Raw genomic sequence first — 288,358 nt, 5'->3', positions numbered from 1 at the left:
CACCTACTAACCTATGAGCAATAAATAACCACTATAATTCTGGAACTGTGATTTATGTTCTGCAACAAAAAAGATTGACGACAACTTCAGCACAAAGGTTATCTAATAGTTAGCACTCAAAGGAATCCATCCATAAGAGAAGCAAAGGTGTAATCAGCCATAGAGCTGTGCCCTAGGTACTGAGTTCATCAAGAAATGTCAGTCTTTTTGACAGCTTAAACCACTGGGAAATCTGAGTCATTGGTGGTTTGGTGAATTCAGTTCATTCAAGTCTGTTTTTCTATTTTGATGGGCATGAAGAGGGTGCAGATTGATATGACTTGTATGGCTCATACACTGGGAAGTTTATTAACTGTATATTTGTTGGTGAATGTAATCACAATTGTCTGAATTCCACAGTCGATCACTTTAAAGATCTTAAAGAGAATTCCAACTTAAACATCAAACTAAAGGTGCATTTTACTTTTAATATTGACACAAATGGAAGAAACCCTTCCAAAAAACACCAGTAAAAACTATTGTGTTTACAACAAGGTCAGACTAGTAACTCAATTGACAATCACGTCAAAGTTCTCGGAAGCCACAGTGAATAAGACGTAAAGTCTCAACCATGATCTACTGTCTGATGACTGGATTTACTTCAGTAGAAATTGGCTGCCTTATACTGCTTTCATAGAACCATAGAAATTTACAACACATTCAACCTATCATGTCTGTACTGGTTCTTTTAAGAGCAAACCTTTCAGTCCCATTTAGCTTCCCTTTCTCCATATCCATATATATACCCCTTTCAAACTCATTGTCCAGAGGGGATATAATTTTCTCCATACCCAGAATGGTTAGAGCAGAAATCATTGACAATTCTAAAGCCATTGATAGAAATGGCAATCCAGATCCATTGAAAAACTATCCTTTTGAGGTCTACATGGTGAGTCGCTGAACTAAATACATGACTTCCTTAGGGGACACAAAGATCAGCTTATGATAAATGAGTGTTAGTTTTCTTAATATAACAATCACAATGGCCTCCCTCAGGGGAAATGTGTTTGACCCAATTCTGTTGCTTGAATTTTTTAAAAGAAAATCTTTCATCAAAAGCCCCATTGCTCTAATTCTTGATAATACAATAAACTCTGCAGAGTGGCTCATTTCTTTTCTGAAATGCAAACAGGAACCACATTACTTCAGGAAGATATAGACAGGAATAGGCAGTGGTGTGCTATCCTATCTATTTCTAGATGGTAATGTTGCCAACTCACATCTAGTTCATAGAGATTACAGGCTATCCCAATTTACATAAAGATCCTGCATTATAAGCATATGTGGTAGCCATTTTGCCCACAATAAGGTCCCATAAACTGCTAGAATGATCAATTCTGGAAGAGTGTTGCAAGTCTACTAGAAGATGTTTCTTTTTCTGTTAGAATGGTGCCGTGGGATATTTACCTTAAACTTGAACAGAGATGGGATCTCGGTTTTAGTGACTTATTTGGAGAAGGGCACCTTAACAAGTCACTGCTCTCCAAATATTGCATTACAGTGGAGTGCCAGCCTAGTTTATGAGCTTGTCCTGATGTTTCATTGCTTGGTATTCATGACTAGATTTGTCAAGTATTTTGACATTTTCTTTCATGTGAATGGTGTGATATAAATGTATAAGGATATCAGATCTCTGCGACACCACCCCACATGAAGGGCATGATATAAATGCAGGTTTTTGTTTTAAAGCTGCCGAAAGCAGCTCTTAATTTATTAAGTGCTCTTAATTATGTAATTTGCAATCAATTGTTTTCACTGGTTATTAATTACGTATTGAAGTATACCTGTAATTACCTCTGTACTCATATTTACACATGGTTTATGCATGGTTTACCCAACTCAATTAGTGACTACTATTCTTGGCGGGGATGGGGGTAAGGTGGAGTCTCCTTAGAGCTGAACTAACTGCAATATAACATGTTTGCCAAAATTAAGTAAATCCTCTGTCATCGTCTCAGTAGTCAGTTTCCTGAGCCTGTGTTGTTTTAGCTGGTTAAACTCTAGCAGTACCCAATGTATACTCAGGTCCCCAAGCCTTGGCTCTCACCAACATGCACCTGATAATCGTTGAAATTCGGTAGACAGGGTGCATCTTCCCAGGAAGAGAGTGCACATCCCAATTCAGACAAAAAGACATTTTCATGTGTAGGTGCTCCAAGTATATGGATCTCTCAATCTGCTTGGATATTCTTAAGTATAGCAATGAGTTTTCACATGGGTCAGACTCCCGGCTGACGAAAGAAAAGCATTAAGACCCCACTTCTTCCGAATACCCTTCTTGAAGGAACTACATTTCAAGGGCAACTTTGTTTTTAAAAAAACCCTTCCTGATTAATCACAGTGACTTATACAGAAATAATCATTTTCTGTTATGCACAATTAAAGATAGAGGCTTGGATTACAATGATAGGGAGCTTTTGCTCCATCTTCTGGTGTAAATATTGAAATACATACACACACACTTTTCACCACAGTGAAACAGATAAGGAATCATTCATTCTGACAAATCACAGATTGCATTCATTTTATTAATGTGCTGGGCACAAGTTACACCTTTGACATTAAATAAATTATGTCTTTCACAGCAAGTATGTTGCTAATGGCAAAACAGTTCTGTGATGTTGTTTCAGAGGGCAAGAAATAGGAATGTTATTTAGAAAATGAAACAATCCTTTAAAGTTTCTTCCATCACCATGTTTAAGAGAATCAAGCCAAACTCAAAATCTCAATAGGTGATTTCAATTTTATGTTCTCACATCAGAAATACAAATCTAGGCAAGCATAAAAATAGTAAGGGTGATATAACTATTCAAATAACAGAGGTGGATATCCTGGAGGGAGATCTAACTGAACTAGTCCTGTCTGGTACCACTGCCTTTTGTTAGTCTGAAATAAGAGAAGGGATGAGATAAGCAGAGCAGTTCAGAAATTCACTTTGATCTACACTAGAATCCATTTATATTGTTTCTGCAATCCACCCTTTCCCAAAAAGGTCAACTTCATCCTCACTAATCTTAAAATTTGACCTTACGGAGGAACAGCATCAGAATTTATATTAGCACACAATATATTGGGAGCAATAAGTCAACCAGTATGATAAATTTACCTAGCTTGATGAATTGGTTCTCTGTTGTTTGGTAAAATTAAGTCTTTGGCAGAGTGAGCTTTTAATGGAATCCCAACAATTGGAGAGATATGTAACATTCTACATTTGTAAAATCAGGTCTTAGAAACATAGGAACAGGAGGAGGCCGTTCAGTCCTTCGAGCCTGTTCCACCATTTAATTAGATCATGGCTGATCTGTACCTCAACTCAACCTTTCAATTCAGATTTCTCGCTTTCTCCCCATATCCCTTAATACCCTGACCTACCAAAAATCTATCAACCTCACTCTTAAAGGTGTGGATGAATCCAGCATCCACAGGTTTTTGGGGAGAGAATTGCAGATTTCTACCACCCTTTGAATGAAAAAATGGTTCCTGATTTCACTCTTAAATGGCCTGGTTCTAATTTTAAGTCTATGCCCCCTTGTTTTGGATTCCCCCACCAGAGGAAATAGCTTCTCTGTATCTATAATAATAATCCTTGCATTGATATAGCGCTTTTCACGTCGGGAGGACGTCCTTAAGTGCTTCATATAACACACTGTAAAGTGAATTGACTGTGGGCGAACCCGGCAGCCAATTGCGTACAGCAATGTCACAAAAACAGTCGTAGATTGAAAATGACCAATTTATTATTGTTTTGGTTTTTTGGAGGGATTATTATTAGGCGTGTGGAGTAAGGAAACTTGCCCAAGGTTTCGCCCTGCCTGGAATTGAACTCAGGTCTCTCGATTGCAAAGAGATTGCTCTAACAACTGAGCTACAGGACTCCACTGAGCTACAGGACTCCGCTGAGCTACAGGACTCCTACCCTGTCAAATCCCTTTAAGGTCTTAAATACCTCAATCAAATCACCCCTCAACCTCCTAAACTCAACGGAATTTATTCATGTATTGAAAAAATTACAATGAGAGCATCTGGAAGGCCTTTTAATAAAGAAACTGAATTACAGTAATTGGAACTCCCTCATACAATTAGAGTTTTCCAAAGGAGAAACTAAAATAGAAAATACTGTTTGTGAGAAAGTTTTATTTATTGGGGTTAAGGGACAGTAATGTTTTCTTCAATACTGCTATGGGCATCAATGTCCTCTGTAATAATTCTCTGTTGAAAGGAGCTCCATCATAGCTGACAGGTCAGAGCTGACTGTAATGTGGAGAGTTGGAGTTGGGTGAGTGATTCCTGAGAGCTTTCCTCCCAGATAAGTATTTACAAGGGGGGAATATATAAAAACTCCACTGTGAATCTTAGCTATCTGACCATTTTTTTTTCTCATTTGTCTGTCAACCTGGCACAGTGGTAGCCTATGAGTCAGAAGGTTGTGGGTATAAGTCCCACATCAGGACTTGGAATCACATAGGCCAAGCGGACACACCACTACAGCACTGGGGGTGGTGTTGCACTGTTGTAAGTATCGTCCTTTGGATGAGATGCTAAACCAAGGTCCCATCTGCTGGTTCAGGTGGACGTTAAATATCTCATGGCACTGTTCGAAAAGAGAAAAGAGTTCTTCCGAGTGTCCTGGCCAACAAATCCCCCAAATAAAAATCTTTCACTCACTTCTGTGGAATATTGCTATACGCGAACTGGCTGCCGTGTCTCACTTACAAAATGCTCAGCCAATCCACTTTATAGTATATCCTGTGATGTTCTTGAGACGTTTCAAAAACATGATGTAGCACTACAACAAATGCAAGGATTATTATTATTATTATTTATTTGCACTTATTTGTTCTAAACACTTGCTTGTCAGCTTACTTTCTTTGGAACACACAAAAAGCATCCCGAATCACACGAAGCTACGTTTTTTTTACTGTGATCCGTGATTTGAAAAGTGGAATGTAGATATCACTTTGCCTGCAAATCAACCAGGTCATCAGAAGTGAAACAAAATCAATGAATGTCTGTGTCAATCAGCAGACTGAGCTGTAAAGTGTGCCACTGTCTCCTTCTGTTAATGTTAATGTTATAACTGCAGCTTTTATCAGCTACAGTAGATCTATTTGCAACAGGCAAAACCACATACATGTTAAGTGCAACATGTAGGAGGTACAATGGGAGGACTAATTCACACCTAATGGATCATTTGCAGCAATGATCATGAAGTTATGCAATAAAGGCTCAAAATATCATCAGTGATCTAAATTTCTAATCAAATGTTGTTGGGAGCTTATCCTTTGAAATGGAGAAACTCATTTGACACATCAAACCTAAAATTATGCTGACATCTTCACTTGATTTGATATTCATATAAAATAATATTTCATATTATTTCATATATTTCACAATGTGTTTAGTGCATTCTAAGCATTCAGTTATAAGAGGCTCCATTGCTTTAACCTGCACATCGTTTGCGTTGCTGGTGACTCAGTCTCCTTTTGGATAGACAAAGGAACAAAACAAATAATCAATTTGGGGGAAGAAAAGATGTAAAGTTCTTCCCTGTCTAAAGACAATCAAATGAGCTCCCAGACTGAAGCTAATATTACATAACTTTATTTAAAGGGGAATTTGAAAATAATTTGAAAAACATATATAGGTTACAGCATCCAAGGCTGCACTCTCCACCTCTCAAAGCCAGTCAGGAACCTCGGCGTTTTGTTCGACCCTGAGCTGTCCTTTCTCCCTCACATCCGCACCACAACTGGCACCGCCTTCCATCACCTCCGGAACATCGCCAGACTACGGCATTACCTCACCCCTCTCGCTGCTGAAACCCTGGTCCACGCCTTTATCACCTCAAGGCTGGACTATGGGAACTCTCTCCTCGCCGGCCTTCCCGCCACCTCCCTCCACACTGCAGGTCATTCAGAACTCTGCAGCTCGTGTACTGTCCCGCACCAGGCTTCGGGACCACATCACTCCCACCCTCGCTCGCCTCCACTGGCTCCCCATCCCCCAGAGGATTGATTTCAAGATCCTCATCCTCACCTACAAGACCATTCACGGCCTTGCTCCCTCCTACCTCTCCAACCTACTATCCCCCCACCTACCTGCCCGTACCCTCCGTTCCTCCGGCTCCGGTCTGCTCCACGTCCCCCGCCCCAATCGCCCTACCATCGCTGGTTGGGCCTTCAGGCTCTCAGCCCCCAGGCTCTGGAACTCTATCCCCCAGTGCCTTCGCCTTGCTTCCTCCCTCTCCTCCTTCAAGGCCGGTCTCAAAACCTTTCTCTTTGAGCCTTCAGCTCCCCTCTCGACTCTCTTCCCCCTTCTCGCTCCCTCCCATCCCTCCCCTCACCCTGACCATTTCCCCCCTCCTCGCTCCCTCCCCTCCCCTCACCCTGACCATTTCCCCCCTGCTCGGGTCATGACCCAACTGTGCAGCGCCTTGGGACGTCCTCCTGACGTGAAAGGCGCTTTATAAATGGAATCTTGTTGTTGAATCTTGTTGTAGATGAAAGATAAGATGGGAAATGGGATAGTTTCAGTTAAGTAACTAACTCCAGTTAGGCTGTAGGCTGAATGTGGTACTCTGTGATATAATTTCTATGATTCTATATCCATCTGCTCTTTCTACACAAACCTGAAAAGAGTTAGGATGAGAATTAATATGTTGATTATGTTAATGCTGCTACTATTTCCAGTTGATTTCATTAATCCAGGTGCAAAAGGTATACAACAACAACTTACATTTATATAGCACCCTTCATACAGCATAGCATCTCAGCGTCTATTCAGGGAAACATGTTGGTGATATTATTTTATTGAGGTGATTTAGTTACACAATCACAAGACAGAGTTCGGACTGAGTTGTAACAAAAGATGTAGAAACATCTCTGATAATATTAATCAAGATTGCCATACTTGAATTTTCATCTTTAAGCCTGAACAATCATATTTATTTTGAGAAGATTTTCCTACAAGTTTTTGAATAAATAAATAGGTAAATAGCTGTAGACTGCTTGTCTGCAGCACATTGGTGATCAGGAGAAGACAAAATACCCAGTGTTTCTGCTCCAGAAACATCATCCCATGGCTTCAACCTGAACGTTTGTGCGTGTATTTGGATGTTGAATAAGGAGCAAACTTTGTTGTGTGCCTCAAATAATACTTTCTGTCTGGGCTCATTCCTAGACTCCCCTTGTGCCATTCACCCATAAACACAGTCACTCCATTTTACAGTAAATCATGTGGGGCTTTGAGACATCCTCACACTGTGAAAGCCACTACACAAAATGTAAGGAATATGATTATTTTATTATTGTGGTGTGCAGCATCGTACTTCAGCATGAATCACTACCTTTAAGTGAGGAGAAAATTTGAAAAGAGGAAAAACAGAAAAATTATAGAGGTCACTCTTTAAACAGGCCATTTTTTGGTCTTAATTTTTGCATTTACATTTGATAAAGTGTCTTATCACGTCGTCAAGATTTCTCAAAGTGCTTCACAGAATATACTATAAAGTATATTTTGTCGCAGAATCGCAGCAGCCAATTCCGCATAGCAGTGTTCCACAAACAGTCGTGGATTGAGTGACCAAATTATTATCTAAAAAAAACTACCCCCGGTAAAGTTATCTGCCAATTAACTAAAACCAGATTCCTATTTACTGTTAGGTAAACATCATGTGGAGTAAAGAAGCGTGCCTAAAGTTTCCCCTGCCCAGGAATCAAATCCAACTAATGTGATACAGGACTCCACTTCCTTACAAATCCTACAATCTCACAACTTCCATTGCATTTCTTGTAAGTCCATTTGTTTATCTGCTGTCTCCTCACAGAAAAGGAGGAGACAGCAGATAAATTCAATTCAGATTTGCAAATATGCTGCTACTCAATGCTTGATAGGATCAGAAAATTTTGCCTGTGGAGCAAATGGCTTTATCTCACACCATCAGCATCAGAAGTTCTGGCATGAATTAAATCAGGGAAGCAGCTAATTAATTAAATGGAAAAGATGAGAGTTCTGTTTTGTTAATAATCCACCTAACCTAATTTTCACTTAAAGTTAATTGCATTTTTGCTAGTTTCAAGTCTTTTGAAATGGAAGCATTTCTATATGTATTTTTGTCTCTTCAAATCAATGGGTGTCAATTCTATTCCCCTTTAATCTCGTTAAAGACATTTTTATAAACTTATCGATGGCACCAACACGCATAACATATCAGATAATGGAAAACATAAAATGTATGATAATAAAGAACAAGTTTTTAAGCAATATATCTTCACCAAAACTGGCAAAGCTTGCCTCTCTTGTTGCCTCAGGAAGATTGAAATTCCTTTTTTTAATGTATTTTAAATTGTGCAATTGGCTCCTTTGGGATTAGACTGTAAAAACTACCCTCATTAAAGGAAAGTTCTGTGCTAAAAAATCATACCTCATTGGAGAATGAGGTACAAACATCAGATCTTAATTCATTTGTGAAAATCTGTCAATGACAAGATGCCTTCTTTTTTTCTTGTCCTGGACTGAATTTCAACCAAGGTCTCCTAAAGAGAGAAAGAACCATGCTTCAGTTATTTGAACCATTTAGCCCCAAGAATGTCTTCTGACATGATTGTTCAGTGAGTGGCAAATGTTTCAGTTAGGTTTCCTGTCTAACCTCTTCAATTCATGCTGGCCATGATCGTGACAAACTTTCTAGCGAGAAGGAGAAAATCATTTCATTTTTCTCTTCTTCCATGCAGAAATAGAAGTGCTGACAGAAGATAAGTAGACTGAATTATCTCATGGTCGGTTTGATACAGTGAGAGATTAAGGACATAAATCAACTGTCATCATCTGCTGCTCCAATAGTTTTGAAATGCTTCTGAATGCCTATTTCCATCATGGAGCAAAGAAAGTCTGGAGTCTTGTATTTAGTCCCGTAGTGCAGCCAACTGGAAATGTTACTTTTCAAGGGTGGCCATTGACAGCCACTCTGTGGCAATGATAGCAGCTCTTCATTGTATTCGGGAATTGGAAAATATTGACTTTGCAGGAACACTCAATCTTAGTAAATGGGCATAATAAATCAATATTAATAATCTGATTAATAAAGAATGGCTAAAAATAACCACAGCACTCAACATTACTCATGACAAATCAAGATTAAATTGGATCCAATTCATCCTGTAAAAAAAAAGCACTTTGGAGAACAGAAGGAAAGCATTTTAAATTTGCCGATAATTTGTGTCTTTCAATGATATGACCTGAAGATTTTGCTTGTTACTTGGTTTGCAGATTTGTGTTTTATAGGCTTGGATTAGGGACATAGAACTTTTGTTTTCATTAAAACAAAATTTAAATCTGCAGCTTCAAGCTATACAGACTGGAAGGGTTCAAATTCCATTTTTTCTTGAGTTAGCTCATTTCAGTTGGAATGCTACAAATTCTCCCAAAATTCACCCAGCAATTTTTGTCTTAACATTTAAGATCAAGTTGAGTTGTGGAAAATTCTTAACTTTGTTCTGAGAACTGTGGAAAACTTGCTCCCAAATTACAGATAAAAGGAGCTAAATCAAGTTGAAATGAGTCAGGGAGAAGGTAGAGGGGAATAAACTTGTAAAGGGAAAATTGAAAGGCATTTGATTAGCACAATTTTTAAAAACAAACCATTTGCCAGATTACACAATTTATTTGAATTAGTCAGCAACAGTATGAATTGAATATCATTGAATATTATTATTGATTACTATTATTAAAGCATGTTAAAACGTTTGAATTGAACTGTGTTGAATAATTCAATTCAAAAACAGTGGATGCTGCCATTTAACTTGGTGCATACAGATGGTTTAACCAATGAGTTTATTTAAAGTCAACCAGGCATCTGAAATATAAAGAAATCCATCAACAACAACAACAAGATTTCATTTATAGAGCGCCTTTCACGTTGGGAGGACATCCCAAGGCGCTGGAAATTGGGTCGGGACCCGAGCAGGGGGTAAATGGTCAGGGTGAGGGGAGGGAAGGGAGGGAGCGAGGAGGGGGTAGAGAGTCGAGAGGGGAGCTGAAGGCACTGTCGAAGAGAAAGGTCTTGAGACCGGCCTTGAAGGAGGAAAGGGAGGAAGCAAGGCGAAGACATTGGTGGATGGAGTTCCAGAGCCTCGGGGCTGAGAGGCTGAAGGCCCGGCCACAGATGGTAGGGCGGTTGGGGCGGGGGATGTGGAGCAGACCGGAGCCAGAGAAACGGAGGGTATGGGCAGGTAAGTTGGGGGACAGTAGGTCGGAGAGGTAGGAGGGAGCAAGGCCGTGAATGGCTTTGTAGTTGAGGATGAGGATCTTGAATTCGATCCTCTGGGGGATGGGGAGCCAGTGGAGGCGAGCGAGGGTGGGAGTGATGTGGTGCCGAAGCCTGGTGCGGGACAGTACATGAGCTGCAGAGTTCTGAATGACCTGCAGCTTGTGGAGGGAGGTGCCGGGAAGGCCGACGAGGAGAGAGTTCCCATAGTCCAGCCTTGAGGTGATAAAAGCGTGGACCAGGGTTTCAGCAGCGTGAGGGGTGAGGTAGTGCCGTAGTCTGGTGATGTTTCGGAGGTGATGGAAAGCGGTGCCAGTTGTGGTGCGGATATGAGGAAGAAAGGACAGCTCAGGGTCGAACAGAACCCCGAGGTTCCTGACTGGCTTTGAGAGGGCAGTGCAGCCTTGGATGCTGATGCTGTCAGTGCCTGAGGTGCGGAGGCGCTGACGCGAGCCAATCAGGAGGGCCTCAGTTTTGCACACGTTAAGCTGAAGAAAGTTGTCTCTCGTCCATGACTCAATGTCGGACAGGCAGGCTGTCAGGACATCAGTGGTCATGGAGTTGAGGGTAGAAGAAGAAAGGTAGAGTTGGGTGTCATCCGCATACATGTGGAAGTTAACCCCCATGTCTGCGGATGATGTCACCAAGGGGGAGCATGTAGAGGGTGAAGGAGGGGACAGAGGAAAGAACCCTGAGGGACACCGCACGAGACAGTGCGGGGGCCGGAGGAAAAGCCGTTTGTGGGAACAAAATGAAGACGGTGGGAGAGGTACAACCTAAACCACTCAAGGACAGGGCCTTGAAGGTTGAGGTGGGAGGAGAAGTGGTGGAGGAGGATAGCGTGGTTGACCGTATCGAATGCGGTCAATAGGTCGAGGAGGACGAGGAGGCAGAGGGAGCCCTGGTCGCAGATGATCAAGATGTCATTAGTGACCTTGACCAGGGCAGTTTCTGTGCTATGGGCAGCACGGAAACCCGACTGAAGGGGTTCGAATAATGCATGGGTGGAGAGGAAAGAGCGCAGCTGGGAGGCGACAACTCTTTCAAGGACCTTGGACAGGAAGGGGAGGTTGGAGATGGGCCGGTAGCTTAACATCACCATGCTTAACAGTATCCAAACCAAACTGAGAATTCCATACATCAAACCTACACATAGAAATTTCAGAGATAGATTATTGGAATAAAATGCACACTCTCACTGGAGCACTTACTTAATTTAAAGTGCATCACAAAACAGAAAAAGGAGTTGCTGGAAACACTCAGCAGGTCAGGCAGCATCGATGGAGAAAGGAAAGTGAGACAACTTTTCGGGTCCACGACCCTTCGTCAGAACTAGGGCATGTTGGGCGGGGCAGGCTTTTAAGGGCTAACAACAACAATATTGTTGAAATCAATATTGAGGCCAGAGGGTTGTAAGATCCCTAGCAGATAAATGTGGTGCTGTTGAGCTTGCACTGTGGCTCATTGGAACAGCGTAGGAAACAATGGTTGGAGATGTCAGAGTGCGAGTGAGAGGGAGAGTTGAAATGGCAAGAAACCAGAAGCTCAGGGTTGATTTCAAACATTTCAGACCATAATAGCTCACCTAACCCCTCCCCCTGATCTGCCTGTTTTGTTGCACCCCTTTTGTTCAGCAGTATTAACACCTCTATTCCCCTGCTTCGGTGCAATCTCCCCCTTTGTTCTGCATCATTCACACCGCTTTAACCCATCATCCCCTGTCCGCTACCCCATTTTCTCCTTTGTCTTCCTTGTCCTGCCTCCCCCCTCTCTGTTAGCCCTTAAAAGCCTCTCCCTCCCAACATGGTCCAGTTCTGACGAAGGGTCGTGGACCTGAAACATTGACTCACTATCCTTTCTCCATAAATGCTGCCTGACTTGCTGAGTGTCCCCAGGGCATCTGTTTTTGATTTCAGATTTCCAGCATCTGCAGTATTTTGTGTTCTGTTCAAAGTGCATCATGTAGGTTTTCAGAATTCTGCTGTCCCGCATATTTACCTGGACCAAAATCTGTATTCAAATATCACCAGTTCTGGTCAGGCTCCACTGGCTCCCCATCACCGAACGGATCGACTTCAAGATCCTCACACTCGTGTTCAAACGCATTCGCTCCCTGGCACCTCCCTACCTCTCCGACCTCCTCACTCCTCACTCCCCAATCCACCACCCAACGCCTCCACTCGACTGGCACCGGCCTCCTGCTTGTCCCTCACACCCTCCACCCTACCTTCTCAACTCTCTAACCCCTCCTCACTCCGTCCCTTCCCTCCCCTCACCCTGACCATTTCCCCCCTGCTCAGGTCCCGACCCAATTGTCCAGCACCTTGGGACGTCCTCCCAACGTGAAAGGCGCTCTATAAATGAAATCTTCTTGTTGTTGCTGTTGTTGCCATCCGAGGCCGCGCTTTCAGCCACTGCTCCTCGAAACTCTGGAACACTCTCCCTCAATCCCTCTGCCTTGTTCCCTCTCTCCCTTTTTCCCGCCTGAAAACATTCCCCTTCGACTGGACTTAGGCCACCTGGCCCCCTCGGCTCGGAGTCAGGCTACACCACTGTTAAGCACTCTGAGACTCTACCCTGCGTGGAGGGTGCTACATAAGTGAAAGTTGTTGTTAAAAGGTTCCTCCTTATGATATGGTTAAGCATATCCTTGTGACCTCAACTTAGCTGAAATGCAGTGTGCATCCAGTTATGTTTTATTCTGATGTGCAGAGTTTCCATCTTACTCAACAGGATATTTTTATTTGACACTATCCAAATGTGAAATATAGAAAGATATGTTTTCCACTATTAGTTTTTTTGAAATGTGTTCTGCTTAACAGCTACTATGCACTGATTACGTGACATTGAGGGGCATTTGTTGCTGAATTGCTTTAGCAGCTTTCAAAATATGAAATTGTCAAGCTCTCCGGAATAAAGTACTGGTCCACTTTCTTCTTAATCAGCATCTTTCACAAGCTTCCAGGATAAACTGTTTTCATTTTAAAAGGATCATATAAAGTAGCCTGTTCAAGATACTTTTGCCCAGAGTCACATGAGTATACACAGGCACATCACTCTCATTCCGGGATTATACATAAAATGGACTGTACTTTAAATGACTCTTTCTAATGCTATCCAAGGCTTATCCTCATGTTTTGTGCAGGATGTTCATGAAAAAGAAAGTGGACCTGCAGTTTTCTTCAGATAATATAACATGTGCAGCATAAAATTTCTGGATGAGCTCAGAATCTGTTAATCCTCTCACTGGATACTTTGACACTCATTTCTCCACCAAGGCTATAACTCCAATTCTAAGTTTCATTACCTCCGCCCACGTTAGGAGTTTAATTCCAATTTTTATTTACAACTACACGGATAATTTGAGCCAACGATTCCAGTTCCTTGCACCAAGAATTTCATTACTGCAGCAGGAACCATTATTTTGTTTGAAGAGAAATTAATGGAAAAATATGATCACACAGACAAAAGTTATTTAGCATTGGCCGTATATGCAGGCATAAACTCTACGCACACAGATAAATTAACTAGAATTATAAGAATACATGCAGTGGGTAGCTAGGGCTAGAGGGGGCTCAGCCCCCACTCCCCAAAATCTATCTACAGTTCACCTTTTTAAGGGCAGCAGGGAGGGGGAACTCCTAGAAGGATCACAGCCAGTCCTCCAAGCAGCCCCATTTCACCTCAAGTTAACAGCTCACCTGTCTTAAAGGGAACCAAACCTTTAACTCAGGTTTACTCAGCACCCCGAAAGAATAATTTCAACTGCCATCTATAACAAAGACAAATATGTAAGGAAGTTTCAGATAACCAGGGATGTAGTAACATAGATGTGGTACATGCTGACTCCGTATTGAAGAATTTAGAGACTCCTGTTGTCCGGCTTAGATCTGTAAAAGTCATTCAATTGTTACGCTACAAGTTTCTTAAATTTGCTTAGTGGACACCACAGTGGTATTCCACAAGGCATCATGTCCATCTTTATTCAGCAGATGAAGAATGCACTATTCTGGACAGCTGACAGGTTCGTTCATTCTTTTTTTCTGAGAGCGAAAGTAACAGTTGGCCACACAGGGAAGCTTTTATGCCATTGCAGCTGTTCCCAAAGCACTGGCTGCTGTGATTCACTGAAGCCACAAAGTGCTAAAATCTTCATCAGTCAATCTGATGGCATATGTCGCCTTCAAAGACTCCAAATCGCTCAATATGCAAGTGATCAGTATGAGAACGCTTTTCCAAGTGGCTGGAAAATATCCAGGATCACCACATGGCTCAGTCACCATTAGCCATTCATCTGAGAATGGCTTATTTGTCTAACTAGCTGTTTGGCACAACGATGGTTGTGACAACACCATGAATCATGGTATTATTACAGCACTACAAATATCAGTTATATATCAATACCACCACAAACCCAGACGTGCATGTTCCATCAGGGAGCAATTGCTTTCAATGTAGCACTGTAGCCCAAATATGCTGCCAAATTTGTTTACAAATACACAGTAACTACATTTTGAGGCATACCATATGAAGAATTTTAAGATGAACTCCTGACGTGAAAGGCACTATACCAAATTAATATAATCATAGAATCTTGTAACACAGAAGGAGGCCATTTGACCCATCATGCCGCCACTGGCTTTTTGAAAGGCCTATCCAACTGTTCCCAATCCCCTGCTCTTCCCTATAGCCCTATAATTTGTTTCATTTTCAAATTACCCATCTGATCAATAATGATTCAATGCTGTTTGTGGGACATTGCTGTGCTTTATTTAACTACAAAACAACTACAGTACTTGATAATTACTGTAAATTATTATTTACGTATAAGGTGCCATGAAATTGCACTGTTCTTCTAAGTTCTTTCCAATAAACCACTAAACCTTTGTAGAATCTTCATGGATATCTTTGCCATCCATCTAAAAACTAGAACAGACCAGAGATATACACAGACTATGGATCAGCAAGAATTCCAAAAATCAATAAAAAAGACAAACATTTTGACTTCTTCCATTTTTCAGTCAGCTGGATGTCAGATACACGTGGAAACCCATCACAATATTTAGGAGTATCGTAACTGCCTAGACTGACAGTTCCAAGTATGTACATAACCTACACATGGGAATTTTCCTGTTTCTGAATGGACTGCTTACTTTCTCCCAGAAAAGACTCATCCTAATTCCGGAGAGTATGAGGCACAGGTTAGAATATAAGAAATAGGAGCAGGAGTAGGCCATTCGGCCCCTCGAGCCTGCCCCGCCATTTACTAAGATCATGGCTGATCTTCTAACCTAATTCCATTTTCCATTTACCTGCCCTATCCCCACATCCCTTAATCCCTTTAGTTTTTAAAAATCTATCGATCTCAGTCTTGAATATGTTCAATGACTGAGCATTCACAGCCTTCTGGGATAGAGAATTTCATAAATTCATTACCCTCTGAGCAAAGAAATGTTTTCTCAACTCAGTTCTAAAGGGCTGACCTTTAATCCCGAGACTATGACCTCTAGTTTTAGATTCTCCAACCAGAGGAAACAGTCTCACACTATCTACCCTGTCAGGACCCTTAAGATTCTTATAGGTTTCTATAAGATAATTTCTAATTCTTCTACATTCTAGAGAATATAGGCATAGTCTACTCAATCTCTCCTTGTAGGTCAACCCCCTCACCCCAGGAACCAATTAGTTAGCCTATGTTGCATCCCCTCTAAGAGACAAGGCTTGGGAACTACAGAGTGTGCATTTCGGTACTGCTGGTATTAACTGGCTAATTCACTTAGCTTGCCATTGATGCCACCTATTGGGGATTTGTCTTGCAGGGTTAACAGGAGCTGAGTGGAAAGAATCCCTACCCGCAGAGAGAAGATTGTGCCAAGTAAATTGAAGGTGAGCGGAAGAGACAAACTGATAACTCGAGTGGACTACACAATACAAGTCAACCAAAATGTGAAATTCACCAGATATTACACCTCAATGGTCGAATTTTGCCAGAAATCATTTTGAATGGAATCATTTCAATTAGAGGATTCATGCTTCTTCATCGCATAGATTTATTCATGGGGAGAACAAACCCTTTATGTTTAAATAACTTTCATGTGTCTGCAAAATGGATGAGCTACTAATCTGTACATTATATGCTGTCTCCTGGTCTGAGCTATTATAGTTAGAAGTCATTTATGTGGCCTATCCATCCTTAATCATCTTTTAGATCTGAGAGATTTAAGCGTTATTACAGAGGTTGTCTTGTGACATGTATCATCTCTAAGCATAACAAGTAGACTCTGCACACAGGTAACCACAGTCACCAAAAGTTTATTTAATTGATTTCTTTCCTCTGCTAACAGAGTGGAAAATGCAATCTCAACTACACAAAGACAATTATACCTAAATGTCTTGTTGTTGCATGTGTCACACCGTTAATGTTAACAGAATGATCTTTTGAAATTGTAAAGGCTACTTAAAATAAATGCTGCAGTCCAGCACAAGTCGTTCTGACATATTGCATGGTCCATGACCTCTAGAACAGCGGTCATTGTTCATCGCTTTCTCAATAAGAAACAAATAGCAGTACCAACACAGCAGAACATGTTCTGCATTATAATGTATTCTTTAATGTGATTTCTGAAAGCAGCATCAGCAAGGTTTTGTGTGTTAAATAACGATTAATGAATACCAATGTGTAGCAATTTGATTTTTAAAAATGTTTGTTTGGGGACACAGAGGATCCAAAAGAGACTCTTATTATTTAAATCATTATCATGTCATTATAAATGACTTATCCTATGGCACTGACAATCAAGGGGTTTGCATCTGGGGATTGGATTTGGGAGGGTGGAGACCGGGGGAGTGGGGGTTAGGAAGTTGATCGAAGGCGTGGTCAAAGAGGAATGTCTTGAGATGCATCTTGCAGAAAGTGAGCGAAAGACAAGGCACAGCAACTCCAGGATAGAGCTTCAAGAGAGTGGAGGCAGAAAGGCTGAAGGCCCAATCACTCGATGGTGAGGTGGGGGATGAGAAGCAGGAGAATCCTGCTGAGCAGAGGGAACAGGCAGTTTGATAGGGTTTTAGAAAGCTAAAGAGTTAGGGTGGTGCAGCACCATTGAGGGATTTAAAAGTGAAGACGAGGTTCTTGAACACAATCCTTTGGGGCTTGGGGAGCCAGTAAAGTCAGGCAAGAATGGGAGTTGTAAGGGAGAGGACACAAGCTGCAGCACTCTGCAGCTTCTTGAGGGAAGAGTTGGCAAGTGGACCAAGGAGAGAGTTGGTGGAGTCAAGCCTGAATATGATAAAAGCATGGTGGCAGAGGCGGGCAATGTTGTGGAGGTGGGGGAAAGCTGAACAAGTCAAAGCACGATTTAAGGACAGTTGAGAGGCGAACAAGATACCGAGGCTCCGCACTGGCTCAATGAGGTGAAGTGTACATCCATATAGATTGACACTGTCAATGACTGAGGTGAGAAAGTGCTGACGGGAGCCAAGCAGTGTTGTCAGCATTCAAATGGATAAGGCCAGCTCTCATCCACGACATCCAGAACATCTGACAGGCAAGTGGTCAGGACAGCAGTGCTCTTGAAATCAAGGGGAAGGCAGAGAGATAGAGTTTGGTGACATCCACATACATGTATGTGCAAGTTAACCTCAAATCTGCGGATGACAGGTAGGTTGTTAACGTTCGTTTTCAATGTGAATATTGACCACTTGAGTGAGATACAAGAGATCATGGAACGATACCACGGCAGAACCAAAGAGCAAGTGGCCCTTCAGGAGAAGAAAGGAGAAAATTACAAGGAGAAAAACATCTTTCTCTTTTTTTCTCATACAGTTTTGAAGTGGATGCGCACAAGTTTGCTATCAGTAAATTACAGAGAATTGAGCAACATAATGAAATTGTGATTTCAGTAAAAATGTGAAATTTGTTGTGATCGTTTTATATTGGATCTGTTACAAATCATCACATATTTCACCCCATAATTTCAGTGGAAAAGTTACGAGTTTCCCACAGCATGATGTAACCTCCAGAAACCCTCCAGTTTGTTTTCAATCATTATACCTGGAGTCAATAGTTAGCATCTGAAAGACTCCTGCATTCAATGTTGCAGATGGACATTTCAAGGAAGCTACACACTGAAACATCAGATTAGAGAATCCTGACAGAGCACATCCCCAAGGCACCACTGACTGTTTGCATTGATGGTACATTTAGTGTCGTAGACAGTGCTTTTGAATGCCTGTTGGCTCTGTCCTTCCAGCTTAATTCAGTGAGGACTGGTTAATGAAAAGAAACCTCTCACTTTGTTGTAAATATACCAGCTCAAGCAAAGTAATATTTGCCAACAAACATATTGCAGAAGGTTCATAGAATCACAAGCCACTCAATGACTTAGAGAAACATTTTTCAAGATGATTATACAATATAATATATTTTACATGTATATTGTGCCTTTCACATCAGGAGGACATTACATAGCTCTTGACAGTCCTGGCTCAGGGAGGTCCATCTGAATTGGTGGTGGGAGCTGAGCGGAGTGGGGAGAGGACCAAAGATGACCAAAAGCCCAGTCAAAGAAGTTCATTTTGAGCGTATAGTTCTAAAGATATACAGTGAATCCATAGATAACAAATGTGCATTATAATGAGGTGGGACAGTGGATTTGGCTGTGCATGCACACAGGTGGCCAACACGCTTCCTACATGCCTGCTACAAGCCACAGTAAAATAAGAAATAGCTCAGTTGCGTCATCACCATTAGCATTTCCTGTTGGCTATGTGTGCACAAAGAAGGAAGTGACATTGCTGGTGATCGCATGACATAGAAATCAGCCCTGTAGTTTTAGTGTGGTAAGCTATTTTGTTGCTGCTGATGTCACTTCCTACTTTGCATGCATATGGCGAAGAAGAAAATGACACAGATATCTTGCTAATGACCTGGAAATTGGCCATTTTGGCATGAAAAGCACATGAAAAGTAAGAGGGCTGGCTGCACACATGGGAGACATAAGGGTCTACAATGCAACTATAAGCAATTTCAGACCATAGTGACTCAGGTAATAACAGGGCTTATTACTTGAGTTACTATGTGTTATTTCCTGATCGATGAAAGTTTTGGATAGTGTTTGCACTTTGCATTTTATTTGATGACTTTGTGGTTAGAGCACTCACCTTACAAGCGAGAGACAATAACAACAAAATAGCGCCTTTCACATCGGGAGGATGTCCTAAGGCGCTGGACAGACAGAGTTACAGACCTGAGCTGAGGGATGGGATGGGGAGGGGGCAGAGCAGGTGGGGAAGCAGGGAGATCGAAAACACGGTCAAAGAGGAGGGTCTTGAGGTGGGTCTTGAAGGTGGCAAGGGAGGGGGCAAGACGGAGGGACTGCGGGATGTGTTCCAGAGGGTGGGTGCAGAGTGCCAGAAGGCCCGCCTGCCAATAATGGGGCGAGCTGGGGAGACCTGGGTTCAATTCCCAGCAGGGCAAAATGTTGGGCACGTTTCCTTACTCTACACGGCTCTGTTTACCTAGCAATAAGTAGGAAACTGATTGCTAGTCAATTGGCCGATCGCTTTTCCAGGGGTAATAATTCCTTCAAGAAAAATAATAATAATAAATTGGTCATTTCAATCCACGAATGTTTGTAGGACACTGCTGTGCACAATTGGCTGCTGTATTACATCTACAAAATATAAAGTCAATTCACTTTACAGTATATTCTGTGAAGCGCTCTGAGATGTCTCGAATATGTGACAAGGCGCTATATCAAATGCAAGGATTATTATATTATTATTATGATTATGACCTGAAGTATGATTATGAGCCTCTCAGCCCCTAGGCTCTGGAACTCCATCCCCCAGTGCCTTCGCCTTGCTTCCTCCCTTTCCTCCTTCAAGGCCGGTCTCAAGACCTTTCTCTTTGACCGAGCCTTTGGCTCCCCTCTCGACTCTCTACCCCCTCCTTGCTCCCTCCCTTCCCTCCCCTCACCCTGACCATTTCCCCCCTGCTCGGGTCCTGACCCAACTGTCCAGTGCCTTGGGACGTCCTCCCGACGTGAAAGGCGCTCTATAAATGGAATCTTGTTGTTGTTGTATGCGTTATTTTCACATCCACAATAGGGCCAGTCCTAATGAATGCTGATATCATTCTCTCTGCTATACGTACTGAATGATGGAGGGGGTCATCAATCATAACACTGTTTAAAACCCAGGACTGTGGATGATTTAAGGGAGAATCCATTTTAAATTTAAAACACTTCCCATGTAATACACTGACATTTCTATTTCGCACATTCTGGCTCTAGAATAAATAAATAATGGTGCTAATGGATGTGAAATTTCGAATGAGGAAGGAGCTAATGAAAGAAGCAGAATTCATGTTTAAAATTGGATTAGCTCCAAAACATTAATCAGGTACCATTTGACTGTGAAGTGGATTCTGAACAATGTCTGAGTGTCCATTGAGGAAGTCAACCAAAACCCAAAGAGCGCTGTCCCAAAATATGACACGAAATCACTAAAAATGAAACCAATGCAGCCTTACCAATGAACTGGTAAATGAAGACTAGCATACACAAACAAGACAAGCTGTTCCATTTTTATTCAACTTACTCAATTTATCGGAGGAAACTTGTTGTATAAGACAAATTGCCGTTGCTCTTTCAATACTGGCCACTTTCATGTTCAAATTATAAAAGATTGAAAAATGTATTTTGCATTCTGAATGAGTTACTTCCAGAACTGTAGTACAGTGGATTAATCTCGATCAGTCTACTGCAATCACATGGTTCAGGTTGTAAGGATTTAACCCTTTAAGAAATCTTTTGATACCAAAATCTCAAAAATATTTATTCTAAAATATCTTATTTATTTATAGATTATTTCAACAGCAATTTACATAGCCCCCTTTGCGTAGGATAATATCTCAGAACACTTTACATTGACTGTCTTGGATATTGACCATGGGAGAGAGGGGCGGTGACCAAAGTTGCCATTGAATAGGCAAATCTTAAGGCAGGACTTGAAGACAGATAGAGAGGGACAATATAGAGGAGCAGCGGAGGGGAGTTTTGGGCCGTAGAATCTGAAAGCTTAGCCATCATAAAGGGTGGGTGGTGACAACAATCCTGATATAGTCAAGGGTTGATCAGGCAAGAGGAGGAGGAGATCACAGTGATAGAGAATTGCTAAGGTTTGAATGGATTTATAGGTAAAAGAGTGAACCTTTAAATCGATCTGCTGGGGTCTATGAGCCACGGGAGCTTGGTAAGGACTGGATTATGTGATGGACATGTACAGTTGGTGCCAATACAAATATGGGTGACATAGTTTGGGATAAGTTGCAATTTATGGATGATGGAGCTAGGGAGACCAGCAAAATTAATCAAAGAATTTTTGCACATCTCTAATCCCATATCTTTTTTGGAAAGTGGAATCTTTGAAATTCAGAATCACATTGTGGGTGATTTTCCCATCTTCTCCCCCGTTGCAGTCATTGGAACATTTTGGGAGATTAAGATGGAATTTTACACCTTATAAAACAAATTAATTTGCATGTGATTAATTTAGTTCTCATGCAGCAATATTGCACTTGCTGTCACTGAATGAGCAATTTGACTCTGAACAAGTCTATCACAATTGGGAGAAGCATTATTTGTGGCGCTGGAGAATTTAATTTATGACTGGAAGATTATTTGTTATTTGGTGCATGGGATAATTTCCAGAATTAGTAACATTGCAGGAGGTGTGGAAAGGGAAAGTGCCAGAGGGTTAGTAATCTTTTAGCCATTCTCTGTCAGACTTCATTAAGCTGGAGAATCCTATGCTTGCACAGGCTTCAAGATCATTTGTAAAATTCTAAATTCATGTGCTCTTTGATAAACTTTGATAAGCCTGTATACTTCATGGTGGAAAATGTTTCAAGACAAATGAAAAGTAAAACAAAAATACTGCTGATACTTATTTTTATGACCTGCACCTAACTCTCTGACCCTTTGCATACAAACATTTCAAAATATAGTGGTGATAAATATGATGGGTAATGGCATCAGATCTGTAATAGATGCGATAGGAAAAATCTCATCTCCAGTTTGGGTGCACATCCAGCACAGTGAAGTACATAGAGACATCCTCCCAATGTGAAAGGTATTTTTTTCTAAATGTAAATTGTATCTTAAATTGTTTTGTATTGTAAATATTTCTCCAGTCTAGTAACAAGGTTGGTCTGACACATTTCACAAGATCATAAGATTCACTTTCGCCCACAAAATATACAGTCAGTTAATTTTACAGGATATTCTGATCAGCGCTTTTAAATTTTTTTAAGATGTTGTGGGGGAGGTGGTAGGATGGTGTTCTGGAGGGATGAAATTGAATGGGCCGAGGAGCCTTCATCCAAACCAATCTTGTAATCTTGTAAGGAAGCAACTCAGAAATCCCAAATATGCCAAAATTGACTTGTTGTCCACAGATGTTTGAACAATTTAATATGTTTTAGTTGTTTGCATCTTACAAAACTACAGTGAAGAGAAACCTTTTTTAAAAGTGATCAGTGCAGCAATATTTAGCAGCCTCATGACCATACCATCTCTAAAATGTTAGGGGATGATCTTTGTTGATGCCTGGATTGAGTAAATACAATAAAAATTGGTCATGATACACTTCTGAATCTGGCTCTTGGTATTTGCACTTCAATTCAATGTTAAATTGACTAAGTTATGTCAACGTAGGGAAGAGAAGGATTGTTTCCTTCTAAAATCTGCATTCTGTAAAATAATAATAATAATCCTTGCATTTGATATAGCGCTTTTCACGTCAGGAGGACGTCCCAAAGCGCTTCACAGAATATACTGTAAAGTGAATTGACTGCATATTTGTGGGTGAACGCGGCAGCCAATTGCGCACAGCAATGTCCCACAAACAGTCGTAGATTGAAAATGACCAATTTATTATTGTTTTGGGTTTTGGAGGGATTATTATTAGGCGTGTGGAGTAAGGAAACTTGCCCAAGGTTTCGCCCGGCCTGGAATTGAACTCGGGTCTCTCACTTGCAAAGCGAGGGCTCTAACCACTGAGCTACAGGACTAAAAGGTTATGAAATAAATCACATGCTTTGTTTGGTATGTTTCCCAGATTATTAGTCATTACTATTTGAGGACTGTAATAACCAGTTTTGCACCAAATCTATAAATGTATAGATATATATATATTTATAGATAAATGTAGTTTTGAAATTGCTATGATAATTTAATGTATGGGGCCTATATTTTTTTCTGTAATTTCACCATGAGACACTTACAATTAAAAGAACCTAAAAGTGAAGATGCAGATACTTTGTCAGGGAATTCATTATTTTGAAAAGTGCAAGGAATATTAATTACTGAACTGTTCAATGTATATCCTATTCTCTGTTCATAACAGAGCACAAACCATTCATGACATGTAGGAATATGGCAAGAGTCTGTAAATATTAGACATTGTGAAGCACAGGCCACATGCAGTAAACTTGTCATTGTAAGTTCAATCATATAAAAATAAGATGAAGCTGTTCAAATTTGTTGGGGGCAAAGCTAAAAACATGATACTGATTTAATTCTGTTGATATCCTGTGAAGCAAGACTCAAACACTGCCTCTAGAATATGAATCAAACTTGGTTCCCAATTTAAACAATGATGTTGATTTTGTTCAAAATTGGAATAAGATTGCCCCAACGTGCTAAAGTTGGGGTGAGGGGACAATGGGAGTGTAGTTCCACAGCTATAAGAATTGTTTCAGAATAGATTCAATGTGACACATCAAATCTGTCATACTCAATCTATATAGTTTTGTCATACCCAAACCTGTGTTAGAGCAATAATGTATGAGCCACCATTAGATAAGCTGGGCTCTTCAAATTTGAAAAGGGACATCTTAGAGATGAACATATACTAAACGTACATATTGAATTTATGTTATACAGGTACAACAACAACGACGACAACAAAATTACACTTGTATAGTGCCTTTCACATCGGAAGACGTCCCAAGGTGCTGGACAGACAGAGTTTCGGACCTGAGCTGGGGGTTGGGGTCAGGCAGGATGGAGGGCAAGGGGAGGAAGCAGGGAGATTGAAAGCATGGTCAAAGAGGAGGGTCTTGAGATGGGTCTTGAAGGAGGCAAGGGAGTGGGTGAGGCGGAGGGACCTCAGGTTGGAGTTCCAGAGGGTATGGGCAGAGTTGCAAAAGACGGGTCAGGGAGCATATGTGGGGTAGAAAGGCTAGTCGAGGGTCAAACAAGATGCCAAGTTTCTGGACTGGCTTAGTAAGGTGGAGTGTGCAACCATGGATGAAGATGCTGGCAGTGCCTGAGGTGTAGAGGCGCTGATGGGAGCCAATCAGGAGAGCCTCGGTCTTGTTGACATTCAACTGAAGAAAGTTAGCTCTCATCCAGGACTTAATGTCTGACAGACATTCTGTCAGGACAGCAGTGGTCCTGGAGTCAAGGGTGGAGGCAGAGAGGTAGAGTTGGGTGTCATCTGCATACATGTGGAAGTTGACCCCATGTCTGCGGATGATATCATCAAGAGGCAGCATATAGATATTGAAGAGAAGGGGACCAAGGACAGAGCCCGGAGGAACACAGCACAAGATGGTGTGGGGGTTAGAGGAGAAACTGTTTGTGGAGATGAAATGGAGGCAGTGTGAGAGGTATGATCCGAACCAGTGAAGGACAGAGCCATAAAGTTTGAGGGGAGAGGAGAGGTGGTGGATGAGGTTAGAGTGATTGACATTGTCAAAGGTAGCAGAGAGGTCAAGGATGATGAAGAGGCAGAGGGACATGACATTTGAAATGGGATTAATACAGCAAACCCAGAACAATAGTTTCATATGTACCAAGACAGTAGAACAAGAAGATAGAGGATAACAAGATAGATAAAATGGACTATAGGGCTTCGTCATCTGAACTAATCTCATGATTTTACCTTGAATTTTATCTTATAATTCAAAGTAAATGACCTTCCAACTTACCTTTTCTCTGAATGTATTATTGTATTTGCATAGGACCACGTCAAGATTAATCTCTTTTCTTCTCTCATAATAAAATAGTGCCATTTATTTAACTAGCTTCACTATTATGACCAGCAACAATAACTTGTGCAAGAATGGTTAAAACACGAATAAGCTTGAATTCATAATGGAAATGACAGAAGAGATGGCCTTTTAAGAATTTCAATAACAATATTGAAAATTTAGCTCAAATAAAAAATAAGGTTTAAAATTGAAGGGGCAAAATGAAAGTTCAACTCCTGGTAAGTATACAGAAACAATAAAAAAAAGGAAAATCAAATCAAGTGGAAGAAGTGAAATAACTGTCACTTTCTGAAAAGAAATGCCTAAGGTGTTTTAGACATCTCCTGCATACAGTCATCTAGGAATTACAAAAGTACATCAACATTTCAATGCCACTTACCTCAATCTGGGGAAAGTATGATGTGGTAAAGTTTCCCAGAATGAGACATTGTCCATTAGCATCTTTCCTCCAGGCGAGTTTAGCATACACTCTATTGATCAAGCAGATATGAGTTAGTTCCCTCACGTCTACACCTATACAGTAACTAAGGCAGACAGAAACCGCTAAGGAAAAAGTGAACCATGAGAAACAGAATTCTCCATGTGCAACAGAATCCGTATATGAATGTCACAAGAATTTACATTGTGAAACACCTTGTGGCCTTGAATTCCTGTAAAGCATGGAGCGAGTTCTTTCAAACAGAAGCTAAACTTGGCAAGAAAGAAAGAAAGAAAGAAAGAAAGAAAGAAAGAAAGAAAGAAAGAAAGAAAGAAAGAAAGAAAGAAAGAAAGAAAGAAAGAAAGAAAGAAAGAAAGAAAGAAAGAGTCAGTAATTGTTTTCTGAACATATTCTATTATATTTAACACAGAAGAATTTCACTTTAAAATAAAAACAGGGAATAACAGTACATGTCCAACTCGGACCACTCTCCCTGTTGGAGCCTGGCTTGAAGAGTTGAGCACACATTCCAAATCTGCTTTGAATCACTATGAACCTGTTTAGCTTTGTTTCCTCAGGACTAGTTTATCCAAAAGGCCTAGTTTAACTCCCTTCCCTCAGGAGTATAATTTTAGGCAATGGACTTATTTCACTGATGTTGAAAGACTGGACAAATCCATTGCATTTCAAAGACAAAACTTCTGGTCCCAAGACTGTATCTCAACCAAATGAAAAATCTGGGATTGAGTTTTAATTTCAAAATATTTTTGGGGAAGATAAATGGAAAGTGGAGTTCTGAAAATAATTGTAATTTTTGTGAAACAGAATAATGAAACGGCATCTCTTGAAGTAATAATAATAATCATTGCATTTGATATAGCTCCTTATCTTATTGTTGAGATGGCTCAAAGCGCTTCACAGGATATTATGTAGTGTTTATTTTGTCGACGAAACACAGCAAGCAGTTACACACACCAATGTCCCCAAAACAGCCATGGACTGAGTGACCAATTTTATTTGGGGGATTTGTTGGCCAGGACACCGGGAGAAATGCCCTTCTCTTTTCGAATAGTGTCATGGGATCTTTAACTTCCACCTGAAAAGGCAGACAGAATCTTGGTTTAGCTTCTCAACAGAAGGATAATAATAATCCTTGCATTTGATATAGTGCCTTATCACGTCTTCGAGACATCTCAAAGTGCTTCACAGGATACACTGTAAAGTGCAGTGACTGAATTTAGTGGGCGAAACATGGGAGCCAATTGTGCATAGCAGTGTCCCACAAACAGTCGTGGATTGAGTGACCAAATTATTATTACTTTTATTTCGGAGGGATTATCACCCCTAGAAGAAGCAATCCGCCAATCGACTGTGTTCCTACTTACTGCTAGGGGTAAACAGAGACGTGTGGAGTAAGGAAACTTGCCAAAGGTTTAGCCCTGCCTGGATGTGCTTCTGCTTTTATAGATGAATAAGAGCTGCAGGAAAGAGGGACTTGTCAGAAATTTGCACATAGAGGAGATCAAGATCACAAGATCAAGATTAGAAAATCACAGGAGAGGTTTGGATGAAGATGGCCCTTTAACCCATTTAATCTCAGTCTCTCACGCCACAATGGAATATTCCCTATCGTTATGACACTGACAAATACGTAGATGGAAAGGAATGAAAATGGCCTCATAGCCCATCACATGAATTTTCAGGAGACCTCCCCATTTCATCTACTTCACAATATAGACCTATTGCACCACTTGAAAAGCTGACAACTCGGTCCCCTACTAAAGGACACAACCACCCACCCCCACCCCGAAAGATTCCAACAATATGCAATATAAATGAAGTTGTTGATGTCTTTCCCTTCATAAGATGCTGATTCCTACTGGAACACAGTTCTCCTTTGGCTGAACTAACTATATCTTCAATATCTCAAACAAGTATTGGCAACAAGTGCTCGCAAATTATTTCAGTGAGACAAATTGTGCCCTCACATGATGTCCACGTCTGTTTAGCAGGATTCAATGGAGAGTGATATAGAGCAGGAACCCTAGCTGATATTATTTTCTCCATTGATGGGCTACTGAGTCAAACCATTGCCATCCTTTCTGAAATCAACAAATTCATACTGGGAATCCAACTTGGGATCTTCTGGTCTATATGGTCAATAAGACAATGATGAATAATTATTGATCAATTTGATCAATTAAGCCATCAGCTAGCGATTTAGTGGTAAGTGGTGATAATGGTAAGGATATGTAAATTCCTTTAAAATACTAAGGTTATTGGATCTCCTGATGCCCTGAACCTGGTCTTTTACTCTTCCTATGTGGCCTAAATCCTAAATAAATGTTTTACTTTCTTCATACTCCTTAAAGACTTTTAAGGACATTGCTCACTTTGTATTAGCACATTGTACTTACCTTTTGAAATTCTCCTTGACTGATATTTTGCAGATGTTTTTGGTGAACATCTCAAAGTCTTTATTTGGTGAGGCCACTCTTTCTGTTTTATTTCTGTTTATTATTTTGTCAGTTTCTGCTATGATTGGATATGCTCACTGGCTATAGAATAATCATGTTCAAGTCTGGCTCCTCAGCAGGATTTGGAGAGGCAGGCCAGTGATTGGGATCAGGGATTCTTCCTACTCAACTCCTGTTAACCCTGTAAGTCAAAGCACTGACAGATGGGGTGATCCTAGCTGGGCAAACAGAGGGAAGCTTGTCAAACAGTGCTCAATGCCTACTCCTCTGGCTTTAGCTAGTTAAATTGCAGCAGTATCCCAATACACACTTTGGAGTCTCCAAGCCTTGGCTCTTTCCAACCTACACCTTATACTCTCCAGAATAAGGTAAGTGGGGGAGGGTATCCAGCAAAGCAGTTTCAGACATGGGAAAATGTTCATGTGTAAATAACATACGTACATGAAACTTTTAGGCCGATTTGATTTTGACATTTGTGTTATTTGTCTGACCCCAAAAAATCCAATTTACACTAAATCCTATGAAGCGCTTTGATAACATAATAAAACGTAATATAAAATGCAAAGTTTATTCTATTTGTAAGCCTCAAATATGAGAAATTTGAATGCTTCATCAGAAAATTGGCCTCTCCCATTCTGTTTTTAACTCCTCTTCTCCATCACCAACTGGCATCTCCGCCCAACCTCTCAAGCCTCATCCATCCTCACCTCCAATACCAACTTCAAGGCGATGTTGGACTTCCTCAAATCTAAAGTCGAGAGAATTCACTCAGCTGCCTCTGACTTCCTGTCTACTAGCACCTCCCCATTTCTCCCTCTCTCCCTGGCCCCTACCCATCCCTCCCGCCACAGCTTCAAACCTGTCTCCCCATTCCTCTCTCATCACCATCATAACCCACAATAACCGACCACCTGCTACCTCAACCCCATCTATATGTTCCCTCTTGGTGACAACATCCACAGATATGGGATCAACTTCCACATGTATGCGGATGACACCCAACTGTACCTTTTTGCCTCCACCTTGACTCTAGGACCACTGCTGTCCTGACAGAATTTCTGTCAGCACAGTGGCTCTGCCACTGTCTCACACCGCAGGTTGCCGAAACCCTCATACGCGCTTACATAACATCGAGGCTTGACTATGCAAACATTTTTCTTGTTGGCCTTCCCAAATCCTCCCTCCATTGGCTGCATATCATCCAGAACTCTGCAGCCGTGTCCTTGCCCGCACCAGGCTCCGTGACTCTATCACCCCCATCCTTGCCCAACTCCATTGGCTTCCCATCACTCAGAGGATACAGTTCAAGATCCTGGTCTTTATCTTCAAAGCCCTCCATGGCATTGCTTCCCCCTACCTCTGCAACTTCATAATGCCCCCTACCATCCTGCCTGCTTCTTCCGCTCAGTGAGCTCCGGCCTGCTTCATGTCCCCCACTTCGCCTGCCCCACCATTGACAGCCGAACCTTCTGCCACTCTACCCCCACCCCTTCTGGAACTCCATCCCACAGTTCCTCCACCTCGCCGCCTCCCTTGCCTCCTTCAAGACCCATCTCAAGACCCCCACTTTAACCATCCTGCTTCAATCACCCTGCTTCCCCCCTGCCCACCACCCTCCCCAGATCCGACCCCCTGCTCGGGTTCGAAACACTGACTGTCCAGCACCTTGGGACATCCTCCCAATGTGAAGGCACTATACAAATGTAATTTTGTTGTTGTTTTAAATGGAACATCCACTTCTGAAATGTCAGAATGAGAGGACCGACAGATGTAAACGCTTGGTCTAGATGTTATTTTCTCGTATTTTATTTGAAATAACTTTTTGGTGCAAATGACATTGCCTTCAGTTTACCCATATTGTTTCCTTCCACAAAAAAACAAAGTCACTACACTTTACAGTATATCCTGTGAAGCACTTTGAAATGTCTTCCTGACATGAGCTGCACTATACCAAATGTATGAAATATGATTATTTCAAAGCAAATTGTATAAAATGGGAAAAATGTCAAGAAAGCTACTGATTGAAGGTTTTATAGTAACAGGCATGGAGCACAAGGTTCATATGAACATATTGGGGACAATTTTGAATGAAAGCCTCAGACTCATGGGAATGTGCTTCAGAACTATCTATTTATGGAGTGAGGTTCCCTCAAGTCAGCATGAAGCAAAGTAGTCCCCATTCATTTTCTTAATTAAGAAATCCCATTTTAAAAATACATGCACAAACTGATTCCAATTTTTTTGTTCTCACTTTTAGGGTCAGCATTGTTTTCTGTGACTGTCTAGGAGAAAAAAAATGTCATATAACTTCTTTCATGTCTGGATACTGTCTCAAAATGCTTCACATGGCATACTGTGTAGTGACTGTAGGTTTAAGGGAATTAACTGAATGACCAATTTTGTTTGGAAACTCCCTTTTCTGATGGATACTGTATTAAAGTATCAGCGGAGACTATATGAGTTTAAAGTCTTGATATTAGGACTTGAACCCACAACCTTCTGACTCAGAGGCGAGACTAGTACCAATTAAGCCACATCATAAGTATTGAAGTCGAATGTGTGATGTTGAACTCTGGTCAGACAACAAACGTTTGCCAGGTGTCATCAGTCACTTTTGGATGTATTGTGGCTTCTCTGAAGTCAGAATTGATATCAGTGTTCCACAAGGTAAGTTTGACCTTGAAAGAAGGATTCAGGATTGATAAAAATCATTTAAAAATATTGCAAATTAAGCCCCATTGTTGAAGGCTGCAGAATAATTTGATGCTTTCTGTCCAGATCGATCTATACATCCTATAGTCAGATGGTTGGAGTTTGCTTACAAAGGGAAATTTAACTATTTTTGTGAAGTGAAGTACAGTATAGTTACCAATCACCAGATCACTGATGGAAACAAAAAACAATGTATTAAAAATAACTACCTTATCATTCCATCTGTATAATGAGATTTTATAATCTAAAGACACAATGAACAGCATATAAATTTTAAGTGAAGAGCAGATAGAGCCCCAAATGAATGGGTTAATCCCTAAATTACAAGTGTGAAGCTGTTGCAAAAGAGGTCAAAGGCTGGTTTATCATGGCTCAAGTTTTTCAATACTGTTATGGACAAGGCAACAGGAGGAAATCTCTTTTTGAAGCTGATATGCTGTAATATATTGAAGGCTTTTTTGTATTCAGCCCATCTCCCATTCAAGACACCAAATCCAAGATCAGTTGTTGACGTTTTGCTGATTATTTCTGAGATTGAAGCTCATTGAGTCATTCCAAATTTGCATTCCTAATCCCGCAGCTGTCCATTCACATTTGCTACATTTTTAAAGTCATTAATAAAAACAAGTGGAAGAGCTTACAGGGAAATATCATTGATTAAATCGCACGGTAAAGTGCATCGCTGTGTACAGCACGGTTTCAATTGAAAATCAAACAACTAATAAATGGTTTCATTAATTTGTTTCCATCACTTTTGGATATTGTGATACTGTAACATAGAAGAGAGGTTTTGCTATTCAAGGAAAGCTGGATTTTGTGAAATGACGATATTTCTCAACTTGGAATCCTTATAATCTTTGTAAAAGCAGGTTTAACTATAACTATGCGTCTTTTATTGCAAGACAGCTTTTAATTTTTTTCTTTATGGCTTTTGACTAAATTGATGCTGCAAGATGACTGCAGGTTTACAAGAGAGAGTGTACAAAAGCCTCTTGGAAACATTTACGAAAATGTTCCCTCATTATTTGCTGATTGTTTTTCAAAATGGTTTGAACTTTCTAAATCAGAAATATTTTTACAATGTTTATTGGAGGTCGCCTTCAGCTCATTCTTATTCATTATATTTGATGAAAGAATCCAACTGAATGAGGAAAATGACTGTGTTTGGAAAGAAGATGCGAGCATTCGTCGCAAGCTTTGATTACTTTTTTCACAGCACATCTGCAGCTGAAATGATTGTTATTAAGTGCTGGAAACAGTAATTAAATTGAAAAAAATCTGTTTTAGAATCCATTCAAACCCAATACCTCAGCAAAAATAAGATGAGAAACTGGATCCTGTTATAAATATTCCACTGTAAGATAAATAGGGATTGTTTTCCTATATTGGAAAAGAATTTCAGAATAACCAAGAGTGGGGTGAATGAAAAAAGAATTTGGTTTTGTGTCTTTCAAAATAATTGACCTTGAAACATTTCAAACTCGAAAAAGCAGACTTCACTAATAACACACCAACTAAGTCATGGAACAAGAAAATATGGCATGCAAGTACAGAGATGCAATTTAAACATGTAGGTGTAGAAATTCTGGTTGACAGAAAGTACTTGAGGTTTGAATAGTATTTGCTTGTATGTTTTGCACCCAAATACTTTTTATTGTCAGAATCTGCTAATCTTAAACTAATATGGCTGGACATATCAGAAGCCGTTTTCAGAGCAAGGCTGTTACTAGTTTTCCATGAATGACAAGGTGATAATTGCTGACTGGTGGGTCTATTGGGTCTATTATTTATAGTGGTTTAAACGGGAAAGGACCCACAACTATGGCTGGGGTTGAAGATAAGCAGAAGAGAGGGCCTTCCAGAAGGAAATGTCACTTCTCAGAGGATATTTCAGGACCTTTCTGGAGGTTTGACAAAAACATCATATCCCCAAATAACAGGTGCAAATTGGATATAAGATAGTCACAAGGAGAGTTTAGGAGATTTTTTTCACACAGAGAAATATTGGGATGTGGAATGCCCTGCCAAGGAAGGTCGTAGAGGCAGAGTCCATTGTCAGTTTCAAGAGAGAAGTAGACTGGTATATGAAAGTTTGAGGCTTAAAAGAGTAAAGGAATAAGGCAGGACAGTGGGATTTAATAAATAACTTACTCTGAAAGTCAGTGCAGAATTCATGCATCAAATGACCTGCTTCTATGCTGTCAATATCTGTGATTCTGAATCGTGCATAGGATGTTTTCACGTAACAACGCAGTTTTTCAGCTTTACCTCCCCAAATTATTAATTGCTGTTATATTTTACTGAATAGACTTTTGATCAATCACAAACTACTAAACAGCTGCTGATTTTTCACATTATGTAGACTCAATTCAGGAAATATTTTTCCTGTCCACTTTTCACTGATCATGATGCATCTCTCTGATCCCTTTTCTCAGTGCTGTGAAATATTTTCTGCACCTTCAGAGTTTAATTTCCCCTCTCTGCCTACCTTTTGTCTCTTTCTCAAATTCCCTTTGGGATGCCATTGCATCACTCTTCCCCTGGTTGCTCTGTGTCAGATTCAGATTCATTTCAGCAGCTCCATGTCAACTTCAACATTGTGCCTCCCAGTGTTAAATGCAAATGATGTCAGACAAAAGTCTAACACCACATGTGGTGCATGCAGAAAGAGAAAACGTTGGATTTCTTCCAGGCATTTCTGATACAACTGTGAAATACCACACTGTGGTCAGACGTAAAAAAACAGAAACTGTTTGAATTATTCACAATGGTAGGCTAGTGGCAGTGCTTTAGCCGTGCACACAATTTGCATGTTAAGACCTTGTCTCCGGTCCATTAACTAAAGCATCAAGTCTGAATTTGGATGAATTGACCCAAATTCATTTTTTTATACAATATACTCGAGGCAAAAATGATCTAATTCAGAGTGCTTTAGGTCAGAAATCACTTTAACAATCAGATTTCGTATGTCACTAAGACCTGAATAAAATGTCATATGAATCTAACTTCCTGATGGTGTTATGCATATTTTATAAAAGAGAAATATTAAGGATCAATCACCATCACAAGATCACTCACACATGCACATCCTGTTCACTTAAATTTATTTGCACTTTTAGACGTTATCCTGACGTGCAAGTCGTTATAGCAAATCTGAGTATTATTATTATTACTATTGGATTATTATTACTGGAAAAAATCCAGGATACAAAAGTGTATTTTTCTCCTCAAAAGATAATAGGACTAAATTCATGGCTCATTTTCCATATTTGTTACTAAGATTGCATTGGGTTCCTACTGGCTAGGGTGTGCTGGCAGAGCGTTGCTTCAGTGGTCAGTAAATTTACTCACCAGTGCCCAATAAGATAACCCACCAGTCAACAAATTTATCAACGATCAGAGAATTAACCCCAGGCACATAGGCTAAATTGTAGTGATTTATAGTTCAAGAGCAAAGCATACTCAACAAGAATCTGAATAACTGAGAATGCATCTCATGAATGAGGTAAGCCTGATAACTAAGGAGTTTGTCACTTGGTCACTTTGTCATTCATGACATACCAAGGGCTTTCTGCTCAAGTGGAATCAATTTGTATTCCACAGTCTCTAACTGAGCAATTTATTTTCTTACCCTGTGATTAATTCACCTTAAAAATAAATAGAACTTTATTTCAACTTAAAAGTATTATAGCAATTGACCCAAAATAAAAACTATCACAAACAACAAAGAAACGTCAATATTCCTTTTCAGGTCACAAAGGCTATAACAATAGACATCTATAAATTTGCTGTTTATCATCCCACAAAATGACATTGAAAAATAATTATGTCAACTCTGTCTGTGGTTTACATTAATGGTAAGAATAATAATCCTTACATTTATCCTTCCTGGTATCTTTACATATTAAATGTAAAGATTATGAATAATAGTGACACTTTCTGAGGTCCACAAATTGGGATAATATAGGATTCAATAATTTTGGTGTTTGGTTACCAGCCTGCTATTCTACTTCACCAAAATATCATCATTTCAAATTTCCAGCAACACAGAAAATCCATATGGAAATCCATCACCATGCCATCCAAACTAAAGTTCTACATATGCATATCACGCAAACACAGAAATGTCTCTGTGTTTAGAATGGAATGCATACTCTCTCTTTGGAAGGACACACCCTGCTTACATATTTTTTAAGCAAGATACATTTTTGTTGTGCCTTGCAATGCATTTTTAAAGAGCCTCACTGGGGTCTGATTCTGTCATTATAAACAATGTCTCTCAGCTGGTTTGGATGTCCATGAATTTTACAAGAGCAGATTTGTGTGACTGTTAAATACTTTTTTTGATTTGATTCTTTTAAGTTTTTTTTAAACTTAAACAACAACAACAACAAGATTCCATTTATAAAGCGCCTTTCACGTCAGGAGGACGTCCCAAGGCGCTGCACAGTTGGGTCATGACCCGAGCAGGGGGGAAATGGTCAGGGTGAGGGGAGGGAACGGAGGGAGCGGAGGGAGGGGGGGAGAGAGGAGGGGGGAAATGGTCAGGGTGAGGGGAGGGAATGGAGGGAGCGAGGAGGGGGAAGAGAGTCGAGAGGGGAGCTGAAGGCTCGGTCAAAGAGAAAGGTTTTGAGACCGGCCTTGAAGGAGGAGAGGGAGGAAGCGGCGAAGGCACTGGGGGATAGAGTTCCAGAGCCTAGGGGCTGAGAGGCTGAAGGCCCGACCACCGATGGTAGGGCGATTGGGGCGGGGGACGTGGATTAAAGGGTAATTAACGACTGGAACAGTTTGCCTGGAAGATTGGTTGATGCCAAGACTAACTAGATTAACATAAAAGTAGCTTCATGGGATAGTAGTCTGTGAAGCTTTGAGAAATCCTCCTGACATGATAGGTCCTATATCAAATGCAAGGATTTTTTAAAAATAAAATTCTGTGTTGTATGAAAATATGCTAATAGTTTTGAGTTGAGGTTTTGGGCTTCCAATCAGTCTTTGTAAATGATTTGAAACATTTTCTCTATGGGAAAGGCACAGTGTAAGTGCAAATTGTTATTACGGTTGGAAATGGTTGCAGTGAGGCTTTACTACATAAAGGTTATATAAAGGTTGGCATAATTATAGCATTGTAAGTTGCATCTTTAATTAGAGGACACAAATGACAACAGGTTAAATTAGATTTTTTTTCTTGTGGTGTTTATGTTAATGTTGTAAAACACAGCCATTTGCAAGCTGTTTAAACTAGAGGGATGCTTTGAGAACTCAAAACTTGATTGTCTGACCTGATCAAGTCAAGGGCAAATATCGTATGGTCTGATGTCAGAATCCATGCCCCATTAAATTTTCCATTGGACTTCAAGGAGAAAAATAGAGTACAATTCTATGTGTCTTTTGGTTATGTCCAACAAAAAGCATCTGTTAGTTTTGGGAGGAACAATTACGTTTAATTCAATTGCATTACACAATTATGCATTAAGAAGCAACTTGATTCTACTGTGGAATCTTCCTCCTAATAAATAAATCTGAAGGACAAATTAATTAGTCTGTTGAAAACAATCCATCTGTCTGTTATAGCTAATGCTTAATAATTTATGAAGTCTTTGAGAATTATTGCTTGGTTGACTGTATAAGAGATTTCAATCTGCTAAAAGGTTATTTCTTTAATGCTTAAATGATTCATGCATTATTGAACCTCATCGATGTTCGTAATATATGAAGACACAGGATGGAGGTCACTCTGACACCATGGCACACAAAAATGCAATCTATAGACAGCTAAAATCTATAACCTCAGAGGATGGTGTTCCAGTATACGGCAAATGTCAGCAAACACTCCAGATTGAACTGCAGCTTGTAACTCAATATCTGCTTATTTGTATAATTGTATATTTCCCAAATCAAAAGAAATTTGGATTCATTGATCTAATTCAAATTAATCGTAAAAGTGCATCAAGTTTGAATAAATTCAGATCATTTTATAAACATTAATGCTCTCTATCCTTAGAAAATAGTTTCCTTGTATTCATATTTGCCAAGCATTTTTTCTGTGACTCAGCAGTTGCCAATTATGTTATTTCTCTGGGGAGTATGAATCTGGACTGCTAATGTTTGTGGAATACATTTAGTTATTTGCCGGTCTTCCAAGGATTCCTCTGGTATTCTTGTAGCTCCATTGAAGGTGATATGTGTCTGAATTCTATTCAGGATCCATCATTTCCTTCAGACAGTTTCCCTTTCACTTCACATTGAAAAGATGAAAATTCACAGTAAAAATTGCTTTTGTGAAAATGCAACCTGTTTTTTTCTCTCTTTTAATTATCGCTCACTCTGTCCCATCTCTCCCTCATCAATCTTTCTCTGTCAGTCTTTATCTCTCTGTTTGTTGCAAAATTGATTCACATTCACTTACTCTTTTGCATCTGTCTCTTCCTTCATACCTTAACTTTTACCTCTTTCACACTGAGTCAGTCACAATCTATATCTCTGTATATTTCTGTATCTTGCTCGTGTATACCACTTACACTCTCTCTTGTATTTCAGGTCTGTCTTGACTCTTATTATCATATTGATTCATGATTATTTCCCTTATCTTTTTGCTTTTTGTCTGTCCTGTCTCTCCCTTCCCACTTATTTTCTTACACTTGTTCCTCCTCGCTTCCCCTGAACTCACCATTGTCTCCCTTCCTGTTCTTTTTCCTCTCTGTTCCTCTAACAATCTAATTGATACCCATTGTTAAAATGTGATATGGGAATGAAATTTGTTTTTCCATATGACACTATATTTTCTTACACAAAATATTTAAAGGATCCAGTGAATTGTTTATTGAAAAGTTCAGGAGTTTTTGAACATAATAGTGATATTTAACTGATTATAGTTTTCAGAACCGGAGCAGAGAAACATCAGGTAAATTGATTATAATTGTGAGTAGCCTTCATCTCCTTCACAATTACATTGATAAATAGTGTTAACACTACATTTCTAAATGATGAACCACCAGTGCTATAATATATTTGCAAGAATGATGCATGTTATCGAACACATCATTTATCTAAAGTAAAGTTATACTAGAATATCTCTTCAATTACAACCCACATTCTTCAAATACAATGTCAGCAACATTGCAAAAAGAGAACAACTGTAAAACAAAATAGCAAACTATTGTGAATACATCATCTTTAAAATTGTTAATTTCTGCACATGTAAAATAGTTTCATTTCACTGAAGTGCAGTAATCATGAGTTATTTCAATAAGTAATCCAACAGTCAATATATTTTAATAGATATTTTAATAGCATATAGATAATTGTGCCACCAAGATATAGCAGGGCAAAATCAAAGGAACACAAAAATGGTCTCAAGTGAATCATTCTCTGATTACCCTGTTCATTTGGATAAACTCTTTTTATTAAAAAATATACCGAGGTTGTTATACAGGATGGCTCAATATCAGAACCTCTTTTATTTAAAACAAAGAAATTTAAGCAATTATTAAGTAGTTAGTTTCTGGACCTCTAGAGCACCAGGTGACTACACATCACAAGATGTCCTGTAAAGGTCCTCCCACCACACTGAAGGCTGATGTCCATCAAATATCCGATGAGGAAACTATGAGGCTTGCAACGATAACAGCTGTAAGGCATTACCTGGAGTCTGGGTTCATGAATACACATATATATGTCCAGGGCTTAGATACCATATTAATTGATTTACAGAGAGGTAAGTAGCTGCTGCTCAAGCTCCACATCTCTAACTGGTGGAACCATCGCTCAATGATTAAGGATATGTGCCTGAGCTGTGGGCAGGAGAATGGTTGCAATATCCTAATGCATTTCATGCTGCACAGTGTTACCCATCAGGAACAGAAAGCCCTAGCAGGTAGTGAGGTAGTGACATTGTCAGACAGTGCTCTCAATGGACAGCTATGGGGTTTTAGCTGATTACACTCCAGCAATACAATCTGGGATCCCAAAGCTTTGACTCTCACCAATCTGTGGCTAATAACCACATGGGAGTATCAGTGAGTAAACAGTCAGTATCAACGACGTAATTGGGAATTGACTTGACTGAGTTCCTGGAGCTGTCAATGTGAGGGGTGTACTGTAGCTTCAATCATTAGCCCAGGCATTTTCTGATTTCTTGGTCATTTGAAGTTATATATATATATATGTGTGTGTGTGTAAAATCAGTTAAATCTTTCACAGTGTTGGGGTCAATAACATTCCCTCTTTATCAGACCTACTGGAAAGGTCATCAGTACAACTATTCAATCAAAAAAAATCCACGAAACAAATGTTTTTTGAAATTCTTCACATTATTTGTATCAGTTTAGTTTTGATAAGAGTTTTTGATGGTTAGATTTAGCAATTGTGCATTTTGCCCTGAATTTTACTGTCCACATTAAGTAGGATAGTTCAGCTTCATCACCATGGTATTCAGTGAATATTAGGATAGCTCAAATTGAACAGAATTTCCTTCAGGCTTTAGATGAAGGACTGCCTATAGTCAGTTTATGTCCCTAGAGAACATGCAATTATCTTTCCAGTATTAATCCACAGGAGATTTGAATCAGATGCTGATGCAAATCTCCTACATCAAAGCACCAGAACATGGCTGACAGAGCAGAGTGCCCTTGTGATAGATCAGATTAATTTTATTTCCACATTGAGTGGTGATGCATGGAACTCTAACCCACAGCAAATAAGCAACCATTGCATAAATGAGTACTACAGCTGTTCTGCGCTATTGAAACGCTACACAAGGGACTATTAATTCCATTCACATATTCTTTGCCCAGTGTGAAATTGTGGATTATACCAGCAGTCGCTCCATTGACTCCCTATTTCCCAGCCAATTGAGCCAATTGACTTCAAGCTCCTCACTCTCTCCTATAGATTCCTTTTTGCCTTCACCCCTCCCTGCCTCTATGACTTTCTCCACCTTTACTCTCCTGCCCTCTAATTTTCAATTATTAAATCCAGTATATTCAAAATGAGCTACCCTTTACATTTGAATGATGACTCCTGTGACAATGCAGTGCTCCAGAGTACGGAGTTGCGATGTTCTTCAGGACTGGGGGTTCAAGACCTAATGTAATAATAATAATCCTTCCATTTGATATAGTGTCTTATCAAGTCTTCGAGATGTCTGAAAGAACTTGGCAGAATATACTGTAAAGTGAATTGATTGTATATTTTGTTGGAGAAATACGGCAGTCAATTGCATACAGCAAGTCGTGGAGTGAGTGATTTTTTTTTTACTTTAATTTTTTGAAACAATTATTACTCCCGGAAATCTGATCTGTCAATCGACTAACAGTTGGGTTTCTACTTGCTTCTAGGTGAACATTGGCGAGGAAGCATGCCCAACATTTTGTCCTGCCCTGGAATTGAACCCAGCTCCTCTTGCTTACGAGGTGAGTACTCTAACCACCAGGACTCCAGATGATCTTGAATATAGGTCTTGAAAAAACAACTTTCTGTCCCAGAGACAAGAGTGCTACCAAACAACTCAGGCCGACATCATTTATTGGAAATGTGTACATCTTTTGAATCCTTAGATCATTTAAAATATGACACAGCTAAACTTTAAAACTCCTGAAAAAGCCTGGATTCAAGAGTGGCATTCATCAAGCAAAAATAGGAGAGAGTAAAGTAAACAGTCAGCACACAAAACTGGAATTTAATGGTTATGTTATACAGAGGGAATTCAGATTTGCTCTATGTATGAGAGTAGTTGATTCGCGGGGATCTGTTCTCATTTGAGCAAGTCAACTTATATAGTGAATGATCATTCTGGTAAAGCCACAGAACAGAAGGTAATGGAGTACTTTAACTGATTTCACACTGTGTATTTCTATAATCAAAACGGAGGAAAAGATGGTGTCACAACTGCTTAGCAAGAGCAAGTAGAAAAGGAAGATGTAAATGAAGAAGAAAATTCAGATGTTGATCAATTGTGACAATCCTACACTACAGGCAAGCAAAAGCCCAATAACATGTAGTGATGGAGATCATAGGGGTGATAGACCACTAATTGTCCATTTCCCTTTGACAAGAAGAGTAAATTTGAAAGTGTAAGAGAAGTCCTTACAGATTCATTAAAACTGACAATACCATGATCAGATACTTGAAGTTGATCTTAGAAAAGACAGAGCTTCGGGAGGACACAGGATAATTTTTTGTAACTAAGGTTACTTGAATTATCCTACACATTAGCACAACCTGGAATGATGCACATGATTTTCAGTAATAAAATTGCATGTATTCCTGTAAATGAAAATCGGAAACTAACTTGAACAATGCTGTAAAGTGTAATCATGCTTAATCATTGGACTTGAATGTTTTGTAGATATTCTCTGGATTTTTATCTTTCAGTTTCCACAAATATATAAAATATTATAATAAAATAAATATTAATCCTTGCATTTGATATAGTGCTTTTCAAGTCTTCTAGACGTCTCAAAGCGGTTCACAGAATATGTTGTAAAGCAAATTGACTATTTTTTGTAGGCAAAACGCAGCAGCCAATTCGCACAGCAGTGTCCCACAAACAGTCATGGATTGAAGTGATCAATGTATTATTTTTTTTTCTTGAGGGATTATTATCAGGCGTGTGGAGTAAGGAAATTTGCCCAAGATTTCGCCCTGCCGGGAATCGAACCAAGTCTTTCGCTCGTGACGTGAGTGCTCTAATCACTGTGCTACAGGACTCCAGGACTCCATTGACATGTAAGCTCTTATATGAGCTGCTTTGCTAAAGGTCTGTGTTAGTCCCCAGTTTTATGCATGTTTTCATTGAATTCTCCTTCACTCCGCTCTTTCTACATGGGTACGTTTAGCAACTGAACTTCAACTGATTTATATTGTACAATTTATCAATGTTCTCCTTAATGGGAATGTCATGAAACATGAATTAAATTTTCACAAAAAATTTACATATAAATGAAAACAGGTGAAAAATCTTCCACTTACATATGATTATTCAAAATGTTTCGGTCTTTTTTAAGAGTGCAGTGGGATATTTTTTTCACCAGTAATTAACATAATAAGATTACTTTTTAATTATTTCACATAATAATACTGTAAATTAAGAAATGTTCAGGCAGTACTGTGTATCTTATCAATTCCACATACTATAAAATAAATAGACACGAGAATCATGCAGAAAATTATTTGGGCAGCTGTTGCATGATAGAAAGAAGCCAATTTTGAAAACTACAAAATGTATTTGTTTGTCAACAGAATTATTACTGATATATAAAAACTAACTGATTAGCACTGGATGAGAGCAGCTGTTTTGTTGGGTCAGACAGTAGTTATTTTTCTATAGTTTGCATGTTGGTATTTAAATATTATTTTGAGAGGATAGATGCTATACTGTGTGAATTATGCTGTATAAATAGTCCGTGCATTATTCAAGGACTAAATGCAGGCATCAATCAGTTATAAAATGTGATATTCATAACAGGAGTTTCAAATAAGAAGTGTGTCACCCTAACCTGCATGAACACTACTCCGACACAATGTACCTCTGAAGCAGACTTTGCACAGGTAAATGCAATGTGCTGATTATTTGAGACTCCTGTTATAAATTGCAAACCATCGGTGGCCGCAATTTCATCCACTACGCCCGAAACCTCTGGATCAGTCTTCCTCTATCCCTCCGACTTGTCCCCTCCTTCCTCTTCTGCAGGTTGCTCCTGAAGACCTTCCTCTTCAACCGTGCTTACGGTCATCTCCCCCTACCCCAGCTCGATATCGTACTCTGCCACTATCAAGTGGTATGAGACACTAACCTGCATGAGGGGTGCTACATTAGTGCAAATTGTTGTTGTTAAAATTCCAGCTGGTCTTAATCTGTGAAGCCACTTTGTCTGAAAAATGTAAGATTGCACAGAATTCCAGAAAAATCTTAAATTTCAGACTTAATTTGGAAACAAATTCTTTACTTTTTTTTAGAAATGTAGTGCGTCCAACTTTGTTTTCTAATTTGGTTTTCTAATTTTCTCCCATTGGCGTATGTCTCTTTTTCTGACCTGGCCTGTACTTGCTGTGTTGTGGTTCCATATGTGCTAGTTGTCTTCTGGGCCCTGCCCAAGTGTCCATTGTTTATGGGTGAGGCTTGGCACTGAGTATCAGTCAACTATTCATCTTTATAAGGTATCATCTTTCAACCTCAATTCCTCTCCCTTGCCCCCTCTTTATCTATCTTAAAATCCACTTTAAAGCCTAGCTCTTCAACTATTCCCTCTTCCCCTCTTTCTAGCTCGATGTCCAACCCCAACACTATGCAGCATTCTGAGACACTCTCCTGTGTGAAGGTACTATACAAGTGCAGGTTGTTGTTGTTGTCACAGACAAGCGTGACCTCTTCTCATCCAGCTACGTCAGAGAAAGGAAAAACAGAAAGGGTTCTGCACATGAGCACAATTTAAAGGGTATTGAATAGTTACCAAGAACAGGAAGCCTGGCTGTTTTTCCCTTCTCTAACTTTATGAAAGTCAGGGCCACTTTAGTCCTTTGAAGCACCCTTAGGTGTGACCAGTAAAGCATGGATCAGGATTCAAACCAAGAAGTTCCTGGACCATAAGCCACAGCATTACGGACTACCCAAGATTCATTTTAAGAACCATGGAAAACTGTTTTTCAAATTTAAACTGAATTAAGAATTTTCCACAATTTGACCAATCTTAAATATTAAAGTAAATAATCTGATAGGCTAAGACTAGGTGGAAACGGCAGAGGTTAGGAGATGTTTTTTCAAACGCAGAAGAGATAGGATACAGAATGCCCTGCCAGGAGCTGTGATTGAGGAAGAATCCAAGTTAGTTTTCAAAAGGAAACTAAATAAATACTTAAAAAGGAGTCAACTACAGGATATGGGAAAGAAGAGGTAAATGGAACTGAAAACATTGCTCTTAAAGAGCCAGCACAGCTATGATGGGCTGAATGGCTTTCTTCTGTGCTGTAAATTTCTATGATTCTATGAAATGTTGGGCCTAATGTGTTTTAGATCCTAGCAATACAATTGTAAAACAACATTAGATTTTCAAGGGTAGCTGGTTTTACCAAGTTTAAAAGTCCTGTAAGATCAATCGGGTAGCATGCATTCAAAATATAATGTTGCAGAATATTAAACTTTCTTCTATAAATTTAAATTTCCTCTGCTAGACATGGAATGAATGACTTATTAGAAGAAATCAGACTATTTTAAAATGGTAAACATCCAGTTCCTTTCCATTCTGGATTGTTTATGCAGCAAATAGCTATATCTACTGGAATACTTAATACAGAGATAGTTAGCAGGGTTATGGACTGTGACGCTTTTAAAAGAAGAAACTCTGGGAAAAACTGCTGATTCAGAAATTGGCTGAATTTTGAGTTGGTAAGCAATACTTAGGCTGATAATATAATGATAATTCCATTGAATTCTCATCAACTTGAATTGATTTTGTTTTTTCTCTTGAAGTATTGCACAAAATGTATAGTAAAACAACAGGTCATTAGGTTAACCAGGTGGAAATGAGCTATTGATCCCTTAAGGCTATGTAACTGATGTGAAACAAAGCAGATGCTTGAGAAATGCTGCAGAAAAGAACACAATGAGATGTTTACAAGGCTCATATGATGGTCCAGAGTATTCTCCTCAGATCAGATAAAAGAAGCAATGATACAAGTACTTGCAATAATAATGGCAAAAAGCTAACTATTTATGTTATGTTTCTACCAATGACAATAAGAAGGAGAGGGACTGCAAGAAATCCAAATCCAGGGATAAAAAAATAAAATATTTTATTAGCATTTCAGAGTATGCCCACAAAACACAGTCACTCCACTTCACAACATATCATATGAAGCACTCCTAAAGTGAAAGGCACTTTAGCAATTGCAAAGATTATTATTAGGCAGAATTTGATGAATTCCTAAATACTGTCCTTTTTTAGCTGTTTTTAGAAGCTATTGTAAAAAGAACATGGGTCTTGAGCCCACAACCTTCCGATCCTGAATTCTTAAAATAAAGGATTTTTTACTAGTTCCTTATTGGAGTCATTGAAGTATAATCTCCTTTACTGGCTTGAAGCAATCTTTTATGCCCAATAACTATAACATTAAAAGTGAAGCAGGTATTGATTGAAGTGTGGCTGTGTTTTGTGCATGGTTGGCACAATTTTGTAGATGTTTTACAATAGATTTTTAGTGAATTGGAATATGTAAAGTTCCTGATATGGTAGAATTTCTGGTGCGTGAAAGGAAGTCTGAATTGTATTAATACTGATGCTGGTGTATAATCGTCTGACCTGCTGCTTGTTTATTTATGGATGGTATTGTTTTGTCAATTAGCTTCTGCACAGAATGGTTTCTCAGCAGGGTCTGAGGTTTCTCAGTGTTTGTTTGCGCCTCTGAACATGTTTTTTTTTCAGTCTTTCCTAAATTAGCCTGGCTCAGTTGGTAGCACTCTGAGTCATAAGGTGAGAGGCACAAAACCCATGTTGGGACTTTAACATTGTCTAGATTGACACCCCAATGCAACCCTGAGGGTGTACTGCATTGATGGAGGTACTGAACTTTGGATGAAACATAAAGCTAAGGTTCCAACCACAGGATGTTAAAGATCCCATGGCACTATTCAAAAAGAGAAATGAATTTCTCCTCATCAAGATCCCCCAAATAAAATTTGTCATTCACTTCATGGCTGTTTGTGGAGCATTGGGGTGCGCAAATTGACTGCCATGTTTACCTACAGATCACATAATCACTACACTTTACAATAAATTCCTGTTAAGCACTTTGAGATGTGTTCTTGGTGTGAAAGGTGCTGTATCAAGTGTAAAGTAATAATAATTAAACAAAATTGAGAAAAATTAGGGCGATAGGATATAAAACAATAAAGACTTCCCATAAACTAATGAAATGGTGGAGTGCGTTTCACTGGCAAGAGATCTGCTTCCAAAGTACAGAAAGTGGATGCAGGATAGGATTTGAACCAAGCTCACCATTGGTACAAAAAAGGTAGAGCTAGATTGAATACAGATGTCAGGATCATATAGATCATATGTTATAGAGTCTAAATCATTCATTGTTCAATATTAATTTCAGTTGCATGCGGGTCATTGTTGATGTACATTATGTTTGCCTACATAATGGCATTATACATGCCAATACAATTTTATTGCTTATTTGCAGATCATTGTTTCGTTTTTGATTGTGTTGTTCATTTAGGTTTCATCTGCCCTGTGATGCAAGTGGAAGTAAAGGGACCTTCCTCCATTGCTATACTTAAATGTGTGTCTTTCTCCCAAGCCACATTTATTCCCTAATTGTTGAATCAGCTATTCACTTATGTGACAAGATTCACTTCATTTCTTATCAATAATGTTTTATAAAGCAATTCAAGATGGGAGCTATATAAATACAGTTATGAATTATTATTGTGCATTATTATTACTGCTACAATTATTATGTTATCTGTGGGCCCTTATTTTTACAAAAATAAATCCTGTGGAGGATAAGCAAAAGATAGTGATCAAATAACATCTTCAAAAGCTATCCGTGCTTTTCAACGATATTGCTTTCAGAAAGGAAAAAAGACATACACTATTCGTTTACTATCCATGAGAAAACATTTCAAATTAGTTTTGGTCAATTCGCATCTAATGTTTTAACTCCTGAATATTTATCTTTATTCTACATTGTATCAAATGAATACGGCAGTGGATTGTTTTACCTTGGAGATTGTTGTGTGATGGCAAGTGAACCAAAGAGATGTCAATCACAACAAAAAGAAAAGATTATTTAACCAATGGCTATAGATGCTTTGCCTTGGGGAATATAATTTAAAGTGCCTGAACTAACCGTAAAGATTGAATGATAGCATCAGACCTCTAAAGCTTCTTGGCACATTTTCATTCAAATACTCCTTTCTTAACAACTGCAAGAAATGATATTTTTCTCTTTTAAGGTTTTACGTCCCTTATCATTGATTCATGCTGTCTCCCAGGTATCTTATGTAACTCACGAAAAACATCAAGCTTAAATTAACAATGTGTTTGTCATTTCTGGGCACTAGGCAATACATTTAAAAGAAGGAATATAATTGAAGGATTGCTTCTTCACATTGATACCCAGCAGCAAACGAATCATTGTGCAATTAGAAGGTGGGGTTATAGTTCAACACAAACCATTTTAATGTTATCCCAGCAATCTTTTCTCTTTTATTCATCCCTCCTATGCAAAGCCTCTTTAAGAGATTAAACTTGTAACTTGTAACGTCTGAATTAACAGTTATTAAAACGATACTCAATTCATGTTTTAATTAATTGATTAGTCCATTGGTATTACCAACCCTCTTCCCCACCTGAATCCATCACAGTCCATCTAAAGATGGTCACATCACCATTGGGTGGTGGAAGGAAGAGTGGGAAACATAGAAAGGAAAGAGTGAGGAACATAGAAAGGAAAGAGTGGATAAAGACTCTCGGACCTGTCAAGTCCACAGGGCTAACAACAACAACTTTCATTCTCTTTACACAGAGGATATTCAACAACTAAAACAGGTTGCTAGGAAAGATAGCAGACGTCAGGACACTGGATTCATTTAAAAACTACCCTAATTGAATGATGGGGGATGGTAGGTTGGGTTCAGAGGGTTGAGATCAGATTGCCGAAGGGCTTCCTTTATCCAGACCAATGTCACTTGGCATGATGTGTCCCAAACTATATAATGTATCCTGAGATTTTATTTTCTAGCAGAAATCTATCTAATTTGTTCTTGAAACAAATTATATTTTCTGCTTCCACTATCTCCCTAGGGAGCCTGTTCTGTATATTTACTACTCTCTCACTGAAGTAGTGTTTCCACAGATTTGTTCTGAATTTAATCCCCTTCAATCACAGGCCATATCCTCTGGTTGTACTGTTCAGCACAAAATAAAACAACTTCTCATGGTCTACATTCTTTATTTATTTCAGAATCTTAAAGACCGTAATCATATCATCCTTCAACCTTCTCTTCTCCAGTGTGAACATATCCAGTTTATCTAATTGCTCCTCGTAGTCCTGTCCCTCCATCCCCTCAATCATTTTGGTTGCCCTCCTCTGTATCCTCTCAATCACTGCAATATCCTTTTTATACCCCAATATTATAACACATTTGAGACATCTCAAAACGCTTCACAGAATGTACTGTAAAAGTACATTTTGAAGGGATGATTACTCCGAAAAAGCGATCCCCCATTCAACTAACAACTGTAATGCTAAGTAAATAGAGGGGTGTGGAGTGAGGAAACTTGCCCAACTTTTCACACTGCCTGGGAATCGAACCCAGGTCCTCTCACTTGCGAGGCGAGTGCTCTAACCACTAAGCTACAGGATTCCACAAATAAATATTTTTTCACTCAATCTTTTTCCTGATGGTTATTTTTTGTACTGGTACAGTTCCAGGTGCCCCAGATGTTTTTCAGTGCCAATTGTGAAGCCATTATTTGTGACTTATCTGTGATCATTTAATGCAGCATAAATTGTAATTCAACCTTATATGTAGGTATAGTTGGATAATAATAATATTGCATTTGATATAGCACCTTATCACATCATCAATATGTTTCAAAGCTCTTTAAATGATGTACTGTAAAGCGACGTAGCTGTTAGTATTATGTGACAAATACTGGATAATAATAAACAATAATAATCCTTGCATTTGATTAGCACTTTTCACGTCTTCTAGACATCTAAAAACGCTTCACAGAATATACTGTAAAGTGAAGTGGCTGTATACTTTGTGGACGAAAAGCAGCAGTCAATTGGACATAGCAGTATCCCACAAATGGTCATGGATTGAGTGACCAAATTATTATTGTTTTTTTCTTGAGGAGTTATTATCAGGTGTATGGAGTAAGGAAACTTGCCCAAGGTTTCGCCCTGCTGGGAATAGAACCCAGGTCTCTCGCTTGTAAGGCGAGTGCTCTAACCACTGAGCTACATGCCTTCAGGTTCAATGGATATATTCATTGAATGATAGAAAATGTCCAGAAGCTTTTCATCAATGCAAATATACACAAAAGTTAGGTAATTGGGGTTGCATTCCTTAAAACAGAGGAGTTTAAGGGTTATTTGATGGAGATATTTTAATCAATAAAAGGAATTGACAAATTGGATAATGGACAACTCTTCAGTCAGAGGGATTCAGTCCCAAATCTGCTGTTAAGGATAATTTAGGAGTATTTTACTCATATTTCTTTTCATGTGCTAATTATCACTTACATATCCCACTCCCCACCCCATCATGTCTTGTAAACTTACCCCTGAGCACCTTCTGGCCTGTTGTTATCTTGATGGTAGCTCCCACATGCAGTGTAAATTCATATTCCACGCACATCACACTGCTAAAAACAACCATCACTGCTCTGAAATCAGAGACAAGGTTTTTACACTGCCTTTTATTTCACAAGAGTAAATTATCTTTATCTTTATTGTTACAGCAATATACTACTTTTTGCTGAATTGTTAATGCAATCTTAAATAATCTCTCCTCCTCTATTATCTGGGGACCTGCATTTCAATAAAACCAGTAAAATCAACTTCCAGCAGCAGTTTTCCAAGTAATTGAAAAGTTTTGTGGAAATTATAAAACAACGTCTCATATTGTGAACTTTTTTTCATTGGAAGAAACTGTTCTATTCAATAAAATGAAACAAATAGCATGCTGAGAATTACAATCATTTCACTCATGAAGGTAATTGGTGACCTAGGAACCACGTACAGTTGAAAGTGTTTAAAATAATAAAGGGAATTGACAAAAAAGATAGTTAATGAGCTTTTATTAGAGTAAGGATGGTTAGAAGAGAGATTAAAACTATTTCTTCACCACAGAGAAATGTGAAACTGTCGATTGCAGTGCCTAAGGCTATAGATGTAAAAGCAGCCAAGATGTTTAAAAGTGAGATTGATAGACAGACATAGAGAAAAAAAGATAAATAGAGAGAGAGAGGGATAAATAGAGAGAGAGGGATGCATAGAGAGAGACAAGGTGAGAGACATAGATGGATACAATAGGTAGCTTGCTTGCTTCGAAAGTAAGGGTATTAAAGAGTCTGGGGATGTTACAATAGAGCATCACCATGATCCAATAAACTGGTGCATAGGGCTTTCAATTTGTTCTTAAGTTCCAAGAAGGAAGAAGAAATGAAGCTCTTTCAGAAATGATAGGGAGAAAATGCGATGCCAGGTACCAAATTTCCCAAAATAACTGGTAAGAGCACTCTGGGTGAGATTGCCAACCTTTGTTAAATCCCAGAACTCATTTCACATAAAGCTTCACAACCAGCAGATGAAAAAGACTGGCATCCAGTTAGCCTGGCTTGGATTCAAACCCTGATCCCAGAGTGGGGTATAGGTCTACCAGCTCCGTTTTCCGCTCAGATTCCCAGGGCTCTCAGCTAGTGCCATTATTCTTGTGTGAATCTCGGTAGGGAGTGTCAGCCGGTTACTCAATCATGTGGTGCAACGCTAATGAGTCTTTCAGCCTTTCTCTATGAAGTCAGGTCTTGTAAATGATCTGGCTCTCCTGACTGGCTCCCGTCAGCGCCTCCTCACCTCAGGCGCTGACAGCATCACCATCCATGGATGCACACTCCACCTTACTGAGCCAGTCGGGAACCTTGGAGTCTTGTTTAACCTTCAACTATCCTTTTTACCCCACATCTGCACCATGACCCACTCTGCCTTCCCCCACCTTCGCCACATTGCCCGGTTCCGCCACTGTCTTACACAATAGGCCACTGAAACCCTCATACACACTTTTATTACATCAATATTTTACATCAAACTCATTGCTTGTCAGCCTCCCAACTCCTCCCTCCAAAGGTTGCATATCATCCAGAATTCTGCAGCCATGTCCTTTCCCGTACCAGGCTCCATGACCCTATCACCCCCATCCTCGCCCAACTCCACTGGCTTCCCATCCCACAGAGGATACAGTTCAAGATCCTGGTCATCACCTTCAAAGCTCTCTGTGGTCTTGCTCTCCCCTCCCTCTGTGACTTTCTAACCCCCTACCATCCTGCCCGCTCCCTCCAATCAGTGGGCTCCAACCTGCTTCACATACCCCACCTCGCTTGCCCCACTGTTGATGGGCAGGCCTTCAGCCACTCTGTCCCCACTCTCTGGAACTTCATCCCGCAGTCCCTCAGCCTTGCCCCTTCCCTTGCCTCCTTCAAGACCTGTCTCAAGACCATAATAATATAATAATAATAATAATCCTTGCATTTGATATAGCACTTTTCACGTCGGGAGGACTTCCCAAAGCCCTTCACAGAACACACTGTAAAGTGAATTGACTATATATTTGTGGGCGAACGCGGCAGCCAATTGCGCACAGCAATGTCCCACAAACAGTCGTAGATTGAAAATGACCAATTTATTATTGTTTCCTTTGACCTTGCTTTTGATCTCCCTGCTTCCCCCACTGCCCTCCACCCTCCCCAATCCCGACCCCCAGCTCGGGTCCGAAACTCTGACCGTCCAGCACCTTGGGATATCCTCCTGACACGAAAGGCGCTATACAAGTGTAATTTTGTTGTTGTTGATGAAGATAAGCAAAGTGCTATGCTTAGCATTGATAATAGAAGAAGACTTTTAAGTGCACATGGAACTCCAGATTAGTAATAGACAGCAATTCCAGGTAGGGAAAAACATCTTCTCTGATTAAGTGGCACTCCATTCAGAGTCAATCAACTATAACAAAAAAAACAATCTCATGAGATACAGATATCCCTCTGGTGAGCTTTTCCAATGAGAGATTGAATTCCTGCAAAGCACCTGTTGTGATGAATGGACCTGTGAAATTAAATGTTATTTGTAAGCAACAAGAAACCTGAAACCTTTGGTTGCAGAGGTATTTCTTCAGGATAAACCTGAAGTAAATATCCATTGCTTAGTCAAGTATTTGATTTTCATACAGCAATTTACCCTTTTGCTGGAGATTTTATAATTTGCAAAATTTTATAACAAGATCCAAAGCGGTAATGAAATCTGTTAAGAATTATCACAAATTTATTCTCATAGAAAAAAACTCAGATACCTCATGCTGGGCAAAGTTTTCTAACCATTCTGCAGTCGCTCTGAATGCAAGACACGCTACAGTTGTCACAAATGAACAGAAGAATGGAGAGAAAGGAAAGTCTAGTTAATGCACAGTTTGAGCAGAGCCAGCCAAGCATGAACATAAGCAGTTGTCAGAAGAGCTCTTCAGAATTGTTTTCTTTTTTCTACTTAATGAGTCAGCAAATGGGTTATTTGGTGACCCAATCCATTCCACATTAGATGTTACCTTGACACAGTTTAACCTCAGACTGGCTGATGTCCGTGAATAAAAAACAATCTGTGAATAAAGCCACGCTAACATTAGGACAGCATTAATACTGTAATATTAACCAACTATCCAAAGCAATAACCTTCTACAGTTTTAAAGTAAAGTAGAATGCATGAAAATTGTATTCATCTTCATTCTTTCCTATTTTCTCTCAACTGTCTATTATTTTTATTTTAACCTTGGGTGCTCCAACATATTGACCTGTAAATAATCTGCCGAGTCTTAGGGAGATGACCCATTTCCTGATACGATGTGGTACTGTCAATCTCCCACTGTTTGGGTTTTGAGTGACAGAGAACTGAAGTAATGACAATATGATAATCATCCGTTTTGTAAGAAGATAATAATCAATGAGAAGGATATGGTGCAGCCAATGGAATCTTAAATAATTGCAGCAGCCTAGGAAATAGTCCACAAACACATGTAAAATTAAAACACCTGAAAGTGACAAAATTGCAATCTTATGTTTCAGATGATGGCTGTTCAGATTACTGTTCTATGATTATTGGCAATTATAGATTATTCCCTAATTAATTTTGAAATGGATAATAATGTAGAATGAACCAAGTCAGTAGAACAGGAGGAAAACGTACAAGAGACATGAGGAAATGTGTCTTTCCCAGAGGGTAATTAACAACTGAAACAAGTTGCAGGAAGGGTGGTTAGAGCCAGGACACTGGATATATTTTAAAAAACTACTGCAATGGAAAGATGATTTTGGAAGGATGAGACAAGATGGGGTTAAAGGCCTTCTTCATCCAAACAGACCAGATGATGAACTTTTGAGATAAGGGAATCACATGACGTGAAGAGCAAACAAAAAAGAAAATTAAGCAGGTTAGGATAATTTCCTTAGGACTAATATCCTTGTGTCAGTGAATATCATATTATATCAAGTTAGTGGAATGTGGAAATACATGATCCTGTTCAAAGATTGATAACTCATGCGTCACCAAAAATTTTTTAAGTCCCTGACTTGTGATGTGATCTAAAATAATATAATTTCAGGATGAAAACCGTAGTAATAAGGGACTGAAAGTCTTCTGCACCGCTCCACAAATGACTGTAATAATGCAGTAGTAAAACTCATGCTAAGTATACCTTGATATATGCATATTTATTGTACGTTTTTAATTACCATTGAAATAAAATAATGTTAAAAATAAATATTTGAAGAGCATTGGAAAAATTGTTGTGTTCGCTTCCTTAGAAAACTGCTTCTCTTATATGAAAAAGCGCTTCATGTTTCATTAGTGTGGATGATCGCACACTTATATACTTTAGACTCTGCCACTGTTAACTGCTCCAAGAAACTGGGGGAAAGGTATTATATAAATACAAGTTGTTGCTGCTGTTGTTGTTATGTGCTTACTGTGTGCTCCTGTAAAGTTATGGGAATGCTCTAGGAAAAGCATTTTAGCCTTATCATTTGTGCAGGAAATATCCCTTCCATGCGATTCTTTTACATAAAAAGCTATTTCATTATTATTGTTGAAACACACACACAAACCCAAACTAACACATACCCCTAAGACTGGTATCTTGAATGTGTGCATTTTCTTTTTCTTGTGAAATCATGGATTTTGCAAATAGCCTATATTGAGTGGAATAATTTGTTGAGTGATATCAATAGTCCGGCCTCCATCATAGATTCACCTTGTAAACTCTATATGTGGTTATTGACGACTATGTTCACTTCAGGAAATTGAATGAAAGTGGGAAGAAAAATGTTCTATGAAGGATAAGTAGAGGGGCAAGGATTAAAAAAATGAAAAATAACAGAAGAAAGAAGAGAAACAAAGGAATAGAGATCAATTGGAGACATAGTGACTGTTAACAACAATAACAATTTGCACTTATATAGCGCCCTCCACCCAGGGTAGCGTCTCAGAGCGCTTAACAGTGGCGGAGCCTGACTCCGACCCGGTGGGGGTTAGGTGGCCATAAGCACGGTCGGAGAGGATGGTTTTCGGGCAGGACTTGAAAAAAGGGGAGAGAGGAGGCAAGGCGGACGGTTTGAGGGAGAGTGTTCCAGACTTTTGAGGCATAGTGGCTGAAAGCACAACCTCCAAGAGTGGGGTTGAGGGTGCGAGGGACGAGAAGGAGGCCGATGCCAGTGGAGCGGAGGCACCGGGTGGTGGATTGGGGAGTAAGAGGTCGGAGAGGTAGGGAGGTGCCAGAGAGTGAAGCATACAAGTGTGAGGATCTTGAAGTCAATCCATTCGGTGATGGGGAGCCAGTGGAGCCTGGCCAGAACTGGTGAGGTGGGTACAGAGTTTGGTCTGAGTAAGTACTGTGGGCACCAGAGTTCTGACTGAGCTGGATCTTTTAAATAGTGGAGCTGGGGAGACCCACGAGGAATGCGTTTGAGTAATCCAGGCGCGAGGTGACAACCGCAAGCACGAGGGATCATTCTGTCAAACGCATCATGTCATCCATGATTATTGAAGGAGTTGTGTTAGAGAATGAACAGCACCTTGGCAAAATGTATCACTGCCACCTATATAACACTTGAACAATTTAGTGTAAGCAAAACACGTTTAGCGCAAACAAAACATATTTAGTAGAAATTATTTTGTGAAAACACTTCTTTGCCCGATAGTGTGCTACAGCATTCGAGATTTCAGTCTACCCATTAGTTTATACCGTGCGAGTGTTATATTACAAAGGAATGGAAGACCAGCTGGAAGTTGAGATAGTGCAAGCAACAGCAGATAGATACTGAAAATTGTTTCTTTTCACCATGCCATCTGCTGCTGTTATTTTTAATTTAAAACTCAGTATACGAGGAAAGGAATAGTAATCCTTTAAGTCAGGCAGAAAGATTCATCCGTGCCTGTAAATTAATTTGCCATACCTTACTGATTATTGTAATACAGTTATTCCGTTTACCAGAATATGCAGGGAGCTCATTGCAGATCCACTTTCTTTTAAACCAACAACAAATAAATAAATATCCGATCTGAAATGCCTTTCAATGTCAGTGTAATAGACAGATGATCTGTACAATATACTTCTTCATCAGTATTTATTCTGTCTAACTCTGCTTGTCAGCCATAAAATAGCATGGATACTGAGGGCAAAGAGAGAGAAAGGAGTACAGAGCAATGCACAGATGTATGCGCACAGACTGACTAAAAAGTATAACTTTCCAATAACAAATCAATCTAAACGTTACTATCATGCTTTCAGGTATTTAAATGCTCAGTTAATGCTCTGGAAATTTGAGGTTGTACTTTTTCTTCAGTCCACAAAAATCACGCACAAAATCATCTAATTGAGCACAAGTCCCTTTTAAGGCACAAATTGTTCCTTCAGCTTCAAGGAAATTACTAAAGGAATGACAATTCATCGACCTGAAGATAACCATTGCTTTGTGCAAAGATTAGTGTGCTAATTAGATAATCTGAGAAGGAGTATGATCAGAGCACATGTTTTTCAATCTTCTATAGTGAGGGAGTGGGATTGATTTGGATAGCTCTTTTCAAAGAGCTGGCACAGACATGATGGGGCAAATGGCCTCCTTCTGTGCTGTATAATTCTATGATTCTTTTCTCACAAGGAATTAATGTGAATAATAATACTTGTAATTTGATTTTGCAACTCATCACATTGTCATGAAACCTCAAAGCACTTCACAGGAATTATTGTAAACTGTAGTGACGTGAATTTCCATTCAAATGTGGCAGCCAATTTGTGCATAGCAATGAACTACAACATTGTTTTGGAGACTCTTAAGCATGGTGGTGAGTTTCTTGGGTGTCAGGCACACAGTTGATTTACAGCAAATCTAAAGGATTGCAATTGTCAGGCTTTATTCTGTTGATGTGAATTTATGCTCAGGCTTCATATTTCACCCAGCCTTACTCTATTAAACCAATTTGTCTTAAATTTTGAGATCACGATTGGGGAAAACTCTTAAATTCAGTCTTAATTTGGAAATTTTTTGTCCACTTCTAAATTGCTTTTAGGAGTTACTAAAGAGCTGGTATGTGCGATAAGCACTTTAAGAACATTTTTTTTAAAAAATATCAAATTGTAAAATGTAACTAATTGCGGCTGAGATTCATTCTGAATCAATATCAAAAGTGCAATAAAAATGTACTGTTACAAACTTTTTTGCTCAGTTATATACTGGTTGGGAATGAAGAGGTCTATAAAGCCAACTTAATCTCATTCCAGAATATCCACCGTATTGTCCTCCAATCACAGCATTAATTTTCCTAAATCAGTCCAGTGCCCTGGCCTCAGCCATCTTTCCTAGCAAGCTATACCAGTCATTAATTACTGGGTAAAGAAAAACATCCTGGTATCTCCTATGAAATTGCCCTTTGCAACTCTTAACCTATCACCTTGTTCTAGGATCTCAATAAACTTGCGAGTATTTGCCTGAAGGGCTTACTTTTTAAATCCCATTTAAAATGTTTTGTCCACAAATATGCAGTCAATTCACTTTACAGTATATTCTGTGAAGTGCTTTGAGACATCTAGAAGACGTGAAAAGCGCTATATCAAATGGAAGGATTATTATTATTGTACACCTCTGTGAGACCCCCCCTTTCAATTCCTTATAGCTTCCAAAGCTTCATCTTCTGCTTCTGGCACAAATACCACTGGAAGATGAAAGATTCATACAATCATACATACGTTCAAGAGCTACCCCGCATGAAGTAGTCACATTAAGTGCTTTTTGGTCAACAGACCAGAGAGAAAAAAAAATTTAAATTGATTTTATGATGAATATTTATTTGAATGTCAATTCAATGATGAAGAGAAGGTAGTTCATAAATCTCCTACAATAGTTAGTCTTTTATGGTGATCACTCCGCCTCGCCCCCTCCTTAGCCTCTTTCAAGTCCTGCCTCAAGACCCTCCTTTTTGACCATGCCATCCTTTTTGACCAATTATCCTTCGGCCACCCCCATTCCCCTCCCCTCCCTTCTCCCCCCCGACTCCATCTCAGGTCTAAAATGCTGTACACTGTCCAGCGCCTTGGGACGTCCTCCCGACGTGAAAGGCACTGTAAAAATGTAATCTTGTTGTTGTTGGCAGTTCCATCTATGAGAATTAGAAAACTATATCTTATCTTACTGAATCAAAAAATTTTTGGTGCTGCTCTTATTGAAAGAATCACATTCCGATTTCTGGACCACATTTTCACTCATCCCCAAATTAATAGTCTCATATTATTTTGGTGAAGACTCATACATTACCTTGAACTAGAACTGCAACTAAAACTACCAACAAATTAGCCTACAACTGTACTTCTCCTTTTGACCCAATGTTTTAACTTTAGCACAGAAGGATCTTATAACCAGTTGAAAACACAGTCAAAACACAGAGTTGGTTCCAAATCAGTTACTATAGTTGACAATGATTATCGTAAAGAGCTTTGGAACATCTCAACAAGATGAGGTGCTACGAAAATGCATGTTCTTATTTTTTCTTACACTGGTTCAAAATTAGCTTGATTGAGCAATTGGTTCCTTTAGCATAAATATCAGATAGAAAGTTGTCAATGAGGAGCAAGTAATACTTCCTTTTGTATCTGACATCTGCCTACAATTTACTTCTATAGAAGAAGTGAGTCAAAAATAATCCAAACCCCTCACCAATTTCCCAGTTTTGGCATTTGTCATTCCCATACAGATACTATTAAGCACATTTATCATTATTTTTGTAAAGCAGCTTGTATCATTGAATAAATAGTCAAATTACACATTTTCCTTGAGAACAACCAGGAGCTGCAAAAAACAAAGACTGAACCTTCAGTCTGCTCAGTTGTAAAATTGAGAGAGAGGAACAATAAATGTTTTTTAATATTTATTTAAAAAATCCTTCAATTTTATGTAGCATCTTATCACATCGTAGAGATGTCTCCAAGAGCTTCACAGGATTTACTATAAAGTTAATGATTATGTATTTATAGATGAATGTGGCAGACAATTTATCCGCAACCATACATTTTTTTTATTTTGGGGAAATGTTGGCCAGGACACAGGGAAAAACCTCCTTTCCCTTTTTGAGAAGTGCCATGGAAATTTTAACGTGCACCTTAACAGGCGGATAAGGTCTGGTTTAATTTCTCATCTGAAGGATGACTCCTCCAGGACTGCGGTTTACCTCAGCATTGTAATGGTGTGTCAGTCTAGACCAGCGTGGTCCAACTGGCAGTCCAAATTCAACTGGCTCCCGCCTTCCTCCATTTCATGTGGCCCACCCATTCCCTCCATAACCCATAAATGTTAAGTTTCTGGAAAGGAAACACCAATGTGTTGTTTTATGGCCCTCGGACATTTCTCAAATAAGGCATTCTGGCCCTCAGCAGCCAAAAGGTTTGACAACCCTGGTCTAGACTATGAGTTCATAGACCTGACACAGGCCTTCAACTCGCAAACATCTGACTCAGAGGCATTTGTAGCACAGGAAGAAGTGCATTTAATAATTCTTGGGATTATTGAAATGTGAAGTTCATAACTAATCTAGAGCAAATTATTATTTACAGAGTGTTATCTATGAACTATAAGTTACAACAAATAATTTACATTATTGCTGCTACATTATTTACATTATTAATTAAGATGCCAAATATCCAGGAATTTTAGTGCTAAATTTCCTTCAAAATAAAAGGATTATTTCCAAGCCATTTAGTAATCAAGTGAGGGTCTTTGGTTTTCTCCAGATACCTGAGATCAGATTCGTCTCAGAGTTTACTATATATCTGAACTCTTGCCCGGATACAGAAAGATGGAAGATCTCTAATAAAACGTAAACCAGAAAACTTCTAATAAGAATATCCATAGAGAACACAGTCATAATTGGTAGGATATTAAAATCCATATGAATTACAATCACCTTTCCCACTCTGTTAGCAATCAGATTATAACTAATTGAACTCAACTCAATTTAATGCCAAAGAAAAATAGAGGATAAATGCATGGGAGCCACCCTTGGAACATGATAAATGTTTACTCAAGCAAGGCAGATGAGATAGCTGATGAGCAATGAAATTAGAACCAAGCTTGAACTAATTCTATTGAGTGAATTACTTCCCATGATTGAATTAATAAGGTACGGTATTAATTTCAGCTACTTTTAAAGATTCAGGGAAGAAGTCAGAATGCAGTGAGATGTTTACAAGGTGATTTAATGTTGAAGCAAACTGTGGAGCAAATGAGCAGACTAAGGTTCATTGAAATCAACAGCTTGGGATTTTGAAATGTGCAATGTAACACTGTACAAGAGTCTCCATATGCAATATACAGTGAAACGTGTGTTCAGCAACCACTACCAGGGAATGGACTAAATTTGTCTTGTAAGTGGAGCCTCAGAGTAAGGGTTTGTTGACCAAGCCTGAAAAGATAGATGGATATATGATACTTGGATAATAGAGCTATTAAGGGATACGGGCAAAGGCACATAAGATTAAAACCTATGCCATTGATCTAAAAAGATAGGAGGAAAAGGCTTGATAAGACTCATGGGCCACATTTGTTTCTATAGCTCTGGAATTAGGTTGTGACTTTTCCATTTTTTAATTTCAAAACGCAGGAAGGGACAAATGTGGTGTGTGATAACACTGGCGCTGTTATGACCAGTGTTAATTATTATCAGTCATGTTTTATTATTAATTATCACCCAAAAATGCAGTCAGCAGTAAACAATTATCACTGGCTTCGGGGATAATAATAATCCTTGTATATGTTATAGCATCTTATCACATTGCCAAAATAGCTCGCAAAACTGTACAGGATTTTTGCTGTAAAGTCTAGTGACTGTGCATTTTGTAGGCAAACGTGGCACCCAATTTGCACACAGCAATGTCCCACAAACAGGCATGAAGTGAGTAAACTATTCTAATCTGGGGATTGTTGGCAGGACACCAGGATAAATTCCCTTATCTTTCGAATTTTGTCAGTCAACTTCAACACCCACCTGAACAGATAGAGTGGAACTCAAGTTAACATCACATCTCTTCAGAGATGTGATATTAATTTGAGTTCAGCATCACCGATAATGCAACGCTCAACTTTGTACTGCGAGCCTAGACTGGGAGTTAAGTCCTGAATTAAATAAAAACAATAAATAAAAAGCACTCTGGGACATTATCCTGCGTGAGGGGCACTATGTAAAAGCAAATTGTTGATGAATTGTGTCTGTGAACCCACAATGAACCCACAACCTTCAGACTTAGAGAGTAGAATGATACCAACTGACATTTCTTTGAATACCCTTTCAAGACCCTCTCGACTCTCTTCCCCCTCCTCGCTCCCTCCCTTCCCTCCCCTCACCCTGACCATTTCCCCCCTCCTTGCTCCCTCCCTTCCCTCACCCTGACCATTTCCCCCCTGCTCGGGTCATGACCCAACTGTGCAGCGCCTTGGGACGTCCTCCTGACGTGAAAGGCGCTTTATAAATGGAATCTTGTTGTGTAACCATTAACTGCTTTTAAATGCTTTTGTGATGAATGGAATCATTATTAACATTGGCAACACATTTCCCATTTTTACCCTATCAGATTATTTTTAAAATCAGATGCAATTTAATCACCTCCAACTACGGCAAAATTTAGTATTATCTGTATTTAATTTGAACTGTCATTGCAAACAGTTCCCATTAACATCGCATTGCTGAGGGCTCCCTTTCGTCTACTTAAGCTCGTTCATAGTTAAGACAAACATCCTCATAATGTCAAGATTATGCCATTCAACTAGTTTATAAATCACCTATGATAGTTAGTCTTTTTTGGTAATGTTGGCAGTTCCATCTATGAGAATCAGAGGATTGCTATTTTATCTTACGCTGAACCGAAAATTCTTTTTGTGCTGCCCTGAATGAATCATATTTCGATTTCTGGACCAGATTTGCACTCATTCCCAAATTAATACTCTCAGATTATTTTGGTGAAGACTCATACATTACCATGAACTAGAACTGCAAATAAAGCTACCAACAACTTGGCCTACAACTGTACTTCTCCTTTTGACCCATTGCTTTAACTTTGGATCTTATAACCAGTTGAAAACACAGTCAAAACACAGAGTTGGCTCCAAATCAATCTATAATAAGGTGCAATAAGCACACAAAACATATTTTTCTGTGTTGCTATTTTTTAAATTGATTTTATGATGAACATTTATTTGAATGTCAATTCAACCATGAAGAGGAGGTAACTCTTAACAGGATGTTGCATGACATTAAATAGCGTTGCTGTAGTTACAGAGATTTCAGCAGCTAGATTTTGCTTTCTCCTAACGTTTCTGTGTTCTGACGAATATATTGCTTGCTATTGTTTTATCTCTCTTTATTCTAGGCTCCTTCTAATATATATTTGCAGATTTCAGGTTGATTTCCTTCAAGTGGGGAAAAAACTAATTGAAGATCAAATCATATTTTACCCTTGTCAAGAGACTTGGGAACATTCTGCTTGGATGTATGTATCCTACCCTTAAACTTCTCACCGTGTTTGGATCTAAAGAATCAAAATGTTTGACTAGAAGCTCAAAGTCAGAATTTACATTGGGATTATCGGAGATGGCAACATGTTTTGCCTCACAGTGCACTTTTTGAATTTTAAATGGCCTCGATGAAACAATAAAATTCACAGAGCACATAATATATTATGGCATCTCACATATCTGTCTGACAAGGGATAGGTCTGAGTTCTTTGCTGCCTACTGAAATAGAATGTTTCCACAAAAAGATCAATTAAACATTGTAGCATCAATTATAAACACATAAAAAAATGATAACAGCTCACATGTTTCCCCACTCAATTAATCAGGAATGCCTTCATTCACGACATTGGTTTGCAGGCATATTCTGAGCCTTGAAGGCAAATAATAATAATTAAGTCCTACTTTCTGTCTGCAACATCAATTAGTCTTTTCTTTTATGTTGGCACCCTGGAGTCAGAAAGTCATCAGTATGACTTCCTGGCTGCACTATATCTTGCCAAGCATATCCCATTACTTAGGAAGCCACATGTGTGGTGCAATCCTGATTTTTGGAATTCCATTTTTACCATCTGCCCTATTCTTCAGAGTTACTCAGCCAATGTTGCTATATAGCCCATGACAAGCAATTCCAAACATTACAATCACCAACAACAAATGTACGCATTTCTTTGTTTTGCTGTGTTTACGTTTGCTGCTGGTCTTTAGATTTTTCTTTTAGTTCTTTTAGTTCTTTTAGTTAGCGGTTATACTAACTTTTGTAGAGCAGTTTAAAAAACAGCACAATAACATTACCTGGCCATTAATCAGAGATTGGATATTCATTTCAAAACTTAACAATACAATACAATTTACATTTATGTGGTGCCTTTCATCACAAGAGGATATCCCCAAAGTGCTTGACAATTCTGCCTCGGCACCAGAGATGAGAGGGGGAGCTGAGGGAGGCAAGGAGGGGAAAGATAATGAAAAGCACCATATCAAACAGTTAAGTTTTGAGATGGATCTTGAAACAGGGGAGGGAGGGAGCAAGTTTGAGAGATCTTGAGAATGGAGTTCCAGGGAGCAGGCGTCAAGTGGTTGAAAGCCCACCTGTCGACGGTGGGGCAGAGAGAGTAGGACATGGAGTTGGCCAGGGTTCGGTTCACAAAGCAAAAGGAACCACGAGGTTTACATTGATCACCTTGTTCTGAATGAAACCAACCTGATTGTTCAAACAATACTGTGTGTTTTTAATTTCAAGAATGTAGCGATCATTTCAGGACAGGCACTAAGAGGCTAGTTAATGATTGGAACAGGTTGCCAGGAAAGGTGGTGAAGGCTAGGACACTGGATTCATTTAAAAAAATAGCTTGATGCTGTTATAAAAGTATGGGAGGTGGATCTGATGGAAGGATGAGATCAGCTGAATCGAAAGCCTTCTACATCCAAACTGATTGTCAGATATTTTGTTCATTCATGCTGCTAGTCTATCCAGAACCCCAAATCAGAATATTGTCTATATTGCAATGTTCCAATAGCTCAAGTTAACCAACAGGGAAACACGTATGGTACAAAACAATTCATTTCAAAGCTCGATTAAATTGACCCATGGGGGGCTAATTAAACTCATTAAATACAATTTCAAAAGCTTTACGAGAAAAGTAGTGCCTTTTTAAAAATACAAAGGGCAAAATCCAACCACCTCCCCTCACCGGCCACCCAACACACACACACAAATTCGGTTGTTATTGTTAATATTTAATAATAATTATTATCTATAATGCGAGTTGAGAAAACTAAGCCAAAGTGAAATGTAATTCCCGGTTTCACAGAAGCCTCGGTTGTGTTAATAAATTGACCTTTTGACTCCTCAGTGAATGAAATTACACTTATTGAATCCTAATTTCAGTGATTTCATATCTTCGCAGTTTTTCTGAAAATTTCAGGGATTTGGCGAAAACCCTGGTTACACAACTTTACTGTAACATATACTCATCTCCTTCCCTTGGGAAACCAACAATGGACTCATTGTCTACCTCTTTACTTGGCAGGGCATTCCACTTGCAACATTTCTCTGTGTGAAAAAGAAATTCCTGCACTTTTTAAGGGACATGGTATTGTAGGTCAATTATGAGAACCTTGGGATCCAGGCTGATTTTCCAGAGAAGGCTAACTGTGATATTAAAGAACAGAAAAGCTGTTGCAAAGTTTCAGAGCAATTTTTACTTTATTTGAACCTCCTGTTTTTGGCTGCGTTAGCATATGTCAAAAATGGTTTGAGTCTATCAATGCTGCATTCATTAATGACTTGTTGCTGCAGTTCATTGATTTTTAATTTCCAATAGTGCTTTTTTTTCTTACATTTGATTTGTCTTCTTCACTCAGATGCTTCCATTAGATTACTTTTAGTTTATATTTGTACTATTTCTTTCCAGTTCACATACATGGACACAGGACAAATGGGATATTTTCTCATTTCTTTCTGCTGTTAAGTTTTGATAGAATGAGAGTAATGTTCTTCATTCATCACTGGAACAAAAGTGAATGAGCTAGGGAATAACTATCAAGCAGATCAATTGGACTTGCACTATAAGACATATTTTATGGTTGTTAATGTGATATGTGATGGATTGTAATGTTGTACTAGTTAGAAATACTTGTCAGTACAAATTATGGACTGCATGTAGATTTGCCTTATACATCTTTATGTGCAATAAATATGATATGAAACCCAAGCAAAGTAAATATAAATTACTCTTCTACGGTTTGCAATTTTTAGTGTAAGAAGAGTGATCCACTTTTAAAAGTGCAGTATCCACAAATCTACCATATTTTTCCCTAGCAGGTTTCTGTTACAATTATTTTAAAGGTATTACAATTCTCCATGAATTATACATTGAATGGTTAGGTAAAGAAGTACCATGTGTCATATCATCAATACAAATTGGTCAATGCCAGTATTGCTTCAGGATGTATGATAGACACAACTAAAAGAATGTCTATACAATGCTGACTTCATAGTTCCTAAGTATGTTGAGTAGTAATTTCCTGCATGGAATCAGCATTCCAGATACATTTTAATCTATCAAAAAGTACACTATCCACACAATATACATTTTTTGTATAATGTTAGCAGGCATTCATCACAACAGTAAGTTATTCAGTACAAGGTTCTTGAATTTGGTTAAAGTCATATTGGATTATGTATGATTATTATGGATACATATGGTTGAATCAAGTTTTAAGAAAAAGCCCAAAACAATGTTTGACAATGTTATTCATCCATGGTTTAAGATTTCTATGAACTCAAGTCTAAAGTATCAATGTTACTGTTCTTTTCATTACAACTTAACCATTAATTCTGCAATGTGACTTACAGAAAAGCACCAGAAAGTACCTAATGAAACATATATTTTGCATAATAGTGATGGCACATTAATGAGCTGCTGTCTCCAGATGAAAAATCACAGTGGATTGGCTACATTTAATACACATTTCATATCGCGTTTAAGAGTTATTATACTTGGTTTAAAATTCTATGCAGTAGAAGTGAAAATGAATATAAGTGAAATTGCAGTAAGTATGAAAAAATGTCTGACAAATTCTCATCTTACTATCAGATGAGAAGCATGATTGCAGTTATTTGAAGTCAGTCGTATTTAATGAGTCTGCAACTTAACAAAGAGTTAACTGTCAGCTCAGTAAAATTTTTGAGTTTCATTCTGAAAATGGTCAATTAAAAAAAAGTTCACAGTAAATGAAAGTTGTTTGCTGGATACGAAAAAAGATTTTCAGTTTAGTGTACAGTATTGCAGCATGGAAATTGCACTCCTTAAGCAGGCATGATGAGCAAGGATAGTGTCACATCAGTCAAGCTATTTCAATCATTTCAAGCATGAAAACACCTATTATTGAAGATATTTAATTATATTACAAAAATGTCAACACCCTGTCATATTTCAGACTGAAAAATATCGAATAACAGCATAGGGATTATGAATGCTAGCAAATCTCACATGTCTTCCAGTAATCCTTTATTCCCATATGGCTTCCCTGGTGGCACTTTGAGATGCAGACATTACTATTCTCAGAAACAGACTTTGTAATCCTGCGGCTCTTCATTTAACTGTATAAGAACATATTTGCTCTTTCAAATGATATGATTTTTATGTTTTATTCTGAAAGGGATCAATTAAAAAAATGTTCTCAAATGAGAATGTCTCTCTCTACATTTCTCCTTTTATTTTTCACTGAAACCTGCTTTCTCAACAAGTCAGATAATCTAATTTCAAAACAAATCAAACTTCTCTAAAATCTCATTCAAGGATATACAGCTTCATCTCTATTAAGGACACCTCTCTTTGGGACGGCTTTAGTTAAGTAGCTTCCAATCATTGCTTTTGCACAAGACCCCATTTTTGCTTGCCTCATTGATCATGGCTTATTGTTACTTTTTAAGTCAGGGATTCCATTTGCCATTCGATAATTGGCAATTAATTTTTACTTGGATTCCTATTTACTGATAAGATTCATTTTTAATTAGTAGACACAGATTTACAGAGCTTGGTCCTCATCCCTTTTATGAAGGGCTTGCTCTCTTCAGTTATCTGTTCATAGCAGCACATCAGGAATTCCAATTCATTTAAATAGCTTCCGGGAAATTTCTGCAGCTTTAGTACATTTGGTCAAAATGATCCCTTCTTTGTACATATACTGTACATGTTTACATTTCTATAGCATCTTTCATGTCAGCACAACATCATGTCGAGTTGAGCTGTCTATAACCATCGATGCTGTCCGGCGTGGAGGGCGCTATATAAATCCAAGTTGTTGTTGTTGATTTCAATGTAGCTAATGCATACAGTACTTAGGTTACTGGACTGATTAAAGCTGTAGATCTGATCACCTTAAGGTGAACACAAAGTGACTATTTTTTTAATTACCTCAGTTTTGACTTTGCATTAAGATATGGTGGAACATTTCTATTTTGTTCTCAAGGAATTGAAAGGATCTTAACACATTGATTCAGTTGTTTTATGTGGGGAATAGGCAAGAAACAGGGCTGCTACTAAGGGTCCAGACATAAAAATAACTATACATTTTCTTTCTAGCACAAAATAAAGTTTGCTGGGAATCATAGAGTCATAAAATTATACAGCACAGAAGGAGGCCATTCGGCCCATTGTGTCTGTGCCTGCACTTTGAACAGAGCTATCCAAATCAATCCCACTGCCCCGCTCTCTCCCCATAGACCTGCAAACTTGTCCGTCCCAAATAATTATCTAGTTCCCTCTTTACGGTGTAATCGAATCAGATTGAACCACCCTTTCAGGCAATGCATTCCAGAGTTAAGTTAAGAATCAGTTAAGATTTGTTCTCGTTCGGCAACAAATCTACAGTTACTGTAGCATTTTGTTACATCTTGACAATGAGATAAGTTGCTATATCAAATATAAGTATTGTTATTGTTGTTTTAATTGATTTAGCAAAAACCAATTGGGTAGCAATAATACTGAGGACCTGCTTCACACAGAGACTATCAAGACCACAAACGGTTGGCTCGTTTCTGACATTCTGTTGCCAAACATGTCATCTTTGTGACAATTAAACTCCAAAGGGATTCTGCTCTCCTTCCCAAAAAACAAGAGTTCCAAATTCAATTGCTGTCAAGATAAAAAATATCACTCCATCTATCCCTTTATGTCTCCACACTCCTCTTTATCTCTCCATCTCCCCTTTTATTTTGCCTTGTGATCTCTTCCCGACATGAACGGTGCTATACAAATGTCATTTTTNATCGTATTTCATTTATCAACAAGACGAAAACTGATTCATTTAAGAGGATAAATTGAATGGGGCAGTTTCGTTTTTTTCCACTGTTTTGTTGTGTTTTTTTCCATGCTGCTTTGTATTCAGCCAAAATAAGGCACTGCCTGGCAAGCTTTCCCACTGCTTGTTCAGTTAGGGCGCAGCAGCATACATTTAAGATGCAATTTTGATGAAATATTTATTGCCCCTCAGGTGCTGAATAAACAACATTATCAATGTGCTGCTATAATACACGTTTAATGAGTAGAGGAATCCGATGAAGCTAATGGTAAACTCTAAATAAACTCACTTACTGTGGTTTATTCAACATAATTGATGAAGCCACAGTGCAATCTGAAAACATGTTGTGGTGCTAATCATTACAGACTGTACAGTCTTAAGTTTAATCACCTTAACTGTGATTTGTTAACTAATCTTGGTCAGTAATGAGAGTATTACAATGGGACTCAACACCCCTGGCTAAAGAGAAGTAAACTTAGAGAGAGTTTCTGCTCCATTTCACTGTTGATTGATCTTTGCTAAAATCAATGTAAATCTGTGGAAAGGATTGGGCTCAGCTGTGATGCACCCTAGGATTGATACTTCAGAAGCATTCACTTCTTGGGTTTCTACAAGAAGAATCGTCACTTTGGGGAAGTACTGCTGGGAAGATTGTTTCAATGCAATTATACCTCAGCATCCGCCAGCACCATTGAGAGGGGTAGAAAACTGAAATAGAGAAAGAGAACACCTCCCTTAATGACAATCATGCATAAATCTCATAAATTTCCTATGGATTCATCACTGGCTGACAATAACTGATTTTGAAAACATTCTGCAGAGCAGAATTCACAAATAAAGAGCAAGTGAGGTGAATAATCTTCAGTAATGCGTTTTAAATTTTAAATTGATAACACGTTTCTTCTCTCCCTTGATCTGTCAACATAAAATTCTATGTGGGATTTTTTTGTTTCAAGATTCCAAGGTCTATTCAAAAGAGTTGAACTATTGTTAGTTTAAAGTCAAATAAGATCCTTCACCATACTTGAGCTTGAAATTCTGTGAAGCCCTTGCCAGGATTCACTCCAATCGTACGATAAAGAAAAATCAAATGTATGCAAAACACTATTAAGCAATGTAGTGAAAATCCACGTGATAAAATGTTGTGGCATTTGTGTGTGAGATCAGAAAGTGGTAATCCACACTGCTTATGCGTCACATGGTGCTAACTATGTCATCTTTGTCCTTGGTATACAGTCACATTCCATTTATATTATACCTGCAAATTTGTATTGCTAGTAAATTTGTGGCTGATCCCAAGTAAAAATGTGCAACATTATGACCATTTGTTGCAGTAATACCAACAACAACAACTGGCATTTATATAGCACCCTTCACGTCGGATGGCATCTCGGAGTGCTACCCCTTTAAACCTTGCAGGAATGATGCCTTATTTTTCAGAGATTTATCACTGGGTGATGATGAGAAAGCTAAGTAGAAAGCAAAAATTATGGCGTCATCAATTATCTTGTAATGTTTTTACAGATGATGAACAAATGTAGGGGAGACATTGCTGCTATATTAAGAAAGCAATAGAGAAACACTTTTCCTGTCATTCCCTGCAGAAAGAATGTTTAACCCGATAGTGGCAATAGAGTCCTGAGCTCAGCCCGCTTCTCTTGTGTGGATAAGAGGGTAGATGTATAATGAGGTATGAATATAAATGTATGATGCCAACAGCAAAGGGCTCCAATGCAATTTGAGCTTTTCTCAACTCTTTGATGGCAAAAACAACAAAATAACTTGCACTTATATAGTGCCCTCCACACAGGGAAGTGTCTCAAAGTGCACCGAGCCCACATAGAGGCTATATAAAGGATTGTTCCAAGACCAATGGAGCAAACTGCCAAACTGTTGTGTCATTCAAGAATATTAAAAAGATTGTGTAATGGCAATTTTAAGATTCTATTGAATTGGAAATGTACTTGTTTCATTCAAAATTGCAAGTCGGCACTTTATTTTATCCTTGAAAAAGAGTGGCAAAAGGAAATGAAAATCAAGGCACACTCTAGCTTGTCCAAAAGATGTACAGGATACAAAGTAAATTTGGGTATTTATTAATATGATGGAAGCAAGACTTTTCCCTTATCATATTCATTATTATTTGCAATAAGCAGATCAAAAAATTGTTTCCTCTATTCCTTCTAATAAAACTCTGTTGTCATAAATGCCTAAGGTCTGAAGATTTTCTTATCCTATTGTGAAAATGATAACATATTCACATTTAGTGCGAATGAAAAGTCAGAATTACTTCACCTGCATCAGACAATGCACAGGATAATTGGTAATTTGAAAGCCAATGTGAGGCACGGATTAACAAGTGAACATATGAACAGTTTTTCTCTTATCAATAAGATTTTCTTTAAATTCCAGTGCTTTCTTCAGGGTAAAAATAATTTGAGGGACAATTCTTTATTGGTGAATTAAAGTATAGCACAAAGATAAATATGTGGTCACAAATCTGTGACCTTGTGATATTTTGATTTTATTTTGCCGGTCAATTTTACTTGAACTAATTTCTCCTTGAAAAAATGGGTGTTGATTTTTATGTCCTGCTTTCCAGTACCTAAACTTGCATGGAGTTGCCAGAATCTCTGTGGAAGGTTTCAGTTGAGCCCATTGACATACCTGAGATCTATTGATCAAGACATATAATAATGATTTAGATGCACAAATACATAACTAATTTGACAAGAAATGAAACAGGTTTTTATACACCCGAGTTGAGGGGGAACAGTGTATTGGAATTGTAATGTTTGAGTCAGCAATGCCCTTCTTCAATCTCAACCGTGACACATGTGGTAACAATTAGGCCACATATGTGTTCAATGGCAATGTTAATATATTTTTCCATTACATGTATTGTAAAGCAGCTGCAGATCAGATGAACACAACAGTTCCTCTTGGGCTTTCAAGCCGTTTAAATAGCCCCTACTACTACTGTTGTTGTTGCTGTTGTTCCTACGACTCATTTCTGGGTGGAGTGCTTACAGTGACTGAAAAGAAGGAGCTGTCAATAAAATATTCATTTAGTAACATTCATAATGCAGTTAACAATTGTGTTGGCCACCCTAACAAAATCAGAAACAAACCTTTATCTGCAGCAATCCCATATCCTCTGTGCCCTGTCTTTGAAGAAAAAAATTGTTGCCTATGACAACCCACTTCTTCCCCTGCTCCGAGACATTGCACGGCATGAAAAGCGCTATATAAATGCATGTTGTTGTTGTTGAGTCCACCAATAGCTCCTGTGGATCAGGGGAAGAATATCTCCTCAGCTACGGTGAGCTTCCTCACCTCTATTATTCTAGAGTCCTGTAGCTCAGTGGTTAGAGCACTCGCTTTGCAAGTGAGAGACCTGAGTTCAATTCCAGGCAGAGGGCGAAACCTTGGGCAAGTTTCCTTACTCCACACAGAGCCTAATAATAATCCCTCCAAAACAAAAAACAATAATAAATTGGTCATTTTCAATCTACGACTGTTTGTGGGACATTGCTGTGTGCAATTGGCTTCCGCGTTCGCCCACAAATATACAGTCAATTCACTTTACAGTGTGTTCTGTGAAGCGCTTTGGGACGTCCTCCCAACGTGAAAAGTGCTATATCAAATGCAAGGATTATTATTATTATTGAAGCAGCTACAACCAGGCCCCATTCTCCACAACTCATTTTTAGTTATTTTCAACTGAGGAATGATGAAATATAAGTTCAGTGTACACTTTGGTGACATTAATGAGGCATGTTCCTATTCTTATTACTGGGATGTGTGTCAGCTTAACCTAAATATTGTTTCCATTTGTGAAAAACCATGTTGGAAGTCAAGCTAAGAAGGAACAAGCCCCATTTTTTCAGGAACCTACATGCAAAACTATCACATAAAATATTAAGACTACTGTACCCTGCACTTGTATTATCACTATATGTTTGTGTATCTAGATGTGACCTTTTGGTGGGGCTGACCACATTCTAGGACCTGGGTTCGATTCCAGGACGAAACATTAGGCACGGTTCCTTGCTCCACATGTCTCTGTTTACCTAGCAGTATGTAGGAACCCAGTTGTTAGTCAATTGGCGGATCACTTTTCCGGGGCTAATAATCCCTTAAAAAAATGTAAGAAACAATAATTTGGTCACTCAATCCACTTCTGTTTGTGGAACACAGCTGTGTACAATTAGCACCCACAAAATATACAATCAATTCACTTTACAGTATATTCTGTGAAGCACTTTGAGACGTATCAAATAGGTGAAGGGCGCTATATCAAATGCAAGGATTATTATTATTATTAAAATTGGTTACTCAAGTTATGGTTGCTTGTGGAACATTGCTGTGCACAAATTGGTTGCTATATTTACCCCAAAAATACACAATCACTACACTTTATAGAAACTTTGTTTGGTCAGCTAGGTGTGAGACATGTGAAAACCCATCACTGTGCCGAAGAGTATTCCAATCAAACTGAGAGTTCCATGCATCCCACCTATATATGGAAGTTCTGGTGTATTGGAATGCAATGTGCACTCTCTCCTTGGAGAGATGCATCCTGCTTACCTAATTCAGGAGAGTATAGGTGCAGGCTGGCAATACCCAAGGCTTGGGGATCCCAGAGTGTATGCTTGGGTACTTTTGGAGTTTAAGCAGCTAACCAGCTACTATACTCCTTGGGGAGAGTTAAATGCAGTCTCTTGGGAGCCGATCTGGCTCCAGTTTATTATTATATTATTCACTCATTTGGTTATTTATTTTCAGGCTTTTTTCCTTGTGTCTTTTGACAGAACAGCAGCTGTAGCAAAACAACATGCCTGAAGCTCCACTCCACTCTCAAAATAATTTGGTCGGAAACTGGACTTTGACTGGAAGACTTTGAAAATGGTCTGCAGTTCAGTGTGCTAAATGTACCAGTGACATCTGGTGGCAGAAAATGGTTTTATTATTATTAATATTATTACTGTAGTAACATCCAAGGGAAATCTTTTAATATCAAATTCAATTTCAGCTACCCTTCCTTAGGGAAAGAAGAATTGATTTTGAAAAGCATTAATTTGAGCAGATTCCAGTTATTAAAACCCAACTGTTGGTTGAAGAACAGCTTTATAAAATCACGTGGCTTGCGGACGGAAAGCACAGATTAATCATGTAGGAATAGGAAAACAAATTCCGAAAACTTGTAAAAAGTTACACACACTCCAGAAACATCAAAGAGACGTGGTCATTATCAAAGAAACCATCAATAACACATTTCACTCTTTTTATTAGTCAGTCAAGGGTCTGATACATACAGAAACCCATCACCATGCTGAAAAGTTTCCAAACCAGATTGAGAGTTCCATGGATCCCACCTATATATGGAACATTCCCTATGTTTGGAATGGAATGCACACTCTTTCCCTGGAGGGATGCATCTTGCTTACCTAATTCCAGAGAGTATTAGATGCAGGTTGTTAAGAGCCAAGGCTTCCTGATTCCAGAGTGTGTGTTGTAGTACTGGAGGAGGCTAATCAGATAAAAACATAAAGCATAGAAAGTCTGTGAAGCTTCCTGCTACTTATCCAGCTAGGACCACCCTACCTGTTAGGGCTTTAGCTTGCAAGGTTACCAGGAGCTGAGTGGGAAGAATCTCTGCCCTCAATCTGTCCCTCTAAACTGCCGATGAGCCAGGCTGATCTCTCATCAGCAGTGTCAGAGTGCTGTGGACCTGTCTGGTTCAGGAACTGGCCTGGCAAGACTGCCACAGAGGATTGACTTGATTCTGACATTCCGTTGATGAACATGTCACCTTGGACCCAGATCAGCTCCAAGGAGTCACCGCTCACCTTCAACCCCCTCCCCAAGGAGGATCTCAACCCTTAAGCAGCACATGTATGTTCCCTGCACATATATAATCATGCAATAATCCCAATTTACACCCAATGAGCTCATGCAACAACATTTGCAAAATAGGTGCACAATGTGTGAAACTTATTTTGATTAAAACAATTGGTTTAGTGGAAAAAACAAGACATTAGATTCAAGCTTTGAATTCTTACCACATAAACGGGGTAAATAAATGAGCCCCTGTGTGATCTGTTATGTTCAATGGTAATTACATTTTTGTATGTGTAGGCGGTTGAGAGCTGTTAGAAATATGGCACTTTTTTTAATTGCAATTATTTCATCAAAAGATTATTTTAATGTATTTTTGTAAAAGGTGGTTTTAACATAGCATATCATGCCTACCGTGGATGTTTATTAATGTTTGCACAAAAGTGCAAAGCCATCGTATAGTGAGTGCTCTCGTCACTTACTAGTGTAGGATATTTTGGATGTTCAGTTGAGTGAATGGTCGGTTGCCTGGGCAGCTTTAACAATGTGTATTTCTATATAATGAAAGACGATTTTCTCTCTGCGGCCAGTGCTTCATGAAGCAGATCAGACTTGGAAGTTATGGATGTCTGAAGTTATGGAAGCATGATTACTTGTTTTTCATCTAGAGGGTATACTTGCTGAGGTGACAGAATATGATGAGGGAGGAATGAACAGACAAGAACGGATGTTAACTAAAAGCCCTTTAGACTAAAGGAACGTTAAAAGGAGAAATACCACCTCAACCTTTGTGTTTGAAAATGTACATCAAAATAAATTTATTTTCTTTCCTGTCTTTTTCACGGTTTATTGTCTATATCAATGACTTAGATGAGGAAATAGAGCTTAATGTATCTAAAGTCGTGGATGATATAATGCTAGGTGGGAAAGTAAGCTTTGAGGAGGACACAAGGGATATGCAAAGGGATATAGACAGGTTAAGTGAGTGAGCAAGAAGGTGGCAGATGTAGTATAATGTGGGGAAGTGTGAAGTTATTCACCTAGGTAGAAAAAATCGAAAAGCAGATTATTTTCTAGAGTGGGAGAGACTAGATAGTGTTAGTATTCAGAGGGATTTAGGTGTCCTTGTCCACCAATACAGAAAGTTGCAGGTACAGCAAGCAATTAGAAAGGCTAATAGCATGTTAGCGTTTATCGCAAAGGGGTTAGAGTACAAGAGTAGGGAAGTTTTCCTGCAATTGTATAGGGCCTTGGTGAGACCGCACCTAGAATATTGTGTGTAGTTTTGGTCTCCTTAGCAAAGAAAGGACATACTCGCCTTAGAGGGGGTGCAATGTAGGTTCACTAGGTTGGTTCCTGGGATAAGGGTTTGACCTATGAGGAGAGGTTGAGTAGACTAGGCCTATATTCCCTAGAATATAAAAGAATTAGAGGAGATCTTATAGAAACCTATAAGATTCTTAAGGGTCTTGACAGGGTAGATATCGTGAGACTGTTCCCCCTGGTTGGAGAATCTAAAACTAGGGGTCATAGTCTCAGGATTAAAGATCAGCCCTTTAGAACTGAGTTGCGAAATTTATGGAATTCTCTACCACAGAAGGCAGTGGATGCTCAGTCATTGAACATATTCAAGACTGAGATCGATAGATTTTTTTAAACTAAAGTGCTTAAGGGATATGGGGATAGGGCAGGTAAATGAAGATCAGCCATGATCTTATTAAATGGAGGGGCAGGCTGGAGGAGCCGAATGGCCTACTCCTGCTCAGGAGTCCAAGGTTTGCACTTACACTTATAGTGAACTCATACGCAAAGTCAAAAAATGCCAGAGTTCCAGTATAGTTGCATCAACCAAATGGAACAGCACCCTGGTTATAATGAAATGACTGCCTACATAAAATGAACAATGCAGTTATCAATTGCCTGTTTAATTCATTAGAAATAATGAACTTCAATACACACATCAATGGATTGCAACTGACTTCACAACAAGTCATATCAACCAAAATAATTTATTTCTGCATGGACAGTGACTTCAACTTCTTAATTAATGATATCAAGTTGAATTTAAAAAAGTCTCAGAATTGAAATTTGTTTTTTGGACATATGAGATGGTTTCCTCAGTAGATTAATTAATTGAAAAAATAAATTGCTTTTCAGTAAAAAATTGGCACACAATCAGCAGTCTCACTCAATGACAAAGGATGATATTGGAAATAGAAAACATACATTGGTGCAGTAGGAAATTAGATTAGATTTCGGACAAGTAATTTTTGATACAGATATTGGGCACTTTACAGCCAACGTATGCTGAGAGTGTACCTGATGCTAAAGCTGGCTTTAACATTTTTTGTGATCAGCTGAGTGTCTGACACAGGCTTAGACCGATCACCATGCTTGAAAGTACCCAAACCAAACTGAGAGGTCCATGCATCCCAGGACACCAGACATGAATTGAAAATAGTGAAGAGCATGAATTACTTTAATCTAAAAGAGATACATTTATGTTTAATGTAAACTAGGTCTAAGCACTGCAATTTTACTGCAGCTTTTAGGAACTCAGCATGAACGCTGCCCACACCTGCTGCCTTGCCATTAGCAAGATACCACTGTACAGAGAGGGGAGTTTCAAACAGTGTCGCAGCCAAAATCCTCTAGGACATTGCTGTGTGCAAATTGTCTACTATGTTTGCTCACAGGTACACTTTACTGCACTTTACAATGAATCATGCAAAGCACCTTGAGACGTTTTGACAACATGATAAGTTGTTATATCAAATGCAAGGATTATGTTTTTTTCATTTTTATACCGAACTTGGTCGCTGGTCTCATTTTGAATGTTATCTCCTTGGGATTCAAGATTGGCTGTTCCCAAATCTGGCCACAAGCATCATAATCCAATACTTGCAAACCAGAAATAACAATTGATGCAGCAATTCTGGTTTTTGAATGTTGTATTTAAACCGCAGTCTATATGCTGCAAATGAAAACTAGAATTAAATCGGAACGACTGACAGATACTTTCTGTCCCCAGAAAACAGCTGAAATTAGTTCTCAGCTTTTTAAAATAGTTTTAGTTTTCTTTAATGTTTAATTTGTAATTATCTCATTAGTAATTCTATATGGAAGCTAATCTTTCTTCAAAAACAGACACAAAATATTTCAATGCATAAAATCCTCTCCTATCAATTTAACACTTTGACAGTTAGTTTGATAGTTAATTTGTTTCAAGTACCAAGTTACAAAGGGTAGCTGAATTAGATTACATTGAAACATGAACTAAGCCAATGCCAACACATTGTTCACTAAATTATTCATAGAATGTGTGTGATTCTGTATGAATGGAAAAGGGGTTTTAAGTTACAATCACATATTATAAAAGTGTTCAAGGAAAGATTTGTTTCTGTCAGGACAAGTAGCAATATAAAAATGAATTGTAAAGAAAGAATAGTAATAATAATAATTCTTTAATTTGATATAGCACCTTATCATGTCTTCGAGGCACTTCAAAAAGCTTCCACAATTTTACTATAAATGTAGGGACTGAATTTGTGGATGAACATGGCAGCCATTCAGAACACAGCAAAGTCCCCCAGCCATGAAGTGAATAACCAATTTTATGTGGGGGAATTGTAAACTAGGATGTCAGGAGAAACTCCCTTCTCTTTTATGAATAGTGCCATGGAATGTTGAACTTCAAGAAGTAAATCTTATTTGCAAACAAACAAATCCAATGGTATGAATCATACCAAGTAGATTTACTGGGCTATCAGTCATAATTCTAGTGCAGTCATTTGTTGAATAACAACCAAACTGCATTCAGCCAATGTGTGCTGGCCTGTAAATCTGAGTGCAGCTTTTGGCTTGTTTTTCTCATATGTTGTTAATTTGTAATTATCTCTAATTAGAATATAAACAAAATAAATACCCAATGACAAACTGACCGCTAAACTAACCAGTAGACTGTCCTACTAATGTATGATAGTGCACAACAAGCATTTTGTTTTATTTAATAGGTTGGCATCAACCTGCCAGTTGCTTATTAGCAGACTCCTGTGGAATGATAGAGGCTGCTGATTTTGTGCATCCATGCAGTTTCCATAAATGCCACTTGCAGAATTTGTTTGTACAAATACTTGTTTTGCCAACAGTAGAAATAATAACAAAGAATAATCTTTACATTTGATATAGCACCTCCGCATCAGGAGGATGTCTCAAAGCACTTCACAAGATGTACTTGAAAACTGAACTGACTATGTACCTTGTGGGCAATTGTGACAGTCAATTGCATAATAATATCCCACAAACAGCCATGAAGCAAATGAACAATTTTATTTGGGGGTTGTGGACCACGACACCGGGAGAAATTCCCTTTTCTTTTCAACTAGTGCCATGGGAGTTTTAACATCTTATCACATCTGAAGGACGCCACCTCCAACAATGCAGCATACCCCCAGCACTGCACTGGAGTGTCAGTATAAACTATATTTTCCAAGTCTCAACATAGGGCTTGAAACCACAACTTTGTGACTCAGGGGGTGGAGAGCTACCAATTAAGCCAGGATGACTCACAAATGATCACTTGCTATGGAGATTTTAGTCAGTAATAGAGCTCAGCATTCGGATATGAGTGGGCAAGTACTTTAGTGTCTTTGCGCTTATTAATTATGTTGAACTCTGCAATTTTGCAGAGAAAAATAAATCACAGAAGATTTAACCTGCTTCTTTTTGCATAGAATAAGTATTACACTGCATTATTATTGATGGTGTTTCATACTGTATTTCTTCTTTAATACCCAATGCCACCAATTTATATCATAGAAGTTTTATGATCCATTGCCTGGTTATACTAAGAAAGCAATGTGTCAGAGCAGGAAATCTTAATTATACTAACTGTTCCGAACTGTTCTCGCACACAGCTGAGTTCAGAAATCGCAGAGCTTTGTTTCGACATAAATAAAAGCATGCAGAGCTTGACTTCTGGTGTCAGCTAATTCTTAAGATCAGAAGAGACAGGAGTGCAGTTGTCTCTCCAATAAAATGAATGCATAGTTTATACACAGGCAAATGTAGCCACCATTTTTGTTAACAAAATCCCACTAACAGCCGATAAGGAATATTACATTGAGGAAAAAGGTAAAAACACAAAACCATATAAGAACTCATGACCTCATATCCTGAATTTTTGTACATCTTAGAAATCACACATTAGAGATCTTTCCTGTTGTCTGTATATCTGTTCATTTTATAATTTTCCAATCATCTTCCATGACAGCAAGAATATTGTCGAATATCTTAAATGTTGGCTAAAGAAGAGATATTCTTCAACAAGAAGAATTTGCAAGTATACAGCTAACCTGTAACAGCAACAGCCCATAAATAATAAGATAAGCAGTCAAATAATTTTAATTTGGAGTAAATTTGGAATGAGGGGAAGATCACAAGCTATTTCTTTGAAATAACACTTTGTCTTTATAATGATACGTGGAGCAACTACAGTAAGGTAGACTTCATTGTCTTGCACCCGGTAGCACAAAATGTAAAACACAATAGGAGGTTATAAATCCAACACCACGAACATCACAAGGCCCTAAATATAATTTGTTACATGCAATTTGTGTTACAAGGTTGCTTTTTGTTTGCCTGATTTATTGCCTGTAGCAAAGATTACTTGGGTACACTTTCTATCTTTTAATAATCCTTGCATTTGATATAGCGCTTTTCACGTCGGGAGGAATATACTGTAAAGTGAATTGACTGTATATTTGTGGGCGAACGCGGCAGCCAATTGCGCACAGCAATGTCCCACAAACAGTCATGGATTGAAAATGACCAATTTATTATTGTTTTTGGTTTTGGAGGGATTATTATTAGGCTCTGTGTGGAGTAAGGAAACTTGCCCAAGGTTTAGCCCTCTGCCTGGAATTGAACTCAGGTCTCTCGCTTGCAAAGCGAGTGCTCTAACCACTGAGCTACAGGACTCCACAGCAAAATGCAGCAGCCAATTGCGCACAGCAGTGTCTCACAAACAGTCGTGGATTGATTGACTAAATTGTAATTTTTGTTATTTATTTGTTTTATTGATCTGTTTAGGTATAGCATTTACCTAACGACAATTAGAGTCAACTTTCATATGTATGCAGATGACAACCAACTTTATCTCTCTGCCTCCACCCTCGACTCCAGGACCACTGCTGTCCTGACAGATTGTCTATCAGACGTCGTCCTAGATAAGAACTAAATTTCTCCAGTTGAACTTCAACAAGACCGAAGCCCGCCTGATTGGCTTCCATCAGGGCCTCCATACCTCAGACACTGGCTGCATCCGGTTTGATCCCCAATTATCCTTCCTCCCCCAAATCCAGTCCCTGACCAGGACTGCTTTCCTCCACCTCCACCACATTGCCCATCTCCGACAATACTTCACTCCACAAGCTGCCGAAACTCTTGTCCACGCCTTCATCACCTCTCGGCTGGATTACTCAAATGCCCTCCTCGCCGATCTCCCCTGCTCCACTATTCACAAAATTCAACTCATCCAAAACTCCTCTGCCCGCATTCTCACCCGTAGTAAACCCTGATTACCCCAGTCCTTGCCAAACTCCAAAAGCTCCCTGTCACACAGCGGATCAACTTCAAGATCTTCACTCTAGTGTTTAAATACCTCCATGCCTTGACACCTCCCTATCTCTCCAAACTCCGCTCTCCTCACAGCACTGCCAGCTGCCTCCACTCTGCTGGTTACGGTCTTCTCCTTGTCTTTTGAATCCTCTGCTCCACCATCGGTGGCCATGCCTTCAGTCATCACACCCCGAAGCTTTGGAACTCCCTCCCTCAATCCCTTCACCTTGCCCCCTCTTACCCATTTTCAGGTTGTGTCTGAAGACCTCCTTCTTCAACCATGCCTATGGTCACCTTACCCCTCCCCCGGCTCAGCATCGGGCTCCACCATTGTTTAGCACTCTGGGATGCTGCCCGGCATGGAGGCTGCTATATAAATGCAAGTTGTTGTTGCATCACAATCCATGGATGCACACTCCCACCTCACTGAGCCAGTCCAGAATCTTGGTGTTTTGTTTGACCCTCAACTGTACTTTCTACCCTATATCCATGCCATAACCGGCTCTGCCTTCCCCCACATCTGTAACGTCGCCCGACCCTGCCACTGCCTCTCCCCTCAGGCCCCTGCTATACTCATACATGCATTTATTACACCTAGGTTCGAATACACCAACACCCTGGATTATCAGCCTTCCCAACACTTCCCTCCAAAAGCTACAGATAATTCAGAACTCTGCAGCTCATGCCTTCTCCTGCAGGCTCTGGGAAGCTATCACGACAAGCCTCGCCCGGCTCCAATGGCTTCCCAGCCCCAAGAGGATAGAGTTCAAAATCCTCAGCCCTTCAAAGCCTTCCATGACTTTGCTCTTCCCTAACTCTGTGACCTGTCAACTCCATCTAGACCCGTCCACTCCCTCCACTCAACCAGCTCTGGCCTGCTTCATGTCCCCCACCCAGCCCGCACCGCCACTGGTAGTCAGGCCTACAGCCTTTCTTCACCCACCTTTTGAAATTCCATCCCACAATCCCTTCACCTCGCTCCCTCCCTTGCCTCCTTCAAAGCACATCTCAATATCCTCCTCTTTGACCGTGCCTTCAGTTACCCTCCTACCCCTACCGACACTACCGTCCACCTCACCTGATTCCAAGCCTCAACTCAGGTCCAAATTCCTGACTGTCAAGAACCTTGGAACGTCCTCCCAACATGAAAGGCAGTATACAAATGTAATTTGTTGTTGGTGTTGTGCAAAATGCTGCCATCTGTGATTTTAATCCCAATGATGACTGATTAGTGTTTTTATTGAGCTCGCAGTCCAGGGTGACTCCTTAGTGCAGTGCCAATGGAAGCATTACAACAGGGTCCCATCTGTTTGTTTCAAGTGGATGTTAAAGATGAAAGATTTCGACAGGCTAGGTAGGGAAAAGCTGTTTCCGCTGGTAGGTGTGTCTGTGACTCGTGGTCACAGTCTTAAGATATCTACCGAAAGAAGCAGAGGGGAGATTAGAAGAATTTTTTTCACTCAGCGAGTTGTTCGAATTTGGAATGATCTGCCAGAAAGGGTAGCGAAGTCCGATTCGATAACAGCTTTTAAGAGAGAACTGGATAGGTATCTGGGGAAGACGGGTTTGCAGGGTTATGGGGAGAAAGCTGGTGAGTGGGGTTAATAAAAGTCAGTTGCTCTGTCAAAGAGCCGGCACAGACTCGATGGGCCGAATGGCCTCCTTTTTTGCCGTAACATTCTATGATTCTATGATTCTTTGATAAAGATACCCTGACATGATTGAAAAAAACCGTACAGACATTTTCTTGATCAATGATGAAGCCGGAGAAATCAGTTAAATGACTTACCATTGATGCCCAGTGACATCAGATTGTAAAGAAATCTTTCTTGTATTTTTCAACACCTTTTGGTACACCACAATCAATTTGGCTGTAACTTTCTCAAAACTGTCTATGAGTATAGTCAGAGAAGATCAACCTCTTCTAAACCCATATTCACTGTCATTTATTAGGTTATTTTTCTATGGTTAGTATTCCATTTCCTATCTGATGTTTGAATCCACAATGTTTCCAATTATTGAGGTCAGGCTATTAGGTCTGCAGTTGCCAAGTATGGTAGTGTTACCTTTTTTGAAATTAGAAATCACATTTGGTTGCTTCTGACTGCTGGAATCTCACTAGTCATGATTGACTCCATCATAATGTCTGTCATTGCCTCACAAATCTCCTGCTTTGTCTTCAGGGGTGTAGTTTATTTGTTCCAGAGCTTTGTTGTTTATCACCCCCTTGAGCCTATCTAAAACCTCAGCCTCACTTGTGTCACAGTGCTGGAGCTCAAACAATGTTTGCTAGATATTGAATCATGTTTGTTGTCTCCTCCGTGGTAAAATTGCAGGAAGTAATTGTTTTGTATGTTCACTGTCTCCTGTTCATTCTCTTTTTCAACCATCTGTGAGACATTCTATCCCATCTGTGCATTTTAATGTATTCCCTAACTACCCTCTTACACTTACTGTTATAATATTGAAATACCTTTTTTGGCATTATGTTTTTTATTTGCTGCTTTGTCCCTTTCCAGTTCTCATTCAGTTCTCCCCTGATCTTTTTTGTAACCTTTTCTGTGAAGTACTCTATTGAAATCAATGGCCACCCTCTCTCCCTACAAGCTTTCAAATCTTCCTTTTTTATAGTAATAATACTGACATTTGAACGAGTACCTCACCACATTGTATCTATGCACTTCAAAGGATTTACTATAAAGTGTAGTAATTCCGTATTTGTAGATGACAGTCAATTTATGCACAACAATGTTCCATAATCAGCGAGAAGTAGAATTGCCTGTACAACAGGAGAAACTCCCTTCTCTGAATAGTGCCATGAAATCTTTAACTTTTGCCTGAACAGACAGACGTGACTCCATTTTAAGATCTTATCAGAAGTCACATCTGATAATGCAGTGCTCCTCCAGCATTACATTGTAGTGTGAGCCTAGATTAGTAGCGCATTGGTTAGAACATTCGCCTCGCAAGCGAGAGGACCTGGGTTTGATTCCCGGCAGGGCAAAATGGTAGGCAAGTTTCCTTACTCCACACACCTCTGTTTACCTAGCAGTAAGTAGGAACCCAGTAGTTAGTCGATTGGTGGATGACTTTCCCGGGGATAATAATGCCTTCAAAAAAAATGTGGTCGCGTAATGCACGACTGTTTGTGGAACACTGCTGCGTGAAACTGGATGCCGTGTTTCACCCACAAACATGTACAGTCAATTCACTTTACAGTATATTCTGTGAAGCTCTTCGAGACGTATCAAAGATGTGATAAGGTGCTATATCAAATGCAAGAACATTATTATTATTTACAGCATATTCTGTGAAGCGCAAATTAAACTTAATTCATATTTTCATTTTCTTGTTGAACCATTTTGGACTTTTATTGTTTAATTAGTTTCTGCTGCAGTTGAATATGTGCTTGCCTTGCATATTCTACATAGTGATTTTGAAGGATGTTCAGTTTATTTGACCTTGATTAATGTGTTCCATAGCTGTCACTTAGCTGAGCACTTATGCTCTTGAAATTTCTGTAACTAAAGTTGTATATTTTAAAGTTGTAAAGTTCTACAATTTGTATACTAGAATTTGGTTTGTGCCTGTTCCATTTTCCAAGATAAATTGAATGTCATTTAGCTGTGGTCATTGTCATTTAACGGATCAATGCTACTACTCTTTGAAGAATGCCTGGGTCACTGACAAGCACTAAGTCAAAGTGGGAAATGTCTCTAGTGGGCTCCCTGACATACTGAGTCTGAAACCAGTCATGCACTACATTCACAAACTCAAAGTCCTTCCCACTTGGGCTTTCCCAGTTCATACTTTCCTTTTCTCACACATAACAACAACAACAGCTTGCATTAATTAGCGCCCTTCACACGGGGTAGCATCCCATGGCACATATACTGCTAATATTATTATAAAGAAACAACAGGCATTGTATCAGTGTAAACCTGAAAATGTGGTAGTTCCAAAATCTGTAAGACTTGGGGGAATTTGTTCTTAATTTAGTAGCCAGATTTCTGCATTTCCTAAAAAAAGTTTCCAAATTAAAGCTGAATTTAATAAGATTCCATAAGTCTTCGTGATCTTACATTTTTAGACAAAAATGTTCTTCAATAATGCAGACCCGTCTGCCTCAGGAATTGGAGTACTGAGACCTCCATTGAGGGTTGCCTTGATTCTGGATTCTGTTGCCAAATATGAAATCGTTGGAGCCAATTCAACTCCAAGGACACCCCACTTACCTCCCTTCCCCCCCATCATTGACATCTAACACACAGGCTCACACTGAATAAATATCGGGTCTGGCGTGGGCTGCTACAGAGAAAATGAGTTTGGCGCATATACTGAGCCCACAATGCAAAATAATTATACTTAAATATATTACTTCAACAAATCAGTTTTTTATAATAGGGCAAATTGATTCTAAATAATGTTAAAATAAAATTGCATTTAAAAAGTACTCTCATGCAACAATACTGTAGTACTAAGTACTTGTAGCATGGATATAAATATATATGCCCTGATTCAGTTCATTACAACATTCTAAATATATAACTCCAATGGGGATTATTTCTTATTTATCAGCATGTAGCCAAAGTGATCAGCTATCCAAGATAATTTTTTTAAATCTTATATTTTTGGAACTAGCATCCAGACAACTAAGAACTAAGACAGCTAAGAAAGAAAAATGAATTACGGAAAGGAGAATCTGCTGAAGAATAAAAAATCAATGGAACAATCTGAATTCCACTTACGTTAGTACAAATTTCAATTTCTGATTGCTAGAAGATTGTATTTGTAACGTTAGTTTTAATGTCAGACGAGAAAGCTACCAGCTGACATGGATTCATTTGGCTCAATTTGCTCTTATCTCTCTGTCAGAAAGTTATAGATTCAATCCTTATGTCCAATCTCCAGCCTCACTTTCCTCGCCAAGGTCCTGGAACGAGATGTTGCTTCCCAGCTTCGCTCCTTCTTCTCCCGCCACTCCCTCCAAACGAGTTTCCGTGCCGCCCACAGCACAGAAACAGCCCTGGTCAAAGTGACAAATTACATTCTGTCCATCTGTGACCAGGGCTCTCTCTGCCTCCTCATCCTCCTTGACCTCTCTGCTGCCTTCGACACCGTGGACCACTGTAGCCTCATCCAATGGTTCTCCTCTCACCTCAACCTTCACGCGCTGTCCTTGACTGGTTCAGATCTTACTCTCACACTGCCTCCACTTCATCTCCACAAAAGGTTTCTCCTCTAGTCCCTGCACCGTCTCCTGTTGCATTCATCAGGGCTTCGTTGTTGCTCCCCTCCTCTTCAATATCTATATGCTCCCCCTTGGTGATATCATTCCGCAGACAAGAGGTCAACTTCCACATGTATGCAGATGACACCCAACTGTATCTCTCTGCCTCCACTTTTGACTCCAGGACCACTGTTGTTCTGACAGAATATCTCTCAGACATCAAGTCCTAGATGAGGGCTAACTTTCTTCAGTTGAACGTCAACAAGACTGAGGCCCTCCTGATTGGCTCCCGTCAGCGGCTCCTCACCTCAGGCGCTGACAGCATCTTCACCCATGGATGCACACTCCACCTTGCTAAGCCAGTCCGGAACTTTGGCTTCTTGTTTGGCCCTCAACTATCCTTTCTAACCCACATCTGCTCCATGACCCACTCTGCCTTCACCCCCTGCACTCCACCATCCCCGATCTCGACCCCCAATTTGGGTCCGAAACTCTGACTGTCCAGTTCCATGGGACGTCCTTCCGATGTGAAAGGCGCTATAAAAATGTCATTTTGTTGTTGTTATGATACAATACAACAATTACATTTGTAAAGTGCCTTTCACATCGGAAAGACGTCCCTCCCGTTTGGGATCAGAGAAGGTGGAGACCAGAGAGGGTAGGAGGGTGGTCACAAGTATAGTCAAAGTGGAGGATCTTGAGGCATGCCTTGAAGGAGGCAAGGCAGGGCGCGAGGCAAAGGGAATGTGGGATGGAGTTCCACAAGGTGGGGGTAGAGAGGCTGAAGGCCCGACCGCCGATGGGGGGTGGGCCAGGCAGGCGACATGTAGCAGGCTGGAGCGGACAGGTTGAAAAGGGTTTAGCAGGACTAAGAGGTAGGAGAGGGGTAAGCTCATGGAGGGCCTTGAAGTTGAGGACGAGAATTTTGAACTCATTCCTCTGAGGGATGGGAGCCAATAAAACCGATGGGTGGTGTGATGGGATCACAGAGCCTTGTGTGGGAGAGGACATGAGCTGCAGAATTCTGGATGACCTGCAGCTTGTGGAGGGAAGAGTTGGGAAGGCTGACAAGCAGGCGTTGGCATAGTCGAGCCTGGTTTTAATAAGGGCATGGATGATGGGACTTGAACTCATTTAAGCTGACACTCCAGTGCGGTATTGGGAGAATGGTGCATCACAGCACTCTTCTCTATCGTTCAGATGAGGTGTTTAACAAAGACACCGAGGTTTGGTTTGTGCATAACTCCTATCATAATACTCCAGTCATTTATTGTTGGGGAATTGATCCCCAGCCATATATCTTTGACCCCGGAGAGTGTTCATTCTGGAGTCCTGAAACTTGAGTGTTTGGAGAACCCACCTTGCAAATAATAGTTTGGTCATTTAATCCATGACTGTTTGTGGGACACTGCTGTGCACAATTATCTGACTCGTTTCGTCAATAAAATATACAGTCAACTTGCTTTACAGTATATTCTGTGAAGCACTTTGAGACATCTCAATAATGCGATAAGGTGTTGTGCCAAATTAAAGAATTATTAGTATTATTATTGTCCTCCATAGTTTTACTGAATATCAGTTCTGATTAATAAAAAAGTTACATTTTTTAGCAGGGCAAGAGAATGAGCAAATAACTTTGAAGTCAATCTAAGTTCTAAAATATACAATTTTTTCTTGCTTGAATAATGTCAAAAATAATGACAATAATGTCAGAACGAGGAACAATCCAGTCAGGTGTGCAATACAATGTCATAAATTAAAACAAGTAATGCTTAAAATATAATATTTTTACTCCATTGCACCATGCAGCATGTGCACTAGTAAAATATCAAAAAAAACACTATAATTTTAAAAAACTCCTGAGAGTAAAAACCATATGGACAGAAAGCTTACGTGTTTACATTGAACGCTTAGCTGCAGAATATCACAATAAATACGTAGTATAAATGAGCCAAAGTGAATCACAATGGGAAAGGGGGTGTCAGGTGCCTGAGATTTCCATCCACTGAAGTATTGGTTTGATGGTTGCAAATCAGACTGCAGTGAGTTGAAAGATCTCAGACAGTACATTGAACCACTCAGCAAATTTGAATGTCCTGATTTGAATGCTGTTAAAAGGTGGTCAATCAATTCGTTTTTAGAAACATGAAAACAAATTCTAATACTCAATTTTACTGTTCCATATTTGTGGCATGCTTTGTTTACACTGGAAATTGAAATCAGCAGTGTTTGATTCTTAACAACTCTGATGTACTGCAAAGCATTACCAAGCTTTCCACTTCACATTGTTAAAACTGTTGTGTGCAGAGAGTGGAACTGAGCTCACAATCTGAGCAAACACTGTTTAGGTCTATGAATCAACAGAACCATATTCATCAAAAAGAATATTCTTACACTCTGATTTTAAAAGTAGATTTCACTTAAGCTGGTATCTGACTGAATATAGGAACAACTCCTATCCTTGCTCCACAGGGAAAGAGAAAATACTGTTTATTTCACGGAATGATGTGAGTTGATTCAACTATTGTGTGAGAATATCCAAGTGATAACCTGGAGGAAAGAATTTTATTTTGGGAAAAGATTGACAATGAAAATAATAACACCAAGGAGTGGAAGGTGTCAGAATTGAAATGGTGGTTTGTTGAAGGGTAATGGTTCCCCCGGAATACAATCAGCTGTCATGAGAAATGAATAGTTCCGAACGACAAGACTATGCAATAAGTTATATCACCAACAGGATTGAGAGGAATAGGAGATTAATTTATTTGCTGTGCTGTGCGCACTTTGATGCATTTACTTTTTGTAATAGAGTTTTGGGGGAAAAAATTGAAATGCCCATCTGTGAAGGTGTGTGATGGACTTAAGGTATATTATTTTGCTTGAGCTACATCTGTATGAAAGGAAAGTGCTTCTGTTAAACTATAAGCATTTAATTGTATGACCACATTGCACTGGGGCCTGGGACCATGGATAAGAGAGGTGAATATAACAAAACATTACTCACGTCTAATTGTCATCCAATGGTAAGCTTAGTACTATTCTACACTGATGTTCTGAAAATGCTCTATTCAAAAGTTAATGACCATTTAATGAATATGCAAATAACCACATTAGTGCTAAATTCAGAATTAACAAATGTAGATATCTTATAATTTGTTGGTTGATCTGCATTTAATCCTTGCACTTATACTTTGGAATGTTTTGAAAGCTAATTTACTAATCATTATATGGTATTAGACATGATGACACATTCATCGGTTAATTATCTTATTAATATGCATTGATTGATTTTGAATTTTAAATGTTTAAACACCATCGATAAAATAGCAAACAATCAGAAATTAGATAGTTACACAATTTTTGTTTCCATATATCAGAACTTTAAGGGATGAAATTATGATGTGGGGGTGTGGAGTTAGATAGAATCCTATCTTGTTATCTCATCTTTCCTCCTATCTGCACTCAATGTGAAAAACTACTTATAATGTAGCATTGGGAAACTCATTGAAATGCCCAGGAAAGAATAATAGGGTATCATAGAATCATAGAATTATACAGCACAGAAGGAGGCCATTCGGCCCATCGTGTCTGTGCCGGCTCTTTTAAAAGAGCTATCCAAATCAATCCCACTTACGCTTCTCTCTCCATCGGCCTGCAAGCTTGTCCTCCCCAAATAATTATCTTCTTCTCTCTTAAAATTTGTTGTCGAATTGGCTTTCACCCACTTTCAGGCAATGCATTCCAGATCCGAACAACTTGCTGTGTGAAAAAATTTCTTCTCATCTCCCCTCTGTTTCTTTTAACAACTATTTTAAATTGGTGTCCTTGGGTTACCGACCCACCCGCCAGTGGAAATAATTTTTCCTTGTTCACCTTGGTAAACCTGTGTCTTATGATGTTGTGTGTATAATTGGTGATAATTATCATATGACATACCTTATCTCGTGCCCCCACCCCACCCCTCCTCACAATGTTTGCCTACAAAATACAAAACTACACTTTGCATTATATACTGTAAAGCACTTTGAGACATCCTCCCAAAGTAAAACTCAATATATCATATTTATTATTCTATGTTGTTGAGATTGATAATATGTGCTCCAGCACATTGGCTCCAAAGAAAACAAAACAGATTAATATATAACATAAAACATAAAAAGAAAGCAATGCACTTGTTAAAGCATATTTGCTCTCAATGATAGAGAAAAGCGAGACATATGAAGAATGTTATACAACAATCTCGAGTTTTTTTTTAACTGCGTTTTTTTTTAATTGGAGCAATTTATTCACTATAAGCAATCACCTACAATCAACACTATTAAACTATTAGTTACCCAATAATTAACTGAATATGTATACCTAGAATACAAAATGCAGTCCAAAATAAAATTCATAACCATTAGCAGTAATAAATATCTTGACTACATTAACATTCTACATAATGACTACATAATGAAAGGCCAGAAAAGCTCCAGCTGAATTAATATGGTACTATTATACTTAATTAAAGAACCAATTATTCAAAGAATTTAGCCTAACCAATTTTTTTAAAGAAAGCTAGTCTTCACCTCTCTATTCATTGTTTTGGTTTTACACTTCATTCAAGGTCTACCCCAGTCTGAAGCCAATCATGTATTTCTCTGACTATTGTTCTCTAACTATCCTATCCCTCCACTGTTTTAAACGCCTATGCCAATCAGAAGAGATTGCTTCCTTTTCTTTATAACCATATCATTTTGAGTAGAGGTCTGTCTCACCACATCAAGGATCATGTTGCCATGAACATAATAACAACTGCTGTAAAAGGCAGATGAGAAGGGCAAATTAGAACTCTTAATGGTATAAGGATTGTACTGAAATAGGTAAAATTATTAATGGTCAAAAGACTGACTCCATCTCTGGACTGTGAAGGAGATTTCATACGGAGGATGGAAAAAGGAGTATGGTACCTTATTTGGATGACCATATTGGTTTGGTATGTGATTAGGAGGTGACTCTCATGTCAAAGTGTGATTATACTCCCTCTCGGTCATGTCATCCGCAGACATGGGGTTAACTTCCACATGTACGTGGATGACACTCAACTCTACTTCTCCTCCTCCAGCTGCGACCCACAGTCCTCAGTTTGTCTGACAGATATCAAGGTCTGGATGAGAACAATTTTCTTGCGGTTAAACGTCAACAAGTCAGAATCCATACTCTTTGACTCGCGTTGATGTCTTCTGTCCTGGGGTTCAGACCTCATCAATCTGTCCTTAAAACTCTCTGAACCCATGCACAACTTAGGCATCAGGTTCGATCCCCAGTTATCCTTCCTCCCTAACATCAGGTCCCTGGGAAGGACCACTTTCCTCCGCCTCCGTCACATTGCCCATCTCCGACAATACCTCACTCCACAAGCTGCCAAAACCCTTGTCTACACCTTCGTCACCTCTCGGCTGGATTAATCAAACTTCCTCCTCGCCGGTCTCCCCTCCTCCACTACTCACAAAATTCAACTCATCCAAAACTCCACTGCCCACATTCGTACCCACACTAAACTCCCCAATTACCCTAGTCCTTGCCAAACTCTGTCACAGAACAGATCAACTTCATGATCCTCACTCTAGTGTTTAAATCCCTCCACACCTTATGGGCACCCCCATCTATCTCTCCAATCTCCTTTCTCCTCACAGCACTACCCGCTGCCTCAGCTCTACTGGCTCCGGCCTCCTACTTGTCCCTCGAATCTTACGCTTCACCATCGGTGACCGTGCCTTCAGTCACTTCGCCCCAAAGCTATGGAAGTCCCTCCATCAATCCCTTCGCCTTGCCCCTCTTTCCCCATTTTCAGGTCGCACCTGAAGACCTTCTTCTTTAACTGTGCCTACGATCACCTTTCCCCTCCCCCTGGCTTGGCATCGAGCTCCACCATTGTTAAGCGCTCTGGGATGCTGCTTGGCGTGAATGGTGCTATGTACGTGCTAGTTGTTGTTGTTGTTGTTGTTGATTACAGCCTGGTGATGTATGTCCTACCCTGCGTAGTAAGATGATTGGACAAAATAGCTTTGAGCTGTGATTAGCTGAACTGGCTCTGGATTATGTTTGGACAAACTAACTTGAAACTCCACCTCTGCATGCAATATTCATGTACCTTGATTGTGGGGTATCAAAAAGGAAGTTTACCCCAAAATCTTTAGAGTGTCTTAAAGGAGCTAACCCAGATACTGCCGAAACTCTCTCAGAGAAAGATAACTGATCATTATGTTCTTCTCGCACTTGATCGTTGCTTTATCTGATACATATTAGATATTGACCAATTTTCTTGATAATTATTTTATTACTTCTTTCACTGTCGAGGTAAATCTATAAAATAGAGACTCAGTTCTATTGGAATATTAGCAGTTTTCTCTTTTATATTCTAATTGACATTTTGTTCTTGTTGTTGCTGTTGACATACTGTTCATTTCCTGCATTTTCTGTCTTTATTACTATTTATCTCCTCTCTTGTTCTTCTTTTACTTCATTTGAAAAAATTCTACAGTGCCTAAGGCTGCCGGTGCTCTGAATTTACCATAATTACACTGTAGTGAGGAAAGTGGTCATAGGTAAGGACAAAGAGGTATGTTTTCAGATGGAAAAATGAACAGGACAATTTTAGAGAAGCCCCAGGAATTCCTTGTGGACCCATTACTGTGGGCCATCAACATAGATATTATTTCAGACACCTTCTCAGAGATACATTATAGTATGAAAACAACATGAATTGAAGGACGAAGTTTACTTCAGGTTAGAAATAAATAGCTTTACTGGTACAACCCAAAAGTGCGCACACACATGCCACACACAACTTCAGCCTTATAACTCACAAAGCTCTTCAGCAAGACTGAAAAGAAGGTTTATACTTACATTTAATTCAAAATGTATATAGTTGTATTTTGAAGTTTGTATTATGTTAAAATATTGCATCTGAAATTTAATAAGGCAGCTTTTGTAGCTACTTTTGAAAGAGGTTGGATAATAACAACTCTTGCATTTGATATCACATCAACGAAATGTCTCAAAATACTTCAAAGTATTTACCACCACCTGCGTACTCACTCGCACTAAATTCAGTGCCCCCATCACACCTGACCTTGCCAGGCTCCACTGGCTTCCTATCACAGAACGGATAAATTTCAAGATCCTCATACTCGTCTTCAAATCCGTTCATGTCCTCGCACTTCCCTAACTCTCCGACCTGCTTATTCTCCAATCCACTACCCATTGCTTCTGCTCGACTGGCTCTGGCCTACTTGCTTGTCCCTTGCACCTTCCGTTCCACCTGTGGCAGCTGTGCTGTCAGCCATCATGCCCCCAAATTCTGGAACACTCTTCCTCAATCCTTCCGCATCTTCAGGTCATGCCTGAAGACCTTGCTCTTTGACCTTGCGTAAGGTCACCTACCCCCACCCCCTGGCTCTGAGTCAGGCTCCTCCACTGTCAAGCACCCTGCAGCAGAGGTGCTATATAAATGCAAGTAGTTGTCCTGGTTATTTTTAGTTATATAAAACAACCAATTTGCGCACACCAATGTCCAAAACAGTCATGTAGTGAATGACCAATTTTATTTGGAAATTGATGGCTAATGAAACTATGAGAAACTCCCTTCTCTTTTTGGATAGTACCGTAGGATCTTTGACAACTACCTAAACTGGCAGACCATCTACCTTGGTTTAACGTCTCATCTGAAGGACTGCATCTCTGACAATGCAGTGCTTCTCCCAGCACTGCATTAGAACATCAGTCTAGACTATGAGCTCAAAAGCCTTTCAAGAAGAAAAGGGTTTTGTTCAAGAAGTTAGAGTAATTTGGATGATAAACTATGGATTATCAGTGAGCAAATCCTGAGCTCCAACTTGACTGTTTTATATTTTAAAGTTTGAAGGTTTGCCTTTATGTGTAATACTAGTAAGCATTGCTCTTCCCCAATTCCTCTCTGTTTGGTTGTTGAAATAAATAATCCCTCCAAGCTGCTCCTTACATCTTTATCTGGTCTGACATCCGGTCACAATACCATGACTGATCTTTGAAACAGCAGCAATAGTCTTCTTTAAGTTAATGACTGCTTTAGCAGCATGATCATGAACTTGGTATTCTATTTCCCTACTTAGCTTTAAATGAGGTACTGGTGAAAACATCATTACAATTTGTCCTTTAGAGCTCAACTCATCATAGAAGGATTATTGCATATTTACTAAATTAGACAGCAGTGGAATGAGATCTTATTAAAATTCCATCATGTAATTGTATATTTTACTGTTACTAATAACTGCAATTTAATCCCCTGTGCCATTAGCAATCAGGACAAGTGACTGAGAATTAATGTTTCCAGGCACCTGTGATGACTGACAGCAAAAAGAGAAATGTTGTGCTATAATGTATAATGTATGTCGTGCTACTGCAGTAGATCTATGTAGCTGGCAGGATTTTTTGAATTTGTTTGCCTTCTTTAATCTATTTCCATGTGTTTTTGTGGGAATTAACCAATTCAAATAACAGTGGTATCATACATTATGCACTAGATGGACTTCTTCAGTTTGTTGATATTTCAACACAATTTAAAAAGATGGGAGGGGGTGAATCAGAGGGACACTGGGATGGAAGTCCATAGAGCAGGGGTATAAAGGCTGAAAGCTTGCCTGCCAATGGTGGGGCAGATAGGGCAGAGGACAAGAAGCAGACCGGTGGTCCTTGAACAATGGTAGCGGCCGAGTGTGTACACTTGAAGGGGGCTGCAGACATGCAGGGGTGGGGGGTGGTAAGGGGCAAGACTATGGAGGGATTTAAATACAAGGATCTTGAACTCGATCTGCAGGGTGTTGGGAGCCAATGGAACTGGCTCACAGAGACTGGTGTGGGAGCGGACACAGCTGCAGAATTCTAGAGAATCTGGAAGTGCAGGGAAGTGCTGGGGAGTCCAGCGAGCAGAGTGTTGTCTTAGTCAAGCCTGGATGTGATAAAGGCATGGACGTTAAGAATCCATTGGCCTATTTGAAAAGAGAAAGGAGTGTCTGGCGGGGGGGGGGGGGGGGTGAAAAAAAGGCTTTAGTTGTGAGATTTTTGTTTCCATACAGAGTGGTTTGGAATATAAAATGCCTTATCATACAATTTAATAACAGAACTTAACAGGGAAAAGTGCTTGGGGAAAAATAATAAAGGGTATGAGGGGAGGAAGCAGCAGAGCAATGTGATTCCAATGGAGAAATTAGTATCAGCAGAGACACAATAGGCTGCATAGGTTTGTATGGATTTTGACTTTTAAATTTAAATTGAAGGGAAGTGAACCTCAATGTGTCAGATGTCAATAATTTCAATTAGACGTACTTGAAGAGTATATTAACTAGCGTTGCAAGTCTGTAGTGTTATTAACAATAACATCAGAAAGTAACACGGAACACTGCATTACACATCATTATTATGGTAATATTATTCAGCTGTATACTGAAACTGGAATAGTTCGTAAAGTGGTAGAATACCCTAGGATCTTCCATAAAAGTTATACAACTTTGATCTTTAATTTCCATTCGTAATATAAAAGAATAAATATAAATAATTTGGTTCATTAGCCACATAGAAGCTATTCAAGATTCCATCCTAGCTTCCATACTGTATACCACAGTCTAAACGTGTTCCAGACACACTCAGATCCAAAATGCAGGTTGTGATAAAACCCCTTGTTCAAATCCATTTTGGTGTCAGCAGCTCAAAATGGCCACCAATGAAAAGGGTTTCAGGTAATTCTGTATTCCCTTTTAATGGCTAAGTCCATATTATTGGGTGGCATTGATGTTAGCAGTTCTATAGCCTTGCCTTGATTGTTAATATTGGGATCCCCAGTAATCTAAGATTGGGTGGCACATAGAAGCCTTGTGAAGTGATCTATTTGACCATTACCCAGAGCGCAAATTAAATGATGGTGAGAGTTTTATATCTTGCTTTGCACAAGGACAAATGTCAAACTCTCAAATCTGATTTGACAGCTGAAGAATATTTGAGTGCACCTGTGTGCATTTCAACATGGATATTAGCTCAACCCACATTTTAGGCTCAATTTATTCCTGGTATTCTATGCATGATCTTATCTCCTATAATATCTGACAGTTTGGTAAACAGAAAGAAAATCTGTACAAACAAAGATATTCCTATTCAGTGAAGAAGGTGTATCAACAAACCAAGCTTACCATTAAACAGTATCTACTTCCCCTGAGGGCTTATTATATGGACACATGGCTTCAAAGGTTAAATTCTTGAAAACTACATTTGTCTTCACTCTAGCCTTAAGGATATGTTTTGAGTCACACATATGAGCAACTTATCCTACATTTCCACATTCGACTTCATGGCAGTGATGTATTGATCTGGGCTAAGAATGATGAAACACCTTTGAAATATATTTCATGTCAGAGTTACAACAATCTTAGCTGTGTTTTTTTCCCCCTTTGGAAATGCAGTGAAAACACAATCAACTTGAATATGTGTAAATATTAAATAATCAATATAAGATGTCTTTCTTTATCAAAAAAATGACCAATTCAAATCCATTTAAGATATCTGCAATTTGCTAAGAACATTTATGCCCCCTCAAAATCTTCTCCTTTACCCTCTTCAGGTGAAAACATGCACATGGTTATGATTCCTCAAGTAGTGGCCAACACACAAGTGAAATCTCCACAAAATATAATAAATTCACTTTACAATTGATTCTGTGAAGAGTTTTGAGAGATTCTGTGAAGAGTTTTGAGATGTCTCAAAGACATGATAAGGCACTGTATCAAATACAAAGATTATTGTTATATAACATTGGGCAGACTACTTATACAGCCAAGCCCAATCTTGTCCTAGCTGAACATTCACATTCAGGCACTTTTCAGGCAAACTCAAGGAAGGTGATCAGGGACTCAAACTGTCTGACTTTTTCCTTTCCTTGCCCAAATAGTAGAGTTCCTACTGAACTATGATCAGCACACAAATATTTCTTCCACTGTCTGAAGTCTGTCATTGGTCATGGTCAGATGGGACCCTGGGTTAAATTTGACGTATTAATGCTGGATTCCGAAAAGCTGTTGGGCCGGGCAGATGACAATGAGGGTCTTACAGCTCATTGCCGGGAATGGCCAACTTGTTTTGCTGAGGCGCTTGCAAGTTGGCTGTTTTGTTTGACTGCAAAATGCTACATCAAATGCAAGGATTATTGTTATAAAAAAGGAGATTCCGACGTCCTAAAATGCTAAGGATTATTATTATGTTAAAATGATAGATACCAAGTGCACTGCACAATGTTGTATTATTTAACCTAATGATTAGTCCAGGAACACATAAATATGTGAGATATATCTCTGTATTATTAAAGTAAAGTATAAAGTTTAAATCATTAAAAAAATCTGTGTTCCTTGTTTATTACTGCAGATGGAATCTGTAATTAATAAAACAATAGCAAGTTTTTTTTTGCTTAGAAAGGGTAAGAGTTGGGAATACATTCACAGCAACCATCAGCAAGCTGAATTCTTTGTTGCAAAAGACCAGATAAGTCAATGAAAAAGATTAATTTTAAATTTGAAAGCCAATTTCTCCAAGGAGTCAATGGATGATCACATTGAAGCAAACACATTCACTGAGGCTAACTGCACAACTGAATAGAATAAGACTGACAATACTGCTAATCAAAGCCCCCCTCAGATTAGATGGAGAAACATTACAGGAAGTTTTTCTTTTGGATAATTTACAAGGTATTATGTTCTTTGCACAATAGCTCTCAGCCTGGCTCAATTGTTAGAATTGAGTCACAAGGTTGAGGATTCAAATCCCGCAGTGGAATTTGGAGCTCATAGCCATAGCCAAAGTTACCATCTTCCAAATGAGAGGCTACATCAAAATCCTGTCAGCTTCTTCAGCTGGATGTTAAAGATCCCATAGCACTATTTGAAAACAGAAAGGAGTTTCTCCCAGTGACCTGGCCAACAATCCCTCAGATTCTTTGGTGTCCTGTAGCTCAGTGGTTAGAGCACTCGCCTTGCAAGCGAGAGACCTGGGTTCGATTCCCTGCGGGGCGAAACCTTGGGCAAGTTTTCTTACTCCACACACCTGACAATAATCCCTCAAGAGAGAAAACAGTAATAAAATTGGTCGCTTCAATCCACAACTGTTTGTGGGACACTGTTGTGCATAATTGGCTGCCGCGTTTCGCCCACAAATATACAGTCAATTCACTTTACAGTATATTCTGTCAAGCGCTTTGAAATGTCTAGAAGACGTGAAAAGCGCTATATTAAATGCAAGGATTATTATTAAAATTGATAACTCACGTTATGGTTGTTTGTGGGACATTGCTGTGCACAAATTGGTTGCTATATACACCCAAATAATACACAATCACTACACTTTTATAGAAACTTTGTTTGGTCAGCTAGGTGTGAGACATGTGAAAACCCATCACTGTGCCGAAGAGTATTCCAATCAAACTGAGAGTTCCATGCATCCCACCTATATATGGAAGTTCTGGTGTATTGGAATGCAATGTGCACTCTCTCCCTGGAGAGATGCATCCTGCTTACCTAATTCAGGAGAGTATAGGTGCAGGCTGGCAATACCCAAGACTTGGGGACCCCAGAGTGTATGCTTAGGTACTTTTGGAGTTTAAGCAGCTAACCAGCTACTATCCTTCTTGGGGGAGAGGTAAATGGGGTCTCCTGGGAGATGAACTGGTTCCAAAGAGACATGTTTAGCAAGTCAACTCTCTATGATGGTCTCACTAGTCTGGTTCGTGAGCCGAATGGGTCTGCAGTACTCCAGGGCACTGCAGATGATGAACCCAGATTCCAGGTAACGCATTGCAGCAGCTTCACTTCAAGCCACAGAGTTTCTTTATCAGCTATCTCATGGACATCTACCTTCAGGTGATGGGGAGTATATCAAATGCAAGGATTATTATTAACATTAAATGGCATTATCTCCTTGCATGAGCACTAATTAACCGGCAATGGACAAATGACAATTCTTCTAGCTTATACAGCCTCTTTTGCATCAAAATGTTTCACTGGAAATTACTGTCATTCTATTACATTTTGTGGGTGGGGGTTTATGGTGGCAGTTTTCTCAGAGGTAACATCAAAATACTGAAAGAGGCAAGGTTCCTAAAAAGGCATTCTACTATGAGAGAATGATTCTTAATGGCAATGCTACAATATTTTAGCTATTTTAGTCCTTAGCAGTGATGAAAATAATAATAATTCCTGCATTTAATATAGCTTCTATAACATGAAACTGTCTCAAAGTACTTAGCAGATTATGTGATATGCATGCAACTTTACAGCTGTGTGTGTATATATGAGATAGGAATCATCATCTTCATCCCTCCAGTGTTTTGATGGTGACATGAAGCATGCTCAATATATGTATTTTACGAATGAGGTGGCAGTGATTTGTAACTGTCCATACATCAGTAACTAGTCATTAAATAGTTTATTTACAGTACCTGCCTTTTCCTTCCACCATCGTTTGCAAGCTGAGTTTGGATATAATTGTTTAGCTTCTGAAGGGAATGTTAATAAGCTTGGGCTTTTGAAAGAGATTATTCATCAGAAGCAAAATGCAAAGTATTTGCTATTATTTCTGTTGCAAGAAGATTAGCCATGATTGTATTGAGTTGAAACGTATATATATAGTGACATTCCAAAAGTACTGTGTAATGAATGAGTTAATGCACCTTAGTCTCTGTTAGTTTCACCAAGATACAATTTTAATTACAAAGGAACAGGTAAATCTCGCCCAGATAAATCTCCAGAATAAAAATTAATACAATGTTGAAATGCAATATAATTAATAACAATAATAAAATGTTTGCTTTAAAATGATGACACTTTAGAAAGCAAGGAGCAGGCTTATTGCTCACTGGACACTTACCACATGTTTATGAAAACTGGAAGTTGTGTACATGTCATGCTCTTAATAAATGCAAAGAAATGCCATCTTTCCTTAGAAATGTATAAGCTGCGACTACTGCATCTCTGCATTTAAAATTAGTGTGATTCACTCAAAATGTCAAATTTAATATGAAGTCTTTGTGCGCTTGATTCTCATTTTCTGATTGCTGTGCTTCCGCTGATAGTGGATGAAGTCAACCTACCAGAAAAAGAGCAGAAGTGGCAGGAATAAAAATTTCATGCAAACAGAGAAAGCAAATCAACATGACAAATATGTGTGATTCTCCCACATAGCAGGGGAAAGAAAGAACTTGTGGTGTGAAACGCATGTGTTGCCCACACTGTCAATTAACTCTTTGAGATGTCCCTCCGGTGTGAAAGGTGCTATATAAATGTAAATTGTAGTATTGTATTGTAATGAATGTGGAGCTGCAAAATAAGAGGCTGAAGGAAATACATGAGCATGAATGGATAAAAGAAGAGGAATATAAAAAACACATTGGAGAATTTTCAAAATTATTAATATACTGCTTTCCTTTTCAAAAAGCTTAAATCTCTTCCAATACTGAAAATAGCACCATCTTGTATAGTGGTCCTACCTGTACCCTCCCTGCCCTCCTGATCCCAAACTCCAGGTACAAATCCCTGACTGTCAAGTGCCTTGGGACTTCCTCCTGACGTGAACGGTGCTATACAAATATAATTTGTTGTTGTATAAATGTCTCTTTAAACACACAAACATGCTTAAATTCAACTTTGCCTGATATACATTGTTTTAGTTAGATTTCTCTTCTCGATGCACAAAATACAATGTTTCATAATAGATATGTTATTATTGAGTGAATTAAAGAATGTCTTATTAAACATTACATTTTGCGATTTGTTCCCCCCCCAACCCCAAACACCTCCATTGCCTGACCTTTCAGCACAAAGGTTACCAGCACTGCCATTGGTTTTTTTCCTCAATTGTGGACTGGGCAGGAATTCCTCGAACTCAGTTCCTGTCAACCCTGCAAGCCAAATCACTAACAGGGAGGGTGGTGCTAGCTGGACAAGCAGGGAAACACTTCAATGCCAAGTTAGGTGAATTTAGCTGGTTAAACTGCTGCAATAATTCACTACACCCCCCGCCCCCCCCAAGCCTTGGCTCTTGCAAGCCCCTGTCTAGCACTCTCCAGAATTAGGCAAATAAGATGTGTCCTTCCGGGGAAAGAGTATACGTTCTATTCCAATACCCAGGAAATCTCACGTATAGTTAGGATGCAGAGAACATTCAGTTTGTTTTGGATACTCTTAAGCATGGTAATGTATATTTACAGTATATTCTGTGAAGTGCTTTGAGAGACGTCTATAAAACATGAAAAGCGCTATATCAAATGCAAGGATTATTATTATTGTTGTTATTATTATTATTGTTATTATTATTATTATTATTATTATGTGTTAGATACCCAGCTGACCAAATAAAATTCCTAACCTTATTGCGTGGCATTTCAGTGCCACCTTACTGGTTTAATCAATTGCTATCCCACGAAGCGTTATTGAAATGCCAGCTCTGGGGTCAACACAGGAATTTTGCCTATTCTGGGAAATCAAAGTGAAGCATAGAAATATTAAGAAACACATTGACAGATTCTCTTTTTCCCTGATAATGTGTGAATCCGCTACATCAGTGTTAATTAACAGATCACACATCAGAAATTGTAACTATTTTTCACTTCATTTTTACCCTCTTCTTCCACCTATTTCATTTAATACAGAACTACTTTAGTCAGTGTAGAGGGGACTTCAAGACCATCAATCTAGGATATTAGGCTGGATGGCAATCCTCGTCCGACCTCTAAATGCATTAAATTTGCAATAGTATTACTTTTTACATGGAGGTTCTAGGATTTCATTTTCAGTTGAAAGCAGCACAGGGAATTAAACAGTATATCCAATTTGTTTGACAGACCAATGTAAAATTCTCTCCATCACGGACTTGGGCACCACTTATCCGATTTCCTAAAAAAAGTTTCTACAGAGTTTCTCAAGGGACAAGGTCAAAGAGAAGAGGTGTGAGAATTCAACTGGTCAGACTCCTGATCAAACAGTCATAATTCAGAACCAAGAGTAATTTAGTATCTTATATTTACATATATATTTGGTGTCTATATTCATTCCAGTAAAATAAACAGTGAAATCCTTTGCTGACCCTAGAACTGGCATTTCAATACCGCTTCATGGGATAATCCCAAAGTTCGAAAAAAATATTTGTAAGCCTTTTTTCTGACATTTTAAAAGAAAAATCTTTCCATTTGATATATTGTCTTTTATGTCAGGAGGACGTCTCAAAGCCCTTGACAGTATTTTACTGTAATCTGTGGTGACTGCGTATGCAGCCGAAACCCTCATGCATGTGTTTGTCACCTTCCACCTGGATTACTCGCCGGTCTCCCCAGCTCCACTATTCAAAAGATCCAGCTCATTCAGAACTCTGCCACCCGCATACTGACCCGGACCACCGTTAAGCTCTCTGAGAGCTACCCTGCGTGCTATATAAGTGCAAGTTGTTGTTGTTTTGGCACACAACAGCCAATTTGCACACATCAGTGTCTTACATACAGCCCTGAATGACCAATTTTATCTGGAGGATTGTGATTGTTGGCTAGGACACTGGGAGAAATTCCCTTTTCTTTTTGAATAGTGCCATGGGATCGAAAATTGTTAACTTGCTCCATAGCTGTTTGTGGGACATTGTTGCATACAAATTGGCTGCCAATTTCACCTACAAAATGCACAAAATACACATCAAGATTTACAAAACTACATCCTATTCTATGAATATCAGTCAATGTGGATCAAAATTCCAAATGTTATCAAGTATCCCTGCTAGGTTAATTTAAACATTTTTTGTTCTACCAAAGTTAAATTCATGTCAGTTATTGTTCGTACACCAATTTCAAAATGTCAAACATCTTCTAAGTGTATTGACCATTACATGGAAATTTGTCATCAGCAATCAGCCCAGGATTGCTTGAGAGTACATCTGGTTCCTTGTCAAATTGCTATTAATTTCCACACACAGAAATCAGCATGTGGTTGAGTATTTTTAAATTGCTGTGCTTAGTGTTCTGTGACTGAAGATTTATGCCCATCATCCTTCTTTGCTGTGGAATATGGTTAAAAGAAACGCTGCTATAAAGCTCAATTGTAAATACATGAAAGTGCTAAATGTTGGTATCATCATTGTGTGAGAAATAATTTGGAATAAATAAGCTACACGAAATAGCATAACATTAGATTTTACAGCACTGCCATCTTGAGCATTGTAATAGAATACATTATATTCCGTATAATATCCATTCAATTTTGTCCAACCATTTGCTGAAGTAAAAGAATTGCTTAAAACATTTTCTCACAGTTACTGCATTACAAGAGGGGACCTATTCATGACACTGAACAACTAGGACAATTATAAAAGAAAGCATCCAATACAATAGTATAATCCTTCCTGCCCTCCTCTTGAAGATCCTCACTCATGCTTGGCTACTGTTTTATAGGTGCTGATAATGCTTCAGTACCTCAGCACATGTCCAAATATCAATTTTTCCTGTGTTTGCCTGGATAGTGGCATCTGGTAGATTATTCAACCATGGAGGGCTTCAGAAACCACACTTAATTCGATTTCCTCCACCTGATGTGCATCCACATGAATTTCCCATCACCGGCCATAGCATGATTAAGAGCGGAAACCCTGGCTAATTTTTCCACTCTCAGGGCCTATGCATCACTTCAGATAATTGGAATGGTTTAAATATTTATACTTAACAGCACTCTGGGACGCTACGCTGCGTGAAGGGTGTTATATAAATGCAAGTTGTTGTTGTTAACATAGTCTTTTTTCTCTGGATTCTCTAAAAATGTGTCAATAAGAAGCAGATTATTTTTTAAATAAACCAAGTACAAAAGTGCCAAACATGATATTGAAACACAGTCGGAGGTCTGATCCAGTCTCATAGATGTTCACTATTCATCAAGCTTGCTAAAAGGAAAATAAAATTACCATCTAAAGAGATATCAGTGCCTTTGTGTTTAAATGATCTCTCAGCAAAATTAAAATGCTCACAGGCAAATTGACATGATGGAGAACAACTAGGTGATAAAAAGATGATCTACCAAAAACTATCAGATTTGCAAAGTCCCTCACAGTTTGTATCTTTGAAAAGAAAAACAGAGGAATTAAAATGCTGCATGCTCTTCTCTTCACTACAACTTTCATTATACTCCACAATAACTTTAATGCATTTTTTTGTTATGTGACTGCTGTTAAATCTGAGATATGGTCATGCTAGGAAGGAGATTTTTTTCCCCGACTCTGCACTTAATGTCAGCATCAATCACTTCTAGGTCGGGTGGGGCACAGCCCTCAGTGGAGCTATGCAGCTCTGCTCAGCATTGCACAGTAATGCTGTGGCATTTCAATTGTCCAGACTCTCAGTTTTAGTCTCTCTATTCAGGTTTGCTGAATAATATTCTAGTTCCTGCTAAAACTAATGCCAGTGTTGTGATGGAGTGAAATTACCAAAACCCATCCACGTGGAGCATGCACATCCCATCAGTTTGGGTCGATTCTGCAATTCAGCATTTATCTTTCCTTCAGCCATACTGTTCACTTTGCAATCGAATCTGGCTAAAATCCAGACATGAGCTTTCGTCTAGCAGACCACATATTGGAAGCAATATTTTCTTACCTCTCTTGAAACCATTCAATTAAGTTAATGTCTTCCTTTTGCTGAAGTATCCTTTACTCTTGTCTCAATCATCCAATATCAGAAATGTATCATATGAATACACAAATCACTGATTAAATGACCAAACCTTTTTTTATTGCAGATGATTGTAATTTTGAAGGAGGTTAAAGCATCAATTAGAAGTTCTCACCTGCCTGATATGTTTTTCTCTTTGCAAAATGCTCTAAGCCAATGTTTATAAATTTTTCCAGCAAACACATATGATCAGTTATATTAAAATAGTAATTTTCAAATTCTTAAATTAAAATAGTCTTGTCATTTTTTTCAGTACATTTGAGTGATGGAACAAAATTATGGTAATTAAAGTGAGAATAGAATCGGAATCAAGTTATCTGTATACAACCCCTGCTCTGTAATGTATTGTCAAGTTTGTGCCTGTCTATTTTGCTCAATGAAGCTAATTACTGTAATTTCTAGCTGTCACATCTTCCTTTGCTCATTTTGTTTAATAAAGTCACATTTTAAAACATGAAGCTGCATAACTGCAATCATTTCAGTTGTCTGAGTATCAGGTTCCTCTCGCAATTTGTATAGTAAGGCCTTGGTTATAATACTTACATCAGTGAGGTATGAAGATATTCAATCATTCTAATCATTAGAATAATAATCACTGCATTTTGCATAAGAGCAAATTGTACAATATGATTTACAATTATATACCTCCGTTCAGGTCAGGAGGATGTCTCAAAGCACTTGACGATATTTTATGGGTACCCAAGCTGGGACTGGGAGCCGAGAAAGGTGGGGAACGGAAGGATGACCGAAAGTGCCGTCAAGGAAGTATGTTTTCAGACAGGCCTTCAATGAGCGGAGGGAAAGAGCAAGTTGGAGAGACTCTGGGATAGAGTTCCAGAGACAGGGCAAATAATGTACATCCACTAAAACCTCGGCTGGCTCAACCAATGGAGGGAAGGTCTGGCTAGGTATGAATTTTGGATGCCCAGAGCAGGGGTGTGTTATTGTATAATATTGTTTCTGTATATTTACAGAGATATGCTTGTTTTAATATATTTATTACAATTCAATGCTCAGGGGAGTGGGGAAAGGTTGTGTGGATGAGGGAAAGTCAGAAGAAATGTGAGATTAGGGAGAAAACAGACAAATTTCAAAATACAAAGAACAAAACAAATGAAAGTAAAGTGAAGAGCAATTCTAGCTTAACAAGAAAAAAGGCATGAATATCCACATGGTATTACCCAAAAGACCATTTTGTCTTAAAATTGGAGACTCAGTAGTACAATGGAAAATGTTTGTATTTAGTCTCAATTGGAAGTCGGTTGTCCACAATTATTCAAAAGAACCATGTCCCTTTCACATATACATAAATTTACATAGATTTACACAGACATGGAAACAGTCCATTTGTCCCAACTAATCCATCCTAGTATTTATAATCCACATGAGTCTAGGATTTTTTTTTCAGTGCAAAGAACTCCTCTTCACCAGCCATATTCTCCAATTCCTGACAAATCCATAGCACTGATTCTGAATGCTTTTTTCCCGAATCATTAATTGTAATTTAAATTCCCAGGCAGGGCAAAATGCTGGGCAAGTTTACTTACTCCACACACCTCGATTTACCTAGCAGTAAGTAGGAACCCGATTGTTAGTCATTTGGCGGATCACTTTTCCGGCAGTAATAATCCCTTAAAAAATAATAATAATTTGGTCACTCAATTCATGACATTGCTGTACCTAATGGCTGCAATGTTTCTCCCACAAAATATACAGTTAATTCACTTTACAGTATATCTTGTGAAGTGCTTTGAGACGTCTCAAAGACATGATAAGGTGCTATATCAAATGCAATGATTATTATTTAATTTTGAGAATTGTTTTATTTTTTTATTAGAGGAAAAATTTGCAAAAAATTTTGAACGATTCAATGTGATGTTATGAAATGTCACAAATGTCACAGAATTTTATGCAGTTGCAAAAAACAAATGTCTTTGTTAATGTAAATTTTAGTCTTTTTAAAAAGATCCAGCTATTAACAGTACAAAATATTTTTTACATATAGTGTTGTTCAGTAGCTCAGTCATGAGGAGCTACCTTGGATATCAATACAGTATATGACCTTGAGAGCTCTACAAAAGCAACTTTGAATGAAATATGTGTTTCCCTATTAATGCAGGAGTTCTGAATGTCTGTTGTTATCAGAGGTCATGGTATAACAGACGAAGGACCTAGTTTACAATTGAAATGCATCAATTCACTGTCTGAATTCATACAAAGCAAGAAGTGAGGTAATGTAGATTATATACACAAAGATCACATTGAAGTTTTACTTTCAAAATGAGTGAAGGCTTTTCTGGAGTAATTCTATTACAACACAATGATTTGTTGTGGTGCTTGGCTAACAATGAGAGCAAAATAGATTGGGCTCACAATTTCAATTAACATGCCTTGATTGCAAGGGTAATTCTTTATTTTCAGAGTGAATAATATTGCATCAAAGTGGCCCAAATAAGTAGAATACACATTTGCCTCATAGCGTCCCAAATTGGATATGATTTCTTCTTTCTTTTCTGCTTTAAAGACATTCTATAATCCCTTCCCAAAAATCAGCCATATTTAATGTTTTGAATAGTGTTGGTCTGTCTGTCTACTTACCATCACTGGGAACCAGACATGAAGGTGTATTGATTAAAATTTAAGGAGAACATTACCAATCAACTGGAGAAATGGTGCATCAAAAATATTACATTAGGTATATCTGAGCTTTTGATTCCATTGTGATTTATATGAACTGAATCACATATGCTTCTTTTCCATTGAAAAGATTTTTCAATAATATTTAGATCCATAAAGTGTAACTACAATTGTTGTGTTGATTATTATTGAATTTTGATGATTTTATTGAATGATAAAAATAATTGTCAGAAATCAACTTGAATTCCTGGTACTTCTCCTCCTTCCCCCCCACCCACCCCCTACCTAACACACACACACACACACACATACACACACACAAGCACACACACACACAGCTTGATGTTTTTGAATTTTCCAATCCCAATTATAATTGCAGATAAACTGAAACGTCACTTAAAATTCTTGTGAGTACAACCCTGGCTGTTTTGTTAGGTATCCCTCTCCTGTCTCACTAAATGCTTGTCTCCCTACATGCTCCTCTCCCCCACCTTCCCTCCCTCCCACACACACACACACACATGAACCTAAGTCCGCGTTCGCCCACAAATATACAGTCAATTCACTTTACAGTATATTCTGTGAAGCGCTTTGGAACGTCTAGAAGACGTGAAAAGCACTATATCAAATGCAAGGATTGTTATTATTATTACTGGACAAATGACTTTTTTATATATGCACAAAGCAATGGGCCTCAGAAATTTTTAGTCTTTTTTTGTAATGATTGAGGAAATGCAACGATTATTATAATTTAAAAGCTCTCAAAATACTCCCTCTTAAAGTTACAAGTACATATTGTTCAAAGATTTATCAGCAGGAAATTTCTACCATAGAATTTCCCAAAAAGTTTGAAACACTTTTGAACAGCATTAAGAAATATCTTGAGAAAGATTTGTAAACTAATGCAGAATTTATATACAGTGGTTTAAAAATGTTTGCAGGTAAACAGCAACATATAATAAAATAATAATATTAATATTATTACTCCTTATAAATCTAATTTAAAAATACTTAATTTGGGGAGTCAATGTATACTAAGTATATCTCACAAGGCCGTCAGACCTCAGATTGCAGTGGAGCTAAGTTCTTGTGGTTTAGAATGACGTTTTGAGGGTTTCCTGCAGCAGATACACTTTATGTCCCAAGGTGATTTTTCTGACATGCAATTTATGCTGCCATTATCCTACCGAGTGCAATTTCAACTATATTGCCAGTGGTTAATAGTTGGAATAGTTGTTGGTTGTTGGAATGCTGTTTGTGCATGATTCCTTTTATTTGAATTAAATGGCTTTAGTTGTTATTGGTGATAATATTATTAATAATAACAACAAGATTACATTTGTATAGCGCCTTTCATGTCAGGAGGAGGTCCCAAGGCGCTGAATGATGACAATGATAATGATAATCCTGCCTCTGGAGGATAATAATAATGAAATTATAATCCTTGCATTTGATATTGTGTCTTTCACATCAGGAGGAAACACTTCACTGGGATGTCCTCCTGATGTGAAAGGTGCTATACAAATGTAGTCTTGTTGTTGTTCACTGGATTTTATGCTAAAGTGTAGTGACTGGATATTATGCAGGCAAACACGGTAGTCAATTTCTCACAAGTAGCCATGAAAATGAATGACCAATTTTATCTGGGAGAATTGTTTCAAGAGAAATGTCCTTCTCTTTTTTGAATCATGCCATGGGAACTTTAATGCCCACCCGAACAAGCAGATGGGATTTCAGTTTAATGTCTCATCTGAAGGATGGCACCTGCAACAATTCTGCAGCTCCCCCCCACAGACACACATACAAACACATACAGTACTGCATTTGAATGTCCTCTTTAAACAGTGGTGGTCAATTCACCGTCCGCAGGTGTGAGGTGGCCCTCGGGGCATCAAGAAGTGGTCTGCCAAACATTTACACTAGTCCAGGCTAGTCCATTCCCAATCAATGGCTTGTTTTCAGTAACTGCCAAGCAGTGATGCCCATGGAGTTGCCATCAATGACAAAATATTCAATCAAGAAAATTTATTTGGTTGGCCGTCCAAAAAGGTTGGCCACCGTAAACTATATTGAGTTCGCAGAACCCACAACCTTCGGATCCAGAGGCAAGAGTGATACCAAATGAGCCAGGCTGACACACAACTTAAATATGCTAGGAGATGTGGCTCTCATTTGACTCTTATATCTCTGTAATGTTTAGAAAAAAAACTAATAATCTTTGCTTTTGGTATAGTACCTTATCATTTTGGAAGAATGTCTTGAAGCGTTTCATAGGATTTACTGTGAGAGGGTGTGACTGTGTATTTGTAGTTTCAGCACAATTGTGCACAGTAAATGTCCCACAAACAGCCATGAAATGTTAATGACCAATTTATAATCAGGAGATTGTTGGCTAGGACACCAGGAGAAACTCCTTTCTCTTTTCAAACAGCACCATGGGATCTTTATCATCAAACTGAACAGGCCCTGGGTTTAATGTCTCATCCGAAGGACGGCACCAGTGACTATGCAACACATCCCCATTGGAATGTCAGCTTAGACTATGTAAGTTCCAAGTCCCAACGTGATACTTGAATCCACAATCTTCTGACACAGAAGTGAATATTTGATTTCCATAAAGTGCTGCACTAACACAAAGATGAATTATGCGGGTGTAAATTAAGTAAATTAGAAAATAGTCTTGCAGTCGTGAGACCACAAAAATAGCTTCAAAACAGTGGTGAAGAAAATTGTATTCAACAAATTTATTGGGTCCAGAGACCCAGACCAATTCACCATGATAATCAGACAGAGTGAATGAGTAAATGTTGTACATGTATTATACATTTCTTCTCCCAGTATAATACCGCGTCTTCCTTTGGCAGCTGGATCACACAGCAAAGACATTTTTAAAATTAAATCAGACCTGACCTTGACCAAACCTTCTGCTGTTTAAAATCTTATTTATGTCTCCAGTGTCTAAGTGGTCTCCAAACTCAGAGGATTTACATTGGCATCTTGCTAATTTTGAAGGCTTTATCATAGAATGTGGAAGCAACTGATGGCAACAAACTGCCGTCTCCATGACGTGAATAACAAACCATATAAAAATATATGTATGTAGCTTTGCATCTTGCTGTTTCCTAGAGAAAACAATTAGATCTGGCAGTCTCCAATGCTGCTTGATATGAAGCTTGCAGCCTGCTGCAGGGAATTTAAATTGACTGAAATTAATGTCTTAATGATCCAATCTGTTCGGTTACTAAAATCCTGCAGTAAAAAAAGAGAAAATGCCATTGTGCAGAAGTTGACATTTGTTGGGCTGAATGAATTAATGATCTGACAATTTACACTCGCCTCAGGAAAGGTTACATTTCTGCAGGTGTTAGTGCTGGTGCACACAGGTCATGTAAGAACAAGTTTCAGAAAGCCTTCCAATGTGAATTAGACAAGTGTATCAAACCAGGTATTCAGATCAACTCAAGAAACCTCTCTGGGAATTCAAAGAGTTCGACTTATTTGTTTACTGAAGGCTTAGTACAGTATTTAAAATGGTTCCCTGCTCTTAAGCCTCAAGGCAACATTTTATAGTACATTCAAACTGCAAAACAGATCATTTTCCTTCATAAATCATTAAGTTCAAGATACAATAAAAGGGCAGATTTCTTGAACTGTACCTGGTTAAAATTCTGTTACTTCACTTACTGCCTGAAATTATTGGATAAAGGATGAATTTTAAAAAGTTGGTTGCAGATCCTCATAGCATCTAAATTTCAGTGCGCTGTATGCTGAGTTTGAAAGTACACAGAAATAATTAATAAGAATAATCTTTACATTTGATGCAGCGCTTTTCACATCAGGACATTTAAAGCTGCTTCACGTGATACAAAGTAATGTAGATTTTACAGCCGAATCTTTCTCTCAAGAATTTTCGACAAGAGCAGATCATGTCACTTACCCATCAAACTTCCTTTGTAATCAGTGCAGCCATAGAATAAGCTTGGAAGACGTGAAGCTGGATGCAGCTGAAATGGGCTACTGAGAGCATAAGACTGTCTGTGGGACACTGCTGTGCGCAATCAGCTGCCGCATTTCATCCAGAAAAATACACAGTCAATCCACTTTACAATATATTCTGTGAAGAGCTTTGAGGCATTTCAATAATGAAATAAGGCGCTATATCAAATCCAAGGATTATTATTTTTATTATTAGATATGAAATAAGACAGACCATCATAAATTCATGACAAAGAGTATGTCACCTAATAATAATAATAATCCTTAAATTTGATGCAGGGCCACATCATGCAACAAAGCGCTTTACAGAATATATTGTAAAGTGACTTGACTGTCTATTTTGTGGGCAAAAAGTGGCAGCCAATTGTGCACAATGGTGTTCCACAAACAGTCGTGGTTTCAGTGACCAATTTTTTTTATGTGGATTTATTTCCGCCGGAAAAGCGATTCGCCAATCGACTAACAACTGGGTTCCTACTTACTGCTAGGTAAACAGAGGCGATGGAGTAAGAAAACTTGCCCAATGTGGGCTAAACCACGTGCTGTCTGTTCAGGAAGATGTCAAAGATTTCTTTTTGAAAAGTTTCGCCTGTTGTCCTGGCCAAAATTGGTTATTAGCTTCATGGCACTTCATGAACAATGTTGTGCTCAAATTGGTTGCCTCATTCACCTCCAGATACACTGGAAGCTGGTTAAACCGGGCACACAGGGACGGGCCATTTTGTCCAGCTTAAGCGGCGTCCAAGGCTAACTGAAGTTCTCTTGTCTCTTCCCACCCAGGAAAGGAGTAGTGGCGTTTCTGCCTCCTTCTCATTGCCATTCCCGTTGGACGGGAAGGGGACCCATTAGTGGCAGCTCCAAGGTGATTGACAGCCTACAGGCACGTGTGAATGGATGGGCACTCCACCAATTCACAAGCAGCTCAGCAGTCAATCAATCGCAATTTAACTCTCCACCCATTTCCTCCCTTGTTTCTTCCCTGTTCCTCTCCCCCCCACTGATTGACAGCCCAGAACCACTTGTGAATGACTGGCGCTGCTGTCAGTCAATCACAAGTTGACTCCTCCAATCTCCATCCTGGAGCCTCTCGTGGCAAGTGACTAGACATGGCGGCATTTTGTCCGAAGTAACAGGATCGGTGTCTGAATTAACCAGCATATTTAAAATAGTTAAGAATACAAATGAATTGGGGCCAGGCATTTTATCCGAGTTATCTGGTATCCGGAGTTAGGTGCCAGAATCTGTCAGATGTTTCAATGAAATGGTATTATTGTTATAATAATGAAGTATTGTTCTTGTGTACTGATTATAGCGATTTGGAATTTGGGATCTAAAAATGTAAGTCTACTTGGGTTCATGCTGATGGGTATTTGTGTGACAATATTGTGCACAAATTGGCTGCAGTGTTCGTCTATGATACATAGTCTGCAATAATCCTTCATACTTTACAGTAAATCTTGTGAAGCACTTTGAGACGTCCTCTCTGTATGAGAAGTTGTATATCAATTGAAATCATTTATTTATTTATTTAAATGTATTCAGTTTATGTGAAAAGTATGGCTACATTTTATCATATTTAATCACTGCTGACTGGAAATCTTCACCACTGGCAGCTTGTTTAAAGAGATCCATTCATCCACAAAAGACTGAAATATTAAAGATTCTGACAGCTGTGTGTTCCCTCTCTCATTGGACATTATTCATTGGTTTCACCAGGGGGTTAGGGCTGCAAGATTACCAACTGCTGGATGACGGGCAAGTGCATATTTTGAAATATCTTGCAAAAAAGGTTGAACTTTCTGATAGTTCTTTTGGTCGATAAAAGCTTATTTTATGTAGCTTGATAGGTAGTTGAAATAACTGAGCATGAGAGAAAAATAATACGCTGAAGTTCCTGTCCACTAGAGAGCAGTTAAAGGTCAAGCGTTTTACCATGACTGGACAGTTCAAGAAACTATACTCATGTACTATTGGGATGGTTGATTGTCATTCTGTTTTCTTCTTCATAGTGAGGATCACGTGTTGAATAATGATCACTTTGGACAGTAACCATTACACAGTAACATTCGAGCAAGTCTTGTCTTTCAATTCCATTCATAATATCAGGTTGAAAAATATGACTGGTATCACAAAAAATTGTGAACTGTGATATTCACTACCCTCAAAAGGCTATAGATGCCAGGTTAAATGAAATATTTAAAAGTGGGGTACATGATTTTTTGTTAGGCACGGGTAAGGAAATGGCATTGTTTCAGATCAGTCATGATGATCTAATAAAATGGTAGAACAGGTGAGATGAGCTTAATGGTTGATTTCTGTTCCTGCCTTCTTATGTTCTTATCTTTAGGATATAGTAACATAGGAACATAGGAACAGGAGTAGGCCATTCAGCCCGTCGAGCCTGCTCCGCCATTTAATTAGATCATGGCTGATCTATATCTTTACTGGAATTTCAAATCCAATTTCCTGCTTTCTCCCCGTATCCATTAATACCCCGACCTACCAAAAATCTGTCAATCTCTTTCTTGAAGGTGTGGATGGATCCAGCATCCACGACCTTTTGGGGGAGAGAGTTCCAGATTTAATAATAATCAAGTTGACAAATTTGGTTGAGAATACTGGATAAACCCCAAAATACCTATACATGGTAAGTAATAAAAACACAAAATAAACATTGGTCAAAGTTAGCACTCTGCCATTAATCAATAGTCCATCGTCATTGAACTACATGCAGTATTTTTGAAGATTTGACATTTATAAGTGAGTCTCTGTATCATTGTTCTTTCCAAGGTTGGTGCTAAATGCAATACTTCCAGGGAAGCAAATAATTTAAGAATATAAAGAACGGAATCAAGCCTGCTTCTTCTACAGTTAAACAAATCTACTCTCTTATAGACTTCATCCCAACCATTCTATCTCCTGAAGCTAAGTTCTGCATGGTCTGCAAAGCTAATCAAACAAAACTAGAATATTCATCCAACCACACCATCCTTCTATTCAAGCTTGCTTCCCTTCCCTTCACAGGACCATTTCTCCCTCTACTATCTCTGAGCCCTGCAGCAGAGAAATCAGTGAGGTCAGGGTGTTGTAGTTGTAGGAATCTAAGGTGTGAAAACAGGACTTCATCCTGTAACCAGAGCCATGACATGCTAATGGGATACCTCTAAGGTAGTGTATGAATAGGCATGGCCCTAACATTGTTGATTGTATAGCTAGATTGAAGGGTTGCTCATGAGAAAAAAGGAGACTATGGCATAAATAGGCAAATTGAACTGATGTACTGTGAAATCGTCATAATCTTTCGTTTATAAATAGAGAATTAGCCCCATTTCATCAGGTTTATGTACCAGCTACTTTTAATTTTGCCTGAAAGGGTCATATACCTTGCCTTTTTTTTCCAGCGTAAAGTTAATACATAATGTGAGGGTCGTGCATTACGACAGAGGATTAGTTAAATAGAACTTCATTTCAGGTGAGGAGACACAGATCCTGAACTATAATCTCTGGAAGCTCACGATCATAATTTTAGGCATGCGTTTCCACTTTTCTGGAAAAGTGCATTTTTCCATTCACCTTAGTTTAATGCATAAATTAAAATATATTACATAATTCATATTAATTTCTTATTCTTTTGCCCAATAGCCTGCATAGTATTTCTTTGTAAAATGGGAATTTAGTTATTTTGAGACATTAGGATGACTGAAATCTTTTCAATTGACATCAATGTCATGTTTTGCCTCCAACATTCACACAACAAGATTAATTTTCATAATTCTCATTAACTGTATTCTGGTTTTTATACATAAGAGCAGAGAGTAAATAAGTAAAGCAACAATGTTGTTGCAATCATTGGTTAGGCCACAACAACAACAACAACAAGATTACATTTGTATCGCGCTTTTCACGTTGGGAGGACATCCCAAGGCGTTGGACAGAGTACAGCATTTCAGACCTGAGCTGAGGTCAGGGGGGGAAGGGAGGGGAGGGGAAGGGGGATGGACGATGGCATGATCGAAGAGGAGGGTCTTGAGGTGGACTTGAAGGAGGCTAAGGAGGGGGGCGAGGTGGAGTGATTGGAGGATGGAATTCCAGAGGTTGGGGGCAGAGTGGCTGAAGGCTCTCCCCTCAACGGTGGGTCGGGTGGGTCAGGGGATGTAGAGCAGGCCAGAGCCGGTTGAGCGGAGGGAGCAGGCGGGTTGGTAAAGGGTTCAGAGGCCGCGGAGGTAGGGTGGGGCGAGGCCATGGCGGGCTTTGTAGGTGAGGACCAAGATCTTGAACTGGATCCTCTGAAGGATAGGGAGCCAATGGAGTCAGGCGAGAATGGAGGAGATGGGGTCATGGAGTTTGGTGCAGGAGAGGACATCGGCTGCAGAGTTCTGGATTATCTGCAGTCTGTCAGAACAGTAGTAGTCCTCGAGTTGAGGGTGGAGGCAGAAAGATAAAGTTGGGTGTCATCCGCATACATATGGAAGTTGACCCCATGTCTGCGGATGATGTCACCAAGGGGAAGCATGCAGATATTAAAGAGGAGAGGGCCAAGGACAGAGCCCTGGGGGACACCAGACATGGCAGTATGGGGGTTGGAGGAGAAACCGTTAGAGGCAAAAAGTGGAGACGGTGAGAGAAATAGGAATCGGACCAGGCAAGGGCAGGTCCACAAAGATTAAGTAAAGAGGAGAGGTGGTGTATGAGGATGGAGTGGTCGGCAGTGTGGAAGACGGCAGAGAGGTCAATTAGGACAAGGAGGCAGAGGGAGCCCTGATCACAGATGTTCAGGATGTCATTAGTGACTTTGACCAGGGCTGTTTTTGTGCTGTGGGCAGCCCGGAAGCCGGATTGGAGGGGTTCAAAGAGGAAATGGTGAGAAAGAAAGGAGTGGAGCTGGGACACGACGACTCATTCCAGGACCTTGGAGGGGAATTGGAGGTCAGAGATGGGGCGGTAGCTGGAGAGGAGGGATGGGTCCAAGGAAGGTTTTTTCAAGATGGGGGTGATGATGGCTGTTTTTAGGGGATGGGAACTAAACCGGTGGACAAGGAGAGGTTGATAACATCGGACAGGAGAAGGGCTAGAAGGTGGAGCTGGGAGATGAGGAGAAAGGTGGGGATGGGATCGAGGGACAGTCGTGGTGAGGGAGTAGGGCGATATAGGGTCGAAGGAGTATAGGGCTGCAGTAGTGCATTCGGTTTGGGCAACTTATTTCAGGAAAAATGTTAAGGCCTTGGAGGGATTACAGAGGAGATTTACAAGAATCATACCAGGGATAAGAAGCTTTAGTTAAGAGGAAAGACTGGAAAAGTTGGGTCTATTGTCATTGGAGCAGACGTTGAGAGGGGATCTGATACAGATGTACAAAATTAGAAGGGATTTTGACAGCGTAAATAGGGATAAGCTATTTCCACTAGTAGGGGAATCAGTGACTAGAGGCATTAGTCGTAAGAGAGTCAACAACAACAACAACAAAATTACATTTGTATAGCACTATTCATGCCGGGATGACGTCCCAAGGCGCTGGACAGACAGAGTTATGGACCGAGCTGGGAGTCAGGGTTGAGGAGGGTGGAGGGCAGGGGAGATTGCAGGGAGATTGAAAGCACAGTCGAAAAGGAGGGTCTTGAGATGGGTCTTGAAGGAGGCAAGGGAGGAGGTGAGTTGAGGGACTGTGGGATGGAGTTCCAGAGGGTAGGGGCAGAGTGGCAGAAGGCCCGCCCGCCATTAGTGGGGGGAGCGAGGTGGGGGACGTGAAGCAGGCCGGAGCCCGCTGAGTGAAGGGAGCGAGCAGGATGGTAGGGGGTTAGGAGGTTGTAGGGGTAGGGGGGAACAAGATCATGGAGGGCTTGGAAGGTGAGGACCAGGATCTTGAACTTTATCCTCTGTGTGATGGGAAGCCAGTGGAGTTGGGCAAGGATGGGGGTGATAGGGTCATGGAACCTGGTGTAAGAGAGGACACGGGCTGCAGAGTTCTGGATGATCTGCAACCTGTGGAGGGAGGAGATGGGAAGGCCAACAAGCAATGAGTTTGCATAGTCGAGCCTCGATGTAATGAAAGCATGTATGAGGGCTTCGACGGCCTGCAGTGTGAGACAGGATTGGAGCCGGGTAATGTTGTGGAGGTGGGGCAAGGCAGAGCAGGTCATAGCACAGATGTGGGTTAGAAAGGATAGTTGAGGGTCAAACAAGACCCCAAGGTTCCAGACTGGTTTAGCAAGGTGGCATGTGCAACCATGGATGGTGATGCTGTCAGCGCCTAAGGTGTGGAGGCGCTGACGGGAGGAAAAATCAGGAGAGCCTCGGTCTTGTTGACAGTCAATTGAAGAAAATTAGCTCTCATCTAGGACTTAATGTTCGACAGACATTCTGTCAGAACAGCAGTGGTCCTGGAGTCAAGAGTGGAGCCAGAGAGGTAGAGTTGGGTGTCATCCACATACATGTGGAAGTTGACCCTATGTCTGCAGATGATGTCACCAAGAGGGAGCATATAGATGTTGAAGAGGAGGGGACCAAGGATAGAGCCCTGAGAAACACTGCACGAGACGGTGCGGGGGCTAGAGGAGAAATCGTTTGTGGAGATGAAGTGGAGGTGGTGTGAGAGGTACGATCTGAACCAGTAAAGAACACAGCTGTGAAGGTTGAGGTGAGAGGAGAGGTGGTGGATGAGGATAGAGTGATTGACAGTGTCGAAGGCAGCAAAGAGGTCAAGGAGGACAAGGAGGCAGAGGGAGCCCTGGTCACAGATGGACAGAATATCATTTGTCACTTTGACCAGGGCTGTTTGTATGCTGTGGGCGGCACGGAAACCTAATTGGAGGGTTTCGTGAAGGGAGTGGTGGGAGAGGAAGGAGTGAAGTCACAAGAAGAGCAAACGAAAGTGAAGCTTAGGCAAGTTTTTTTTCTCTCAGGTTTTGAAATTTGGAGTGCCCTGCCAAGTAAGGTGGTAGAAGCAGAGTGGGCTCCAAGATGGAAACTAACATCTATGAAATATAGAGGCTTGAAGTGTATAGGGATAAGGCAGGGCATTGGAATTGAATAACTAGCTTGTTCTGAGAGCCAGTGCAAACTCGATGTGCCGAATGGCCTCCTTCTATGCCATAGATTGATATAATTCTCTGAAAACAAGTTACTGTGATTTGAGTCAGAAATGAATCCTTCCCTTTTCTCACTGATCTAAAATTATTTTCCTGAACATGACTTATCTGCAGGTCAGAAGTACTCAGAATTCAGAGCAGAGTCAAGCAACAATAAATATAAGCTAATTAGCTATGGATTCAATACACTGAATCAAACACACTATGTTAAAAGCCAAGATAGACACTTTCATCTTCTTCACATTATTCTTCACTTTTTGACTTTCTGTCATTAAGATGAGGGATGCCTATCTAGCAGAATTAATTTACGGAGACTAAAAATGTCACTAATTACTTAGTTACTGCACATTACAAGGAATTTTGGATAAAATAACGAACAGTGGGCTCTACTGCTCCTCTAATATGAGTCTCTGACCCCAGCCTGATTTAAGCCTGGTTTGTATCCTCAAGTTGAAGTGTTCATTTTGCATATTTCTCAGTCATTTTTAAAGTTCAAACAACTTTAACATATATATATAAAAAGTTTCTTTTGAAAAGTAAAGAAATGTAAAAAAAAGGAACGGACAGCATGTTGTGCAATTGTGTAAGCATTGTTGAAATGGCACTTTGGAGCTGTGGGATATACATTCAATGGAACTCATTCTGAAGTGATTTGAGATGATTCAGTATGATGTACCGAATGTGAATGCAAGTATCTTTATTATACACCTTCAATGTACTGCAGCAATTCACAAGCTTGCTTCACCTTCAAGCAACACTTTCTCGTGATGTGAATGAAGCACACATTTATTGCCCATCCTTCGTTGTCCTGTGAAAGTGGCTGTGGGCTTTTTTCTTTGAACCGCTTCAGCCTGTGTACCAATAGTAATCTCATTAAGGTGTAAGGTAGAGAATTCCAGGAGTTTGTCCTTGTGACGATGATACAGCAGTGATATATGTCTAATGATTTGGAGGTGGTGGTGTTTCCATGATGATGTTATTCTTGATTCTAAGGAAGGTAAAGTAATGTGGTGAATTGCTGCAGGACATTTTTCAAATGTTACATAGAGCAGCTACATTGTATCTGTGGGAGAGGGAGGAGATGCCAATCAATTAAACTGCTCATTTCTGAAGTCAAAATTCTTGAGTGTTGTTGTGGCATCCAGGAGAGACGTGAGCATAACATCACATTCCTGATTTGAGTCTCTTGGATGGTGTAGAGGCTATGAAGAGTGAAGAGGTAAGTCCATAGCCCTTGCCTTGCTCGCTATCTTACAATGGCAGGAAGATCATTTTTAAAGCAGCTCATGATGGTTGGTCAAGATAAACCTCAGCAGTGATGTGGTGATTGTCCTCTAACCACCACAGCCAATTCATAAAGTACGATACAAAATATTGAGATGAAATATGTTTTAATTAGCACGAGGAATAATAATATAATACAGTAAACTGCTGGCAGACAGTGCTTTCTATGGCAAGCTATTTCACAGTGCTTCACAGGATATTATTGTCAAGTGTGGTGAGTCATTTGAGAAACTCCCCTTTTTCTTTCAATATGGTCCAGAACCTTTTAAGTGCACGTAAACAAGTAGATGGGACCTCAATTTAACATTTCAGCTGAAGTATAGAATCTCCAACAATGCAGTGCTTAATCAAGCAAAATTGCAAATTCTGTGATCTCTCTCCTTTTTTGGTTACTGGACTGTGCTCTAAATTTGGAGAAGACAAACAAGTGTTGCAAAAATGCATAAATAGGGCAAAGGCTTAGGGCAAAGGCTTACCCTCCCTACTGACAGACATAAATATTACTGGGGATAGTGGAAGGCACTGTTCAGCTTGCTGCCTCTGGAAGCCATGAAAGTAAGCCGTTCTTTTGGTGAAACTCATATTGCCTCCGTTAACTAACAACTCTGCAGCTGAATACATTTGCAGGAAAACAAGTTAAATACAAACCATTAACTAACTAACTAACTAACAACAACAACACAATTCTACTTGTATGACGCCTTTCATGTTGGGAGGACGTCCCAAGGCGCTGGACAGTCAGTGTTTCGGATCCGATCTGGGGGTCGGGACTGGGGAGGGTGGAGGACAGGGACGGAAGGAGGGTTATCGATGGCACGGTCGAAGTGGAAAGTCTTGAGATGGGTCTTGAAGGAGGCGAGCGAAGGGGTAAGGTGGAGGGATTAAGGATGGAGATCCAGAAGGTGGGGGCAGAGTGGCTATAGGCCCGCCCATCAATGGTGGGGCAGACAAGGCGGGGGACATGAAACAGGCCAGAGCATATAGATATTGAAGAGGAGGGGACCAAGGGCAAAGCCCTGAGGAATGCCACACAAGGCGGTGTGGGGGCTAGAGAAGAAACCATTTGTGGAGATGAAGTGGAGACATTATGAGAGGTAGGATCTGAACCATTCAGTGACAGAACCATGAAGGTTGAGGTGAGAGGATTCGTTCCAGGACCTTAGAAAGGAAAGGGAGGTTGGAGATGGGGTAGTAATTTGAGAGCAGGAATGGGTCCAGGAAGGGTTTTTTAAGGATAGGACTGATGACAGGCATTTTTAGAGCAGTGGGAATGATGCTGGTAGACAACGAGAGGTTTATGATGTCTGTGAGTTGAGGGCCAAGGAAGTGGAGCTGCGAGGTAAGGAGAGGACTAGAGATGAGTTCGAAGGAGCAGGTGATCGGTTTTATGCGGGTTATAGTGGTGGTGAGAGAGGAGGGGAAGACAAGTTTGAAGGTGGGGAGGGAGGGTTAGGTACAGGCTGGAGTTTGAGTGGGAGATGGGGAGGGGAGTGGAGACAGAAGGGCAGAAGCAATTGACTGGATCCCCTCGGTTACGAGGAAGTCCAGCATCACCTTGCGTTGGAGGTGAGGATGGGTGAGGCAAGAGAAGGTGGGCGGAGGAGCCAGGTGGTGATGGAGAAGAGGAGCCTGGGGTTGTCCTTGGCCTCCAAGAATGTCTTGGAGTAGAAGAACGATTTAGCAGAGGTGATAGTGAAGTAATAAGTTTTGATAAGGTCCAGCCAGATTTGCTGATGGACTGTAAAATTAGATTTGAGCTAGGTTCGTTCAGTGGCACACACCTGTGCCTTGACGGAGCGGAGGTGGCTGGTGTATCAGGTTGACTTGGTAGTTCGGGAAGTGAGCGGAGCAGGGGGATCAAGAATGGAGTAGAGTGATCAAGAAGGATAGGTCATTGTGGCAGGAAGCCCAGAGGTGGAAGAGTTCAGATGATTCCAAGGCAGCAGAGAGGGAGGGGGCAGAGATTTTAACATGCATTATAATAAAACACATCTCATATCCCAACCCCCATTTTCCAAGAAAAGGCAAGTACTGTTATTATCTTTTCATCCATTACACTCATTGACTTGGTTGACAACTCATAAAACACACTGAATGAAGTAAACTGATTGAATCATGTGAATTATAGGGACAAACATTTCTAGGATCTGAACTGATAACTGTTGATTAAGAAGCAAGCACTCAATTGTGTGCATGATTAAGACAACCCTAGGATTTTGAGTTTAATGTAAGTTAATTTTCTTGAGCAGCTGGCTCTGGGCTCTGACAGATTAATGACATGTGAGACTCCTCCATTTGCAGTTTGGCCGGCAGAAGGGTTTTAAGTAGTCATCATAAAGAACACAATAACAATGGTCATTTTCTGTCAATTTGTATCTCAGGATGGCTGCCACTCCTGTTTATATTGCAGGGCATCATCTGACACCACACCAGATTTCATTTAGAACTACTACTTGCATGTGGCCAGTTATTTTGAAGTTGTAAATCTTCATTATCTTTCAAAGTTTCGCATCTTTGCCAATGTCTAGAAGTTGGTAAAAGAAAGTGACAGCAAAAATGGATTTAACAACAACAGGGCTTGCAATAATATACCAGCCTTCATGTAGGATAATGTCTCAGAGCTCTTCACAAAGATGGTTAACTTGCAGGTCCACCAACAATATCAACAGAAACAAGTTACGTTTGTATAGCGTCTTTCACATTGGGATGACGTCCCAAGATGCTGGAAGATTGAGAGTAAAATTCACAGGACGTCCAAAGGTTAAGAGGGTAAGAGTCAAAGGCACAGGACCACCTCTGACCCTGATAACAAGGCACATTCCATATACACTAGGATTTGATCAGAGGTGGTACCTTTGTCAGAGTCTTAAGCCAAACCCATTTCTCTTTCTGATGTGCTCTATGGCAGCTATCAATGTTATTTAATTTGAAGTTCCCTTTTGCCATTAATTTTGTAAATGCCATTGATAGCAATTTTGTCACCCTAACTTGAAATCTTCCAATAGATAATTCTGAACATTATTCGGAACAGGTGAAACTGCTGATTTTTTTAATCAACTTTTCATAACTTTTTAACTTTTTATTGAGGTGAAAATTGTGACATGATGTGTTATTATCAAGGATAATTATCAAATCATTGATCAAAGTGATCAACAGAATAACCAATAAGAGGCCTGGTAACAGTTGTGACCATTTCCCTTTTCCTTGGCTCCTACTTGACCATTTCATTGGCATGTCCACCGTTGAATTTGGCAGGTGATGTTATTGGAGGGCCAAATTGGTGAATATTTGCTTAACTCAACAAAATAAAACAGAGGAAAGTGAATGTCCCACTGACTGCCATTACTACTGTCTTCATAACATTTATCAAGACTGTCACAGGAGATAATTCACACATTTCAGCTCAAAATATCCACAAAAGCAAGAAAAATCTTTATTAAGTGCATGAGACAAAACATATATTGATGTTATATAATACATATACTTATGGTGGCAAACATTACTTTATTCAGTGCATTTGACAAAGATTTCTCCAATGTTCATGTGATTTCACTTTGCAAATATAGTAAACTTTTGATATCTCAACCCTGGCTTATCATGTCACTACCACTTAAGTCATTCTGCTGTCAATATCTCAGCCGCATTTATTTATGTATTTATACATATGATTAACTCACCACTCAGCAATCTTTCACTGAGCCCTTTTCTCAGAGTAACGAGTTATCAGGAGTTTACTGTATGTATTATCAGTGAGATAATAATAACATTAATCCTTGCATTTCATACAATGCCTTATCACATCTTTGAAATGTCTCAAAGTGCTTCACAAAATATACTGTAAAGTGAATTGACTGTATATTTTGTGGGCGAAACATGAGAGCCAATTGCACACAGCAGTGTCCCACAAACAATCATAGATTGAGTGACCAAATTATTATTATTATTATTATTATGTTTTTGGAAGGGATTATAATCCCAGGAAAAGCATTCTGTCAATCGACTAACAACTGGATTTCTACTTATTTCTAGATAAATAGAGACATGTGGAGTAAGGAAACTTGCCTAACTTACCTGGGAATCAAACCCAGGTCCTCTTGCTTGTGAGGTGAGTGCTCTAATCAGTAAACTGCAGGCCTCCGCAATAGTTCCAAGAGCATAATATTTTGCAATTGTTCATTGACATTTTGCAGGCATGGATATCTTAATAGTCATTTCCTCTGGGCCTCACTAACAGTGCAATATTAAACCTGATTACAAAGGCTACCTTGTGTGTCACAAATCATGATTCTTCAATACGAAGATTTCTTTGAAAAGCAAAAAATAACATAATTAAGTATTTTGGCACTTGGCTGCGATCTGGAATTTCTGACAGCTGTCACCTTGGTGTATAAGAATACAAATTTGTGCTTTTTATCTGCAAACAGATTATCATATTCATTCCAGAAAGTATCAACAAGTTGCACGTGACTTTCTGCTTTATAAAGATTTAGTTGATGGGTGTTATTATTGACTTCATTATTCATGGACAATTTCCTCCTTTCCGGTCTCCCTCAAGGCACATGCACATCATCACATGAAAACCTCTGGAGCAAACCAGCTGTTCCCCATAAGTTATAAATGATTTGAAATGCTAAAGCCAGTATGTTTCTATGACTACAATGACACACAGTTTTGTTATACAATTTCTTGGCAGCTCGCAAATCTGCCTAAACATTTACCTGTAAATCCCCTATGGTTCAGATAATGGGACTTGGCAGTTAACTGTACACTGCATAGCTCAAACTTAAGTGTAATTTACTGATGTATTTGCTGTGCATAAACAATCTATTTCATTGCTCAACAAGAGCATTTAGCCAAAAAGGTCCCTTCACTAATTTCCCTTCATAAGCTATTACATTAAGTGTTACACCTATGTCACATCGATTGAGATAAAAAAAATTAGTGTGAGAAAAATGTGAAGACATCTTATATTTATTTGTTGGAATGATCCGTTTGAATTGCTTTGCTCCCAGTTGTTCTCAGGATAATAATGATCCTTATGTTTGACATAGCAACTTATCATGTTATCAAAACCTCTCAAAGAATTTCACAGAGTTTAGTGTGGAGTGCAGTGAGTGTACAATTGTAGGCGAATAAACAGCAGTTACTTTGGTTATTTGGCATATACTTAAATCAACGTTAACTTTTAAGAAATGATTAGAATTCCAAACGCAATCCCACAAAAAACTGGTCCTGGTCCAACAAATTAGGATTGAAACTAGGAAGGAAATTAGTCACCACACTGATACAACAACAACAAGATTCCATTTATAGAGCGCCTTTCACGTCGGGAGGATGTCCCAAGGCGCTGGACAGTTGGGTCAGGACCCGAGCGGAGGGGAAAGGTCAGGGTGAGGGGAGGGAAGGGAGGGAGCGAGGAGGGGGTAGAGAGTCGAGAGGGGAGCTGAAGGTACGGTCAAAGAGAAAGGTCTTGAGATCGGCCTTGAAGTCGGAAATTGAGGTGAAAATGCGACATCTTGCACTTTTTCTTCCTGGCTTTGTCCCATGAAGTAATTGACTTTTAAACTAAAGTTAAGCCTGTAATACAAAGATAGGTACTGAAGTCTGAGATTAACATGATGGCATATTCAACGATGTTGCTGACATTTAAACCCTTCATTTGAGTGGAACAGCTATCTGCAAATCTTTCATTTTATTTAGGTCTGTCAGAATTTTGGGTGGTTTATATATAATAAATCTAAAATGATATCCTGAACACCATGCTTTGTGGAGTCCTTTAGAATAGTAGTTAGCGTGCTCACCTCGCAAGCGAGGGACCCGGGTTTGATTCCCGGGCAGGGCGGAAGCTTAGGCAAGTTTCCTTACTCCACATGCTTCTGTTGACCAAACAAAAAGTATGAACCTGATTGTTAATGGATTAATGTATCATTTCTGAGGATTATAAGCCCCCAAAATAAAATGTGGTCACTCAATCCACGACTGTTTATGGGTTACTGTGTTTCGCCCCCACACAATGCACAGTCAATCCATTTTACAGGATATTCTGTGAAGCGCTTTGAGACATCTCAATGACATGATAAGGCGCTATTTCAAATGTAAGTTATTATTATGCAGTTTTTTTTTATTTTGCAGTTTATTAGTTCAGTTATACAATATACTTTTGTAAAGATCAAGATTGAAATAATTGTCATGCGTAAGTGACACATGTAACTGAGGTATATATTGTATTGCCCAAATTACAGATAAAAATGTATTAATAGTGAAGTTTTATGTTATGGTTGCCTTTACAGCAACATCAGCTTGTATTTATAAAGTGCCCTTCACGCGGATAGGGTCTCAGAGTGCTTAAACATGGTGGAACTTGACACCCAACTGGTGAGAGGGGGGATGTCAAAGTATTTATACTCGAATAGTTTACAAACACTCTCACAGACAAGTTGGGCCAAATGGCTTGTTTCTTTGCTGTACAATCTATGTAAGCATCTAAGAATACACATACGCTGGCACACTGACATTGCGTGGAGGCACAAAACTGTTCCATTAGTTTAAAAAAACAGACTTTAAAAATCTAGAATTGTGACCCAGTAAGCAAAAATTAATTCCTACTTAAATGTAATGTTTCTTCTGAATCAATTTCATTTTATTATAAGTACATGTTGGAAAAATATTGTTCCCCACTCCCCACCTCCCCCCTCCACCTACACACAGACACAAGCCTGATCATCCCAGTGGGCTTCTGTAAGCAACTGCCCAGTAATCATCAAAAAAATAGCAGAAGGATCCTTGCAGAGAAATGATTAATTGTTTTATGTTTAACAGCTGGAAAATAAACGATGAATGCTTTTCAGAAAAAAAATTAAATCTGCATGTTACCAATATATTAATATTGATTTATCTGTCAGCCTGGCTAATCTGATACACTGGCTCACTTCTGAGTCAGAAAGCTCTGGGTTCAAGCCTCACATCACCACTTAAAACTCGCTAGGTTGACACTCCAATGTAGTGCTGGGGGTGTACCACTTTGTTGGAAGTGCTATCCTTCAGATGAGATATTAAACCAATGTCCCTCTGCCTGATAAGGAACCCTTGACACAATTCAAAAATAAAAGGCAGTAATCCTCCAAATACAATTGGTCATTCACTTCATAGCTTTTTGTGGGTTATTGCTACATGCAAATTGTTGGCCTACAAATTTCACAGTGGTTATATTTTGCAATAAATCTTGTGAAACGCTTTGAAATGTCCTCCTGACATGAAATGCGCTATATCAAATGCAAAGATTATTTTATTATATTATATATAGTGTTTTGTATATGCAGGATGTCAAAACATTTCTTATTCTCTTTTCAGGTAAGGGCATAATTTATTTCAGGCAGCTTCTTCCTTCTCTCCAACGTCTTTGATATATTAATTATCAAGTCTCTCAACAAATAAATAAATCAGTCTCATGTTTTTTCTTCCCCACCAGTGAATTGTTGTGCTGTGCTGCACTGCCTGGCTTCCAGTAACTGTTCAAGGCTGTTGAGACAGGAAAAGGAAAAAGCTTTTTTCCAACTATGAAACTAAGTGTATTGATATTTGCCCCAGATATTTTAGCATTGTTAGGCAACAGCATTTGTTGGACTTCCATCAGTTTACTTGCATGCACAACAGGCATCAGAGCCAAGAGAAGTCCATTGATTCTGGCAAGTGCCCATGGAGAATGTAGCCTCATCGGGAGGGCTTTGCTTAAATATGGAAAACAGAGCAAGAACAATTTATATTTGTATCACGGACTTTCACTTTGGGAGGATGACTCAAAGTGCTCCACACAGCTGCCTATGAGCTCCAGCTGAGGAAAAATGTTGTACCTGGATGTGTCTTAAGTGTATTGTCTGGAACTCAACTCAGATGCTGATTGATGCTGATCTCATTTTAGTCTCCAGCTTCACAGAAGTCAAAACTGAAGTTGAAGTCCAAAGGGAGATTCCACAGGGTTACAATAATAAAATAATAATCCTTTCAATTGATACAGCACCTTATCGCGTCTTTGAGACATCTCAAAGCGCTTCACAGAATATACTGTAAAGTGTAGTGCCAATTGCGTACAGAAGTGTCCCACAAACAGTCATAGATTGAGTGACCAATTTTTTTTGGAAGGAATTATTAACCCCAGAAAAGCGATCCACCAATCGACTAACAACCGGGTTCCTACTTACTTCTGGACAAACAGAGGTGTGTGGAGTAAGGAAACTTGCCCAACATTTCACCTTGCTGGGAACTGAACCCGGGTCTCTCGCTTGCGAGGCGAGTGCTCTAACCACTGATCTACAGGACTCCACAAGTTGGACTGGGACTCGTCCATCTACCTGCTGGCTTGCTATTTACAAATCTGTCAGTGCATGTCTCAAAGTAAACTCTTGGTGGTTTTCATACACCAGTTGCCACTGCTTAGTCACAAGATCTCAGGTGAGACCAAACCTTCCTCATGACCTCAGCTCACTCTGTTGCTGTGCACTTGCCTTTGGTGTTAATTCCTGTTATAACTTGTAGGCTTCATGCACCCCTTGGACCTTCTTCATCTTCTCTCCCACTAGGAAATGCCATACTATTCAGTGCTCTCATTTCTCACCTATTATTCACCATCAACCTCCAGTTCAAATAACAGTTTTAAGGCAATTTTGGTACCAAATCAACATGCAAACAGAAAAATAAAAAAAGTTGGCCTAAAAGGATTACATTCTTTAATTAACACAAGATCAAAATTAGATGTGGTATTATACATTAGTGCATAGCACCTGCTGTTGCTTCAGTGTCCCATGGTATATGGCCCATTTGTCACAAATCATGCATATAATTGTGCATCTTTGTTGCTGTATATTGTTTACTGACTTTCATGGGCTCACAGGGTTTGGGAATATGTTTGGTGGAAAATTGCCAAAAAGGCACACATAGGGAATAAAAATTCAATAATCCACCACAAGTTAATTATGACTAATTGATGAAGCATGTTAAAGGTCCAAATGCAATTTTAGTTCCCTTCTGTGGATGTTGATACGTTGGTGACATTTTGAAATACAACCAGATGTAATTTTTGGGTTTAGTCCAAATAATTGTACTTAATTTCTAAAGAAAGTTATTTGAAAACAAATAACATATTTGTTGCTCTCCCTTTGTCTTTTCTGTTCTTTCAATCAATCCCTGTGGGTCTTTTTGAGATCAGAAGGGGAACAATCCATATGCTTCCAACATGTTGCACAGGCTCCTTATTGTGTATATAAGGGCAGTCTGGGTTCCTGTATATCCCATCCTTGTACGTTGTTTGTTCACTCTATGGAGAATCATGAATCATCTATTGAGTAACTGTGTACTTGCAGTTGAACGGGGCAGCGAATTTGTGTGCAGTGATGTCCCACAAACAGCATTGAAGGGATTGAACAATTTTAGTTGGAGGATTGTTGGCCAGGACACTGGGAGGAACTTCCTTCACTTTATGAATGACACCATAACGCTTACCTGAACAGGCAGACAGGACTTCAGGTTAATGTTTCATCTGGTGGATGGCACCTCCAATAATGGGGTGTTGGATCCATTCACATCTTCAAGTCTGAGGTGGGTAGCTATTTGTTAGATCAGGGTATTAAGTGATAAAGGATAAGGGTGGCCAATTGGACTTGAGGTACAGATCAGCCATTTATAGAATGGCAGAATAGGCTCGCGGGGCTGAGGGTTTACTCCTGTTTCTATGTTTTTATAATGCAGCATACCCCCAGATGGCATTGGAGTGAACTATATGAGTTCCAAGTCCTGACTTGGGGCTTGAATCCACAATCTTCTGGCTCAAAGGCAAGAATGTTAACAATTGAGTCAGGCTGACACATAATGGGGTACAAAATGTATTTGTTGAGAAACCAGGAAAGTAAATGGGACATACAGTGCATCTCCAGCACAGTACATTCACCCTGACATGAAAGATTCTAGACCAAAGTAATTCCACATCATTGCAAAGTCCAGTGAGTCCTGAGGTCAGATATAAGATGAGCTTTTATGAGATAAGCTTTTCATTTCTAGTTTCCTTTCTGGCTTTTGGATTCTATTCATGCTGCAGTTTTCTGATGAACACGTTTTCAACTTTCAGTGTACTTAGAAAGAATACACAAATATCTTCTGTCTTGTAGAGATTGATTTTTTTCATGCATTTTGCTTCCCATAGATACCTGACATTTGTGTTCTCCTTTCAAACTGACTTATTCGGTTGAGTTATCATAATGACCTAGATTTTGAGCGTGTCCCAGAAGATTGCAAATTAATATTTAACCAGTACTGGATTCCAATGCAGAGGCATTCAGTCCAGGAAGAGTTTCTAAGAAGTTGAGAGTGCACAGAATTAAAAAGTGATATTTGTCCAAGATGCTTGTTCCCTGCACGAACCATGCTCACAGAGTTGTCCTGCCACAGAACCTACTTACTGCATTTACAGTGGACTGATGGGGAGCAGTTAGCCCGGTTTATAAATAATGATAATAATAATCCTTGCATTTGATATAGCGCTTTTCACGTCGGGAGGACGTCCCAAAGCGCTTCACAGAACACACTGTAAAGTGAATTGACTGTATATTTGTGGGCGAACGCGGCAGCCAATTGCACACAGCAATGTCCCACAAACAGTCGTAGATTGAAAATGACCAATTTATTATTGTTTGGTTTTTTTTGGAGGGATTATTATTAGGCGTGTGAAGTAAGGAAACTTGCCCAAGGTTTCGCCCTGCCTGGAATTGAACTCAGGTCTCTCGCTTGCAAAGCAAGTGCTCTAACCACTGAGCTACAGGACTCCATTTATTGTGTTCTATACATGTTGAGAGATACCAAAATCCAGTGTTTCTTTTCCAATATCATTAAAGAGCTGGTATCATCATCAGCTTTATAATAATGTTAGAAATGCTCTTCTCCAAATGGCTTTGGACTTAACCATTGTACAAATGCTGAGGGAGGAGTTACACCCAAAACCAATTGATTAATTAACAACTGAAATTCTGCTGTTTCTTAAAATAACTGATTTGATAAATATCATGTTGAATCTGTTAGGAAACATTTGAATTACTCTCTCCTCCCTCTGACAGGAGGCAATTGACTAAAATATTGAATTTATTAATATTTCTTTATTTATAATCACTAGATTCAACCACAGTCACTACATTTTAAAGTATATCTTATGAAGTCAGGCACCACCACTGTTAAGAGCTCTGAGATGCTACCCTGCATGGAGGGTGCTATCTAAGTGCAAGTTGTTGTTGTTGAAGCACTTTGAGACGTCCTTCTAACATGAAAGACTATAAACATCAAGACTATTACTATTATTTTTATTAACCCGATGATAGTTTTAAACAGTACTTTTTTTAAAAAAGGCTCTATATCATTAGTATTAATAAATGTTTCATTTCACACAACCAACACTGACCCCGCTATGCTTCATTGGCTTGTTACACATGAACATCAGACATTTATTGTCAGTATTCCTCAACCAAAACTGAAAAACATTCTATTGAAACCAATAAGAAGTCTTCAAGCATACCTGAAAAATAATTGACTTAATGACTAGTGCTGTGAATATGTTAAGATGATTGAGATTTGGAAGATCTGTCTTTTTATCTTGCGTTGAATGACTAATCAAATATTGTAGAAGGTTTCTCAGTATAACAATCAATCACTTGCTCAGTCCCATACATGGATAACAAGCCAACATTTCATCATGTATTTTAAAGGCAGTCGAAGTGGCAGAGTGGAATTGCATGCAACAGCTCTGATGTACTGTATCACAGTAGTTCCCTCGTGAGGGCCAGTTAACTCCACACCCCACTTTTGCTCACCTCCTAGGTGACAATCATAGAAAAGGCCCATGATTCCAGTCTTCCTCTCAACTAGGGAAGGAGGATGATACAGGGAGACTCAAATGGGGGAAGGGGTAGGAGTAACAGTGAATTAAATAGATACATAGAAAAATATTTTATTATAGATGTCAAAGCAATAGCAGGAGGAAAATGCAGTGTGTCAGTCAAGACCAGCATAGATTGGAAATTGTAGTGTTGAAGAATAAAATCCTATTCTTTCCCAATTCATCATCCCTAAATTCTAATGGGAACAGTGAAAACTGAAAGATACAGATAGAAAAGCGTACCAATGCTTTCATGAGTATAATAGATTCATAATTCAATTGTCTTGGAGTTGTTGCAGCCTTTCTCATCAGTGAAGCAATTTTAGGAAAAAAGAATACAGCGCAAAATATTCTACTCGTTCAACAGTTTTCAGTCATTAAAGTGGATGTGGGCTTCTTGTTCTATGGATGTGTATCCCAAAGGAATTTGAACCTTGCATTTAAATGTAGGTGATCTGAGACCAAATGTGAAAGCTAAGATGTAATGCTAGTAACAATCAGCTTTCCTAGATAGAGGAAATGTTCCTACAGCAACTATAAGACAATAAATGAATGTATCCGTGAAATGAATGAAATGAAACACAGCCTCTCCCCATAATCAAACACACATAATAAATGGCAGGAAAATTCAGGGGTAAAAAATTCTCAACAACAACAGCAAAATTACATGTGTATAGCGCCTTTCACGTCGGGAGGACATCGCAAGGTGCTGGACAGACAGAATTACGGACCCGAGCTGGGAGTCGGGATGGTGGAGAGTGGAGGGCAGTGGAGGAAGCAAGGAGATCAAAAGCACGGTCGAAGAGGAGGGTCTTGAGGTGGGTCTCAAAGGTGGTGAGGGAAGGGGCGAGACGGAAGGACTGCAGGATGAAGTTCCAGGGAGTGGGGGCAGAGTGGCGGAAGGCCCGCCTGCCAATAGTGGGGTGAGCAAGGCAGGGGAACGTGAAGCAGGCAGGAACCAGCTGAGCGGAGGGAGCGAACAGGATGGTAGGGGGTTAGGAGGTCACAGAGGTAGAAAGGAGCAAGACCATGGAGGGCTTTGAAGGTGAGGACCAGGATCATGAACTGTATCCTCTGTGTGATGGGAAGCCAGTGGAGTTGGGCAAGGATGGGGGTGATAGGGTCGTGGAGCCTAGTGCATGAGAGGACATGGGCTGCAGAGTTCTGGATGATCTGCAGCCTGTGGAGGGAAGAGTTGGAGAGGCCGAGAAGCAAAGAGTTTGCATAGTCAAGCCTTGATGTAATGAAGGCAGGTATGAGGGTATCGGCAGCCCGCGGTGTGAGACAGTGTCAGAGCGGGTGACATTCCAGTGGTGGGGGAAGGCAACAACTACGACAATAAAATTACATTTGTATAGCGCCTGTCAGGTTGGAAGGACATCCCAAGGCACTGGACAGACAGAGTTACGGACCCAAGCTGGGAGTTGGTGTGGGGGTGGGTGGAAGGCGGGTGGTGGGGGGAAAGGTAGATCAAAAACACAGTGAGAGGCAAAGCAGGTCATGGCGCAGATGTGGGGTACAAAGGATAGTTGAGGGTCAAACAAATCCCCAACGTTCCAGTCTGGCTTAGCAAAGTGGAGTGTGCAACCATGGATGGTGATGCTGTCAGTGCCTGAGGTAGTCCTGGAGTCAAGGGTGGAGGCAGAGAGATACAGTTGGGTGTCATCCGCATACATGTGGAAGTTGACCCCATGTCTGCGGATGATGTCACCAAGAGGGAGCATATAGATATTGAAGAAGAGGGGACCAAAGACAGAGCCTTGAGGAACGCTGCACGAGACGGTGCAGGGGCTAGAAGAGAAACCGTTTGTGGAGATAAAGTGGAGGCGGTATGAGAGGTACGATCTGAACCAGTGAAGGACAGAGCTGTGAAGGTTGAGGTGAGAGGAGAGGTGGTGGATGAGGAGAGAGTGATTGACGGTGTCGAAGGCAGCAGAGAGGTCAAGGAGTACGAGGAATCAGAGGAAGCCCTGGTCACAGATGGACAGAATGTCATTTGTCATTTTGACCAGGGCTGTTTCTGTGCTGTGGGCGGCACGGTAACCCAATTGGAGGGGTTTTTGAAGGGAGTGGCAGGAGAGGAAAGAGCGAAGCTGAGAAGCAACAACTTGTTCCAGGAACTAGGATAGGAACGGGAGGTTGGAGATGGGCAGTAGTTAGGGAGTAAAGAAGTGTCCAACAAGGGTTTTTTTAAGGATAGGAATGATGACAGCGGTGTTTAATGGGGTGGGAACAGTAACAGAGGACAGGGAGAGGTCTACAATGTCAGTGAGTAGAGGGCCAAGAAAGTGGAGATGGAAGGTAAGAAGAGGGGTAGGGATGGGGTCGAGGGAGCAGGTGGTAGGTTTCATACAGGTTATGGTGGTGATGAGAGAGGAGGGGAGTACAGTTTCAAAGGTGTGGAGGAAAGGATACGTAGGTGGTGGGGTGGGAGAAGGAGATAGGGAGGGGGTAGCAGATGCAGTGGCAGAAGCAGCTGAGTGGATTCCCTCGACTTTGGATTCACTGAAGTCCAGCATCGTCTCACAGTTGGCTTTTGAGGTGAGGATGGGTGAGGCATGAAAGGGTGTGCAGAGGAGCCGATTCATAATGTTAATTTTCACTGCTGATAGCTATCACAATGAATAATAAGTTTACTTGAAGAAGCCAGTGACAATTAAAGACAGTCAATAACTAAAAAACGGTCATGAGTGTGACACTCTCCTCTCCCACACACCTCGCCAGATTGAAGCCTGCTGAAGCCTGCTAGATGCCCACTAGATAGCTGAAGCTTGGGGTGAAAGTTGCTGGAAGCGTTACCTGGAGTCCGAGTTTGTGAACACAAGTTTGTACATCCAGTGCCTGGAATCCACCTTGACTGGCCTGCAGAGAGGCAAGCAGCTGCTGCTCAAATTATGCACCTCCAACTGATGGAACCATCACTCAATGGGAAGGGATGTATGTCCTAGCATTTTACACTGAGCTGTGTTGCCCACCAGGAAGCTTGCAGGGAATTCCTGGTACCTACTTGTCAAATAACCAACTTGTGACTAACTTCCTTGTGGGGTGGGGGGGAAGGTAAGTGGGGTCCCCTAGAGCTGAACTGGCTCCAAGGTGACATGTTTGGCTATGGAATGTCAAAATCAAGCCAGCCCTCTGTGGCGTCTTGGTAGCCCAGTTCCTGAGCCAGGTGGATCTGTAATATTCCAGGGCACTGCAGATGACAGCACATTGGCAGGACATGGAAGGGCAGACCAGTCATTGGGGTCAGTGAATCATCCCACTCAGCTCCTGTTAACTCTGCAAGCCAAACCCCTAATGGGTAGGGTGTTCCTAGCTAGACAAGTAGCTTGACTTCTTGCCAGACAGTGCTATCAATGGCAAGCTATTTTTAGCTGGTTAGTCTCCAACGGTACCTCAACAAGAAGAAGAAGAAGATTACATTTGTATAGCGCCTTTCACGTCGGGAGGACTTCCCAAGGCGCTGGACAGACTACAGCATTTCAGACCCGAGCTGGGGTCGGGGGTGGGAAGGGGGGGAGGGGAAGGGGGGTGGCCGATGGCTCTCCAGCGAAGTCGAAGAGTGGCTGAAGGCTCTCCAGCCAATGGTGGGTCGGGTGGGGCGGGGGACGTGGAGCAGGCTGGACCGGCTGAGCGGAGGGAACTGGCGGGTTGGTAGGGGGTTAGGAGGTCGCAGAGGTAGGGTGGGGTGAGGCAATGGAGGGCTTTGTATGTGAGGACCAGGATCTTGAACTGGATCCTCTGAAAGATAGAGAGCCAATAAAGTCGAGCGAGAGTGGAAGAGATGGGGTCACAGAGTTTGGTGCGGGAGAGGATACAGGCTGCAGAGTTCTGGATTACCTGCCGCCTGTGGAGGGAGGAGTTAGGAAGGCTGAGAAGCAGGGCATTTACATAGTCGAGCCTGGAGATGATGAACAAGAGTTTCAGCGGCCTGAGGGGTGAGGTAGTGGCAGAGTTGGGCAATGTTACGGAAGTGAGGGAAGGCAGAGCGGGTCATGGCTTGAATGTGGGGGAGAAAAGACAGTTGAGGGTCGAACAAGACACCGAGGTTCCTGACTGACTTGGTGAGTTGTAGTGTGCAACCCTGGAGGTTGATGCTGCCAGAGCCTGAGGTGCAGAGGGGCTGGCACGAGCCAATCAGGAGGGCCTCAGTCTTGTGCACATTCAACTGTAGGAGACAGTTCACTCTGAGATCCTCAAGACATGGTTCTTGCCAACCTGCGTCTTTACTTTCTGGATTTCTGTAAGCAGGATGCATCCCTCCAGGGAGAGAGTGCACATTCCATTCCAACAATCTATCCCTGGATTTTCATATGTAGGTGGGATGCATGGAATTCTTAGTTTGTTTTGGGTACTCTTCAGCGTGAAGATGGGTTTCCGCATGTGCCAGACACCAAACTGAAAAAAAAACATTGGTTTGCACTGGATAACATCACATTGATTGGATCCAATGCCAGTACCACTTTGTGGCATTAGAGTGCTGGTTTGCAGTTAGGATGTCAGCCTGGCTCAATTGGTAGCAGTCGCCTCTGAGTCAGAAGGTTATGGGTTCAAGCTTCCCATTGGGACTCTGAGCTCACATTACAGGCTGATGTTCCAATACAATGCTGAGGGGAAATGTTATCTTGTTAGGGCGGCTATCCTGTGATAATTAACATATCACAGATTGCAATTTTCAACCTAAAAATACAATAAAATATAGAAACAGCTAAATTGTCGTGAATAGCAGACCACAAAACTTTAGTTTACATTTATAAACAGGAAAAGTAAACCAGCAAAATAATGATTTAGACAATCCTCTGCACCTCATGCTCCAACAACAACAACATGCACTTATATAGAACCCTCTACACAGGATAACGTCTCAGAGGCCTTGACAGTGGCGGAGCCTGACTCCGAGTTGCGGGGGTGGGGGTGCGGAGGTGGCTGTAAGCACGATCGAAGAGGAAGGTTTCCATGCGGGAATTGAAAAAGGGGAGAAGGGGTCAAGGCGGAGGGATTGAGGGAGAGTTCTACTATTCCAAGGTTTGCTAATTATGTCTATAATTGTAATTTGTGACTGATGCCTATAAATAATTTGTTCACACTGAACATATTTGACATCCATTATGTGTTAATTCATTTGAACCTTCTATTGATTTTGTAGTTTTTCCCTAGATTGAGTTCTTTATTTTCTAAGCAATTAAATGCACATTCAGTCCATTGAATAATAACATGCAGCTAACAGTAATAAAATTCTAATGAAGTGTTACTTAAAATGAAGAGATAGTACAATAACATGATTTCCCAGACTCACAATAGTGCTGATGCTTTACAATTTTCAAAATAATAGTTATTACATTCAATTATTACCATGCATGCATTTAAAAGGAAACTTCATGCATACATCTGCGAGAAAGGGTAGATTAGGATGGGTAAACACTGGCTAATAAACTAGTTTGACTGTTTCGATGCTGTAGATTCTATGTAGATTCTCTGCAATTTTATTCTCATTAATATATTGCAACCATGAAGTTTCTGCTTCTCCTGCATTTGATAATACAGTATATTTATTCTTACATACTCTCGCCTACTACAGCTCTTGCATTTCTGTTCCTTCTAGAGTACTGGGACCAGAGATGCCAAGATTTACAGAGTGATTAAATAACACTGTTACACATCCCTGTTTAAACCCACTTGGGCATCTAGTCAATGTGTGAAAGGCTTTCAAGATAAGCCTGAGTAAAGAAGCTTCTTTGAACCAATCCTTTTGTATCCTATGTTATGAAAATAGCTTGCAAATAGAGTCCTACTCACTTTTCTTCTATTGACTCAGATAAACTAAATTCATTTTTCATTAGGGTGGGTACCCTCCCTTTAAACTCTTGGATTTTGATGTGTCAGGAATCTTTACTCAGAAACTTCCACTGTTGTCAGCATTTAGTTTAAGTTTGGTGAATCAATAAATTACAGGTCCTTTCGCCACTCAAATATGTTGAAATCTAATAGCCAACCACACTCTACCTCATTATCCAGAGTTCCTGTCAAAAGAATTTCCTCACCTGGAATCATTAATCTCTTTTCAAATATCCATCCTCATGAATCAGCATACACTACACTGCAAAGTTCATTTATAGTAGATCACAGCTAAATAAATAAGTACATTCAGTGCAAAAAGAAACAGAGGGTCGGTAGGGAGGGGAACTTGATGTGAGGATGATTCATTTGAAGAATGATAAAAACCCTAGCACGTAGGTAATCTTGCCTTCAGACTGTCTACTTGGAATGTCTTGTCATATTACATTGACAAATAATTCCATTTGAAGTCAATGACTCATGGACAGTTTACTCTCCTGCTTCAAAACAAAGGCTGACCAAATTAATGTTAATTAAGTGCATTTGCATTGTTATTATCTTGCTGTTAAGAAAGTAAGGATGAGTTCTAGAGTGAGTTATAAATATTCAATATTCAGCTATAAATTGGTCTAATCTTAAGAAGATCCTTTTGGACAATTTCTATAGGACAGGTACTTGCAGTAATATTCATGTTTCATCAGTCTAAAGTTTGACAGATTTGATCTGAATGCAAGTGTTTTATTTAGACGGAGCTCATTGTTCTTCCAAGTGCTATTGTGTCAGTGCTGAGCAGGTATTGGAAAAAGCAATGAAACAACAACGACGACAAAATTACATCTATAGATTGCCTTTCACGTCAGGAGGATGTCCCAAAGTGCTGAACAGTCAGGTGTCAGGGCCCGAGCATGGGGGAGGGGTGGTGTAGGGGTGAGGGAAGGCAAAGACGTGGGAGGAGGACCAAAGGCACGGTCGAAGAGAAGGGGCTTGAGAATGGCCTTAAAGGAGGCAATGGAGGAAGCGAGGCAAAGGGATGGAGGATGGAGTTCCAGAGTGTGGGGTCAGAGAGGCTGAAAGCCCGGCTACCGATGGTAGGGCGGGTCGGGCGGGAGACATGGAGCAGACTTGAACTTGTTCCTCTGGGGGATGGGGAGCCAGTGGAGTCGGGCGAGGGTGCGAGTGATGGGGTCACGAAGCCTGGTGCCGAGAGAACACGAGCTGCAGAGTTTTGGATGATCTTCAGATTGTGAAGGGAAGAGTTGGGAAGGATGATGAGGAGGGAATTTCCATAATCGAGCCTTGATGTGACGAATGCGTGGGTGAGGGTTTCGGCAGCCTGAGGGGTGAGACAGTGGCAGAGTCTGGCGATGTTGCGGAGGTGGTGGTAGGCAGTGCCGGTCATGGCGCGGATGTGGGGAGAAAGGACAGTTCAGGGTCAAACAAGACACCCAGGTTCCTGACTGGCTTAGTGAGGTTGAGTGTGTAGCCATGGAGTCTGATGCTGCCAGCGCCTGAAAATGAAACCAACCCTGTCGGATGTTACTTATTGTTCCAGTTAATAATCCCTCCTGTATGAAGATCCTTCCAATTTATGTCTTCTTTTTACATAATATTTTTGCACACATCACTCTATTAATATGCAACTGATGTACAGGCTTTGCAATGTTTCAGAAAGTAGAGTACACGTCTAAAAAAAGAGTACAAAACCATTCGTGACATTAAACGTGAGTTCCAAAGTTGGAACAGTTTTTCAAAGAATTAGGATTGCATCACACTCTGTTGCACTAAACCTGATCTTAGTTAAATGGCCGAGAAGGATGTCTTGTTGAGAAATGAATATGTATCTCTTCGTAAACTCCCAAAGTTTTTTTTTCTTTAAATAATATTAATGCTGCTTTAACTTTGCTTCTCCAGGACATCCCATGTGGCTGAGTCCAAGACAAATGAGATCCAGCATGAAAGATTCATATTTGAATAATCAATTTCAATTATTATAGATAAAAGATTCATGGATTACATTTGCAAAATTAAAGTGATTAATTTTTTTAAATAATTCTGTAAAATATTTATGCTTTAGAAAATATATTAAAGACTTTAGACTGCTGCATGTTTATGATTTTATCTTTATTATTAAAGCATGTTAATGAAGCAATTAAATTTAGTTTTGTCTTCAGCAATTCTTATCCTAGCTCCTGCCATACCACTGGCAATGTCTCAAATTTAAGATCACTTGATTCAAAAAGCTCTTCCTAAACTGCACGCAAATTGTTCAATAAAAACAAAAGAAGCAGCTATACATATATTAAAATCTAATTTGCGTATGTCGAAGAAAACAGAAACAACTGTAAACGTTGTACTCAAAAGTTACTTCATATCTGCCATATTCTCACACAGTATGTAAATAATGTGTCTATGCTGCCCCCTATCGTTTTTTGCTGACTGGGAAGCATTTCTCTCAGCAAGTGATACATTTATAGTCATGGATTTTATGCACTCTGAAAAGCTTTGTCTAGAAGAAAGGTATTAATTGGTCATCTTTATGTGACCAGAAAAAGTGTTGTCTAAAAACAATAGCAGTTAAGAGATCAGGTTCAGATTCTCATTTAATCTTTTTTTAAACCATTGCAAAACCTAATTAACTCCGATATCAAATCAGCTATCTCAATCTTTCCATTTTCACCATAAAATCTCTAGAATTCCTTAAGATAGTAATATGTTGACATGTGGGACTTGAAACTAATATAGTCTAAGATGACACTACAATGCAGAGCTGGGGGTGAGCTGCACTGCTGCAGGTGCTGTCCGGATGAGATATTAAACAGTGGTAGACACTAAAAATCCCACTGCACTATTCAACCACAACAATTCTACATCGCCTTTCACGTCGGGAGGACGTCCCAAGGCGCTGGACAGTGTACAGCACTTCAGACCTGAGCTGGGGTCAGGGAGGGAGAAGAGAGGGGAGGGGAATGGAGGTGGCCGATGGCATGGTCGAAGAGGAGGGCTTTGAGGTGGGACTTGAAGGAGGCTAAGGAGGGGGCGAGGCGGAGTGATTGGGGGATGGAATTCCAGAGGCTGGGGGCAGAGTGGCTGAAGGTTCTCCCGCCAATGGTGGGCGGGTGGCTCAGGGGAAGTGGAGCAGGCCAGAGCCGGCTGAGCGGAGGGAGCGGGTTGGTTGGGAGGTCGCAGAGGTACGGTGGGGCGAGGCCATGGAGGGCTTTTTATGTGAGGACCAGGATCTTGAACTGGATCCTCTGAAGGATAGGGAGCCAATGGAGTCGGGCGATAGTGGGGGAGATGGAGTCACACAGTTTGGTGCGGGAGAGGACACGGGCTGCAGAGTTCTGGATTTTCTGCAGCCTGTGGAGGGAGGAGTTGGGAAGGCCGACAAGCAGGACATTTGCATAGTCGAGCTTGGAGGCGACTAAAAGAGAAGGGAATTTCCCCGAGTGGTGTGTGCTATCAGCTCCCACAGTGGTACGCAGTCACCACCACACTGTATAACATATCCTATGAAGCAAGAGATGTTATCCTGTCATGAAAGGCACAAAGTCAAATGTAAGAATTATAATTCGAATCAACTTTCTGGCTCAGAGAGAAGCGATACCAACTGAGCCAGCCAAACAAGCTGATATTTGTGTGCAGACAACGTTTGGGGAGAGCTTCCACATTGGCTTCCATTGGCTTGGGTATCCCAGACTCTATTGGCGAACCGTTGGAGTTTATCTAGCTTATACTCAGTGTAGTCTGACTGGTCTCTTTCCCCAAATCCTGCCAACAAGCAAGGCTAGCTGGCGCTTCAGCAGTGTCTTGGAGTACTCTGGGCCTGTTTGACTCATGAGATACTAATAATCCTTGCATTTGATATAAAGCCTGATCACATTGTTGAGACATCTCAAAGCGTTTCACAGAATATACTGTAAATTGAATTGACTATAAATTTTTGGGCGAAACGCGGCAGCCAATTGTGCACAGCAGTGTCATACAAACTGTCGTGGATTGAGTGACCAAAGTGTTATTATTAATGTTTTTTGAAGGGATTATTACCCCGGAAAAGCAACCCACCAAGCGATTAACAACTGGGTTCTGATTTATTGCTAAGTAACAGAAGCGCATGGAGTAAGCAAACTTGGCCAACGTTTCGCCCTGCCCAGGAAACAAACTCCACGTAACTTTATTCCCTTTCCCAACTCTTTCTTTCATGTACTTGTCTACTTCCCTAATGAAAACTACAACTGACTCTTTCTCTACCACTTTACATGGTGTTTCACTTGACGTTCCACATGGTCCAGTATTATTAAAGATAGTGTCTAGTTTGACTGCAAAACAGTCTCTTCTCCAGCATGTGCAATACTGTAGCATTTTTCTTGTTTGTTGCCCAAATAATAGCATGATAAATGTTTTCACTGAATACTGGTATCAGATATTTTCTTGTTGAATGATTTAATCAGTACATTATTTGTTCTGATTTGTGGTCGGTTAATAAATGACATATTTTGTGCTGTGGATTGGATTGTGCACCAGTCTTTATTTGGATGCTTGATTTTTTTAGTAAGTTGTGTCAACCATCTCTCATCAAAGATGGCAGACAAAATGTTTTGAAAATTATTGCATTAAAGTGGCAGAGTGTTAGTAGCTGAAACCAGTTGTTAATTATCGATTAAAGTTCTGCTGTTTCCCAAATTAAATATTCCAGGTGGGGATCATGGCCTTTGAGTCCATTTACCATTGAGTTTTCAACTTGAGTTCAGATGGGGACCGGTACTAAAATGTTGTGCTGAGCAGACAGCAACTTCAGTGGTGGCTTCAATTCCGGACATTGAGCCAAAGTCAAGGAAGAAGTCTCTCCTTTATAGAATCACAGAAATTTACAGAGCAGCAGGTCACTTGGTTCATTGACTTTGTTCTCAGAAGGTATTTGTTCATTCCCATTGCTCACCCTATCCTTATTCCGCTTCACACCTTTTTTTTCACATACCTATCTATTTCCCTCTTGAAACCCACAATTGACTCTCTCTCTACCACATTACTTGGTGTTCCACTTCACATTCTACATCCCATATTATCACACCACACATGGCAATTTGCAGCCTATTGAGTTTACCTGAGATACTCATGTTGCTTCCTATATTGTAGCTCAATAAGACACTTACATTCCCATTACACAGGCAGTATGTTCCCCCCTCCTATGCCTTCTTCAGTTGATTGAGGTTGCTGGGTACATAATCAAGTGAACCACTGTAAATATTTAAAAACACTTTGCAACCCCAGATTAATGGCAGTGACCTTGTATAGAAATGAAACACCAAGGATTCATTATTTGTCAGGATCATTGAAACAGCTGGAGTCAAACTCAATTGTAGCTTTCAGAAAATTAACCTACATACTCCACTGTAGGTGTATTATTGATGTAAATAAGATGTTTATAATATAAAAAATAAATTACATTGATTCCAGACATATTTATGAATAGCAAATTATTTTATAAATAAATACGCTTTTATAAATCATTGCTCCGCAGTTATAAAAAGCCTAGTGTAAGGCTAAAGGCTTCAGAAGAATATTTAATGACTTGGGTTTCTCTGACCTATTTTGATATTAGCAAACATATTATCCAGTAAGTGCATTGCATCCACTAGTGATCAAAGCCTACCACTTGACTAAGATAGAATACAATCCCGATGTGTCCTTGCACCTAAATGTGTGTCTATATGGTAAACAATTTCTCCTGATAATGAATAACTAGCCCTGATCCTATAAAGTGATATTTATTTATCTCATGAAGTACAGAGTTGGTTTCATTTTACTCACAAACATATCATTTGTTGGTAAATTTGCATCTTCCCATCCCACCCCAGAATTTGGTGGTTTGCCCCACCATGAGCGGTTGGCTTTCAGGCTTTCTACCCCGACATCTCTCTAGAACTCCATCTCAGAGTCCCTGCGCTTCATCCCTTTCCTCATCACCTTGTCAGTCTCAAGTCTCTTTTACCATGCATTCAGTCATCTTCCCACCTCACCTTCCTAAACACCTCCACCGCTCCCACATCCCATCCCTCTGCTTGGGTGCAAACCCTCGACCATCCAGCACTTGGAATGTTCTCCCAGCACTATATAAATGCAATTTATTGTTTGTTGTTCATTGTGTGCCAACTACTGAGATCCATTTTCACATAATGTTTGAAAAGTGCACAAAAATGGCTTGGGTTGATCTTCATTCCAAATTTTCGTCTCTGCTTTTGGGTCGTGCCTCATCTTTACCTCCTTTCTCATTGATAGTGTTCCAGAATTCGGAAACAGAAACCTATGTCCTACACTTCAAGCTACTACACCACTTGTTTCATCACTGAATTATTAATATTATTACCATAGGGACATTTCTACACTTGTCAGTAGATTTACTAACTTTGGCAGTGTAGATTTATAAATAGTGCAGAATAATGTGATGCCAGCTTGGTAAATGTAACCAATAGGCAGATGTGCATTATATATCATGTTCTGGAGTCATATCAATATCCTTTGCAGGTTTTTATTGTTTAAAGCAACTGTCTTTCCTTTTCTCTGTATCCCTTCAAAACCTAGCTTCCCATGTATCACTTCATGTCCGCCTTAAATATCTCAATTGAGTCTGAATGCAGTCTTACGTATGGTATGAATGGGGCTGAAGCATCACAAATCACCCAGGAGCACATTATCAACCCAGAAAAGTACCTGTTGCAGTAAAAAGCCAGTGCAAGGAGGAACTCAAAATGTTACCTCAACTGAACTCTGGTAATCAAAGTGAAACCACCTATCCTGGTAACTGCCAATAAGACTGGTAATTGCCAATACGCCTGCAAATATGAGAATCTGTAAAGAACCTGGAGGAAAAGGCGTCAGGAGCAACATTATTCACCAGTGTGCAGTATAATCATGGCTGTGGCAAATTACACTGGGCATGTTCTTCTCAAAACTTTCAGAATATGCATTAGACAGCCCAAGAATTTTGAATTCACTGTTTTTCCAACGTTCCTTAATAAACAACCATGTGATATTCTATTTACAATAATTGAAAAGCAATCTGATTTCAATGGTATGCACCAAATCTAATCTGTATCTGGGTTGATGCTGTGCTCCAAGGTGATTTGTGATGCTTCAGCCCCATTCATACCACATATATGACTGATTCAGACTCAAGAGAGATATTTAAGAAGGACATGGACAGATGCATCTGAATTTATTTTTAGGCAGCCTTCTTCTAGGTTTCCGAAGGTTTTGGGATTAGTAATTCAGAAATTTGATCCAAGCAATTTACCTGGTATTTTCTTCTTCTAAGACACAACACAGTTTCAAATGTCAAAATACTGTGGCATGTCAAGGAAGATATAGTCGACACCAGACATATTTGTTATCAAAACAAGTCGACTTTATTAGGCTCAACATCAACAAAGCAGATAAACTGTATGACGAGGGCACCCACAGTAAAGTCAGACACCTATTCTACCTGCTTCTCATATCCAAGCGATGGAACATCTCTTATACCCCCTCCCCAATCTCCTGCCATCTACAAGTTTCCCTTCTGCAGGGAGCTTGGATTTTCTCAGAGGGTGACATTGCCCCATTCTCTTGGACAGTACTCTGCTAGAGGTTCGATTGACTTAATCATTTTGGAGCCAAAATGCCAAAAACGTCATGGCCTGATTCCTCCTCCTGTACTTTAGGGCTGATCCCTCTCCAACCTGCTCCTTACTCGAGGTTAGTCTCAGCTGATTGTCGGCCAGGACACCGCACAAATTCACTTTTCAAATCATGCCAGGGATCCATAACGTTCACCTGAACAGTCAGACAGGACCTTGGTTTTAACGGGTGTAGAATATACAAGAAACTTACACTGCAAACTGCCTCCCAGGGATGTCTAATGTAAATCTGAAAGAGGAAGGATTGATTAATTATTCTTCTCTGTGTTGCTATTTTAGGGTCTAAAAATGTAAAGAAGCCAAATTCCTCCCTAGTGAATCAATAATTATTACATTTCAATTTATATACTCAGTGTTTTAGATAATTTACCTTTTCCCATCTCCTCTTCTACGAATCATTCAAATGTACTGTTAACATTTCCCCCATGTGTAGCTAATTACTTTCTCAAAGTGTTTGCACAGCCCAGCAATGCACTGGGCTTCCTTGTGAATTGATCTTAACCCTATTACAACCTTTCTCTAAAAAAATGTTCCCATTCCCCAGCTCAGGCCCCAGTTGACTGAAATGCTTTAAGACGCCCTCCAGACATGAAAGTTGCTCAATAAATGTAAAATTGGTGCATTGTGTCTAAGTGTATGGCATAATTCCTTACAACAGCCTGGTCTCCCAACAGCCTGACCCCAGAGGCTCTGGTCTCCCAACAGCCTGACCCCAGAGGCTCTGGTCTCCCAACAGCCTGACCCCAGCAGCTCTGGTCTCCCAACAGCCTGACCCCAGCAGCTCTGGTCTTTCAAGTAATCGAGACAACTCAAAAGTTCTTCACAGGATATACAATAGATTGATCGTATTTTGTGAGTGAAAACACATTGATTTGAGAACTGGCACTGCACTGAAAACCTTTGGTCTTTCGCTCCAAATAATGGAAGTCTCATATGCCTAAAGGTTGGCCACACCACTTTTGTATAAAATTCCTATAAAAATAGTCTTATTCCAACTATTCCTGCTTTAGCAGTAGTGGATGTGGATCTGGAGACCTGTAGCTCAGTGGTAGAACTCTCGCCTTGCAAGCGAGACACCTGGGTTCAATTCCAGGTAGGGCGAAACCTTGGGCAAGTTTCCTTACACTACACGCCTAATAATAATGCCTCCAAAACAGAAAACAATAATAAATTGGTCATTTTTAATCCACGACTGTTTGTGGGACACTGCTGTGCGCAATTGGCTGCCGCGTTTCACCCACAAATATACGGTCAATTAACTTTACAGTCTATTCTGTGAAGCGCTTTGAGACGTCGAGAAGACTTAAAAAGCACTATATCAAATGCAAGGATTATTATTATTATTAACCTCCAACAATGAAGGCTCCCCAACACTGTATTGGAGTGTTAGCCGAGAATGAGAGTTAAAAATCCCTTCTGACTCGGAATCTACCAACTGACACCAGCTGAAAAGACAGATCTTTAGTAGATTTTTAAAAACTGGAAGGTAGCAAGGTCATACTGAATATCTAACCCATTACTGATGTATTTGCAGACATGATGCAGTAGTAGGTGTGTATTGTAAAACACTTTGGGCAAGGTGTCATTAGCTTTAATATCTGTGTATAGTAAGGCATGTTATCCTATTGTTATTCATGCAGCACACTATACTATTGTAGATACCACTGTTTAAATGCATTGCAGCACATCATTGCTTCCTGCACAGTTGCTGCTTTATTGACCAATTAATAAGAATATAACAGTTAATCTGCTCCGTTATTTTTCCTATATGCCCACTCTTATTCAGTGATGCAGTACATAAACTTCAGCTGTCACAGAAAGCATTCCAAAACTAACAAAGGCCACAGGTTTCTTGCTGACAAGACAACAAGCAAACTAAGAAATCTCCATCCCTGAGGAACAACAAACATCAAATTAATTTTTAATCTTCTCAATGTCACTGCCACTGTTACTTTAGACACAGCCAGCAGATGTGGTATGATACTCACAAGAATAAAAACAGGATTTGAAGTGCTAATTACCAATGAATTATTCCCTGCTAATACCAGGGAAGGTGCTATAGTGTGCTCTGCTTAATGTCAGGAAATTTCGCAATACACTCAGTGCTACTGGTAAAATGCTCCAAGCAGTGAATCTGAACAGGAGCTTGATACCTGGAATAACCTTAATGTCTGTTTCCTGGCTTCGGTTGTAAGATGTTTATTTCCCCCAATGTTGTCCCTTTCTTCTTTCCTTTGGTCCAGTAATTTATGCTGAGTACAGCTTCATGCACACTAATAACCCCTTTAGTACATTGTTTGAGTGCAGAAGGCAGTGTCAGTCATTATATCAGGTAACACCTTCGTTGGAGACCTGGTTTGGAATGAGTTAAAGATTATAAGAATAATTAAGGATAAAGATGAGCAAACACATTATAGTAAATTATGGTCCTTGAGCTTCTAGAGCCATTGAAGTGGCATGTGACCAATAGCAAATGCAGCAATTCAATGTAATCAACTCTTGTTAACCTTGAGAGCCAACGCCTTAATGGATAGGGTGGTCCCAGATGGGCAAGTTGTGGAAAGTTTGCTGGACAGTTTTCCACAATGGCAAGTTATACAGCTTTAGTTGGTAAAACTCCAACGGTATCAGGACTCCAGGGTGTCAAAGCCTTGTCCCCAAGCCTTACCTCTTGCCAAGCTTTGTCTAATATTTTCTGGAATAGATAAACAGGAGAGGGGAGAGGGTGTGCACTCTTTTCCAGACAAAGGGAAATTTGCGTGTAAATGTGGAATTCTCAGTTTGCTTTTGATACTTTTAAACATGATGATGGGTTTCTGCATGTGTCAGAAAGCTGGCTTACTAAAAGAAAGCATAGCACATTCCTCCAAGTCACATCCCTAAGCATTCACCATTGAGCTCACATTAGGATAAATCTTCAAATCTGCCAGTCTGCTTTTTATCCTTGACAAGTGCATTTCTGATGTCTTAACAATGACTCCTTACAATTGTTCGTACAAGTCCTGTAGCTCAGTGGTTAGAGCACTCGCTTTGCAAGCGAGAGACCTGAGTTCAGTCCCAGGCAGGGCGAAACCTTGGGCAAGTTTCCTTACTCCACACGCCTAATAATAATCCCTCCAAAACCGAAAACAATAATAAATTGGTCATTTTCAATCTACGACTGCTTGTGGGACATTGCTGTGCTCAATTGGCTGCCGCGTTCGCCCACAAATATACAGTCAATTCACTTTACAGTGTGTTCTGTGAAGCGCTTTGGGACGTCCTCCTGACGTGAAAAGCGCTATATGAAATGCAAGGATTATTAATTAGATATTAACACATCAATACATAGAACAAAAGTTGATAGACTAAAATAAGATACCAAATTTATGTTGTAAGTGTTTCCAAAGTTAGCATGCTATCAACATTTGGTATATCAACCACAAATTATTTGTTATTTTAATTAAACCAATGCAGCCGAAACCTTCGTCCACACCTTCGTCACTTCCCGGCTGGACTATTCCAATGCCCTCCTTGCTGGTTTCCCCAGCTCCACCATACATAAAATCCAATTAATTAAAAACTCCACTGCTTCAAAATTAAGATGACATAGAAGAATTTGTTAAACTCTACATGCTTTAAAATAGTAAGAATATAGAATAAATCAAAACTCCGGTGGAATTTCTCCTGAATGATTCCAGAGGATTAAATGATGAAAACTCATCTGGTACATGAGATTTTAATTTAATTGACAGATGGTACTCTGCATTTAAAGATTTGCATGCTGTGCATCGATAAAAATAATTTATTTGGCTATTAGGAGTAATAGACTTGAAATATTTTAAAATAACAAAATCAAATGATCAATCTTAATAACAATAATCCTTGTATTATCATGTTGTTGAGATATCTCAAAGCTCTTCACAAAATATATGGTAAAGTGAATTGACTGTATTTTGTGGGCGAAATGCAAAATCTTGTCCTTGTTATTAATGTAGGAATCTACTTAGTGGCATTTCTACTTTGGAAATTTGTCAATCCTGAAATAGATTTTGTCAGTGTAGAGTTCCTGTAGGTTGACAAGACTTCATCTTACAGATAATGAACAAATCTTGATTTACATGTCTTTGATCTTGTGTTAAAGAATTACATTTAAAAAAATTCTAAATCACACAGAAATTGAAAATAGCAACTATTTACCTTTACGTTACATTTTACATAGATTTATATCTAAAAGTCCTTAAAAATATGGATCACTAAACAGGTTGGGAAAAAGGTTTTATGTTTGTTAGAAAATAATGTCTTGGGATACAACATATAGTTTGGGACCCAACATATCGAGTGACTGCCAGGATGGTGGATGGACCTTGGTCTTTCATCTAGCAAATTCTTATGTTCTTAAGGTGAAGTCTGATAATGTTGACCAAAGACATGTTCAAAGAGTTATGCTTTTTAGACATTTTGAAGTCATGGGGCAAAGGCGTAAGGTAAAAAGGATTTTAGGAGAGTGTTCCCGGGAGTTCATTATAGTGGTTCATTTCCTATAATTTTTTTTTTACTTTTTATGTATATGAATGTTGATGCGTTTGTTTTCAATAGAACTTAAATTGGATGTATTAAAACTCAATGTTTATTTTATATTACTCTGTTATTCTTCTTGTATAGTGCACACCTACTTCCACAGGATTTTCCTTGTGGTACATACAATTTGTATAAGCCGAACATGTCTCCTATGAGCAAAAAATGCATTTTTGGGTGCCATTTTTTATAGTGTTGCCTTTTTCATTTAACATTGGACCATAGAAATTAACTGCACAGAAGAAGGCCATCATGTCAGTCCTAGCTCTTTTAAAGAACAAGCCTTTCAGTCTTATTTACCTGCCTTTTCAACAAACCATTGCAGTTTACCTCAAAAGAACTCACTTGAATCCACGACTGTTTGTAGGACACTGCTGTGCGCAATTGGCTGCCGCGTTTCACCAACAAATGTACAGTCAATTCACTTTATAGTATACTCTGTGAAGCGCTTTGAGACATCTAGAAGACATGAAAAGCAGTATATCAAATGCAAGGGTTATTATTATTATTTTATTTACTTTTTAAATGTGTTGACATGAGTATATGAGTATATTAATGAATATTAATGAGTATTATTGGATAGTCTCTGAATGCACTTGCTTTCTCCTGCATAACTCAATCTGACACAGTCATTTGGCAATCAGACCAAACAAGTTTATTTACAGAATTATTCAAACAAAATCAGCTAGAAAATAATACACAAGAGCAGAAATAGTATAAACTTGGAGAGAGAGTTCTGAATGCTTCTTACAACAGAGTTCTAAAGCTTGAATAAAGAGTAAGTCATGTAAAGTAGAAATCTTCCAACTTTGCCAATGATAATTTATTGTAACTATCCTGCTATACCTGGGAAGTTCACTTGCTTTTACAAGAACAAATAACATTAATAACTTGCATTTGTATTGTGCCCTTCATGCGGAGTACCAACTCGCTATTGGTCTATGAAGATGAACTTACTGGGACAGAGATGCAAAGTGCAATGGATTTAAATTGATACTTTGATTCACCAGCTAAAATATCAAATTGACACAGATCTCCTTGCAATAAGGATTGATCACAACCATCCAGTTGTGACATGAACCTTCCCTTGACTGCTTGTTTATCCTTCAGACTTCATCCTTATCCATTTATTCAGCCTTTGAGATTTTACTCAAATGAATCAGAATGCAGATCACTGGATCCAGGGTCTTTGGATATTTCTTTGCACACACGGCACTTCAAATTTGTTTGAAAGCTTCGCTGATGGAGACGATCACATATTTAATCTTGGGAGGGAACCTGGAACAGCAATGCAGCAGCCACATAGGGGTGCTGGCACCTGGGCTTGCGGAGGTGTCACCCCTGTTACGGACCCGTGCAATCGCAATCCTCTCCTGCTCATTAACTAACTTAGAGACAGCTAAGTAGCTTAGGGTTTCCAACCTTCTCAGTCCAGCCCCAGCTGGAGAGACATGGGGCGGTATCACCTCTTTAAGCAAACACAGGGCTCCCCCTTGAGCCTTTGTATCCTGAGATCCTATTGACCGCTACACTACATTATAATTCATAATAATAATTTACACTTCTTTGGCGCCTTTCACTTCAGCAAGATGTCTCAAAGTGCTTCACAGTAATTCTCTGTAATATGTAGTGACTGTGTATTTTGTAGGCAAACGTGACAGCTAATTTTCACATGGCAATGTCCAAGAGAATGGCCAATTTTATTTGAAGATTGTTGGTCAAGACACCGAGTGAAATTGTTTTTTCTTTTTTCAAATAACAAGTATTGATGAATAAGTAAAATTATTATTTGAAATAAAATGTGTAGGTATTATGCAGGCATTGAGTAAATAAGAGTAAAGATAATGGATACTTGCATCATATTACAACTGATGACTTGTGCATTGTATTATTGAGTGATTATTCAAATAGTAATTCATTCCCAGTACTGGTGAACAGTTCACGCGGTGTTGTTTTCATAAGCTACAATCATTTATTGTCCAATCTACAATCATTAAGCCCTCTGAGATGCTGCCTTGTATGAAGAACGCTGTATAAATGCAAGTTGTTGTTGTTGGTGTCAATGCACACACAAAACTGTTGACAATAAACAATTCTAATATCAAGCTAAATAAAAAAATCTTCCACCCAGGAGATTTGTTGGTTTTAAGCCACATATTTTAATGCCCTCCCCAGTAAAAATCTCCAAAAAGTAGTCATTAATGCATTTTCTATCTCCTGTTCATTCACTTTTGCAACCCTCTTTTTAATGTCTTCTCTGCCTTCTCTCTTATTGTTATATTAAAATATTTTCTTTGTCAATATGTTTTTGCACATAATATTTAAACAACATTTTGGTATGCCGTTTTGAATAACAACTTATTTATTGTCCATGATTTCTGTACTGTGCTGATCGAGATTTTCACTTCGTCTTTTTCTTTTGGTCAGCCGGATGTCTAACACATGTGGAATCCATCTCCATTCTGTAGAGCTTCCACCCAATACGGAGAGTTTCATGCATCCCACCTAAACATGGAAATCTCATGTATTAGAAGGGAATGCGCACTCGATTTCTGGAGGGACACATCTTGCTTACTAGACACAGGCAGGCAAGAGCTAAGGCTTGGGTATCCCAAATCTGTGAGATGGGGTTCCTGCTGCCTGTCAAACTAGAACTATTCTAACAGTCGAGGCTTTGGCTTGTAGCTTGCAAGAACAATCCATATCCCCAGTGACCAGTCCGTCAAATCCTACTGATGTGCCAGGCTGGCTGTGCTGTCGTCAGCAGTGCCCTGGAATACTGTGGACCCACCTGACTCAGGAAAACGGACTACTGAGATCACCACAGAGATTTGACTCAATCCGACATTCCATTGCCAAACATTATCACCTTGGAACCAAGGAGACCTTGCTTACCTCTCACCCCCTCCACCACCCACCCCCTGCCAAGGAGCAGTCTTTGAGATAATGGTAAATCCATCAATGATGCAGCGGAAAATATACATTTACTACTTGTACTTCAATAACACTTTTATTTGGTTCAGATAGTGGCAATGCTGCCACAGAATAACAACACAATCCAGTCATCAAAGGAACCTCCCCATCCTTCACTATCAATTCCCTTACCTTGACATCAGTAGGCATTTCAATTTTTTCTTGCATTTCTGAGCCGATCATTTTGATGAAGTCAAACATTTACTGTTTAATCATTTTTATTTTTAAATCCACAATCCACCACTGTATTTGTGGACTTTTCTATTCTTCAAGGGGTCAACTCCTGAGCTGGTACGGAAGCATGGAACTCTCATTATTATTGCGGATGTGCAATCACTGGTTCCTTACTTGCTTAATGTTCTTTTCTTAAGTACACATTCAATCCAGTTTAGTCCAGTTGGCTCAGACTTGGTAGAAGTGTTTTTTGGTACTTCTATTCCTCCCGTTTCAATAGGTGTTTAGCCCATACTTTGTCTGGTGGAGACACCATTGGAAACATTTTAACAGTAGAAGTGCAAAACATAGGACAAAACCTTTCTGGCTACAAAAGATAACAATAACTTTTCTGACAACAAAATCACAGACTAACTTTTTCAACAATATTGTATTGCTCTATTTTGAGCGAAATGAGATCTTTACAAAATAAATGTCATCAATCCAATTCCCCAAGTTTCAACAGTATATATTGAGAACAAAATGCCAACAACAAGAACAACAACAAGATTCCATTTATAAAGCGCCTTTCACGTCAGGAGGACGTCCCAAATACTGCAGATGCTGGAAATCTGAAAACAAAAAAAAAAAACTGAAAACAAGTTGCGGGGAACACTCAGCAGGTCAGGCAGCATCTATGGAGAAAGGAATGTGAGTCAACATTTCAGGTCCATGATCTTCATCAGAACTGGGGCATATTGGGAAGGAGAGGCTTTAAAGGGCTAACAGAGAGGGGGGAGGCAGGGCAAGGAAGACAAAGGAGAAAATGGAGGTAGAGGACAGGGGATCATGGATTAAATAGGTGTTAATGATGCAGAACAAAGGGGAGGGAGAAAACTTGCAACAAAACAGGCAGATCAGGGAGAGAAAAGGTGTATCTGGGACCAAAATGCTGTGGTAATGGTCACAGAAAAGGGGGAGGGGGTAGGTGAACTGTATATATTGAGATTTTGTTTACACACAATACTATGAGCTGTATAAATAATTTACAATCTTGTCCCAAAGTGATACTTTGCACATGATGACTTTCAACCAAATGAAAAACCAGCAGTAATATGTGAAAACTACATAATTGATACAATGCGCACTTCTGTATCCAATGCTAATCACCCACAGAAATGAACAATTGTGACGATAAGCCTGTGCTAATAGACTCAATGCCTGTTTTTCGCATGCCTCCTTTTAATTGTATAATTTTTTTGAAGCCAATATTTTTGAAAAAACACTTTTAAATAATCTTTTTGTAAATCCTGTGAAGCACTTCGAGACGTCATCGTGATATGAGAGGCAATATATCAAATGCAAGGATTCTTATCATTTATTATATTTTTATTACTTTGCTGTGATTTAACTTAATTAGAATAACTAAACTACAGTTGGGTTCACTATACACTATGTGTATGCAATGATGTTCTTAAGAAGAAACATTAATTATTGGTTATGTTCATTGGTTAATAATGATATAACTAAAGGCATTTATAATTGCTCTTTTGCACATTGATATAAACCAAGCACATAATACACTTGAATTTACATAAGGTTTACACATGGCCAATAATATACCCCATTGATATGCTGGTGGTTGAAATCCCCACGATAATGAATAGATCTTCACCTCAGCTCATTCTTTAGACTTCTTCAGGGTATGGGAGTAATTAAATTATTTTCGAAAAGAAAATAGTCAACAGCAGTAAGCTGCTTATGAAATATTAATGTGAAAAATCTTATACAAAACATGTCAATTTTTATTCTTAGAGCTCCTGTTTTGGTGTTGTTAAGATACCATTGAGTGTTCTGTTGGATGTCATTACCCCCAGCCATCACCTCTGCCACCCGCATTCTCACCTGCACCAAACTCCGCTCCCCGATCACACCAGTCCTTGCCAGACTGCACTGGCTGCCTGTCCTAGAGAGGATCGACTTCAAGATCCTCACCCTCATATACAAGTCCCTGCACTCCTCTGCATACCCCTACCTCTCTGACCTCCTCCCTCCTCAAAACAGTGCCCATTGCCTTCGTTCCTCCGGGTCTGGCCTCCTCCTCGTCCCCCGAGTCCTCTGCTCCACTCTCGGCGGCCACTGTGCCCCGAGGCTCTGCTGAAGACCTTTCTTTTTGACTTTGCCTTAGGTCACCTTCCTCCCCCTCCCCCTGGCTCGGTCCTGGGATCCAAAACTGTAAAGCGCTCTGAGACGCCATCCGATGTGGAGGGCGCTATATATATCCAAGTTGTTGTTATTATGTCAGGTAGATGTCATTGTCATGGCAATGTGGGGCAAGCATTAATGACTCAATTTTCAGTCAAAGTAATGGTTGTAATAAAATCAGGCTTGGTTTGCAATTGATATTAACAGTTCAAAGAAAAACAAACCAGTCACAATTTTCAGTGGGAAATCTTAACACAGCTCCAATTGCTGTGGTGTGCTTTGAGTCATCCTTCCATTGTGAAAGATGCTATGTGAAACAGAACTTTTTTTATTATTAAAACAAGACAAGCAATCCTATTTTGTAATTTAGCTCTACACTGAGCTGTCTCCTTGTCATTTTTTTATCTTTAATTTTGCTTTTGCATACTTTATGTATCTACAAGGGCTGGAATTCTGCTCTCATAGGCCAACGGGGAGCATAATTTCACCCACCGGGCCGGATGTGGCCCGAGGACCGCCAGTTGGACCACTCAAGTTCAACTGTCACCTGAGTGGTTTATTCCCTCTGAGGGTAAATGCTCAGCAAATTTCCACACCAACAATGTTGAGATCACAGCCAACCATGTGGTAATCGGAAAAAAAAACACTGTGGTCACAATGATAGTTCCAAAGAAGATTTTATAAAAAGCTAATTAAATAAAAAGTAAATGAACAAATAAGTAAATGCACAAACAGTAAATCCTGTGAAACACTTTGAAATATCCTCTCAATATGAACTGCGCTCTATTAAATGCAAGGATATTATTACACTGCATGATATTACTCTCTCTTCTCTGCCCCACAATCAAACTTTCACCAAATGCCTGTCTGATTTCCTCTTGAATTTGCTGACTCTATCTCCTTTACCACCTCCCTAGGTAGTCCAATCTATAATGTAATCTCTATATACACCACTATCTTTGCAAAGTAATGAAGTAAAATCTGCCCTTTCACTATTTAATAAAAATCTTTGATTTTGATATACTACAGCATCTTTCACATCAGCAGAACTTCTCAAAGTGCATGACAGATTAAACTGTGGCGTGCAATGATTGTATATTTTGCTGGTGAATGCCGCACACAGTTAATGCACAGACATGACTATGAACAAAACGCTATGAAGTGAGTAACTAATTTTATTTGGGGAATTATTGGCCAGGATATTGGGAGAAACTTTTGTCTTTTTTCAATTAGTGATACGTAATATTTAATGTCCACTTGAATAGGCAGATGTCTCATCAGAAAGAGGTACCTCGAACAACGCAGCACACCCCCAACACTTCATTGAGGTATCAGCCAAGAATTCAAAGTTCTCTCAGAGTTTGAATCTGTGTTTGGAACAATGCACATAATGTTACAAAAAGATCCCGCTGAGCAGGAGCCATGTTTGATATTATCTGCTTGTAGCCTTCAATTTCAGGATCCGGGCAATGTAAATTTCCATTGCTGCTTCTAGCTGTGTAGGAGTAAATAAAAGACCCAGTTTCTGGACAGGAGAAAACAACTGCAATGACTGAGAACAATGTTTAATAAATGCCCCTGACCTACAGCTTCAGGCTTTTATCTACTGGTAAAGAAAAATATTCAGAGGTGGATTCTTGTTACTCTCAACTGATGGTAGAAAGGAATATTGGGTGATGTTTCCAACAGCTGTTAATAAACGCAGATCAATGTTATGGCTGAAATGTGCGCAAAGCTGAAACATCATTTTGTTTGAAAAAAACTTCAGCACAATTCAACCCTCACATATGCTTGAGGCGAAGGCATGAAAACAACAGCAAGCCAGCAGTCACTCTCTAAATGACACTGGGCTTGATTCCCCTCATCACTTGGCAGTAAAAGCATTGCCATTGGCTGTGACAGTAGGAAACATGAATGATTCCACTATATTTTCATCATGTTGCACAAGTTTAATTCAATATCTAAACCTCTGCCATCATTCCATATGTCCTGTGGCAGTTATTGTTGTCAGCTGCCACTGGAATACATTGTCCAATTGTCCACCAAAGAGGTAAATGGGTTTGCGCTCATTTTCTGCTTCATCATCAGTGGCAGTGCTTTCAACCGCGACTCCCTGGGACTGGAACTCAATCCCTTCACCTTGCCTTTCCTGTCCGTGCACGTTACAGGGAGGAGCTGATTTAGATCATGGCCAGCTAGAATCGACAACGGAAAGTTGCATTGCTTCTCTTTGACCATGCCTAAGATCACCACCCATCTCTACCTGGCCCGGTGTCAAGCTCCACCACAATTAAGCCCACCGAGATGCTATCCCGCATGATTGCAAGTTGTTGTTTTGAAGATTGCTATATTCATGCGATGGCAGCCTTCCACAAAGCCTTCCAGCAAATAAGGTCCCTTCAATATAATGGGGGCAAGAAAGAACAGCCTCCAAATAATCATGCAGCTGTCACTAACATAGATTCAAATAAGAATATTTTCTGGCAGGTGGCATATCCGAAAAAATATGAATCACTGTGGCCTCATTGCCAGGAATAACTTGAGCGATTTCAAGATAAAGTTGAACATATAATTACATTAAACATTTATCTTGGCCTCAACGCGTAGCATGCAGTACATAATGTTGTATTAAAAAAAATGCTTGCTTGTAGATTAGTCATTAAGGGGTTAAAGTTAGAAGAGTGTGGCTGGGGAGTCATACTCAACAGACATATTATGGGAAAAATACTGCTTACAAGGTCTGCAGAAGAAAGTGCGGTTGAAACTGGTTTGGGTACTAACAAAGGAATACGTGCACATGTTGATAAGAAAGTCAGGACATAATGATAAGAGAGGTGGACTGGAGTAATTGGTCAAGAAATGTATATGTAAAGAAGGTATTGAAAGAATCAAGGCAAATTATTGGATATGTTACGGGCGTACGTCACATGTAAAACAAGAATTGAAAGGATCAAGAAAGATGATTGGGTTAAGCAAAAACAAGGGGACCTGAAACTTTTTGGAAAGTTAGTCGACTCCGGACATACTGACCGTGGCCCCTGATGGAAGACTGAGAGCTGGAAGAAACTTGTAAGCGGCAAAGACAAAGTGCTGACCATCATTGGAAAACGGTAGTATTGTTCTGTTGTTAAAGAGATTGATTATACTTATATCGACTTACCCAATGGGACACTGAGTATCCGATCCTAAGTTTCAATAAAGTGAGCTGAACAGCTGGTTGCAAACGGTTGTTGTGGTACAATTTATTTACGGAACTGGGGGTTCTCTAACTATAATGTTGAGACTTGAGTCTATTGTCCAGGCTTACTTTTCAGTACTTGTTGGGGAAGCCTCTGTAACAAAAAGGGGTTTATAATTGAAGACCAGGAACTTGAACTTGATCCTCTGGGAGATGGGGAGCCATTGGAGCTGGGCAAGGATAGAGGTGATAGGCCCACAGAGTCTAGTGTGGGATAGGACATGAGTTGCAGTGTTCTGAATGGTCTGTAGCATGTGGAGGGAAATGTTGGGAAGATCGGTGAGCAGAGAATTGGCATAAAACAAAACACAAAATACTGCAGATGCTGGAATCTGAAACAAAAACAGAGAGCTGGGAAAACTCAGCAGGTCAGGCAGCATCCATGGAGAAAGGAAAGTGAATCAATGTTTCAGGTCCATGAGCCTTCACCCTAAAAGAGAGTTGGCATAGTCAGGCCTCAACTTGGTAAAAGCATGGATAAGAGTTTCAATGGCCTGAGGGAAGAGTAGTGACAGAGGCAGGCAATGTTGCATACTTTCTCATCCTAAATACAATCTTCAAGCTTCTGAACATTACTCTTCACAACTGGGGGAACCTTGTATTAACACCTTTAAACACAGTGCTGATTCGCTTAGGAGAGTAGGTGATGGAACCCCATATCTTGTGACATCAAAGTACGAAAATCCCATTAATATAAGAATAGTGTGGGTGAATTTATAGTAAGTTGAGTGAGAATCGTGTGAGCGGATTTGTTGTACATTGTGCGAGAAATAGTGGGACAGACTGCGTAGAGCAGCAAATTTCTCGGTGATGCTATTTTTTCAATGCTCAACTGGCAAAGTCGAGACAGGCAGGACTGCAGTCAGTGCCACATGCTAGTGCCCGCGGTGCCTATAGGCGTTTTAAAGTAAATTCATCTCGCTTAGGTTAAAGCTAAAGCTATCGAACATCCAAGGGGATAGGAGGGAACAGCACACTGGAGTTTTGCCTAGGGTGGCAGATTGTTTTGACCGGCTTCTGAATGGGTTTTACATTGTGTGAGTGGGTTGTACAGCTGACAGTAATCTTTCTGCTCACACTGACAATGTTGACTATCAGAACCTGTTTTCCCCCCTCGCTTGTAACACATGCTGACATTTTCTGTGGTTTATCAGTATTCCTCTGTACTCCTGATGTTAGTGTAAAAGCTTCAGTTTATTAATATTATAATGAGCTATGTTACAGTTACTTGTTTATTGACATTTCCTTGTGGTTTTTCATGGCCTCTGTTGCCTTCTCCAATATAAACACCCACATCTTCAGAATTATTTCTCGAATCCTCCACTTGATGATTTTCTTCTCTCCACTTCCAATTTAAATAGAGTGGTATTTCCCCAGTGTCTTATGCAGAAACAGTGCAGATGTAAATTTGCACAACAACATTTTTTGAAAAATTTGTGACATACAGTCAGACAGAACATATTTTCAATTAAATGTTGTACACATATTTTGGATTTTAGATTAAAATTGCCCTTTAAAATTAGTGCTGTGTTTTCCTCCTGAATGTCAGCAAAAATTAAATCCTCTTCAGTCAAATAACAGCATATCAGCAGGGTCCAGCATTGGAATGATTAACATTAACTACTGATATGCATTCCTGAGTTGCAGTAGCTAATTGCTGGTTTTGGTTTTTTTTATCTCAGAACTCATTTGTAATATGGAATGTCACACACAGTGGTGGTTTTCTGACCTTTATTGTAGTTCAGTTTCAGCTGTCTGAGGTCTGAAAAGATACATGTCGAGATCGCAGACTGCTTGTGATTACAAAGTAGGAGAGTTACAGAGGCTTGATCTTTTCTTTCAAATAACCGTGAAGAATAAATAACTGTTGAGCTGGCTAACAAGGTTTCTGCTTTATCTGGCTTCAATCTTCCTTTTTTTACTCAGCAATCATTTGCTTGATTGCATTTTTTGTCTTACCGAGCTGCACTATGCTTTCATTTACTGCAATTTTGTGTCTCACAGCAAACATCTGTAACAGTTAGATTTAATTTCCTCCTACCCCCACTTCCAAAGTAGGCAATGTTATTATTAACAGATGGGGAATAGAATCGAGCCGTGAGGCAGAAAAGCCTTGGGTGAGAGGGGGAGAGGGAAAATTATCAATGTGTTTTGTTTCACTTTCATTCAAACACCATTCCCTGGATTAGTTGCCCCAAATTATTTGTGATATTCTGAGGAACAATTTACAGAGCATTCTGTAATTTATGCTTCTTTATGCAATAGATTGCCTCAGCAAGCTGCCATTAAAGCAATTTTCCTGTAGCATTCCCAGCAATACTTCTGGAACTTTGTTCCCATTCTGGACTTCTAAATTTAGCACAATTTTACAGAAAAGGTTTAGAACCATAAATACACAGCTTCAGGGGGCATTGGAGAACTGTTATGCGTTTCAAACAGTCTTAGTTTCACTCAGGAAATTTTCCATCACCTGAATTTTTTTATTATGTTTTTGACTTTTCATTCTGTAGAAGGTGAAATTGAACTAATTTTTTTATGAGGATATCTTTTCAAAGCTGAAAGGTTACTGTTTTTTAATAGGCAAAGGCCCAGTATAAACATTCACAGCTTCAGTGCAGAATGCACACACGCCTGGCAGCTGAGAATTGCAGGAAAGGCAAGTTATAGGATGAAAAATGTAGCATGGGATGTGATATTTATCACTGATAATATTTATCACTGGTGATAATCATCACATTGTTAAAAGTTCCAGCCCTAATGTTGTCTCAGTCAATATCTGGTGAATATTCCCTCCTCTGCATTTTGTAATAAAAGTAAAGCTAAAAGCTGCTTCACTCCTATCATCAAACTTGCCATCCTGTGGATCATGCCTTGTCAATGCTGTTTCCTTGGGAGTACAATACAATACAAAATTGCATTTGTATAGTGCCTTTCACGTTGGGAGGATGTCCCAAAGCCCCGGAAAGTCAAGGATTTAGACCAGAGCGGGGGGGAGGGGGAGGGGTTAGAGGGCAAGGAGGTGGGAGGGTGGCCAAAGAGGAGGGTCTTGAGATGTGCCGTGAAGGAGGCGAGGGAGGGCGCGAGGCGAAGGGACTATGGGATGAGGTTCCAAAGGGTGGGGGCAGATCGCCGATGGTGGGGCGGGCCAGGAGTGGGATGCGAAGAGAGCAGACAGGTTGATAAGAGTTCCAGCTTAACTCAATATTGTAGATTAAATTGATTAAATTCGTCTAGAATGTAATGCCCAGCCAGACAACAACAACAACAACAAGATTCCATTTATAGAGCGCCTTTCACGTCAGGAGGACGTCCCAAGGCACTGTACAGTTGGGTCGGGACCCGAGCAGGGGGGAAATGGTCAGTGTGAGGGGAGGGAAGGGAGGGAGCGAGGAGGGGGTAGAGAGTCGAGACGGGAGCCAAAGTCTTGGTCAAAGAGAAAGGTCTTGAGACCGGCCTTGAAGGAGGAAAGGGAGGAGGGAAGGCGAAGGCACTGGGGGATAGAGTTCCAGAGCCTAGGGGCTGAGAGGCTGAAGGCCCGGCCACCGATGGTAGGGCGGTTGGGGCGGGGGATATGGAGCAGACCGGAGCCAGAGGAACGGAGGGTACGGGCAGGTAGGTAGGGGGATAGTAGGTCGGAGAGGTAGGAGGGAGCAAGGCCGTGAATGGCCTTGTAGGTGAGGATGAGGATCTTGAATTCGATCCTCTGGGGGATGGGGAGCCAGTGGAGGCGAGCGAGGGTGGGAGTGATGTGGTCGCGAAGCCTGGTGCGGGACAGTACACGAGCTGCAGAGTTCTGAATGACCTGCAGCTTGTGGAGGGAGGTGCCGGGAAGGCCGGCGAGGAGAGAGTTCCCATAGTCCAGCCTTGAGGTGATAAAGGCGTGGACCAGAGTTTCAGCAGCGTGAGGGGTGAGGTAGTGCCGTAGTCTGGCGATATTCCGGAGGTGATGGAAGGCGGTGCCAGTTGTGGTGCGGATATGAGGGAGAAAGGACAGCTCAGGGTCGAACAGAACGCCGAGGTTCCTGACTGGCTTTGAGAGGTGGAGAGTGCAGCCTTGGATGCTGATGCTGTCAGCGCCTGAGGTGCGGAGGCGCTGACGTGAGCCAATCAGGAGGGCCTCAGTTTTACGCACGTTGAGCTGAAGAAAGTTGTCTCTCGTCCAGGACTCGATGTCGGACAGGCAGGCTGTCAGGACATCGGTGGTCGTGGAGTTGAGGGTAGAGGAGGAAAGGTAGAGTTGGGTGTCATCCGCATACATGTGGAAGTTAACCCCATGTCTGCGGATGATGTCACCAAGGGGGAGCATATAGAGGGTGAAGAGGAGGGGACCGAGGACAGAGCCCTGAGGGACACCACACGAGACAGTGCGGGGGCCGGAGGAAAAGCCGTTTGTGAAAACAAAATGAAGACGGTGGGAGAGGTACGACCTAAACCACTCAAGGACAGGGCCTTGAAGGTTGAGGTGGGAGGACAAGCGGTGGAGGAGGATAGCGTGGTCGACCGTATCGAATGCTGCCGATAGGTCGAGGAGGACGAGGAGGCAGAGGGAGCCCTGGTCACAGATGGTCAGGATGTCATTGGTGACCTTGACCAGGGCAGTTTCTGTGCTATGGGCAGCACGGAAACCCGACTGAAGGGGTTCGAATAGTGAATGGGTGGAGAGGAAAGAGCGCAGCTGGGAGGCGACAACTCGTTCCAGGACCTTGGACAGAAAGGGGAGGTTGGAGATGGGCCGGTAGCTTGATAGCTGCGACGCATCAAGGGAGGGTTTTTTCAACGTGGGAGTGATGAGTTTTTAAGGGAATGGGAACGGAGCCAGAGGAGAGGGACAGGTTGACAATGTGGGGCATGGAGGTGGAGCTGGGAGATAAGGAGTGGAGTGGGAATGGGGTCAAGGGAGCAGGTGGTGGGTTTCAGGGATAGGATGAGTTTGGTGACAGAGGGTGGGGAAACGGGTACGAAAGTGTGTAGGGGAGGATGGGTAGGAGTCGGAGTGTGGGAGGGAGGGGGTGGGGGGTGGGTGGATGTTGGAGGGGAAGTGACCGCGGAGCGAATTCCCTTGATTTTGGATTCAAGGAAATCCAGCATCTCCTCGCAGTGAAGGTTGGAGGAGATGACCTGCGCGGGGTGGCGGGGGGGACGGAGGAGTCGGGATGTGGTAGAAAACAGTAGCCTGGGGTTGTTCTTCGCCTCCAGGATTATCCTGGAGTAGAAGGACGACTTGGCCGAGGCTAGAGTGGAGCGGTAGATTTTGAGGAGGTCCAGCCAGATTTGTCGGTGGACCGTTAGGCCAGATTTGATGCAGGTGCGTTCAGCGGCCCGCACCTGGCTCTTCAGTGAGCGGAGGTGGGTGGTGAACCAGGGGGAGGAGCGAGAGTAGGAGACAGTACGGGAGGTGATGGGGGCAAGAGTATCGAGTGTGGAGGAGAGGGTGTTGTGGAGGAGGGTGAGAGGAGAAGAGGGGTCAGTGAGGGTTGAAGGCCAGAGGGAGAGGAGTTCAGAGGACTCCAAGGCAGCGGTTAGGGATTGTGGGGGTAACTTCTTCCAGGGGCGGTAGAAGATGGTGGTGGGTCTGGTGGAGGTGGGGAGGGGGGTGGAGGTGGTGAAGGAGATGAAGTGGTGGTCGGAGACGGCCTTGTCGGTAATAGTGTCATCTGAGACACTGAGGTGATCACCAATTCGAGTCGGTGGCCGTGACTGTGAGTGGGGGAGTTGATGTGGAGGGAGAGGTTGAGCGAGGAGAGCAGAGAAGAGAAGTCTGAGGAGATGGAGCAGGAGGGGGTGAAGTGCAGGTTAAAGTTGCCCAGGATGATGAAGCGATCAGAGCAGAGGCAGAGAGATGTAAGGAATGTCGAAATATCGTAGATGAAGGTGGGAGAGGCTTTAGGGGGCCGATAGAGGAGGAGGATTTTGAGCGAGAGGAAGGAGGGGTGGGAGAAGGTGAGGTGCTCAAAAGAGGAGAAAGAGCCAGAGGAGTAGGGGGATAGGGCAAGTGGTGTCCTTGAGATAAGGGCTACACCACCACCACAGTTGGGGCGAGGGATGTGGTGGGAGGTGTAGCCGGGTGGCGTAGCCTCCGTGAGGGGGAAGGTGTCACCTGGGGTGAGCCAGGTTTCCGTTAAGGCCATGATGTCAACGCTCTCATCAAGGATGAGATCGTTGATGACCAGGGCCTTGTTACAGAGGGAGCGGACGTTTTGTAGTCCGATGCGGAGGGAGCGGTTGACAGAAGGGTGTGTGGGGAGGGTTGTGAAGCAGGAGTGGGGGAAATGGGGATGAGGGAGGAGAGGTTGACTCCCCGGGTCTGTGTCCGGGGTGGGTGGCGAGTGTGGTGGGGAATGGGGCAGTCGGTGTGGCTGCTGCTGGACAGCCAACGCCGAGTGCCACGGTGAGCCCGGCGGAGGATTCCCAGGCTGGAACAGAGGGAGGTTGTGGGAGGGTCAAGTGGGGATAGAAGGCGAGAGGGATGGAGAGAGAGGAGGAGAGAGCGGGAGAGATGCAGAGGGGGGAGGGTTTGGGGGTAGAGAGGAGGGACGAGGGAGGGAGGGGGTGAGGGGGCTCGGGTCAAAGCGGCAGCCATAGTGTGCATGCGGGGACCGGGAGCGAGCGGTCAGGTTGATGGCATTATCCCGTAGGCTGGGGCTACCAAACAGAGGCCACTTTTTTAATTGAAAATCATCTCTTTTATCTGCAATTTGTATCAATTTGTGCAACGTGCTCTTGTAAAATATCTATCTTGTGATAAATGTTATGTTTTTGTCCTTGCTCCAGCCCTCAGAAACGTTTCAAAATGTAAAAGAAAACATTTATTTTCATAAATATTTCATTGATTTGAAGCATTTACACCAATAAAGAAGTACCTGTATCTAAGAAAGACTTGCTTTGTCCATCATTTCGAGGTTAGTTGAAAAGGTTTGTTGAGAAATTGTATTGAAATTCTGTGGAAGGATGTTACTTGTGCATTAAAGGGAAACTATTAACCCGTGTTAAAGTGAAAGATACATAAAATTAAAGCGCTTAATAGCACTTTCCTCTGCTCTATGGGAGGAAAGTGCTAATAAGTGGAATTTTGAAACTGTTAATACTATTTCCTATATTTTTGTGGGTACTCCATCCCAGACGCTCTCCACCTCAACCCTTTCCTATCCACATTTAAAGCCTGCCTTAAGATCTGGCACTTTTTCACTCAACTTCTTCCCCCACCCACAACCTACTCAGCTTCCTTTCTCCCAGCTCGGGTGACTATTCAGCTCCGTGAAGCGCTCTCAGATGTCCTCCAAACGTGAGAAGCACTATATAAATGTTAATTACGGTTTGAAAAATGCAAATGTATTCAATCATAATCAGACTTATCCATTTTGCTAAAGGACTCCAATAAATATAAAACTGTATTTCCTGAAAGTATGTAGTTAATTAATGAGAAAAGATGAATAGACGGGCAGACAAAATATAACTGGTGCAAAGCCTCAGGTGTCTTACACTGCGCTGACCTTCTTTGCTAATAGACGGTAACTGTCGTTTGAGGCTATCCCAAAAAATAATGTCAATTATATATCAAATACTGGACAGAATGCATTGCTATAAATAATCACGTGAAGCATTGCAAAGAGAGACCTCTAGCTCGGACTCTCTAGTTAATGATTCCACTTACACATTTGTTAGCTAAAGCTGGCTGGCTTGCCTGTGGTGCACAACTAGCTCCATCAAGATGTCATGAGCCAAGTATTTTCTCATCTACATCATCCAGGATTTTCACAAAGGAAAATTAGAAAATCTGTCCATGTTTCCCTGAGGCTCCATCACAGATTTCCTGCTCTTCACACTGTGCTTCTTCTGACTGTATCACAGATGTATGGAAAAAAGCACAGCCTCACCGAAGGATGGTAATTATGACAATTTCTGAAGATGTTTATTTGCACACGAATAAATGACTTTCTTTTCAAAACAAAAATATGAGAGACTGAAAATATCCCATTCATACAGTGTTTGATTAAATATTAGTTCTCTTGTAAATAAGAAAAGCTGCAGAAGCCTGTTTATTTATTCAAATAAAATTTGGCTGCAAAATACACAGTCACTACATTTTACAATAAATCCTACAAAGCACTTTGAGATATCCAATTGATGTAAAAGGCGCTATACATCATGTAAGGATTTGTATTATCATTATTATTAAAATGAGTGGTGGCATCTAAAGAATGCTTTATTTTGATCTGTTGGCTTGTTTCAGGATTTGCAAACTAGGTCTCTGATTTATGGCTCCAGCCAGTGATGGGAAGTGCATCAGTCTGAACCCCAGGAACTCTAACTCCAAGCAATTAATTTCCAGAGTATTGTTCCTGTAGGTGAACATCATGTAATTCCAGTTACCTGCCAAAAGTCACTATTTTCAAATCTGTTCGCAAATATCACATTGTAAAGCCCAATATTGTAACACAATGGCTGTATTTTACAATTTAAGAATAATTCTTACATTTGATGCAGCATCTTTCACTTTGGGAGGATAATAATAATAATAATCCTTGCATTTGATATAGTGCTTTTCACGTCTTCTAGACGTCCCAAAGCGCTTCACAGAATATACTGTAAAGTGAATGGACTATATTTGTGGGCGAACGCAGCAGCCAATTGCGCACAGCAATGTCCCACAAACAATCATGGATTGAATATGACCAATTTATTATTGTTTTTTTTNGGAGGGATTATTATTAGGTGTGTGGAGTAAGGAAACTTGCCCAAGGTTTCGCCGTTACCTGCCTGGAATTGAACTCAGGTCTCTCGCTTGCAAAGTGAGTGCTCTAACCACTGAGCTACAGGACTCCACAAATGTTTCAAAGTACTTCACAATGTGAAGTGTAGTGACTGTATTTTGTAGGCAGATGTGACAGTCAATATAAGCACATGAATGTCCCACAAATATCTATCAATTGAATAACCAATTGTATTTGGGGGAATATTGGCCAAGACACCTGGAGAAACTCCCTTCACTTTTTAAGTATTGTCATGGAATCTTTAACATCCACCTGAACAGACAGATGGGACCTCAGTTTAACTTCTCATCCAAAGGGCGGCATCTTTAACAACACAGCAACAATTGTATTGGGTTGTAATTCATCAACAATTTCTCAACATTTGTACAAGAGCTGTGACCCACAAATAATCTTTTTTTTATCATTTGAGCCCAAGGCCTGAACCCTAGCTCACTGGTAAAAAATATAATTGTTGGATGGGCTGGGGACAGTGCAAATTTCACCCTTGCTGGACAGATCATGCCTGAAAAACAAATATTACAGAAGAAAGTCTCACATTGCTCCAGAGTCTATCGTTTATAATTAGAGGCGGCAAACTGGTTTCAGAATGGAGAATGATCATCTCTGAAAGTTTCAGTCAATAAAGTGTATGTTACTAGAGGGGCACTACCACCAAGTTGTGGTAGTCTTGGTTGAAGAGATAGATTTTCAAGTAAGATTTAAAGACGGATAAAGAGAGAGTGAGATGGATAGATACAACAACACCACCAACAACAACAACAACTTGGATTTACATAGCGCCCTCCATGCAGACGGCGTCTCAGAGTGCTTTACAGTAACGGATCCCGGGAGCGAGTCAGGTGGAGGGGGGGGGAAGATGACCAAAGGCGCGGTCGAAAAGAAAGGTCTTCAGCAGAGACCTGAAAATGGGAAGGGAGGGAGCGAGATGAAAGGAGTGAGGAAGGGAGTTCCTGAGCCTCGGGGCATAGTGGCTGAAGGCACGGCCGCCGAGGGTGGAGTGGAGGACTCGGGGGACGAGGAGGAGGCCAGATCCGGAGGAATGAAGGCAACGGGTACTGTTTTGAGGAGAGAGGAGGTCAGAGATGGAGGGAATTCCAGAGATTTAGGAGTTTAACAATCGATATCATATTTCATAACTATTAATAGTTATAAAATTAGTACTGTCGACAGCTATAAAACATCATAAATGGCACCATACTACATACCAATCTGATTATGTTTAACACTGGCTGTGCCAATCATCAAAACAGCCACTAGCAGGATTTCAATGTGGAAATATAAAGCTCACTTCGCTTCCTTAAAACACAGATATTGATGCAACTGCTAAATCAGGATTATGTCATTTCCTGCTGAGCAATCTTCAATTGCAATAAAAATATTGCTCTACAGCGACACAATGTAAGCAAAATTACAGTATTTTGAATCACTTTCCATTCCTTATTTAAGAATTGAGGTTAAAATGTGTTTATAACTTTGGATTAATGATTTTGAGAAATGCTTGCAAGGTGTTGCAGTTGCATTCTTGAATCATCGCTCAGTAATTTTACAGTTGTTATGCCATTATCCTGTAAAGTGGCAATAGAAAATCCCAATTCAGTCAATCAGCAAGTTTCACAAGAACTGGTTTAGGAGCACCTGAGGAATTATCAACAACAGCAACGACAATAAAATTACATTTATAGAGCGCCTTTCATGTTAGGAGGACGTCCCAAAGCGCTGAACAGTGCATACAGGGCCTTGGTTTAACATCTCATCTGAAGGACAACACTTTCACAATGCAGCACTCTGCCATCACTGCATTGGAGGGTCTCTAGATGTGAGTTCAAAGCCCCAAACTCAGGCTGGAATACATATCCTTCAGCTTTAGAAGCAAAAATGATACAACCTGAACTAGTGCTGACATTTAACCAAGGCTACAGAGCACATCCAATCTACTAGACTCTCCTAATCTGTTCCCTAATTCACTTTGCTTATTTATTTTATGAAGCAGAATAAAATTTAAAGACCAATCAGCTTATTCATAGGGTAGAATTGCAACCTGTGGTCTTCGTTATGCCTCAACATTTTTTTTACCATTTTTCATGTTGTTATACATTGTCATATGGAATATAAATTAATTATTATTTCATATATATTGTTGCTGAAAACACCAAATTGTCAGCTCTGCTGTTGCAACAATTCCCTTTTCTACTGACCAGCCACTTCTTAGCTCTTAAACTTGAGGAGTCGTGACCAGGGTTCTCTTAATCAATATTTGATCACTTGGCAGGTACATCAGTTCTCTAATGCGGTCAACTCTGCCTTGCAGTAACTTTCAGAATTACATCTCGCAGAAACACTTTGAATCAACGCAGACAGCGAAGATTCAGCAGCTCTGAAGCGACCTCTAAAGCTCAGCTGTATCACTGCCAATACTCTCCGCTGTCTGCAATCTGATCGATCAGAATTCAAACTCCGAAAAAGAGATCTATTTCAGTTTGAAGATGTCTTTTCTTTAGAAAAGAAACCATTTAGTTTCCAGATATAAAAGGCTGAAATACTATCAAGAGCAAGTTGCAAGCTAAGAGAAAAATGCAATGATTGCAGCAATGAATCCTTAATAACTTTTTTATTGATTCGTGAACCAAGAAGACAGCTCCTTCATTTCAGTGGATGACAGCAGCTGTGTTTCAATGTTACTGAGAGACACAAAGATACAGAGTGTTCTCTTTATATACCGCTGCTAATCAGTTGTGTTCCCAGACAGAGATCAGCGAAGAATAAGTCCAAATGTCAGCAATAAAACCTCCCCAAAGCCAATCGCTGACCAACCATGAAATTGTCTACCATCTCCCACGCTGTGATTGAAATAATAATAATAATAATAGTCAACCAATGAATTCTTTCAAAATTCTACAATACAGATGTGACCGACTTTCACAGAATGAAAGATAACAATTTACATGTTCGGCTAGCAGCCAATACTGATAAGCTAGTGTGTCTTAATAGAATCACTCCTGAGCTGAAGTGGTAAGAACATTTCAAAGAAAAGATATACTTTAATTTTTAACCAGAAATTGTGGATTGATTTTAGAGGTTTTCTGATACTTCAAAGTGTATATAAGCACACAGTTGTGCCATATATACCAGGGATGGAAACCAAAGGCTTGGAGAGGAGAAAGATGACAGAAAGCGTGGTCAAAGAGCTTAACATTGGGAAACCAGAGTACTGCATTATTAATGTCTTAGCACAACTAAAATTAATGCTTTACTGCCCAGACCCATTTAAAGCTAAAATGTTTGTGTAACAGAACTTCAAACCTTATATCCATCGATTCAACTTCTTCTACAACAACATCTAGTTGCCTTTTGAACTCTTTAATGCTGTTCCTTTGGATGCCTTTCCTTGGTATATTATTCCCCAAGCCTATTATCTTTTCTATAAAAGAAGTACACTTCCCTTTTCACTTAGAATTTCTTTTGTTTTTTAATCTGTGTCCCTGGTGTTATGAACATTCGTGAAATTGAGCAATTTGCATGGATTAACCTTTTCAATTTTCTTCACAATCTTATAAAATGTCTAATGTCATTAAGTAATCTCCTTTTAAATAACAAGTTCATTTTCTTTAACTTTTACAAATAAATTAGCTTCCTAAGACCTGGAATCAGCTTGGTTGCTCATCTCTGTGCTCTCAGCTCAGCAAGTTTGTGACAGTATAGGGATTAGTGCACTACATCTTTGCACGGTGCTTCATTCACTTTCTGTTATATGCAAGTTGAAGTGTACTACCCGTGAGAGATAAATCTGGCAATTTTGGAACCATGTTGGGTAGTGGTTAGAGTATTCGCCTCGCAAACGTGAGGATCTGGTTTTGATTCCCGGGCAAGTTTGGGCAAGTTTCCTTACTCCACACATCTCTGTTTACGTAGCAGTAAATAGGAACCCAGTTGTTAGTCGATTGGCAGATCGCTGTTCCAGGAATAAAAATCCCATCAAAAAAAAAATAACAATAATATTAATTTGCTCATTCAATCCATGACTGTTTGTGGGACACAGCTGTGTGCAATTGACTGCTGCGTTTTGCCCACAAAATACACAGTCAATTCACTTTGCAGTGCAGTATATTCTGTGAAGTGCTTTAAGAAGTATCAAAGTTATGATAAAGCACTATATCAAATGCAAGTATTAGTATTATTATTGTTATAATAATTTGTCATACTCAATTGAAATAACAACTTAAATTTTTATGGTGCCCTTCATGCAGGATAGTGTATCAGAGAGTTGAAAAAAGGCAATATCCACAGCATATTAGTGCAGAAACTGAAAGCAAATGTCATGGCATGTGTAAGGCAGCTTGGCAGAATACTGAAAGTACATTTTATGATGCTGTTGATTAAGATCTTAAAGGTGTGGAGTAATTAAATGAGATAGCAAGATTAAGAGAGTCAACAACTCAGTTAATTCCATACTAATGGTGAAAGGAAGAATTGTTGCTTCTCAGAAAATATTTTAAGACCCAGAAGACTGGAATATAGCTAAGAAAATGTAATAGTTATTATTGTGTCAATTTCAGGAAATATTATCCCAAATGATGAAGTCAAAAGTGGTAAATGAACTGCATTTTCCAAGTGAATTTTATTGCCAGATTTATTTTGATGAGTAAAGTTATTTACCTATATTTAATATCACATTTGATCCCATACAGATTTGGCCTCACCAGAGAAATTATATGGTCCTTTATACTTTCTTTACTTTTCAGATCCATTTGCTGTTTTTTTACTTCTTGAACACCACAAGTGTTGTGCACAGTACTTGCTCTGTTCAGATCAAGTTGGATGACATCTGCGATTCTGAGAAGAAAGTTACAATTGCTGACTACAGCGAGGACATAAGATGTAGAACTTATGCTCAATTAGAAACAAAAGCAGAAAACTCTGGGAACACTCAGCAGGTCAGGCAGCATCTATGGAGAAAGGAAAATGAGTCAAGGTTTCGGGTCCACGACCCTTCGTCAGAACGGTCATCAGAATTGCGTTGAGTTCTGACGAAGGGTCATAGACCTGAAACGTTGACTCACTTTCCTTTCTCCATAGATGCTGCCTGTCCTGCTGAGTTTTCCCAGCTCTCTCTGTCTTTGTTTCAGATTTCCAGCATCTGCAGTATTTTGCGTTTTGTTAATGCTCAATTAGATTGGAATCAAGGTCAGTTGCAAGAGGAAAGCTTCTTATGGCATGTATTCGACAAGGCAGGGCTTTCCAATCAGATACCTAACATTGGGCCGAGTGGCCTGCTTTTGTGTCATATCACGCTGTGTCATATCACTCTATTGGAATGTGAATGCCAACTTCAGTACTCAGGAATAGCTTCTGTTCTTTCAAGTTGTGATCATAGTCATTGATAGGATTATGACACACATCAGAGGCTCATTGAGTGAAAGACATAGAATTCTGTGAACATTATTAAGCAGCTCAGAAACTGAAGCCAAATCTGACAGAATATCCTATTTTGATTTATTATGACCCTGACAAACCAGTAAAATTGTCTGTCAAACTCTCACAGTGTGAAAAGGAGCAGTTGAACACAAAGGAAATGGGGGAAATTGACATATTTCCAAATTGACATACCTCATTAGCCTTGACAACTTCAAATGAGACTAAACATCATGCTGCTGACTTTCTCCATCAAAATATTTAAAGCAAAAAAGTTGAAACAGAAAATAATAATTAATCTCTTTGCCAATATTCACAATTCTTTTTGATTTGGATATGGTTAGTGATTCATGGAAACTTTATAGTTAACAACATGTTGTCTTCAGTAAGGCTAATCATTATCAATGTTAGCACATTATTTAGCTTGGGGTGTGACCATAAAGACAGCAGAGGGATATAGGCATGAACAGAAATATGTAAAGCCTCGGATGAACAAAAATGAAATGTATACCTTTATAGTGCCTTTCAAATCAGGAGGACATCTCAAAGTGCTTCATACATCTGACTGGGAGCCAGAAATTGATGTGTATGGGGGGGGAGGGGGAGGAGGGTAAGATAAGGTGGCCAAAACTATGGTTTAAAAGGTAGATATGTTTTCAAGGCAAGAAGAAAAATAAATCAGGAGCATTTCACTCATTCTATGTTGTTAAATACATTGAGCAGTTCCAGCAAAAGTGAGATGTTAATTAAATCCTTCTGAATATAAACTAAAAAGTTCCTTTAAGGGTAAAGGAGTCAGTGTGGATAGTGATAATTGATGCTTCTTCTCCTCAGATTCAATCTATTTGTGTAAGTAATGAATCAGATTGAACAATGGAAATGTGAAGATGGCTACATTTTCCAGGTTGAAAGTTTGGGATGTATGTTAAATACTTTCTTTAAATAGATCAGATATGTGCAGCCATTGATAGCCTTTATAGTTTGTCCAGAGTTAGTTCAAATGGTGCTTTATATTCCAGTGATTCTCATGCTCCTGAGAATACAAACTTCCCTGTTAATAATCCTTGAATTTGATGTAATGCCATATAATAAGACATCTCAAAATGCTTCACAGGATTTACTGTCAAGTGTAGTGACTGTGTATTTTATGAGCAACCTGAAGGAGTCAAGTTGTACACACCAATGTGTCACAAATGGTCACAAAGTGAATGAGCAATTTTATCAGGGGAATGTTGGTTAGCACACCAAGAGAAAAGGCAGTTGGGACCTAAGTTTAACATCTCATGCAAAGGATGGCACCTTTGACAATACAGCGTACCCCTGCACCAATTGCTAACCTAGACTGTGAGCCCAATGCAGGACTTGAAATCACCACCTTCTGAATTATTGCCAGATCCTTGTGACTCAGAGATGAGACTGGTACCACCTAAGCCAGGCTAACTTAAAAGATTACAAAGATTTACAAAGAATGTACCCCATGGAAACAAGCCACTTGGTCCAACGAGTCCGTGCGATGCTTATACTCCACACGAGCCTCCACCCATTCCTTTACTTTACTCTCTCTCGTATACTTCTGTTCCCTGGCTTCCCTTTGAATGCATTTACACTATCCAAAACTCTGCAGCTCGTGTACTCTCACGCACCAGGCTCCGTGACCCCATCACTCCCACCCTCGCCCGACTCCACTGGCTCCCCATCCCCCAGAGGATCGAGTTCAACATCCTCATCCTCACCTTTAAGGCCATCCATGGCCTTGCTCCCTCCTACCTCTCTGACCTACTGACTCCCTACCAACCTGACCGCTCTCTCCGTTCAGCGGGCTCCGGCCTGCTCCACGTCTCCCGCCTGACCCGCCCTACCATCGGTGGCCGGACTTTCAGCCTCTCTGCCCCCACATTCTGGAACTCCATCCCACGGTCCCTTCTCCTCGCTTCCTCCCTTGCCTCCTTCAAGGCTGGTCTCAAGACCCTCGTCTTTGATCATGCCTAGTTGCCCTCCCACCTCTCTGCCTTCCCTCACCCCTCGACCGTGCCTTTGGTTTCCATCCTACCTCTCCACCTTCCCTCACCTCTACACCACCCCTCCCCCATGCTCGGGCCCCGACACCTGACTGTTCAGGGCTTTGGGACGTCCTCCCGACGTGAAAGGCGCTCTATAAATATAATTTTGTTGTTGTTGTTGTTATCTGATTTAACACCGCTTCAGGCAGCAAGATCCACAATCTCGCTAGCCTTTGTGTTAAGTAGTTCCTCCTAACAGTATAGAGTATAGAGGATTGAATGTAGCAAAATAAGGTGGACAACCCTTAAGGACTGCTGCAGAGACAAATAACACTGAAGTGCAGCTACGTATAATAGGTCCCAATGTACCAATCAATCTTCCTTGTGAAACTAGCAAGTTTAAAGAAGCCAATACTGTCAACAGGACATTCGCAACATTAAGGGTTGATGGAGGAGAACAATGTTAGGATTAGGGCATTAGTTTATGAAGAGAGAATCATAGAATAGAATGTGCTTATTTACTGAAGAAATGAAAATTGACAGGAGACATGATCAAGGTCTATGAATACTGAGAGACACAGATAATGTACATAGTTTTTGGCATGACTGTGAGCTATACTCGAATATTTTACCCAAATAGTATTCTTCATATATGAACCTGGACATTAGACATTAGCAGATTGTTTGCACAAGCACAAATAATAATAATAATAATAATAATAATCCTTGCATTTGGTATAGGACCTTATCAGGTCATTGAGACGTCCCAAAGTGCTTCACAGAGTATACTGGAAAGTGAATTGACTGTAAATTGTGTGGGTGTAATGCGGCACCCAATTATGCACAACAGTGTCCCAAAAACAATCATGGATTGAGTGACCAAATTTTTTGAAGGGATTATTACCCCCGGAAATCGATCTGCCAATTGACTAATAGCCAAGTTCCTACTTACTGCTAGGTAAACAGAGGCATATGGAGTAAGGAAACTTGCCTTAGGTATTGCCCTGCCCGAGAATCAAACATGGATCCTCTGGCTTGCGAGGCAAATACTCTAAACAATATGCTACAGGACTCCAATATCATGTTCCCAAGCTTCAGCAAGACTGGAGATTACATTGATTGTCCAGCGCCTTGGGCCGTCCTCCCAACGTGAAAGGCGCTACACAAATAACTGCAATGAGGATTTAGGATTGAGGGATTTGGACCCGAGCAGGGGGTTGTGTCCGGGGGGGTGAAGGGCAGGGATGGTAGGCGTAGGAGTGTAGCCGACGAAGCATTCAAATAGGAGGGTCTGAAGCGGGCCAGGTGGGGGACGTGGAGGAGAGGGAGCAGACAGGTTGATATGGGGTTAGTAAGTCCCAGAAATAGGAAGGTGCAAGGCTATGGACAGCCTTGAAGGCGGGGATGAGGATTTTTAACTCAATCCTCTGAGGGAAAGGGAGCCAGTGGAGCCGGGGAAGGGTGGGTGTGATGGGAGTCATGGAGCCTGGTGAGGGAGAGGACATGAGCTGCAGAGTTCTGGATGATCTGCAGCTTGTGGAGGGAAGTTTGAGTTCCATCCTCAAAATAGATACTCGGACCAAAGAGACAAGGGAAATTAAATAAGGTGTTTGTTCATTCTTTGCCTGTATTCTTCCCCTCTTTTCCTCTCCTCCTCTCTTCATGACACTACCTCATTCTAGGGCACATGGTTGTCAGCTATCCCCCTCCCCCCCCAATATCTCATCCCAAGCCTATTCTTCATATGTGAAACTAGACATTAGACATCAGCAGGTGGTTTGACTACAGGAGCATCAAGGCAAAGTCCAATCCTGTTCTGATCTAAAGTCTAAACACACGCACTTTCCATCATTGGATTAGATACAGATCGGGAGCAAGATTTTTTTAACCCCCAGGGATGTAGAGCAATTCACATGATCACAAGAGAAGTTCGGATGAAGAACCTCATGCCCTTCAGCACATTTGATGTTATCCTTTCAGAATTACCCACCTTACGATCCTCTCATCACAGTATCAAGATTTTTTTTTAAATGTCCTCAAGCCACCCTTCCTTCCTAGCAACCTATTCTAGTCGATAATTACTCTCAAGGTGAAGTACAACTTCCTGATATCTGTCCTGAAATTGCTCTTTGGTACCCTAAAACTACATCCGCTTATTATTTTGTTTTGGTACATTCAAATGTATTGTTCAGCATTTCCTTCTCAATCCCATTTAAAATCCTGTATACTTCTGCAAAGTCTCCTTTGAGACTTCTCCTTTCAAGACTGAAGAGCCTTAGCTTGTTTAATCTTTGTTCATTGTTCATTCCTCTAACTCTGGGGATTATCCACATTGACATCCAATTGCAGAGCTCCAACTGTTGACCTGGCTGGGATCAATTCATTCAACAGACCAGAATTTCGATATTTGACCTTCCAGTCTATACAGCCCCAGTGCTGCAATGATCAGTTATTTTTCTTAAGACCATAAAATAAGTTTAAGTAAGGTATTTTAACTCTGCAACCATATGAAAAAGTGTAGAACAGATAAAGTGTGGCATATTAAGGGCAAAGCACAACTAAAATTAAAATAATGAAAGTAGAATTAACAATGTGGAAGAAGGAAAATGGAAGACATGGCAGATGATACTGACATTTTTGTAATTGAAAAATATTTTTCTTGTGTTCAGTTTAATAACAGTAATACTACAGTATTAAAACTAGCGTTGCAGTTTTTTTAAAAATTCAAATCACAATGACGAGTGAACTGAAAACTTTAAAAATATACCTTGTCCAGTGAGCTTGGAATTCGTGGCCCAGCTAGCACTGGTGTTCGTTGAATCAGTACAATAATGACACTTTTACAATGTACAATACTTATAACAGACAACCCCTTAACTGAACGCATTTCCAAAGTTCCAGATGTGAACATACGACATGAACCCTAAACTGGATAAGTGTAAGTTTCCAGGCAGAATTGAGGTTCTGCAAAAGCAAGTGTAGATGGAAATGAAATGGTGAAAATTGTCTTTGGAATACTACGGTTTAAGAGTGGCTTGAACTAAGGAAACATTACACCATGGGATACAAATGATTAAAGATGAACAAAGAAAGTTGAGAGATATTCTTGCATTTCACTCAATTTGCTCAGGGAAATCTTTGTAGAACCTACCTAACCTCAACTGATCAAATCAGTTTGATAGGGTGCATTATGTAAATAAAAGTATTCTGCTCAGTAACTCTGATGACCTGAATGGCCCACATTTGATTCATGCATATTTATCTTTTAGTGTTTTCATAATGCAAGCTTTGTTTTTCAAAACTCCACTATTTAGCTTTACCTGAAATCTCTTAGTGACTAAACTTGAGAATGATAGTTTAATGCTAATCTATTCAACTCTGAGCATAATAATAATCCTTGCATTTGATGCATCACCTTATCACATTATTGAAATGTCTCACAGCAGTTCTTCTGTGAAGTGCAGTGACTGTGTTGGTAGGTGAACATACATTCAGTTCTGATACTTATCTCCGACCTGCACAGGGTGTCCACTTTTAACTGCTGCACAGGTTCCCATTCTCCAAGTTCCACTGACAATTTATTTGGATTATTGGCAGGGTGGGAAAGTGACATTTCGCCATCAGAGAATTAAATTGTGCAGTGAAATTTTGAGAAGTCAGCCAATATTTGATTGTCAGAGACCTGATAACTGGAAACAGCAAAAAAAAACTGAATTCACATTTAAGAAGCATTTTGATGCTTTAAAAGTGATAAATTGAGCTTGATGATGTAAGAGGGATTTGGGTATTCTGAAAGGATGAGATCATATAGACTGAAAAGCCTTTCATTTTACCTCTCCAGTGATTTTGTGAATACTACTGATCTTTACTCCTACCAATACTTATAAAACCAGCCAGTGACTCTTCCCTTTCTGCTACCATTGCTACTGAGAGAAATGGGCTGGTAGTCACTGAGGATAATAAGCTGTATGATATCAGCATCCTGGTGATCTGTGAGAGTGCTTATATCATGCCATTGCAAAGGAGTGATGCGCATGCTGCCACCCACATATGTGAGGAGTCTTGTCAGATCTTAAACGGGTCACTTAAGTACCTTGTCTTTTTGAGGTGGCAATTCCCATCTTCGAGATGAAAGCTGCCACTTTGTTCATCCTGTTGCTGAGCAACTGAGGGTCCTATTAACTCGACACAGATCATCAATGACATGAGAAGTCCTTGAGGAATCCTAAATCTATTCCACAATTTGCCTCTCTGATAGATGGAGCTGGAAATAAGTGCCCATTGACTGGAAGATATGACAAACGGAATAAAACTTCATAAGCAATGAACTACAACTTTCAGAGACCATTACCATTAATGGAGTAGCATCAGACCAAATTGAGGCATCGGGGAGTTTATACTGTGCAACTGTACATAACAACAACAACAACTTGCATTTATATAACACCTCTCATACAGGGTAGCATGCCAGAGCGCTTGACAGTGGCAACGTACAACTCCAAGCCGGGGAAAGGGGGAGGTGACCATAGGCACGGTAGATTAGGAAGGTTTTTAGGTGCGACTTGAAAATGGGGAAGTGGCAAGGTGGAGGAATAGAGGAAGAGTGCTCCAGAGTTTTAGGGCATAGTGGCTAAAAGCGCGGCCACCAATGGTGGAATGTAGGGCACATAGGGCACTGTGGGCAGGCAGAAGGCCAGAACCAGTTGAGTGGAGGCAATGGGTTGTGAGTTGTGGGTAAGCAGGTTGGAGATTTAGGGAGGTGCTAGGACATGAAGGGATTTGAAAACGAGTGTGAGGATCTTGAAATCAACCCATTTGGTGATGGGGAGCCAGTGGAGCTTCATGGGGGTACAGAGTTTAGTACGGGTGAGTATGCGAGCAGCGGAGTTTTGGATCAGTTGGAACCTGTGCATGGTGGACCTGAGGAGACCGGCAAAGAAGGCATTTGAGAAGTCGAGTCAGGAGGTGACGAATGCTTGGAAAAGTGTTTTGGCTGCGTACAGGGTAAGGTACGATGGGAGGTGGGGGATGTGGCAGAGGAGGAGGAAGGCAGTCCTGGTCATGAACTGGTTAGTCGTAAGTTTTCTGTATGATGATCATAGATACATAGATACATAGACATAGAAACAGGAGTAGACTATTCAGCCCCTCAAGCCTGTTCTGCCATTCTCTAAGGTAATGGTTGATCTATACCTCGTCCAATTGCCCCATATCCCTTAATACCCTGACCTAACAAATGTATCTACCTCCATCTTGAAAATGTGAATGGATCCAGAATTTACAGCCTTTTGGGGGAGATAGTTTCAGGTTCCCACTGGCCTTTGGGTGAAAAACTGCCTGCTAATTTTATTCCTAAATGGCCTAGCTCTATTTTTAAGATTATGCCCCTTGGTCTAGAGGAAATAGTTTAGCTGTATCATCATTTTTCTCTCTGTTTATTCCCAGGTCTAATTCCAGTGTCATTTTCTGGAATCAGTAATGTTTGTCACTAATTTTTTCACATTTATCATTCAAATATTTATATCCAATAGTCTCTGAAAGCTACAGCTGACTAGTAATGGTTACAATCCATTAAGATATTGTCAGAGATACTGAATCAAGCATGTCAGGTCTAACAATAGGTATAAAACAGTATGAACTAACAATAAACAAGGCAAAAATTATGTTTGACTACGTTACTAAAACTGGTAAATTGAAATCCCCAGAACTTACACTCAAACTGAACTTGGCTCAGGCCGCACCTGGAAAATGGCTCACAGTTAGTAAGGAGGCTGTCCAGGCACTAGAGGCAGCACAGAGAAGGCACATGTGGATAATTCAGTGTTTGAGTGATAAACTATGAAGAAAAATCGGATATGATCTTCAGCCTTCGAATGAGACATTCCAGAGGGAACCTTTTAGAGATATATAAAATATTAAATAGGTCTAAGAAAGTAAATTTAGAACAATACTTTCAGATATATTAAGACATGACAAGAGGACACAAGTTCAGGGTTAGAATGGCAGACAAAAGAAGTATATTTTATACACATAAGATAAATAATAATGGTAATGGATTACCAGGAAGGTACCAGGAATGATAGTTGAGGCCAGGCCCTTGGACACATTGAAGAAGCATTTTGATGTTGTACATGTGAAGATATTGCAGCTTGATGCTGTAATGGGAAAATGGGTATTCTGGAAGGATGAGATCAAATGGACTGAAAAGCCTTCTTCATTTCTACTTCTCTATTGATTTTGTGAATAGTACTGACCTTCACTCCTGGCAATCATTATAAAACCATCCAGTGACTCTCCCCTTTTTGCTGCTACTGCTACTGAGAGAAATGTGCTGGTGTCCCTGAGGATCCTTCCTTTGTAGAGATAGATAGTTGGGTAAGTTGGATTTTATTGCTAGTGAATTGGGAGGAATTCCTCTATCAGTCTCATTTAATGCGTAAGTCAAAGGGCACAACGTGCAAGTCAAAGGGTACTAGTTTCAAAGGGCACACCCGTCTCTTTGACATTAATGAACCTCATCCCCCTACTCCCTCCACCCAACACAATATTCACTGACGACATCTTGAACTAGGTACTTTAGGGATTAAAACTTTCAACTGACAGTAAAAAAGTGTGACAGCTTTAATCAGAGTTTTAGTAAAGCTGATATCCTGCTGATCAGCATTCACAAACAACTGCATGCCAGAAATCTTGGCATTCAGGATATTAGTGTTGGGAACCTTGTCAAATGAAAAGCCACCCCAGGAACACACAGGCAATTCATTTCCAATTCTTCAGAAGCATGAGTAGACACACATTAATCTTGACCCCAAATAGCGTATTAGACAGGTACAGATTGATTATACATTGCAATCGCTCTGCCAGCCCCCCATCTACATCACCTAACATCAGAACTCAATGTGTTCCATTTTGAACAGGCTGCTTCAACTTCTGTTTAGTACAGAAGAATGCAGGTAAATGGTAATTTTTTCCTGAACAGCAAATGTTGTGATGAAAGGAAAGCCCTCTCATTTCGGCAGTTGCACAATAATTCACTAAGTGCACCAATCTGTAAAGATCAGGCACAGAGCATGTGACTCCAGGCTGATAACTGAATGTTTTTGAGGGCTTTTTTCTGCTTGTTGACAAATGAGGCCATGCAGCTTGGTGCAAATGTTATCAATTAGTCCCAGATAATCTCAACATAACTGTTAGTCAGTGGGTTTTAACGTAAATGGACTACTTCGTATAACAAAGACAAAGTTCCTCCTTTTGAAGAAAAAATTAAGAATGCCTCATGCCTTCAATTACACCCCAAAACCAGAACGTGAGTCCCCCATAGATAAATATGTCCAAAAGCTATTTTTCTCCAAATTTAGCCTTATGCTGCTGCAAACACATTTAGAGAACACAATATATTACAAGAAAATAAACAGTTACATTTGATTAGGAAAGATCCCAAGCCTCCCTTGTGCAGAAGCTGTTGAAACACATTTGCTATCTGCCTTTTGGACCACTCCACATAATGGTTTGTCTTCCAGCCCCTGTACAATTTTGTGTGGTGTTCCTCGGGGCTCTGTCATTGATCCCCTCCTCTTCTACCTCTATATGCTCCCACTTGGTGACATCATCTGCAGGCATGGGGTCAACTTCCATATGTATGTGGATGACACCCAACTCTATCTCTCTGACTCCACCCTCGATTCCAGTACAACTGACGTCCTGACAGACTGTCTGTCAGACATCAAGTCCTGGATGAGAGATAACTTTCTACAGCTGAATGTTAGCAAGGCTGAGGCCCTCCTGATTGGCTCGCGCCAGCGCCTCAGCACCTCAGGCACTGGCAGCATCAGCATCCATGGATTCACATTCCAACTCACCAAGCCAGTTAGGAACTCAGGAATCTTGTTCGATTCTCAACTGTCCTTTCTCCCCTATATCAATACCATAACACGCTCTGCCTTCCTCCACCTCCGCAACATTGTCCGACTCCACCACTGCCTCACCGTACCCCCGCTGAAACCCTCATACATGCATTCATCACCTCAAGGCTCAACTACGGAAACTCCTTCCTTGTTGTCCTCCCCAACTCTTCCCTCACAAGCTGTAGATCATCTGGAACTCTGCAGCTCATGTCCTCTCCTGCACCAGGTTCCATGACCTCATCAGCCCCACCCTCGCCCGCCTCTACTGGCTTCCCATCCCTCAGAGGATAGAATTCAAAATCCTCATCCTCACCTTCAAGGCCCTCCACAGCCTTGCTCCCTCCTACATCTCTGACCTGCTGATCCCCTATCAACCTGTCCCCATCCTCCACTCAGCCTGCTCCATGTCTCTACCAGACCCGCCCTACCATTGATGGCTGGGCCTTCAGCCATTCTGCCCCCACCCTTTAGAACTTCATCTCACGATCCCTTCACCTTGCTCTCTCTCTCTTGCTTCCTTCAAGGCACGATTCAAGACCCTCCTTTTCGACCATGCTTTCAGCTGCCTTCCTACCTCTCTGACATTCCTCACCCCAACCCTGCCCCCCCCACAACACTCGGGTTCCTGATCCTCGACTATTCAGCGCTTTGGGACGTCCTCCCGACATGAAAGGCACTCTACAAATGTAATTTTGTTGTTGTTGTATTAGTGGTAGGCTGGTAAATAAGTAGGAGTGTCATTTATCCATATTGACATAGTGTAGGCCAATCACAAAAATTCTACCAATGAACCAACAATATAAATTGCATCTTGCATCATTTGGGACCATGATCAATGGCTCTATATTGATTTTAGTTCTGAGGGAAACATGTCATAGTAATACTAATAATTAACAATCCTTGCATTTGATATAGCGCTTTTCACATCTTCTAGGCGTCTCAAAGCGCTTCAATATACTGTAAAGTGAATTGACAGCATATTTTGTGGGTGAAACATGGCAGCCAATTGCGCACAGCAGTATCCCACAAACAGTCCTGGATTGAAGTGACCAATTTTTTTTTTTTTGAGGAATTATTATCAGGCATGTGGAGTAAGGAAACTTGCCCAAGGTTTCACTCTGCCAGGAATCAAACCCAGGTCTCTTGCTTGCAATTTTTCTTCACAGAAATATAGAAATTTAAAGCATAATAACACATACTAGCTTCAATATATTGGTCTGAAACACTGCTATTTCTCCAACAAATACAAATGCAATGGATGGCTTAATCCAGCAAACTAACTAGACTGTCAGTAAACTGGATGAAAAATGTTGGAATTCCAAGTAAGACTTTTTATCAAAGACTGCTTGGAAGAAAGAATGCTGCATTGTGTAAATTAATGGATTTCAACCATATTGCTTTGTACAACAGAAAATATCCTGTTTTTCCTCACTGTGTGTCCTGAGTAGAAGACAACATGCCGTGCAATCCAGCATCCCCATTTGGCAGCATTTCGATGGGTTTTTTTCAAATTTCTGAGTGAAAGCTGTGCAGGAGAAGGCCAAGAATGAAAGCACCCTCTCAGACCAAAAAGCTGTTCACTTATCGATCAGTGTTCTTGTGTAAATCAAAGATATATACAGAATAAATACAGAAATAGAGGGGAAATTACAGTGAACATACTGAAAGCATGATATCCACATAAAATGGGGCCTGCTTGTTGTGGATATCAAAACAATGTCAATAGGGGATATCAACAAATGCATGAAATACAACTTACCATGTTATACAAAATAATTTTCAGCTAGGATGACTTTAAATTCCTCTGTGGTCTTGCCCTGTGACCTTCTCAAACCTTATAAACTCATCCACTGCCTCTGCTGGGTGGGCACCAGCCTGCTTCACGTCCCTGGCCCTATCTGCTCATTATCAGCAGACAAGCCTTTAGCCTATCTGTCCCCACTCTCTGGAAATTAATCCTGGAGTCACTATCACTCACTGCTTCCCTTGCTTCCTTCTTCCCTCTTTTCCTTATTAAAAGCACAATTTGCATATCTTCCACATATAATCAATTTACAAAATCTTTAAAATCAGATAACATGTCTCAAGAAAGTGTTCTCTAATTTGTTTTCAAGTCTGAATCATGCAATTTAAACACACTTCAATGATTATTAATGGATCTCCTCAGAGATTCTCATGTTCCCAAACTCCCCACTGTGCTGTTGCTCGTAATTTGGATGCTTTCTATGGCCTCCCTCCCTCTAATTCCTTACTGGCTTGTCTGCTCTCTCCACTCAGTGGACTCATGCCTGCTCCATGCCCTTCGCCCTGCCTGCCCCATTATCAGTGGTCGAGCCTTTAGTCTTTCTAACCCCAACCTTTAGAACGCCATCCCAAAGTCCTTTCCCCTCGCGCCCTCCCTTGCCTCCTTCAAGGCCCATCTCAAGACCCTCCTCTTTGACTGCACCTTTGATCATCCTCCCTGACCTACATCCCTCCTGATCCCAGCCCCCTTCTCGGGTCCAAATCCCCAATAATCCAGCACCTTGGGAAGTCCTCCTGATGTGAAAGTCACTACAAAATGTAATTTGTTGTTGTTGTTTGCCTAGAGGTAAATAGGAACCCGGTTATTTGCGGTTGGCGGATTGCTTTCCGGTGATAAATTGTGGGACACTGCTGTATGCAATTGGCTGCCCCATTTCGCCCACAACATACACAGGCAATCTTTACAATATAATCTTTGAAGTGCTTTGAGTCGTCTCAATGATGTGATAAGGTGCTATATCAAATGCAAGGATTATTAATAGTAGTCATAGTACTACTGAGATTTGATTCTACTAATGATCAGATTTTGTGATGGTGTTGGTGAGAATTGGATTGATCATCCGATATCAGTCAAAACTCACTTGAAGAGGATTATGATCATTTTGATGACAGAATTTTTGCCTATTAAGATAAACTTTCACCTAATTTATCTCACTATGCTGACCACCAAACCTACACATAAATCAATCAATCAATCAATCAATCAATCAATCATTTCAGGGTTGTTCACCAGTCCTAAATGAAGAGGTCATTTTTAAAGGAAAATGTATAGGGTGTAACTTGTATGTCAGCTGGCTCAATTGGTGGCACTCTTGCTTCTGATTCAGAAGAGTTTGTGTTCAAGACCCAATTTGGGACTTCAAACTCATTGTCAGTGCAGTGCTGTTGGTAGTGAGCTTCATTGTCCAAGGTGTCATCTTCCAGATAAGACCTTAAACCAAGGTCCTGTTCATCTGGTCAGGTGGTTGATAAAGATCCCATTGCACTATTCGAGAAGTGAAGAGAGTTTCTCCCACTGTCCTGCCTGACAATCCCAGGAGAAGATTCATTATTCACTTTATAAGGTATCATATCAAATGTAAGATGCACTATTATTAGGAAAAATAAATATAGAATTAATTATTCAATAATAATAATAAGCCTCGCATTTGATATAGCACCTTATCACATGGTTGAGATGTCTCAAAGCACTTCACAGAACATACTGTAAAGTGAATTGACTGTATTTTGAGGGCAAAACGTGGCACAAGATGTGAATATGTACTGATTTTGCAGAGCATTTCAGTGCATCGTCACCGATTGAAGTTATTTTTATTTTATTTAATTTCAGTGTTTATAAATATGTGGCAACTTTAATTACATATGCTACATGAATCAAAACCTTCATCATCACAGAGAAATAAGTTTGAAATCTCAGAGAGAACAATTCAGCTCACGGGGAGAATAAAAAGTATACATTCTTCGCAAGAAAGTCTTCTAAAATCTGTGCTGGGAATGAGAGCACAATAAAACTGCACTGTCTTTATCTAAGTTGCTGTGGGTGAACAAAGTTTCAACACAACCCTTTCTAACAAGCTGAGAAATTCACTCTGACAACAAGATCGATTTTTAGAAAGTAGCCTCAAACTACAACGGGTGCATGATGTTCTGCAATGACTTGGTAAGGTAACTGAGACTAACAAGAACTCAATATTAGCTTGAATTGCTACAAGCTAAACAAAAAGGTGTTCAGGCTTCACAAAATTGACCTTTTTGTCCCTGCAATTTCTCCCTGTCTTTTCTGAAGGCAATGATTCATGTTGGTATTTTGTTCTCTGGGTGCTTGCAGAACTCTGATTTCTTGCCCAATTCGTCCTTTTTCTTTAGTGAACTTGCGATCATCAACTGTGGAGGGTACCTCAACAGTCCAAATCATACCTACAATGATGTCCACACACTATGTGCACAATAGGACACTTTTTTGAACAAGTAATTTGGTGGTTATTGACACGAGTGGGAACTTTGACTGATGTTCCCTTTTTAAAACCCTGTCCAACACTCCCAATCTCTCCTGGATTAGTTAACTCAGCAGAGATTGGAGATCAAATATGGAACAGGTTCCCATTTCATTCCCATCAGTGATTTTAACATTATTCTGAACCCTTTGCTGGGAAAATCTTTGTCAGAGCATTGCACTTTTATACACATTTTCCTACATCAGCAGTTAATTGATTGAATGTTACTGACTGCCATTTTGCTGACACGAGAAAACTGATAGACTGAAATTCAGTAATGGAACCAGCCAGTGTAACTTGCTGAATCCTTGATACTGATTCAATGACTCTCAAATCTATAGAAAGTGATGTTTTCTTTTTTGCTTCTGCATGTTGAGAACCTGCCTTAACAATGACAGGATGTTTTGCAAAGTGAGGCTGCAATCCTGAGATTGACAACATCTCGTGCTTGAGATGGAATCAATGAATTTAGAAGATGCAATTGAGATTCTGTCAATGTGCAGAGATTAAGTGCTATATGACTGGAAGCAGTAATATCCATTGATCTGTGAGGTACATTCCACCGCTCATTGCAGCCTAAAAAATATAATGATTTATAGTCAGGTTTTTATTATAAATGGATAGTAATTGAATTCTAATGAAAGTGTTTCAGCTACATGAAATACAAATTGGAACCTTTGTTCACTGTTAAACAGTACCATAATATCTGAGTTAACTGTACATGCATTCTACTAAACTTTAAGGTACAATGAGGGTGAACACCAATCTTTAGTTATTGATTTGAGGTTGTGGCGTTTCTGAACAGATTCTGATGTGCTATTAAACTTGATGGGAATTGTACATTGCTATGCATTATCTTATTCCATTTGTTTTATGCCATTTGCAATTATTATATCAATAGACATCGGTGTTATTTATCACTAGAATAACATTTGTGATCTTTTGTGTCCAGTACTCAATAACAAGTTGGGGCTGAACACCTTCTGACTTCTAGAGAAAAGATCCTCCCACCAACTGTTCAATACTGCAACTCCACTATCTTGGATTTTGGTGACCATAAACACAGTCGAAAAAGAAAGTTTTCAGGCGCGACTTGAAAAAGGGGAGATGGCAGAGTGGAGGATGCAAGGGGCAAGCAGGAAGCCGAGGCCAGACAAGCGGAGGCGCCAGGTGGTGGATTGGGGAGTGAGGAGGTCGGAGAAGTAGGGAGGTGAGGGCAAGTTTCCTTACTCCACATGCCTGTTTACCTCGCAGTAAGCAGGAACCCGGTTGTTAGTCGATTGGCAGATTGCTTTTCCGGGGGTAATAATCACTTCCCCCCAAAAAATCATTCGATCCATGATTGTTTGTGGACACTGCAGTGCGCAATTGGATGCCTGTTACTCCCACAAAATATACAGTCAGTTCCCTTTACAGTATATTTGAGACATCTTGAAGACGTGTTAAGGCGCTATATAAAATGCAATTATTATTATTATATTCTTAGGAGGAGCTAACAAATCAGCCTCTAAACAGGTTGGTAGCCCATTCATATGAAACCAGTTTTAATGTTTTATAATCAAATTCCACACTGCTGGTAACAGTGCAGTAAACGTGGAAAAAGAATTAAACAGTAAAGAAACCATTCTACCCAATGGTACACTTTGAACCCAACTTTAAAAGAGCTACATTGTAGCATTTCAGTTTCCCTCACTACCAGTCCTTACAGCCTCTCTGAATAAGCTTCCACCTCAGTCCCAACTAGCACTGAATTATGGATATTCTTGTACTGTGAGCTTACATTATCAAGAAACAGAAATAAAATTGCCTGAACTCAGTTTGTTCACACAGGAGCCTCAGATCTGTCAAAGAAAGAAGATTTTCAATTCATCAGCGTAGGCTGGATTCATACTGGAGGGCTAAACTTCCACAGTGGTTGTTAAATTGGATACTGTTGGCGCAATAGATTAAAAAGTGCAGAATTGTAATGCTGGCTTTAAACTGCTATACAAATGTAAGTTGTTGTTTTTGCTCCTATTTGTATCTCTCTACTCATTGTAAGACAATATTTCCTTTTCTAAGAGTCACACGTTAAACGAGGTTGACCATTCTTGATAAAATATGTGAAAAAAAACTGAAGCCTGATGTTCAAGCTCCTCTTAGCCAGTAAGACCATTTTATCTTAAAATTGTTGATGAGCAGAACTGTGGAAAATGCTGTCTTAATTTAGAAGTCGATTTTTCCATTTTCTTAAAAAGATTTAAAAGCAGCTTTGTGACTTAAGAATTTTCTACGATTATGCATGATCTTAGGACTTGGTCTTACAAACTAGTCTTACAACCAGTATGTTACCTCTGGATGCCAGCAGTTTCCCAACCCACAATCTGAGGTCCCCAAGCCTTGGCTCTTGCCAACCTGCACCTCCAGAATTAGGTCAGCAGGATATATCCCTCCAGAGAGAGAGTGCGCATTCCATTCCAACAATCTATCTCTGGGATTTCGATGTGCAGTTGAAATACATGGAAATCTCAGCTTGGTTTGGATACTCTTAGGCATGGTGATGGGTTTCTGCATGTGTCAGACACCCGGCTGGCCAAACAAAAGTCTTACAGACTAATTCTGTGTGAAATATTAGCCAAAGGAGCTTTTAAAGGCAATTTTCCTTTGCACTGTACATTCAGAATAAATCAATGCATCATTTACAATTAGTGCATCAACAGAAAAACCTCACATTAACTTAGTCGGCTGGATCCAATACCTCACTGATTGCAGCTTACAGAAAGCATTACAGAAATGGTTGATTTCAAGTCACCACTGATGTCCCTTGCAACACATTATATGCACAGCACACATACACCATACCCTCAATACTTGCCTATGTGAAACATACATACGCATATATGAAGTTCTATGATAATAATAATAATAATAATTCTTGCATTTGACATGGCGCTTTTCATGTATTGACTTTATATTTGTGGGCGAAACTAGCAGCCAATTGCGCACAGCAGTGTCTCACAAACAGTCGTGGATTAAGTGACCAAATTATTATTGTTTTTTTTTGGTGGTTAGACCACTCACCTCGCAACTGAGAGACCTGGGTTCAATTCCCGGCAGAGTGAAATGTTGGGCAAATCTCCTTACTCCACATGCCTCTATTTGCCTAGCTGTAAGTAAGAACCCGGTTGTTAAGCAATTGGAGTTTCGCTTTTCCGGGGGTAATAATCCCTTCAAAAAAAAAAATAATAATTTGGTCACTTCAATCCATGACTTTGTGGGACACTGCTGTGCGCAATTGGCTGCCGCTTTTCGCCCACAAAATATACAGTCAATTCACTTTACAGTATATTCTGTGAAGCACTTTGAGACATCTCGAAGACGTGATAAGGCTCTTATCAAGGATTATTATTATTAAAAGGTGACATCAACAGAAGTAGGATATTTTTTGGCCTGGGAAGCTGGTTAGTCAGGATCAGAAGCTTGGTGTTTCCAGTTAGCATGGGTCGACCTGAACATGGCAGGACTCTATTAAAAGCTGTTATAATGGGATTCCCCTCAATAAAGCAGCAACCACTTTCACATGGTTCCATATCAGATGTAAAGTATTAGAAAAAGGGCGAGAGCTCACTGTATCAGTAACTTATGTACGTTAGAGCAACACAATAAAAACAATTCACAAACAGAATAGGATTGCTTAGACTGGGGACTCAGAATGCCAAATAAATAAACTCATAATAATAATAATAATCCTTGCATTTGATATAGCGCTTTTCACGTCTGGAGGACGTCCCAAAACACTTCACAGAACACACTGTAAAGTGAATTGACTGTATATTTGTGGGCGAACGCGGCAGCCAATTGCGCACAGCAATGTCCCACAAACAGTCGTAGATTGAAAATGACCAATTTTATTATTGTTTTTGGTTTTGGAGGGATTATTATTAGGCGTGTGGAGTAAGGAAACTTGCCCAAGGTTTCGCCCTGCCTGGAATTGAACCCAGGTCTCTCGCTTGCAAAGCGAGTGCTCTAACCACTGAGCTACAGGACTCCACAACAAGAATAAATAATAATAATTTGATATAGCATCTCATCACATTGTCGAAACATCTCAAACCCTTCAGAGGATTAATAATAATAATAATCCTTGTGTTTTATATAACGTCTTATCATATCGTTGAGACATCTCAAAGAGCTTCACAGGAATGGCGCACAGCAGTGTCCCACAAACAGGAGTGGATTGAGTGCCAATTTTTTTTTCAGAGCTTGTTATGCCCAGAAAACAATCTGCCAATCGTCTAACAACCGGGTTCCTATTTTCTGCTAGCTAAACAGGCGTGTGGAGTAAGGAAAGTTGCCTAAGGTCTCATGTTTTAGAGAAAAAGAAATTAAGCGCAAAGTTGTTTAAATTTTCAAAATAATGGCACAGTCTACATCCTCCTACAACAACAACAACAACTTGGATCTATATAGCGCCCTCCACGTCGGACGGTGTCTCAGAGCGCTTTGGAGTAACGGATACTGGGCCATAGCCAGGGGCAGGGGAAGGAAGGTGACCAAAGGCGCGGTCGAAAAGAAAGGTCTTCAGCAGGGACCTGAAATTAGGAAGAGAGGGGGAGAGGTGAAGGGAGTGAGGAAGGGAATTCCAGAGTCTCGGGGTATAGTGGCTGAAGGCACATCCACCGAGGGTGGAGCGGGGGACTCGGGGGACTCGGAGGAGGCCAGACCCGGAGGAACGAAGGCAACGGGTACTGTTTTGAGGAGAGAGGAGGTCAGAGAGGTAGCAATGATGCAGAGGAGTGGAGGGATTTGAATACAAGGATGAGGATGAGATTTTGATCTTTGTTAATACTGTTACCAGTGGACTGGGTAAGCGAGGGAGCAATTCTATTGATGTGGCTATTGACCTGTAAGAGCCTCATTGGATGTCTTGCAGAATTCAACATTTCCTGCTGTGCTGTTATTACATTTCTCATCTGAAGCACCAATCTTTTGCGTGGAGCTCAGAGGTGGTATTTGTTTTGTTGCCAAGATAGCCATCAAATTAGAATTGAAATTTCATTGCAGATATGAGTACGAGTCAGCAGTTTGACTCCACGGAAGTTGAACACATGCAAGCACAGTACGTTTACTTCCAGAACCTGCTTCAAAACCAGTCCAGATTGATTCAATTGAAGCTTCCTTGCTTTCCTGTCTCTAAGGGTCTAAGTGAAATAAATCTAGCAGATCTCCATCCAGTTCCTGTGTATCGTATAAAACTACAAGTAAGTTTTTCTTTATTTGTCTCTATCAATCAGGAAGACTACATCAATGGCTGGTTAAAAAGATAAAGGTTCACACTGGTGAAAAATGGTCTGATCTTCTAAGCTTACATTTCAGGCTCAGTTGCTTGAGATATGGTAGAAGAGACTCTTTGTCTATCCCCTGTCATAAACCGGGAATAGTTAATTTCCAACTAAATGCCTCCTGCATAAACTGGGGAGCAATCTTGATCCCAGGCCAAAGAGATCACAGTTCTTGACCTTGTCAGGAAACTCCACTTAGATCCCAGTTCAAAGCTTGACCGATTGATTGCTTGCTGAGTTGGAACATGTAACGTTTCCCAAGCAAGGGGAAGGGTCATAAATCACCTGTCATAAATCATAGAATCATAGAATGATATAGCACAGAAGGAGGTCATTCGGCCCATTGTGTCTGTGCTGGCTATTTGAAATTCAATCCCACTCCCCTACTCTCTCCCCATAGCCCTGCAAACTAGTCCTCCCCAAATAATTATCTTATCTTATCCCTTAAAAGCTGTTATCAAATCGGCTTCCACCACCCTTTCAGGCAGTGCATTCCAGATCCGAACAACTCGCTGTGTAAAAAAAATTCTCCTCCCCTCCCTTGTTTCTTTTAGCAACTATTTTAAATCGGTGTCCTCAGGTTACCGACGCACCTGCCAGTGGAAATAGTTTCTCCTCGTTCACCCTATCGAATCCCCTCATAATATTGAAAATTTCAATTAAGTCTCCTCTTAACCTTCTCTGCTCCAAGGAGAATAATCCTAGCTTCTCTAGCCTCTCCATATAACTGAAACCTCTATTCCTGGTACCATCTTGGTCAATCTCCTTTGCACCCTCTCCAATGCCTTGACATCTTTCCTTAAGTGTGGTGCTCAGAACTGAACACAGTACTCTCGCTGAGGCCTAACCAGTGTTTTATAAAGGTTCATCATAACTTCTGTATTCTGTGCCTCTAATTATAAAGCCTAGTGTCCCGTATGCTTTTTTGACAGCTTTATCTACCTGTCCTGCCACCTTCAAAGATTTACTTATATGAAACCCCAGGTCTCTCTGTTCCTTCACACCTTTAAGATTATATTTCCTCTCCTCATTCTTCCTCCCAAAATGCATCACTTTGCATTTCTCCACAATAAGCTTCATCTGCCACGTCTGCCCATTTTAGCAGTCTGTCTATGTCCTTTTGCAGTCTGCTCCTATCCTCTTCACTGTTTAATACTTTTCCTAGCTTAGTATCATCTGCAAACTTGGAAACTGTACTCCTTATGCCCAAGTCCAGGTCATTTATATAGATCAAAACAGCAGTGGTCCCAATACTGACCCCTGGGGGACACCACTATACAGTTCCCTCCAGTCAGAAAAATAATTGTTCACCACTACTCTCTGCTTTTGGTCTCCCAGCCAGTTCTGTATCCATGCTGCCACTGCCCCTTTAATACAGTGTGCTTCTATTTTGCTTACAAGTCTCTTATGTGGCACTTTATCAAAATAAAAATCCATATAAACTATATCAACTGCACTACCTTCATCCACCTTCTCCATTTATTTCATCAAAAACCTCTATTGGGTTTGTTAGACATGATCTGCCTTTAACTAATCTGTGTTGGCTGACTTTCATTAACCCATATTTTTCTAAATGAAAATTGATTTTGTCCCAGATTATAGTCCCTAGAAGTTTCCCCACTACTGACGTTAGGCTGACTGGCCTGTTGTTCCCGGGTTTATCCTTCTGCCTCTTTTTGTACAGGGGAGTAACATTTGCAACCCTCCAGTCCTCTGGCATTGTCGAACCCAGGATGTAGTCGCTTATAGCTAGGATTAAATGAAGACTCACAAACAGAGTTAGCTCAGAAATATAGTTTATTCAATACTTGCAGCAAGAAGAGGGAATTACCTTAGGCGTACACTTTTCTAGCCAGTTTGTGTCTTAGAACAGACTACAATTTAGACACTAGATGGTAGTGCCATCAACACCAGGAGCGGAATAAAATGGTCAAAACTGAGAGTAAACAATTTCAATGTAAGCAAAGGCTTACCGTTTATATACCGGTGAAATTTATTCACTAACAATCCTCCCTTTAGTCGTCCGTTTCCCGAATGCTCATAGGCATACCATCTCGGTGGAACCTCCAAATTATCAAACCCAGGATGTAGTCGCTTATAACTAGGATTAAACGAACACTCACAATCAGAGTTAGCTCAGAAATATAGTTTATTTAATACTTGCAGCAAGGACAGGGAAAGCGAGAGGCAATACAATTGCACGTCTCTCAGAAGAGTCGGTACTCTCCCTCTACCAATGGGGCGGTCCCATCAGTTTATATACATGATTATTTGCGATCACCTCATGTCTCAAAACAATTCTTACTGTTGATTGACAAGCAATATTCAGTCATCACAAGTTTAATTATACATTTGCAGACAGACAGGACAAGGACACTGGTTCTGCTCTAATTTATCTACATTGTTGCTTAAAAAACAACTTTAATCTTATCATAGTCCAAACACTCTGTACTTTACATATTTTAGTCTTTTTACATTCCGACAGCACCACCCCGGTATCCGAGGAGGATTGAAAGATTGTGACCAGAGTCTCGGTTATTTCCATCCTTACTTTCCTAAGTAACCTAGGGATGCATCCCGTCCGGACCGGGTGACGTATCTACCTTGAGCACTGACAACCTTTTTTAGAACCTCCTTTCGGTTTATTCTTATCTTATCTAATTTCTCTAAACTCTCCTGCAATGCTGTGGCATTGGCTGCATCCTCTTCTTTTGTGAAGACAGATGCAAAGTTCTCATTCAGTACATCAGCCATGCCCTCAGTCTCCACAAGAAGATTCCCTCTTTAGTCCCTAATTGGACCCACCCTACCTTTGACTAACCTTTTATTCTTTATTTGCTTATAAAATACCTTAGGGTTCCCTTTTTAAATTACCTGCTAATCTTTTTGCATACAATCTATTTTCCCTCTTATTTCCTTTTTAACTTTGAGGAATTAAAGCTCACACTAAGTAAAAATTATGAACTGTTTATTTTACCTCAACCAAAGGAAACACGCGGGCCTTCCAGTCAAACACACCCTACTGAGCATGCACAAAACCTTGAATGGTACCCAGGCATAACCATCACAAGACGATTTTCCAGACTTTACCAACACCCCCGTAATTGCGGAGGTCATTCCACTGATTTTCAGCATATGAAATGTTTACTTTTAAAAGACGTTGTTCCCACTTTCAAAACTTTATGATAGAAGACAGAAGATGTCAGAAATAATAGGGTTTAAAGGTATTATAATTTAACAAAAACACAGTTATATGAAGTAGTAAAGAGGAAAAAAGAGAAAGTTGGGAATATCCTTCAAAATTTATGGAACAATTTGGTGGCAGATGGCTTTGTCATGATCTCCACTGTCATCCTAATTATACCATATATTGTTCTGAATGATCAACATTCAGAAACTCCAGGCACTTCCCTTTTGTTAATCCCGTAACTGTAGACTGCAAGACCAATAATGCTTTATCCGTTTCCTTTTCCTCAAATATTCCTGTGGCATCACCTGGTGACGAAATCAACTGGTTGCTGCGGAAACTAAATGGGTGGCTGCTTTTAAAATCCCACTCAAACTGGACAACGCTCCTGCTCAAGGTGGCAAGACAGCAATAGGTTGCAGGTGGAATGACTCCATGTGGTATTGAGGGAGTTATGAGATACATCACCTTCTGGCTGAGGCAAAGAGAAACCCAAATTCTGAACCTGGATGATTCTGTCTACAATTTCTAGCTTGCCAAGAATATAAACTAAATTATGAGAATATTGCGACTATTATCTCATGGAGAAATTCAACTGCCTTACACTTCCCACAGACTTAGACATTGATTTATGACACTGGTGGAAGCAAAAGCTGCACCTACAGATTGTGTGATATGTTGCAGAATGGGATCTCAGCCTTCACTGAACTCCTGCTCCTCAGCTCTGTCGTATTTGACTAATGCCATACACATTTTCAGCGTCTTGTCATTATTTCCATTATTAAACAATCTATCATATATTGGTTTATGTTTATATCTGGCTATTTGTACAATAGCTTCAATTGTTATACTTTGTAGTCACCCCAAAATGTGACCATATATGATTTAGTTGGCAGAAAGCTTCTTTTTTTAATATACCTCTGGATGATCTTTCAACGTTCATTGCCCTTCCTAACAGGAAGAGAGTTTTATATTATGTATTTTATGTTTGTGTTTAATAAACCATAAAGGTTTTTCTTTCTACTATGTTTACTAATGGAAACACCCATTACACTTTGTGGTTGGGAGCTATTCTCTTTGCCCATACATCTAATATAACTCCATTGACTCCCATTAAACCATGCAATGGTTTTGGATATTCATGTATTGTTCAACACTATTGTGCATGAGATTGACATGGGTGGGAAGAATTTGGCAACACAGGATACTGTATAATCAGGCCTTGGTTGGGAAAGCAGTATGGAACAATGACTTAATAAAATGCTGGCTCCCAAGTGGGGTTGATAAATATGTTCTCCAGCCTTGTGGAGTTGCTAGGTTTTGGAGCTTTCTTGAGCTCCAAGAGTTTCTCAGCATAGCTAAACCGTGCCAAAACTGTGTTAAATACTGATAACTCTTTCTTCGTCTTGAAACGGATTCTCAACCCATATATTTTCACCACAAAGCAGCAAACAAGTGAAATGAGCACCCATTAACAGGTAAAGAATGTTATGTTGATGATGTAGACGAGTATTTGAACACATATTTAATTATGAATTTATCACTCTGCCTACCCCTTCTGAACAGACTATCTTAAAAAAGTGGAACTGAAAATCCACGTAGTCAAATGCTCTGAGCAGTAGTGACACTGAGCAGGATCCCAGTCATGCAAATAAATCACTATAGTTGTTACATTAAGTGGAACTTCAGCAGAGCATTGAATCACGACAGTTGGTAAGAATACTGAATCATGATAACTTACTCTTAGCAACCTGTTGTGTAGATTCATACAAAGTAGATCAACTCAGAATGCAAACATGGAATGAGAAAAACATATTTGTCCTTTCAAACTAACCTCACCCAGTTCTCATAGGGGAAAATATTGCTCAGATGCTCCCTGGTCCCAAAGGCAAACGAACACTCCCAGAATATTCATCCATCTGATATCTCCACGGGTGTTAGGTTGGCTCAGTTGGTTGCACTCTCATCTATGTGTCAGAAGCTTGCGGATTCAAGCCACACATTGCGATTTGAGTTCATACAGCAACATGAGACTCTAACACAGGCCTATTGGGAGGAAGATGCTTAGCTGTTGTCTTCCTGTTAATGGACATTAAAGATTTAATAACACTATTGCTCCAGGAATTTAGTGTGTTCTGGGAAACAATCCTCAGTTTAAATTCTCATTCACCCGATGGCTGTTTGTGGAACATTGCTGACGCAGATGCCTGCTGTGCTTGTGTACAAAACCAAACACTGCTTGACAGTAATTACCTGTATTGCACTTTGAGACATTTCGATGTGATGAATTGCTATAAATATGCAAGTTCTTCCCCTGGACTCCTTCTCTCCACTGATAACATTTCCCCACAGAGTACAGAGCTCATTGTATACCATACATTACTTGTTCACCTCAATCCACGTCTATCCCTGCATCCTCCAACACAGTTTCTCAAACAGATGCTTATTGAATTCATGTTTAAAGAGTCAATTGACTCAGAATCAGTGTGTTGTGTTGGGAATTTGCTCCACATATCCACTACTCTGTGGGGATGGGGGAGGAAAAAAAACTCATTTAGAAACACTTTGGGCATTTTATTTTAAGCGTACGCCTAGATTTGCTGTCATGGCCTGAGTTAAACAATCTACTTTACATTCCCTCTGTCCACACAAGCCTCAGCACATCATTCCAGTTGATATTTCCTCCATTCTTTGGTTGCTCCTAATCGCTGGGATCAGTATTTGAGTGCAGCTGAATGCAAGAAACCATCTTAACTCAGTTGGTATCTCGAAAGCAGCATTCAAACATTGCGACCAGGATATAAAATCGAAGTAGAGGCTGAAATCCAAAAGTCATGATTTTTTTTCTACAGAAAAAATGTTTTTAGGAATGGCTTAAAATTTGTAGCATTTTGCTGATGCAGTCAAAGTCCAGCCTGTATAAGTATAAATAAGTACCTCTTGGAAATTCAGCTGGATTTATTCAATAAGCTAAAGATGGATGTATTGGAGTTTAAGTAATGGCAGTTCTCTTAAATATACATTGATCAGATTGCTGCTTCATCTTGTCCTCCATTATCTGCTGCTGCTGGTAGTCTCAGAAAATAATAATAATAATAATTTGTCATTTTCAACTTTCAAAAAATAATGAGATAACGGGGGCTGGTGGAATAATTATTTCGGCATTAATCCATTATCATTTCCAATTCATTACATGAAATGGGAGTTTGATGCATCAAAAGATGTCATTGTACAATTCAGTTGAACTCTTTCAGACATAAAGGAACAGTGATAAATACAGATACTGAAGTATAAACCCTGTCAAGCCATTAAGTAAACAGCAGTTGAATAATATTGCTTTTTGTAAACTGTAGCTACTATTTATTCACAAGATCACAAGATTGATTTATTATTTATTATTTATTGATTTATTAATAAACAAAATTGGCTGCCACGTTTCGCCCACAAGTATACAGTATATTCTGTGAAGTGCTTTCAGACATCTAGAAGACGTGAAAAGCGCTATATGAAATGCAAGGATTATTATTATTATATTACTATTGGTTTGGATGAAGAAGGCCCTTCAGCCCATCAGGTCTCATCTTCCAGAATACCCCACCAGCCCCCCTCCTGCAACCCTCACATCACAGTAACAACCTTTTTTTTAAAATCAGTTGTGCCTTGGCCTCAACCACCTTACTTAACAAACTGTTCCAGGCATTAATTACCCTCTGAGTAAAGAAAAACATTCTGGTATCTGTCCTGAAATTGCCCTTTTCAACTCCAAACCTATGTCCTCTTGTTCTGCTAAACGCAGAATACTGCAGATGTTGGAAATCTGAAAAAAAATCCTCATGTACTGTCTTGGTGCATCCTAAAGTAAAATTTGTAGGCAAACACAGCAGCCAATTTGTGCACAGTAATTTCCCACAAACAGCCATGAAGTGAATGAGCTGCACCTTGAGCAGCAATCAAACATTCAGAATTTCCCAAGTCTTCAATTCTAAATATCCATTTCTTTACTTATCCTTATGTTTCTGAACCAATAACCATGTTTCAAGCAGCACAGTATTTGGTTTTCATCAGGTCAGATTGTTGAACTGATTTAGACTATAATTGATTATGCTATTGAAGGGGGGGGTAAATTCAGAACAAATCCGCGAAATATTACTTCAGTGAGCAAGTAGTAAACATATGGAACATGCTCCCTAAGGAGACAGTGGAGGCAGAAAGTGTTGATTTATTCAATAACAAATTAGATAGATTTTTGTTACAAAATAATATCTTGGGATACAATATATAGTTGGGACATGGCATGTCATGCGACTGCCAGGATGGTGGGAGGCACATTGGATGGACCTTGGTCTATTGCCGAGCAATTGTATATGTTCTTATGTTCTTAGAGGTCCAGTGCTTCAGTGGATTGATTATTTAGACTCCAGTAAAAATCATTACTTGTTTAAATTTTCTGTACATTGTTCTCCCAATATTTACAACTTTCTTTCCCCCTGACTAGTACTTTTCAACATCATAGATGCATCTCCAGCCTGAAGATCTGAACGATTTGCTCTGCAGGAAACGCTGAGCCAAATGCTAATGTTGCTCTCAGCCAGAGAGACATAATAATAATAATCCTTGCATTTGATATAGCACCTTATCACGTCTTTGAGACATCTCAAAGCACGTTGAATTCAAGATCCTCATCCTCACCTACAAGGCCATTCACGGCCTTGCTCCCTCCTACCTCTCCGACCTACTATCCCCCTACTTATCTGCCCGTACCCTCTGTTCCTCTGGCTCCGGTCTGCTCCACATCTCCTGCCCCAACTGCCTTACCATCGGTGGCCGGGCCTTCAGCCTCTCAGCCCCGAGGCTCTATCTAGACTCCATCCCCCAGTGCCTTCGCCGCTTCCTCCCTTTTCTCCTTCAGGGCCGGTCTCAAGACTTTTCTCTTTGACCGTGCCTTCAGCTCCCCTCTCAACTCTATACCCCCTCCTTGCTCCCCGCCTTCCCTCCCTTCACCCTGACCATTTCCCCCCTGCTCGGGTCCTGGCCCAACTGTCCAGCGCCTTGGGACGTCCTCCTGACGTGAAGGGCGCTCTATAAATGAAACCTTGTTGTTGTTGTTGTTGTCACAGAATGTATTGTAAAGTGAATTGACTGTATATATTGTGGGTGATACATAAGAGTGGTGAATCAGAGAATTAAATATTGATGTCTTGCCTCCTGATCATGGAACAACTTATTTTTGCATTGCAGTTCACCTGCAGCTTGCCCAGGGACTGATGAGACTCGCTCAACTGAGGTGAGGGAGCTATGATGACAGGCAGCGCTGGGATTCAAACACACGACCCTCCAGTTGGGAGTCAAGTACTCCTACTGTTTTAGCTACAGGACCACATTTGTTATTCTATTGTTGCTACAAACTACAGAGTGTGATGTGATGAGATATAAGATAACTTGAGAGAGATGTTTCACGAAAGTTGGTTAAAACATTTTATTTCTTTCATAATTTGTGTTTTGGAATACAAAACTTGCTGAAGCTAGCAGAATTTAAAATAATGAAACAAACCACTACAAACTACTGAATACAACAATTAATGGTGATGTAATTTGATGACAAGGAAAGTCCAAACTATTTAATATTTTTTGGAGGTTAGCCAGGCGTCTGACACATCACCACACTTAAGAGTAGTCAAACCAAACTGAGAATTTTAATGATAATGTGCATGCAAATACTAGTATTATTTCATCATCTGTAAACATCTGCAAACACCCCAGAAATCAGAACACAGTCACAAACGCACTCCACCACAATGAATACTGAAAGGCTGAAAATGGTTGACAAAGTGGCCTTCCAATCCACATTTGGCCTCACGTATTGAGTCTCATTGTAACATCATCTCCAGCACTGCCACCCTCACTCTCGCTGCAATAGTGTGTTTAAGTCTGTTTAAGTAAATGTCAGCGTGAGTGAGTTTCTAAATCTCTGTGGGAGTCTGTGTCTGCCTCTGTTTCTCTGTGCAAGTGAGTGTCTGTGTCACTATTGAAGTGAGTAGCACGTAAATTACTTGAATATTATCACCTGTAAACATCTGCAAACACCCCAGATATCAGAGCACAAACAGAAAGTCCCTTCACAACGACAGTAAATTCTGAAAGGCTGAAAAAAGGAGCAAAAGAATAAGCAAAAGGTACGAGGACAAGAAGCTAGATTCATTAAAAAATAGCAAACATATAAAACATTGAAAGAAAAGTGCCAAGCGCGCCACATAAACAACATTAAAGTAAAACAATAACTATAAGCTTACCATCCATGTTATGGTTTTGAAACCACCATGAAGCATTAAAATGGGCACACTGCCACCCAGAGGAGAAAAACTAGACACAATAAATCACATAACAGTTTGAACATTGCTTCTCTCCGACCCCCCCACACACACACACACTTACATACAAAACACCATGTTCGGAAAATGTTACTTCTTTGAGCTTGTGATTCGAATATATTGCTCTTATTCTTCTCTGACTCTTTACTTTGACATACTCTTTCTCTTCTTCATCTGTCTCTGACCCTGCCATTTATTCTGTAGGCAGAAGCCATTTATTAACTCAGACCCAAGGTTATATATTAAACATTCATTCATCTTGTCACATTCTACATGCTTTGGTGTGACCTATTTTCTTTTTCAGAGCTTTTCATTTGTTTTGTTGACTGAATGCAGTAAAATGATTGCAAATAATTACTCCTGCAGGAAAGAAGAACAAAATGGGTTGGAATATCATCAATCTACACTGTGTCCTGTCTGTGTGGGTGTCATTTCCCATTTACTTCCTTTCTATCTCTCTTTATAACAACTCCAATAATACCATATTGCTAATCTTTGCACTTTCAATTTTTTCTCTTTTGCTTGACTATGCAAACTCCTTGCTTGTCAGCCTCGCCATAGGCTGCAGATCATCCAGAACTCTACAGCCCGTGTCCTCTCCCGAACCAAACTCCGTGACCCTATCACCTCCATCCTCGCCCGACTCCACTGGCTTTCCATCACACAGAGGATACTGTTCAAGATTGTGGTCCTCACCTTCAAAGCCCTCCATGGTCTTGCTCCCCATACCACTGTGACCACCTAGCTGCCTACCATCCTGCTTGCCTCCTCTGCTCAGCGGGCTCTGGCCTGCTACACGTCTCCCGCCTCGCTCGCCCCACCATTGGCGGGCGGGCCTTCTGCCACTCTGCCCCCACCCTCTGGAACTCCATCCCGCAGTCCCTCTGCCTCCACCCCTCACTTGCCTCCTTCAAGATCTTCTCAACACCCTCCTCTTCGAGTGCTTTCGATCTCCCTGCTTCCCCCACTACCCTCCACCCTCCCTGATCCCAAACCCCAGCTTGGGTCCAAAGCTCTGACTGTCCAACGCCTTGGGATGTCCTCCCGAAAGGTGCTATACAAATGTAATGTTGTTGTTGTTCTGCATGTCTTCTCCTCCCTTTCTACTATTTTCTATTCCTGTCTTTCTTTCCTTTGCTATGAATCATTTTTTTTTCCTTACACATTCTTTCATCTATTAGTTTTATGCATTTCATTTTTCTTTCAGTTATCACATTTCCTGTTACACCTCATTCAAAACATTATTACTTTTCAGGAGAGAAACATACTTAAAATAGTGTTCTTGAATCTGATTACAGAGTTCCAGGAATGAAAGTGTAAAAAGGTCACTGTGTATGTTTGTGTGAGTGATGTGAGTACTTCATAATGGAATTGAAACACCAGAACAAGAATTATACCGTATTGTTAATGCAGTAAAGTCAGTAAGATTGAAGTCAGTTTTTGTTTTTAATCATGCAGAATAAAATAATCCTTAACATTTGATATATCGACTTACCACAGTGATGAAACATCTCACAGGACTTTACTATAAAGTATAGTGACTGTGTATTGGTAGGTGAATAGGTGAATGCATTAACCTCGCTGATCATATAATTTTTTGTTGATTTCTCTTATTGATTGCAGGAACTGCTTCTGGTGATACAATAGCTCATTTTCAGAATGTACACTGCAAGCAGGAAACATAAACAAAGCAGTGATAAGGAAAAGAGAAATAATAGCATCAATTAATGTGCCATCCAGGAATATAATTTGTACCACAAATGTTCCAGCGAATAGGTTATGGGCAGGGATTCTTCCCACTCAGCTCCTGCTAACCCTGCAAGAATCCAATGGATAGGGTGATCCTAGCTGGACAAGCAGCAGGAAGCTTAGCAGACAGTGATCTCAATGGCAAGCTATGTGTTTTAAACTCCACCAGTACCCCAATACACACTCTGGTGTCCCCAAACTTTGGCTCTTGCAAACCTGTGCCTAAACCGCTCCAGCCTTAGATTAGTACTGTGCATTCCCCAGAAAGAGAATGTGCACTCAATTCCAAACACAGGGAAATTTCAAATTTCTATATGTAATTTTTTCACCTAGAGAGTTGCTAAGGCATGGAATGCACTGCCTTAAAGTGTGATGGCAGCAGATTTGATAATAGCTTTCAAAAGAGAATTGGATAGGTACTTAAAAAGGTAAGATTTGCAGTGCTATGGGGTAAGAACGGAGGAGTGGGACGAGTTGGTAACTCTTTCAAAGAACCGGCACAGGCATGATAGGCCGAATGGCTTCCTTCTGTGCTGCAGGATTCTATTATTCTATGTCGGAAATACATACATAAAGCACTCAGTCTGTTTTGATATTCTTAAGCATTCTCATGGGATTCCATTAGGTGTCAATCAACCAGAAAAATAAAACTTTCAAAAGGATCCAATACATTGATTTAATTTGGATTTTAAACTGAATTCGGACCCTATGTTGTCTGATATGGCTCAAATGGATCACTATCTCGAGGTGAAATGAATCTTGGTTACCAGAACATGTTGAGAGCCGAATGGATAATTGAACTATCTGCTACTTATTATAGGTACAAGGGCTTTGCAACTCAGTAACTTTATTTTACCTTTGCCTATGGGCATTCGCTACCTAAACTTATATAACATCAATATAACAAGTTAAGAAAGTATTGGACACAAATTTTGACCAAAGCCAAGCTTCAACCCTGCAGCCATTTAACCTTTCACTATAAATCCATTCCTCAACTCCCTTAGGTTGCAGATTGATGGATGGTTCGATTCTCAACTAAAGAGAGGCAGGATACACAGATTCTTACAACTTATCTATACCTGTATTGTTGTTAGTAGTTTGATGCTGATGTTGGTGTCGGCTTAGTTCTGTGAGAGAACAGCATAGAACTTGCACAGTTGACAGTGATTTCTACTGTCAGCTGTGCAAGCTATATGCTGTCGACATGAATCTAGGAGGTGACACTTGTACAACTCCATGCATTCTCACATGACATTCTGCACTACCTGACCCTTCAATATCTCCCTCACTGACACCTCTCTTCACAAATGTTTAATACCTTATTTCATGCCATATTTATATCTTCCACAGAGCACACATCTGTGGAATGCTTGTTTTAAGTAGTCATGTTGAAACATGTGCTCTGGTGAGTCTTGCTCCTCTTCTGTGACAGATATTCCAATGGATTATCCATTGTTCTGTGAAGAAACCAGATGGTGCATTATCAGCAGAAATTCTTACATATCCATTGGGATACTTTATTGCGCTTCCACACCGCCCTGATATATGCAGTGTCACCTGTATGTGTACTGTGCACAATCTGTATTTTCTCTCCACATCAATCATGTCCTCCACTCATTAACCACCTCTAACCATTTTGTGTGTAATAATTTCCACTGAACATTGGTCAACTTGCTTCAGACTACACAGCCTTACAGCATATGAATTGTATTCACCTTGTGGTGCACCTTGTGGTGCAGTGGCTGGATCACTAATCCTTGATCTTCTCCAAGCTATTTAGCAGAACAATGATAATTGTGTTTACTTCATTTTCTCATGTCTCTTCTGAGTCCAATTAACAACTACAACCTCCTAACTTTGATGGCTCCACTCTTAATGAAGGATTATGAGTGGATCCATCAAAGTTAATATTCTTGATTGTCTTTCTCCTATATAATTATTTGGGGAGGACAAGTTTGCAGGGCTATGGGGAGAGAGTGGGGAAATGGGATTGATTTGGGTAGCTCTTTTCAAAGAGCCAGGACAGGCATGATGGGCTGAATGGCCTCCTCTCTGCTGTATAACTCTATGATTCTATGATCTCAATTGAATACCTACATTTTCTTCATTTCTAAAGTTACCCCCATGAAGCTTGATTTTCGGTCTGTTTGAAACACTTATTTTTGCTCACAATAGCTCTTAATTCTCTACAATAGAATTATCGACATTATAGCACAGGAGAAGGCTATTCAGTCCTTTGAACCTAAGGTGGTGTTAATTTATCCATTGACGCTAACTGCAATAGAGAGACCGTTATCCACACTAGTCGGGACTAGCCCCATTGTGAATATGGGGAAAATTTGATAAATGGATGACCATGCAACAGTAGAACCAGAGCACATGGCCCGCAATTGAAGGGGACTAAATTTAGAACAAATCTGCGGAAACACTACTTCGGTGAGTGAGTAGTAAATGTAAGGAACAGACTCCCTAGGGAGATGGTGGAAGCAGAAAGTGTCAATTCTTTCAAAGAATAAATTAAATAGATTTCTATCAAAAAGTAGTATCGCAGGATACAATATATAGTTTAGAATACTACATGCCAGGATGGTGGAAGGTGAACTGGATGGATTTTGGTCTTCTTTCATCTCACAAATGTTTATGTTGTTATGCAAAATACAAAATTCTGGTGAGAGTTAGACGCATTATCTTTGATGATGTCAACTACTAATTAGATTTTCCATTACAATTGCACATCACCAAAGGAGCTGTGCTTAGGACATCCTGGAAGTTTTGCCCCAAAATGATGATCTCCACTTCAATATTCATCTATGCCAAAGCATTGTATGTTTTAATAACCTTACATACAAAAATAGACTAATCTCCCCCTTTACTCTTTCGCTGAGTTTATGCCCACTCTGAGACGCTACACTACGTGTAGGACACTATATAAATGGAAGTTGATGTTGTTACCAAACTCAGGTGGGACTTGAAAGAGGAGAAAGAGGGGGCAAGGCAGAGGGATTGAGGGAGTGTTCCAGAGTTTTGGGGCATAGTGGCTGAAAGCTTGACCTCCGATGGTGGGCCGGAGGTTGCGAGGGACGAGCAGGAGACCGGTGCAGTCGAGTGGAGGCACCCGGTGGTGGATTGGGGAGTGAGGAAGTCGGAGAGGTAGGGAGATGCCAGGGTATGAATGGATTTGAACATTACTCTATTGACTTCCACTTGACTTCACTCACTTCTCTTTCGCACTCTTTTCAACCTTGATGATATCTTTGCCATTGTTCCTCAATTTAAACAGCACACTGTAATCCCCTGACCTAAAGGGTATATTGTTATTGCTTTTGCCTTTCAAGAACGCTATGAATTAGCTGAATGAAGAAATAAAACCAAGTCAGTTATTCCCTGACTGGAGTGAAGAGATGAGTAAAAATTATCTGATTTCCTTCAGAAACAGCTCCATGTGTTTAAAATAAGCATTTTCTCAAAACTTGTATAATCAGCCTGCACAGTGATCATAAGGAATGAACTAGTTTGTCCCACAAGTGTTGAAGACCTCAACATGCTCACTCATAAAACATAGTCAGCACCCATGGTGGTGGTGGTGGGGGATGCTAAGCAGGATGCAGGATTCTACCATCTTGTGATCATCTGGTGCATTACATTGTTTTGGTTTGAATCCAGCAATGTCAGGTTCACACTAACCACTGCAAAGTCAATTGAAGAATTAAAAGGCAAATAGATAAATACTACGGAAACTCACTCCTTTTTGGTCTCCCAAACTCTTCCCTCCACAAGCTGCAGATCATCCAGAACTCTGCAGCTCATGTCCTCTCCCGCACCAGGCTCCAGGATCCCATCACCCCCACCCTCGCCTGGCTGCACAGCCTCCCCATTCCTCAGAGGATAGAATTCAAACTCCTTGTCTTTACTTTCAAGGCCCTCCACGGCCTTGCCCCCTCCTACATCTCTGACCTGCTGACCCCCTATGGATCTGTCCGCTCCCTGCGTTCAACAGGCTCCGGGCTACTCCATGTCTCCTGCCCGACCCACTCTACCATCGGTGGCCGAGTGTTCAGCCTCTCTGCCCCCAACTTTGGAACTCCATCCCACAATCCCTTCGCCTTGCTCCCCCCCATGCCTCCTTCAAGGCACAACTCAACATCCTCTTTCAGCCGCCCTCCTACCTCTCTGCCCTCCCTCATCCCAACCCTGTCCCCCCACGCTTGAGTCCTGATCCCTTACTGTTCAGCTCCTTAGGACGTCCTCCCGACACGAAGGCACTTCACAAATGTAATTTTGTTGTTGTTGTACTTGACAGGTTGGGGTATTAAGGAACATGGAGAGAGGGCGGTGAGGTAGATATGAGTTGCGGATCAGCTATGATCTTGGAAAGTGGTAGGAGATGATCAATGAGCCGAATGCCTACTCTTGTGTTCCTATACTGCGACTATTATCATTGATGTAAAATTATTGAACACACATTTTGCTCCTATGGGCTTTTGTAAAAGTGCATTCCACAGAAAACAAACTAGGCATTTAGTATTAGTCTTGGAATTCATTAACTACTCTTGCATTTATTTTCAAAAACCATCATTGCTAATTCGCATACTATCCACTAATTATATATACAGTGCATACAGTACGTATCAACTTAATATTTAATGGAAAACATATTTCTTAAGAAACCTGTTTAGCTACAATTGTGTGGATACAGATCCAGGCAGAATGGTACTAATACAGCAGCACCACAAGATGGAGAGCTTGTCCACACAATGGTCTTTTTGTAGCTTTCTTATGCTATGTTTTTATAGAAATACGCTGTTTAACATTCTCACAGCATATTTTAGAATCCTATAGGAATTGATGAGGAAGGCCCAGTTGCAGAGGTTTCTGTCTAACCAGCTACAGTGGAGATGCCACTATTAGAAGATGATGAATGGAAGAAGTTGACTGAAATAACCAATACATTCTATTTCAAAGTTAAAATTCTCAAGGTCTGTTGTAATTTTGTAGTGGTTGGCGCACTCGCCTTGCAAGCAAGAGGACCCAGGTTTGATTCCTGGGAGGGGTAAAACTTTAGGCAAGTTTCCTTACTCTACATGCCTCTGTTTACCTAGCAGTAAGTAGGAACCCGGAAGTTAGTCGATCGGTGGATTGCTTTTCCAGGGATAATAATTCCTTCAATAATATATATATAATTTTTTAAATGTGCTCACTCAATTTCACGACTGTTTGTGGGACACTGCTGTTTGCAATTGGACTCTGCTTTTCGTCCCAAAAATATACAATCAATTCACTTTGCAGTATATTCTGTAAAGCGTTTTGAGGTGTCTCGAATACGTGATAAGGCGTTATATCAAATGCAAGGATTATTACTATCAGTATTATCTTTATTATAATTGTAGAAGATCCTTTTTTGGGATCAGTCTTGGTAGCACTCTCGCCTCTGATTCAGAAGATTGTGGTTTCAAGCCCCACGTCGGAACTCAAATTATATTCAATGCTAACACTTGAATGCAGAACTGGGTGTGCTGCATTGTTGCAGGTTCCTATCTTTGGATGAGACATTAAACCGAGGTCCCGTTTTCCTGGTCAGGTGGACATTAAACATTCCATGGCATTACTTGTAAATAGGAGAGAGTTTCTTCCATAAATAATAAATAATAAATCCATAAATAATAAAAATCGTCACTCACACCATGATTGTTTGTGAGACATTGCTGTGTGTACATTGGCTGCAGCATTTGCCTACAAAATGCACAGCCATTCCACTTTGCAATACATCCTGTGAAGTGCCTTGCGATACTCTCCTGATGTGAAAGCCACTATGCCAAATATAATGATTATTATTTTGTATTCTGCTTCATATTTTAATAAAGCACACATTTATTTTCTTACGAATTAAGTATTTATTAAGGTAGAGTGAATTAATGGAAATGGAGATTTGTTATCTCTTTGTACTTTATCACAGTCTCAAACACTCCCAAGTAAAATATATTGCAAAGTGTAAGATGTGATGTAGTCCTCCCAAGGTTAATAGAAAATATTGGTTTGATAACAGTTTCGGCTCAATAAGATTACATCAGCATCTTGACCCCAAAACTGTGAGCTCATGAATCATAATTGAAGCTCCTTTGTATCAATAGTTGGAATTTAGATTTGTCAAAATGTATTTACAGATAATTATGGATACTAACTATGGATGTTTACCCTTCAGCAACTGATAACATTTGGAAACAGGAAAATTAATGTGCAAATTCAAAATGTATTACAAGAAATTACATGGAGAAACTCTGGTCTGAATATTCATATCAGAATGGTAGGAATTTGTTACAATGAACCATCAATCTTTGGCACAAATACTGAAATGACTATACATCAAGGGAGGTGAGCCATCCCTGTATAATCTTTAAATGAAAAGAAAGGTGGAAACTCGGTGTGATGTCGTGAATAGCAAGTTTTAAAATCAATTCCTTTGAAAACGAATATGGTGCACAATTCCAACCTTAACCAACCACAGGAAGATATAGATTTTTGCCCCATTCCACTACCAACTAGCTTCCTGGGAAGATATATGCATAAAAAAGCTGGAATAGCTCAGTTGGTTGAGTGTCGGGCAGATGACGAGAACATTTGAAATCCAATGAGTTTGATCAACTTTTTGTGTTATGAAATAGATATCCAAAAGCTTTCCTTGTTTTGGGTAGATAAGAAGAAATCTTCCTAGGATTAAACTAGCTTTGAGGAGAAACTGAAGATCACTATAATAATAATCCTAATAATAATCCTTGCATTTGATATAGCCTTTTCACGTTGGGAGGACGTCCCAACGTGCTTCACAGAACACACTGTAAAGTGAATTGACTGTATATTTGTGGGCGAACGCGGCAGCCAATTGCGCACAGCAATGTCCCACAAACAGTCGTAGATTGAAAATGACCAATTTTATTATTGTTGTTGGTTTGGGAGGGATTATTATTAGGCGTGTGGAGTAAGGAAACTTGCCCAAGGTTTCGCCCTCTGCCTGGAATTGAACTCAGGTCTCTCGCTTGCAAAGCGAGTGCTCTAACCACTGAGCTACAGGACTCCACAAGGCTATAAACCAAGGCTGTATTGACCAGCCTGTCTGGCTCGCCACTTATACTTGGAATTCCGGATCTACCGTTAACACTGATCAATGGGTAGGGTGGCACCAGCGGCACTGTAAGACTGATTATTTTCTCTGAAGAAGAGACTTCATTTCAGCCATCATAGAGGCCAGGACACTGAGAGTCAGGCTTTGATAGGGCTATGGTCAGGCGGGCAGATCATTTACTCTAAAGTGTATTAATTGTGTATTTTTCTATCTGAATATGGCAGTCAACCTGCAGACAGCAATAAGCGCTCTGAGACGTGGCTCTTGTGAAGGGTTCTATATAAATGTAAATTGTTGTCCCGCAATCAGTCATAAAATTAATGACCAATTTTATTTTGGGGATTGTTGGCCAGGATACTGGGAGAAACTGTCTTTTTGAAGAGTGCATACTTTTTGGAGTGTGGAAACATCTATAATGTATTCTGAAACTCTTATAAAATTAGAAAGAATATTGCCTTTGACTATGATTGAGTTCCATAAGTGAACAGCAGGCACAATGAAAGGTGCTCGTTCATAATTTGTTTTTGTAGGAGGAAACCTGCAATTTAAGACATCAAATGACCTGAGATTGCAATGTGATTCTGATGATAACTGAACTAACACAGCTGTAATTCAATAAATGGCTCAGTCAGACAGCATACACTATATTGATTTTACCACAGTTGAATGAGTGAGCATTTTACACGCATTTCCATTCACCTTAATTTTGTATCTCAATGCATAAGTCCCATGCAAACCGGATACCCAAACTCTAATCTAAGGAGTGCTACCTTAACCAAATTAGAAATTATAGCAATCTCCTGATCAATTGTATCTGTCTCATAATGCTTGTACAAGAATAAAATTCTGGAGAGGAAAGATGAGAGACCAAGAGAGAGGCAGAGATTATCTGTGTTTGAAATTGAAGTAAAGACTGAGTAAGGGATAGAGTACCTGACATAATGGGTATATGTATTTATATACACCAACCAAAACAATCGTCCACGCCTTTGTCACATTCCCGGCTGGACTAGTCCAAATCCCTCTTGGCTGGGCTCCCCCAGCTCCACCATACACAAAATTCAATTAATTAAAAACTCTTGTTGCCTGGATTCTCACCCGCACAAAACTCCGTACCCCTATTACACTCGTCCTTGCCAGGCTCCACTGGTTCCCAATTACCGAACGGATCGATTTCAAGATCCTCTCACTTGTTTTTAAATCCCGTCATGCCCTCGCACCTCTCTACCTATCCAACCTGCTAGCCCCCTACTTCACCACTTGTTACTTCCGTTCAGCTAGCTCCGGCCTCCTGTTTGTCCCTCGTCTCCTCCGCCCCACTATCGATGGCTGTGCCTTCAGCCACTACTCCTCAAAACTCTGGAACTCTCTCCCTCAATCCCTCCACCTTGCCCCTGCCATCCCACCTTCAAATCCCACATAAAGACCTTTCTTTTTGATCGTGCTTACAGTCACCTCCCTCTGGCTCCTTGACAGACTCCACCACTGTCAAACACTCTGGGATGCTACCCTGTGTGAAGGGTGCTATATAAATGCAAGTTGTTGTTGTTTTAACCTACTTCGCCAAACAATGCTCCTTTTAACACTCAGAAATAATAAATGTATTTGATGTGATAATTCATTTCAGAAGTAATTGGCTTATTTTAAAACATTTGTCTCAGCCTGTTGGGGTGTGCTGCATATGGCATTGAATCTGACTCCTTATACTGATGTGCATTTTACATTCACTGGTGTGTGGGAATATAAAAATATTTGACCATGCCCTGTGCTCCACCATGTAATTATGGTAACATTGTATGGCTGCTTACCTAATCCTCTGTACTTATAATCATCACACACTGCCAAAATATTCTGCAATACTTCTGTGGCTCAGATTTTATCTTAACCATATTATTTTTCAACCTACCAATCATGGGCAAGTGGACAAAAATATTAATAGGCTGAAGTGGAATATATTTTAACATGCTGCTTTGATATAGAGAGATGCACCATTAAATTGGAATACATACATTTAATGGGATTTTTGAATGTTATAAGCTCATTGTAAAACAATGAAAAAATATTGATAATTGTAAGCTTTCTGATGATTGTGTAAAGCAGAAACAACAAGCACATAGCTGGTGAAAGACCTGTGGTCAACATGGGAATGCAAATTAAAATGCTACATCTCAGGCATCTGTAACATATTATGTTATCCCTTCAATAGTGAAAATTGTGCCCCATGATATGTTAACATTCTGTTTATCGGGATATCAGTTTCACTCAAAAACGTGGAAAGTGCTTACAAATAGCGAAATCTTTAGGTTCATCAGTTGCCATGGGATCATTGTGGCCGTGAAGGGTGTTTTTCCCAGTTCCTGACCATCAATCTCCCAGATACAATTGTTCACTTACTTCATGGCTGTTTGTGGCACATTGCTGCACATAAATTGACTGACACTTTTCCTAACAAAATGAATCATCCCCTCACTTTACACTGTACTTTAAGACATCCTCAAACATGAAGAGCACTGTATCAAATGAAAGGATGTTTTATTCATAACTTATTTATTAATTTTGCTTAGATGACCAGTCCAATTAGTTGTTTGTACTCCCAAGGTCTGAAATTATACATCGTCTTAGCCTGTAGGACAATTCTGTTGCAAAACTAAAATTGCTTGGAACTGCAGAAAATTCGCCATCTCAATATTAATTTAGATGCCGATTCTTTTCAAAGATCTGCAGAAAACCAATTTTCAAATTAAGACTGTATTTAACTACTTTCTCCATTTCTGGACAATCTTAAATGCTAAAACAAAATGGTCTTAGGCTGAGACTATTTATTGCCTTGGGCCATTCTAATGTAAAAGATGCGATATAAAGGTATTGTATTATATTGCCATATGTCACTCTGTTGAGCACTGTATTCAATCGATAGGGTGAACATTGTGAGCTGTGATGTTTTATTACCAGTGATAATTATCAAATCATTGATAAACATGACCAACAAGACCAGTCTGTAATAAAGCTGGCCAAGGGTAACACCCTTCGCCCTGACTCACAATAGTGGCCCTGATGCTTGCCTATATTAAGCATTTCACCTTCAACCCACAGAACAAATGAGTGGAGTACCAGTTAGAGGGATAATGCATAACTATATTGAAACCTGTGACACAGTAGGATACTATTGAATAGGCACATTGCATTAGTGTTGGTGTTTGCTCCTTCAATAAAGGCATCTATCCTAATCCCAATTCCCTGCTCTTTCCCTGCATTTCCCAATAGCCTTCACCCATACGTGTTTATTCTTTGCAAGCGAGAGACCTGAGTTGAATTCCAGGCAGGGCGAAACCTTGGGCAAGTTTCCTTACTCCACACGCCTAATAATAATACCTCCAAAAAAACAAAACAATAATAAATTGGTCATTTTCAATCCATGACGTTTGTGGGACATTGCTGTGCGCAATTGGCTGCCGCGTTCGCCCACAAATATACAGTCAATTCACTTTACAGTCTATTCTGTGAAGCGCTTTGGGACATCTAGAAGACGTGAAAAGCGCTACATCAAATACAAGGATTATTATTATCATTATATATTCTCTTTAAAATGGCCAAATTGTCTGCTCCAATAGCCACCCTGATAATTCATTCCATATTCTGACAACCCTATTTCTTTCTAATGCCCCTTGACATGCTTCCAGTTATTATTTTAAATTCCTGCCCTCTTGTCCTGAAGTAACCTCGCAACAGAAATGGGTCCTCACTATTATCCTCTTAAACCCTTTCATTATCCCAAACCTCTATACTATCAAGCTTCAAACTTTTCTGTTCCAATGGAAGGAATCCTATCCTCTCCAGCCTTTCCTCCAATATATAATCCTCTCACGTATTTCCCTTCGAAACACAGACTGGTTTTGTGGTGAAAAAAATGAGAGCAAGAGCGCAAATAAGAATTGACATCAAGACATAGCGACATACAAATATTCTCTCTGCAAATTTGAATGGAGCCACTGCAATGGTAACTTTAAACATACTTGCCACTCGCTGCAATAGCTGCTTCTATAATAATAATACTACTAATAATAATAATTCTTGCATTTGATATAACGCCTTATCACATCTTCAAGAAGCTCAAAGCTCTTCACAAAATATACTGTAAAGTGAATTAACTGTATATTTTGTGGGTGAAACATAGCAGCCAATTGCGCACAGCAGTGTCCCATAAAGAATCGTGGATTGAAGTGACCATTTTTTTTCTTTTTGAAGGAATTATTCTATCCTGCTTCTATCCTGGTGTGATGGTACATGTTTTATTTTGGTTAGCATCTAGCACATGTGGGAATCCATCACCATGTTTAAGAGTATCCAAATCAGACTGAGAGTTCCACATTCAATAAATTCCTGATAACTCGACCTTGGGTTAATTTGTCACTATCACTTAAGTAGCCACAATAATCAAGCAAAATGCTAATAAGGGACTCCACTTTACTAAGATAGGTTGAAAGACCACGGTGCGGCCCTCCAATAGACCAGAGGCCTCTGCGATCCATCTGAGCATGTGCATCTAACCTTGGTCAAGTGCCCGCAGCAGCCACATTGCCCCCTTGTGACCTGGTTGGATCTCGCTACTCTGGATAACTCTTTGCTGAAGTGATGAGTTTCCAGAGTTTACTGGATATATACCACTTACACATGGAATTTCCCTCTGTCAAAAATGGAATGTGCACCCTCTTCATGTCAGTGCACACCTTGCTTACCTCATTCTGGAGATTATTAGTGAGAACCAAGATTTCGGGACCCAGAGTGTATATTGGGTACTGCTGGAGTTTAACCAACGAAACCGAATAGCTTGCCATTAGGAGAACTGTTTGCCAAACTTTCTGCTGCTTGTCCAGCTAGAACCACCCTATCCAATAGGGCTTTGGCTTGCTGAGTTAAAAGGAACTGAGTGGGAAGAATCCTTACCCCAGTCTGCTGCTCCAACTCCTGCCGATGAGCCAAGCTGGCTGGGCTGTCGTTAGCAGTGCCCTGCAGTACTGCGGACCCGCCTGGCTCAGGAACTGGAGACTAGCAAAGAGAGGTATATTCCACCATTCAGTTGTCAACCACATCACCATGACATTGAAGCCAACTCAAGGAGACCCAACTTATCCCTCTCCCCTCACAGGATGATAGTCACCATGTGTTGAAAGAGGTATGAATAAATTGTAAAAATGAATAAATCAGGTAATGTCACCAGCTCCCCTTACATTTCATTGAATACAGACACAACAGTGTATGCTTGGTGAAATCCAGTTCCCAGTTTCATATGATTTAATCACTTGTGTTATCTTTCACACAAAATTAATGCAGATACAAAGATTCCTGCATTTAAACCAGTCCCTTCTTGACTGTTCTATTTATTTTAAGAGATTCGCAATTTGTTGTACATGACATACTCCATTAATTCTGTGCTGAGTTACTAGTACATTTCAAATAGCTGTGAAATAAATTTGTAAGAACATACAGTAGTCCAGTAAACACATGATAAATGTGACACATAATCTGTGTAGTCGATCACTTCATCTGCACCATTGAACAGACTGAAATTACATGAAGTAAAATAAAAGGTGTGATCAATACCTGCAAAGCATAATGGAATACTTGATAATGAATTGTACTTCAATTATCTGCAATTACATATATAATTGTTTCTTAGCTCACCTTTTACCACCCAATGTGTTATTCTGAGCAGTGTTTTACATTTGCTGTATAAATGCAATCCTATATTTCTCTCAGAAAATACACAGTAACACCACTTTACTATATATCCTTTACTATAGGCTTTTTTTCAAATGAATGGATTATTATTCCATTTGCCTAGACAGACAGTTAATATAGGTTTACAATAAATTCTGCAGGGCTTTGAGAGGATACTTTATCAAATGGCAGAAATCTTGTTTATTTCTCTGACATTCAGTGATACTACAGTGATATTCCTCGACTTTTTAAATACATTTGCATTTTTCTTCAACTATTGACCTTCAAGTTCTAATACATGTTTTGTTCTCCACAGGTTAGATCATGGTTGAATGACTTGCTTGATTTGCTTACAGAGATATTTACGTGAGTTGTCCATGGATTTGGACACCAAGATAATAAAGCTGGGGTGGGCAGGGCAGGGTCGTGAAGCAAGCCAGTGCCTGTCGAGTGGAGGGAGCAGGCGGGTTGGTATGGTTTTAGCAGCTCTCAGAGGCAGGGTGGAACAAGACCATGGAGAGCTTTAACAGTGAGGACGAAGATCTTGAACTCAATCCTTGTAGCCAGACGAGGACGACAGTGATAGGCTCAAAGAGGTTAGTGTGCGAGAGAACATGAATTGCAGAATTCTGAATAATCCACAGGGAGGAGTTAGGAAGTCCAGCGGTCAGGGAGTGAGCATGCTCAAGCCTGGACGTAATAAAAGCATGGATAAGGGTCTCAGTGGCCCGAAGGGAGAGGCAGTGGTGGATGAGCCCACAGGAACATAGTTTACTTCAAGAAATAAATTATTGTAGTTGGCAGGAGTACTGAAAAGTTCCTTTTTTAAAACTATCATTAAGAAATAGCACAAATCAGAGCCCACTTCTGTAGTTCCATTATTATAGTCAAGTTCAATCTACTGAGCAGAAGCTATTTATGGACAAGGCAGAATAGGAAATCAGTAAACCCATAAAGATATCTATACTGGAGGAAGAATGAATGAAGCATTAATGGTTTATCTGAAGGCAATAAAAAACTGCATTACATTAGCAGATGGTTGATTATGGCTATTACGTTCTTCAAATGGCTTTTAATGTCGATGTCAGGAGCATCCGACTAACAAATGTTAGCTTTCTATCGACTTGAAACAAGTGACAGGCTATTTTGCACTCCTGCCAAATACCATAAAATTAACAGTCTGACTTTTTAAATTATATATTTTCGGCCTTTTGCATTTTGAAGGTCTTAGAAATGTTAACATTTGCTTGGCAATTAGTGGTCCAAACTTCCTTTAATCAGGCCTTTTATTTGTGCTATTTTTGAGCATTGATGCAATTGAAATTCAGCATACTCATGTTATTTTCTTAAGATGATTGTCAGACTGCCGTGGTGGAGTGGCTCTGCCACATCAAAGGGTGATGGATAATGTGGGCTGCTCAGTGGCCATAACTAATACACACACTGAGACATTTGGTGGACATTTTGATACTTCAAATCACCACACTTACACTAATTAAAGTTAATATAATTCGACCAAGACCGGCATTGAAAATGCCTGCAAACACATTCGGCATACAATACAGTGTGAGCTGACTTGGATTAGTCTTTCATGCATTGACTGCAGCCTTCCAGTTACTGAAGATGCAGTGAAACCTCAGCTGGTTCATAATTATGAGTCACTTTAGCCACACTTTAATATAAATCAACATTCATAAAAAATAATACTGATTCAAACTCTACATTGGGATATGAACTCACATAGACTCTAAGTTGACATTACAATACATTACTGGAAGTGTGCTGCATTGGTTGGAGGTGCCAACCTTCAGATGAGATGTTAAAAAGCAAGGTGCCGTCCCTTTCTTCAACAACAACAACAACAACAACAACAGCAAAATTACATTTGTATAGCACCTTTCACTTCGGGAGGACGTCCCAAGACACTGAAAGTTGGATTTCAAAATCTCATGGCACTAATCGAAAACAATCCCCCAAAATAAAATTGGTCACTGACTGCATGGCTGTTTGTGGGACATTGCTGTGCGCAGTGGCCTGCCACATTTTACCTTCAAATACAGTCACTCCATTTTACAGTAAATCCTGTGAAGTGCTTTGAGGCTTCCTGTCGATATGAAAGACCAAATACACAGATTATTATTATTAAATGACCAAGAAAAGTTGGAAAGCAGGATTAATAATAAAGCACGGCTTAGAAAAGAAAACTAGCAGTGGTACAGATTCACTGGACTCATTGGCTACCTTCTTGGTTGAAAATGCCTACATGTCTGTGACAATGTATTGACCCTGGAAATGATTTACAATGGGCTACAACATTTCACCCACAATATACACAGACTTTATAATATATTCTGTGAAATGCTTTGAGACGTCTCGATGACAAGATAAGGCGCTACATTAAATGCAAGTATTATTATTATTATTATAATAAGCAAACAATCTAATTTCTGAAATGGGTAAGATTGGCTAACTTCAGATTAATTTCTAAATCATCAATTTTTCAGAATTTTCTCAGTTTGCCATGGTATGGCTTTCTCCCTCCAGAGCAAAAATGTTAATAGTAATAAACATTTTGGATGGATACACGAAAGGCAGCTCTACTGTCAATGTCTTGGCATCATGGTGGGTGACTGCCAAACAACTGATATTTGTGGCTCGAGACAGACTAACATAATTGGATGTAAATGATTTTATTTGTTTGTGCCCTTTTTCTGAAAAAAAGTACATGTTGGGTTGAAAAAGCAGCATTCACCAACCAGAAGTCACAAGCACTCCTGACCACAGGACAATGGGAGTTCCACAATACATCCCAACTCTAATCACAGCCAGTTGAAATAATTTATTTCAATAGGGAAAGAGTAAGGGCAATGGGTTTAGGTCTACAGCCAGAATTGTATGTATGGAAACTATTGTTGTATAAATACATGTATCATCCAACCTCACTGTGGAGTTGCACCTAAAATTTTGTACCTAAAATTGGAACCAAATTTGTTCACAAATCTAATACTGAATTCTCTCTAAAAACAATTGGAATCTGAGTGCCATCAAATACCATTTTTACTGCTGGCATTTTGCTTTCCCACCTTTAGCAGGTTTCCAATGCTGATTTTAAGCATCAGCTGTTTTGGGTCCGAAGTCCACTCCATCCATCCATTTTGTCGAACAAAAATTAGCCTGAAAGCAAAGCGCTGGCTTGAAATCTTCTGTCAGTTCGGAAATGTCAAGTTCCTACTCTATTTCGCTTCATTTCCTCATTCAATTTTGTTATCTCTATTATAAGTATGATATGAAGCAAAAAAATCATTTAGCAGTGCTTATGTGCTATGACAACTCTGTGGGTGTGTTCTGCCCAGCTTGGAACTTAAAATATGAAATATTTATATGATTTGAAGAGTAAACCGAGCATTACTTTCAACTTGGGTTCATTATCGGATGTTGGAGTTGAAAATGTATCATTCATAAGATGGAAGTTGTAATTGGAGCAGCAATTGATAAATTGCTGAATGCTTCACATTATAAGTTATAGCATCACATATTTTTAACAAGGGTTCTGAATTTTGAACAAAACATTTTCTTAATCATGAATATGAAGGGAGTGAATATCTGATCAAGGTCCGTTCAGCCCTCTAATCGAATGCAAGAAAGCAAGTTTATGAGAACACCAGCTCAATGCATGTATAATACAATACAATACAATACAATACAAGTCCATCCTTGTAGACCTTGGCAAAGGGTTAGGGAAATATTACATAAGAGAGCTGTGGCTTGTAAATGCACACAATGCATGGCAGGTCACAGACACTCAAAGTAATGAAACTTACCAAAGGACACATCCATACATAATGCATTTACTTTAGCTTGGAAAGTCTGAAGGGAATGATTGATGTGATAGCTCTAAATCAGTCGTGGCTAATCTTTTGCTAAGGTGTGTCAAGGTGTGCGCCCCAAAACATATCGCTGTGCCACTAAATAATCTAATAATATTAAAAAGAAAAGAAAAATGTTACTGGAAAAGTAAGAGGCATTTGTTAAGAAATTCACAATAAAATGTCAAAAAACGATAACAACCTGCACTTATATAGCCCCCTCCATGCAGGGTAGCGTCCCAGAGCACTTAACAGTGGCGGAGCCTGACTCCGAGCTAGGGTGGGTGGGTGGGGGGTGGTGAGGTGGCAGTAAGCATGGTTGTAAAGGAAGGTTTTCAGGCAGGACTTGAAAAAGACGAGAGAGGGGTCAAGGCAGAGGGAATTAGGGAGAGTGTTCCAGAGCTTCGGGTGTAGTGGCTGAAAGCGGGGCCTCCGATGTTGGGGTGGAGGGTGTGAGGGTCGAGCAGAAGGTTGTTGCCAGTCAAGCGGAGGCACCATGTGGTGGATTGGGGAGTAAGTAGGTCGGAGAGGTAGGAAGGTGCCAGGGAGTGAAGGGATTTAAACACGAGTGTGAGGATCTTGAAGTCGATCCGGTCGGTGATGGGGAGCCCGTGGAACCTGGTCAGAACTGGTGAGATGGGAGTATGGACTTTGTTCCAGGTCAGCATACGGGCAGCAGGGTTCTGAATGAGTTGGATTTTTTAAATAGTGGAGCTGGGGAGACCCGCGAGGAGGGCATTTGAGTAATCCAGTCAGGAAGTGACAAACGCATGCACGAGGGTTTCGGCTGCATTTGAGGTAAGGTACAGCCATAGGCAGGCAATGTGATGGAGGTGGAGGATGGCGGTCCTGGTCAGGGACCGAATGTGGGGAAGAAAAGACAGTTGGGGGTCGAACCGGACGCCTAGATTGCGCACTGGTTCAGTGAGTCTGAGGGAGAACCCAGGGAGGTTGAGGAGTTCAGATCTGCAGGAGTGTCGATGTTGCCGGGAACCAAGGAGTATGGCCTTCATCTTGTCCACATTCAGCTGCAGGAAGCTTGCAGGAAGTAGGTTGATCTGAATCTGCACACATATCAAGGAGCACGGTCATGCAATTTAAGAAAATCACTCTTAGTGATGAATTTCCCAAATGACTTAAAGTCCTGGCTTACTGGAGAAGCACACAGTTCTTTAAAATCTGCTATGTAGGGCTAAATGACTTTTACGTTCCAAAATTTCCACTGCATTTCTGGTTGATAATGTTCAACCTCGGTAATCTGAAAGAGAGAAAGGGTTGGTGAAAAGTGCTATATTGTTTTTGTCTTCTTTAAAATCTTGAAAATGGGCATCAAAGGAATTAAGTAGTGAAGAAATCGCGTTCTGATATTTTTTAAAATTGATGATGACGTTACTGTCACTTTGTAACTATTGCGAGTGAAAGTAGTGATCCAGTTTTCTTTGAGACAAAGCATACAAAAAAAAAGGTTAGGTTTGGCCTTGAAAGCTGAAATTAAATTAAACGGAGGTTGGAAAAAGGTATTCCTTTCCTTGCAAGTGTTTATTGAGGTTGTTAAGATGCCTAATAATGTCCATAAAGAAAGCAAGGTCTCTGAGCCAGTCTTTATCCTGAATGAGCTTGCAGTCTTCAAGAAGTTTTCTCTTCTTCAAAAATGTAAGTACTTTTTCTTTTAAATTCCAAAATCTTTCAAGAGCCTTCCCATTTGATAGCCAATGAACATTGCAATGAAGGAGTAACTCCCCTTCCTCATTTGTGTCTTCATCAAACAAGTTACAAAATTCCCGGCAGTTTAATGCACGTGCAGAAATTTTCTTTACTCAATGCTTCCCAGGATCAAGTACAACAGAGAAGTCCAAGTCTTTGGCGTGAATGGCCTTTTGATAAATAATACAATGGTACTTGAATAACTTGCGTTACAAATACTTTTCCAACAAAGAAACACAACCATTCCTTTTTCTATGCATAGCAGGTCATAATATCACTATGACAATTCAGTGATTACCTGACTAAATCCAGGCTCAAAAAAAATTTTAGGGACACTCATCTCCACAATTAACCCCTGGATCAGGGCTAAACGTGTCAGCCCATGGCTCAATCACTCACCCTCTCATCACCGAGTCAGAAAGTTGTGGGTTCAAGCCGTCTACAAATCGGGGGGCTGTGAGCTCACAGTGCAGGCGACACTCTAGCACAGCGCTGGGGAGAGCGAGCGCTGTATTGCCAAAGTCATTAAACCTCACTCCCCATCCTTGCCTTGTTCAGGGCAGACGTCAAAGATCTCCCCACAGCATGATCAGGAAAAAGAGAAAGGAGTTTTTCTCTCTCTCTCTCTCCCGGTGTCCTGGCCGACAGATAAAACTGCTCGCGGCTGTTTGCGGAAACATCGCTGTGCTCAAAATTGGCTGCTTGCAAATCACAGTCACTACACTTTACAGCGAAACCCTGCTAAGCGCTTGGAGACGTCTTCCCAGGGTGAAAGCCGCTGCGTTGCTAGTTCATATCAGTTATTATTATTAATATACAACAGATGTTAAAACAAGGTTTTTACGGTGCATAATACAATAGATGTGCAATGTGGAGGAGCTTTGCAAATACAAAAAAATGTCAACCTCCCTGTGTGTCAAGTATTTAGGACACACACACCCACACACCCACAAACAGTCACACTCACACACAGACACACACACTCACACGCAGACACACACACAAACAGTCACACAATCACACTCACTCTCTCACCTCGTTTCCCGAGGGGACGTGAGATAATCACAGTGAGTTAAGGTTGCCTCTCCTCTTCCGCGGCTCCCTCACGGGGCCTGCACCCCCCCTCATCTCCCACCAACCCACAGGAAGGTGCGGCACTGAGAGCAGGTGGGGGTCTGAGGTTGTTGATATCCTGGTCGTTTACGATCTATTTGCTCAAACAGCTCAAACTTTTATTAAGTGACACGTCACAAGAATTGCCTTTTTTAGGGATTGTTATAGGCTAAATCTGTTTTGCGGGAATGCTGAAGTGCAGTATTGTCAGCAGAGGGCAGTGCAGAGAGGCAAAACAGCGTGTTACGTGTACAACAGACAAAATGACATTTGACCTGCTAAGCAATTTGCTAAATTAATTTGGTATGCCAGACATCCTAAATGAAAAGGGTAAAGACTAGCATTAAACAGGAAGAAGGAAAGCTAAAGTGCGGCTTGATCGAAAGGTGCAGAGTGTAGACAGTCACATTGTGTTTCCCAATCACGAATTGCTGCCTGATATATGCTGAAACACAAGTACTCTGTATTCCACTCTGCTGCATCAATCAAGGTAGCCTGTCTGGAGCCTTTCAAATTGTTTGGTGTTGCCTTCCTAATATCCAATGCTGTTCATTCAGTTCTCAAATACATGTTTCATCTTGATGTTGTATTGTTACTAGCTTTACAACAAAACACGTGAATATTCAAATATAGTGAACCAGCACCAGCATGCACAAAATTTTACATGATTCCTTTAGTACAGGAATTTCAGAAAATCATCCGATCGTTTCTGTTTTTTAGACTGTCCTGCGTTATCTTCCAGACCTGATACAGAAGATGGCCACGTTACAGCTCAACATAGGCTTCTTCAAATTAAACAAATAACTCTATTGAGGGGGAAGGATGAAAATAATAATGAATCACACCAAACTACTCTCACGTGTTCCAAGTGAACACCGTGAGTAGAAGAGGCGAAATCTGCAGCTCAAATCACCAGGTGGCCTCACAACGGGAGACTGTGGCAATGGGAAGAGTCAAAAGATGGAGAAAATTCATAGCAGAAAAGGAGGGTTTTTTTTTATTTTAAATTTTAAAATTTTAAAACTAGATTTAACGGTTAAACCTGGGTTAGCTCTTCTGAACCATGAGAAAGCAAGTGTCATCTAATTTCAAGAAGGTTGTGGTTGTTTGGCTTGTGTGTTAAGCCTGGCCCTGTGCTCATTCAAAACAGGTCAGTTTATTATCATCGTATTTATAAACAATTGTAATGCTATTATCTTTACTCTTGTACACATGGAGTCAAAGCTACAGCTACATTATTAAATATTGCATTTAAAAGCACCTATTAGAAATACTAAAGTAACAAAAGGCATTTAAACATTAATAATTACAGTAGAAGCCAGATAATTGGGTCACTCTCTTAAGTGTGAAATCCTCCTGTGTATCTGAGCTTTCTCATTAAACAAAACCCATCGCTATTAAACACAGCAAGAGAATTAATTGGTGCCTGAGAAAATGTCCTTGACAAATGAATGTCTCTATTAACCAACATTTACTGGAGTAAAGGAGAAATGCTCCTCAGTAAATTAAATTAGTTGGGTAAAGGTCATGACAGAGTGGATGGTCTGTGGAGGGAAAGAGATTGATACTCCCTTTCTCATGCATGCTTTTCTGTGTTAACAGGGCACGCTGCCCTTTCATACACATTTAATGTATTTTCATTCCTCCAGAGTGACCTTTCTTTTGTTCTTGTGAAGCAGTGAGGGAAATCCTGGAGTCCTGTAGCTCAGTGGTTAGAGCACTCGCTTTGCAAGTGAGAGACCTGAGTTCAATTCCAGGCAGGGCAAAACCTTGGGCAAGTTTCCTTACTCCACACACCTAATAATAATCCCTCCAAAAAAACAAAACAATAATAAATTGGTCATTTTCAATCCATGACTGTTTGTGGGACACTGCTGTGCGCAATTAGCTGCCGCGTTCGCCCACAAATATACAGTCAATTCACTTTACAGTATATTCTGTGAAGCGCTTTGGGACGTCTGGAAGACGTGAAAAGCGCTATATCAAATGCAAGGATTATTATTATTATTATTATTATTAAATCATTGCTGAAAGGCACACACCTTTTTATTTGGGGGCATACAGCGATGACATCAAACATTCCCAGATCTATCATAGTGAGATAGAGAGTAACAACAACAAAATTACATTTGTATAGCGTCTTTCATGTCGGGAGGACGTCCCAAGGCGCTGGACAGACAGAGTTACAGACCCAAACTGAGGGTCGGGGTGGGCGGGTGGGAAGGTTATGGGAGGAAGCAGGGAGATTGAAAGCACGCTCGAAGACGAGGGTCTCGAGGTGGTTTTTGAAGGTGGCGAGGGAGGGGGCGAGATGGAGGGACTGTGGGCTGGAGTTCCAGAGGGTGGGTGCAGAATGATGGAAGGTCCGCCCGCCAATAGTGGGGTGAGCAAGGCGGGGGACGTAAAGCAGGCTGGAGCCCACTGAGCGGAGGGAGCGAACAGGATGGTAGGGGGTTAGGAGGTTGCAGAGGTAGGGGGGGAGCAAGACCATGGAAGGCTTTGAAGGTGAGGACCAGGTTCTTGAACTGTATCCTCTGTGTGATGGGAAACTAGTGAAGTTGGGCGATGATGAGGATGATAGGGTCACAGAGCTTAGTGCAGGAGAGGACACGGGCTGCAGAATTCTGGATGATCTGCAGCCTGTGCAGGGAGGAATTGGAGAGGCCGACAAGCAATGACTTTGCATAGTCAAGCCTCGACGTAATGAACGTGTGTTTGAGGGTTTCAGTGGCCTGCAGTGTGAGACAGTGGCAGAGCCGGGTGAAGTTGCAGAGGTGGGGGAAGGTAGAGCGGGTCATGGCGCAGATGTGGGGTAGAAAGGATAGTTGAGGGTCAAACAAGACCCCAAGAGTCCGGACTGGCTTACAAGGTGGAGTGTGTAACCATGGATGGTGATGCTGCCAGCGCCTGAGGTGAGGAGGCGCTGACGGGAGCCAATCAGGAGAGCCTCGGTCTTGTTGACGTTCAACTGTAGAAAGTTAGCTCTCATCCAGGACTTGATGTCTGACAGACATTCTGTCAGAACAGCAGTGGTCCTGGAGTCAAGGGTGGAGGCAGAGAGCTAGAGTTGGATGTTATCTGCATACATGTGGAAGTTGACCCAATGTCTGCATAACACTTCTCCTCTCATTCAACTATAGACCCTAAATTCTGTCTGAACATTTTGTAGCATTGTTGACACAATTTATGTAACAATATTTATATAACAAAATATATATAACACTAATGCTTGCATTTAACACATTTCACACTGCCAGGGTCTCAAAGCACTACCCAGGATTTACTGTGAAGTGTAGTGACTATATTTTTGCAAATATATGGGCAAATGTGACAACCGGTGTGAACACAGGTACAACTGCCATTCCTGTCTGCTCCAGATTAGCTTCTTTCCCCCACAGGAACAATCCTCATACCTACTGTCAAACAGTCCAGTGTGATCTGTGATGTGTGAGTGTGTCCATACAGAAATTTACATTCCAATCCAATATCTGTAAAAATAAAGATAGGGAATTTGATGCTTTGTCATAAAACCCACCTTTTCCTTTTGTTTTAATCTATGCTGTCCAGTGATTTTTGGGGGGTCAGCTGGGTGTCTGACACATGAGTAGTAGAAGAGAAATCTGCAACTGTGCAGTGATGTTAACAGCATTGCAGTGAGATTTCATTAACTTGTACTTTCTTTCCTGTACCACTAACGCCAGGTATCATCCAAGGTAATGATAACTGCACAGCTCACTGGTATGAAGTACGAGTCTGTTTTACCACAATTGTATTGCTAGCACTGACCTCCTACCTGTTAAGGTATCAATTTGCAGCATTTGAGAAATTTCTAAGCAGAATCTTCTCATTCATCACCTGAAAGTCATCATGTTTTTATATTACAGGATTCCATTCCATGCACAGGGAAAATTCCATGTGTAGGTAGCATGTGTTTGTGGAAATTTCAGTCTGGTTTGAAAACTCTTAAGCAAGGCAATACATTTCTGTATGCATCAGACACCCAACTGACCCCAAAAAGGGCACCTCCTGAAGCCAAATCCTGTGCAGAACATGGAGATATGCTTCGATTCTCACTGTCTCCCTGTTTGAGCTTCAACTACATATACGTTTGGTAACAAGTCAGACATATTACCTCTGATATTGTGGGAATTTGCTGCTGAACAACAGTACAAACATAGCTTCAGCTACAAAGCTTAAAACTGCAGCAACCTGAGGAAATTTGAGGCAATTCAGTGCAATTTACTTGAAACGGTACCTACTAATGATTTTAGACCCATACATATTTCTGTCAAACCTAAACTCTAAAGAATTAAAATTAATATTTTGAAAAACAATCCAGGTTAACCCAAGTGATTCATCAATATTGCTTGCAAAGCACAGTGCACATTCCTCAAGTGATTGGAAAACTTCTATTCAATGTAGATTCACATAGACTAAGGAATGACGAGATCAAATGGCTGAAGGGATTTCTTCACCCAAACCTATCTTGTGAAAACTGATCACTTGACCCAACTATTAGGTGATAATACTCCACATTATCCTTCACGACTCCAAATGTCCTCTCCTTCTCCCCCTTCCATACACTTCTATTCCCTTCTTCATCATCCATGCATCATGTTTACTCTGAAATCTACAAAAAATGAAATTAATATAATGAATGGTTTCCTTGATGAACGTTTTCCTTGGTAAGTTAAATAAATTGAAAATATCGCTTGCTTCTATATTTTAGAATAACAGATTCATAAAATAAAAATAAAACCTTCAGCCATTTTCTTTTCTTTTTTTAAACCAGTGTTTTGAAATGGTCTCAATCCCCATATCATTAAATCTTGAAAAAACAGCTCCAGTTGTACAGACCAGACGTTGACATTTCTGCTGTGGGAAGCAGTGAATCATGGAATGTTTTGATATGTGTGGCTTCAGACAACACTGCGCCACATTAGGGATAAAGCTGTGAACATCCTCTTGGTAGCTTGAATGTGCAACTTGCACATCTTTCCTTTTTCAAATGCAAACTCAGCACAGCAATCTTAAAATATTTTACTTATGTGGTTCAAGCTTGTGATGTGTGCTTACAGACATCACCCTTGCGGATCTGAACTGAACTTGAGTTTAATTAATGAAACACAAACCTTGGTGAATTAGACTAGAATAACAGAATATCACATATGTAAATATCTTGCTTCTATTAGACATATCTATATTGTATATATTGATATATTGAATATGTATTAAATAGCAAATAAGATATTTCTTATGGCAATTGTTTCCTCCAGGTTTCTCTCTTTGCTCTGTGTACTAAACCTCTGTATCAGGAGTCAGGAAGACAATTTAACAATAATAATAATAATTTGCATTTGATATGGTGCCTTATCACATTTCAAGGCATCTCAATGTGCTTTGCAGAATGTACTGTAAAGTGAATTGACTATATTTTGTGGGCAAAAGCTTGTATCTCACATCAATTTGCTTTGCGTTGGCCATAATTTAATTCCAGTCTGACTGAAACTGATGAAAAGGCAACTTTTTTTTCCACTTGATTTATTACTTTCCTTACATCGTTTTTCAGAACCGTGAATAATTTTACAGAATAACCATGCTTCAGCAGCAGTTTGCAAAGCTGTTATACACCTTAATATTACAGGAGGAAATATGGCACAGAGAGATGCGAGCACATAGACTGGAGTTGAACAACAACAACAACAAATTATATAGCTCCTTTCACGTCAGGAGGATGTCACAAGGCGCTGGATAATGAGGGATTTGCACTTGAGCTGTGGATTGGGATCAAAGAAGGATGGAGAGCAAGGGGGCTGGAGGCCGAAAAGGTCAAAAACGTCTTTCTACCTGTCGGTGGATTCCATTCAATAATTCCAGCAAATTTGTTGACCCAGTCATTGATATTGTAATGTAACTTGCTTGGAAATCATGCACATAATATTAGTGCCTTCTGTAAGATGTTGCAATATCATGACACTATTATAGGGTGTGGGGAAAATAGTGAGGCGTATGCTTATCATACCAGATCCAATCATGCTGCAATTATTATGTGCAATCACAGTGGAACCACCTACACGACGTGATTTTACAAACAGTAGGAATGATATAGATGTAATATGTGTCACCTCCAAACAGTTTTACACTACTTTTTTTTGTCAATTTAAGGCCTGAAATGTATCTAATATCTCTTTGTTTTTCAATTTAAAGTTGTGCACATTTGTGGAAAATTCTTCAATCCCATCCCTATTTGGAAGCTGGTAGTTTTAAAAACTGTGTGAAACCAGCTTTGAAATTAATACTAAATTTAAGCATTTTCTCAATGCTGCGCAATCTTGAATGTGAAGACAAAATAGTCTTTTCGACTAAGACAAGATGGAAATGTGGGCCTTCAATGTGGAAACGCCAAAGTTATTTCGGGAGCTTTATAAACTTTTTGCAAAGGATATACTCATTCAATTCTTACTTCGCAAGACAGTTACATCAAAAACTTTTAAAATTAACATTAAAGAATGTTGTTCATTTGCACGTCATTCATTCTCAAGTCCTCTTTTCCACATGGGAAACTGAACCTAGTGGTCTGTGAGACCATTTGTGTAAAGTGCTCTGAGATGCTGCTCCACATGAAGTGCCTGTATAAATCCAAGTTTTTGTTGTTGAAACAGTAGCATAGAACTACAGTCCTGTAAACCCATCTTATTTTTTCATTGGATATCACGCTGGTAACAATGGTGAATAAAGTGAGGAAACGACAGTTGTTATTAAAGTTTAATATTCCTGAATTTCAAAACTTCACTGCACTTTGATATTACTCTTAGTAATAAGTTCTCATTGTAATATCTTTTCTTACTGCAGAGTCTATTTACTAAAATCTTTGACTCAGGGGTGAGCATGCTATCAACTGAGCCAGGCTAACACCTTATAATTATTGCTCATTAATTATTAACACTAACAATTTTCACATCACTTGTTACATTTTTCATTCCAGATATATGTACACGTTTCTTTAATAAATCTCTAAAATCTGTTTCCCTGCAAAAACTGTTGTATATTTTTATCATCTCTCTGACTAAAATAGTTAAAGCTAACCTGCATGTTCTCTCTCCGCCTTCTGAATTGGATATTGTAATCCTTCATTCTACACTCCTTGTACCCAGTATCCGAAGAGATGACATAAAGATTAAATATTCGTATTTACTCTTGTTAACTTTTCTGAAGGCTCTTCTTCATCCAAACCTCCCTTGTAGTCTTGAATTATCATTGCTGTGCACAAATTGGCTGCTGCAGTGGTGTACAAAATACACAGCCACTGCACTTTCCAGTAAATCCTGTGAAGTGCTTTGAGATGTGCTGCTAACATGAAAAGCTCTCTATCAAATGCAAGGATTATTATTATTTTATCTTGTGCAATATGCTGCTACAGTTCTCAAAGGTCAGAGTAAAGCTCAGTCCAACAGCGTAGTAATAAACCTTGCATTTGATATAGTGCCTTATCAGAATATACTGTAAAGTGAATTGACTGTAATGATTGTTAGAGATTTTAGCTATTGTTTTTATTTTGCAGACAAGTGATGAACTATTGCCACCAGAATCCTCAAACAGGCAACATTAGTACACAAAATATACAGTCAATTCATTTTACAGTATATTCTGTGAAGCTCTTTGAGACGTCTCGGAGATATGATAAGGTGCTATATCAAATGCAATGATCATTATTATTTATGTTTGTGATTGTATATGATTATATAAAAGTGTGTGCTGCTGAGGTGAGTAAATTGCCTTCTAATAAAAAATGCCTTTCTGGAGGAACGGAGATGGGTGTCGTGAAATGCATGGCCATAACAGTTCAAGATGGCAGACGTATAAATAACATAACTAAAATATTGAGTCAAGATTCTTTGTTTGGTGACCTACTTGCCAAGCTAACCTAGTGGATTTCTTCTGTCAGACAAATTCTAAATGTGTGTGGAATAATACCACACTGAATTCGCTCATGGCTGAGATCACACAACAAACACAAGGGGTCTCTGTGACCAAACCAACACTTGTACTCCATAACCACAGCAGAGTGAAGCAGACTAATACCATGACAACCTACATAGCTCGGGCAATTTTCAGTGAGCTGTAATGCTGCCTCTAGAGAGTTACAGAAAAGGTCATTGATTAGGCTCAGCGTTGAATTCTTGCCAGCTCTGAATCTTCAAGTTATGGCCTTCAGTGTTTTTAAGAAATGTTTTCTAAAAGGACTCCTATTTCGCCATTAGGGATGTAGAAACAAATCAAAAGAAAACCTTGAAAAAAATCACATTTGTAGCTGATAATAAGTACAGTATAAAGGGAGAACTGTTCATGGAAATCAAGTAGCATTTTACTCCACAGGTAGTTGTCAATTAGCATCCATTGTGGTGCAAGGCCTTCGAGCACACAATGAATTAAATACAGCTTTGTGTTGATGGAGAGAAGCTTACATTCAGCCTTTAGCCTGTCACATGTTTTATTACTTTAAAGTTGCATTCATCTCCTTAGATTTGAGGAAGGAGCTTTAGGGCTGGAATGAGTCTTACACATTTCCCCCTTGGAATGCACACTCAGTTAAATAGGTCTGAGTTCAATACATTTCAATTGCACGTTTGTCCCAAATAGGAACACATAATCAATCTCCTTTTCAGCATATCCTGTGAAGAGCTTTGAGATGTCCTCCCAATGCGAAAGGCACTATACCAAATTTAAGGATTATTATTATTATAATTATTATTATTTATTATAAAGAGACTTTCTATAAAGAGGAAATAATAAGAGAAAGAAATAAGCAACAATATGCGTGTGAACATACACAGCACATTTACTGAGTTAAGAATCTATATCGTTCCAATGTCTTAAAAAGCTTCACAAGTAATTTCGGTCAAATGTAATGACTGTTTTTATAATCAAGTGCAGCAGTTAATTTCACCAGCACAAAACAAGATCCCTCAAACAGCCATACATGAATGGCCAATTTTTGTCTGGCAGATTGTTGCCAAAGACACAGAGAGAATCTACCTACTCTTTTTGAATAGGTGCCATAGGATCTTTAATGTCCATTTGAACAGATAGATTGGACTCAGTTTAAATAGAATACAAAATTGCATTTATATTGCGTCTTTCAAATCGGGAAGACTTCCCAAGCCGCTGAAACCATCTTGTTAAAATTTCTGTTGACTGTATTGGAAGTCAATGTGATGTACTTCCAATTGACTTGGATTATTTTTCCTGGGCATACTTGGATTCCTCATTCAGGAACCACATTAAGAAATACTACAAATTTAAGCCCTCTAAATACAGTAACTTTCACTGGCCTGGTTTGTTCCTAAGCAAAGTAACATTCTCTTCCAGACGATCTATGGGTCAGTTTTCATTGTCAATGACTTAAAGTTGTTTACTACTCTATGGATTCCAGCCTTCATGCAGCAAACACAGAGTTCATTGCAGCTGATATTTTTTNCTTTTCACACACAACACTCGCATTTCACATCCTTATATCTGAGCTTGATTGCAGTCTCTTGTTTGCAATTAAATTACCTATTTACCTTCATCTTCCTCAGATGAGGGAGGGGAGTGGAGATACAGGGGCCCAGTGAATCACAGTTTGCCTGATTTGAACAATGAAATGTCAAAGATAGAATGAGAACATTGACCCACTATTGAGACTGATTAAGACGTTGCTTTTGAACGAATGCCTCATGGATTCCTCTGCTATGTTTGTCAGTAATGGGATTTATTTTCCCTGGGCAAACCACACTGGACTTTGTTAACTTTTAAAACAGGATTTCTTAATAGCAGTGACCTGCATCATATCCAGGTATCAAAGGTGAAGTAAGAGCATTACATATCACGTCTCAACCGATCCCTGCCCCACTTCAGTTTTTACTAATAATTATAATCTTTACATTTGATACAAGGCCCACAAAGTCAGAACACCTGGAAGTGTTTCACATGGAATCAACGTAAATTGCAGTGACTGTGTATTTTGTAAGCAAATACGGCAGCCAGTTTGTCCATCACATTGCCCCATTCTGACCAACAATTCCTCAAATCAATTGTTCATTCACTTCATGACAGTCATTGATCTGAGGGATTGTTGACCAGAATGGAAAAATTCCTCTTTTCAAGTTGTGCCTTGGGATCTTTAATCTCCACCTGAACAGGCAGATGGGAGCTTGGTTTAATATCTCATTCAATGGATTTCAGGTTGAAAAAGCAACGATCTGCAATGGGATTCGCAAATAATCATTTAAAGTCACTAATGGGGAATCCTGCTGGTAACCAGCAGTACGTAATGACCACCTCACAGAATTAACCCTTTGAAGTGTTAGACTTACAATGTTTAAGGGGTTCCGTAAACTGTGAGGTTTGGCTGAGTATAAACAAATAAAAATACTGGGGTGAAAAGTGCACGATGTGGTTCGATAATTGTTGTTGGTGATAATTACCACAGCGCTTGAAGTGTGAACCGAACCATTAATTGTCGACAGTTTTGGGAGTGAATATTTCCCCTACACCCCCTTCCATTTGAATTATGCCTGCATGTCACGAAAGGCGCTACACAAATGTAATTTCTTGTTGTTGTTGTCATGCAATTGTCTGAAAGGCAGCAATCATAGGTGGATACTGCGTAGATGTCGAGTTCATAGAAAATTCAACTGGCTTCAAACTATTCTACTAAAGTCAGGGAGTCTTCACTCCCAAAGCTGTCAATAATTAAAGACACATTAAAATCTCACTTTTCAACATTGTTATAATCATCTCTGATGACAATTTCCACATCAAACACCACATTTTACACCCCACTGTAACTGGGTCCTGGATGAGCACCAAAGTAGTTGAACATCAGTAAGCCATCCTCCTTGGCTTCTGTCAACGTCTTCTCACCAGTGGCTTGAATTCCTCAATTTTCCCTGCCTAGCCCTCAGACTCACCGAAACTTGGTTTCAGGTTTGATCCCCAGTTATCCTTTCTATCCCACATCTGGTTACTGACCAGGATTGCCTTCCCCCAACTCTGCAATATCGCTGGCCTTCACTCCTATCTTACTTCAAACACTGCTGAAACTTCATTCATGTTTTCATCTCCTCGCCTAGATTTTTCCATTGCACTCCTTGCTGGTCTCCCAAGCTCCACTACAAACAAGGTCTGAATGATTCAAAACTCTATCAGCCGTATCCTCACTCATACCCGGCTCCGTGCCCCCATCACCCGAGTTCTTGACGGTTTTTGTTGCTCCAGGCTCTCTGAGATGCTTAAGAATACATTCAACAAACAGAGTTACAAAATGTATGACTTCTACACATGGACATCTATCCCTGTGACTGGCCCATCAAATATGTAATTTTTTCCAGCTCATACCTTCCGGTTTACCACTAACTTCTCAACTATTTTTGCTCCATCAACGGTGGTCAAACTTTCAAATCTCATGCTCCTATCCTCTGGAACTCTCTTCAAAATCTCTCTCCCTATCTTCAACAAGTCTCCTAAAAATATATCTCTTTGTTTGTGCCTTTAATATTTGCAGGTTTTAGGATCATGGTACATGAGATAGAAACAGCCAGAATTGGTCTGTTCACAGACAGATATTAGTTTAAACCTGTCATCAGTCCAAGGGTTGTGTTTTATATGGAACTACATGACAGCACATATTGTGGGTTGGTTCTAAAGGGAGTTTATGCATGAAAGCATTTGGATAGCAGTCTCTTTCTTTGTGGACACATCAGTGATCAGGACATCTCACTATTCATACCACATTTTTTTCCCAATTTGAAACTGATGATGATCAAAATCTCAAACTCTCTAATTTGTTCACCTCACGAATAAAGGCAACACAGGCCAGTCAAGTGACTGCCAATAATAACAAGCTTCCACAATATTTGGCTGTCAGCAGTCAAGACAAGACTATCATAGAAGGTAGGAAGGGTATTCTGAGTGATTTAGATCAAATGGCCCAAAGGTCCTTCTTAATTCCTATCACTCTTCCTCCCCTTCCCTCCTCACTTTCAAAGCTGACCTCTTGGCTTTTTTTTAAATTATCCTTCCAATCCTCACTCACGTACCTGCTTCAGCTCCCTCAGTTCAGGTGCCCAGCCATTTTTGTTAAGCACTTTGAGATGTCTTCCTGCTGTGAAAGATGCTTTATAAATGTGAATTCCATTATATAGTGATGTACATAGAAAATAGCACAACTGCACTGAAAACACAGATCTAAAAATCTAACTACTCTTCTTGTGATTAGATATCGGTGTCCAGCCTGTTTGTGGGACATTTCTGTGGTTAGAAATCCAGTATCCATGTCTATTTGTGGGACATTTCTGTGCACAAACTGGCTGCTGCATTTCTCCCATAAAATATACAGCCCCATAAAATTTACAATATATCTTGTGAAGCGCTTTGAGACATCTCCATTACGTGATAAGGCGCTGTATCAATTGCAAGGATTATTATTGTTATTTTGTCCAACTTTCAGAAACATATTCAGTAATTTTCTGTCTCAATATCTCAGTGCTCCACTTTCACATTGCTATTCACATCCTAGCTCTCAATGGAATGCACATGACCGCAATCTATAATTAGTGAAATAACCCCGGTATGTTCATGCAGTTGTTAGCAATCTTTTCCCGTGGGAGCAGCAGGCCAGCAATGTCTGCCAGACATGCTTAAACTGAGATGCAAGACTGCTTGTGTTCTCACTAAATGTATGGATCTGTCTTGTTTAAGTGCCTTGAGGTTAACATAGCATTGTTTCATTTTGGTCTGCCAAATATCTGAATTGTACTCCATTGATACAATAAACCAATTATTCCTAAAAAACTCAGTTTTCTGGCTACACTAAAGATCCTGTATGTCTGTTTTTAAATGGAAAAAAAAGGAATTGAGCGTCACAGGCAAACAGGAATAACAGATAAACAATACGTGCTATGAATCTAAAAGCACGATTAGAATCTAGTATTTCTAATCCGTCTTCTTGAAACATTAGATTTTTTCTGCAGTTACTGCAAAGAGATTTTCACCGCCACTGCAATTCTATTTTTTTAGTAAATTAAAATAAATGTGGTTGTATTTTAAGGAGCCTCCCAGTGTAGTTTATGGATGCTCATTTGACTGTTAAGTGGATTGAAAAGGTGCTTGTCAAGAATTACAGCAGTGTGAATGGCACGTCCCATCAAAAAAAGCTTCTCAGTACATAAAGAGGGCCTGAAGCAAGATTCACACAGTGCACAGATTCGCACAAGATGAACTTCAACCCAGGATCTTCTCAGAAGTGAGTCCTCACAGGTCAAAGGACCTATATCAAATGCAAGGATTATTATTACATGATGAATTTTGTATTCATTGGGTTAAGGTTACTATTATTGTCAAGCAAAGCTACTCCTGATGTTTGAGAACCTTTGTAATACACTTAATATTAATGTTTTTTTCCAGCATCACATTATCATATGAGCTGATAGTGTGTTGTACTTGCCAGCAACCCAGGGGATAAAACAAGATAACTAAAATGTGTACATTTTCAAAATGGATGCTCTTGGCACAGATTTCCCTCCTTGCATATTTAGCAAATTAAAGCATTGGTGAACTGGTTATTAACCATAAGCCAGCAGCTTACTACATTTACTGCAGTTTTTCCAACCCACCAGTGGTTAAAGTTCCAAATTAAGTAGGAGCTGATATCATGCTAATGAATCAGCCCAATAATCACATGAGCCACTTGACTGTATTTCTGGTGCTATTTTATGATGGTGTTGAAGGAGAGAAAATGATTGGAATCAAATCAACATTCAGATCGAAATCCACAGAGACAGAAGCAAAACTTCATAACTTCATTGTTAAAGCAGATGCTGACCTTTACTCCACTCATTCGATTTCCTGAGGGAAGCAGTACATTGATACATCCTGAACCCTAAAGGCAATATGGCAAAGACTTCCAAATGCTTATCCATTCGCACATCTCTTCTATTCAACTCTGGCCTTCTTCACTCTACTGAAAGCATTTCCATTCACCTTCACACAAAAATGGTAACCTGTAAACTGTTTGATCATTTGTAACTTCCACTTATACCGTAATCTTCTAACACTGTTCTTAAATATATGCTATTTTTGTTGAGATATTTCTGCCCGTAGTTAGTGGTCTGTGGTGGTGGGGAAGGAAAGAATCTTTCAATTTCTAGTACTGCTTGCAACACTTTCACTTTAAATTTATGCCCAATATTTCTGCTCTCATGGTTTAAAGCTGATGGAGGCTCCATTGTCTATTCTTTTTTTCCTCTGGCGGAAGACATGTAGTAATATAATATATGAAATGATAATTAATGATAAGTTTGGAAAGAACAGCCCTCTCCATTGCCAAGAATAGGTGGAATATCAGGCTTAACTCATGTGTCTAGTTCCAGCTATCAATTTAGTTGCCTATTGCTGTATGCCCTCCAATGGCAAGATTCTGTGCTGTAATATTCTAAGAATTCTGTCTCTTTACCTTAATTCAACAAATTGAATTGTATGTAATCCTTCAGGTGTGGCCAGATCAGTGAACTGTACAGGTTTCAATATCACTTTCTGTGACATAAACTATACACTATTAGTGATATAACAACCACATAGAGTACAGTTACATAGCACGTTCACATTGGGTGGACGTCTTAAAGTGTTTTCTGAATGGAAGTCCAAAATGTTCTTCATTTTCTTCACTGCCACTGCCCACAATTGATGCTTTCTGGAAATCTGTCCATGAATGTAACCAATCTGTACACTTATTTACACTCTGTGGTAGAATTGGAGAAGTCACATTAGGCCTCTGAATTTGGATGCACACTTATAAAAATTGTGTGATATATAGCATTGTTTGACTTGTGAACTGCAGTGCTGGACTGACAATTAATGGGATACTGGCTTAACTGAACCTAAAGATAGGAAATTAATGTATCCTGCAATGAACTCTGAACTGGACGCTTCCATCACCCACAGGCCAGTTCATCGTTCATTAGCATCATGTTGCATTTTTGTCCCCAGTACATGCATATTTCACCCACAAGATACACAATCAACCCACTTACTTTAATATATTCTGTGAAGTGCTTTGAGATGTCTCAACAATGTGATAAGATGCTATATCAAATGCAACAATTATTATTATTATTGTTATTAGCACAATAGCTATTAACATATTTCAATTTTCATACTCAGATTTCATGGACCCCAAAGCTGAACTCAAAACCTTAAAGTTAAAAAATTCTCATTGTATTTTCATTTCCAGGGAAACTACTTCTAGTTTTATATTTTAATGGAAATACAATCTGTATATTTTATATTCTATTTGGCACAATGTCAATTGGGCATTATTGTTCCATCGAGTTGATATTCAATCAACATTGTGAATCTTACAAAAATGAGAGGATTCGATTCTGCTGCTAAAATAAGCGTTTTTCTTCTATTAGTTTTGTATTTACAGAATAGTTCTTCTTCCCTCTTTAAATTTTTTGTAGGACTCTTGTGTTGCTTAATGCAAGAGGTTGCCATTTACATTTGTTTCATTCATATTTCTCTTCTTTGAATAATGTATTTCAATCATACAGTGAAGGGCAAATTGTTTGCTTTGTGCTTGTTCTCATGCTACATTTCCTTATTCATACATTTTCTTACAATATCAAGTCAGGCAATGGGGTAACATTTACCACAACTAGAATTACGGGGGTGAAGCCTCAATTTATGAAAATAATAACATATCAGCCTACATTTGTAGTTTTATATGTGCATCTATAAATGTAGTTTATATATTTTTGTAAGGAAATTCCATATGGATTTAGATTTATTCCAGCATTTCAGAAAGCTTTGCAATTTGGCAAATTGTTGGATTCAATCTTAATCTAGAAGTCACTTTTCTATTGTTCTTCTAAAAACTATTGTTGCAGGTTTTCTCCTACAAAATAGATTCATTACATGTTACAGGATGTCCTGTGAAGCACTTTCAGACGTCCTCTTGACGTGAAAGGTGCTATATCAAATGCAAGATTTGTATTAGAAAGATTCTTATTATGATGATTAAATTCAAAACTCTCTAAAACACTATGTAAACAGAATAAATCTAGACCCAATTGGATTTATTTTTATCTTGATACAATAGTATGGTCCTATGTCAATTGGACCATACTATTGTATCAAGTTAACACAACAAAATGTTTAAATTAAGTTTGAGAGGAAACAATTCAATTCTGAAACTAACACCTGAGTCTGAATGAAGAAATCAGAATCTTAAACGCGTGACCTCATGTCCTGTTGCCTTCTTATGTAGTAAACTAGGTTCAAATTAATGCTGATCCCTGTTACGAAATGTAAATTCTTGCAGTCTACTATGGCTGAAACTTGAGTTAAGTTTTAATAGATGAATTGTAGTAAAGGCACTGTAGAAGATTGAGATCAAAAGGCCATCTTCATCTGAACCTCTCTTGTGTTGGGTTCACTGACTCCACCTTCAACCTCTCTAATGTAAACCAGCAGCTTGGTTTGGATACTTGTAAGCATGTTTCCGAAGGTGTCAGACCAACAACCAGCTAACCAAAAAAATAAAACAGTGGCCTGGCCTTTTTTTCTGTTGTGTGAGTAGCATAATTGACAAAGAGCTACATGGTTTATGTGATTATCCGCAATTTGGGAAACATCCGCATGAGCATCAGATCCCTGGCCAGCTAAGTGCTTCAACAGGTTGAAGATGAAGCCAATAATAATTCAGACCCAATGGGCCTGGCAACTGGCCTGAACCAAAGAAAATAGTTTCCTCATTCACACGCATGCACATGCTTTATGATCCAAAGGTTATAGATATGTTCTGTAAACCAGGCAAGCTGCTTCATCTGTCACTCTGGGCAACAGAAGGTCTTGAACTTGCTTGGAATGCTTAAACTTAATTCTTTATGTTTGGCAGAGTTGTTCTCTACCATTTGCATACAGATGGGGAAAAAAATTTATAAAGCAAAACCAATAACGTCATGTAATAATTCTTACAATTTTGTACATAGCATTTATAACCTACTCATTTAATCACATAATCATCACTATGTTGGTCTTCCCCAATCAACCCTAGAAAAGCTCCAAATCATAGAACTATACAGTGCAGAAGGAGACCATTTTGCCCATTGAGTCCACACAGGCACTCAGAGCAAGCTGTGCTTTCAATCCCACTGCCCAAAACTTTACAGCCCATATTTTCTCCTGTACCAAGCTCCACGAGCCTATCACCTCCACCCTCAACGGGATCTGCTGGCTCCCTCTTCCCCAGTGGATTGACCTTATGATCCTTGTACTTTTTTTTTAGTAAGCTGGGTGTCTATGGAAACCCATCACTGTGCTTAAGAGTATTCAAACCACAATGAGGGTTTCATGTATGCCACCTACTCATGGAAATTCCCATGTTCTAACTTTCAAATAGCTCACGCCATTGCTCCATCCGCCTGTTGCTCTGGTCCTACACGCGCTCCAACAATTCAGCCCTTCTGCATAATCTTCCCCCACCCCCTCTCCCCCACTATTGATGTGTTACCTTCAGCCATTTTGCCCTTGTTTTCTCGAAGTCTCCCCAAATCATTGCACTTCTCAGCTGTCTGCTTTCAAATACACTTTCAACGCCAATCTTTTTGACTGCTGAGGAGGGACAAAATCTATGCTCCTCAGCTAGAAAGAAATTTGCTAACTGATCAGGCCCAAGACCTTGAGACAAAGCAATAAATATCGCCAGCATTAATTTGAAAGCAAAAATTCCAACTTTCTCCCCCACAATATCACTAATGATCTCTACTGTCATCTCCATCACACAGAGAATATCTTGTGCATCATTGTAGCCCCTTCTTTCCTCAGAAGAAGTGAGTGGCAGCACATAAGGAAACTTATGTAATTGCTACAGTTTTTCATACTCTAAGTTGTCAAGCATAGTTTATTAATTTGTTATTAATGCAGAACATCAAAACCTTTTTTTCCTTTGAAGTGAAGGATAAAACTGCATTCATAACCATATATGTTTACAGAGCGAAAGACTCAAGGAAAAGATGGTTCTTCCAAATAAGTTTCGAAGATCAATGTTAGTGCCTACACTGTCCCCCCACCAACCCCCTCCCGCACAACGCCTCCCCCAACCCCATCCCACACCTCCACCCACTCTTATCACCCAGAGACTGATGTGTGTGGCAGACACATGAATGACCACAAAAAAATGTGATCAAGAAGCTGGGAAGATGACCTGCGCCTAAATTCCACGGATTTCAGTGTGACCCAGACAAGAGGGGGTAAATGAGAATGACTTGAAGCCTATTATTCTGTGATGAGTTGTGTTGATGTTCCGCTATTCTGTGTCATCATGTTGATTAGATTTAATAATAATACTGATAATAATCCTTGCATTTGATATATCGCTTTATCATGTTGTTGAGATGTCTCAAAGCACTTCACAGAATATGTAGTGTAAACTGGATTGATTATGTATTTTTGTGGGTGAAACGCGGCAGTGTCCGACAAACAGTCATGAGTTGTGTGAACACATTTGTTTTTACCGCCAGAAAGCAATCTGCCAATCGACTAACAACTGGGTTCCTACTTACTGCTAGGTAAACAGAGGCGTGTGGAGTAAGGAAACTTGCCAAAGGTTTTGCCGTGCCCAGGAATCGAACTCGGGTTCTCTCGCCAGCAAGGCGAATGCGCTAACCACTAAGCCACAGTATTGCTACTGTTAGAATTTACACTTTTTGTATAATGTTAGAATCACAATAGATGTTGCGAACTGGTTAACTTTTAAGTTAAGTGTGGGGGCAACTGGACTATCCCAGTCATGGGATAGGACTCATCTGGTTTTCTCTGTTTTTGAAAGAATAACGGACAGAAGCTTGGGGTCACCTCTTATCAGTAAATGACAACAAGCCCACAGAGGTAACGGTCCAAGGTACCAGTCGACACAGGATCTCTACTGAGCAATAAGTCGCTAGATTCTGACTTGGCCTGCCAACCGACAGAAGGCAACCCTCAAGAATAGCAATTAATGAGCAAGTTGCTTAAACTGGAGGACCTTGGTACCATCCCGGGATACTGATAAGAAATAACCAGTCACTTAAAAGGAATGTACTAATGATCCCACACCACAAAATAATGAGCACCAGATACAACCCTAAACTGATCAATCCTCTATCTTAGACAATTAAGGACAATGTGTATGTGTGTTGAGGCACGTACACCCCATGAGGTGTTCACGTGAACCCAGCTTGATTTTGGCCAGGTAACCTAATGTCCGCACCATGATTGGATGGACACAAGCTTAAGACACCGTGCCAGACCAAGATCAGCGCACCCAGGACAGTACCTACCGTGGTTGGAAGACTGAGAGCTAGAAGACAGAAGTAGACGACCACGAGGAGGAATTACGCGGTAGTATTGTTCTGTTAATAAATTGATTGATTCTGCTTACTTGCCCACGCCCATCGGGAACTTGGACGGATCCTGGAGTTTAATAAACACTACTCTGGTTGCAAACAGTGGTTGTGTTTGATTGGAACTCGAAAAGAAGATTTTATTTTCTAACACTACATTCTAATCAAAGGTTTCCGATTTCTTATTCCTCTTGGCTTAGAAAAAGAAGAAAGACACAAAGATGTAAGGATTTTTGAATGAACAAGAAAACTTCTTTGGTGACTGAGAAAAATATTTGAACAGTTCTATTGGAATGGTTCTGTGCAACTAAAATGGATGGAGGATGCAAACAAAGAAAATATGTTGCTTTCTAATGACCTAAATACACCCAGTGCCAGATAAAATGATCATCTGCAGATAATTGCATTTCAGTGTCAGTGAAAGACTTGGGATTGAGATCCAGGACTCCTTGCTTGGGAACATCATACTCTTTAGCTGATACTACCAACTACTCACAATGTTTTTATCTCACCTAACACATGGGATAGTTTGCTGCAGTGTGCTTCACACTGAACAGCACTAATTGTATGGATCAACTTGAGAACAATCCAGTATTAGTAAAAGCACAGATGCCACAGACAGCAGTAAATCAGCAAAAGGAACCAGGATCTTAGTCTGTGATATTTGGCAGATTCTAGAAGTGTCATAATCTACAATTAAGGTTGACAAATAATCCACTAGTTTTGAACTACTGTTATAAATCAATCAAGTGGTGCTTAATAATAGCTTTTTATGCTGTAGTGCAATGCTCGGCCAGTATGAGGAGGTGGATAATCCTGCAGATCTGACATGATTCCTGTGAGACTGTCCATGCAATCCTAAAGGTACCATCAACTAAGTGTTAGCAACTATCCCTTTTAATGTGTGCACACTGTTGTAATGACTTCGCTATGAATTCATACTCATAGCCCGTCTCTCCCTAGTCCACAACAAGCCCTGGCTTCTGCATGCTCATTTGCTCACCTCTGAAGCACTTGCACATAGCAAGGGGCAATAAAGCTGAGTTATTTAAAGAATAATTTATCTGCGGCTTCACATTTCCGTATTGATACAAGAAAATTAGTGGGTAAGCATAACAATATCAGACACCTTCACACAATCTGAGACATTGTGAATATGTGCCAGCAGCAAAAGAAAATCCCTAATTATACCATGACAATAGAGAGTGTTATAAATTCCTTTGCAACCAATCTGACCTCTGTTCTTTGCTACTATCTGTTTTATTCAAACATTCTTTAGTCTTTATTTGCATTCTGGTTATGTCACCTACCAAGTTCACAGAAATATCCTGCAATGTTGTCATAAATATCTTCTTTTCAAAAAAATTTTTAATAGGCATTTAGGCTTAGACCTAATGAGGACGCCATGAACCTGGTAAAAAGTGGAGAGGAACTATTATAAAGTAGAGTAGAGCCGGGTCAACCAGCATGATATATATATATATATACATACAACAGCAACAATAACAAAATTAGATTTGTATAGCGCCTTTCATGTCGGGAGAATGTACCAAGGCACTGGACAGACAGTGCTTCGGAGCCGAGCTGGGGGTCGGAATCAGGGAGGGTTGAGGGTAGGGGCAAAATGAGGGCAGGGTGAAAATGAGAGTGGAAATTGACATATATCAAGCATATTCAATATTGCTAGAGTCAGTTGTTTCAAAACATCTTATAGAACTATAATAATAATAATCCTTGCATTTGGTCTATAATATCAAAACATCTCAAGATATTTCACAGGGAATTGTTTTCAAGTAAAGGACTGTGTATTTGTAGGCCAACACAACAGCCAACTTGCAGACAGTAATGTCCAAGAAATAGTCATTGCGTGAAGACTAACTTATTTGAGGAATGTTGAGGAATATTGGCCTGGACGCCAGGAGCAATTTTCTTTTGCAATCAAATTCCCATGTCCATACAACTGGATAATAATTACTCATATTACATTTCAATACACCAACAAAACAAATCTCAGACCTTGGGAGCAGATATTAAAGTATTCCACATTAATGCTGATGTCTGAACTATAAATTTTTTATGGCAGTAAGTGGATTTAAAATTACTGCCAGTTGTAATTTCCTCCCATTGTCCCTGAGTTAAATAGTTTTAATTTGAAAATCCAACAGTCGTATTCCTTAAGTAATTATAGCGTAGAGAAGAATGATTACACCAACAGGGTATAGAGGTTGGAAGTCATAAGAATTCACTGCTCACTATTTAAAATCAAATAAGTGAGGAATTTCCCACCATGCAAGCTGCTCAACATATTACAGCAAGCTGTTTGCATTTCAAAGTGTCAGTTCGATGGCATGTATGAACAAGTAGTGCGACTTCAGCAACTAAAGCACAGGAACAGATGATTGCTTCCAGAGCCAAATACAAAAACATGCTCTGTGTCCTGCAGTGGAATTATTGTAAATCCCCACATGTCAGAGCACTTACAAAAACAATACGGAAGCTAGTTCTTGTTAAGGATCATCTGGTGAACAGCCACACTGTCAGTAGCTTTAAACTGTGGGAAAGAAGGGAAGCGCAAGAGAGTCCCTCATCAGAAAAAGAGTTGAGAGTTCAGAAACTTTGCCCTTAAGTATTTTCTCAATGTTGTAAAACTATTGGAAAGGAAACAGTGTGAAACGTCAGATCATGTATTCCACTGGAGTCTAAAATACAGTGATTGTTTACAGGATTTTTAGTCGCAAACGATGACCTCCCAACTGTAATCCCGAATGTCATGTTGAACCACGGGATTTCCAATAATTGCAAGTGTCAGAACGGAGTTCCCACAGATTGGAATGAAGTGTGCTTCCGGTTACCAACAGGTGTCATGATTTGCAATTCAGGCTCCCATTACAAACCATTGCATATTAGATCCCAAAAGAAAAATAGCACCTGAACTGAGCAGACAGATGGAGCAGATCTAACTGCAGTGAGGAAGGTGCCTGAGTAAGTGTGTTGTGTTGATGACCAGAAGGCATTATTTATTTCGATAAAATATGCAAAGTATTTGCTGGGAGTCATGGAAGCATAAATTCTTATTCTCTCCCATGCCATTGTAAATTCAAGACATTTGGTTGTGTACGGAAACCAGCAGGGAGCAGACACGTTCTGTTTTATGTAAGAACGCATCACAGATAACAGAAATGTCAAATCCAGACCAGCACTACGCACATAATCCCTGAATCACACCATGAGCACGTAAAACTCTGCAATAATAGCACCCAATCAAACCACTCAAGAATGCAAGCTATAATGGTTAAATATTTGCAACCTTTGCATGCTTTATTTTTTTGATGCACTTTGCCAACAGAAATCTTGGCTTTTTGCTCCCAAACTTTTCTCATCATGTGAAAAATATCTCACATGGCACTTCTCACAATTTTGTCAGTATTGTAGTTTTCTCTTTATAAGATCTATAAACTATTCATTGTTCTATTCCATGAAATCTTACCAGACTTTAAAAGATTAGATGAAACTGCTACAAGTTTGGAGTGGATTGGAGAGGACACAGAAAAATTCCTGAAATAAACTTTCCACCTGTTTCAGTGCGATTCCATTCCTATTTTAATTAGGAATTAAAATGTGTTGTAAATGAACAATCTAATAATTTGATATAGTGCCTATAATGTCAAAGCATCTCACCGTGCTTTATAGCAACTGATATAAAATCAATGGGCAGACAAGTCACTGTGGGCAGGGAATCATCCCACTCAGATCCCATTAACCATACAAGCCAAAGCCCTAACAGCTACGTTGGTCCTCGGTGGACAAGCAGTGGGAAAGCTTGTTTTTCTGTCATTCTGTTTTTTTGCCATTGAGAGCAGTGCTCTCAATGGCAAGCAATGTGGTGAAAGCTGGTTACATTTCAGCAGTACCCCAACGCACACTCTGGGGTCCCCAAACTTTGATTCTTATCAACCTGCACCTAATACTTTCTGGAATTAGGTAAGCAGGATGTGTTCCTCCAGGGAGAGAGTGCACATTCTTTTTCAATAAATAGACATCTTTGGAATAAATATATCTGAAATTTCTACATTTAGGTGGGAGGCATGGAACTCTCAGTTTATTTTGGATTTCGATACCCTTAAGCACTGTGATGCATTTCTGCATGTTTCAGACACCAAAAAGACCTCCCAAAAAGTATAAAGTGAAATAATCGTGGATTTTGTAACCAAACACATGATTCAATTTGTGCATATGCAACAAAGGCCCACAGAAAAACAGGAGGTGAAGATCACCCTATGTGGAGAAACTTGCTTTGATTTTCAAACTGTATTATGGGTTCTTTGACATCCATCTGAACAGATAGGATGGTAATTTAACACTTCAGCTGAAGGACGGCACCTCTTGTGATGTTGCACTACCGCAGCATTGCACTAGAATGTCAGTCTGAATGTTTAAAGCTTAAAGTCCTCAATTTGGAGCTTGAACCCACAACCATATGACATAGAAGTGAGAGTGTAAACAATTGAGCAAAGCTGAACACATGTGTCAGCAAGTTTCATGTTTTGGAGGTAATTTTACAACATTTTATAACAGATCCAATGTGATAATTATAGATTGAATGTGTTATGAAATGCCATAAAAATTATAATCCAAATAGAATTTAAAATGTCAATGCACCAATATTTTATGCTCCACCTCCCAAAGTTTTCCAAACTCCACATTAGTGATTGTGGAATCACTACGTAGGAATCTAAAATGTAGGAAACTAGTTAAACTCAGCAAGACAATTGCAGGTGCTGACTCTGATCTGATACAAAAAAAGTGAGATATGAGAGCAGAAATATTCTGACCTGAAACCAGCCATTAACTGTTGATTGAAATTCACACACACTGCACCACAGATTATCAAATATCACAAAACTCACTGCATAGTAACCTTGGGTAATCAAACGTATGATAATTCTAAACACATTCTTATCCTAAATTATTACTGGTGATAGTTAAATCAAAGTACAGAAATACAGATTCAAAATGTGTCCCAAATCCTATCCCTAATAATAGGTTTAGGTTTGAACATTCCCTAACTTCAGGAGAATGTTTTTTCCGTCCAAACTCCTTCCAGAACTGCATCAATGCCTTTTTGTTTTTACTGTAGTGAGCAAATCATGGTTTTGATTTTTGATTGCTAGAATAGATCTATAATTTCAACTTTTTTTAATATTGAAAAAATATTTTTAAACAACGAGCTGGTCAAATAAAAACAAACTCTGCTTTCCGTGGCCTGATTGAAGACGTTCCCAATCCTACCTGTTTTTGTTTCTGAGCTTCGCAGATCTTTGCATTCTGTTTATGTGGTACGTTTTCCACTTATAGGAATGTAGTGACCCCATCACCCCCACCTGGCTCCACTGGTTCCCCATCCCTCAGACGATAGAATTCAAAATCCTCGTCCTCACTTTCAAGGCCCTCCTACCTCTCTGAAATGCTAACCCCCTATCAACCTGTCCACTCCCTCCGCTCAGCAGGCTGTGTCCTGCTCCATGTCTCCCGTCAACCCACCCTACCATCGGCGGCCAGGCTTTCAGCCTCTCTGCCCCCACCCTTTGAAACTCCATCCCACAATCCAGTCGCCTTGCTCCCTCCCTTGCCTCCTTCAAGGCACAACTCAAGACCCTCCTTTTCCACCCCTGCCTTCAGCCGCCCTCCTACCTCTCCGCCCTCCTTCATCCCAACTCTGCCCCCCCACGCTTGGGTCCTGACCCACAACTGTTCAGTGCTTTGGGACATCCTCCCGACGTGAAAGGCACTTCACAAATGTAATTTTGTTATTGTTATTGCAGAATTCAGATGAAAATGCTGTAGGATTGGAGTGAATCAAGCTTCAAAATGGAAATGAATTGCTTCCCACAACAGGCATGTCAGTCAGTGAATAATGAGATATGGTTATGTTCCTTCAATAGGCACCAATTGCAATGAATTTACCCAAGGGAAAAACACAGAGGTGTAAGCTTCTACAAGACTTTTTGTTCATTATCCACAATCAATTGTAGCATGAGGAGACAACAAATTGCAGTAACAATAAGATATTGCAAATGAAATAGAAAAGATTACCATTGAATTATCTTATTAAATTATATTATGAATACTCAATTTATTTGGTTCTGTATTTTAGTAGGTTGCTCATTTCAGAAACAGTTGGTGTTATGATGGGAGGATGGTAGAGTGGCTGTTCTGGATGGTTGAGGTCAAATGGGCTGAAGGGCTTTCTTCAGATGAATCAATCCTGTGATCTTGTAAAACAATCCATCTGAAAAATTCCTTCCAACTCTAAAAGGTAGTCAAGGAGCTAAAGGACAGAATGAGCCACCACCAACACAAGAACACTGCTTAATATCTCCTTGTACCATACTTTCCCCACTATTAACATCACATGGCAGATTAGGCTCCCAGTCCGTAGCTACAGATTTGTCCTTATGTATTTATGCATTTATAAATAACCCTAATCTCAAATTTATGTCATGTTTTTTAACAATGCAATAGTTTACTTTTAAGAATACAAATTATTTGTGAAACCTAATGATTGGAGAATAATGTGTAGTGTTTCCCACATACTCAAGGATGATGGTGTCACCAATGAAGAGAGCATGAGTTCATGGTAGCTGGATAGGTTGATGACTATGGCCTCGGGCCATACATAGCTACATTTCTGGTGAGAGCAGTCTCCTGTTGATTGCGCTGACATTGCCGGTCCTTCCATCTCTTGTGTCTTTCCTTCATGCTATGTTGCTCCTCAAAACTCATCACTCTTTTTCTCACTTCAACAAGCCAGTAGCCAGTAAAAACAGTGAACATACAAACTAAAATAACCCATTTGTTCATATTTTCCAGTTCCCATGGGTTAACTAGAATTGTATTGGGTTTGGTTTAAGGAATTCCATTCTGAAATACCACAAATTAGACCCACAAATTTCATATTGCTGAGTTGTTTTAATAAAAACATCGTATCAACTTCTTTAAAAAAAATGCCATAACTTGTGGAGATGAATACAATTTCTATCAGAGTCCTGCAGACTCCTGTACAGGAGTCCTGTAAATTAGTGGTTAGAGCACTCGCCTTGCAAGCGAGAGATCTGGGTTCGATTCCCGGCAAGGTGAAAGCTTGGGCAAGTTTCTTTACTCCACAGGCCTGATAATAATCCCTCAAGAAAAATAAAACAATAATAAAATTGGTCACTTCAATCCATGACTGTTTGTGGGACACTGCTGAGCATAACAGACTGCCGCATTTCGCCCACAAATATATAGTCAATTCACTTTGCAGTATATTCCGTGAATTGCTTTGAGACATCTAGAAGACGTGAAAAGTGCTATATCAAATGCAAGGGTTATAATTATTATTATTTAGAGATAGATTAATTAGAGAAGAGAGAACATTTCTGCAGTGCAATGTTTTTTTAATTAGGTTTTTCAAAACATGTCTCCCAAATAATGATACTGATTGTGAATTGAACTCAATAGATTTAGCTTTTGAGAGTCAAAGAAGATGGAGTTCAGCTTTAATAAAACTGAAACTTTTGGCTATACTGTGTCAATCTGGCTCAGGTGGTAGCACTCTCGCCTCTAAGTCAGAAGGTTGTGGGTTCAAGCCCCACATTGGGACTTAGAATCACATTGTCTAACTTAACACTCCAGCGCTATTACTGGGGTTGTACTGCATTGTTTGGACGTGCTGTTCTTCGGATGAGATTTAAACAAGGCGCTATCTGACTGATCAGCCAGACGTTAAAGATCCCATGGCACTATTCAAAAAGACCTACCAAACGGTTATGGAGAATCATATTGGTTTTCCTTGTTCTTTTAACAGATTTGAACACACGTTTCACCACCGGATAACCCAAATTAAAATGTTCTTACCACTTCTATGTTTATATACATCAATTTTTACTACTGTTGCTCCCAAAGTTTCAGATTGCCATTGCATAGCCAGCATTTGTTGGCAATCACTATGACAGTGGAACACTTATAATAGGAAACAGTCTTGCACATAGATAAGATACATCTTGTTCCTATTTTGCATCCATGTCAAGCGTTTCACACAAAACAGGAATCCAAGCTTCTTGGAGGCAGCTTCATTACTTTCTTCAGTAATGGAGAAAATATGAGCACTTCTGTTGAGATCCCAAATGATAAAGAAAACAAAAATATAGAGGAAGGATTAACAATGGAGCTATCACATGTAATAAATAGTCAACGGCAGATCATTATGCCAAATTGTTTTTTCAACAGTATGAGATTAGCAAATGGGGTTGATAAACAGCTTCACTACTAGAAAAAAAACTCTTTGTGAAGTAAACTGGATTACTGCAGAGTAATGAAGTAAACTTCATCTCTGTATACCACACTGACTCACAAAACTCCAATTCGGAGCAGAGACCTCCTTGATGTTGAGCCAATGAGATTTCCGGTAGTTTAAGACACAAGGCTCCTCCCTGGTGAAGCAATCCTTCTAACAGTAAAATCTGACGTGCAATTTTTGAACCCAGGATGGTTTGACTCGCTGAAACAGTGGATGTTAACCTGTGCCAAGTACAGTTATTTATTAAGTACAGCAGTTGTAATCACATGATGTATCTGATTACTGGTGAGGAGTAGCTGGGGTCTGGAGATATTACGTTAAATAGCCAATACAAAGCAAAGCCATATGTGGGCAACTGCAGATTGTGTCAAATGCCAAGTAATTCATTTTTATTAAGCTCATTTCCTATACAAGCACTCAAACAATTAACAGCAAGAACAACTTGCATTTATATAGTGGAATAGTTATATTTCATATAAATGGAATCTTGTTGTTGTTGCCCTCCACACCAGGTAGCACCCTAGAGCACTTAAAAATGGTAGAGCCCGAAGCCGAGCCAGGGGGCGAGGGAAGATGACTGTAGGTACGGTCAAAGAGGAAGGTCTTCAGGCGCAAGCTGAAAATGGGGAAAGGGGGCAGGCAAAGGGATTGAGGGAGGGAGTTCCATAGCTTCAGGGCAGAGTAGCTGAAGGCATGGCCACTGATGGTGGAGCAGAGGATTCCAGGGATAAGTAGGAGGCTGGAGCCAGTAGAGCGGAGGCAGCGGGTAGTGCTGTGAGGTAGAAGAAGTTTGAGAGATAGGGGAGTGCCAAGGCATGGAGGGATTTAAACACTAGAGTGAGGATCTTCAAGCTGATCCACACAGTGACAGGGAACCAATGGAGTTTGGCAAGGACTGGGGTAATCGGGGTATGGAGTTTAGTGCAGGTGAGAATGTGGGCGGCAGAGTTTTGAATGAGGTGAATTTTGTGAATAGTGGAGGAGGGGAGACCGGCGAGGAGGACATTTGAGTAATCCAGCTGAGAGGTGATGAAGGTGTGGACAAGGATTTCAGCAGCTTGTGGATTGAGGTATTGTTGGAGATGGGCAATGTGGCGGAAATGGAGGAAAGCGGTCCTGGGCAGGGACCAGATGTGGGGGAGGAGTGATAACTGGGGATTAGTTTCTATAGAATTAGTCTATATTTGATGAATTGTACACATTCCTTCTTGTTTACAACAGCAGTGAATGTTAATGTCTGTTACCTCTCTCGTATAATGACATTTGTTTCTTTCCAGTAATTCTGCCAAACAATCATGCTTGAATGCCATCCATTAATATAATGTAATTTCCATTATTTTATGCTGAATGGGGAATCGTGAACAAATGCAATCATTGACTTCTGTACTGTTCTTTAAATAACTTTCAGTTCTCCATATTCCATCAAAGCACACATTGCCATAGTGAACTATTGCCCTGCATACAAAGGTACATATTAAATACCAAGGGTAAAGCAAGATTGGCAAGGAGGGTGGTTGGCTCAAAAATATCAATAATTTTCACATCTAAAGAGAAAATGGGTGACACAAATGGACCATTGGTGTCTTAGTCCAGGCAGAAGCTAGCCAAGTGAACTCATTTGTATTCCCAGAACTAGAAGCATGTAAGGTTTCCACTAAGTAGCACAAATAACTTTCTAATAAGAATGAAAGGATGTGGTGAGATGCAGTGCAGTTATTCACGATTCAGCTAATTCTCTCCTAAGGTTCAGTGACACTGAACAGAGATTTTGCATTACTCACATCCTGCTGAAGTCCCAATATAGTTCTATCAGCATAACTTGGTTTATAGCAAACTCTACAATTCAGCTATGAGCAATAGACAAGCTAGGACTCTTCGGTCTAGAAAGGAAAGGTTTCAGAGAAAACCTCATACAAGTGTATAAACATTTAGATATGTTTTTCAAAGAGAGCTGTAATAAAATTTTAAATATGTTTGAAAAAGTAAATCCAGAGAAAAACTTTGGAATGTACCAAGATGACATACGTTTATAATTATGAAAGGCAATTTCAGGACAGATACCAGGAATTTTATCTTTACCCAGAGGGCAATTAATGACCGGAACAGGTAAACAGGAAGTGTGGTTGAGGTCAGGATATTGGACTCATTTAAAAAGCAACATCATGCTGTGAATGGGAAGATGAGAAGGTGAATGTTCTGGAAGGTTGAGATAAAATAAGCCAAATGGCCTTTTTCATTCAACCAATCTTGTGTAATTGTGTGACTTCACAGGCATTTTTGTATTTTTTCACAAAGTATAATAATATTGATCCTTGCATTTAACATGGAAGATTACTGTAAAATATAGTCAAATGTGGCAGCCAATTTGCTCACTGCCGTGTCATAGCCATGAAATGAACAAATCAATTGTATTCATACCCCTCCAAGCACACAGATGTGTCCCAAATGAAGTAGATGAAATTATATGTTTGTTCAGGAATATTTTACTGTCAAGTGGTAGATAAGTTTCAAATGTGTGATCCTTCGTGGCACCATCTCTGGACATTTCCAATACAAACCAGTGAATCTTGCAGAAAACAAGAACAAAAAAATTGCATTTATATAGTGCCTTTCAAGACAGGAGGATGTTCCAAGGCACTGGACAATCTTGGGTTTGCACCTGAAAGGGAAAGGGGACACATGGTACATATATGATACATAAACCACAGGGAGACAAACTCTAGTTCCTCAAAGTCTCCACTTACAACAGCAACAACAAATTACATTTGTATAGTGTGTTTCACATCAGGAAGACGACCCAAGGCGCTGGACAGTCATGGATTTTGACAGGAGCAAGGGGTTGGGATCAGAAGGGGTGGAGCACCCAAGGGGAACCATTTGCCAGTATAGATCAGATGTATCAGAGCATTTAAATGTGGAAATGTAAACTTGATGGATATAATAGAGAAGAAGCAAGTTTTCGAGGGTTAATGGTCTGTAGGGACACAGTTACTAAAATGTTGGTCCAAATCAGCCACAGCGGTGTGTAAGATAATACGAGATACAGTACATTATATCAATCTGATTTCACAATTTACTTTCCATTTCCTACATGAGTGAGAAAGGAATAGAGGGGTATAAAGCGTTCTAGGACACTACCCTGTTTGATGGCCGCTATTTAAATTCAAGTCATCGTTGTTGTATAGGTGAAAGCAATAGGAGGGCTCCTGTGGAATATGAAAACTGACACAGACTCATTAGACCAAATGATCAAAAAATCATAAGAATAGATTGCTGCTTTTTAAATGAATCCCAGTGCGCTGGACTCAACCACCTTCCCTGGCAACCTGTTCCAGTCATTGATTATCTTCTAAGTGAAGAAAAACATCCTGGTATCTGTCCTAAAATTGCCTTTTACAACTCTAAACCTATATGGTAACAATATAACTATGTAACTGAAGAGTCAACGTGAATGTGTACTCATTTCCTGATGGATACTATCACACTGTGGCATTTGCAGTACATTATTTTTAAACCATGTGTACTAGTGACTTCTCTCCAAGGCCCCAGATGCGGCTCAATGAAAGCTGTAGATAAAATTACAGCTTTAAATTTAGATAGCGTCTTTCACACCATGAAGATGTCTCAAACAATTTCACAGACCCATCTAGAAGTCCAAGCTGGGGGTGCATAAAGAAAGTTGAGGGGGCAGTGGGAAAAGGTGACCAAAAGTGCCATGGATTAGAAAGGTCTTAAGGCAAACTTTAAAGGTTGGGAGGGAGGGGGTGAGGCAGAGCAACTCTCAAATAGGTTCCAGAGAGTGGGGCAGAATGTCTGAAAGCTCACCTGCCCACGATAGTGGGGAATGGGCCGGGCAGGGGACATGAAGTAGCCTAGTGTTCGCTTAGCAGAGAGAGATGACACAGATTACATTGGACACCATTGGATTTTCCAGCCTGAAGATTATGGCAATGGAATGCGAGTTTACGGGACACAGGTGTAACTCAACAAAATAAAAATCAGAGGTAAGCCGGTATCCTAAAAAACAGCACTCTAAAGATTTGATCCGTATACAGACAAGTCCAATGGCAGCACGGACCGCTTTGGAGCAGCCACGGTGAAGGAGTCTGGTGGGTGGGGTGGGCAGGTGGGGCACATGTGTAGAACAGTCAGTGCCTCTAGATACTAACTAGCTGCATGACTGCATTTGGCATTCATTACTGGTGATAGTTAACACACCACATTCTGCAATTTCCATCCTGCACTGCCTTGGAGGGGTTGTTCTGCCATTGACCTGGAATCTTAATGGCAAGTTCCAAAATTAGTGGACACAGTATTGTATCTGTCAGTGATTCCTTCCAGAATTCTTTTGTGATGTGTGAATTGGGAAAGGCGCATTTGTGTAAGTTCAATATTTCGGATCGACTGAAAAGCACCTTTCCAAAATGAAGGATCAAAAGCCTTTGAGCCACAGCTCTGAGATTCCCCTCCACTTCCAAATCTTTTCATATACGGATAAAAGCTTATTTCCTGTATTTCAAGAAGATGAACTGTGATAATTGCAACACAATTGGTTAGGGTCAGCAGACTTTCTTGTTCATCGTTTGTCTTGTATGACTAATTCCACCATTACCTTGTTCAGTACCATGGACAAGGATCCTCATTAGCAACTGCAAAATATCACAAGGTGGGAAGATGTTATACAACTGTGCCCCAAGACGAATCAATGCCTGAGAGAGACGAAGGGAGAAAATTTAAGGGAGGAAGCTGGGGGGAGAAATTTGTTAAAAAGGCTAGGATAAATTAGATTTGGATAGGAAAGGAATAACAATATTAATAATCCTTGCTTTTGATACAGTGCCTTATCACGTCATTGAGTTGTCTCAAAGCACTTCACAGAATATACTGTAAAGTGTATTTCTGGGTGAAATGCATCACAAGGGGTGCTGGACAGTTAGAGTTTTGGACCCAAGCTGGGGGTTGGGATTGGGGAGGGTGGAGGGCAGGGGGGAGCAGGGTGATCAAAGGGGAGGGTCTTGAAATGGGTCTTGAAGGAAGCAAGAATAAAATATTGTTTAGAATAAAAAGTGTATGTCCTCAAATGAACCTCAAGCCAACTTGTGAGAAAGCAGCTCCATTGGGTATGGAGCCATTTCAGCTGACATTTTCCTTCCCAAAAAGCACTTTTTCATTCTTCATGTTTTTTTCCAGACATGACTGTAAGGCAGAGGTAGACATGGTAACCAGTACCTGAACATTAGTGCTCTGCTGATATTCATTAACCACTTAGCCTTTCCCTCTTTGTTCATAACCATTGAATCATTAGATTCCTTGATTGAATCAAGTGCATTATTAAACTGGTAAAATCATTGGTTTGCTTTGTTAAGCACTGAACATATCTTTGAATTAAAAGCACTCCCTTTCAAATTAGTTCCAGATACTTGTGAACTTAATTCAAAACCTGAAATCTTTCAACATCTCTTCCCAATAACAAGGCTCAATTTTACAGGAAGACACTGAGTTGCATCGTCTAAATTAGGTAACATTAAAGACATTTTTCTTAAACTCTCAACATCAAAATGAGTTACATTCTTATTCTGATGTGGTTAGTGATCCAGGCTCATTGTCATTCATAGTTTTACCAGATGTTCATTTTTGAAAACCGCATCATCTGATATGATCAACTCTCCCCGCTTGAACACAAAAAAGTTGAATACCTTCATACTTCCTCAACTTTTAACCATACTGTAAAATGGAAGTCAGTTTCTCAAGGTATGCTAGTCAACAATCCTCCAGATAAATTGATCATTCAACTCCTGGCTGTTTCTGGGACATTGCTGAAGACATGTACCAGATTTAGCCATTAAATGACCACTTGGTGGCAGCATATTTTCCCCATAACTGAATTCATCCTCTTTAAGCCATATTTCTACCATCTTTGATATTACTAAAGTGAAGTATTATTGAAATGTTTAAGATTTAGAATGGCTTCTACTTTTTTTGCTTAATATTTATCTACTAGGGTTGGTTTGTCAAGTAAGGACAAAATGTATGATCTTCCCAATTAAAAATTACCTTTTAATTCTGAGCATTCTGCGTCGCAAGTCTAGAATGCACGAAACCCAGGAAAACGAAAAGCAAGCAAACAAAATAACTTAGAACCCATGATTTACAATGCAAAGTCATCCTCAAAAGGAGTATGAGGGGTATGAGGAAAGGGCAGGCAAATGGAACTGAAAAGATTGCTCTTAAAAGAGTCAGCATAGAAACTTAGGGCCAAATTGTCATCTTCTGTGCTGTAAATTTATATGGTTCTAGCTCACTAAAGATGTGCATATGTAACCAGTTATGAAGGAATATAAAATAAGTAAAATAACTGGCAATTATTGTGCAGTAATGGACCTTGCCTATATTGTCAGTGTTAATCACCAAGTTGTATAATGTATCTCACTCACTGAATTCTGTCCCTAAATTGTCAGTGGATCCTGGTTTTAAAAAATTGGAGCTTATCATTTTATAGTGTTTCATCATAACAAAAACTCTCAAAGAGCTTCACATGAAACAATTGTTTTTTTTGTAGGTAAACTCAAATCAATACAGTGAGGTGAACGACCAAATAATCTGAACATTGTTACCCATTTCACTAGGCTGGAGGATGGTGTTGTTATATCGTGATTAAAAAGTGCAAACGGTCCACAGGAATTTTGTATGTAAATGTTCCCACTCGATCGTCATGCTCTCCAAATTATCTGGCCAATGTAAATTGCTATGCAGTGCACATAATTTGTATCCTTTTTGTGCTTTAGAATCCAATAAAGCAACCATGTATTATTGCTATTTCCAACTCCATCTTAATTCAATTTCGATATGACTTTACTCTTCAAATGATAAAGCCCAGAAGCTGAGCAAGCAAACGTTGAATACAACTAACAATCGCACACCTAGTTCTACTCTTTTATAACTAAATCCAAGTCTTTCAGAAAAGAACAGTGCGACCAAGAAGAGGATGCTACCACATTTGAACATAGGTGCCATTCTTAATGATGTCTCAGTGGAACAATATGGCAACCATGACAACAGGTGATGTTACTGAACTCTGCTCTACCTTGTGAATCACAAAGACTGCTGAAAATTAGGGATTTTACCACTTTTGCTTTATTTCACATTTCCATTAGCTTGGGAGCTGTTTTTTTTAAATTAGCTTTCACTTTGCGCAACCAAACCACAAAAACATTTAACTAAAAAGCACTGCTTATTTATTTCAATATTGTTTGATTTGAAAAATATAACACTGCACAATAGGTGCAATCAAAAGAACCATTTGAAACTAAGCGACTAGAAACAGACGTTCATGTTCTTTTATCCTCTTATTAAATTATCTTTTTGTGAAGTGTGTTTTTAAGAGCTTAGAGACATTCATTCCATGTGAAAGATGCTTTTTAATTGTAAGTTATTGTTCTTGTTTATCCCGGCCTCAGGCATGCCGGTCCCATGGCGAGGTAACAAATGAGAACAATAAAATACAACTTTATATTTGTATAACACCTTTCATATCGGGGGAATATCCCAAAGCACTAAAAGAAAAGAAAGAGCAAGTCAGAAGGTACTCCACAAACGTAAGGGCACTTCAGTGTACCTATACTGGAAGCAAACTAATTTTTACCTTTGTCTCTTTTGCTGAAACACAGGCATATGTGCCAGGTGCAGTTTCAGTGGAGTTACTGAATTATACTGACTCTTGCAAATTATTTCTCGGTCTCCTGATGAATAAACATGCCCCCTTTGATATGCCTTTATATTTTTCACCAATACCTGGCTCTCAGTGCTTCTATATTTATAGAATTTTCTTTTAATCTTCCGCCGTAATGTAATTAAAATTCCCTGAAATCAGCTGTTTCATAACTTCAACAAGGACAAGACAACCTAATGAAATAGAACACATGAAGAATTTGTCCATTTTAAACCACATTCTTTGTTCAATCTCCTCTAGCTATATTTAATATAGATTACTTACTTCTATTTAATTTATTCATCAGTCCAGTTAGAGTCTTTTAATTTAGGCAGAACAGCAGCAGTTTATATCGCTATTGCATAAATTATAATAAAATGCTTCCAGTGTGAAAGAACAGTAGGAAATAGAATGACTGCTTATTAAAATTGACTAAGTCACTCTTTATCTGCTTACTCTCACGCTCTGAGTATAATTGTCCAGTTGGCAGTACGTTTACTGATCTTAGTGCACAAACATAATAATAATAATCCTTGCATTTGATATAGCGCTTTTCGCGTCTTCTCAATGTCTCAAAGCGCTTCACAGAATACAACAACAACAACCACGCCGGACTGTGTCTCAGAGTGCTTCACAGTAACGGATCCCGGGGCCGAGCCAGGGGGAGGGGGAGGAAGGTGACCAAAGATGCGATCGAAAAGAAAGGTCTTCAGCAGAGACCTGAAAATAGAAAGAGAGGGGGCAAGGTGAAGGGAGTGAGGAAGGGAATTTCAGAATCTCGTGGTATAATGACTGAAGGCACGGTGGCCAAGGATGGAGCGGAGGACTAGGGGGACGAGGAGGAGGCCAGAAGCGGAGGATCGAAGGCAACGGGTGCTGTTTTGAGGAGAGAAGAGGTCAGAGAGGTAGAAGGCTGCAGAGGAGTGGAGGGATTTGAATACAAGGGTGAGGATCTTGAAGTCATTCCTCTCTGGGATAGGCAGCCAGTGCAGTCTGGCAAGGACTGGATTCATCAGGGAACATAGTTTGGTGTGGGTGAAAATGCGGGCGGCAGAGTTTTCGATGATTTGGATTTTATGGATGGTGGAGGATGGGAGACCGGAGAGGAGGGCATTAGAGTAGTCCAGCCGAGAGGTGACAAAGGCATGGACTAGGGTTTCAGCGGTTTTCGGAGAGAGGTATTTGCGGAGACGGGCGATGTGATAGAGGTGGAAGAAGGTGGTGTTGGTGAGGGACCGGATGTGGGGGAGGAAGGACAATTGGGGGTCGAACCTGACGCCAAGGTTGCTTACCAGTTCGGAGAGTTTTAGGGGGAGGTCGGGTAGGTGGAGGAGGTGAGAGCCGTGGGATTTGAGAAGTTGACGAGTGCCGAAGAGTATGGCTTCCGTCTTGTCAACGTTCAGCTGAAGGAAATTTGCACTTATCCACCCCTTGAGATCTGACAGGCAGGCTGACAGAGTATCAGGGGACTGGGGGTCACAAAGAGAGGTGGAAAAATAGAGTTGGGTGTCATCCATGTACATGTGGAAATGTACCCCATGTCTGCGGATGACATCCCCAAGAGGGAGCATGTAGATCAGAAAGAGGAGGGGGCCAAGGATGGATCCTTGTGGTACCCCACAGGTGACCGGGTGAGAGCGGGAGGAGAAGCCGTTTGTGCAGATGTACTGCTGGCAGTTTGTGAGGTAGGACTCGAACCAGGCGAGTGCGCTCCCACTGAGGTGGATGACAGAGGAAAGGCATGGAGGAGGATGGCGTGGTCGACTGTGTCGAATGCCGTAGAGAGGTCCAGGAGGACAAGGAGGCAGAGGGCGCCCTGGTCACAGATAGAGTATGTCATCTGTGACTTTCACAAGCGCAGTGTCTGTACAGTGGGTAGGGCAGAAACCGGATTGGAGGGGTTCAAAGAGGGAGTGGGAGGAGGAGAGGGACTGGTTGATGATGTCAGCCAGCAGTGGGCAGAGGAGGGGGAGCTGGGTGACCAGCAAGTTGGTGGGGAGGGGGTCGAGGCAGCAGGTGGTGGGTTTCATGGAGGTGATGGTGGGTGAGAGGGAAGAGGGAGAGATGGGGAAGAAGGAATGTAGATTGGGGGTGGTGGTAGGAGCAGATGATGGTGAGGGGGACAGAGAGGGCATGGTGGTCGGTGACAAGAGGCAGTTGGATGAGGCTGCCTTGCGGATTTTGTGAATTTTAGATGTAATAGACTGTGAAGTGAACTGACCGTATATTTGTGGGCAACACGCAGCAGCCAATTGCTCACAGCAGTGTCCCACAAACAGTCGTGGATTAAAAATGACCAATTTATTATTGTTTTGTTTTGGAGGGATTATTATTAGGCGTGTGGAGTAAGGAAACATGCCCAAGGTTTCGCCCTGTTGGAATTGAACCCAGTGTCTCGCTTGCAAGGCGAGTGCTCTAACCACTGAGCTACAGGACTCCACAAGATCATAGGAAAGGTTCAGATGAATAAGGCCCTTCAGTCTATTTGCTCTCATAATCACTGACCAATCCAGCCTTCTTCCCATTACAGCAGCATATTGAGTCCTAGGTGGGTTTATTGTCCTGACTTCAACCAGCCCTTCGGTTAATATGCAACCTCAGTCTAGTACTACTCTGTAACTGATCCTACCCAGAAGCAATAGAGGTGAGGATATGTTGGGGAAGGCTCACTAAATTAAATTTACCATCACATACCCAATCATATTCCTTTTCAAGCATTAGAAAATATTAGGAAATTACAGTTCAACGAAAAGGAAGATCCTACTATCTATTTGATCCAGAGATTGATTACCTCCTATGTAAAATAAGAATTCTTCAGGAGTCCTGTAGCTGAATGGTTAGAGCACTCGCCTCTGTAAGTGGCAGCAATGTAGGCTTATTTATTTTACAGCTCTGTTGCCTCAGGTAGAGTTGTTAGCAATGGCAGCACTGAAAAGTAATCAAAGTGATTGTCACAAAGCTGAAGCTAGGGAAGGGCTGTGCCAGAATGTTAAGATCTGTGCAGCTGATGGGGCAAATAAGTGCATTGAAATGTACTGTGTTGCACTTCTTGTATTAATGAGGGATTGCTGAGAAATAGCCCACAACTTACATGCTACTCCACTGCCTCAGAGACACCACATGAGGTTTGACAAGTAAGACATGCTGTTCAGGCAGAATTATATTTAAACTGTGCAAATGGTGAAAGGTGCAATGCTGTTGCTCTTCAATAGGGAGACTATTTGCTCAATGGTTTATTTGATTCGCTAGGAATGGCATTGCACCTTGAGAGCATTCACTACCATAAGAAAACCATCAATTATTCACGAATGTCATTAATAATCCCTTCCAAACTTATATTTTGTGCTCAGGCTAACAACCAAGACTAACATAGCTATAAATAATTGTCTTGGACTTGGTGGATTGCTGGTTTCTTAAAGCAGCCAGCAAAATCATTCATTGCTTTTGATACTTCTGGTTTGTGGCGAGGCAAATACAATAAATATTGCTTTGGTACAGTTGCGAACATGGAAAATAATAGGAGACAACTTGCCTGCTTGGTGCAGTATAGAACAGGGTTTTGAAATACAGAGAATAAGGAAACAAGAAACACATTTAAAAAGACCAAATTAATTTATCAGGGCACTGAAGGGAAATCTTTTGAACATTGAGAATAAGATTCCTTCTTTAGGACAGAGGGGTGAAACATGTCACAGGTTATGTGATAATTATTAATGGTGATAATTATGAGATGGCCAAATATGGTTGTCAGACCGCCAATAATTAGCAACTGTCTAATGAGTGAGAACCTCCCTGCATCCCATCATCCCTCAACCCGCGACTTTGGCACAATAGTTATACTTTTTATCTCCCTGTTTCAGACCGGTTCAGATTATCTTCCCTCTGTTGTATGGCACCAAATTTGCGAGCACATAGTATTAATATTTGGTTCCTGGCTATCTGTCGATGTTTGCCAGGAACAAGGATAAAAGGTGAATAACAGACCTATATGAACTATACAGTTTCCAATTCAGGTCCAGACTAATAAAATAGTTTCAGAAAATAATCATAAAGAAAATAGTTCACTAATAATGCAATAATCCATGCATTGAAATATAGTGAATTTCATGCTGGAGGATGTCTGAAAGCACTGTACATGATGTATTGCAAGATATGTTGAATTATTTGTAGGCAAATGCAGAAGCAATTTTTTACACAACAATATCTCACAAACAGCAATGAAGTGGGTGACCACTTTTATGTGTTAGACCAATTTTATTTGGGGGATTATTTTCGAATTAGTATTCAACTCAGTTCAACACGAATAAAACAGCTCACTGAGAGCAAGAAGTGACATAAATGTAATAAGAATCCTAAAAGCATACAGTGAACATTAATATTTTAATAGAAAAATTATCATTCATCAGTTAACATATTTGCTGCTAGCATAGTAATTGAGATTAAGGATATAGTTTACTCTATGAGAATTTTTTTTGCTGCAAAATATTGATTATTTTTAACAGCAGATTGCTCCAGCTGTTTTGCTATAACAACAAAAAAAAGACACCATCAGCAGAGTAGTGCCTGAGTGCTGCTGTATAAAATGTAACTGCCAGGATTGCTATCAATAGCTCTTGCCTAATCTATTTGGGGATGACGGAATGAGTGAAACCAGTCAAATGGGGGCAGAAGTACTACTGGAGGTAAGATCACTTCACTTTGGCCATGGCTGGTGCCCTTACTCTCCTGTCACTTTTGCCCCTCTTCATTTGTCCACTTTTGCCATTTCCTTTTGTCTTGAACTATCTTTAAATCCCACCTCAAGACCTAAGTTTTTGGCTGTGCCTAAATCACCTCCACCTCCCGCTTCTCCCTCACTTGGGTCCAATCCAGCGACTGTGCAGTTCTCTGAGATGTTATACTGTGTGAAAAGCCCTATTTAATTACACCACCCAGTTCAAAAAGTTAAATAGATGCTGCCTGACCTGCTGACTGTTTCTGGTGATCTCTGTCTTTGTTTCAAAAAGTTAAATAGTTGTGGTTGTTGGAAACTGACAAATGGCAACCATGGTGTCCACAAGAAATGGTGAGAAAGTCAATGGAGTCAATGACTGCAACCAAGATATCTGCCATGGAGGGAAAGCAAAGGGATTCCCTTGAAGGAGCAGGCTGTCCCCTCCAATCTCTCAAATCAGTGAAGATGCCTTCAGTTGAAGATATATACCCTATAAATATCTATGCTGGTTCTGACTGTTGCAATATATGCCTGCATGAATACTCACTACCCCAAAGGGCTGTTGACGCTCAGTCCTTGAACATATTCAAGACTGAGATAGATAGATTTCTTATTGCAAAAGGGATTAAGGGATATGGGGATAAGGCAGGGTCAGGTTATTACCTGGAGTTAGATTAGAAGATCGGCCATGATTGAATGGCGGGGCAGGCTCGAAGGGCCAAATGGCCTACTCCTGCTCCTACATTTTACGTTATGTTAACTGTTAATTCTAAAAACAGCTGTCGTCATCACCTCCATCCTGAAAAAATCTTCCCTGGACCCATCCCTCCTCTCCAGCTACAGCCACATCTTTAACCTCCCATTCCTCGCCAAGGTCCTGGAACACGTGTCGTGTCCCAGCTCCGCTCCTTTCTTTCTCGTCATTCCCTCTTTGAACCCCTCAATCCGGATTTGGTGCTGCCAATCGCACGGAAACAGCCCTGGTCAAAGTCACTAATGACATTCCGAACATCTATGATCAGGGCTCCCTCTGCCTCCTTATCCTCCTCGACCTCTCTGCTGCCTTTGAAACTGTCAACCATTCCATCCTCATACACCGCCTCTCCTCTTTATTTAACTTTCACAGACCTGCCCTTGTCTGGATCCATATGTATGCCGATGACACCCAACTGTATCTTTCTGCCTCCACCCTCAACTCCAGGACCACTGCTGTCCTGACAGACTACCTGTCAGATATCGTCCTGGTTGAGAGCAAATTTCCTACAGTTGAATGTGAACAAGACTGAGGCCCTCATGATTGGCTCGCGCCAGTGCCTCAGCACCTCAGGCTCTGGCAGTATCAACCTCCATGGTTGCACACTTCAACTCACCAAGCCAGTCAGGAACCTAGGTGTCTTGTTCGACCCTCAAATGTCTTTTCTTCCCCACATCCAAGCCATGACCCACTCTGTCTTCTCTCACCTCCGTAACATTGCCCGACTCCGCCAGTACCTTACCCCTCAGGCCACTGAAACTCTTGTTCATTCCTTCATCACTTCCAGGCTTGACTATGCAAATGCCCTGCTTGTTGGCCATCCCAACACCTCCCTCCACAGGATGCAGATAATCCAGAACTCTGCAGCCCGTGTCCTCTCCCACACCATACTCCGTGACTCCATCTCTCCCATTCTCGCCCGACTCCATTGGCTCTCTATCCTTCAGAGGATCCAGCTCAAGATCATGGTACTCACCTACAAAGTCCTCCATGGCCTCGCCCCACCCTACCTCTGCAACCTCCTAAGCCCCTACCAACCTGTCTGCTCCCTCCGCTCATCTGGCTCTGGCCTGCTCCACGTCCCCCAACCCACCCGACCCACCATTGGCGGGAGAGCTTTCAGCCACTCTTCCCCCAGCCTCTGGGATTCCATCTCCCAATCACTCCACCTCATCCCCTACTTAGCCTCCTTCAAGTTCCGCCTCAAAACCCTCCTCTTCAACCATGCCATCGGTAATCCCCACCTTCCCCTCCCTTATCCCCCCCCTGACCCCAGCTCAGTTCTGAAATGCAGTACACTGTCCAGCGCCTTGGGACGTCCTTCCGACGTGAAAGATGCTATACAAATGTAATCTTGTTGTTATTGTTGTTAATTCAATCATTAAATTCTACGTTGAAGGCTAAAGGTTTTACAAGTACCAAGCATATTGACAGCATTCACTTATTGCAGTGAAGTAAGGCACTGCCCAAAATAGTTTCAAAATAAATAATTTCCCTTCCTTTCATTACTTTATCTCTAACAGGAGATATTTTACTTTGACATAATTTCCTAATGCATTATTAAATCCTGCACATTTCACCCCAATAATATATGGTTCTGGATTCTAAGCTTGCAGATAATTGGCTCCAAACATCAACTCTAATTTTGAAATATTCAGACATTCGGCACGATTGTAAATTTTTAAAAAATGGTCTTAATACTGAGACCATCTGAATTCTCGAGCCACTGATCTTGTAGCTAGTGCTAAAATGGATAGATTCAGTGATCACAAGACAATGGGGGGAGAAGCTAATTGAAGTAAAGAATGCTTATTACTACAACAAAATTACATTTCTATAGTGCCTTTCAAATTGGGAGGACATCCCAAGGACATGCTGTTATAAATATTAGTCCTCATTTCTCACTGTGAGCATGTTGAAATGTTGTTATAGAATTAAATCCTCCTGAAGAATGAATAGTGACTTAATGGGAGACTGATGGTAGCCTCAGAGATGTGATTGGCATAGAAGGGGAAATACTCATCATCGTCATTGAACCCAGCATTTCAGATAGAAGTCAATATGAAGTTGACGCTACCATTCTTCTGCTAGCTTCGTACTCAAGTCTTATATTTCTCCGAAAACAGCCAGTTTCCAACCAATCAATAAAATTAAGCAGTGTCAATAAATCCTGACAAGTGCATCTCTTTCTTTGGTTCATACACATCCATGTCAGATCCAGCCAGTAGCTACTTTGAAATCAACAAAATTAAAAATCGTCAGCTATAAATCTGTCATCACCGGATCTCTGAGGAGTCAGGCACAAAATGACATGAAAATCCAAGATAATTAAAAACCTTGTTTTGTGAATGGAATTGCAATGTGTGGTGAAATATGTGGGGGCATTAAGTGTACTGAATACACAATAAGCAGCAATAGTGATTAGTGTGAAATGTGTTTAAAATACTCTTCTGAGCTAAATTTTGTTGAGACAAGATCTGTTTTACAATTTGGGGGAAAAAAGTGGGATTTGATGTAATAATTATCCCATGACACATGTTTCACACTTCTGTAGTGAAAATTGTGTCATGTGATGGGATAATTATCACCATGACAAATATGCAACAGGAAAGCTTTACACAAAAACTTGAAAGGGAAACATTTCTTTGTTAATAGTTTTATTGCATTAATTTCTGGCTGCATAGATCTGCAGAAGAAATAATGCTGAAGTAGCTTTCGACATTTACTTTCGAATGACCCGAAAGAGCAGAACAAGAGGTCACAGGTTTAGAGTTGTAAAGGGAAATTTCAGGACAGACACAAGAAATATTTCTTTATCCAGAGCATAATTATGACTGGAACAGGTTGCCAGGAAGGGTGGTTGAGGCCAGGGCGCTAGACTCGCTTAAAAAAGCAGCTTGATGCTTGTGATGGAAAGACAGTAGAGTGGGCATTCTTGGAGGATGAGATCAGATGCCGAAGAGTCTTCCTCATCCAAACTAATCTTGTAATCTAATAATCTATTCAAATCAATGTCTGTGCAATCTGGGAAGGGATAATATTGTTTTCCTTAAACAGCACTCAGAACATTAAAAGTGGCTCAAAAATGAAACCCCATAATAACATTTCAAATCAAAGCAATTACTGAAAATCAAACAGGGAGCATTATTATTAAAACCAATACTATGAAGAGTTGTTGCATTCCATTTCATTTGATTTGCAAATTACTTAATGTAATATTTCATGATAGTCTAGAATGGTAGGAGGCAGGAGCACTTCTGTTTATACATGATTTGATATATAGCATAGTCGAGATCAAAGCATAGCATAGCCTAATGGGGTGATGTAAATGCCTGCTGAAATAATGACATCCCAATTCTCTGCAGCACCTTTTAAGATTGAAAAGGTTTCCTTCACAAATACTCAATTAAAATACATCATTGTGCCTCTAACAGCAGACCAAATTAAGGTCCGTAAATATTTCATTTGCACCCCAAATAATATTTTTTGACAAAAAATAATTTCTGTGAAATAATATAACAATTCAAACATGCACCTTCATATACTAAGCCCCTTTGATGACATGTTGGTGTGTGTGTAAGATGGTTTCCTAGCAACCAAAGGCATCAGAAATGACACTGGCGCTTTGAAAAGATGAAGTCCAATCAAAAAAAAACTGGGCAATTGATCTCAAAAGGAAAGAAGACTAAAGTACATGCTGAGAATGGCTGCAAGGAACGGTTCACTTCATTACATCTCAGTTTGGTATCTAGAGCCTCCATTAAACAGTTTAGCATCGAGATGGAACAAGAAATGGAAAATCTATGTGCTCTACCGTCCACCATTTCAGTTCGATAAATTCAGCTGACGTAATTGAATAAATGCTTTCATCAGTATGTGAAATTGTACCTCACATGTGTAAATGCAGCGATGCTGCTAAAATGTGCTCCTTATTATTACAATAATTGCAAGCAAACTAATTTACCAAAGAGGAGCATTAATACCTCTAGGTTGACTGAGCCTGTAATCATCTTTCCCCCCATTCCCCCTTAGCTCCCACTCCAGCCCAAATTGAACCACCAGCTTGGGTGTAAACACTCACCTTGAGACGTCCTCCCGACATGATAGAAGCTTTATAAATGAAACTTGTTGTTGAATAAACAAACCAAAACTACAATCAAGAAAGCATACAAGCACCAATTATTTTTTCACACCCTAAAATAGCAGGTACATAGTTACTCATGAGAATAAATATTTACAATCTTGTGGAATCAGATTTAATCTTAAAGGTGGGAGAATGTCTCCTGAGGCAAAATGGTTTGTGCCCTAGTGAATGATTTATGAACTTCATGAAATCAATATTAATCCACAGAAATGCACCATCTGTTTTTCTTTCAACTCACTGAAATAAGAGGTTTAAATGAAAACAGTTTCCTTTAAGCCACCTTTAATTCAGAGGCACTGCATTTGACAGAACAAAACACAGGGTTCTAAGCCATGTGGGCAGGCATTCAATGCACTTGCTGCAACAATTAGCTTACTCAAAATGGCTCACTGATATAGGTTGTATAACTAAAATCACAGGTTTAAATAAATGGCACTAAAGACATTCATGCACAAAAAAAATAAACTGCCATCGAAAAAATAACTTCCCGTTCTTGCTTTGCTTTCAGCTTGTTACTATAATCAGTAATCAATGAATCAATGAAAGGAGCAGGTTGGCAGGAAGGGTTGTAGATGTCAGGACCAGAGACAAGTTTTTGGAAATTTAAAAAAAATTAGGATTAGGAGATGAAAGTGATAGATGTTTTTCATGGAATTTCTTTGATAAGTTGGGTGGGAAGGCTAGAAGGACGATTACAGCCTGAACTATTCCTTTGGTACTATCTCTATTTTTCACTAGCTGTGAAAAAGACTAGTGAGTTGAATTTTAATCAAGCTTGAGTATAATGACTTTGGGAAACAAATTGATCCATCATGACAGGTGATAGATGAAAAGTGAAACAGCAAATGATTTAAGTAGTGCCTAAACCTCAGAATAAACCAATACAATCTTCAAAAGAAAGCACAAAGTGTAATTGATAGAACAGAATTAGATAGTTTGAATGTAAGAGATTTCAATGCTGTGCCCAGAATACAATAACTTTCATATTAGTTATAATACTCCATTGCACACTAATATTCAAACTCAGAGCATCTATCCTATAATACTCTTGAGAGGCTGATTAGCATAGTGGCTAGTGTGCTTGCCTCGCATACAAGTTAGATTTTCCTGCCAGGCGAAACTTTGGGCAAGTTTCCTTATTCCACACACCTGTTTACTCAGCAGTAAATAGGAACCCGGTTGTTAGTTGATCAGTGGACCTTCTGTGGGTAGTAAACCGTCAAAAAAATATTTGGTCACTCAATCCACAACTGTTTGTGGGACATTAATGTGCACAATTGGGTAATGTGATTTGCCCACAAAATGCACAGTCAATCAACTTTATAATATACATTTGAAGCAGCTTAAACCGAACACATTGGGGCCCAGCCATCTTTTCCGGCTTAAGCAGTGTCCGAGGTTAACCAAAGTTCCTTTAACTCATCCCCCCAGTAGAGCAGAAGCAGCAGCACTTCCTCCCTCCCATTGCCATTCTTATTGGATGGAAAGGAGACTGTGCCTATGGCTTCAAGGTGTAGCTGTGGCTTCAAGGTGATTGACAGCTTGGAGCTGCTTATGAATGGATGGGCACTCTACTCATTCATAAGCAGCTCAAGCTGTCAATCAATCGCGATTTGATTTCTCCCATTCCCTCCCTTGTTTCGTCCTCGTTCCACCGCCCCCTCACTGATTGACAGCCTGGAACCACTTGACAGCAGTCCGCTGTCTATCAATCACAATTTAGCTGTTCCCCTCTCCATCTTGAAGCTGCTCCATGGTGAGTGAATAGATACATATTGGCTGCCACATTTGTAGGCAAACTGTATGGTCACTATACTTCATACTAAATTCTGTAGAATGCTTTGAGACATCCTCCCTAAGTGAAAAATGCTCTATTAAATGCAAAAATTATTATAATTTAAATTACAAATACAAATGATATCTAACATGAGTTGTCAGCTATGAGAGAAAACAACTTAGCAATCAACATATAATGGATCAAAATGAACCTAAAGCCTGTAGTGAGTTGTATATATGTTGCTCTCAAATGAAGAAACTACACTGTGAATGAGAGAATAATAATAATAATAATCCTTGTATTTGAAACTTTATCACATTGTTGAGCCTGTTAAAATTCTTTACAGAATACAGTGGAAGCAGTCCACATCCCACCAATGTGGAAGGCTCTATACCAAATGAAAGGTTTATATTTTAAAGTTTAAGACAGCACAAAGTTGTGGAAAAGACTTAGTTCAGCCTTAATTTTAAGGCTTCTTAAAAAGAAGCACCTTCCAAACTAAGAGGGAATTGAGGCAATTTTAAGACCAGACAGTCAAATGTTGCATGACATTTCAGGCCTTAAATGTCTGGGTTGTCAAAATTTATATTCCAGTCTCCTAGAAAAAAAGTTTGAATATTTTTCCAGTATCATTCGCAAATGCATGACATGTACTTGGACAAATCGTTAATTTATTCAGTGAAGATTAAGCACTTACTTCACAAAAGTTAGTTGCCTGAATTTTACTTACAGTCAATAGACTTTTATTTCATGAAGTAAACTGAGATTGCATACAACATCGGGTTCTCTAAATTGCCTTTGGAAGGAAGTGAAATGTTACCCAGGAGATAACCTGACATATTCTGCTGTCATTGAGATAATTAAAGTATATCGACATTTCTTAAATTTGCTTAAACTTAAATTTCTTAAACAATTAAATCTAATTGAACAGTTTTCATTGTTGCAGTCACGGGCTGTTTGAAGAAATACCCTTTCCACTCCATTTGTTTTAGAATTGTCAAAGTAAGCCTAAAAGAAGATAGGCTGAATATTAAAGGAATCTGTCTAAAAAGGAAAAAAAATGTTACTTGTAGATCTGATAGATTATTTTTGAAAATCATTCATACAATCTGTTCCACGTAACACAACAGTTTAATAACTGATGTACAGGATTGTGGTCACATTAGATGTGATTGGAGTGGAATAATAATAACAATATTATTAATATTAATGATTAATTAAAATTATTAGTGGTATTCGTATTATTAATATGATTGGAATGCAATTCTCTCTCTCTCTTGAAGTGTTATTTAATGTAAAGTGTTTGGTGGGTGAATGGCACTAGTGTGTCATGTCCTATGTTTTCAGTGAAATTTTCACAGTTCATAAGGCAGTCAACTCACTCACAATGTCTATTGTTCATTGTTAATTTGCGCCTAATAGTCTCTGGAATTAGGTAAACGGGATGTGTCCCTCCTGGGAGAGAATGTTATTCTATTCCATTCATGGGAATCTCCAGTGTATGGAACTCTCAACAAATCACAAAATACTGCAGATGCTGGAATTCTGAAACAAAAACAGAGAGAGCTGGAAAACTCAGCAGGTCAGGCAGCATCCAGGGAGAAAGGAAACTGAGTCAACGCCTCAGATCCACGAACCTTTGTCAGTTCGTTAATTCTAACGAAGGGTCGTGGACCCGAAACGTTGACTCACATTCCTTTCTCCATAGATGCTGCCTGACCTGCTGAGTTTTCCAGCTCTCCCTCTGTTTTTGTTATGGAACTCTCAGTCTGGTTTAGATACTCTTAAGCATGGTTTGTCAACCACCCATATGACCCCCTCCCCTCCAAAAATCATTGCTAGTGAGCACCTAAATCTGTAGAATCAATACTGGTGTATGATCAACTCCATACTGCTGAATTTCTACAATTTTTTATTGCTGACTGTGGTGACTGTATATTGTCAACTGCTATAAAATAATTAATAAACAGAATCCGAAAACAGGTTGTTGTTCATAGAATTTATGTAGAAAAGTCACAATCTTGTTACATTTCTGGTTCATAATTTTTAAATTAATCCTCAAAGAATAAATTAACTGCCTCAAGGTGAATGAAACCCATAATAATTACAATTGCTGTAGTTTATGTTCAGGCTTAATCAACATACTTTACAGAAGAATCAGATTTCACAGCAGGAAGCTGTGCTGGGTTAGTTTGGGCACTTTTCCAAGATTGAATTGGGTGAATACTGAACTATTAGGGGATGTACCAGCACCATTTGTTCAGTTAGCCATGCTTAAGAGTATCCAAACCAAACTGAGAATTCCTTGCATCCCACCTATACATGGAAACATTCAAGATATTTAAAGGAAATGGAATCAGCACTCTCCTTGTGTTTACCTAATTCTGAAGAGTATTCGGCACAGACTGGCGAGAGATAAGGTTTGTAGACCCTAGAGAGTACATTGGGGTACTGCTGGAATTTAATCAACTAAATCTGCATAGTTTGCCATTGATGTTGCTGTCTGGCAAACTGTCTCACTGCTTGTCCAGCTAGGACCACCCTACCCATTAGGGCATTGGCTTGTAGAGTTAATGGGAACTGAGTAGCAAGAGTTGAAATCTGACAAGCTAGATTTGATCCCTCGCTAAGTAGATGACATGGACCAAGAACTCCCTGCGGTCTTCCTAGTGGGCAATACAATTCAGCATGAAATTGGAATAGCATTGCCACCATTTTCCTGTCCACAGCTCAGACAAACAGTTGGAGGTGCAGAACTTGAACAATGGCTGCTTACCAATCAAAATGGATAACAAACCTTTGATATATGAACGTACATTCACAAACCCAAGCCAAAGGTATTGTATTCCAGCAACATTTCTCCCAAGGGAGTCCTGTAGCTCAGTTGTTAGACCACTCGCCTCGCAAGTGAGAAACCTGGGTTCAACTCCCAGCAGGGTGAAATCGTGGGCAAGTTTCCTTACCCCACACGCCTGCTAATAATCACTCAAGAAAAAAACAATAATAAATTGGTCATTTCAATCCACAACTGTATGTGGGACACTGCTGTGCACAATTGGCTCCATGTTTCGCCCACAAATATACAGTCAATTCACTTTACAGTCTATTCTGTGAAGTACTTTGAGAAGTCTTGAAGGTGTAAAAAGCGCTATATCAAATGCAAGGATTATTATTATCAGTTTTCAGCAAGATTTATTAACATTAACAAGCTTAAGTTATTTGTGTACTCATTACTTATTGGATAATTTGGAAAATGTATTGAATACCTAACTTTACTGATGAATTAGAGTTCATCATAAAGCAATACATTTCATTTTCCCTATGTAACAAACCTATTAACATTATACCATAACATTTGGAAGAAGTTGTGCAGTTGTCACTGGTGGTAATTGCTGCAGGATTGAATGGCTAAGAATCAGAAATGGGATCAGCTGCTGATTTCCCCAGTCACTAGCCCAATGGTTCGTGGGGACATTATTGGCCTCCCTCTTATTCCTGTGATTAGCAATGTATGAGTCAGTTCAACACAAACTGGAGAATCAAATGTAGGAGCCTTTCCAGTATAGACTCTGGTTGCTCCATGTTCACACCAAGCTAGAAGAGAACTAAGAGTTGTTATAGAACTTCAGGTTTGCTCTGCTCCTGTTCAGAATGCAGGCTATAGAATATACACTGTAAATGTTTCAGATGTCTCCAACTGAAGGGACCCCAGGCCGAACGATTCAAGATAGGTTAATTAGATATGCGGATAGTAGGCAATACATGGAGATACGTGGTTAATAATAATGTTAATAATAATAATAATTCTTACATTTGGTATAGCTCCTTTCACATCGGCAACATAACCCAAATGACTTCACAAAATAGATTGTAAAGTGTAGTGACTCTGTGACTTGATGGTGAGAGATGACTGTAGATATTGGGGTAGTGACAAAGGTGTTTCAATGGGGCTAAGCTAACCTCTGCCTTTGAAACTTTGACAGGCGTGAAAGCTGGTTGATGCAAATGAGAAGGCCTGTTTGATGTGTGGTAATAAAAGCCTCAGGAATCAAGGGCTGAGGAAACAGAGATAGCGTCAAAGACATCAGAACAACAACAAAATTACATTTGTGTAGGGCCTTTCATGTCAGGAGGACATCCCAAGACAAGAGAACGAATTGCCAGGAAGAAGTCCTACAGAATTTTCGAGCTCAGTGCTCTTATAACTTTACATCTTTGTGTTAAATGTAACTTTATAACTTTCATTATATTTATTATGTGGAGTTCTGTAGCTTTGCAAGCGAGAGACCTGGGTTCGATTCCCAGCAGGGTGTAACCTTGGGCAAGGTTCCTTACTCCACATACCTGATAATAATCCCTCAAAAAAAACAATAATAAATTGGTCATTTCAATCCACGACTGTTTGTGAGACACTGCTGTGCGCAATTTGCTGCCGCATTTCGCCCACAAATATACAGTCACTTCACTTTAACGACTATTCTGTGAAGCGCTTTGAGATGTCTAGAAGACGTGAAAAGCGTTATATCAAATGCAAGGATTATTATTATTAAATCTTCAGAAAATCCAATTATGATATCTGTTGGCAAAAACCACAGCCACTTCTGAATTGCTTGGAACAATTACTTGTAAAAGAATCACAAAATCTTGAGAGTGTTAATATCATTCCGATAACAGTCTTCTGATAACAGAAGTATTAAGTTGGATGATACTAGTCTGTATCTCAAGAACTGTTTGTGACACTGTTTGTGCACTAACTAATGCCCACTCTGGAGGTGTGAAGGAATATGAGATAAAGCAGAGCAGTGGATTGTTCCCGTACGCAACTTTGGCGTCAGGTTCGACCCCCAATTATCCTTCCTCTCCCACATCCGGTCCCTCACCAGCACCGCTTTCTTCCACCTCTGACGCATCGCCCGTCTCCGCCAATACCTCTCCCCAAAAGCCGCTGAAACTCTGGTCCATGCCTTTGTCACCTCCCGGCTGGACTACTCTGACGCCCTCCTCGCCGGTCTCCCATCCACTACCATTCATAAAATCCAACTCATTCAGAACTCTGCCGCCCGCATTCTCACCCGCACGAAACTCTGCTCCCCGATCACCCAGTCCTTGCCAGACTGCACTGGCTCCCTATCCCAGAGAGGATCGATTTCAAGATCCTCACCATCATATTCAAGTCCCTGCACTCCTCTGCACCCCCCTACCCCTCTGACCTCCTCTCTCTTCAGCACAGTACACGTTGCCTTCGTTCCTCCAGGTCTGGCCTCCTCCTTGTCCCCCAAGTCCTCCGCTCCACCCTCGGCGGCTGTGCCTTCAGCCACTATGCCTCGAGGCTCTGGAACTGCCTTCCTCACTCCCTTCGTCTCATTCCCTCCCTTCCCATTTTCAGGCCTCTGCTGAAGACCTTTCTTTTCGACCGCGCCTTTGGGCACTTTCCCACCCCTCCCCTTGGCTCGGTCCCGGGATCCTCCGTTGAATGAACAACAACAACAAAATTACATTTATAGAGCGCCTTTCAAGTCGGGAAGACGTCCCAAAGCGCTGAACAGTCAAGTGTCGGGGCCCGAGCATGGGGGAGGGGTGGTGTAGGGGTGAGGGAAGCCAGAGAGGTGGGAGGGAGACCAAATGCACGATCAAAGTGAAGGGTCTTGAGACCGGCCTTGAAGAAGGCAAGGGAAGGAACGAGGCGAAGGTACCATGGGATAGAGTTCCAGAGTGTGGGGGCAGAGAGACTGAAAGCCCGGCCACTGATGGTAAGGCGGGTCAGGTGGGAGACGTGGAGCAGACCGGAGCCCGCTGAACGGAGAGAGCGGGTAGGTTGGTAGGGAGTCAGCAGGTCAGAGAGATAGGAGGGGGCAAGGCCATGGATGGCCTTAAAAGTGAGGATGGGGATCTTGAACTCGATCCTCTGGGTGATGTGGAGTCAGTGGAGTCGGGCGAAGGTGGGAGTGATGGGGTTACGGAGTCTGCATGAGAGTACATGAGCTGCAGAGTTTTGGATGATCTGCAGCTTGTGAAGGGAAGATTTGGGAAGGCCGATGAGGAGGAAGTTTCCGTAATCGAGCCTTGATGTGACGAATGCGTGAGTGAGGCAGTGGCGGAGTCTGGCAATGTTGCGGTGGTGGTTGTAGGCAGTGCCGGTCATGATGCGGATGTGGGGGAGAAAGGACAGTTCAGGGTCAAACAAGACACCCAGGTTCCTGACTGGCTTAGTGAGGTTGAGTGTGCAGCCATGGAGCCATGGAGGCTTATGCTGCCAGCGCCCGAGGTGCGTAGGCACTGGCGCGAGCCAATCAGGAGGGCCTCGGTCTTGCTGATGTTGAGTTGGAGAAAGTTGCCCTCGTCCAGGACTTGATGTCGGACAGGCAGTCGGTCAGGACGCCAGTAGTCCTGGATTTCAGGGTGGAGGCAGAGGGATAGAGTTGGGTGTCATGCGCATACATGTGGAAATTTTACCCCTGTCTGCAGATGATGTCACCAAGGGGCAGCATGCAGAGGGTGAAGAGGAGGGGACCAAGGACAGAGCTCTGAGGGACAACGCACAAGACAGTGCAGGGGCTAGAGGAGAAGCCATTTTCTCCGAAGAAGTGGAGGCGGTGTGAAAGGTAGGACCTGAACCAGTCAAGGGCTGAACCTTGTAGGTTGAGGGGGAAGGAGAGGCGGTGGAGGAGGATTGAGTGGTCCACTGTGTCAAAGGCAATGGAGAGGTTGAGGAGGACAAGGAGGCAGTGGGAGCTGTGGGCAGCACGGAAACTTGATTGGAGGGGTTCATGGAGGGAGTGAAAGGAGAGGAAAGAGTGAAGCTGGGAGGCAACGGCTCTCTCAAGAACCTTGGATAGGAAAGGGAGATTTGAGATGGACCGGTAGCTGGATAGCTGTGGGGAGCTGGATAGCCTTGGGGAGCTGGACAGCTGTCAAGGGAAGGTTTCTTCAAGGTGGGTGTGATAATAGCTGTCTTGAGGGGGAAAGGACAGTGCCAGATGACAGAAAGAGGTTGATGATTTCGGCAAGTAGTGGGGCAAGGAGGTGGAGCTGGGATTTAAGAAGAGGGGTGGGGATGGGGTCCAGGGAGCAGGTGATGGACTTCATGGAGGATATGGTTATGAAGGCAACGGAGTGGTTGACAGGTTCAAAGGTGTGGAAGGAAGGATGGGTAATTGTCGGAGTGTGGGGTGGTGGTAGGGAGAGGATGGAAGTTGAGGGGGCAGTGGCAGCTGAGCGGATTCCCTCGATTTTGGACTAGAGGAAGTCCAGCATTTTCTCGAAGTGAGAGTCAGAGGAAAGAATCTGCGAGGCATGGCAGGGAGGGTGGAGGAGTCGGTTGGTGAGTACCTTGGATTGAATAACCACCTCAGAATAGGCTCAATGGGCCAAGTGGCCTCATAAGAACAAAAGAACATAAGAATTTGCTAGGCGAAAGAAGACCAAGGTCCATCTAGTTCTCCTTCCATCATCCTGGCAATCGCTTGACATGTTGTGTCTCAAACTATACACTGTATCCCTAGATATTATTTTTTATCAGAAATCAATCTAAATTGTTCTTGAAACAAATGACATTTTTTGCTTCCATTGCCTCCTTTTGTGATATAAATATCTATGATTCTCACAGACAATCAAATTGCTCAATCAAAGAGATCCAGTTACTGACTAGAGTTCATGTGGTTTTACACTGATTCCCATGTGTTAATTTCATCAGCACAAAATTCTATATGCATTATGCATCTTGTTTGGAGCTCCCCATCCTCCAAACCAATTTGTAAAGCTTCAGAGACTTAACTTGAGGCTCACCATCTTTTCTTGTCAGGACTATTTGCACCCATAGCCCTTAGCAATGAAGGAGCATGTATTATGATTGTATTTTATATGTCTAAATTAATGTACTCATGGAAGATAATGCCATTTAGTTTAGGCTAGGCATTCAAGCAAAATAGTGGATGATAGCTCCTCCATGATAACGAGACCATTCTCTGGTACACTATATTAATCATCAATTAAAACATTGATTTTACTTCACTTTAGATTATTAATTGAAATACAATTTAGGTTTCAAAGGAGCTGACTTTGCAAGATGTGAAAACAATTTGGTTCATTATAGAGACATACAATATGAAATAAACGTGTTTGCAGAATACAATCATTTCCTGGTTCTTCCCATTAGGTTTTTTTCACATTTAACCCCACTCTCTGGAACTGCAGTCCAGATTCCATGTTGGCACTCCAAGGCTGTTGTAAGGGTTGTCAGACGTGCTAGCCTTAGGATAAGATGTTAAAATTACATCCCTTCTGCCTGTTCAAGTAAACGTTAAAGATCTCATTGCACTATTCAAAAAGCAAAGGGAGTTTCTCTCAGTGTCCCGGTGAATAACACCCATATAAAATTGATCACTCATTTCACAGCTGTTTGTGGGACATTACTTTTCACAAGTTTGCTGCTGTGTTTGTCGACAAAACAAAAGAGTCAGTATGCTTTACAATAAATGGTGTGAAGCACGTTGAGATGTCCGGTCAACATAAAAGATGCTATAGTAAATGCAAGGATTATTATTACTATAATAATTGTTTTGTTATTGATTTTCCATGTATTGTATAATTCAAATTCCAAAAATAATAACTTGCATTTATTGTACATTGTGCCCTTCACACAGGATAGCATTTTTAATATTGATAGATTTCATCTATGAAAAGGGTAATCATTTACATAAATTGGCATAGTAAATACAATAAAAAATCCCAAAGTGATCAGTATTTTCCAGCTTATTTTGCAATAAACATTCAAGAGTTGTGTCTCTAGTCCATGAAAATTTACATTTTAATTGCACATTGAGCAAACAGCAGAGTACTGACAAAACAAAGATTTTTTTTCCTGGCAGTTTCAGCAACCTATAGCCAGCTGTATTCTCTCAAGCAAAAAAAGCAAATCGCTGACCAGGGGCCAAGACAGAAGGAAGTGCTCTGCGTGCTAAATATAGGAGAACATACAATCTGGAGAGTGTGACAAGGCAGTAACACCCCAAAGGCTGGCTATGATAACATAATAAACTGTAAGGGTGAAGCTTGAGTAGTTTATTAACCTTATCTCAAATCCTAAGATAACTATCATTGTCTTGAAACACACTTTCAGAATTGTTATTCTTTATATGTTTATATGTTGAAACACATAATCCGTGACAAATGTCATGGAGTAAAGTATCACATTTCAGACTGATTGCAGCTTCCTCCTGTATACTCTGTGATCAGGTGATCGTACAGGGCAGTCTTCAGGCAAGTACAGGTCCTAGACTTTATTTTGATGTCTAATACAGAGGAGACTTTCACAGCTTTTTTATAAGATGCTTATGATGATCCATAACACACAGAATGTGCAAGCGAAAACATTTACTAGATTAGATTTCAAAATGATATCTAACTGAATTCTAATCCTTCTCCTTGCTCCTCAACCCAACCTCATAGAGAAGACCATAGAGCAGAATCAATTGGGATGTTCAAAAGGGTGATAGAAAGATATTTGGATAGTAAGGGGCTTCGAGAAACTTCAGGGAAATGGGACTAAAAGATTTGTGATGATCCAATAAAATGGCAGTACTGGGCTGAAAAGTTTATTCCTGTTACTATGTTTCCATTTTCCAGATTTCAGGGAAAGGAAGCTGAACCATTCTACACTAAAATATGGCACAGATCATCCTATTATTTTAGGAAGCCATATATTCCCAGTGACTACCATTATCCAATAGAGTATTGTATTGTACAGATTTTTTTTGACTATTCTCACCTTCAGCTTCTCTTGAAGACAACTCTTGATGCAGTATGATTGAACCAGTTCTGGCAGCCCTCCTTTATAATGATAATATAATAATCCTTACATTTGATATAGTGCCTTTTACCTTTAGAGAACTTCTCAAAGTGCTTCACAGGATTTGCTTTAATTTTTTTATTGTATTTTGTAGGCGATCACAGTAATGTCCCACAAACAGCAATGAAGGGAATGACCAATTTTATCTAGGAAATTGTTGACCAGGACACCGTGAGAAACTGTTTTCTGATTTTAAATAGTGCCATGGAATCTTTAAAGTCTGCTTTAAAGTCTGGACTCGATTTAATATCTCATCCAAAGGATTGCACCTTTGACAACCTTGTTCAAGTAGCCATTCTTTGTGTTTGTGTTCAGAAGTTATTGGCAGACTCTGCAATCTTGAGGGATGTCAATGACAAATCTCAATGGCAAAATCATGTTTTTTTCTCTTGTGTTACTCAGTAGTACTAAAGACAGTTGTGTCCTTCTCGTCTGCTTATCTAGGTTTGCTTATGTTATGCCCATTCAGATATTGGAGATTGTCACATTCTTCCAAAAAAAGTTTCTGTTCCAAGACCAACCTACCTTCCCAAGGATTATTATTTTATGGCCCACACTGAACATTTTTTCTGTTTTAGAGATCAAACTGCTTCACTCTAATAAATTGCACTGAATAGAACTCTCTAGCCTAGACCTCTCTCTAGAGGTTTTCCATATTAAGGAAGCTCTTCTTTTCTTCTGCTGGGGGGAAAAATGCAGTGAAAAGAATACTCATTGGGAGTGAAGTTATGGCCCTAATCTGGCATCTTGCTGAACACAGTATTTCTGTGGTCATTAACCGAAGAGTATTTTTCGAGCACCTCAGGAATGAAGAATGAATACACTGAATGTCAAGCTGCCATAAATCAAAACGGTAAACAAATTTCTTTAAAGACTAACCCCATTCCCATGCCTATAGGAGAAATTAACTGTTAACCCAAACAAAATCTGAGCTGCTGCTAAAAGTGCCATTGGCTGTATTGTTGATTTAAAACAGAGCACAGCCACGTTCCACAAGGCAAGCGTATCCTTCAAACAGATCTTGATATCCACTCTGTTTAATGTTGTCTACCAATGTAATAGTTCCATTGACCTCCAGATGCACTGGTTAGGCATTCCTAGTCATTCAGTTAGCCCATTATGCTGGGAAGCCCAGCTCAGTAAAGTCCTGGCTCTCAGTAGATACTAAATCTGTTGTGCTCCACCATGCATCCTGTCTAACATCAAACTAATTATATTCTCTAAACGTTACTCAGCAGTAAATAACTGTGGTTACACTGCTTACTCTGTTTCCTGATGATATACAATGTGCGTGAATAAGGTGATGATGACAGACCAATGTTAAACCTTACTTAGAAACATAGGAATGTGCAGGGCCGGAAAAAGACTATGACATTTAATCTATTACAAGGATGTTTACAAAGAATGTCTGGCTTTCATTATTGTTTAATACTGTACATCAGTAAATACTCTATTTTGTCTTACTATAGGTTAAAGGAGTCAAAAGTGATACTAGAAGAGTTTTCACTGTGATGCAACAATTAACATTGACAGTCAAGCATCTTCAGAGAATGGTGTAAATGGGCAACAGGAAGGAGATATTGGTCTGCAAGGTCAGAAGGTACAGAATAGAGAACTTTGGAAGTGGATTGAAAACTGGCTGAAAGATCAGAAAGAACAGATACATGGCATTACATCAGCTCGCTAATCCTGGCTCTCCTCAGGAATCCATGGTTTCACCAGTGTTACTTACACTGTATATTGATGATATTAATAATCCTTGTACGTGATATGGTGCCTTTCAGATCAGGAGAATGCCTCTTCACATGATATACTGGAAAGTGTAGTGGCTCTATTTTGTAGACAAACACAGCAGCCAATTTACACACAGCACTGTCCTATAACCATGAAGCGAATGATCAGTTTTATCTGGCGGATTATTGGCCAGGACCCCAGGACGGAAGTCAACTATTTTTAAAAAAATTGAAGCTAAAATATCCAACTACCAGGTCATTAGGTTGCCATTAATGTCACTTCCTACTATATGCATGCATTATTATTATTATTATGCATACATTTCAAAGCAGGAAGTGATGTTAATGGACACCGAATGACCGAGAAGTCAGAAATTTTAGCACAAAAACTGGCCAGTTATGCAGAAAGACAGCAGGCTGAACCAATAGATAGGGTCCACAATGCTTTCAATTGATAAGCAAATTAATACTGTAGTCATAATGGGGCTGCACTGTATGTGGCAACGTCTAATCAGATTTCTTAATAAAGGATCCGAGTGGGCACTTCTTCTAGTAACCAGAATTAAGTGATACGCAGCACAATGACCCATGAGAACTCCACTCTGAAAGTGTAATTGGCCCCATTAGAAACCTCTGCACATTAGACCCCATTATCTGATTGGGAATCATTACTTATCACTAGTATTAAATCGTGTTATTGCTTTTAAGAAAATGTAGCATTCTGAGCAAGTGAAGGCATTCACTACTGTATAAACTGTCTAAAGGACCTGAGATCTCACATATGACAAATCCACCCCCTTTAACAACTGCAACAATAACTTGCATTTATTTAGTGCCCTTCACACAGGGTAGTGTCTCAGAGCGCTTAGAAGAGGAAAGTAAGAGGATTCCTTTCTGCTGTATGTGGAATTCTCAAAATGAAAAGGAAATGAAAAACCTAAGGCAGCTACCTAATGAGGAAGGACAACCCTCTCAAATCTAAAACTGTAGTGTGAAATTCCTCAAGGAATAACTGACACTGGTATATGCAAGGTTTACAATTGAAAACCCTACAAGAATGGGAAATCCTAGCATTGTACAAAATGCATTACTTGAAGAGGCTAAACAATTGACATTAAGGAATCTGTTGTGCTCTGACAACAATGACTACAACAGGAGCATGCATAAGACAGGAAGAGATTAAAGAAGTCCAACATACTTGTTTAGTGGTAGCTAATGAGGGGTGGAACGTGAGAGTCACTATAATTATCTGAAATTAATAAAAGGTTAAAATGACAATATTAACTACAACATGTTGCAAACACATAGAGCTAGTTACATTTTAAATGATTAGACCAAGACCCAAGTGAAACATCATCACACTTAGTCACTTGCATCTTTGTTCAAGAATCATTCTATATACAATGGAATTTTCTGATCATGGAATGTTTCCTTGATTAGATCAAGGTTGTTTTTTTAATTAAGGAGACAAATTCTTGTCAACCTGATGTTTTTGGAAGATAAGAGAGGTCCCCTATGGCTCATTAGTTTTGGTTAAACTGTTGCAACCCTACAACAAAACATACCTTTAACATATTATCTCCAACAAATATTGACTTTCAATTGGACTGAATCAATTGTTGATACTATAGTTTTCTACAATCCTTTGATCTCTATGTGTTAATCGTGTCCTTATTTAATAATTCCATTCTGTAAATAAACTTATTTTGTTTTAATTGAAAAAAGTCTTTATCACCTCCTAATATTTCTGTCTTCCGAAAGAGAATGAGAATGTAGCCTCAATCCACTCTGGGTAACTCCAGATAGCAGTTCTTAGTACTAAAAGGCAATGAGATTAAAATGGCAAGGGCTATAAGGCCACATTTTTAGATTAAAGGTGATGATTGTCTGCACACATGCCTTCACATTAGGGTGTTCTCAAAGACCTTTTAAATTACATCACAGTCCAAGCAAACATTTTGTTTGAATATTTCCACAGCTATAGAATAGAACCATAGCAATTCATTGTACAGAAGAAGGCCATTCAGCCCATTGTGTCTATGCTGGTTCCCTCAAGTGTTATCCTTTCAGGCCCACTTACTTGCCCTTTCCCTATACCTCTGTAGCTGTCTCCTTTTATCGATCTAGTTCCCTCTTGAAGGCCTGTATGGATCTTGCCCCAACTAACTCTCCCAGCAGAGCATTCCATATCCTAGGTACTCTGCGCATGAAAAACATTCTCCTAATCTTCCCATTTCTTGTTCACTTCTTAAATTGATGCCCTCTTGAGACTGACTCGCCGATCAGGGGAAATAATTTCTCCCTACTCTGACTCACTGACTAGTGGAAATTATTTCTTGCATTCATAAATATATTGTTTCTTTAAAAAGAATCAGTGTTCAATGGGTTCCTTGCATTTAGGGCAAAGTTTAGAAAGTGGTGACTCCAGCTAAAAGATAAGAAAATATGTCTGTCTCTTTCAATAGGGAAGATCTGAAGTCAGTCGTTGATATTAATGTTAAACAATTTCAGAGATATCTATCTGCTCAAGTAAATGTACAAATCGAACAGAATGTCTGGAGATTATATTAGAAAGCAGCCTGCTGGCTCCCTTGTGTATATCGCAGCAACACTAAACCTAACATGACAGTGCCATAGGGGAAATTGTCAATTTGTCCATCTGTGACCAGGGCTCACTCTGCCTCCTCATCCTCCTTGACCTCTCTGCTGCCTTTGATACTTTCGACCGCTCTATCCTCATCCACCACCTCTCTTCTCATCTCAACCTTCACAGCTCTGCCTTGACTGGTTCAGATCATACCTATCACACCACCTCCAATTCATCTCCACAAACGGTTTCTCCTCTAGCCCCTGCACCGTCTTGTGCGGCAGTCATCGGGGCTCAGTCCTTGGTCCCCTCCTCTTCAATATCTATATGTTCCCTCTTGGTGACATCATCCGCAGACATGGGGTCAACTTCCACATGTACGCAGATGACACCCAACTCTACCTCTCTGCCTCCACCCTTCACTCCAGGACTCCAGAATGTATGTCTGACATTAAGTCCTGGATGACAACTAATTTTCTTCAGTTGAATGTCAACAAGACCAAGGCTCTCCTGATTGCCTTCTGTCAGGGCTCAGACTCTGACAGCATCACCATCCATAGTTGCACATTCCATCTTACTAAGCCAGTCTGGAACCTTGGCGTCTTGTTTGACCCTCAACTATCTTCTACCCCATATCTATGCCATGACCTGTTCTGCCTTCCCCCACCTCTGCAACATTGCCCAGCTCTGCCACGGTCTCACACCGTAGGCCGCTAACCCTCATACATTCTTTCATTACATCCTTGCATGTCGGCCTCCCCAATTCCTCCCTCCATAGGCTAAGGTCATCCAGAACTTTGTAATCCTATCACCCCCATCCTCACCCGACTGCACTGGCTTCCCATCACACAGAGGATACAGTTCAAGATCCTGATTCTCACCTTCGAAGCCCTCCATGGTCTTGCTCCACTCTACCTCTGCAACCTCCTAACCCCCTACCATCCTACTTGCTCCCTCCGCTCAGCGGGCTTCGGCCTGCTTCACATCCCCCGCCTTGCCTGCCCCACTATTGGTGGCCAGGCCTTCTGCTACTCTGCTCCCACCCTCTGTAACTCCATCCTGCAGTTCCACCGCCTCGCCCCCTCCCTTGCCTCCTTCAAGACCTATCTCAAGAACCACCTCTCCGTTATCCCTGCTTCCTGCCCTGCCCTCCATCCTTCCCGTTCCTGAGCCCCAGCTCAGATCTGAAACGCTGTCTATCCAGCGCCTTGGAACATCCTCCTGTTGTGAAAGGTGCTATACAAATGTAATTTTGTTGTTGTTGTAGTTAATAGCAGGGAAATCTGATGACCCTATTCTATAATGAAACTTGCCATTCACACATTGTTGTGGGTCACAACAATTATAAATCATTTTTACAAAGTGGAATTTTGGAACACAAGGGTGGGTCTGGCATTCTGGACCATCATGGTTTGGAGTCCTGTAGCTCAGTGGTTAGAGCACTCAGAGACCTGAGTTCAATTCCAGGCAGGGCAAAACCTTGGGCAAGTTTCCTTACTCCACACACCTAATAATAATCCCTCCAAAAACAAAACACAATAATAAATTGGTCATTTTCAATCTACGACTGTTTGTGGGAATTGCTGTGCGCAATTGGCTGCCGCGTTTGCCCACAAATATACAGTCAATTCACTTTACAGTATATTCTGTGAAGCGCTTTGGGATGTCTAGAAGACGTGAAAAGCGCTATATCAAATGCAAGGATTATTATTATTATTTCAGATGAAGAAAGCTCTTCAGCCAATTTGATCTCATCCTTCTAGAATACAAATCTTATTTTCTTCCCATTACATCAGAGTATCCTGGCCTCAACCACCCTCCTCTGTAATCTGTTCCAGTCATTAATCATCCCCGGTAAAGAAAAGTTTGTGATATCTGTCCTGAAATTGCTCTTTACAATTCGACACCTTGTTTTACTGTCTTGGTCCGTCCGAAAGTATTGTTCTGTTTTTACCTTTTTAATTCTATTTAAAATATTCCTTCATGAGGACCCCTACAGACATGATCTTTTAAGACGAAAACAAACAAACCCTTATGTAAATATTGCTTATAATAATAATAATAATTCTTGGATTTGATACAGTGCTTTTCACATCTTCTCGAAGTCTCAAAGCGCTTCACAGAATAGACTTTAAAGTGAATTGACCGTATATTTGTGGGAGAAACGTGGCAGCCAATTGCACACAAAAGTGTCCAACAAACAGTCGTAGATTGAAAATGAACTATTTATTATTTTTTTGGAGGGATTATTATTAGGCGTGTGGAGTAGGGAAACTTGCCCAAGGTTTCGCCCTGCCTGGAATTGAACCCAGGTGTCTCGCTTGCAAGGTGAGTGCTCTAACCACTGAGCTTCAGGACTCTGTATGGCTATGGCAATGAGAAATCAGGATCAGGGTCAGCTGTGATGCTATGTGCAATTTACCAGCCTGTCAGTATTCATTGTAAAGGATCACACCAGAATATTGGTCACTTAAGGAAGACACTATTGGTAGATTGGTACCCATGGTGCCAATAACAGAAAATACATTGAAATTATATCAGGAGCAGAGGGGAACATATTGTTGAGGAAAAAGAAACACTTATTCATTATTTGAAATCTTGGTGTTCATTTAAAAATAATATATTCATTGTTTTTACTTATTTATTCAAGTTATTTGTTTTTCAATTTATTTTAAAATTTGTAAAGGCTATTGACTTAAAAGTTAACTTCAGAAATAATTGTGAGTCTATGGATTTTAATCCCGAAGAAGAATATAAAAATGCTCACATATCTGGACCCTAAGACAATTTCTAACTGTTAGATGTTTCTTGGCCTTAGGTCTTCACTGTGGTAGCTCTGCTACCATCTGATTCCCTGCCAACTCCAATCTGTCATTAGTTCATCATTGTCCTTAAGCAACTATTACCTCACTGCCTCAAGAGTCCACAGTGAACAGTGCCAATTTGTGTTTCTGAGAGCAGTCTCGATTGGGATGCTTCTGGGATCTTCTACTGCCAGCAGATTCAACAGTGTCGTTGGCCAAGGTCGATAAATCTTTGTTATTTTTAAGTCTCTGTCTTTTATTTTAATCACATGGCCAGAGGAAGGATTGTGTAGTGTCTTTGCTGGTGTAAAGAATGTCCTTGTCCACTTTTAACCAGAAGAGATGACAAAGATATTTATCGCAAAGGTTTTTGCATCTTATTGTGCTGGTTCCAGGGATTAAAACTGTTCATGGTAAGATATGGGGCTGCTGTCCTTCTTTGCCTCCCACCAACCCATCCCTCCATACTTTAAAGCCCGCCTTGACTTATGATCTTCTGCTTGCCCCTCACCCTCTTAAACTCCCTATAGGTGGGATCCATGGAATTCTTAGTTTGGTTTGGATACAGTTAAACATGGTGATGGGTTTCTGCATGTGTCAGACACCCAGCCGATCAACAAAAATTAACTGCTAACCAAATGTGCAAAATAATAATCATTTAGCTTAAATGATCTGAGACAGCACGGATGCAAAACTTTCATTGTTCAGGACCTTGGGATGTCCTCTGGACATGAAAGGTGCTATATAAATGCAATTTGTTGTTGTTATTGTTGTTGACATAGGAGAAACCAGAGCTTGGCTGAATCCACAAAATACAGAGCGAAGCTTTGCTTAATGGGCAGAAATGTACGAGAGGCAGAAGAAAAGCTTGATGTGCTAATGGAAGATGAGGTAGATTTGTGGCAAACACAGGAAGTGGCTACAGGGAGGGAGGGCTACGGCCAACACTGATCTGTCGCTAAGCCCCCTGGAGGCAGAATCGGCTTCACAGTCTCTTTGCCAAGGCCCCTCACATGGGACCTGGATTGAGCAGCTGGTGCTGAATAAGCCTGGTATGTGACATTGTATTTGAACCTCAAGAACATCAAGTGGCTGGCACATTAAATGCTATTGGGTAAAGGTCTACCCACCACACTGAAGGCAGACGCCTGCCAGATAGCTGATGAGGAAATTCTGAGGCTTGGTGCGACAGCTGCTGGAAGGCATTACGTGGCATCCGAGTTCGTAAAAACACATCCGTACACCCAGTGCCGGGAATCCACCATGATTGGTTTGTAGAGAGGCAAGCAGCTGATGTTTAAACTCAGCACTTCCAACTGGTAGAACCATCGCTCAATAGGAATGGATGTGTGCCTGAGCTGTGGACAGGAAGATGGTAGCAATGCTCTCACCCATTTCATGCTGAGATGTATTGCCCACCGGGAAGCTTGCATGGAGTTCCTTGTACCTACCATCCACCTAGTGAGGGCACAAACCCATGCTTGTCAGATCTCATACAACCAACTAATGACTATCCTCCTTGTGGAGGAGCTAAGTGGGGTCTCCTTGGAGCTGAACGGACTCCAAGGTGACATGTTTGGCAATGAAATGTTGGAATCCAGCTAGCCCTCTGTGGCAGTCTCATTAGTCCAGTTCCTGAGCCAGGAGGGTCCGTAAAATTCCAGGGCACTGCTGATGACAGCACAGCCAGTTTGGCTCATCATTAGAACCTGGAAGGGCCGACCAGTCACTGGAGGCAGGGGGTCATCCCATTCAGATCCTGCTAACCCTGAAAGCCAATGGGCTAACAGAAAGGGTGGTCCTAGCTGGACAAACAGCAGGAAAGCTTGCCAGACAGCAATATCAATGGCAAGCATGTGGTTTTAGCTGGTTAGACTTCAGCAATACCTGAACGCACACTCTGGGGTCCCCAAGCCTTGGATCTTGCCAACCTGCGCCTAATACTCTCCATAATTAGGTAAGCAAGATGAATCCCTCTTGGGAGAGAATGTGCAATCCAACAATCTATCTCTGAGATTTCCATGTGTAAGTGGGATGCATGGAAATCTCAGCTTGATTTGGATACTCTTAAGCATGGTAATGGATTTCCGCATGTGTCAGACACCTGGCTGACCAAGATATTTTTTTAAAATTGAGAGCCACAATCTTACCTTACCCATGAGCAAGGGTTTGCATCCATTACCTCGCATAAGAAATGCCTCAGGAGATTCAGGATCAGGGAAGGAATTCCTGACATGTACCTCCACACCTTAGGCACTGGCAGCATCACCATCCAAGGATGCACATTCCACCTCACGGAGCCCATCTGGAGCCTTGGCGTCTTGTTTGACCCTCAATGGTCCTTTCTATGCCACATCCATGCTATGACCTGCTCTGCCTTCCTCCACCTCCGCACCATCACCCAGCTCCACCACTGCCTCACCCC

The 288,358-nt window shown here is 40.2% G+C and overlaps 1 non-coding gene across 1 annotated transcript; it reads right to left on the bottom strand.

The window, feature by feature from the left end:
* Positions 1–48,876: 48,876 nt before the first annotated feature.
* Positions 48,877–48,945, bottom strand: trnav-uac. Its single transcript has one exon. It is a non-coding gene; the product is annotated as a tRNA-Val (tRNA).
* Positions 48,946–288,358: the final 239,413 nt, after the last annotated feature.

This window comes from Callorhinchus milii, unplaced genomic scaffold (assembly GCF_018977255.1).
Source record: "Callorhinchus milii isolate IMCB2004 unplaced genomic scaffold, IMCB_Cmil_1.0 Scaffold2, whole genome shotgun sequence".
In the NCBI taxonomy this organism is placed as follows: Eukaryota; Metazoa; Chordata; class Chondrichthyes; order Chimaeriformes; family Callorhinchidae; genus Callorhinchus; species Callorhinchus milii.
The sequence above is the reverse complement of the archived record's forward strand: the minus strand, read 5'-3'. Positions and strand labels throughout refer to the sequence as shown.